The 265561-nt window shown below is 46.7% G+C and overlaps 27 protein-coding genes, 2 long non-coding RNA genes and 2 gene segments (V, D, J or C); 19 read left to right on the top strand and 12 right to left on the bottom strand.

Annotated features, from left to right (window-relative positions):
• Window positions 1-14970: 14970 nt before the first annotated feature.
• On the top strand, window positions 14971-17458 carry LOC115249898 (immunoglobulin lambda-1 light chain-like). Its single transcript, XM_029836459.1, has 4 exons — window positions 14971-15080; window positions 15173-15495; window positions 16459-16495; window positions 17139-17458. Exons 1-4 carry the CDS (start codon window positions 15041-15043, stop codon window positions 17456-17458), a joined length of 720 nt encoding a protein of 239 aa, XP_029692319.1. The 5' UTR covers window positions 14971-15040.
• Window positions 17459-21662: 4204 nt separating this feature from the next.
• LOC115249987 (immunoglobulin lambda-1 light chain-like) lies at window positions 21663-26286 on the bottom strand. The gene is made up of 4 exons (XM_029836714.1): window positions 26247-26286; window positions 25832-26154; window positions 22602-22638; window positions 21663-21982 (listed from the first exon to the last, which is right to left on the bottom strand). Exons 1-4 carry the CDS (start codon window positions 26284-26286, stop codon window positions 21663-21665), a joined length of 720 nt encoding a protein of 239 aa, XP_029692574.1.
• Window positions 26287-30238: 3952 nt separating this feature from the next.
• On the top strand, window positions 30239-38497 carry LOC115249991 (T cell receptor gamma variable 4-like). The segment is given in 5 exon segments: window positions 30239-30271; window positions 30364-30689; window positions 34069-34102; window positions 36576-36661; window positions 37008-38497. Coding segments are annotated over 4 exon segments (462 nt in total).
• A 98-nt stretch (window positions 38498-38595) lies between these two features.
• Window positions 38596-40950, top strand: LOC115249989 (immunoglobulin lambda-1 light chain-like). The gene is made up of 4 exons (XM_029836716.1): window positions 38596-38635; window positions 38728-39047; window positions 39970-40006; window positions 40631-40950. The coding sequence occupies exons 1-4, from the start codon at window positions 38596-38598 to the stop codon at window positions 40948-40950; spliced, it is 717 nt and encodes a 238-aa protein (XP_029692576.1).
• Window positions 40951-44006: 3056 nt separating this feature from the next.
• LOC115249990 (immunoglobulin lambda-1 light chain-like) lies at window positions 44007-46377 on the bottom strand. The gene is made up of 4 exons (XM_029836717.1): window positions 46338-46377; window positions 45926-46245; window positions 44957-44993; window positions 44007-44326 (listed from the first exon to the last, which is right to left on the bottom strand). The coding sequence occupies exons 1-4, from the start codon at window positions 46375-46377 to the stop codon at window positions 44007-44009; spliced, it is 717 nt and encodes a 238-aa protein (XP_029692577.1).
• A 4103-nt stretch (window positions 46378-50480) lies between these two features.
• Window positions 50481-57487, top strand: LOC115249988 (immunoglobulin lambda-1 light chain-like). Its single transcript, XM_029836715.1, has 4 exons — window positions 50481-50520; window positions 50610-50931; window positions 56500-56537; window positions 57168-57487. Exons 1-4 carry the CDS (start codon window positions 50481-50483, stop codon window positions 57485-57487), a joined length of 720 nt encoding a protein of 239 aa, XP_029692575.1.
• A 3727-nt stretch (window positions 57488-61214) lies between these two features.
• LOC101067525 (immunoglobulin lambda-1 light chain) lies at window positions 61215-66441 on the bottom strand. Its single transcript, XM_029836347.1, has 4 exons — window positions 66402-66441; window positions 65987-66309; window positions 62061-62094; window positions 61215-61534 (listed from the first exon to the last, which is right to left on the bottom strand). The coding sequence occupies exons 1-4, from the start codon at window positions 66439-66441 to the stop codon at window positions 61215-61217; spliced, it is 717 nt and encodes a 238-aa protein (XP_029692207.1).
• Window positions 66442-70705: 4264 nt separating this feature from the next.
• Window positions 70706-76614, top strand: LOC101080026 (immunoglobulin lambda-1 light chain-like). Of its 2 annotated transcripts, XM_029837024.1 has the most exons (4): window positions 74525-74564; window positions 74657-74979; window positions 75628-75664; window positions 76295-76614. In XM_029837024.1, exons 1-4 carry the CDS (start codon window positions 74525-74527, stop codon window positions 76612-76614), a joined length of 720 nt encoding a protein of 239 aa, XP_029692884.1. The 2 variants fall into 2 exon arrangements, 1 of the variants encoding a protein (XP_029692884.1); XR_003888635.1 differs by lacking the exons at window positions 74525-74564; window positions 75628-75664; window positions 76295-76614 and adding an exon at window positions 70706-70744 and having other exon boundaries at window positions 74657-74792.
• Window positions 76615-78924: 2310 nt separating this feature from the next.
• Window positions 78925-80681, top strand: LOC115249882 (uncharacterized). The gene is made up of 2 exons (XM_029836411.1): window positions 78925-79131; window positions 79220-80681. The coding sequence occupies exon 2, from the start codon at window positions 79608-79610 to the stop codon at window positions 80469-80471; it is 864 nt and encodes a 287-aa protein (XP_029692271.1). The 5' UTR covers window positions 78925-79131; window positions 79220-79607; the 3' UTR covers window positions 80472-80681.
• A 2026-nt stretch (window positions 80682-82707) lies between these two features.
• On the bottom strand, window positions 82708-85080 carry LOC115249892 (Ig kappa chain V-VI region NQ2-6.1-like). The segment is given in 4 exon segments: window positions 82708-82931; window positions 83565-83600; window positions 84628-84948; window positions 85041-85080. Coding segments are annotated over 4 exon segments (621 nt in total).
• A 3176-nt stretch (window positions 85081-88256) lies between these two features.
• On the top strand, window positions 88257-89761 carry tspan10 (tetraspanin 10). Its single transcript, XM_003977242.2, has 3 exons — window positions 88257-88474; window positions 88726-89324; window positions 89426-89761. Exons 1-3 carry the CDS (start codon window positions 88385-88387, stop codon window positions 89742-89744), a joined length of 1008 nt encoding a protein of 335 aa, XP_003977291.1. The 5' UTR covers window positions 88257-88384; the 3' UTR covers window positions 89745-89761.
• Window positions 89762-90220: 459 nt separating this feature from the next.
• ccdc137 (coiled-coil domain containing 137) lies at window positions 90221-92008 on the top strand. Its single transcript, XM_011618376.2, has 6 exons — window positions 90221-90417; window positions 90503-90642; window positions 90729-90942; window positions 91010-91092; window positions 91230-91309; window positions 91402-92008. The coding sequence occupies exons 1-6, from the start codon at window positions 90347-90349 to the stop codon at window positions 91600-91602; spliced, it is 789 nt and encodes a 262-aa protein (XP_011616678.1). The 5' UTR covers window positions 90221-90346; the 3' UTR covers window positions 91603-92008.
• Window positions 92009-93635: 1627 nt separating this feature from the next.
• Window positions 93636-96374, bottom strand: LOC101074313 (G-protein coupled receptor family C group 5 member C-like). 3 transcript variants are annotated; one of them, XM_029836887.1, is made up of 4 exons: window positions 96168-96374; window positions 94498-95535; window positions 94203-94309; window positions 93636-94129 (listed from the first exon to the last, which is right to left on the bottom strand). In XM_029836887.1, exons 2-4 carry the CDS (start codon window positions 95501-95503, stop codon window positions 94031-94033), a joined length of 1212 nt encoding a protein of 403 aa, XP_029692747.1. In that variant the 5' UTR covers window positions 95504-95535; window positions 96168-96374; the 3' UTR covers window positions 93636-94030. The 3 variants fall into 3 exon arrangements, with proteins under 3 accessions (XP_029692747.1, XP_029692749.1, XP_029692748.1); XM_029836889.1 differs by having other exon boundaries at window positions 94203-94306; XM_029836888.1 differs by lacking the exon at window positions 96168-96374 and having other exon boundaries at window positions 94498-95744.
• Window positions 96375-96790: 416 nt separating this feature from the next.
• On the bottom strand, window positions 96791-103631 carry LOC115249808 (uncharacterized). The gene is made up of 4 exons (XR_003888437.1): window positions 103488-103631; window positions 99508-99540; window positions 98303-98372; window positions 96791-97749 (listed from the first exon to the last, which is right to left on the bottom strand). It is a non-coding gene; the product is annotated as an uncharacterized lncRNA (long non-coding RNA).
• Window positions 98776-102246, top strand: btbd17b (BTB (POZ) domain containing 17b). 2 transcript variants are annotated; one of them, XM_029836017.1, is made up of 3 exons: window positions 98776-98994; window positions 100050-100332; window positions 100584-102246. In XM_029836017.1, the coding sequence occupies exons 1-3, from the start codon at window positions 98907-98909 to the stop codon at window positions 101656-101658; spliced, it is 1446 nt and encodes a 481-aa protein (XP_029691877.1). In that variant the 5' UTR covers window positions 98776-98906; the 3' UTR covers window positions 101659-102246. The 2 variants fall into 2 exon arrangements, with proteins under 2 accessions (XP_029691877.1, XP_029691876.1); XM_029836016.1 differs by having other exon boundaries at window positions 100047-100332.
• LOC101073869 (dual specificity mitogen-activated protein kinase kinase 6) lies at window positions 102354-109919 on the top strand. The gene is made up of 12 exons (XM_003977238.3): window positions 102354-102706; window positions 105719-105788; window positions 105873-105921; window positions 105995-106108; window positions 106192-106311; window positions 106416-106532; window positions 106984-107035; window positions 107108-107235; window positions 107389-107466; window positions 107559-107698; window positions 107855-107900; window positions 107990-109919. Exons 1-12 carry the CDS (start codon window positions 102586-102588, stop codon window positions 108065-108067), a joined length of 1113 nt encoding a protein of 370 aa, XP_003977287.3. The 5' UTR covers window positions 102354-102585; the 3' UTR covers window positions 108068-109919.
• A 127-nt stretch (window positions 109920-110046) lies between these two features.
• LOC105416455 (5-hydroxytryptamine receptor 3A) lies at window positions 110047-135283 on the top strand. 6 transcript variants are annotated; one of them, XM_029836018.1, is made up of 10 exons: window positions 110047-110096; window positions 110516-110626; window positions 132832-133253; window positions 133361-133405; window positions 133472-133578; window positions 133655-133824; window positions 133961-134076; window positions 134379-134589; window positions 134663-134818; window positions 134864-135281. In XM_029836018.1, the coding sequence occupies exons 3-10, from the start codon at window positions 132891-132893 to the stop codon at window positions 135139-135141; spliced, it is 1446 nt and encodes a 481-aa protein (XP_029691878.1). In that variant the 5' UTR covers window positions 110047-110096; window positions 110516-110626; window positions 132832-132890; the 3' UTR covers window positions 135142-135281. The 6 variants fall into 6 exon arrangements, with proteins under 6 accessions (XP_029691878.1, XP_029691884.1, XP_029691881.1 ...); XM_029836024.1 differs by lacking the exon at window positions 110047-110096 and having other exon boundaries at window positions 110111-110626; window positions 132832-133042; window positions 133114-133253; window positions 134864-135282; XM_029836021.1 differs by lacking the exon at window positions 110047-110096 and having other exon boundaries at window positions 110111-110626; window positions 134882-135283.
• On the bottom strand, window positions 123681-127379 carry LOC101067011 (inward rectifier potassium channel 2-like). Its single transcript, XM_003964693.2, has 2 exons — window positions 127216-127379; window positions 123681-125814 (listed from the first exon to the last, which is right to left on the bottom strand). Exon 2 carries the CDS (start codon window positions 125580-125582, stop codon window positions 124263-124265), a length of 1320 nt encoding a protein of 439 aa, XP_003964742.1. The 5' UTR covers window positions 125583-125814; window positions 127216-127379; the 3' UTR covers window positions 123681-124262.
• Window positions 127866-131096, bottom strand: LOC101066782 (inward rectifier potassium channel 16). 3 transcript variants are annotated; one of them, XM_029836025.1, is made up of 2 exons: window positions 130877-131096; window positions 127866-129327 (listed from the first exon to the last, which is right to left on the bottom strand). In XM_029836025.1, exons 1-2 carry the CDS (start codon window positions 130903-130905, stop codon window positions 128160-128162), a joined length of 1197 nt encoding a protein of 398 aa, XP_029691885.1. In that variant the 5' UTR covers window positions 130906-131096; the 3' UTR covers window positions 127866-128159. The 3 variants fall into 3 exon arrangements, with proteins under 3 accessions (XP_029691885.1, XP_003964741.3, XP_029691886.1); XM_003964692.3 differs by having other exon boundaries at window positions 127866-129330; window positions 130877-131095; XM_029836026.1 differs by lacking the exon at window positions 130877-131096 and adding an exon at window positions 130432-130531 and having other exon boundaries at window positions 127866-129330.
• Window positions 135282-138425, bottom strand: LOC101066564 (Golgi apparatus membrane protein TVP23 homolog B). The gene is made up of 7 exons (XM_003964691.3): window positions 138278-138425; window positions 138092-138159; window positions 136985-137129; window positions 136776-136865; window positions 136165-136284; window positions 135950-136078; window positions 135282-135879 (listed from the first exon to the last, which is right to left on the bottom strand). Exons 1-7 carry the CDS (start codon window positions 138287-138289, stop codon window positions 135853-135855), a joined length of 591 nt encoding a protein of 196 aa, XP_003964740.1. The 5' UTR covers window positions 138290-138425; the 3' UTR covers window positions 135282-135852.
• A 126-nt stretch (window positions 138426-138551) lies between these two features.
• Window positions 138552-141995, bottom strand: otop2 (otopetrin 2). Of its 4 annotated transcripts, none has more exons than XM_029836015.1 (7): window positions 141911-141995; window positions 140837-141201; window positions 140631-140767; window positions 140496-140554; window positions 140265-140407; window positions 139341-140185; window positions 138552-139250 (listed from the first exon to the last, which is right to left on the bottom strand). In XM_029836015.1, exons 1-7 carry the CDS (start codon window positions 141958-141960, stop codon window positions 139080-139082), a joined length of 1770 nt encoding a protein of 589 aa, XP_029691875.1. In that variant the 5' UTR covers window positions 141961-141995; the 3' UTR covers window positions 138552-139079. The 4 variants fall into 4 exon arrangements, with proteins under 4 accessions (XP_029691875.1, XP_011602317.2, XP_011602316.2 ...); XM_011604015.2 differs by lacking the exon at window positions 141911-141995 and adding an exon at window positions 141644-141782; XM_011604014.2 differs by lacking the exon at window positions 141911-141995 and adding an exon at window positions 141489-141629.
• A 697-nt stretch (window positions 141996-142692) lies between these two features.
• ush1ga (Usher syndrome 1Ga (autosomal recessive)) lies at window positions 142693-146835 on the top strand. The gene is made up of 3 exons (XM_003964658.3): window positions 142693-142977; window positions 145151-145604; window positions 145954-146835. Exons 1-3 carry the CDS (start codon window positions 142814-142816, stop codon window positions 146752-146754), a joined length of 1419 nt encoding a protein of 472 aa, XP_003964707.1. The 5' UTR covers window positions 142693-142813; the 3' UTR covers window positions 146755-146835.
• A 1113-nt stretch (window positions 146836-147948) lies between these two features.
• Window positions 147949-153002, top strand: LOC101066105 (tripartite motif-containing protein 16-like). 2 transcript variants are annotated; one of them, XM_029836258.1, is made up of 8 exons: window positions 147949-148465; window positions 148534-148629; window positions 148697-148930; window positions 149084-149261; window positions 149370-149444; window positions 149509-151835; window positions 152292-152401; window positions 152985-153002. In XM_029836258.1, the coding sequence occupies exons 1-6, from the start codon at window positions 148073-148075 to the stop codon at window positions 150042-150044; spliced, it is 1512 nt and encodes a 503-aa protein (XP_029692118.1). In that variant the 5' UTR covers window positions 147949-148072; the 3' UTR covers window positions 150045-151835; window positions 152292-152401; window positions 152985-153002. The 2 variants fall into 2 exon arrangements, with proteins under 2 accessions (XP_029692118.1, XP_011602315.2); XM_011604013.2 differs by having other exon boundaries at window positions 149509-152401.
• amn (amnion associated transmembrane protein) lies at window positions 150367-151924 on the bottom strand. The gene has a single exon (XM_003964688.3). It carries the CDS (start codon window positions 151892-151894, stop codon window positions 150395-150397), a length of 1500 nt encoding a protein of 499 aa, XP_003964737.3. The 5' UTR covers window positions 151895-151924; the 3' UTR covers window positions 150367-150394.
• A 487-nt stretch (window positions 153003-153489) lies between the features above and the next one.
• On the top strand, window positions 153490-155077 carry LOC101065649 (proton channel OTOP2-like). Its single transcript, XM_029836259.1, has 4 exons — window positions 153490-153578; window positions 153654-153894; window positions 153959-154764; window positions 154835-155077. Exons 2-4 carry the CDS (start codon window positions 153813-153815, stop codon window positions 155003-155005), a joined length of 1059 nt encoding a protein of 352 aa, XP_029692119.1. The 5' UTR covers window positions 153490-153578; window positions 153654-153812; the 3' UTR covers window positions 155006-155077.
• A 146-nt stretch (window positions 155078-155223) lies between these two features.
• hid1a (HID1 domain containing a) lies at window positions 155224-161775 on the bottom strand. Of its 2 annotated transcripts, none has more exons than XM_029836256.1 (19): window positions 161601-161775; window positions 160823-160972; window positions 160148-160318; window positions 159618-159779; window positions 159000-159106; window positions 158768-158884; window positions 158471-158678; window positions 158342-158407; window positions 158128-158268; window positions 157958-158048; window positions 157729-157880; window positions 157568-157646; window positions 157133-157297; window positions 156825-157052; window positions 156444-156586; window positions 156295-156381; window positions 156134-156225; window positions 155904-156062; window positions 155224-155840 (listed from the first exon to the last, which is right to left on the bottom strand). In XM_029836256.1, exons 1-19 carry the CDS (start codon window positions 161664-161666, stop codon window positions 155777-155779), a joined length of 2448 nt encoding a protein of 815 aa, XP_029692116.1. In that variant the 5' UTR covers window positions 161667-161775; the 3' UTR covers window positions 155224-155776. The 2 variants fall into 2 exon arrangements, with proteins under 2 accessions (XP_029692116.1, XP_029692117.1); XM_029836257.1 differs by having other exon boundaries at window positions 158342-158398; window positions 161601-161774.
• Window positions 161776-161887: 112 nt separating this feature from the next.
• On the top strand, window positions 161888-164558 carry LOC105416454 (protein FAM104A). The gene is made up of 3 exons (XM_011604009.2): window positions 161888-162799; window positions 162907-163024; window positions 163343-164558. The coding sequence occupies exons 1-3, from the start codon at window positions 162783-162785 to the stop codon at window positions 163556-163558; spliced, it is 351 nt and encodes a 116-aa protein (XP_011602311.2). The 5' UTR covers window positions 161888-162782; the 3' UTR covers window positions 163559-164558.
• A 15290-nt stretch (window positions 164559-179848) lies between these two features.
• bahcc1a (BAH domain and coiled-coil containing 1a) lies at window positions 179849-233388 on the top strand. 9 transcript variants are annotated; one of them, XM_029836210.1, is made up of 29 exons: window positions 179849-180105; window positions 182792-183102; window positions 206526-206708; window positions 211989-212114; window positions 212272-214566; window positions 214987-215098; window positions 215190-215389; window positions 215585-215746; window positions 216639-216901; window positions 217149-217494; window positions 217622-218566; window positions 219737-219906; window positions 220000-220136; window positions 220224-220337; window positions 222830-222941; window positions 223231-223465; window positions 223591-223788; window positions 224169-224336; window positions 224470-224753; window positions 225057-225131; window positions 225499-225628; window positions 225722-225836; window positions 226675-226750; window positions 228648-228756; window positions 229170-229286; window positions 229382-229531; window positions 229678-230909; window positions 231008-231244; window positions 231365-233388. In XM_029836210.1, the coding sequence occupies exons 2-29, from the start codon at window positions 182931-182933 to the stop codon at window positions 231572-231574; spliced, it is 8673 nt and encodes a 2890-aa protein (XP_029692070.1). In that variant the 5' UTR covers window positions 179849-180105; window positions 182792-182930; the 3' UTR covers window positions 231575-233388. The 9 variants fall into 9 exon arrangements, with proteins under 9 accessions (XP_029692070.1, XP_029692068.1, XP_029692069.1 ...); XM_029836208.1 differs by having other exon boundaries at window positions 179850-180105; window positions 211992-212114; window positions 224166-224336; XM_029836209.1 differs by having other exon boundaries at window positions 179850-180105; window positions 215588-215746; window positions 224166-224336.
• Window positions 233389-235305: 1917 nt separating this feature from the next.
• Window positions 235306-249606, top strand: fscn2a (fascin actin-bundling protein 2a, retinal). The gene is made up of 6 exons (XM_003964657.3): window positions 235306-235412; window positions 244725-245574; window positions 247356-247512; window positions 248033-248154; window positions 248236-248403; window positions 248479-249606. The coding sequence occupies exons 1-6, from the start codon at window positions 235341-235343 to the stop codon at window positions 248682-248684; spliced, it is 1575 nt and encodes a 524-aa protein (XP_003964706.2). The 5' UTR covers window positions 235306-235340; the 3' UTR covers window positions 248685-249606.
• Window positions 249607-255654: 6048 nt separating this feature from the next.
• On the top strand, window positions 255655-257087 carry LOC115249926 (uncharacterized). 2 transcript variants are annotated; one of them, XR_003888539.1, is made up of 5 exons: window positions 255655-255736; window positions 255900-255974; window positions 256094-256159; window positions 256572-256899; window positions 257004-257087. It is a non-coding gene; the product is annotated as an uncharacterized lncRNA (long non-coding RNA). The 2 variants fall into 2 exon arrangements; XR_003888540.1 differs by lacking the exon at window positions 256094-256159.
• An 851-nt stretch (window positions 257088-257938) lies between these two features.
• On the top strand, window positions 257939-262633 carry LOC101065195 (transmembrane protein 235). Its single transcript, XM_029836379.1, has 4 exons — window positions 257939-258384; window positions 259087-259164; window positions 259231-259368; window positions 261717-262633. The coding sequence occupies exons 1-4, from the start codon at window positions 258219-258221 to the stop codon at window positions 261953-261955; spliced, it is 621 nt and encodes a 206-aa protein (XP_029692239.1). The 5' UTR covers window positions 257939-258218; the 3' UTR covers window positions 261956-262633.
• Window positions 262634-265561: the final 2928 nt, after the last annotated feature.

The following is a 265561-nucleotide window of genomic DNA, read 5'->3' as shown; positions in this document are numbered from 1 at the left end:
AGGGAGGACAGCACGAGACAAAGACAAAGCTGAAACTGGAGTGAACCTCAACAGACACATGTGAACAGACAAGTGAAGCAGCCTCACTGTGGAACTGTGTAAAGGTGTGTGGAGGGTTGGCGATTCAAACACCTGTTCATTCATATGGATCACATTTCCTGTCCTAACTCAGCCCACAGGCAGTTCATCATCAGTCTAAGTGAGTTCAGGATGGTTTAGCTCATTAAATAGCAGGCTTACTCCTCATGATTTATCAAAGAGGTGTTAGATTATAGGACATAATATAAAATAAGGTCAAATAAACCTTTAATAGTCTTACAATGGATAATTGTGCTGTTTGCAGCAGCGTAAAATGATAGTACCACCACACACATGCATTGTGTATAATATAAAAATATAACTAAATTATTGGGAGGAGGCTGTACATGAGGGGGGCAAAGTCATTCAAACAAAATTGAGATGACCGCATACAGCACAAAAGGAATATATAAACAGCTACACCCATCAATGTAGCTACATATGTTTCCAAATATACATATTCACATATCTCCATATACAGTGTCTCAGACATTTTGATTGGACATTCTGACAGAAGCAGGTAGGAGCGAGAGACGGGTTCCTCTCCTTCTTGTCAGTTTGCTGCAGAAAGCAGAAGTATTGAGTGAGGAGGTTTTTGTCACAGTCTGAATCACTGTGATACCCACTCGCTAGCAGAGCTGTCCCATGTTTGACAGTAATAGACTGCTGAGTCCCCCTCCTCCAGATTTTTGATCATCAAACGATAATCTGATGTTGACTGATGAATAGAAGTGAATCTTGGAGACGAGAAACCAGAACCATATGTGACAGAACTCGAGCCGTGATACCAGACCAGTACAAACTGAGGAACTCCTCCTGGAACCTGTTTATACCAGCGAGCAGCACTGTTAGTAACAGTTCCCAGGTTACAGTCCATGGTGACTGACTCTCCTCTGCTCAGAGACACAACAGTGGGCTTCTGTGTCAGCACCGTCACAGCACTCACACCTGGAAACAACAAGAGGACATGAAGTCAAGAGAAAGACACAGACTGATGAATCCAGCATGAGCTCAGAGCTGCAGTAAGTCAGCCTCCTCACATGTTAGAGCAGTGATGAGAGTGCAGAGGCTCTCCAGCATGTTGCCACTGTGTGCTGACTATCAACCTGGAAAGTGACTTTACTGCTGACAGATTCAGGCTTTGGAGGATGAGGAGAGGAGGTGCTGGAGGAGCAATTTAATAGCCCACTGGAGCTGAGAGGGACTGACAGGAGGAGGAGCTTCTCTTCAATCTGCTGCTTTTCTCCTGTGTGTGATGTGGAAAAGAGCAGATTGGAGCTCCAACGTTTCATTTACATGAAGTTAAATAAAGACCATCAGAGCTGCAGGTGCTTCCTGCTGATGGAGGAGCTGAGTCAGGTCACATCTGAAGGAGCTGCTTTCTCTGTTTCTATGGTGATGCAGTGCTCCTCTCTGGTGGACTTGAATAGAACAACATCCTTCATGGACAACATGTCTCTGTGTCACAGGTTTATACATGTAATTTCTCTTTAAGGGTTTGATTATCCTCATGTAGAGAAATAAAAGTATGGATTTACCACCCTAAAGACTCTTTCTAATCGCTCAGTTTAATGCTCCCTCTGATTATTGCCATCATCAAGTCCTCACTCACCACTAGAATTGTTCCGTCCATTTTCCAACTACAGCATTTTGTTACATTCTAAAAAACCTGGTTCAAATCCCAATAATTACAGTCATCTTTGCCCCATTTCTAATTTAGCATAAATTTACAACATTCTTGAAAAATCATTTGTCTCCCAACTACACACCCATTAATGTTTCCAGTCTGCTCTCCCTCAACATCACAGCACTGAGATCGCTCTATTTTAAATATCCAAGCATCTCCTCTGTGCAGCTGGCTCCAGCTTCCTCTCCCTCCTGGACCTTCTTGATCTAAGTGGCACTTCTACACCATCTCACAGCCCATCCTCCTCAATAGACTCCTCCATTGGTGTCCCCCACGCCCCCCCCCCCCCCCCCCAACTGCTTTCATTCATATCTCATAGGCTTCACTCAGCTCTTGCAATTTGACAAAGAATGTTGTAAATTTATCTCCAACTTCAATCACAAATCGGTGACATCACTCGTCATCATACTTTCACTACAACTGGTACACGAAGGTGGAACCCAGAATGCAGACAGGAGGCAGGAAATCTCAAAGTGAAACATTTATTAAAGTGCTGGTGACACCGAAATGTGCGTTGGGGAATCGTGAACAGAGAAACCCAACTCAGAACGGTGCTCTTCAACAGAGACGCAGATAATCCAAACAGGAACAGCGAAGGTTTAAAGTCTATAAACACTCAGTTACCAACAGGACAAAAGAAACTACCGGACTCTGATCGGCTCGTGCCAGCTGCTGAAAAAGACTTCCAATCAAGCTGATCAGCTGCAGTTGTGGAAGCAGGCAGCACGAGACGGGAAACAAGTCAATGCCTTCCCCTAGTGGAGAAAAACAGAAATTACAAAACAGACATGAACAGGATCATGACATTCACCTGTGTAACCTCAACCATCTCCGTCCCTCCATCTCTCTCCTGCTGCTTTCTTTCTTTTCCTCATCTTTGTCACCTGTTTAGATGATTGCAACTTTCTCCTCTTAAGTCACCTCAATAAACTCCTCCAGGTCCAGAACTCTGCTGCTGGCATCATAACCAACCCTCCTCCTCCACCACATCACCTCCACCCTTCAGCAGCTCCACTGCCCCCCCCCCCCCCCCCCCCACATTAATGTCCATCCACCTCCTTCTTGATTGTAATTAATGCTTTGTTGATAAAGTTGAGTTGAGCCGAGCTGCCTTGGTTTGACCTGGATCAGTCCCTCCAGATCAGACAGGGACAGGACTGGTGTGAATGTGGATCGTGTGTAGAGCAGGTGGACCCGCCTTTGCTCAGCATTTGAGCATTGTCACATTGGCAGCAGTAGCGGATGTGACCTCCTGCTGAGAGGGGCGTGGCTGCTGGTTTCCTCTCATCTCATGAGTCGTTACATCAATGTTGTCATTACGTCGATGTTATTATTACACCTTTTTGTGCGCCTGATCATTGTGAGGTAAACAATGGACAGCATGGACGATATCAGTGAGTTGATGGTCAGCGTGGCTCCAAAATTTACTAGCTCAGCACAGATTGAACCATATCCAAGCACTAATTTAGCAAAGACACATTTATTTTTGGGGCTAATCTGGTAAGATTGTAACACAGGACCGAGGACTATTTTCCCAAATGTATTCTTCAGTGACTCGGCTACAAAGGGACGGAGTCATTCCTGAAGAATTTCTCTAAAGACTTTTTTGAACTCCATTCTGTTGGCAAATATTGTGTCTGTCTTAAATTACTGCAGAATATCAGATTTGTTCATCCCAACAGCTCAAAGTTTCACAAAGTATAAACAAACAGCCTAGTAGGTAACGGTGTGATAGTTTGAGTCAGTGGTGCTCAGTGGGACAAAAATGTTACCTGATAATCTGTAACTGCTGTGCTGCTCCATGTCAGTCGGTGTCTGACTGAACTTTACTGGCTCCAGCCAACACCAGTACTGATCCAGTTACAGGCCCGTCCATCCTGTCTCTGAGCACTTTGGACTGTTCTGGACACTTCAGTTATGTTGTAGTTCTGGAATATGACAGCACCACAAGATAGTGGGTTTCTGTTAGCTTCACGTTTGATTTAGCTGAAATCTTTTTACTTAAAATTTCTAAAGGTTTAGCTTCAGTAATTTTAACTTATTCACAATGGTTCTTAAAGTGACAGATGTCAATCAAAAGCTGCCCTTCAATGATTGACAGATCAAAGATCACAACCTCTGATTGGACTCTGAACAATATCCAGATTAAACCAGTTCTGTCCCAGTCTAATCTGGAGAAACTGCTTCAGCTCAACATTTAATTCTTAAACAAAAGTTTCAGTCAAGTAGCTTCACGGGATCCCAGAGGCTGATCACTGAGTCAACAGTGGCAGGTCAAAAGGTTCTTTAAAATGGAAGAAATCTTGAGCAGGACCAAGATGATATGGTGGGGATGGGCTCCATTTGATGAGAAAAGGGTAAAGAAGGAAAGAATAGAGGAGGAAAAGCAAGGTAGAAAGAAGAGAAGAAAAACATCTCGACATCAATTGGGTTTTATCCCCTTACATTTTTATGATCAAATGATTACATGTGTAAACATTTGAAACACCAGAGACATTTTGTCCATGAAGGATGTTGTTCTGTTCAAGTCCACCAGAGAGGAGCACTGCATCACCATAGAAACAGAGAAAGCAGCTCCTTCAGCTGTGACCTGACTCAGCTCCTCCATCAGCAGGAAGCACCTGCAGCTCTGATGGTCTTTATTTAACTTCATGTAAATGAAACGCTGGAGCTCCAATCTGCTCTTTTCCACATCACACACAGGAGAAAAGCAGCAGATTGAAGAGAAGCTCCTCCTCCTGTCAGTCCCACTCAGCTCCAGTGGGCTATTAAATTGCTCCTCCAGCACCTCCTCTCCTCATCCTCCAAAGCCTGAATCTGTCAGCAGTAAAGTCACTTTCCAGGTTGATAGTCAGCACACAGTGGCAACATGCTGGAGAGCCTCTGCACTCTCATCACTGCTCTAACATGTGAGGAGGCTGACTTACTGCAGCTCTGAGCTCATGCTGGATTCATCAGTCTGTGTCTTTCTCTTGACTTCATGTCCTCTTGTTGTTTCCAGGTGTGAGTGCTGTGACGGTGCTGACACAGAAGCCCACTGTTGTGTCTCTGAGCAGAGGAGAGTCAGTCACCATGGACTGTAACCTGGGAACTGTTAACAACTATGCTAGCTGGTATAAACAGGTTCCAGGAGGAGTTCCTCAGTATGTACTGAGCTGGTATCACAGCTGGAGTTCTGTCACATATGGTTCTGGTTTCTCATCTCCAAGATTCACTTCTACTCATCAGTCAACATCAGATCATCATTTAATGATCAATAATCTGGAGGAGGGAGACTCAGCAGTTTATTACTGTGAAACATGGGACGGCTCTGCTAGCGAGTATGTATCACAGTGATTCAGACTGTGACAAAAACCTCCTCACTCAATACTTCTGCTTTTTAGTGTCTGATACATCAGCTCATGTTCAGTCTCACTAAATTACAAATCAACTCATGTTCACACTCAGTTTCTCAGAGAAAAATTCAGATTGTTGGAAACTTTCTGCTGTTTCATCACTGAAAATAACAAGAACCAAAACCAACTCCCTCACTCATCCTTCATCCTCCATCATCATCATTAAAATACACCTTTAAGTCATCAAAACGACTTTATGGGGAATATGATGAAGAGTTTGTTGATTAAAGTTCTAACAGAGAATATGTGGTGATGAAGATGATGGTAATGATTGTTATGATGACGCTAAAGATGATGATGGTGATGAGGATGATAACAATGATGATTGTGACTATGATGATGAAGATGATGGTGGTGCCGATCAGGATGATGATGATGTTAATGATGACGACGATGATGAAGAGGATGATGTGGGACCCAGAATGCCTGGCATGTATAGGGACATGGACCATTCTCATATTTAATTTATTTAATTTTTGTTATTTTGCATGTAATCCTGTTCAGTAGTTAAAAAGAAACATTCATGTACGAGAGCATATGTAATGTTTTAGTGTGTTGCTGGTGGTTAAAATGAGTGAGGCTCACGCAGGCATTTTTGGGGCAGCTTAGGTGCTTCAGAGGAAAAAAGAGAGCGCGCAGATTGTAAAAGAGACCGGGGTGAAGCATGAGACAGGACGGTAGGCTCCACGTTGTGTTCCTGTGTTGACCGCTGGATTAAAGTTATAAAAAGAACCCACCCATGCACGCCTGGACAGTCAGTTATTGTATCCAAGTGTGCAACAAATATTGGAGGCACTGCTGGGATTAATTAACGTTGAGTTACGTGTGACGAGAACGCGCACAGAGAGCTCGGAGTGATGACGACGGGAGCGCGCAGCTTCGGTGGCGCGGCCGCCTCGGACATGCAGGATCTTGAGGAGCTGGCAGACACAGTGTCACGGAGACTATGGCTGCTGCAACTGGATCAGCTGAAAGAGGTGTGTGTCTTGGCCAAGATCTCATGTGGAAATGCCACAACAAGACGGGCGTTAATCAGTCGGATCACAGAGTCTTTGGACAGTACTATTAGTACAGAAGAGGAGGATGTTGCTTTGTATTTTCTCAAGAACATTTTAAAATCAGTGGAACAAATTAAAGAAACTGATGAAGACACAGAGACAGATGAAAATGCAGAGAACACAGAACAAGATATCCAGCAAACGGCAACAGAAATGAGCCTAGCAGAGAAGTATTCACAGCTCCAGAAGAACAGTCAAGCTCTGCAGGATGAAGTGAGGAGGTTGAGTGAGAGAGTGAACAGTGCATCACTGAACCTACCATCAGCTCCACAAGTTGTGCCACCTGCAGCTGTGAACAGACTCCCAGAAGTGACAATAAGGAAAGATTTCAAGATTTGTGGTCAGATAGGGGAAAGGGGGCAGAAAGACCGGCTCTCGTACACAAACCTTATGCATCAGATTGACAGAGGCCTTAGTAGGGGACACAGCGAGGATGAAGTTGTGGAAGCTGTGGTCAAGTCAATCAGCCCAGGTTTGACTATTCGAGATATGCTTGAAATAAAAAGTGACCTCACCCTTACCCAGTTAAAGACCATACTAAAGGGACACTTCAAAGAGGACAGTTCAATAGACTTGTATCACAGACTAGTCAACATGACACAGGACAGTCGTGAGTCACCCCAAAACTTCCTGTTTAGAGCCATTGAGTTAAAAGAGAGACTTTTGCTTGCTTCAAGAGAGTTCGGGTCAGATGAACAGTATAGTCCTGAGCTTACTCAGAAGAAATTCTTAAGGTCAGTTAGTACTGGACTATTACCGTATTGGCCCGAATATAAGACGACCCTGATTATAAGACGACCCCCTCTTTTTCAAGACTCAAGTTTGAAAAAAGACTTTTTGAACACCAAATGTAATTTTTATACAGAAAATAATTACAGTACATCTGAAACAAATGATTATATCTTCGACCCACTTTTCTCCAGATTGTCGCTACATTTCTCTATTTTCTGTTATCTCTTCTCTTATTTTCTTCTCTTTCTTACCGCTATTTTTTACTTTTCTTCTTCGTGCTACCGCTATTTTTATTTTTCTTCTTCGTGACAGGGGTTTGCTTTGGCCTGGGACGTTAAGTTCAGCATTCGCTTTAAATATATTTGGCGCCATCTAGCGTTGTGAATGGGTATAATGTCTAGACCGCGAATGTAAGACGACCCCCACTTTTTCAGTCTTATTTCAACGCAAAAAACACCGTCTTATATTCGGGCCAATACGGTAAGTGATGATTAAGTTCCAGCTTAAACAATTTCTTGATGACCTGACAGTGACGGATGAGGTACTCATTGACAGGGACCTGCCCACCAAACTAAAACAAGTGCTAAGAGAGGATGTGGAGTGTGTAAAGAGCAAGGATTAGGTGACCAGTGTGGACACTGTTTCAAGTGTGGACAGTCAGGGCATTTTTCTAGAGGCTGCAGAGGACAAAGATTGGTAGAGAGATCTGACAGCATGAGGGTGACAACGCAGACTGCCGGGCCCCAGACACCATCAACATCGAGCCAACCAGGAACAGATGACCGGGTGCACGGACTTCTATGTGACCGCATCAGGCAGCTGGAGGCGGAGCTTGAGAGGGGTCGGGAGGCCCGACAGGCTGTGAGTGCCACTTATGCCAGCCATCTCTCCCTACATCGTCAAGCTAAGCTTAAGGCTCTCATTGGAAAAAAATGCATCGTGAATTGTTTCTTTGATGTAGTAGCAACAACCGCCCTGTGGGACACGGGTTCACAAGTAACCATCATCAATGAGAGTTGGAGGAGATCCTGCCTTTCACACACCACACTTTGCAGCATGGATGAGCTTCTTGAAGAGAATGAGACTCTTGTTGGTAGAGCTGCAAACCAGACACCCATACCTTTTGCAGGCTGAGTTGAACTGACATTTGAGCTAGGATCAAACAGAGGTCCACAGCCAGAGCTACATGTGCCAGTCCTAGTATCCAATGAGCCAGGGGTAGCAGAGCCACCAATTATTGTCTATAATGTCATTGAGCTCATCGTGAAGAATGGGATGGAGCAGCACCCAGAGGTTACACCTGCTGTTGTGAGTGATGCTTTCTCCATCGACTGTAAGAAGACAAACATGCTGATTCAGCTCGTGCAGAGCTACGACAAGCATGACAAGGAGGGTGTGGTGAAAGTGGGAGGACAAAAGACAGTAATTCCACCAGGGCAGACAAGAGAGATCAAATGTAATGTAAGGACTGGTCCCCTTTCCACAAAACAGGAAGTCTTTTTTGAGCCAGACGAGATCCAAAAATGGCCTGAAGGTCTGACCGTTCCAGAGACTGTTATCTGCCTGTCTAAAGGAAACTGGTCCAAGGTTGCAATCCCTGTCACTAATGATAGGAACTATAACATCACTCTAACACCTCGCACCATTCTGGGTCATGTCCAGCAAGTCAAGTCGATCTACCAGGCTGATGTAAGGCCAGCCTGCACCAATGAGAACACCACTGACACAGCGAGTACAGGTGAAAAGACAGACAGTAAAGCTCGTCGTGTTGAGAGTCAGGAAGAGGATCAAAGACAGCAGGACACACAGAAACATGAGTCATGGGATCCTCCAGTATCAATTGATCATCTGTTACCAGGTCAACAACAGAAAGTGAAAAAGATGCTACGAGAAGAGTGTAATGCATTCTCAAAGGATGAGAACGATGTTGGATGCATTCCATCTCTGCAGCTGAAAATCAGACTGAGTGACACAACTCCTGTGCGACACACCTACACCTCAGTTCCAAAACCGCTGCACAAAGAGGTGAAGGAATATCTGGAGGACCTGCTTAATAGAGGATGGATTAGAAAATCCAGGTCTCCATACTCTTCACCGATTGTCTGTGTACGTAAGAAGGATGGAAGTCTACGTTTATGTGTGGATTACAGGGAGCTAAACCAGAAATCCATTCCATCCCCATCCCTCGAGTACAAGACCTGCTGAACAGCTTGAGCGGAAGTGTGTGGTTTTCAGTGCTGGACCAGGGCAAGGCATACCACCAGGGTTTCCTGGAGGAAAGTAGCAGACCACTCACAGCTTTTCTAACACCATGGGGTTTGTACGAGTGGGTCCGGATTCCCTTCGGCCTGTCCTCAGCTCCAGCAGAGTTCCAGCGCAGCATGGAGGAATGCCTCACAGGTCTGAGAGATGTGTCATCACAGCCTTATTTAGATGACAACCTCGTCCACAGTAAAACCTTCCAGGAGCATCTAAATGACATGAGGGAGGTGCTACGTCATTATCAGGCACATGGAGTAAAGCTAACAGCTAAGAAGTGTGAAGTGTTTAAAGACTAGGTGAAATTTCTTGGAACGATTGTGTCAGGAGACGGCTACTGAATGGATCCAGCTGAGATAGCACCTGTGCAAGCACTCAAAGGTCGCAAACCTGAGACAGTTGGAGACCTGAGGAAAATGTTGGGATTCCTGTCCCACTACCGCCAATACATTCCTAACTTCTCACGCATTGCAAAGCCTTTGTACAGCCTGCTGTCCACTGATAAGACCCCAGGTAGTAAAGTCAAAGAGTCAAAAGTAAACAGGAGCAGGGGAAAGCAGAAAAAGTCAGATCAGTCACCTTCAAGCCAGCGAATCATCTGGACAGAAAAACACCAAGAAGTGCTTTGCCAGCTTTTGGAGTACCTGCTGAGTCCACCGCTCCTGGGTTACTCCGATTTTGAAGAACCCTTTGTGCTTCACTGTGATGCCTCACAGGAGGGACTCGGTGCAGTACTGTACCAGAGACAACAAGGCAGGTTGGTTGTTATCGGTTATGGCTCAAGGACACTAACAGCTCCAGAAAAGAACTACCATCTCCACTCTGGAAAGTTGGAGTTTTTGGCCATGAAGTGGGCCATCTGTGAAAGATTTCGTGAGTATCTATACCAGGGGTCACCAACACAGTGCCCGTGGGCACCAAGTCGCCCGCAATGACCACATGAGTCACCCGCAAGCCTGTTCTAAAAATAGTCAAACTCGCAAGTGAGGTGTGTCTAAGAAAACTTTTTCTACCGCTATTTTTTTAAAATCACACCTGCATTTACATAGACATTTAAAATGACAATGTCTTAAAAATAAATAAAAATATAAATAAAGTGAAGGTGAACTCTGACCTAGTTCAAAGGTCAGTATTGTGCGCATGAAAGAACCTTTGCGCTTGTGGAGAATAAACTAGCGGGCAGTGGAGTACAATTTTCTACCCCAAAAACATGGCAAAAAGAAGACAGTAAATTTATCATTTTCAAAGTGAATGGGAGGAAGAGTAATTTTTTACTACTGTGAAAGGAAGGTGTGTATGTTGCATTTGTGGGGCGACTGTGATGACGGCGACGCAGCACAATGTGGAGCGACGCTTCACTACGCGTCATGAAAGCTACAATGCTAATGCTAACTACCCACCGGGAAGCATTCTACAGTCAGAGAAGGCCCATGAGCTCAAAAGCGTGTTTATAAAATGTAACAGATTTTGAGCAGAATTGCAGTAGATTTGTTCAGTTAAGATTTATTCAATATGAAAGTTATTTTTTTTAAAATGTTGCATAACTTTTTAAAACATGTTTCAACATAATTTATGAATTGTTAAAATGGTTTAGTTTCTTATGGTTGAAAGGGTCTGGTGAAGACTCGACATTTTTTTCTGATCAAATGTAGAAGTGATCAGCTGAACAATTGCTGAGATTAATAATAATAAAGTGTTGAATATTGATCTTTTCTGTTACCCATTCTAAGTTATTGATACACACACACACACACACACACACACACACAATTTGTTATTTTAGAGGAGTGTGTCAAGCGGTAGCCCATCACACGACTCGGTACCCATGGCGTAGCTCTTGGTTTCAAAAAGGTCGGTGACCCCTGATCTATACTATGCGCCTTCATTCACTGTCTACACCGATAATAATCCTTTAACCTACGTCCTCACAACAGCGAAGCTAAACGCCACAACTCACAGGTGGATTGCTGAGTTAGCAGACTTTAACTTTTCCATCAAGTACAGGCCGGGGAAAGCGAATGGAGACGCTGATGGCTTATCACGTATGCCGCTGGACATGGAGCAGTACATGGAAACCTGCTCACAGGAAATGGAGCCAGAGGTAATCACAACAGTCACGCAGACACTCCAACTAGATTTTTATGAGCGTGAGCCCTGGATGTGTCCAGCCACAATCGCTGCAGCAGGTACTGATGTAGAATGTGAACGAGTAGCATCACCAGTGAAAGAGATCAGCATTGAGACACTAAAAAAAGCACAAGAAGAGGACCCTGTCATTGGAAAGGTGAGAGAGTTCGTCATGAAAGGACAGTGGCCACGTCTGAGAGACAGGCGAGACGGCATTTCCGTTCTCATAAGAGAGAAGACCAAACTGTATGTTAACAAAGATGGCATCCTGTACAGAAAATCGACGACCAGAAATCAACTAGTGTTGCCCAGTATTCCATCCACTGATTTACAAAGAGTTGCATGAGGAGGTGGGACACCTCGGAGTTGAGCGAACACCGAGTCTGATCCGTGATCGATTTTACTGGCCTCACATGCAGAGAGACGTGGACCATTATGTGACCAAAGTGTGTAGCTGCTTGAAATGACAACGCCCAAACAAGCCAACCAGAGCACCGCTGGTTAGCATAGTGACCACATACCCATTTGAAATGGTGTCAATTGACTACCTGCATCTGGAGAGCTGTAAGGGAGGGTATGAGTATATTTTGGTGGTAGTAGACCATTTCACTCGCTTTGCCCAGGCGTATGCTTGCACCAACAGGTCAGCAAAGACAGCGGCTGAGAAGATCTTTGGAGACTTTGTACTCAAGTTTGGCTTTCCTTCGAAACTGTACCATGATCAAGGTAGGGAGTTTGAGAATAAGCTGTTCTCTAAGCTCGAAGAATACAGTGGCATTCAAGGCTCCCACACAACACCTTACCATGCAGCAGGAAACGGTCAGGCTGAGAGATTGAATAGAACACTGCTGTCCATGCTAAGAAATCTGACAGACGAAGCGAAGGCAGATTGGAAGAGCTCCTTAGCCAAAGTGGTGCACGCATACAACTGTACACGCAGTGAAGCGACAGGATACGCTCCATACTACCTTCTGTATGGGAGAAACCCCCGACTACCTGTTGACATCATGTTCAGTCTGACTCCGAGGGACCAGAGCGCATCTCACAGTGACTACGCCAGCAAATGGAGAAGTCGGATGCAAGAGGCATACAGAATAGCATCAAAGACCGCTCAGAGTCACCAAAGTAGAGCAAAGAAGTTGTATGACAAGAAAACACATGGAGTTGAGCTTCAGCCAGGGTGTCGAGTGCTGGTGAGAAACGTCAGGGACAGAGGAGGACCAGGAAAACTCAGATCTTACTGGGAGGAAAAAGTTCATATTGTGATCGAGAGAAAGCACAAAGATAGTCCTGTGTATGTTGTGAGACCAGAGACTAGAGTTCTTCACAGGAACTTGTTATTGCCCTGTGACTTCCTGCCCATGGAAGAAGACAAGTTTGAAAGAAGAAAGGCAAAGACAAAGTCGAACAGTCAAAAGAAGACGACGTCAGGAAGTGCAGAAAGACGGAGAGTCTGAGAGCAGTTCAGATGATGAAAACAACTGGAGATTTATCACCACACATCCAAGAGAGCCGTTTGACTGCGTCAGGAGTCAGCTGAGAGCTAGTGCTGAGGAACTCCAGCCCCAAGCAGCTGAGAGACAACCGGAACAAGACGACGGAGGTGAACAGCTGGACAGAGAGGATGACATTAAAATGGAGTCAGAGGTGGAGGACAGTGGAGGTGCAGAGGCTGAGCAGGTTGAGTCTTCTGATGGAGCAGATGAGATGAACTCTGAAGAGAGTTCATCTTGGCCTTTACGACACAGACAGCCACCTAAGACACTCACTTACAAAACATTAGGTCAACCATCGGTCACACGTAGGGATGAATGATGTTGTTGTAAAAGTTTGATGTGCAGGTGTGAAGACAAGTTCATAGTCACATGTTGAGTTCATTGTTGTGACAAAGTAGTTGATTCACTTTAAGTTCATGAGATTAGTACCAGGAAGTAGACCACAAACATATAAGGACACTGAGAAGTAGGTTATGCCTACAGTGTAAATGTGGGTTTAAATGGGTTATGGGCAGAAGTGTGGTTATTACCTTTCAGTCAAAGATTCAGATCCTACACAAATGGTGGAGTAGCATTTCAGGTGTCACCTGGCCAGTGACGTCTGTTGCTTCCTCATGGCATGAAGAGGGAGATGCATGTCATGTTATGAACTGTTGCTATACAGAAGGTATCGTCGACAGACTGACTCCCAATAATCTGCCTCCAGAACTCATCAGTTGATGACTACGAACCCTGGGAAACTCGAAATGTCGAGACGACATTTATATTGGAGGGGAGAGTGTGGGACCCAGAATGCCTGGCATGTATAGGGACATGGACCATTCTCATATTTAATTTATTTAACTTTTGTTATTTTGCATGTAATCCTGTTCAGTAATTAAAAAGAAATATTCATGTACGAGAGCATATGTAATGTTTAGTGTGTTGCTGGTGGTTAAAATGAGTGAGGCTCACGCAGGCATTTTTGGGGCAGCTTAGGTGCTTCAGAGAAAAAAAGAGAGCGCTCAGATTGTAAAAGAGACCGGGGTGAAGCATGAGACAGGACGGTAGGCTCCATGTTGTGTTCCTGTGTTGACCGCTGGATTAAAGTTATAAAAAGAACCCACCCATGCACGCCTGGACAGTCAGTTATTGTATCCAAGTGTGCAACACTCCATGTCAGTCGGTGTCTGACTGAACTTTACTGGCTCCAGCCAACATCAGTACTGATCCAGTTACAGGCCCGTCCATCATGTCTCTGAGCACTTTGGACTGTACTGGACACTTCAGTTATGTTGTAGTTCTGGAATATGACAGCACCACAAGATAGTGGGTTTCTGCTCGCTTGACGTTTTATTTAGCTGAAATCCTTGTACTTAAATATAAATATTTCTAAAGATTCAGCTTCAGTAATTTTAACTTATTCACAATTCACAAAACCTGCCCTTCAATGATTGACAGATCAAAGATCAGAACCTCTGATTGGACTCTCAACAATATCCAGATTAAACCAGTTCTGTCCCAGTCTAATCTGGAGAAACAGATTCGGATCAATATTTATTTCTTTAACAAAAGTTTCAGTCAAGTAGCTTCACGGGATCCCAGAGGCTGATCACTGAGTCAACAGTGGCAGGTCAAAAGGTTCTTTAAAATGGAAGAAATCTTGAGCAGGACCAAGATGATATGGTGGGAATGGGCTCCATTTGATGAGAAAAGGGTAAAGAAGGAAAGAGTAGAGGAGGAAAAGCAAGGTAGAAAGAAGAAAAGACAAACATCTCGACATCAATTGGGTTTTATCCCCTTATATTTTTATGATCAAATGATTACATGTGTAAACATATACAACACCAGAGACATTTTGTCCATGAAGGATGTTGTTCTGTTCAAGTCCACCAGAGAGGAGCACTCCATCACCATAGAAACAGAGAAAGCAGCTCCTTCAGATGTGACCTGACTCAGCTCCTCCATCAGCAGGAAGCACCTGCAGCTCTGATGGTCTTTATTTAACTTCATGTAAATGAAACGTTGGAGCTCCAATCTGCTCTTTTCCACATCACACACAGGAGAAAAGCAGCAGATTGAAGAGAAGCTCCTCCTCCTGTCAGTCCCTCTCAGCTCCAGTGGGCTATTAAATTGCTCCTCCAGCACCTCCTCTCCTCATCCTCCAAAGCCTGAATCTGTCAGCAGTAAAGTCACTTTCCAGGTTGATAGTCAGCACACAGTGGCAACATGCTGGAGAGCCTCTGCACTCTCATCACTGCTCTAACATGTGAGGAGGCTGACTTACTGCAGCTCTGAGCTCATGCTGGATTCATCAGTCTGTGTCTTTCTCTTGACTTCATGTCCTCTTGTTGTTTCCAGGTGTGAGTGCTGTGACGGTGCTGACACAGAAGCCCACTGTTGTGTCTCTGAGCAGAGGAGAGTCAGTCACCATGGACTGTAACCTGGGAACTGTTACTAACAGTGCTGCTCGCTGGTATAAACAGGTTCCAGGAGGAGTTCCTCAGTTTGTACTATACTGGTATCACGGCGGTAGTTATGTTGAGTATGGTTCTGGTTTCTCATCTCCAAGATTCACTTCTACTCATCAGTCAAAATCAGATTATCGTTTAATGATCAATAATCTGGAGGAGGGAGACTCAGCAGTCTATTACTGTCAAACATGGGACGGCTCTGCTAAAGAGCTCGTATCACAGTGATTCAGACTGTGACAAAAACCTCCTCACTCAATACTTCTGCTTTTTAGTGTCTGATACATCAGCTCATGTTCAGTCTCACTAAATTACAAATCAACTCATGTTCACACTCAGTTTCTCAGAGAAACTTTCAGATTGTTGGAAACTTTCTGCTGTTTCATCACTGAAAATAACAAGAACCAAAACCAACTCCCTCACTCATCCTTCATCCTCCATCATCACCATTAAAATACACCTTTAAGTCATCAAAACGACTTTATGGGGAATATGATGAAGAGTTTGTTGATTAAAGTTCTAACAGAGAATCTGTTGTGATGATGATGATGATGAAGCTGGTGGTGATGATGATGGTGGTGATGATGATGATGATGATAATGATGATGATGATGGTGATGATGATGATTATGATTATAATTAAGGTTATGATAGTGATGATCATGATGATAATGATGATAAATAGTTATGATGATGATGATGGTGATGATGATAACAATGATGATGATGATGATGATGGTAATGATGATTATGGTGATGATGATGATGATGATGATGATGATAATGATGATGTGATGGTGATGATGATGGTGATGATGATAATGATGATAGTGATGATGATGATGATGATGGTGATGATGATGATGATGATGATAATGGTGATGGTGATGGTGATGGTGATGATGATGATGATGATGATGATGATGGTGATGACGATGATGATGACGATGATGATGATGGTGATGATGATGATGGTGGTGATGATGATGATAATGATGGTTATGATGATGATGATGATGATGGCGGTGGTGATGATGATGATGATAATGATGATGATGATGGTAATGATGGTGATGATGGTGTCACCAGTGAAGGCTGTTCTCATGTCTCAGTGTCTCCACTCATCAGTGACTCTCAGCAGGTTTTTGTACAGCTGTGTGTACAAACTGAATCACTGTGGTATTCGGACCAGGAACCAAGCTGATTGTCACCAGTAAGTACTTTTACACTCAGCAGATTTGATGCTTTTGATACAAACTAGAAGCTTTTTCATAGAAATGTGGAAATGATTCCACATTTGAAATGATGAGTGTGGAAATGATTTGAAATATTCTTCTGTTAGTCTTTGACCTGCTTTGATACTTTATCTGTCAGCTAAAGGAAACATCTCCAAAGATTACATCATTTCAATCAGTTTCTCACCAAATATTGTTGAGTTTTCTTCATTTTCACCTGTTTTTAATAACTGCAGAACAGATTTTCTACCTAAACGTATTTTAAATTGACTTTGGTTTCTTGGCTCGTGTTTGATGGAAGTGAGTGAAAAAGGTTTTGGAAAATTCACTTAAATTAATTCAGCTGAAATTCACATTTTAATTTTTTGACTTTATATTTTTGTATATTTGCTGGTTATAATTTTACTTTTGTCAAATATTTAATTGATGCTGTTTATGTTTTAAATGACTCTGAAATGGTGTAAAATATCTGGTTTAGTGAGATTTTCCTCATATTGTTGCTGAAGATTGAAGGTTTTATTTGCTCAGTGTGTTTGTGATGTTTTCAACCAAACTCCTAAATTCATTAGTTCCTGTTGAACTTTGTGTGAGTGTGTGAATTTCTTCTTCATGTATTTTCAGGCTCCAGCCTCCCTCCTCCTGTCCTGACAGTCTTCCCTCCGTCCAGAGCTGAGCTCCAGTCCAACAAAGCCACTCTGGTCTGTCTGTCCAGACTCTCTGCACCTTTTGCAGAGGTGAGCTGGTTGCTTGGTGACACTTCAGTGAGCAGCGGGATCTCCACCAACACTCCTGTCCAACAAGCAGACCAGACTTTCCAAATCAGCAGCCATCTGTCCATCCTGACGTCAGACTGGGACGCGCAGAAGGTTTACACCTGTAAAGTGTCTGTGGGCTCCCAGACTGCAGAGAAAAGCATCAAGAAGTCCGAGTGTGAAGAATAGTGGAGGAGCAGCAGCACCATTTCACATCTGCTTCTTTAGTCTTTGTGCTGCATCAGCAGCTTCACATGTCAGAGGAGACCAGTCTGCATGCTTGGAATCAATGTTGTCACGCTGAGCTGCTGCTCTTGGAGCAGCTTTGCAGCTGCTCTGTTTTTACAATCTTTCAATAAAAACTCATCAAGTTGAAGAAAAAGAGCTCTTTCTGTTTATTTGGACTCTTCCAAATGTTTTCAACAATAATCATTAAAAGTTCAGTGATTTTAGTGTCTTGTCTCAGGACAACAGAAAAATCAGATCTATAATAAAGTGAAACTGAGTTTTCATGCTTCATCTGTGAAGCGTGGCCTCTGGACGCCTCAGTACTTTCCCAGGATGCACCTGCAGGCCTCCTCACTCATTTATAGCTGCATCTAAATGGAGCTCAAATGTCAGCTGTGTAAAAACAGAGGGAACCGTTTTATCATTAAAAAAATATATATTTGAAGAAGAATGATTTTATTGTTTAATATGTGGAGGACATTTTTGTGTTTAAATGTCACAACAGGATCATCAAGGGTGAAAGACTCGATGTTCCAGATAATTCATGATGTGATCCACGATGATGATACGATCAACACACATCGATCCAGCGATCAACAATCTGGGTTGGATTGATTTTATTCTCTGCAGTTACACTGAGCAACAGTGCATAAATGTATAGATGGCTGCTGATGCCTAAACGGAGCGTTGTCATGACGATAATGTGCGTGAATGCAGGTGAACAGTGAGGTGACATCATAGAACAACCACGTATCTCCCATCGTTGAAGACATGAAATTATCTTCTTTTTGTAGGCGTGAGTGGGGTCCTGCTTTAGTGTCTCAGAGGTGGCCGAGTTACTGAAGGCTCAATATTTTGTTGGTGTAATCAACCATGTTTAGATCACGGTTCCTCTACGGAACAAGCAAGACTGAGATGTTCTGACCACTTTGGGCTGTTGTTGCCTTCCTCTCCTGATCTGTCAGCTTAGGTGGTGGTGGGGCTTTATCACTGGCAATGCAGCTGCCACCTTCAGTCTGAGTTGTTCTGCTTCTCTTTCTGGTAGTTTGTTGTGTCGCTGGGCTGATTCAGTAGCTGTGATGAGGTCTATCACTGGGACTTGTGGTGGTGTGATGGCAAAATTCAGTCCCGTGGTCAGAACTTCCTTTTCTGGCTGGGTAAGGGACCTGTATGATAGGTTTCTGGTCTGGTGTGGGTGTGTTGTAATTCTTGTTTCTCTGTGTCACTTGTTCTGTTCCGTTGTTGCTCTGCCATGACTGTATCCTTTTGAATGTCTCTTTGACGGTTGTTGGGAGCTCTCCTCAAAGTTGATGACTTCCCTTTGAAACATTAATGGAGGTCTGATCTGTCTGATTCTTTTATTTAGAAGTTGATTCTGAGCCTTCTGGAGGATCACTAGGATTACTCTGTGTCCTTTTAGGGTGGATTAAAGGCATAATCTGTTGGAAATTATGCTGTGTTGTCCACAGCTTAGATTGAAGCAGGTGTGGCTTCTAAAATCGGAAAGTTTCTTTTCAAATTCCCAGACCAGTTGCAGGACTTTTCGTCTCAAAAATCATAGAAACATTTCAGTAAACCAGAAGAGTAAATCTAACTGTGGGATTCCACCAGTTAATTTAGAACTGAAGAAGGTTCTTGGATGAGCTCCAAAACATCTCCAAAAACAAAAGGAAGTCCAAGTGAATTTGTCTGAAACTAAGATTTCTCTTCTCACCCACACCATGAGAGAACAGCTTGAATCCTGCTTCTAACCTTCTAACCTGGCTACCTTTCCACGTGCCCTGGCTAATGTCCCCCTCTAAGTGAATTCAGAACTCAGCACCAGTGTGCCTCAAGGCTGTGTGCTGAGCCCATTCCTCTCCTCTCTTTCTCTTCACCCACAGCTGCAGACCTGTACATGGATCCAGCTCCATCATCAAGTTTTGGACGACGCCACTGTGATTGGTCTCATCAGCAACAACGAAGAGACGGCCAATAGAGAAGAGGAGCAGCACCTGACCACATGGTGCACTGACAATAACCTGCTCCTCAACACCAGCAAGACCAAGGAGCTGATAATGGACTTCTGGAAGGTGAGAGGAGGCACACATGATCCCATCTACATCAATGGGATGGCCGTCGAGCGTGTCTCCAGCTTCAAGTTCCTGGGGACCCACATCTCGGAGGACCTGTCCTGGACTACAAATACCTCCACCCTGATCAAGAAAGCTCACCAGCTTCTCGTCTTCATGAAGACACTGAGGAAGAACCACCTGTCTTCAGCCGTCCTGGTGAACTTTTATCGCTGTGTGACAGTCTGATATGGAAGCTGCACTATCGCTGAGCATGAGGCTCTGCAGCGGGTGGTGACAGCTGCCCATCACATCACAGGGACCCCACTTCCAGCCATTGAGGAAGTCCAGAAGAAGCGCTGCCTGCATCGAGCACGCAGCATCCTTAAGGACTCCTCCCACCCCTCCCATAGACTGTTTTCCCTCCTGCCCTCAGGTAGGTGCTTCAGAACCCTCAGGACAAGAACCAGCAGACTGAGGAACAGCTTCTTCTCCAGAGCCGTGTCCTTGCTGAACTCCAGCTGACCCCCACTTCACATCTCACGACACTACATTTACACAATAACACACTTAGTAGCAGCAGCTTAGTATCCAACAGAGCTAATGCTGAAACTTATTGAAGCACATTTATGCACTTTAGTTAAACTAAACATCTGTACATTGCTAATTTATCATTTGCACATTTCTTCTAGCTTTATGTCAAAAGTTACTGCACTTATAAGGCAGTTAATATACGAACCCATCTGTAAAATATGTTCTTATGACAATCTGTAAATCCTTGTAAACTACTGTAACATTACAAACTGCACATAATATATTCATTACTTATTATATCTGCTCTTTTTGCACTTCTGGTTAAATGCTAAACTGCATTTTGATGCTCTGTAACTGTTCATGTGCAATAACAATAAAGTTGAATCTAATCTAATCTATTCTAATTACTGCTGCCAAATTATTTCCAAATTGTTTTTTTTTTTTTTCATTTCATTGAGTCAGGTTGTTCCCATTAAAATCAAACAACTCTTTTTCAATAGAGAGATTTCCCAAGAGGACATTAAAAGCACAACTCAACACTTCATTCCAAATTCATCCAACATCATCTCCCACTTTATTCCTGAGCAGGGTCACGTGGGGGTCGGACACACAAAAACATTAAAATCACTCACATGAAACATCTGCAGACACACAAGATAGACTGCAAAGATTCCAGAGGATCCTGAAATCAGAAGTTGGTTGGAGATTGTTGACTCCTGAGAAGGGAAGGTGCTGAGGGTTTGAAGCCTCCACAGAGGTGGGCTGAAGCACTTTTGGAAAGAACAACGTGGACAATGTCCAGTAGGTCAGCCAGGAACTTGGAACTGTTGCTGAAAGATTGGGCAGCTGTTTGTGTCTGAAGTGAGAGGAGACAACATGGGCTGATAAATGACCTGCAGCAGCCACCATGTGACACAAACCCAGGTCAGATCCATCTGTGGAGGCTCAAACACAGACTCAGTATGACTGATGAGAGGCTGCAGGAACCAGTGAGGGTGTTGGTCTGGCATTAAGATCCAGATGCAGCATTTTCTTAGTTCCACATTCTGCAAGACTGAAATAGTGGAAAAGCATTTTTTCATTGAAACAGTTTAAAGTTGAGTTCATTTTATGAGACGGTTCCCTCTGTTTTTACACAGCTGACATTTGAGCTCCATTTAGCTCCATTTGCAGCTATAAATGAGTGAGGAGGCCTGCAGGTGCATCCTGGGAAAGTACTGAGGCGTCCAGAGGCCACGCTTCACAGATGAAGCATGAAAACTCAGTTTCACTTTATTATAGATCTGATTTTTCTGTTGTCCTGAGACAAGACACTAAAATCACTGAACTTTTATTGATTATTGTTGAAAACAACATTTGGAAGAGTCCAAATAAACAGAAAGAGTTCTTTTTCTTCAACTTGATGAGTTTTTATTGAAAGATTGTAAAAACAGAGCAGCTGCAAAGCTGCTCCAAGAGCAGCAGCTCAGCGTGACAACATTGATTCCAAGCATGCAGACTGGTCTCCTCTGACATGTGAAGCTGCTGATGCAGCACAAAGACTAAAGAAGCAGATGTGAAATGGTGCTGCTGCTCCTCCACTATTCTTCACACTCGGACTTCTTGATGCTTTTCTCTGCAGTCTGGGAGCCCACAGACACTTTACAGGTGTAAACCTTCTGCGCGTCCCAGTCTGACGTCAGGATGGACAGATGGCTGCTGATTTGGAAAGTCTGGTCTGCTTGTTGGACAGGAGTGCTGGTGGAGATCCCGCTGCTCACTGAAGTGTCACCAAGCAACCAGCTCACCTCTGCTAAAGGTGCAGAGAGTCTGGACAGACAGACCAGAGTGGCTTTGTTGGACTGGAGCTCAGCTCTGGACGGAGGGAAGACTGTCAGGACAGGAGGAGGGAGGCTGGAGCCTGAAAATACATGAAGAAGAAATTCACACACTCACACAAAGTTCAACAGGAACTAATGAATTTAGGAGTTTGGTTGAAAACATCACAAACACACTGAGCAAATAAAACCTTCAATCTTCAGCAACAATATGAGGAAAATCTCATTAAATCTCACTAGAGTCATTTTGAATATAAACAGCATCAATTCAATATTTGAACAAAGTAAAAATATAAGTAGCAACTGATACAAAAATATAAAGTTATAAATTTAAAATGAGAATTTAAGCAAATGAATTAATTTGGATGAATTTTCCAAAACCTTTTTCAGTCACTTCCATCAAACACGAGCCAAGAAACCAAAGTCAATTTTAAATACGTTTAGGTAGAAAATCTGTTCTGCAGTTATTAAAAACAGGTGAAAATGAAGAAAACTCAACAATATTTGGTGAGAAACTGATTGAAATGATGTAATCTTTGGAGATGTTTCCTTTAGCTGACAGATAAAGTATCAAAGCAGGTCAAAGACTAACAGAAGAATATTTCAAATCATTTCCACACTCCACATTTCTATGAAAAAGCTTCTAGTTTGTATCAAAAGCATCAAATCTTTGTTGTTTCTGCTGAGTGTAAAAGTACTTACTGGTGACAATCAGCTTGGTTCCTGGTCCGAATACCACAGTGATTCAGTTTGTACACACAGCTGTACAAAAACCTGCTGAGAGTCACTGATGAGTGGAGACACTGAGACATGAGAACAGCCTTCACTGGTGACACCATCATCACCATCATCATCATCACCATCATCATCACCATCATCATCATCATCACCATCATTATCATCATCATCACAACAACGACTGACACCCTCTGTGAGGCCTTTGCAGACCACTTCAGGAGTAAAATCGATAATATTAGATCCAGTCTTTTATCACAGCAAATTTTAATCAACAACACTCCTGGATCGTTGCTTCCACCTGAGGAGACACTGGAGAGTTTTGTCCTGGTTGATGCGAGGACACTTGGTCGAGTTTTCTCCCAAGTTAGGCCCACAACCTGCCTTTTAGACCCAATTCCCACACCGTTTTTCAAAACATTTTATGGATTCTTTGAGGAACATCTCTTATATATGGTGAATTGCTCTCTTCAGACGGGTGTCTTCCCCACCTCCTTTAAAACGGCGGTGGTGAAGCCCCTTCTGAAGAAGAGCAATCTAGACCCCAGCGTTTTAAATAACTATCGGCCAGTATCCAACCTACCATTTTTAAGTAAAATTTTAGAAAAACTTGTTTTTAACCAAGTAAATGATTTTTTAAACTCAAATGATATTTTAGAGAGGCATCAGTCTGGTTTTAGGATGAACCACAGTACAGAGACAGCCCTTTTAAAGATTTTAAATGACATCAGGTGTAACCTAGACAACAAAAAGCTCACGGTGTTGGTTCTACTGGATCTGACCGCCGCTTTTGATACAGTAGACCACCATATTTTATTGAATAGACTGAAGAACCTGGTTGGCCTCTCTGGTACTGTTCTTAACTGGTTCACCTCCTACCTTAGTGATCGAAGCTTCTTTGTAAGTATGGATACATGCTCCTCGAGAATCCATGAGACAAAAGGTGGGGTTCCCCAAGGGTCAATTTTAGGTCCAACCCTTTTTAATCTTTACATGCTTCCTCTTGGGGACGTCATCAGGAGCCACGGCATCAGCTTCCACAGCTATGCTGACGATACGCAACTGTACATCGCCGTGGCTCCTGATGACACAGGGCCAGTTGATGCCCTTTTTAACTGTATTCTAGATATCCAGTCATGGATGGCAGAAAACTTCCTACAGCTCAACCAGGACAAAACAGAAGCCTTAGTTATTGGTCCTGAAGGTCAGAGAGAGAAACTTTTTCCAAAATTGAAGGATTTTAAGCCATCTCAATCTGTAAAAAATCTGGGTGTGATCCTTGACTCTGAGCTTAGTTTTATTCCACACATCAAAAACATAACCAAGGTAGGTTTTTACCACCTGAAGAATATAGCCAGAGTCCGCCCGTTTCTCTCTCAGGCCAGCACGGAGGTGCTGATGCACGCTTTTATCTCTTGTCGTTTAGATTATTGTAATGCCCTGCTCTCTGGTCTTCCAAAAAGAGCATCACAAACCTACAATTATTACAAAACTCAGCTGCACGAGTGCTGACGAGGACCAGAGGGCGGGAGCACATCACACCGGTTTTAGAATCGCTGCATTGGCTACCCGTGCGTTTCAGGATCGATTTTAAGGTTCTTCTATTAGTCTTTAAATGTCTTAATGGTCTTGGCCCGACTTATTTATCTGACCTGCTTTTATTCTATCAACCCTCGCGGACTCTGAGGTCCTCCGGCACCGGCCTTTTAACCATTCCACATGTAAGCTCTAAAACGCACGGGGAAGCGGCCTTCAGTTATTATGGTCCCCGACTGTGGAACAACCTGCCGGAGAACCTCAGGGCCGCAGAGACTGTTGAGATTTTTAAAAAGAGGCTCAAGACACACCTTTTTAATCAGGCCTTTAATTGATTTTCTGATTATTTTCAATTTATTTTATGTCTTATCCTTATTTTACTTGACACTTTTACTGTTTTACTCCCTCAGTTCTTAGTCTCTCAGTTTTTAGTCTTTACACCTTTCATCTCATTTACTGTTTTAGTCTGTTGTAGTCTTAGTACTGTTTTACTACTTCAATTCTTAGTTCCTCAGTTTTTAGCTTTTATACCTTTTATCCCATTTACTGTTTCAGTCTTTCAGTTTTTAGCTCCAGTGTTTCCTATGGTGTTTCCTCATGGGGGCCTGCCAGGCTGGGAGATGTTTCCGGTCTACCGCTGGAGGTGCTGTCCCATTGTCGACCCTGGACTGGGTGGTTAGGGGGCTCTGTGCTTTGGTGTGGAGCCTCCGGTCTGTCCGGGTCGGGGTGGTCTTTGTGGCGGCACCACCTGTGGTCACGGACCGTGGCCTCCCTCGGCCTGGTGGGCCTCCAAAGGTGGCGTCTCCTTCGCCTCAGGTCTCGGTGCCCAGCCATGTCTCAGCTCGCCTCAGCTTGTTTATGTGTGTGTGTGTAAGTGTGTTGTATGCATGTGTGTGTGTCTGTCCTTTTCTTAATTATGTTGTTCTCTTTGCTGTTTTTATCCTTTGTGAGGCACTTTGTGCTACCTAGCGTATGAAAAGTGCCATATAAATAAAGATTGATATTGATATTGATATTGATATCACCACCACCATCATCATCATCATCATCATCATCATCATCATCATCATCATCATCACCATCACCATCATTATCATTATCATCATCATCACCATCATCATCATCACCATCATCATCATTATCGTCATCATCATCGTCATCATCATCATCACCATCATCATCATCACCATCATCATCATTATCATCATCGTCATCATCATCACCATCATCATCATCACCATCATCATTGTCATCGTCATCACCGTTATCATCATTATCATCATCGTCATCATCATCACCATCATCATCACCATCATCATCATCGTCTTCGTCATCATCATCATCATCATCACCATCATCATCACAACAGATTCTCTGTTAGAACTTTAATCAACAAACTCTTCATCATATTCCCCATAAAGTCGTTTTGATGACTTAAAGGTGTATTTTAATGGTGATGATTTTTTTTGTTTAACCCTATTTTCAGTGATGAAACAGCAGAAAGTTTCCAACAATCTGAAAGTTTCTCTGAGAAACTGAGTGTGAACATGAGTTGATTTGTAATTTAGTGAGACTGAACATGAGCTGATGTATCAGACACTAAAAAGCAGAAGTATTGAGTGAGGAGGTTTTTGTCACAGTCTGAATCACTGTGATACGACCTCGCTAGCAGAGCTGTCCCATGTTCCACAGTAATAGACTGCTGAGTCTCCCTCCTCCAGATTATTGATCATCAAACGATAATCTGATGTTGACTGATGAGTAGAAGTGAATCTTGGAGATGAGAAACCAGAACCATATGTGACAGAACTCCAGCTGCTACGCCAGCTCAGCACATACTGAGGAACTCCTCCTGGAACCTGTTTATACCAGCTAGCAGCATAGTTGTTAACAGTTCCCAGGTTACAGTCCATGGTGACTGACTCTCCTCTGCTCAGAGACACAACAGTGGGCTTCTGTGTCAGCACCGTCACAGCACTCACACCTGGAAACAACAAGAGGACATGAAGTCAAGAGAAAGACACAGACTGATGAATCCAGCATGAGCTCAGAGCTGCAGTAAGTCAGCCTCCTCACATGTTAGAGCAGTGATGAGAGTGCAGAGGCTCTCCAGCATGTTGCCACTGTGTGCTGACTATCAACCTGGAAAGTGACTTTACTGCTGACAGATTCAGGCTTTGGAGGATGAGGAGAGGAGGTGCTGGAGGAGCAATTTAATAGCCCACTGGAGCTGAGAGGGACTGACAGGAGGAGGAGCTTCTCTTCAATCTGCAGCTTTTCTCCTGTGTGTGACGTGGAAAAGAGCAGATTGGAGCTCCAACGTTTCATTTACATGAAGTTAAATAAAGACCATCAGAGCTGCAGGTGCTTCCTGCTGATGGAGGAGCTGAGTCAGGTCACAGCTGAAGGAGCTGCTTTCTCTGTTTCTATGGTGATGCAGTGCTCCTCTCTGGTGGACATGAACAGAACAACGTCCTTCATGGACAAAATGTTTCTGGATGTGTCACATGTTTCCACATCTACACTTTTTAGTTTAGTTTAATGTTTACTGGGTTTAATGGTTTAAATAGATAAAACCATGAATTTACCATACAAAATAGTCACAAAAATCAAACACAACTCACAAAAGGTTTGGATTATTTGGCATTTTTATGAATTTTCAGGATGAGCATATTCGACAGTGAGGATCACTTCATTGTGAAAACAAATGATGTTGGAGACTTCAAGAACAACATCCTTCATCGAAAAATGTCCCTGTATGTTTCTCTTTTTTCCACATGTAATTATGCGATGAAAGAATTTAAAATAAATATATATATATATATATATATATATATATAGGTGTGAATCCCAATAGATGTCCCGTCTCTTCTTCTGTCTTCTTTATGCCTTTTGGCACATCGTACAGCAGAGTAGACACATGGTGGCAGGGAAAATAAACATATAATCATGGATGCTCATTATGTATTTGTAGCCTACTTATCATTTTGAAAGTAGGCTAATATCGACAATTTCGACACAGTATGTGTTGCCTTCATAATAAGACTTATATAAGGCTTTTAATTTTTTTTGCTCCAGACAGATTTGTTTTTGTTTTTTTGTTTTTTTTTGATTGAGAGGCAAATCAGAGGTCATGATCTTATATCTGTCTATAACCGTGATGTCCCTGAAGTTTCTAGAAGCACAAGGTGCTCAGAAACATGTCCAAGGTAGGAAAGTCTGAAACCCAACCACCACTGGACAAGACACAGCAGTTGAAACATCACGACTGGACCAAGAAATCTCTGAAGACAGAATTGTCAAAGGTTTTATGGACTGATGGGATGAGAGGGACCCTTGATGGACCAGAAGGACGGGCCTGTGACTGGATCAGCACTGGTGTTGGCTAGACCGAGTTAAGTCAGACAAATCTGGCTTAAATCAAGATCTGCACCTAATGGGCGGAGCAAAGTGTTGTGAATCTTCTCCTGGTGGTTGCCGAGATGTGTTGATGAGGAAGGAATCTTCGCAGACACCGACTTGGTTATCAAAGATGTTTATTGGAGAGAACAGTCAGGTATCAATCGAACACTGCAGATTGTCCGAGGGAGGTTTCGCGGTCCCGATGGTGAAGAACTCCGAGGTGTCTTCATCGTCACCTCCTTCTTATACAGTCGAGTAAACACATTCTTTACTGATGACCTCACACTATACAATATGGCCAACCCAATGGTATAGCGTTCAGTTATTACCCAAAAAGGGAATACTTGAAGATGCTTCATGCTACACATCCTCATATGGAGGACAACCAGGGGCCCACAGGCTCCAGTGTCATCTTTTAGGAGCTCCTTTTACATAAAGGAGGAAGACACAGGACACACATGTGGAGCATGTCCTAATATGGTGCTTAGGCTGGGTGCTAAACACATTACGGCCTTACAGATGTAAAGCCTGCATAGAACGGGTCAGATACTACAAAAGGTGAGGAATGCCCAACAATCCTAGAAGACCTGGGACTGTCTGCGATGCAGTCTCATTTGCTATTAGTCTATGCAGTGAAATAGGTGGGGGGGGGAGGCTTTTGATCGGGAGGCAGTGATACAAGAAGGCGTAGCTGGAAAGACTCCAACAGGAAAGGAAAGCTGGAGTCAGAGTGACGGGAATTGTGTTTTAGTGGGAGTACACACATAAAGATAATCGGGTGCTAAATTTTCCCCTTCCCTACCAGGTCATCCGGTTATCTTATAAGTTTTATATTATCTTATATGTCTTCTAACGTTAACCGTAAAATTATCCAGGGATCTGAGATGTCCTAGGAGTAATTTTGTCCTGATAATCGGCTCATAAAACATTCAAGGCCCAAGGCCACCATTGTTCCCTCATCTTCGATGTCCTCTTCCATGTTGCCTCTCTTAATCTCCTAATGACATATGTGTGTACCCTGCATAAGTCAAGGTGCTTGTGTTTCTGTGCTCCACCCCCTCCCCTTGTGTTGTCCCTCCCCCTGGCAGAGACACAGCCTGGTCACCTGACTCGGATCGATACAATGAGGCACAAGTGGATTTCATTCCCTTATCAGCTTCTAAATCCAGCTGTTGACACCACTGCTGGGCCAGTCTGTAAGCAGCCTGTACGGGGTGACCAGTGGCTCTTTCAAGTGATTTGCATTGCAGCTCTGAGGTCCAACTCTGAAGTAAACCTCAGCAGTTTTACCTGAGGAGTCAAATTAGAAAGCAGAGGATGATGTAACATTTTTGCTCCGTTCAGAGATTTTTACTGACATCACTTCCTCTCTAGTTCAACCCTCATTTTGTGTTTGATTCAAATTTATAAATTCGGTGTTGCAAGTGAAAAATGACTGTTTAATTAGGACTCATCATAAAACATTAATATTACAGACGATACAGATCATTTTCAGGATATTTGGCTTTTGAGTAATTTTGACAATGTAAAAAGTTGACACTGCAATATTATATCATGAAAGTAGGGCATTGAAGTAGAAGCATGCATTGATGATTTCCTCATCTCAAATATTTTGAGGGGGGAAAAAAAAAGCCACGAGCATTGGTGGGTGTACCACCACAAAGAATGTCAATGTCTCGATGACGTCATGTACGCTTGAGCATCAATTACAGCTTGACAAAGACCTCTAGGCCTCAGGTCAACATTTTGTTTGCTGACGCATGGACTCCCACTCTTGAGGGGCGGCCTCCAAGTCATGAAGGTTCTGGGAGACAGAGTTAGGAGTCTCTGCATGGTGACTCAGCTGATCCCTGAGGTCTTTGAGATTCAGCTCCCTTGGTGTTCCCACCGATTATTGGAGTTAATCAGGTAGTACCATCTTGTCAATGTAGCAGTCATAAAGTGTAGAGCAGCTCTGTAGTGACGAGACCCTCCTGCCCAACAGTGGCTAATGGGCCACGCTCTGCTTGAAGTCTCCAACATCTTTGGCACATCATTTGTTTTCACAATGAAGTGATCCTCACTGTCGAATAGGCTCATCCTGAACATTCATAAAAATGCAGAATAACCCAAATGTTATGTGAGTTGTGTTTGATTTTTGTGACTATTTTGTATGGTAAATTCATGGTTTTATCTATTTACTTGAGGAAAGTCAAACCCATTAAAGTAATTAAACCACTGAACCCATGAAACATTAAAATAAACTAAAAAGTGTAGATGTGGAAACATGTGACACATCCAGAAACATTTTGTCCATGAAGGATGTTGTTCTATTCAAGTCCACCAGAGAGGAGCACTGCATCACCATAGAAACAGAGAAAGCAGCTCCTTCAGATGTGACCTGACTCAGCTCCTCCATCAGCAGGAAGCACCTGCAGCTCTGATGGTCTTTATTTAACTTCATGTAAATGAAACGTTGGAGCTCCAATCTGCTCTTTTCCACATCACACACAGGAGAAAAGCAGCAGATTGAAGAGAAGCTCCTCCTCCTGTCAGTCCCTCTCAGCTCCAGTGGGCTATTAAATTGCTCCTCCAGCACCTCCTGTCCTCATCCTCCAAAGCCTGAATCTGTCAGCAGTAAAGTCACTTTCCAGGTTGATAGTCAGCACACAGTGGCAACATGCTGGAGAGCCTCTGCACTCTCATCACTGCTCTAACATGTGAGGAGGCTGACTTACTGCAGCTCTGAGCTCATGCTGGATTCATCAGTCTGTGTCTTTCTCTTGACTTCATGTCCTCTTGTTGTTTCCAGGTGTGAGTGCTGTGACGGTGCTGACACAGAAGCCCACTGTTGTGTCTCTGAGCAGAGGAGAGTCAGTCACCATGGACTGTAACCTGGGAACTGTTACTAACAGTGCTGGTTACTGGTTTAAACAGGTTCCAGGAGGAGTTCCTCAGTTTGTACTGAGCTGGTATCACGGCGATAGTTCTGTCAAATATGGTTCTGGTTTCTCATCTCCAAGATTTACTTCTACTCATCAGTCAACATCGGATTATCGTTTGCTGATCAATAATCTGGAGGAGGGAGACTCAGCAGTCTATTACTGTCAAACATGGGACGGCTCTGCTAGCGAGTACGTATCACAGTGATTCAGACTGTGACAAAAACCTCCTCACTCAATACTTCTGCTTTTTAGTGTCTGATACATCAGCTCATGTTCAGTCTCACTAAATTAGAAAATCAACTCATATTCACACATATTGAAGTCGGTTTAAGTAGGTTTAAGCTCAACAATGTAAATGGAGCCTTCAAGGAAGGACACTCATCCTGTAGAGATCTTCATGTGCCACAGGTGAACCCAGATCATAATCCATCAAGTTGAGGTAAAAACACAAATGAATTCCTACAAATCATCACTGATATTGAGCCGCAGTGGGAAAACCTGAAGGACAACATATCAATATGATGTACAACATCAGTAACCTTCCTACCGACCTTGTGAAGACAGTGTTCATCCCACTCCCAAAGAAACCAGGAACAAGAGAATGTGGGCTGTTCAGAACAGTCAGACATGAGAGCCACCTCACAAAGTTACTAAGAATCATGCTCAGACTAAGAAATAAAATTAAACCAGAGATGTAGATTCATAGAGGTCAAAGCTCCATCAGATGGAAAATACACTTTCAGAAGTATTACTTGTTTCATCAATTCTGACCAAAGCGTTCAACACAGTCAATCATGAAGCAATAATCCAGATGCTGAAGCACAGAAACATCGATGGAAAGGATTCACAAATGAGAAAAAAATCTCTGTTGGCAACAAAGTGCAGCAGTGACCAGGAACACTCTCAAATGGAAAAGGATCCTTTACGGCACGTCTCCTTTAAATAAAGGAGGGAAGTGTGGTGACCTTCAAAGAGGAACAAAAATCAGCAGGATTACTAATCTTGAATATAAACAACCTGGGTTTCAGAGTCCACATTTACCACTAAGCTGTTGAAAGGATCAGACGCTGGTGAACAGGAGCTAAAGGCTTAAACAGCCAGTTGATGAGTACTTGGCTGCAGGTGAAACTGTCGCCAGCAACTGCTGCGGAAAAGTGGCTAAACCACGCCCCCTAGAGAGGGATTAGAGCTGGTGTCATGGCAACACGCAGAATGGGCAACAGTCACAATTCAGAGGGCAACAGATCAGTTTAGATGGAGAGAAATGGTGTCCTGAGCTGAAAGGCACTTGATTAATGTGGTGATAAACCACTCTGGGGGGCTGCTCCGTTTTAGTTTTCTGGGTCTTGGAATGAACAGATTTTAACACTTGATGAAATGAACCATTTCATAAACGGAACAATAAGGAGTAAGCCTTCTATTTAATGAGCTAAACCGTCCTGAACTCACTTAGACTGATGATGAACTGCCTGTGGGCTGAGTTAGGACAGGAAATGTGATCCACATGAATGAACAGGTGTTTGAATCGCCAACCCTCCACACACCTTTACACAGTTCCACTGTGAGGCTGCTTCACTTGTCTGTTCACATGTGTCTGTTGAGGTTCACTCCAGTTTCAGCTTTGTCTTTGTCTCGTCCTGTCCTCCCTGTCTCTGACTGTCCCAATCTTAATGTTCCTCATGTGTCTCACCTGTGTCTAATTGTGTCCTCCAGTATTTAAATCTGCTCCTCCTTCCCTCCTGGGCTGGACTGGTGTTCCTGGAAGCATCAAGTGTCCTCCTCCTCCTCCTCCTCCTCCTCCTCCTGTCTTGTTGTGTTTCAAAGAGAACAGTTCAAACTGGTGTTTGGGTTTTTGACCTGGTTCACAGTCTGCTGGTTGCAGAATTTCCCACCTGTTTGGGACCATCTTTATCTTTGTCTGCTCATCATTCTGCATCAGGTTCCTGTTGACCAAGTTCATGTCATCGTCCTCATGGGCAGTCGGCATCTGTGGGAAACAGGCGGGAAGAAACAGTCCCAACAGTCCGTGGCAGTGACACACAAGCAGGAACAGACGTCCACTGGAGCCGTCCACTCTGTCAGAGCTGCTGTGCTCCTCTTTCAGAGGATTCCAGTTCAAACCAGAGCATAACTGGCCAGCAACCACACTCAGGTTTTTATGAAATGTAAAATTGTTACAGTTCAAGTACAAAGAAAAAAAGAAAACTACAGAAAGTCTTTGTAAAATATGAATATTTAAAAATGCAAATAATTGGCAGGAAACACTGATGGTGAAGCAGCAGATTGAAGAGAAGCTCCTCCTCCTGTCAGTCCCTCTCAGCTCCAGTGGGCTATTAAATTGCTCCTCCAGCACCTCCTCTCCTCATCCTCCAAAGCCTGAATCTGTCAGCAGTAAAGTCACTTTCCAGGTTGATAGTCAGCACACAGTGGCAACATGCTGGAGAGCCTCTGCACTCTCATCACTGCTCTAACATGTGAGGAGGCTGACTTACTGCAGCTCTGAGCTCATGCTGGATTCATCAGTCTGTGTCTTTCTCTTGACTTCATGTCCTCTTGTTGTTTCCAGGTGTGAGTGCTGTGACGGTGCTGACACAGAAGCCCACTGTTGTGTCTCTGAGCAGAGGAGAGTCAGTCACCATGGACTGTAACCTGGGAACTGTTACTAACAGTGGTGCTCGCTGGTATAAACAGGTTCCAGGAGGAGTTCCTCAGTTTGTACTCAGCTGGTATCACGGCTGGAGTTCTGTCACATATGGTTCTGGTTTCTCATCTCCAAGATTCACTTCTACTCATCAGTCAACATCAGATTATCGTTTGATGATCAATAATCTGGAGGAGGGAGACTCAGCAGTCTATTACTGTGGAACATGGGACGGCTCTGCTAAAGAGCTCGTATCACAGTGATTCAGACTGTGACAAAAACCTCCTCACTCAATACTTCTGCTTTTTAGTGTCTGATACATCAGCTCATGTTCAGTCTCACTAAATTACAAATCAACTCATGTTCACACTCAGTTTCTCAGAGAAACTTTCAGATTGTTGGAAACTTTCTGCTGTTTCATCACTGAAAATAACAAGAACCAAAAGCAACTCCCTCACTCATCCTTCATCCTCCATCATCACCATTAAAATACACCTTTAAGTCATCAAAACGACTTAATGGGGAACATGATGAAGAATTTGTTGATTAAAGTTCTAACGGAGAATCTGTTGTGATGTTGATGATGATAGTGGTGGTGATGATGATGGTGATGATGATGACGACGATGATGGTGACAATGATAATGTGGACAATGATGATGATGGTGATGATGATGTGATGGTGATGATGATGACGATGATGATAGTGATGATGGTGACGATGATGATAATGGTGATGATGGTGATGCTAATGGTGATGATGGTGATGAGATTGGTGACAATGATGATGATGATGGTGATGATGATGGTGATGATGATGATGGTGATGGTGGTGTCACCAGTGAAGGCTGTTCTCATGTCTCAGTGTCTCCACTCATCAGTGACTCTCAGCAGGTTTTTGTACAGCTGTGTGTACAAACTGAATCACTGTGGTATTCGGACCAGGAACCAAGCTGATTGTCACCAGTAAGTACTTTTACACTCAGCAGAAACAACAAAGATTTGATGCTTTTGATACAAACTAGAAGCTTTTTCATAGAAATGTGGAGTGTGGAAATGATTTGAAATATTCTTCTGTTAGTCTTTGACCTGCTTTGATACTTTATCTGTCAGCTAAAGGAAACATCTCCAAAGATTACATCATTTCAATCAGTTTCTCACCAAATATTGTTGAGTTTTCTTCATTTTCACCTGTTTTTAATAACTGCAGAACAGATTTTCTACCTAAACGTATTTTAAATTGACTTTGGTTTCTTGGCTCGTGTTTGATGGAAGTGAGTGAAAAAGGTTTTGTAAAATTCACCCAAATTATGTCAGATGCTGAAATTCTCATTTTAATTATGTAACTTTATATTTTTGTATCATTTGTTGGTCATAATTTTACTTTCGTCAAATATTTAATTGACGCTGTTTATGTTAAAAACGACTCTGAAATGTTGTAAAATATCTGGTTTAGTGAGATTTTCCTCATATTGTTGCTGAAGATTGAAGGTTTTATTTGCTCAGTGTGTTTGTGATGTTTTCAACCAAACTCCTAAATTCCAGTGGCGGGTGTGCATTTCACACCTAGGCCTTCAGTAGTGCTCCGTCTGAATCAATCCAACCATCAATAACCATTTTATGGCTATAAAACTTCCACTGCAGGTACAGCTGCGACACACATAAAAAAAGCATCAAAAATACTTGACAAAATTGCAATATTATTGTGACAAGCTAGGGTTTTAGGTTGCGGAAGAAGTCGGATACAGACTTCTGCCAGCCTATTATACAGTTCAACTGCAGAAAAGCTTTACTTTATTAAACACGGAACTAAAGACGCATGAACGAAGGGAGGTCTTCAATCACACACATAACCTGGCTTATGATGTGCAAGTGAACAGTAATTAAAACAGTAATTAAATACATCAACAACCAGAACTAAATAAATAGAACACTAACATTTAAAGTTGCAAAAGATAACATTTACAACGAACAAAAACAGGGTTAACAAAAACCTGAACCCACAGACACACTGCCACAAAGCATGCTGGGAAATTCCCACACTGACCCTCCCCAACACGCTAAATTATTTAGGAATACAGTATAGCAACATTTTAGTATAATAATCTGGATTTTTGATTTTACTCACCAAAAATCCTGATTATTTGTACACAAAATCCATCCTCCTTTCTTTCCTCAAGAAGATTTCAATGACTCTGTTGTGCAGATTATCCGTGCGTTTCAGTTCCATCAAGAAGTCCTTTTCTATCGCCATCGCAGCTAATGCTGAAGGTCGAGCCTGCCCTGTCGTATTTCTGGCATAAGTTTTAATTCGCTTTAGGGCTGAGAATGTCCGTTCAACAGAAGCAGTAGACACGGGGATGCTCACCGCCAAACACAGTCTATCAGTCTTTTTAAGATTTCCCTATTTTTCTCCAACTTTTCGTTGCGGAGCTCCGTTTCCCTGCGCATTTGCTCGCTCCGCTGTAGATCCACTCTGGTTTCCCCAAAAGTTTTGGAAAGCACCGTTGCTTGTAAGTGTCCGGCAGTGCTTTGATGCCTCGTTGCTGCCTTGGTTAGGCAAGCCAAATTTACAAATCCAGTGTGGCTCCAAACACCATGTCGATCAATAACAAGCACTCCCAGCAATACAATTAGCAGCGTTCCTCGGAGCCTGTGAGCCCGGAGTACCGCTCGTAGTTAGCGGACTGAAAGTGGCGGACAAATCCTTTTCCCGGTTGCGACAGGCTTGCTAGCTTCGGAGTTGCCCGACCTTGCTTAACGATGTCCAGCTTTTCTTGAAAAGTCGGTCTTGAAAATGGCTTTGACAGTAAATCTGTAACCAAATCCATTTCTTCTCCTACTTCAGCCATTGTGGGTTGACAAAACAGCTATTAAATCAACACAACAATATCTTTGCTTGTGCAGCTCGCTACAGATGCAGTTTGCTAGCTCTGGCTCGTGCACTCTCTGACTGTCCAATCAAAGCGCGTGAATACGCTGACGTTTCCTACGCCTGCTAGAAGGCCTTGGGGTCGCCAACTCACAATCTGATTGGTTGAAGCAACAGTTTGATCGACATTTTTTTTATGCTACAGGGTCCGCAGAACTGATTGTGAAGGCAGATTTCTCTGACCCTGGCAACAAATAGTGGCTGAAATGTGATTGGTTAAATGCTTAAATATGAAAATACACGTCTGGAAGCAGCGCAACCAGGGGGCTAGCAATGAAAGGAAGCAGACAGACCATTTAGAATTATTTAATACATATTCATGGACAAAATATTATTTGACTGATGTTAATTATATTTTGAAAATACAATTAACATCAGTCTGTGATTCAGATATTTTTAGGCCAGCAGAGAAGGCCTTGCAGGCCCTGACGGCCCACCACTGCTAAATTCATTAGTAACTGTTGAACTTTGTGTGAGTGTGTGAATTTCCTCTTCATGTATTTTCAGGCTCCAGCCTCCCTCCTCCTGTCCTGACAGTCTTCCCTCCATCCAGAGCTGAGCCACTCTGTCAGAGCTGCTGTCACAGTTCCACTGTGAGGCTTCTTCACTTGTTCACTTGTCTGTTCACATGTGTCTGTTGAGGTTCACTCCAGTTTAAGTTTTGTCTTTGTCTCTTTGTCTTGTCCCCCCTGTCTCTGACTGTCCCAATCTTAATGTTCCTCATGTGTCTCATCTGTGTCTAATTGTGTCCTCCGGTATTTAAATCTGCTCCTCCTTCCCTCCTGGGCTGGACTGGTGTTCCTGGAAGCATCAAGTGTCCTCCTCCTCCTCCTCCTGTCTTGTCTTGTTTTATGTAGAGTGTTGAGAAGGAAACTCCTCACACACGTGAAGATTTCTTGGTCATAACTATTGAACACATTTAATATTTTGGATTTTTAGGCTGCAACTGATTTTGGAGCCAAATATGGGGACAAATTCCCTCCTGGTACACCTCAGACTACAGGATTATCTTCTAGGATGATCTAGAGACAAGATGTTTGGTCGTCCTTCCCTGATCAGGAAGGGAATTCGGGACAAAAACAGCTTGATTATCAATAATATGTGTGAACTACTAATGATCATGTCAATATGTAAACAGGGCAGAGGGTGCAATGAAGACTAGGTGCCTTGCTAATGGGAACCCCACACCCATGACCCATCAGAGGATTTGAACCAATGCCCCGCTGGTTACAAGACCAATTCCTTTCCTTTGATGGACAAGCTTCCCAGGTCATGGGGTGCTTCAAGCGTGTCCAACATGGTGTCCACCTGCTGAGACCGTGTCCTCCAGAGGTCCAGGACACTGATGTGATCATCTCCTGTGGGAGCACAGGTGCCACCTTCTTTGCTGCAGCTGCTTATGGAAGCAGTGAGAGAGCTGAAGGCTGAGGCCTGAACTGCCTTCTGTTCTCCACTATGGAGGTGGTTGAGTAGAGAATTTAGCTGAGCTAAAGTCCATCATCAACAACCCCCTTCACCCCACGTGCAGGTGGAGCCGTTTGTTGATAACATATAGCACATCTGAGAGGAAAATAGACATCACAACACAAGCAGATTGTGAATTCTGAGAATCGTTGCAGAGTCTGATGAGTGTGACGAGTCTGACGCTTTAATACCAGCAGGAATTACATATGGTGGGCCTGGTCACCTGTCACTGTCTTGTCTTAGTGCAGCGTATTTATAGATGATCTCTAGTATCTGTGGGTAGAAATCATTTGCGTAGTTCAACAAAGGGTCGAGTCTGCAGGTTTGATGAAACCAATCAAGACACAGTTTGACCAATCAGCTGTCTGAAGACTCAGATCAGGTGATTAAATGAGTCAAGGCTGCTCTGCTGTTGACGTTACAACACAAACCTGCAGCCACACAAACCTTTGTGGAAGAGTTTGAACGTTCCTGCTCTGAGACATTCACCAACATCAGGAAAAAATATTAAAGCTGCTCTTTAAATGTTTGGAGCTAAAAACACATCAGTCTCAACTCAGTGACTTTTTTAATTTTCAATGAAGTCAATGATATTTAGACTGCTTGTTGTGAAGGATCTGATCTTTATTCAAACTACTGTATATTTGCTATAGTTCATCATTGAGAACTGAAGTCACGGTGAATGAAAAATCAATAAATGCACAAATCTATCTGTTAAAAATACATTTAGATGTCATCGTGGGGACTTGACACATTCTTGGACTGTAACAAAGCATGTAAAGGAAGAATATTAAAGCTGAGCTTTATTTAGAGAACCACAGAGACTCTGTGTGGAAGTCAAAAAATTTAAAATGCAAATAATTGGGAGAGAAAAGACACAGTGGCAGGAAACACTGATGGTGAAGCTGCAGATCTAAGAGAAGCTCCTCCTCCTGTCAGTCCCTCTCAGCTCCAGTGGGCTATTAAATTGCTCCTCCAGCACCTCCTCTCCTCATCCTCCAAAGCCTGAATCTGTCAGCAGTAAAGTCACTTTCCAGGTTGATAGTCAGCACACAGTGGCAACATGCTGGAGAGCCTCTGCACTCTCATCACTGCTCTAACATGTGAGGAGGCTGACTTACTGCAGCTCTGAGCTCATGCTGGATTCATCAGTCTGTGTCTTTCTCTTGACTTCATGTCCTCTTGTTGTTTCCAGGTGTGAGTGCTGTGACGGTGCTGACACAGAAGCCCACTGTTGTGTCTCTGAGCAGAGGAGAGTCAGTCACCATGGACTGTAACCTGGGAACTAGTACTAACTATGCTGCCTGGTATAAACAGGTTCCAGGAGGAGTTCCTCAGTATGTGCTGAGCTGGCGTAGCAGCTGGAGTTCTGTCAAATATGGTTCTGGTTTCTCATCTCCAAGATTCACTTCTACTCATCAGTCAACATCAGATTATCGTTTGATGATCAATAATCTGGAGGAGGGAGACTCAGCAGTCTATTACTGTGGAACATGGGACAGCTCTGCTAAAGAGAACGTATCACAGTGATTCAGACTGTGACAAAAACCTCCTCACTCAATACTTCTGCTTTTTAGTGTCTGATACATCAGCTCATGTTCAGTCTCACTAAATTACAAATCAACTCATGTTCACACTCAGTTTCTCAGAGAAACTTTCAGATTGTTGGAAACTTTCTGCTGTTTCATCACTGAAAATAACAAGAACCAAAACCAACTCCCTCACTCATCCTTCATCCTCCATCATCACCATTAAAATACACCTTTAAGTCATCAAAACGACTTTATGGGGAATATGATGAAGAGTTTGTTGATTAAAGTTCTAACAGAGAATCTGTTGTGATGATAATGATGAAGATGATGATAATGATGGTGGTGACGATGATTATGATGATGATAGTGGTGGTGATGATGATGGTGGTGATGATGATAGTGATGATGGTGATGATGGTGATTGTGATGGTGATGGCGATGATGATGGTGGTGATGATGGTGATGATGATGTGATGATGGTGATTGTGATGATGATGGTGATGATGATGATGGTGATGGTGATGATGATGGTGATGATGTGATGAAGATGATGATGGTGATGATGATGATGATGATGATGGTGTTATATTGAGGATGTGGTGATGATGATGATGGTGATGATGATGATGATGATGATGATGATGATGATGATGATGGTGTTGATAATATTGATGATGTGGTGATGATGATAATGATGATGGTGATGATGATGATGGTGGTGATGATGATGATTATGATGATGATGGTGATGATGATGATGATGATAATGATGATGATGATGATGGTGATGATGATGATGGTGATGATGGTGTCACCAGTGAAGGCTGTTCTCATGTCTCAGTGTCTCCACTCATCAGTGACTCTCAGCAGGTTTTTGTACAGCTGTGTGTACAAACTGAATCACTGTGGTATTCGGACCAGGAACCAAGCTGATTGTCACCAGTAAGTACTTTTACACTCAGCAGAAACAACAAAGATTTGATGCTTTTGATACAAACTAGAAGCTTTTTCATAGAAATGTGGAGTGTGGAAATGATTTGAAATATTCTTCTGTTAGTCTTTGACCTGCTTTGATACTTTATCTGTCAGCTAAAGGAAACATCTCCAAAGATTACATCATTTCAATCAGTTTCTCACCAAATATTGTTGAGTTTTCTTCATTTTCACCTGTTTTTAATAACTGCAGAACAGATTTTCTACCTAAACGTATTTTAAATTGACTTTGGTTTCTTGGCTCGTGTTTGATGGAAGTGAGTGACAAAGGTTTTGGAAAATTCATCCAACTTCATTCAGCATAAATTTTAAATATATAGCTTTATATTTTTGTATCATTTGCTGGTCATAATTTTACATTGGTCAAATATTTAATTGATGCTGTTTTTGTTCAAAATGACTCTGAAATGGTGTAAAATATCTGCTTTAGTGAGATTTTTCTCATATTGTTGCTGAGGATTGAAGGTTTTATTTGCTGAGTGTGTTTGTGATGTTTTCAACCAAACTCCTAAATTCATTAGTTCCTGTTGAACTTTGTGTGAGTGTGTGAATTTCTTCTTCATGTATTTTCAGGCTCCAGCCTCCCTCCTCCTGTCCTGACAGTCTTCCCTCCGTCCAGAGCTGAGCTCCAGTCCAACAAAGCCACTCTGGTCTGTCTGTCCAGACTCTCTGCACCTTTTGCAGAGGTGAGCTGGTTGCTTGGTGACACTTCAGTGAGCAGCGGGATCTCCACCAGCACTCCTGTCCAACAAGCAGACCAGACTTTCCAAATCAGCAGCCATCTGTCCATCCTGACGTCAGACTGGGACGCGCAGAAGGTTTACACCTGTAAAGTGTCTGTGGGCTCCCAGACTGCAGAGAAAAGCCTCAAGAAGTCCGAGTGTGAAGAATAGTGGAGGAGCAGCAGCACCATTTCACATCTGCTTCTTTAGTCTTTGTGCTGCATCAGCAGCTTCACGTGTCAGAGGAGACCAGTCTGCATGCTTGTAATCAATGTTGTCACGCTGAGCTGCTGCTCTTGGAGCAGCTTTGCAGCTGCTCTGTTTTTACAATCTTTCAATAAAAACTCATCAAGTTGAAGAAAAAGAACTCTTTCTGTTTATTTGGACTCTTCCAAATGTTGTTTTCAACAATAATCAATAAAAGTTCAGTGATTTTCGTGTCTTGTCTCAGGACAACAGAAAAATCAGATCTATAATAAAGTGAAACTGAGTTTTCATGCTTCATCTGTGAAGCGTGGCCTCTGGACGCCTCAGTACTTTCCCAGGATGCACCTGCAGGCCTCCTCACTCATTTATAGCTGCATCTAAATGGAGCTCAAATGTCAGCTGGGTTTCTGTTTAGCGTGTCCATATTTAAAGTGGAGCATCCAGAAATGTGTCAAACATTTTCCTGTGAGCACTCAAGAACTCTGCTCTGATTGATGCAACAGATGCAGAACCTGAACAATGGAGCTCAAATGTCAGCTGTCTAAAAACAGAGGGAACCGTTTTATCATTTGAAGAACAATGATTTTATTGTTTAATATGTGGAGGATATTTATGTGTTTAAATGTCACAACAGGATCATCAAGGGTGAAAGACTCGATGTTCCAGATAATTCATGATGTGATCCACGATGATGATACGATCAACACATATCGATCCAGCGATCAACAATCTGGGTTGGATTGATTTTATTCTCTGCAGTTACACTGAGCAACAGTGCATAAATGTATCGATGGCTGCTGATGCCTAAACGGAGTGTTGTCATGACGATAATGTGCTTGAGTGATGTAACCAGTGTATTTAGAGCTCAGACACGTCACCCTTGTGTAGAAGGAGACCCTGTTGAGTCTGATGTTGAAGCTCTAGCAGGAAGTTCTCAGCGAGCATGAAGATGAATGAATCCATGCTTGTGTTGTTCTCTCCTCTCAGCTGCTGCAGGCACCTCTCTGAATACGGAACTGGAATTATGGACGTTTGTCCAGGTTTGGTTCAAGGATTGGAAACAAATGGGAGAATACAGTGATCCCTCGTTTATCGCGGGAGTTGCGTTCCAAAAATAACACGCGAAAAGTGAAATCCGTGAAGTAGTCAGCTTTATTTTATTTTATTTTTTTACAATGCAATACTGAACTATAGAATGAAACCAAAAATCAAAACCTGTTTTAAAGCCCAAAATTTGTTTAAAACAATAATTTTAATATAGTAATACAAGGTTGGAAACATTGTCACTCGCGTATTTCAGTCCCAGCTGTGCCTCTTCCTCACCCTTACATCACACCTTACTGTTGAGCTTCAAACCCATCACCACTTTGAGGCTTCTGTCAGCTGCAATGTGTCCTACACACTCCAGGGAGGACAAAACATGGTCCCTGACATCTTCACGAGGAATTTTCCAGCCTCCTCTTCGGAGCCTCGATGTCGGAGAGGAAGAGGAGGAGGGGGGAAGGCCGTTCCACTCAGAAGGCACCTGTCTGCATGCTTGTGTCCAAAAAACACAGAGTACCATAAGATGGTTCTTTTCAAAAGGTCGCCCAGTATTTATTGAAGATCAAAAAGGAGTTTTGGAGTCTGTTGTGCAAAATGCACAAGTGTCGTTCAAAACTCAGCATGAGCTGTCAGATGATGACTGAATAAGGAGAACATTCAGTGTCTAAACTAAGGGACAATACACCAGTGCAGGCCTACATGGATCCTATCTGTGATTATTAATCTTGACTACTTTGGGTGAATATATGAGGAGTCAAAGCTAAAACATTGTTAATTCACACACAGAGCCTTAACTCTGTTTTATCTTGAGGGTTGAATTTTATAACCCTTCAATCCATAAACCAGTGACTGAGTCGTTCCAGAGAAAGAGGTCAGTGTCTTGGTTTCCACATCTTCCATACAGATGTTTGTTCCACGACAGGAGACACCAGTGAGCCCACGGTGCAGCCATGTTTCTGTCTGTGGAAGCTTTCTCTGAATTGGAAGTAGCTGGTGGTAAGAGAGGCTGAGCAGAGAGCAAATGTGTTCTGTCAGTGTGTTGTCCTGGACCGGGCGCCTCCTCACAGCATCTGAAGCTGCCATGCAGGTGAACAGTCAGGTGACATCATAGAACAACCATGGTTCCGTTTGACTCTAATTGGAGAGTTTGAAGCCTCCACAGAGGTGGGCTGAAGCACTTTTGGAAAGAACAACGTGGACAATGTCCAGTAGGTCAGCCAGGAACTTGGAACTGTTGCTGAAAGATTGGGCAGCTGTTTGTGTCTGAAGTGAGAGGAGACAACATGGGCTGATAAATGACCTGCAGCAGCCACCATGTGACACAAACCCAGGTCAGATCCATCTGTGGAGGCTCAAACACAGACTCAGTATGACTGATGAGAGGCTGCAGGAACCAGTGAGGGTGTTGGTCTGGCATTAAGATCCAGATGCAGCATTTTCTTAGTTCCACATTCTGCAAGACTGAAATAGTGGAAAAGCATTTTTTCATTTAAACAGTTTAAAGTTCAGTTCATTTAATGAGACGGTTCCCTCTGTTTTTACACAGCTGACATTTGAGCTCCATGTAGATGCAGCTATAAATGAGTGAGGAGGCCTGCAGGTGCATCCTGGGAAAGTACTGAGGCGTCCAGAGGCCACGCTTCACAGATGAAGCATGAAAACTCAGTTTCACTTTATTATAGATCTGATTTTTCTGTTGTCACCAAACACTAAAATCACTGAACTTTTATTGATTATTGTTGAAAACAACATTTGGAAGAGTCCAAATAAACAGAAAGAGTTCTTTTTCTTCAACTTGATGAGTTTTTATTGAAAGATTGTAAAAACAGAGCAGCTGCAAAGCTGCTCCAAGAGCAGCAGCTCAGCGTGACAACATTGATTCCAAGCATGCAGACTGGTCTCCTCTGACATGTGAAGCTGCTGATGCAGCACAAAGACTAAAGAAGCAGATGTGAAATGGTGCTGCTGCTCCTCCACTATTCTTCACACTCGGACTTCTTGATGCTTTTCTCTGCAGTCTGGGAGCCCACAGACACTTTACAGGTGTAAACCTTCTGCGCGTCCCAGTCTGACGTCAGGATGGACAGATGGCTGCTGATTTGGAAAGTCTGGTCTGCTTGTTGGACAGGAGTGCTGGTGGAGATCCCGCTGCTCACTGAAGTGTCACCAAGCAACCAGCTCACCTCTGCAAAAGGTGCAGAGAGTCTGGACAGACAGACCAGAGTGGCTTTGTTGGACTGGAGCTCAGCTCTGGACGGAGGGAAGACTGTCAGGACAGGAGGAGGGAGGCTGGAGCCTGAAAATACATGAAGAAGAAATTCACACACTCACATAAAGTTCAACAGGAACTAATGAATTTAGGAGTTTGGTTGAAAACATCACAAACACACTCAGCAAATAAAACCTTCAATCTTCAGCAACAATTTGAGGAAAATCTCACTAAACCAGATATTTTACACCATTTCAGAGTCATTTTGAATATAAACAGCATCAATTCAATATTTGACCAAAGTAAAATTATAACCAGCAAATGATACAAAAATATAAAGTAAAAAAATTAAAATGTGAATTTCAGCTGAGTTAATTTGGGTGAATTTTACAAAACCTTTTTCACTCACTTCCATCAAACACGAGCCAAGAAACCAAAGTCAATTTAAAAGACGTTTAGGTAGAAAATCTGTTCTGCAGTTATTAAAAACAGGTGAAAATGAAGAAAACTCAACAATATTTGGTGAGAAACTGATTGAAATGATGTAATCTTTGGAGATGTTTCCTTTAGCTGACAGATAAAGTATCAAAGCAGGTCAAAGACTAACAGAAGAATATTTCAAATCATTTCCACACTCCACATTTCTATGAAAAAGCTTCTAGTTTGTATCAAAAGCATCAAATCTTTGTTGTTTCTGCTGAGTGTAAAAGTACTTACTGGTGACAATCAGCTTGGTTCCTGGTCCGAATACCACAGTGATTCAGTTTGTACACACAGCTGCACAAAAACCTGCTGAGAGTCACTGATGAGTGGAGACACTGAGACATGAGAACAGCCTTCACTGGTGACACCACCATCATCATCATCATTATCATCATCATCATCACCATCATCACCATCATCATCATTATCATCATCATCATCACCACATCATCAATATTATCAACACCATCATCATCATCATCATCATCATCACCATCATCTTCATCACATCATCACCATCATCATCATCATCACCATCACCATCATCATCACAATCACCATCATCTTTACCATCATCATCATCAATATCATCATCATCACCATCATCACCATCATCATCATCGCCATCACCATCATCATTGTCACCATCATCACTATCATCATCGTCATCATCGTCATCATCATCACCATCAGCATCATCATTATCATCATTATCACCATCATCACCATCATCATTGTCATTATCATTATCACCATCATCATCATCATCACCACCATCATCATCACCACCACTATCATCATCATAATCATCATCACCACCATCATTATCATCATCTTCATCATCTTCATCATTATCAACGTCACCATCATCATCACCACAACAGATTCTCTGTTAGAACTTTAATCAACAAACTCTTCATCATATTCCCCATAAAGTCGTTTTGATGACTTAAAGGTGTATTTTAATGGTGATGATGGAGGATGAAGGACGAGTGAGGGAGTTGGTTTTGGTTCTTGTTATGTTCAGTGATGAAACAGCAGAAAGTTTCCAACAATCTGAAAGTTTCTTTGAGAAACTTGAGTGTGAACATGAGTTGATTTGTAATTTAGTGAGACTGAACATGAGCTGATGTATCAGACACTAAAAAGCAGAAGTATTGAGTGAGGAGGTTTTTGTCACAGTCTGAATCACTGTGATACCTCTTCTTTAGCAGAGCCGTCCCATGTTCCACAGTAATAGACTGCTGAGTCTCCCTCCTCCAGATTATTGATCATCAAACGATAATCTGATGTTGACTGATGAGTAGAAGTGAATCTTGGAGATGAGAAACCAGAACCATAGTCAACAGAACTCCAGCTGCTATGCCAGCTCAGCACATACTGAGGAACTCCTCCTGGAACCTGTTTATACCAGCCAGCATAGTTAGTACCAGTTCCCAGGTTACAGTCCATGGTGATTGACTCTCCTCTGCTCAGAGACACAACAGTGGGCTTCTGTGTCAGCACCGTCACAGCACTCACACCTGGAAACAACAAGAGGACATGAAGTCAAGAGAAAGACACAGACTGATGAATCCAGCATGAGCTCAGAGCTGCAGTAAGTCAGCCTCCTCACATGTTAGAGCAGTGATGAGAGTGCAGAGGCTCTCCAGCATGTTGCCACTGTGTGCTGACTATCAACCTGGAAAGTGACTTTACTGCTGACAGATTCAGGCTTTGAAGGATGAGGAGAGGAGGTGCTGGAGGAGCAATTTAATAGCCCATTGGAGCTGAGAGGGACTGACAGGAGGAGGAGCTTCTCTTCAATCTGCAGCTTTTCTCCTGTGTGTGATGTGGAAAAGAGCAGATTGGAGCTCCAACGTTTCATTTACATGAAGTTAAATAAAGACCATCAGAGCTGCAGCTGCTTCCTGCTGATGGAGGAGCTGAGTCAGGTCACAGCTGAAGGAGCTGCTTTCTCTGTTTCTATGGTGATGCAGTGCTCCTCTCTGGTGGACTTGAACAGAACAACATCCTTCATGGACAAAATGTCTCTTTGTGTTTCACATGTTTACACATGTAATCATTTGATCATAAAAATATAAGGGGATAAAACCCAATTGATGTCGAGATGTTTTTCTTCTCTTCTTTCTACCTTGCTTTTCCTCCTCTATTCTTTCCTTCTTTACCCTTTTCTCATCAAATGGAGCCCATTCCCACCATATCATCTTGGTCCTGCTCAAGATTTCTTCCATTTTAAAGAACCTTTTGACCTGCCACTGTTGACTCAGTGATCAGCCTCTGGGATCCCGTGAAGCTACTTGACTGAAACTTTTGTTTAAGAAATGAATGTTGATCTGAATCAGTTTCTCCAGATTAGACTGGGACAGAACTGGTTTAATCTGGATATTGTTGAGAGTCCAATCAGAGGTTCTGATCTTTGATCTGTCAATCATTGAAGGACAGGTTTTGATTGACATCTGTCACTTTAAGAACCATTGTGAATAAGTTAAAATTACTGAAGCTGAATCTTTAGAAATATTTATATTTAAGTCGAAATATTTCAGCTAAATCAAACGTGAAGCGAGCAGAAACCCACTATCTTGTGGTGCTCTCATGTTCCAGAACTACAACATAACTGAAGTGTCCAGTACAGTCCAAAGTGCTCAGAGACATGATGGACGGGCCTGTAACTGGATCAGTACTGGTGTTGGCTGGAGCCAGTAAAGTTCAGTCAGACACCGACTGACATGGAGCAGCACAGCAGTTACAGATTATCAGGTAAACGGGGAATTGAAATAACCCGTTTTATCACATTTCTGTCCCACTGAGCACCACTGACTCAAACTATCACACCGTTACCTACTAGGCTGTTTGTTTATACTTTGTGAAACTTTGAGCTGTTGGGATGAACAAATCTGATATTCTGCAGTAATTTAAGACAGACACATTATTTGCCAACAGAATGGAGTTCAAAAAAGTCTTTAGAGAAATTCTCCAGGAATGACTCCGTCCCTTTGTAGCCGAGTCACTGAACAATAAATTTGGGAAAATAGTCCTCGGTCCTGTGTTACAATCTTCCCAGATTAGCCCCAAAATTAAATGTGTCTTTGCTAAATTAGTGCTTGGATATGGTTCAATCTGTGGTGAGCTAGTAAATTTGTAATAATAACATCGATGTAATGACAACATTGATGTAACGACTCATGAGATGAGAGGAAACCAGCAGCCACGCCCCTCTCAGCAGGAGGTCACATCCGCTACTGCTGCCAATGTGACAATGCTCAAATGCTGAGCAAAGGCGGGTCCACCTGCTCTACACACGATCCACATTCACACCAGTCCTGTCCCTGTCTGATCTGGAGGGACTGATCCAGGTCAAACCAAGGCAGCTCGGCTCAACTCAACTTAATCAACGAAGCATTAATTAAAATCAAGAAGCTTCAAAGGAATTCAGAGGCTGATCATTGAGACAGCAACAGCTGCAGGGCTAAAGTCCAGTTTAACATGAAGAAACCCTGAGCAGGACCAGACTCATATGAGGGGACCCTCTTGCTGATGACAAAGAAGGTAAGAAGTGGGAGGAGAGCAGGAAAAAGAAAAAAGAACAGATCCATACAACCCTCATGCAATTACATGTGGAACTAAAATAAAGATTTTTTGTATGTCATAATCAATACATATCAATACCTACAAACATACATGTGATCAGAAGAGCCTGTAAGTATTCTTGACATCACTGTACATTTGACCAGTAGCTCAGTTATTGATACTATACAACATTAAAATAAAAGCAAGAAACACTGAAACAAGTAAAAGTGAAGTTAATACAACCAGACTGAATTAAAGAGGTGTCTAATGAGTCTAGATTTGAAGATGAGGAGTGATTCATTGTTACGGAAGATTGACAGACGTGAACTGAGCCCCCAAATGCAGACACAGACGACAAGATCAGCTTCAGCTCTGACTGAAAATGAACAGCGTGTGTGCCAGCAATTCTCAGCAGAGATGAGACCACAGCGAGGCAGGAAGCAGGCTGGGCGAAACAGGCAGGAACAGGTCGCAGTGTTGGAGCACTGCAGGCAACAGACCGGCAAAATGAGCAGAAAGCAAGTTAGAAAGTTAGAAAGAGAGACACAGGAGGGTGGTGAGAGGGAAACACTCGGGTATGGAGGAGGTGGATGGACATTAATGTGGTGGAGGAGGAGGGTTGGTTATGATGCCAGCAGCAGAGTTCTGGACCTGGAGGAGTTTATTGAGGTGACTTAAGAGGAGAAAGCTGCAATCATCTAAACAGGTGACAAAGATGAGGAATAGAATGAAAGCAGCAGGAGAGAGATGGAGGGACGGAGATGGTTGAGGTTACACAGGTGAATGTCATGATCCTGTTCATGTCTGTTTTGTAATTGCAGTTTGTTTCCACCAGGGGGCGGGGTTGCCCTGTTTTCCCGTCTCGTGCTGCCTGCTTCCACACCTGCAGCTGATCAGCTTGATTGGAAGTCTTTTTCAGCAGCTGGCACGAGCCGATCAGAGTCCGGTCGTTTCTTCTGTCCTGTTGGTAACTGAGTGTTTATAGACTTTAAACCTTCACTGTTCCTGTTTGGATTATCCTTGTGTCTGTTGAAGAGCACCGTTCTGAGTTGGGTTTCTCTGTTCACGATTCACCAACGCACATTTGGGTCTCACCAGCACTTTCATAAATGTTTCACTTTGAGATTTCCCACCTCCTGTCTGCATTCTGGGTTCCACCTTCGTGTACCAGTTGTAGTGAAAGTATGATGATGAGTGATGTCACCGATTTGTGATCGAAATTGGAGATAAATTTACAACATTCTTTGTCAAATTGCAAGAACTGTGTGAAGCCTATGAGATATGAATGGAAGCAGTTAGGGGGCGTGGGGGACACCAATGGAGGAGTCTATTGAGGAGGATGGGCTGTGAGATGGTGTAGAAGTGCCACTTAGATCAAAGATCAAGAAGGTCCAGGAGGGAGAGGAAGCTGGAGCCAGCTGCACAGAGGAGATGCTTGGATATTTAAAATAGAGCGATCTCAGTACTGTGATGTTGAGGGAGACCAGACTGGAAACATTAATGGGTGTGTAGTTGGAAGACAAATGAATTTTCAAGACTGTTTTTGTTGCTGATTTAGAAATGGGGAAAGATGACTGTAATTATTGGGATCTGAACCAGGTTTTTTAAAATGTGACAAAATGCTGTAGCTGGAAAATGGATGGAACAATTCTAGTGGTGAGTGAGGACTTGATGATGGCAATAATAAGAGGGAGCATTAAACTGAGCAATTAGAAAGAGTCTTTAGGGTGGAAAATCCATACTTTTATTTCTCTACATGAGGATGATCAAACTCTTAAAGAGAAATTACATTTATAAACCTGTGACACAGAGACATTTTGTCCATTAAGGATGTTGTTCTGTTCAAGTCCACCAGAGAGGAGCACTGCATCACCATAGAAACAGAGAAAGCAGCTCCTTCAACTGTGACCTGACTCAGCTCCTCCATCAGCAGGAAGCACCTGCAGCTCTGATGGTCTTTATTTAACTTCATGTAAATGAAACGTTGGAGCTCCAATCTGCTCTTTTCCACATCACACACAGGAGAAAAGCTGCAGATTGAAGAGAAGCTCCTCCTCCTGTCAGTCCCTCTCAGCTCCAGTGGGCTATTAAATTGCTCCTCCAGCACCTCCTCTCCTCATCCTCCAAAGCCTGAATCTGTCAGCAGTAAAGTCACTTTCCAGGTTGATAGTCAGCACACAGTGGCAACATGCTGGAGAGCCTCTGCACTCTCATCACTGCTCTAACATGTGAGGAGGCTGACTTACTGCAGCTCTGAGCTCATGCTGGATTCATCAGTCTGTGTCTTTCTCTTGACTTCATGTCCTCTTGTTTCCAGGTGTGAGTGCTGTGACGGTGCTGACACAGAAGCCCTCTGTTGTGTCTCTGAGCAGAGGAGAGTCAGTCACCATGGACTGTAACCTGGGAACTGTTACTAACAGTGCTGCTCGCTGGTATAAACAGGTTCCAGGAGGAGTTCCTCAGTATGTGCTGAGCTGGCATAGCAGCTGGAGTTCTGTCACATATGGTTCTGGTTTCTCGTCTCCAAGATTCACTTCTACTCATCAGTCAACAACAGATTATCGTTTGATGATCAATAATCTGGAGGAGGGAGACTCAGCAGTCTATTACTGTGGAACATGGGATGGCAATACTGTCGTATCACAGTGATTCAGACTGTGACAAAAACCTCCTCACTCAATACTTCTGCTTTTTAGTGTCTGATACATCAGCTCATGTTCAGTCTCACTAAATTACAAATCAACTCATGTTCGCACTCAGTTTCTCAGAGGAACTTTCAGATTGTTGGAAACTTTCTGCTGTTTCATCACTGAAAATAATAAGAACCAAAACCAACTCCCTCACTCATCCTTCATCCTCCATCATCACCATTAAAATACACCTTTAAGTCATCAAAACGACTTTATGGGGAACATGATGAAGAGTTTGTTGATTAAAGTTCTAACAGAGAATCTGTGGTGATGATGGTGATGATGATGATGATGATGGTGTTGATAATATTGATTATGATGGTGATGATGATGATGGTGATGATGATGATGATGATGATCAATCAATCAATCAATCAATCAATCTTTATTTATATAGCGTCTTATACAATCAAAATTGTTTCAAGGCGCTTTCCAGAATCCCAGGGCCTAACCCCAGACAAGCAACAGTGGCAAGGAAAAACTCCCCTTTAACAGGAAGAAACCTTGAGCAGGACCAGGCTCATGTAGGGGGACCCTCCTGCTGATGGCCGGCTGGGTAAAGAGAGAGGAGAGGTGGGAGGACAGGTAGAGGATAGGATAGGTAGGAGAGGAGAGGGGTAGAGGAGAGGAGAGGTAGAGTGAAGGGGAGGTAGAGGAGAGGAGAAGGAGGAGGAGGGGAAAGAGGAGAGGAAAGAAGAGGAGAGGGAGAGGAAAAGGAGAAGGAGAGGAGAGGAGAGGAGAGGAGAGGAGAGGAGAGGAGAGGGAGAGGAGAGGCACAGAGCACAGAAACACAAACAAAAAATATGCACAATCACTTCAACGGGGCCGGCGGTCATTATGCAGCTCCGATGGCAGTGATACCTGCAAATAAATAGAGGGGGGGGGGGGGGGAAGCAGAAAAACTACACAAGAATCAGCATAACTAGTCTGCTTGATGAGGAGAGGAAAGGAGAGGAAAGGAGAGGAAACCATGACCCAGTGGAGTGACAGAGGCCTGTCAGGTGATCATGTTTCCGGACCCCGGCAGCCTTGGCCTATAACAGCATAGCTAGAATGTGACCTAACGATTAGACGACCCCCTAGGTATGATAATTTGTCTGTCTATGATAGTAGCTGGAACTACTGAATTAGTAACAGTAAGCTTTTTCAAAGAGGTAGGTTTTGAGTCTGATCTTAAAAGTAGCGATGGAGTCAGCCTCCCGTACCTGGACAGGGAGCTGGTTCCAAAGCAGGGGGGCCTGGTAGCTAAATGCTCGGCCCCCCATTCTACTCCTAGAAACTCTGGGAACCACAAGTAGACCAGCATTCTGAGAGCGGAGCGGTCTATTGGGCTGATAGGGTATCACTAGCTCCTCCAGGTAGGATGGAGCTAGGCCTCTGAGGACCTTGTAGGTCAGAAGAAGGGTTTTAAAAGTTATTCTAAATTTAACGGGCAGCCAATGAAGCGACACCAGTACAGGAGTAATGTGATCTCTTTTGTCAATACCTGTCAGAACTCTGGCTGCAGCATTTTGGATCAACTGGAGGCTTCTTAAAGAGTTGTTTGGACACCCTGATAATAAGGAGTTACAGTAGTCCAGCCTGGAAGTAACAAATGCATGGACTAACTTTTCAGCGTCAGGCTGCATCAGTAGCTTCCTGATCTTTGAGATGTTCCTCAAGTGAAAAAAGGCACTTCTAGAGACTAATTTAATGTGTGAGTTGAAGGAGAGATTTTGATCAAAAGTTACTCCTAGATTCCTCACAGAGAGACTAGATGTTAATGAGATACCATCTAGAGTGATCATGTGATCTAATCTATCCCTGAGAGGTTCAGGACCAAACACCATGACCTCAGTTTTTCCTGGGTTAAGGAGGAGGAAATTTGAAGACATCCAGGACTTTATGTCTTTAAGACAGGTATGAAGCTTCACTAACTTCTCTGTCTCCTCTGGTTTCATGGATAAATAAAGCTGAGTGTCATCAGCATAACAATGAAAATTTATCCCATGCTGCCGAATAATGTTCCCTAAGGGAAGCATGTACAATGTGAAGAGGATTGGTCCGAGTACGGAACCTTGAGGAACTCCATGGCTAACCCTACTGTATGAGGAGGGAACGCCGTGGACATGGGCAAACTGGTATCTATCAGATAAGTATGATCTAAACCAGTCTAGTGCTGCCCCTTTAATTCCAATCACATGTTCCAGTCTCTGTAACAGGATGCTATGATCAACTGTATCAAAAGCAGCACTGAGGTCCAGCAGAACCAGCATAGAAACCAGTCCATGATCGGAAGCTATGAGAAGATCATTAGTGACTTTAAGAAGTGCTGTTTCTGTGCTGTGGTGAGCTCTAAAGCCTGACTGAAACATCTCAAACAGGCTGTTCCTCTGCAGGTGCTCCAGTAACTGAGTCACCACCACCTTCTCTAGAACTTTAGAGATAAAAGGAAGGTTGGATATTGGCCTATAATTTGCCAAGACATCAGGATCCAGTGATGGTTTTTTAAGCAACGGCTTAATCACTGCCACCTTGTAGGACCGGGGTACATAACCTGACACTAAAGAACCATTGATCTGGTCCAGGATAGAACTGCCTATCAGTGGTAGAACATCCTTCAACAGGTGTGTTGGGATGGGATCTAAAAGACACGTAGTGGTCTTGGATTTCTGAATTAGCGATGACGCCTCAGAAAAATATATAGGGCTGAAGGAGCTTAAGGGCTCGTTGGAGACCCTGTATGTTCCCACAGTCGGCACATCTGGTGATGGTCCAGTTGTAGGGATGGCCTGGTTAGCTTTCTCTCTGATAGCTAGAACTTTATCAGTGAAGAAGCTCATGAAGTCTTCACCACTAAGGGAAGAAGGGATACGTGGATCTAAAACACTGTGACTCTTGGTTAATTTGGCCACAGTGCCGAAGAGAAACCTGGGGTTGTTCTTATTTTCCTCAATCAAAGAAGAAAAATAAGCTGTTCTAGCCTTGCGAAGGGCCTTTTTGTAAACTAATAGACAGTCTTTCCAGGCTACATGGTAGCTGTCTATCTTACAAGAATGCCACTTCCTTTCCAGTCTTCGCACTTTCTGCTTGAGGGTCCTGATATGTGAATTATACCAGGGGGCACACCTCCTCTGATTTACTATTTTCTTTTTCAGGGGGGCAACAGAATCAAGCGTGATTCTCAGTGAGGTTGCTGCACCTTCAGCAATAGAGTCAACCTCAGCAGGGCTAAGATTATAATGATTGATCCCTGGGGAAACACACGGTGGTCCTGGGATCAGCACAGGGATCACTTCCTTAAACTTAGCTACAGCATTATCTGAAAGACATCTGCTATAGTAAGACTTTGTTCTGAGCATAGAAGAATCCTTAATCATAAATGTAAAAGTGATCAAAGAGTGGTCTGACAGGACTGGGTTCTGAGGGAACACTGACACATGTTCTACCTCAACACCATAAGTCAGAACTAGATCTAGGGTGTGGTTAAAGCTGTGAGTTGGTTGGTTTATCTGCTGGAGGAAACCAACTGACTCAAGTAATGAAATAAAGCCATTTCTAAAGCTGTCGTTTATAACGTCCATATGGATGTTAAAGTCTCCAATGATAATGACTTTTTCCGTTCTAAGGACCAAGTCAGATAAGAAGTCAGAGAACTCAGATAGGAACTCTGAATGTGGCCCAGCAGGGGGCCGATATACAACTACAAACAGAAGTGGCTTTTCTGTCCTCCAGTTCAGATGAGTGATGCCAAGAGTCAGGCTTTCAAATGAACTGAAGCTATGTTTTGGTCTGGGATTAATTAATAACTTGGAGTGATAGATTGCTGCCACTCCCCCTCCTCGACCAGTAACACGTGGAATATGATAATTAAGATGGGTAGGAGGAGTAGATTCATTTAAGCTCACATACTCCTCCTGAAGCCAGGTCTCAGTAAAACAGAATAAATCAATGTGATGATCCGCTATCAGGTCGTGCACTAACAGGGATTTACACAAAAGAGATCTAATATTTAACAGTCCACACTTAATTGTGATATTAGTTTCTCCAACTTGTGCTTCAGTATTAATTTTAATAAGATTTTGGTGATTGACCGCTCCCCTGCTCTGTGCTTGGTGAACTTTTAACCGTGGAACAGAGACTACCTCTATAGTGTTAAATATGTTATTGTTGGTGGATGAGGGTTCTAAGGAAGCAGCAGAGAGGTGTGTAAGACCACAACTATGCATCCTGGTCTGGACCCTGGATTGTCAGGTCACTTTGGGTCTAATAAAATTAGCCAGATTACTAGAAATGAGAGAAGCGCCATCTCGAGTGGGATGGACACCGTCTCTCCTAATCAGACCAGGTTTTCCCCAGAAGGTGCTCCAATTGTCTATAAAGGCCACCTGGTTATCGGGGCACCACCGTGACAGCCAGCGACGAAGCGATGACATGCGGCTAAACATCTCATCGCTGGCCAGATTGGGGAGGGGACCAGAGAATGCTACGGAGTCCGACATCGTTTCTGCGTAGTTACACACCGACTTCAAGTTAATTTTAGTGACCTCCGACTGACGAAGCCGGGTGTCGTTGGCTCCGACGTGAATAATAACTTTACCAAATTTACGATTACGTCTCGCCAGCAGCCGTAAATTTGCTTCTATGTCGCCCGCTCTGGCCCCCGGAATGCACCTAACTATGGTCGCTGGAGTCGGCTTCACGTAGCGCAAAACAGAGTCTCCAATTACCAGGGTCGGTTTCTCGGCGGGTGTGTCGCCGAGTGGGGAAAAGCGGTTAGCCACGGGAAGCGGTTGGTGGTGCACCGTGGGCCTTTGTTTTGGGCTACGCTTCCTACGAACCGTCACCCAGCCGCCCTGGCTAGCCGGCTGCTGCCGGGGGACCGCTAGCTGAAGCTACGCTAGGCGGCTCCGCAGCAGCTAGCTTACCCTGGCTACATGACGCAACTCCAGCTAACTCCAAGCTGCGGAACCGCGTCTCAAGCTCGCTAAGTCTCGCCTCCATAGCCGTAAATAAACTACACTTTCTGCACCTATTCCCTTCACTAAGGGAGGCAGAGGAGTAACTAAACATTTCACACTCTGAACAGACAAAGACACCGGGTGAAACAGACTGTGAGGCCATGCTAACGCTAGTGATCGGCGAAGCCCTGTATTTGTTTAATATGGGTTCTTACTGTTGATATCAGGTGACTAGAAAGTCTCAAGTGTTCAAAATTTTAAGTAAAGTGAATACAACACACCAAGTGTTCAATATTAAGTGAATACGGCACCCCGTGCACAATGCAACCAACGAACGATAGAAGAGACAGGAAGTGACGCAATACTCACGCAATCTGGATCTGGAAAGGTGAACCGTTCTTCGATGATGATAACAATGATGATGGTCATGGTGATGACGATTATGATGATGATGATGATGGTGATGATAATGATGATGATGGTGTCACCAGTGAAGGCTGTTCTCATGTCTCAGTGTCTCCACTCATCAGTGACTCTCAGCAGGTTTTTGTACAGCTGTGTGTACAAACTGAATCACTGTGGTATTCGGACCAGGAACCAAGCTGATTGTCACCAGTAAGTACTTTTACACTCAGCAGAAACAACAAAGATTTGATGCTTTTGATACAAACTAGAAGCTTTTTCATAGAAATGTGGAGTGTGGAAATGATTTGAAATATTCTTCTGTTAGTCTTTGACCTGCTTTGATACTTTATCTGTCAGCTAAAGGAAACATCTCCAAAGATTACGTCATTTCAATCAGTTTCTCACCAAATATTGTTGAGTTTTCTTCATTTTCACCTGTTTTTAATAACTGCAGAACAGATTTTCTACCTAAACGTATTTTAAATTGACTTTGGTTTCTTGGCTCGTGTTTGATGGAAGTGAGTTAAAAAGGTTTTGGAAAATTCACCCAAATTAATTCAGCTGAAATTCACATTTTAATTTTTTTACTTTATATTTTTGTATCATTTGCTGGTTATAATTTTACTTTGGTCAAATATTGAATTGATGCTGTTTATATTCAAAATGACTCCGAAATGGTGTAAAATATCTGGTTTAGTGAGATTTTCCTCATATTGTTGCTGAAGATTGAAGGTTTTATTTGCTCAGTGTGTTTGTGATGTTTTCAACCAAACTCCTAAATTCATTAGTTCCTGTTGAACTTTGTGTGAGTGTGTGAATTTCTTCTTCATGTATTTTCAGGCTCCAGCCTCCCTCCTCCTGTCCTGACAGTCTTCCCTCCGTCCAGAGCTGAGCTCCAGTCCAACAAAGTCACTCTGGTCTGTCTGTCCAGACTCTCTGCACCTTTAGCAGAGGTGAGCTGGTTGCTTGGTGACACTTCAGTGAGCAGCGGGATCTCCACCACCACTCCTGTCCAACAAGCAGACCAGACTTTCCAAATCAGCAGCCATCTGTCCATCCTGACGTCAGACTGGGACGCGCAGAAGGTTTACACCTGTAAAGTGTCTGTGGGCTCCCAGACTGCAGAGAAAAGCATCAAGAAGTCCGAGTGTGAAGAATAGTGGAGGAGCAGCAGCACCATTTCACATCTGCTTCTTTAGTCTTTGTGCTGCATCAGCAGCTTCACATGTCAGAGGAGACCAGTCTGCATGCTTGGAATCAATGTTGTCACGCTGAGCTGCTGCTCTTGGAGCAGCTTTGCAGCTGCTCTGTTTTTACAATCTTTCAATAAAAACTCATCAAGTTGAAGAAAAAGAGCTCTTTCTGTTTATTTGGACTCTTCCAAATGTTGTTTTCAACAATAATCAATAAAAGTTCAGTGATTTTAGTGTCTTGTCTCAGGACAACAGAAAAATCAGATCTATAATAAAGTGAAACTGAGTTTTCATGCTTCATCTGTGAAGCGTGGCCTCTGGACGCCTCAGTACTTTCCCAGGATGCACCTGCAGGCCTCCTCACTCATTTATAGCTGCATCTAAATGGAGCTCAAATGTCAGCTGTGTAAAAACAGAGGGAACCGTCTCATTAAATGAACTGAACTTTAAACTGTTTAAATGAAAAAATGCTTTTCCACTATTTCAGTCTTGCAGAATGTGGAACTAAGAAAATGCTGCATCTGGATCTTAATGCCAGACCAACACCCTCACTGGTTCCTGCAGCCTCTCATCAGTCATACTGAGTCTGTGTTTGAGCCTCCACAGATGGATCTGACCTGGGTTTGTGTCACATGGTGGCTGCTGCAGGTCATTTATCAGCCCATGTTGTCTCCTCTCACTTCAGACACAAACAGCTGCCCAATCTTTCAGCAACAGTTCCAAGTTCCTGGCTGACCTCCTGGACATTGTCCACGTTGTTCTTTCCAAAAGTGCTTCAGCCCACCTCTGTGGAGGCTTCAAACCCTCAGCACCTTCCCTTCTCAGGAGTCAACAATCTCCAACCAACTTCTGATTTTGGGATCCTCTGGAATCTTTGCAGTCCATCTTGTGTGTCTGCAGATGTTTCATGTGAGTGATTTTAATGTTTTTGTGTGTCCGACCCCCACGTGACCCTGCTCAGGAATAAAGTGGGAGATGATGTTGGATGAATTTGGAATGAAGTGTTGAGTTGTGCTTTTAATGTCCTCTTGGGAAATCTCTCTATTGAAAAAGAGTTGTTTGATTTAAATGGAACAAAATAAATAGTCGTGATAAAGCCCCACCACCACCTAAGCTGACAGATCAGGAGAGGAAGGCAATAACAGCCCAAAGAGGTCAGAACATCTCAATCTTGATTGTTCCATAGGGGAACTGTGATCTAAACATGGTTGATTACACCAACAAAATCTTGAGTCTTCGGTGTTTCGGCCACCTCTGAGACACTAAAGCAGAATTAGAGTCAGACGGAACCATGGTTGTTCTATGATGTCACCTGACTGTTCACCTGCATGGCAGCTTCAGATGCAGTGAGGAGGCGCCCGGTCCAGGACAACACACTGACAGAACACATTTGCTCTCTGCTCAGCCTCTCTTACCACCAGCTACTTCCAATTCAGAGAAAGCTTCCACAGACAGAAACATGGCTGCACCGTGGGCTCACTGGTGTCTCCTGTTGTGGAACAAACATCTGTATGGAAGATGTGGAAACCAAGACACTGACCTCTTTCTCTGGAACGACTCCAGCCACTGGTTTATGGATTGAAGGGTTATAAAATTCAACCCTCAAGATAAAACAGAGTTAAGGCTCTGTGTGTGAATTAACAATGTTTTAGCTTTGACTCCTCATATATTCACCCAAAATAGTCAACATTAATAATCACAGATAGGATCCATGTAGGCCTGCACTGGTGTATTGTCCCTTAGTTTAGACACTGAATGTTCTCCTTATTCAGTCATCATCTGACAGCTCATGCTGAGTTTTGAACGACACTTGTGCATTTTGCATAACAGACTCCAAAACTCCTTTTTGATCTTCAATAAATACTGGGCGACCTTTTGAAAAGAACAATCTTCTGCTACTCTGTGTCAGGTTTTTTGGACACAAGCATGCAGACAGGTGCCTTCTGAGTGGAACGGCCTTCCCCCCTCCTCCTCTTCCTCTCCGACATCGAGGCTCCGAAGAGGAGGCTGGAAAATTCCTCGTGAAGATGTCAGGGACCATGTTTTGTCCTCCCTGGAGTGTGTAGGACACATTGCAGCTGACAGAAGCCTCAAAGTGGTGATGGGTTTGAAGCTCAACAGTAAGGTGTGATGTAAGGGTGAGGAAGTGAGTCTCTGGGTGGAGTTCCCACCATTTTCACCTCCATGTGCTGTGTTGTGTTTGGAGCACTCTAGTTCTGTTGTCAATACAGTGATCCCTCGCTATATCGCGTTTCATCTTTCACGGCTTCGCTGCTTCACGGATTTTTTTTGCGAGTCGTTCATTGCAGTTCTCAAATATAATCGAAGGTGGCATATCCGTTTATAAAAATCTTCTTGCTCAGAAAAAAGAGCGCCAACAACTACCCATAACAATGTTCTTCTCTCGGAGAAAGACTCCTGCGCCTTCAGTAGAAACAGACGCTCCAGCGGAGCGGAGTCAGGACGAAGAGGCACAGCTGGGACTGAAATACGCGAGTGACAATGTTTCCAACCTTGTATTACTATATTAAAATTATTGTTTTAAACAAATTTTGGGCTTTAAAACAGGTTTTGATTTTTGGTTTCATTCTATAGTTCAGTATTGCATTGTAAAAAAATAAAATAAAATAAAGCTGACTACTTCACGGATTTCACTTTTCGCGTGTTATTTTTGGAACGCAACTCCCGCGATAAACGAGGGATCACTGTATTCTCCCATTTGTTTCCAATCCTTGAACCAAACCTGGACAAACGTCCATAATTCCAGTTCCGTATTCAGAGAGGTGCCTGCAGCAGCTGAGAGGAGAGAACAACACAAGCATGGATTCATTCATCTTCATGCTCGCTGAGAACTTCCTGCTAGAGCTTCAACATCAGACTCAACAGGGTCTCCTTCTACACAAGGGTGACGTGTCTGAGCTCTAAATACACTGGTTACATCACTCAAGCACATTATCGTCATGACAACACTCCGTTTAGGCATCAGCAGCCATCGATACATTTATGCACTGTTGCTCAGTGTAACTGCAGAGAATAAAATCAATCCAGCCCAGATTGTTGATCGCTGGATCGATGTGTGTTGATCGTATCATCATCGTGGATCACATCATGAATTATCTGGAACATCGAGTCTTTCACCCTTGATGATCCTGTTGTGACATTTAAACACATAAATATCCTCCACATATTAAACAATAAAATCATTGTTCTTCAAATATATTTTTTTAATGATGAAATGGTTCCCTCTGTTTTTAGACAGCTGACATTTGAGCTCCATTCAGATGCAGCTATAAATGAGTGAGGAGGCCTGCAGGTGCATCCTGGGAAAGTACTGAGGCGTCCAGAGGCCACGCTTCACAGATGAAGCATGAAAACTCAGTTTCACTTTATTATAGATCTGATTTTTCTGTTGTCCTGAGACAAGACACGAAAATCACTGAACTTTTATTGATTATTGTTGAAAACAAGATTTGGAAGAGTCCAAATAAACAGAAAGAGTTCTTTTTCTTCAACTTGATGAGTTTTTATTGAAAGATTGTAAAAACAGAGCAGCTGCAAAGCTGCTCCAAGAGCAGCAGCTCAGCGTGACAACATTGATTCCAAGCATGCAGACTGGTCTCCTCTGACATGTGAAGCTGCTGATGCAGCACAAAGACTAAAGAAGCAGATGTGAAATGGTGCTGCTGCTCCTCCACTATTCTTCACACTCGGACTTCTTGATGCTTTTCTCTGCAGTCTGGGAGCCCACAGACACTTTACAGGTGTAAACCTTCTGCGCGTCCCAGTCTGACGTCAGGATGGACAGATGGCTGCTGATTTGGAAAGTCTGGTCTGCTTGTTGGACAGGAGTGCTGGTGGAGATCCCGCTGCTCACTGAAGTGTCACCAAGCAACCAGCTCACCTCTGCAAAAGGTGCAGAGAGTCTGGACAGACAGACCAGAGTGGCTTTGTTGGACTGGAGCTCAGCTCTGGACGGAGGGAAGACTGTCAGGACAGGAGGAGGGAGGCTGGAGCCTGAAAATACATGAAGAAGAAATTCACACACTCACACAAAGTTCAACAGGAACTAATGAATTTAGGAGTTTGGTTGAAAACATCACAAACACACTGAGCAAATAAAACCTTCAATCCTCAGCAACAATATGAGAAAAATCTCACTAAAGCAGATATTTTACACCATTTCAGAGTCATTTTGAACAAAAACAGCATCAATTAAATATTTGACCAATGTAAAATTATGACCAGCAAATGATACAAAAATATAAAGTTATATATTTAAAATTTATGCTGAATGAAGTTGGATGAATTTTCCAAAACCTTTTTCACTCACTTCCATCAAACACGAGCCAAGAAACCAAAGTCAATTTAAAATACATTTAGTTTGAAAATCTGTTCTGCAGTTATTAAAATAAAACGAAGAAAATTCAACAATATTTGGTGAGAAACTGATTGAAATGATGTAATCTTTGGAGATGTTTCCTTTAGCTGACAGAAAAAGCATCAAATCTTTGTTGTTTCTGCTGAGTGTAAAAGTACTTACTGGTGACAATCAGCTTGGTTCCTGGTCCGAATACCACAGTGATTCAGTTTGTACACACAGCTGTACAAAAACCTGCTGAGAGTCACTGATGAGTGGAGACACTGAGACATGAGAACAGCCTTCACTGGTGACACCATCATCACCATCATCATCATCATCATCACCATCATCATTATCATCATTATCCTCCTCCTCCTCCTCATCATCACCATCACCATCATCATCATCACCATCATCATCATCATCATCATCATCATCACCATCATCATCATCATCATCATCATCACCATCATCATTATCATCATTATCCTCCTCCTCCTCCTCCTCATCACCATCACCATCATCATCATCACCATCATCATCATCATTATCATCATCATCATCACCATCATTACCATCATCATCATCCTCTTCATCTTCTTCATCATCATCGTCATTGTCATAATCATCACCATCATCATCATCTTCATTGTCATCATAATCATGACCATCATCATTATCATCATCATCATCATCATCATCATCATCATCATCATCACAACAGATTCTCTGTTAGAACTTTAATCAACAAACTCTTCATAATATTCCCCATAAAGTCGTTTTGATGACTTAAAGGTGTATTTTAATGGTGATGATGGAGGATGAAGGATGAGTGAGGGAGTTGGTTTTGGTTCTTATTATTTTCAGTGATGAAACAGCAGAAAGTTTCCAACAATCTGAAAGTTTCTCTGAGAAACTGAGTGTGAACATGATTTAATTTGTAATTTAGTGAGACTGAACATGAGCTGATGTATCAGACACTAAAAAGCAGAAGTATTGAGTGAGGAGGTTTTTGTCACAGTCTGAATCACTGTGATACGCCCTCGCTAGCAGAGCCGTCCCATGTTTGACAGTAATAGACTGCTGAGTCTCCCTCCTCCAGATTATTGATCATCAAACGATAATCTGATGTTGACTGATGAGTAGAAGTGAATCTTGGAGATGAGAAACCAGAACCATATATGACAGAACTCCAGACGTGATACCAGCTCAGCACATACTGAGGAACTCCTCCTGGAACCTGTTTATACCAGCGACCACTGTCATCAGTAACAGTTCCCAGGTTACAGTCCATGGTGACTGACTCTCCTCTGCTCAGAGACACAACAGTGGGCTTCTGTGTCAGCACCGTCACAGCACTCACACCTGGAAACAACAAGAGGACATGAAGTCAAGAGAAAGACACAGACTGATGAATCCAGCATGAGCTCAGAGCTGCAGTAAGTCAGCCTCCTCACATGTTAGAGCAGTGATGAGAGTGCAGAGGCTCTCCAGCATGTTGCCACTGTGTGCTGACTATCAACCTGGAAAGTGACTTTACTGCTGACAGATTCAGGCTTTGGAGGATGAGGACAGGAGGTGCTGGAGGAGCAATTTAATAGCCCACTGGAGCTGAGAGGGACTGACAGGAGGAGGAGCTTCTCTTCAATCTGCAGCTTCACCATCAGTGTTTCCTGCCACTGTGTCTTTTCTCTCCCAATTATTTGCATTTTAAATTTTTTGACTTCCACACAGAGTCTCTGTTCTTCTCTAAAGAAAGCTCAGCTTTAATATCCTTCCTTCACATGCTTTGTTACAGCCGAGCAATGTGTCAAGTCCCCACGATGACATCTAAATGTATTTTTAACTGATAGATTTGTGCATTTATTGATTTTTCATTCACTGTGACTTCAGTTCTCAATGATGAACTATAGCAAATATACAGTAGTTTGAATAAAGATCAGATCCTTCACAACAAGCAGTCTAAACAACATTGACGTCATTGAAAATTAAAAAAGTCACCGAGTTGAGACTGATGTGTTTTTAGCTCCAAACATTTAAAGAGCAGCTTTAATATTTTTTCCTGATGTTGGTGAATGTCTCAGTGCAGGAACGTTCAAACTCTTCCACAAAGGTTTGTGTGGCTGCAGGTTTGTGTTGTAACATCAACAGCAGAGCAGCCTTGACTCATTTAATCACCTGATCTGAGTCTTCAGACAGCTGATTGGTCAAACTGTGTCTTGATTGGTTTCATCAAACCTGCAGACTCGACCCTTTGTTGAACTACGCACATGATTTCTACCCACAGATACTAGAGATCCTCTATAAATACGCTGCACTAAGACAAGACAGTGACAGGTGACCAGGCCCACCATATGTAATTCCTGCTGGTATTAAAGCGTCAGACTCGTCACACTCATCAGACTCTGCAACGACTCTCAGAATTCACAATCTGCTTGTGTTGTGATGTCTATTTTCCTCTCAGATGTGCTATATGTTATCAACAAACGGCTCCACCTGCACATGGGGTGAAGGGGGTTGGTGATGATGGACTTTGGCTCAGCTAAATTCTCTACTCAACCACCTCCGTAGTGGAGAACAGAAGGCAGTTCAGGCCTCAGCCTTCAGCTCTCTCACTGCTTCCATAAGCAGCTGCAGCAAAGAAGGTGGCACCTGTGCTCCCACAGGAGATGATCACATCAGTGTCCTGGACCTCTGGAGGACACGGTCTCAGCAGGTGGACACCATGTTGGACACACTTGAAGCACCCCATGACCTGGGAAGCTTGTCCATCAAAGGAAAGGAATTGGTCTTGTAACCAGCGGGGCATTGGTTCAAATCCTCTGATGGGTCACGGGTTGGGGTTCCCATTAGCAAGGCACCTAGTCTTCATTGCACCCTTTGGTCTTTTTACATATTGACATTATCATGAGTAGTTCACACATATTATTGATAATCAGGCTGTTTTTGTCCCAGATTCCCTTCCTGATCAGGGAAGGACGACCAAATATCTTGTCTCTAGATCATCCTAGAAGATAATCCTGTAGTCTGAGGTGTACCAGGAGGGAATTTGTCCCCATAATTGGCTCCAAAATCAGTTGCAGCTTAAGAATCAAAAATATTAAATGTGTTCAATAGTTATGACCAAGAAATCTTAATGTGTGTGAGGAGTTTCCTTCTCAACACTCTACATCCTGCTCTGGTCCTCCAACACTCCGCTCTTCCAAAGTCTGAACTGTTCTCTTTGAAACAAGACAAGACAGGAGGAGGAGGAGGAGGAGGAGGAGGAGGAGGAGGAGGACACTTGATGCTTCCAGGAACACCAGTCCAGCCCAGGAGGGAAGGAGGAGCAGATTTAAATACTGGAGGACACAATTAGACACAGGTGAGACACGTGAGGAACATTAAGATTGGGACAGTCGGAGACAGGGAGGACAGGACGAGACAAAGACAAAGCTGAAACTGGAGTGAACCTCAACAGACACATGTGAACAGACAAGTGAAGCAGCCTCACTGTGGAACTGTGTAAAGGTGTGTGGAGGGTTGGCGATTCAAACACCTGTTCATTCATATGGATCACATTTCCTGTCCTAACTCAGCCCACAGGCAGTTCATCATCAGTCTAAGTGAGTTCAGGATGGTTTAGCTCATTAAATAGCAGGCTTACTCCTCATGATTTATCAAAGAGGTGTTAGATTATAGGACATAATATAAAATAAGGTCAAATAAACCTTTAATAGTCTTACAATGGATAATTGTGCTGTTTGCAGCAGCGTAAAATGATAGTACCACCACACACATGCAATGTGTATAATATAAAAATATAACTAAATTATTGGGAGGAGGCTGTACATGAGGGGGACAAAGTCATTCAAACAAAATTGAGATGACCGCATACAGCACAAAAGTAATATATAAACAGCTACACCCATCAATGTAGCTACATATGTTTCCAAATATACATATTCACATATCTCCATATACAGTGTCTCAGACATTTTGATTTGACATTCTGACAGAAGCAGGTAGGAGCGAGAGACGGGTTCCTCTCCTTCTTGTCAGTTTGCTGCAGAAAGCAGAAGTATTGAGTGAGGAGGTTTTTGTCACAGTCTGAATCACTGTGATACGTACTCTTTAGCAGAGCTGTCCCATGTTAGACAGTAATAGACTGCTGAGTCTCCCTCCTCCAGATTTTTGATCATCAAACGATAATCTGATGTTGACTGATGAGTAGAAGTGAATCTTGGAGATGAGAAACCAGAACCATATGTGACAGAACTCCAGCCGTGATACCAGCTGAGTACAAACTGAGGAACTCCTCCTGGAACCTGCTTATACCAGCGAGCAACATCAGTACTAGTTCCCAGGTTACAGTCCATGGTGACTGACTCTCCTCTGCTCAGAGACACAACAGTGGGCTTCTGTGTCAGCACCGTCACAGCACTCACACCTGGAAACAACAAGAGGACATGAAGTCAAGAGAAAGACACAGACTGATGAATCCAGCATGAGCTCAGAGCTGCAGTAAGTCAGCCTCCTCACATGTTAGAGCAGTGATGAGAGTGCAGAGGCTCTCCAGCATGTTGCCACTGTGTCCTGACTATCAACCTGGAAAGTGACTTTACTGCTGACAGATTCAGGCTTTGGAGGATGAGGAGAGGAGGTGCTGGAGGAGCAATTTAATAGCCCACTGGAGCTGAGAGGGACTGACAGGAGGAGGAGCTTCTCTTCAATCTGCAGCTTTTCTCCTGTGTGTGATGTGGAAAAGAGCAGATTGGAGCTCCAACGTTTCATTTACATGAAGTTAAATAAAGACCATCAGAGCTGCAGGTGCTTCCTGCTGATGGAGGAGCTGAGTCAGGTCACATCTGAAGGAGCTGCTTTCTCTGTTTCTATGGTGATGCAGTGCTCCTCTCCGGTGGACTTGAACAGAACAACATCCTTCATGGACAAAATTTCTCTGTGTCACAGGTTTGTACATGTAATTTCTCTTTAAGGGTTTGATTATCCTCATGTAGAGAAATAAAAGTATGGATTTACCACCCTAAAGACTCTTTCTAATCGCTCAGTTTAATGCTCCCTCTGATTATTGCCATCATCAAGTCCTCACTCACCACTAGAATTGTTCCGTCCATTTTCCAACTACAGCATTTTGTTACATTCTAAAAAACCTGGTTCAAATCCCAATAATTACAGTCATCTTTGCCCCATTTCTAATTTAGCATAAATTTACAACATTCTTGAAAAATCATTTGTCTCCCAACTACACACCCATTAATGTTTCCAGTCTGGTCTCCCTCAACATCACAGCACTGAGATCGCCCTATTTTAAATATCCAAGCATCTCCTCTGTGCAGCTGGCTCCAGCTTCCTCTCCCTCCTGGACCTTCTTGATCTTTGATCTAAGTGGCACTTCTACACCATCTCACAGCCCATCCTCCTCAATAGACTCCTCCATTGGTGTCCCCCACACCCCCCCCCAACTGCTTTCATTCATATCTCATAGGCTTCACTCAGCTCTTGCAATTTGACAAAGAATGTTGTAAATTTATCTCCAACTTCAATCACAAATCGGTGACATCACTCGTCATCATACTTTCACTATTACTGGTACACGAAGGTGGAACCCAGAATGCAGACAGGAGGCGGGAAATCTCAAAGTAAAACATTTATTAAAGTGCTGGTGACACCGAAATGTGCGTTGGGGAATCGTGAACAGAGAAACCCAACTCAGAACGGTGCTCTTCAACAGAGACGCAGATAATCCAAACAGGAACAGCGAAGGTTTAAAGTCTATAAACACTCAGTTACCAACAGGACAAAAGAAACTACCGGACTCTGATCGGCTCCTGCCAGCTGCTTAAAAAGACTTCCAATCAAGCTGATCAGCTGCAGGTGTGGAAGCAGGCAGCACGTGACGGGAAACAGGTCAACCCCGCCCCCTGGTGGAGACAAACTGCAATTACAAAACAGACATGAACAGGATCATGACATTCACCTGTGTAACCTCAACCATCTCCGTCCCTCCATCTCTCTCCTGCTGCTTTCATTCTTTTCCTCATCTTTGTCACCTGTTTAGATGATTGCAGCTTTCTCCTCTTAAGTCACCTCAATAAACTCCTCCAGGTCCAGAACTCTGCTGCTGGCATCATAACCAACCCTCCTCCTCCACCACATCACCTCCACCCTTCAGCAGCTCCACTGCCCCCCCCCCCCCCCCCCCCCCCCCCCCCCCCCCCACCCCCCACATTAATGTCCATCCACCTCCTCCATACCCGAGTGTTTCCCTCTCAACACCCTCCTGTGTCTCTCTTTCTAACTTTCTAACTTGCTTTCTGCTCATTTTGCCGGTCTGTTGCCTGCAGTGCTCCAACACTGCGACCTGTTCCTGCCTGTTTCGCCCAGCCTGCTTCCTGCCTCGCTGTGGTCTCATCTCTGCTGAGAATTGCTGGCACACACGCTGTTCATTTTCAGTCAGAGCTGAAGCTGATCTTGTCATCTGTGTCTGCATTTGGGGGCTCAGTTCACGTCTGTCAATCTTCCGTAACAATGAATCACTCCTCATCTTCAAATCTAGACTCATTAGACACCTCTTTAATTCAGTCTGGTTGTATTAACTTCACTTTTACTTGTTTCAGTGTTTCTTGCTTTTATTTTAATGTTGTATAGTATCAATAACTGAGCTACTGGTCAGATGTACAGTGATGTCAAGAATACTGACAGGCTCTTCTGATCACATGTATGTGTGTAGGTATTGATATGTATTGATTATGACATACAAAAAATCTTCATTTTAGTTCCACATGTATTTGCATGAGGGATGTATGGATCTGTTCCTTTTTCTTTTTCCTGCTCTTCTCCCACTTCTTACCTTCTTTGTCATCAGCAAGAGGGTCCCCTCATATGGGCCTGGTCCTGCTCAGGGTTTCTTCCTGTTAAACTGGACTTTAGCCCTGCAGCTGTTGCTGTCTCAATGATCAGCCTCTGAATTCCTCTGAAGCTTCTTGATTGTAATTAATGCTTTGTTGATAAAGTTGAGTTGAGCCGAGCTGCCTTGGTTTGACCTGGATCAGTCCCTCCAGATCAGACAGGGACAGGACTGGTGTGAATGTGGATCGTGTGTAGAGCAGGTGGACCCGCCTTTGCTCAGCATTTGAGCATTGTCACATTGGCAGCAGTAGCGGATGTGACCTCCTGCTGAGAGGGGCGTGGCTGCTGGTTTCCTCTCATCTCATGAGTCGTTACATCAATGTTGTCATTACATCAATGTTGTCATTACATCAATGTTGTCATTACGTCGATGTTATTATTACACCTTTTTGTGCGCCTGATCATTGTGAGGTAAACAATGGACAGCATGGACGATATCAGTGAGTTGATGGTCAGCGTGGCTCCAAAATTTACTAGCTCAGCACAGATTGAACCATATCCAAGCACTAATTTAGCAAAGACACATTTATTTTTGGGGCTAATCTGGTAAGATTGTAACACAGGACCGAGGACTATTTTCCCAAATGTATTCTTCAGTGACTCGGCTACAAAGGGACGGAGTCATTCCTGAAGAATTTCTCTAAATACTTTTTTGAACTCCATTCTGTTGGCAAATAATGTGTCTGTCTTAAATTACTGCAGTATATCAGATTTGTTCATCACAACAGCTCAAAGTTTCACAAAGTATAAACAAACAGCCTATTAGGTAACGGTGTGATAGTTTGAGTCAGTGGTGCTCAGTGGGACAAAAATGTTACCTGATAATCTGTAACTGCTGTGCTGCTCCATGTCAGTCGGTGTCTGACTGAACTTTACTGGCTCCAGCCAACACCAGTACTGATCCAGTTACAGGCCCGTCCATCCTGTCTCTGAGCACTTTGGACTGTTCTGGACACTTCAGTTATGTTGTAGTTCTGGAATATGACAGCACCACAAGATAGTGGGTTTCTGTTAGCTTCACGTTTGATTTAGCTGAAATCTTTTTACTTAAAATTTCTAAAGGTTTAGCTTCAGTAATTTTAACTTATTCACAATGGTTCTTAAAGTGACAGATGTCAATCAAAAGCTGCCCTTCAATGATTGACAGATCAAAGATCACAACCTCTGATTGGACTCTCAACAATATCCAGATTAAACCAGTTCTGTCCCAGTCTAATCTGGAGAAACTGCTTCAGCTCAACATTTAATTCTTAAACAAAAGTTTCAGTCAAGTAGCTTCACGGGATCCCAGAGGCTGATCACTGAGTCAACAGTGGCAGGTCAAAAGGTTCTTTAAAATGGAAGAAATCTTGAGCAGGACCAAGATGGTATGGTGGGGATGGGCTCCATTTGATGAGAAAAGGGTAAAGAAGGAAAGAATAGAAGAGGAAAAGCAAGGTAGAAAGAAGAAAAGAAAAACATCTCGACATCAATTGGGTTTTATCCTCTTACATTTTTATGATCAAATGATTACATGTGTAAACATGTGAAACACCAGAGACATTTTGTCCATGAAGGATGTTGTTCTGTTCAAGTCCACCAGAGAGGAGCACTGCATCACCATAGAAACAGAGAAAGCAGCTCCTTCAGCTGTGACCTGACTCAGCTCCTCCATCAGCAGGAAGCACCTGCAGCTCTGATGGTCTTTATTTAACTTCATGTAAATGAAACGTTGGAGCTCCAATCTGCTCTTTTCCACATCACACACAGGAGAAAAGCAGCAGATTGAAGAGAAGCTCCTCCTCCTGTCAGTCCCTCTCAGCTCCAGTGGGCTATTAAATTGCTCCTCCAGCACCTCCTCTCCTCATCCTCCAAAGCCTGAATCTGTCAGCAGTAAAGTCACTTTCCAGGTTGATAGTCAGCACACAGTGGCAACATGCTGGAGAGCCTCTGCACTCTCATCACTGCTCTAACATGTGAGGAGGCTGACTTACTGCAGCTCTGAGCTCATGCTGGATTCATCAGTCTGTGTCTTTCTCTTGACTTCATGTCCTCTTGTTGTTTCCAGGTGTGAGTGCTGTGACGGTGCTGACACAGAAGCCCACTGTTGTGTCTCTGAGCAGAGGAGAGTCAGTCACCATGGACTGTAACCTGGGAACTATTAACAACTATGCTAGCTGGTATAAACAGGTTCCAGGAGGAGTTCCTCAGTATGTACTGAGCTGGTATCACAGCTGGAGTTCTGTCACATATGGTTCTGGTTTCTCGTCTCCAAGATTCACTTCTACTCATCAGTCAACATCAGATTATCATTTAATGATCAATAATCTGGAGGAGGGAGACTCAGCAGTTTATTACTGTGAAACATGGGACGGCTCTGCTAAAGAGCACGTATCACAGTGATTCAGACTGTGACAAAAACCTCCTCACTCAATACTTCTGCTTTTTAGTGTCTGATACATCAGCTCATGTTCAGTCTCACTAAATTAGAAAATCAACTCATATTTACACATATTGAAGTCGGTTTAAGCTCAACAATGTAAATGGAGCCTTCAAGGAAGGACACTCATCCTGTAGAGATCCTCATGTGCCACAGGTGAACCCAGATCATAATCCATCAAGTTGAGGTAAAAACACAAATGAATTCCTACAAATCATCAGTCATGTTGAGCAGCAGTGGGAAAACCTGAAGGACAACATATCAATATGATGTACAACATCAGTAACCTTCCTACCGACCTTGTGAAGACAGTGTTCATCCCACTCCCAAAGAAACCAGGAACAAGAGAATGTGGGCTGTTCAGAACAGTCAGACATGAGAGCCACCTCACAAAGTTACTAAGAATCATCATGCTCACACTAAGAAATAAAATTAAACCAGAGATGTAGATTCATAGAGGTCAAAGCTCCATCAGATGGAAAATACACTTTCAGAAGTATTACTTGTTTCATCAATTCTGACCAAAGCATTCAACACAGTCAATCATGAAGCAATAATCCAGATGCTGAAGCACAGAAACATCGATGGAAAGGATTCACAAATGAGAAAAAATCCTCTCTTGGCAGCAAAGTGCAGCAGTGACCAGGAACACTCTCAAATGGAAAAGGATCCTTTACGGCACGTCTCCTTTAAATAAAGGAGGGAAGTGTGGTGACCTTCAAAGAGGAACAAAAATCAGCAGGATTACTAATCTTGAATATAAACAACCTGGGTTTCAGAGTCCACATTTACCACTAAGATGTTGAAAGGATCAGACGCTGGTGAACAGGAGCTAAAGGCTTAAACAGCCAGTTGATGAGTACTTGGCTGCAGGTGAAACTGTCGCCAGCAACTGCTGCGAAAAAGTGTCTAAACCACGCCCCCTAGAGAGGGATTAGAGCTGGTGTCATGGCAACACATAGAACGGGCAACAGTCACAATTCAGAGGGCAACAGATCAGTTTAGATGGAGAGAAATGGTGTCCTGAGCTGAAAGGCACTTGATTAATGTGGTGATAAACCACTCTGGGGAGCTGCTCCGTTTTAGTTTTCTGGGTCTTGGAATGAACAGATTTGAACACTTTATGAAATGAACCATTTAATAAACGGAACAATAAGGAGTAAGCCTTCTATTTAATGAACTAAACCATCCTGAACTCACTTAGACTGATGATGAACTGCCTGTGGGCTGAGTTAGGACAGGAAATGTGATCCATATGAATGAACAGGTGTTTGAATCGCCAACCCTCCACACACCTTTACACAGTTCCACTGTGAGGCTGCTTCACTTGTCTGTTCACATGTGTCTGTTGAGGTTCACTCCAGTTTCAGCTTTGTCTTTGTCTCGTCCTGTCCTCCCTGTCTCTGACTGTCCCAATCTTAATGTTTCTCATGTGTCTCACCTGTGTCTAATTATGTCCTCCAGTATTTAAATCTGCTCCTCCTTCCCTCCTGGGCTGGACTGGTCTTCCTGGAAGCATCAAGTGTCCTCCTCCTCCTCCTCCTCCTCCTCCTCCTCCTCCTGTCTTGTCTTGTTTCAAAGAGAACAGTTTAGACTTTGGAAGAGCGGAGTGTTGGAGGACCAGAGCAGGATGTAGAGTGTTGAGAAGGAAACTCCTCACACACGTGAAGATTTCTTGGTCACAACTATTGAACACATTTAATATTTTGGAGTTTTAGGCTGCAACTGATTTTGGAGCCAAATATGGGGACAAATTCCCTCCTGGTACACCTCAGACTACAGGATTATCTTCTAGGATGATCTAGAGACAAGATATTTGGTCGTTCTTCCCTGATAAGGAAGGGAATCCGGGACAAAAACAGCCTGATTATCAATAATATGTGTGAACTGCTCATGATAATGTCAATATGTAAACAGAACAAAGGGTGCAATGAAGACTAGGTGCCTTGCTAATGGGAACCCCAACCCGTGACCCATCAGAGGATCTGAACCAATGCCCCGCTGGTTGCAAAACCAATTCCTTTCCTTGGAGGGACAAGCTTCCCAGGTCATGGGCTGCTTCAAGTGTGTCCAACATGGTGTCCACCTGCTGAGACCGTGTCCTCCAGAGGTCCAGGACACTGATGTGATCATCTCCTGTGGGAGCACAGGTGCCACCTTCTTTGCTGCAGCTGCTTATGGAAGCAGTGAGAGAGCTGAAGGCTGAGGCCTGAACTGCCTTCTGTTCTCCACTACGGAGGTGGAGTAGAGAATTTAGCTGAGTCAAAGTCCATCATCACCAACCCCCTTCACCCCACGTGCAGGTGGAGCCGTTTGTTGATAAAATATAGCACATCTGAGAGGAAAATAGACATCACAACACAAGCAGATTGTGAATTCTGAGAGTCTTTGCAGAGTCTGATGAGTGTGACGAGTCTGACGCTTTAATACCAGCAGGAATTACATGTGGTGGGCCTGGTCACCTGTCACTGTCTTGTCTTAGTGCAGTGTATTTATAGAAGATCTCTAGTATCTGTGGGTAGAAATCATGTGCGTAGTTCAACAAAGGGTCGAGTCTGCAGGTTTGATGAAACCAATCAAGACACCGTTTGACCAATCAGCTGTCTGAAGACTCAGATCAGGTGATTAAATGAGTCAAGGCTGCTCTGCTGTTGATGTTACAACACAAACCTGCAGCCACACAAACCTTTGTGGAAGAGTTTGAACGTTCCTGCCCTGAGACATTCACCAACATCAGGAAAAAATATTAAAGCTGCTCTTTAAATGTTTGGAGCTAAACACACATCAGTCTCAACTCAGTGACTATTTAATTTTCGATGAAGTCAATGTTATTTAGTCTGCTTGTTGTGAAGGATCTGATCTTTATTCAAACTACTGTATATTTGCTATAGTTCATCATTGAGGTCCAGCCAGGAGAGAACTGAAGTCATGGTGAATGAAAAATCAATAAATGCACAAATCTATGTGGTAAAAATACATTTAGATGTCATAGTGGGGACTTGACCCATTGTTGGGCTGTAACAAAGCATGTAAAGGAAGGATATTAAAGCTGAGCTTTCTTTAGAGAAGAACAGAAACTCTGTGTGGCAGTCGAAAAATTCAAAATGCAAATAATTGGGAGAGAAAAGACACAGTGGCAGGAAACACTGATGGTGAAGTAGCAGATTGAAGAGAAGCTCCTCCTCCTGTCAGTCCCTCTCAGCTCCAGTGGGCTATTAAATTGCTCCTCCAGCACCTCCTCTCCTCATCCTCCAAAGCCTGAATCTGTCAGCAGTAAAGTCACTTTCCAGGTTGATAGTCAGCACACAGTGGCAACATGCTGGAGAGCCTCTGCACTCTCATCACTGCTCTAACATGTGAGGAGGCTGACTTACTGCAGCTCTGAGCTCATGCTGGATTCATCAGTCTGTGTCTTTCTCTTGACTTCATGTCCTCTTGTTGTTTCCAGGTGTGAGTGCTGTGACGGTGCTGACACAGAAGCCCACTGTTGTGTCTCTGAGCAGAGGAGAGTCAGTCACCATGGACTGTAACCTGGGAACTGTTACTGACTATGCTGCTAGCTGGTATAAACAGGTTCCAGGAGGAGTTCCTCAGTTTGTACTGAGCTGGCGTAGCAGCTGGAGTTCTGTCACATATGGTTCTGGTTTCTCATCTCCAAGATTCACTTCTACTCATCAGTCAACATCACATTATCGTTTGATGATCAATAATCTGGAGGAGGGAGACTCAGCAGTTTATTATTGTGGAACATGGGACTACTCTGCTAGCGAGGGCGTATCACAGTGATTCAGACTGTGACAAAAACCTCCTCACTCAATACTTCTGCTTTTTAGTGTCTGATACATCAGCTCATGTTCAGTCTCACTAAATTACAAATCAACTCATGTTCACACTCAGTTTCTCAGAGAAACTTTCAGAATGTTGGAAACTTTCTGCTGTTTCATCACTGAAAATAACAAGAACCAAAACCAACTCCCTCACTCATCCTTCATCCTCCATCATCACAAATAAAATACACCTTTAAGTCATCAAAACGACTTTATGGGGAATATGAAGAGTTTGTTGATTAAAGTTCTAACAGAGAGTCTGTTGTGATGATGATGATGATGATGATGATAATGATGATGATGGTGTTGATAATATTGATGATGATGGTGATGATGATGATGATGGTGTTGATAATATTGATGATGATGGTGATGATGATGATGGTGATGATGATGATAACAATGATGATGGTGATGGTGATGGTGATGATGATGATGATGATGATGATGGTGATGGTGATGGTGATGATGATGGTGATGGTGATGGTGATGATGGTGTCACCAGTGAAGGCTGTTCTCATGTCTCAGTGTCTCCACTCATCAGTGACTCTCAGCAGGTTTTTGTACAGCTGTGTGTACAAACTGAATCACTGTGGTATTCGGACCAGGAACCAAGCTGATTGTCACCAGTAAGTACTTTTACACTCAGCAGAAACAACAAAGATTTGATGCTTTTGATACAAACTAGAAGCTTTTTCATAGAAATGTGGAGTGTGGAAATGATTTGAAATATTCTTCTGTTAGTCTTTGACCTGCTTTGATACTTTATCTGTCAGCTAAAGGAAACATCTCCAAAGATTACATCATTTCAATCAGTTTCTCACCAAATATTGTTGAGTTTTCTTCATTTTCACCTGTTTTTAATAACTGCAGAACAGATTTTCTACCTAAACGTATTTTAAATTGACTTTGGTTTCTTGGCTCGTGTTTGATGGAAGTGACTGAAAAAGGTTTTGTAAAATTCATCCAAATTTATTCAGCTGAAATTCTCATTTTAAATGTATAACTTTATATTTTTGTATCATTTGCTGGTCATAATTTTACTTTGGTCAAATATTTAATTGATTCTGTTTATATTCAAAATGACTCTGAAATGGTGTAAAATATCTGGTTTAGTGAGATTTTCCTCATATTGTTGCTGAAGATTGAAGGTTTTATTTGCTCAGTGTGTTTGTGATGTTTTCAACCAAACTCCTAAATTCATTAGTTCCTGTTGAACTTTGTGTGAGTGTGTGAATTTCTTCTTCATGTATTTTCAGGCTCCAGCCTCCCTCCTCCTGTCCTGACAGTCTTCCCTCCGTCCAGAGCTGAGCTCCAGTCCAACAAAGCCACTCTGGTCTGTCTGTCCAGACTCTCTGCACCTTTTGCAGAGGTGAGCTGGTTGCTTGGTGACACTTCAGTGAGCAGCGGGATCTCCACCAGCACTCCTGTCCAACAAGCAGACCAGACTTTCCAAATCAGCAGCCATCTGTCCATCCTGACGTCAGACTGGGACGCGCAGAAGGTTTACACCTGTAAAGTGTCTGTGGGCTCCCAGACTGCAGAGAAAAGCATCAAGAAGTCCGAGTGTGAAGAATAGTGGAGGAGCAGCAGCACCATTTCACATCTGCTTCTTTAGTCTTTGTGCTGCATCAGCAGCTTCACATGTCAGAGGAGACCAGTCTGCATGCTTGGAATCAATGTTGTCACGCTGAGCTGCTGCTCTTGGAGCAGCTTTGCAGCTGCTCTGTTTTTACAATCTTTCAATAAAAACTCATCAAGTTGAAGAAAAAGAACTCTTTCTGTTTATTTGGACTCTTCCAAATCTTGTTTTCAACAATAATCAATAAAGGTTCAGTGATTTTCGTGTCTTGTCTCAGGACAACAGAAAAATCAGATCTATAATAAAGTGAAACTGAGTTTTCATGCTTCATCTGTGAAGCGTGGCCTCTGGACGCCTCAGTACTTTCCCAGGATGCACCTGCAGGCCTCCTCACTCATTTATAGCTGCATCTGAATGGAGCTCAAATGTCAGCTGTGTAAAAAAAGAGGGAACTGTTTCATCATTAAAAAATTAGTTAAAGAATTAAAGAATTATTTTATTGTTTAATATGTGGAGGATATTTTTGTGTTTTAATGTCACAACAGGATCATCAAGGGTGAAAGACTCAATGTTCCAGATAATTCATGATGTGATCCACGATGATGATACGATCAACACACATCGATCCAGCGATCAACAATCTGGGCTGGATTGATTTTATTCTCTGCAGTTACACTGAGCAACAGTGCATTAATGTATAGATGGCTGCTGATGCCTAAACGGAGTGTTGTCATGACGATAATGTGCTTGAGTGATGTAACCAGTGTAGTTAGAGCTCAGACACGTCACCCTTGTGTAGAAGGAGACCCTGTTGAGTCTGATGTTGAAGCTCTAGCAGGAAGTTCTCAGCGAGCATGAAGATGAATGAATCCATGCTTGTGTTGTTCTCTCCTCTCGGCTGCTGCAGGCACCTCTCTGAATACGGAACTGGAATTATGGACGTTTGTCCAGGTTTGGTTCAAGGATTGGAAACAAATGGTAGAATATTGACAACAGAACTAGAGTGCTACAAACACAACACAGCACATGGAGGTGAAAATGGTGGGAACTCCACCCAGAGACTCACTTCCTCACCCTTACATCACACCTTACTGTTGAGATTCAAACCCATCACCACTTTGAGGCTTCTGTCAGCTGCAATGTGTCCTACACACTCCAGGGAGGACAAAACATGGTCCCTGACATCTTCAGGAGGAATTTTCCAGCCTCCTCTTCGGAGCCTCAATGTCGGGGAGGAAGAGGAGGAGGAGGAAAGGCCGTTCCACTCAGAAGGCACCTGTCTGCATGCTTGTGTCCAAAAAACAGGACACAGAGTACCAGAAGATTGTTCTTTTCAAAAGGTCGCCCAGTATTTATTGAAGATCAAAAAGGAGTTTTGGAGTCTGTTGTGCAAAATGCACAAGTGTCGTTCAAAACTCAGCATGAGCTGTCAGATGATGACTGAATAAGGAGAACATTCAGTGTCTAAACTAAGGGACAATACACCAGTGCAGGCCTACATGGATCCTATCTGTGATTATTAATGTTGACTATTTTGGGTGAATATATGAGGAGTCAAAGCTAAAACATTGTTAATTCACACACGGAGCCTTAACTCTGTTTTATCTTGAGGGTTGAATTTTATAACCCTTCAATCCATAAACCAGTGACTGAGTCGTTCCAGAGAAAGAGGTCAGTGTCTTGGTTTCCACATCTTCCATACAGATGTTTGTTCCACAACAGGAGACACCAGTGAGCCCACGGTGCAGCCATGTTTCTGTCTGTGGAAGCTTTCTCTGAATTGGAAGTAGGTGGTGGTAAGAGAGGCTGAGCAGAGAGCAAATGTGTTCTGCCAGTGTGTTGTCCTGGACCGGGCGCCTCCTCACTGCATCTGAAGCTGCCATGCAGGTGAACAGTCAGGTGACATCATAGAACAACCATGGTTCCGTCTGACTATAATTAGAGAGTTTGTGTGACGGGTGCAATTAGGACCCAAAAGCAGCACTCTGGAAAACTGGACCGTGGTAATGACCTTTATTAGCACACGGGCAAACAGGAACTCAGGCAGACAAGGAAGCACAGGAAACAGTCAGTTCTTCAGGCCCAGGGCCCACACAAAGTCAGTGGGTTTCAGGCTCGGGGAGTGGGTTGAGCAGAGTCGAGTGCGGAACCGAGGGGGGGAGGACGTGAATCCTCGGAACTAGCGATTTTCCCTCTGACGCGGGGCTTCGGACCACGCCCCAAAACTCGGTAGTGTTTTTTTTCCGAAGCACTGCTCCGGAGCTCGCTTCAAATCACGTGACTGATGACGTTTGAGCCACTTGACTGCTTCATTCAAACTGAACCAGCTGACTGGTTCGGTTCAATAGGCGGGGCTTTCAGCGCAATACGTTGCCCATCTGGTCAATACCTTTTTGGATTGATTTGATTAGCGTTCGTATTGCTTTCGGTTTGCTTTCTTATTGCTTTGCAATGGAACCAACCAGGAAGAGATCTCAAGTCTGGGACCACTTTGAAATGGTGCCGCCGAACAAGGTAAGTGTTACAAACGTATTTTTCAACTCTTATTCACACAGTAACAAATAAACCACACACACACACACATCTCATTTTTAATTTGCAGGTGAAGTGTTTGCTTTGTTCCCGACATCTGGCGTATAATAACACGTCATCAGTGATGAGGCATTACCGAGCCAAACATGAGAATGAAGCTGGTGGTGCTGCTGTGATGACGTTTCCACCAGGTGAGTGGGTGCTGTTCCAGGCAATATTAAGAGTAACTTTTAAACTTTACTGCGCAGGTTTGGGTGTATAGAATTAGTTAATTAACTAAATTAATCTTGTTCTGCTAACTTCCATATTTTATGTAGCAGGAGCTTGATGAAGCTCCAGTGGATTTCATAGTGAAAGATTCCCAGCCTTTGACTGTGGTGTCTGATCCTGGCTGCCGTGCTCTGGTGGCTAAACTGGATCCCACATGCACCCTTCCATCAAGGCAGGGAGTTAAAGCCATGGTGGAGAGGAGGTATGTGGAAGAAAAGGAGAAGGCCAAGGCAGCCCTGCAGAATGTTGACAGTGCCAGCTTGACCGCAGATATGTGGACTTCCATCAACATGGATGCGTATCTCGCTGTCACCTGTCATGCTATTCATGCAGGTGAACTCTCCACCACCCTGTTGGGAGTTCGGCCTTTTCCTATCAGTCACACAGCAGAGAACATCGCTGGAACTGCTCGAGAGCTTTTAAGGGAATGGGCTCTTGAAGAGAAGGTGAGGTGCTTGGAGACTGATGCAGCAGCAAATATGATTGCTGCAGCAAATATTCTGCGGGTGCGGCATGCTGTCTGCCTGGCTCACGCACTAAACTTAACTGTCAAAAAGGCCATGGATGCTACTCCTGGGCTAGATAATATAAGATCAAAAACGAGGCGGATGATCACCTATTTTAAATCAAGCACCACCGCTAAAGAGAAGCTGCAGCAGATCCAGGTGCAAATGGGCCGTCCTGTCACAAAACTAATTGAAGTAGACACAAGATGGAATAGCACCTATGAGATGCTGCAGCGTTTTTATGAGCAGAGGGATGCAGCAGCTGCTGCTGCTGCTCTGACCACAGATTTGGACCTATTGACTGCTGAGTGTATGAAGATACCGTCACCTTTTCATGCTGCCACCATACAGCTCTCACATGAAAAGAGGGTGTCGGGATCAAAAATAATACCCCTGATAAAAATGCTGAAGCATGCTTTGAGTGAGCTGATGGCACAGAACTCAAACAAAATGGCAAAAGACCTTGGCATAAACCTCAATAGAATTATGAATGAAACTCAGTGGAATAGAAACCACAAGCATCTTCTCTTTATCATCATTACTTGACCCAAGATTTAAAACACTCGGATTCCAAAGCCCTTCAAATGCCGAGTCAGCTGTGCACCAGTTAAAATCGGAGTGTGCGGCATTGTTGTGGAATGCACCCACTGAAGAGGACCCACCATCCACTTCAACAGCACAGCCAGAACCAGCCGCTTCTTCCCAAGGTACAAAAATTATAGAATTTGGATCAATGGATTTATTTGCATTGATTCATGTACGGACTAAACTTTATGTAATGTTTTATTTTAAGTCATTGATCTGTGGAAGCTGTTGGACAGGGATGCTGAAGAAGCAAGAGCGTCCAGGACTGCCACCGCTGATGCCATAGTGGAGGTGCAGCGTTATCTGTCAGCCCCTCCACTTGAACGATCACAGGACCCTCTGGTGTACTGGACGACAAACAAAGCCCTATACCCAAACCTGTACCACCTGGCAAACCAGTACCCCGCAACACCAGCATCCTCTGTGCCCTGCAAGAGGGTGTTTTCTAAAGCTGGGGAAATAGTTTCAAAAAAAGAGAAACCGCCTCAAACCCTCGACTGGAGAAACTGTTGTTTTTAAATAAAAATGCATAAGCACACCAGTTCACCCAAGCACCTTAGGCCCATACCCCCCCCATCTGTTCCTAAAATATAATAATAAAATGATACATCAAAAGTGCACAAACAGCAAAATTCAAAGTGCACGCTTGCTGGGTCATCAACCTTTTGCATGGCTGCAGTACAACCAATGCGCCAGCAGATGACCCCCGCGTTCGAAATGATTGAAGCTTCGAGTAATGAACCAATTTTCAACACAGTGGTCCAAAAGGGTTCAAAGCCTCATGAAACCTCATTTGGACATCACTACTCAGAACCATACAGTCCCATTTGCAGCGGGCAGGAGTGACAGAACGGGGCTTACAGGAGATGAGGCAAACGATGTAGCTGAGCAGACTGGGGGTGAGCAGCAGCGAAGTCAAGACCAGGCGAGCGGGCAGGAACCAGAAACGCTGAGGTAGAAGTCGTGGTCAGGGGCAGAAAGCAGGTAGGTTTTCCAGGGAACAGGCGAGGCAGGCAGAACGAAGACAGGCAGGGTCGGTAACAGGTAATCCAGCAAGAAAATAACACTGGAAAGTCTAACATCGAAGCAGAAGAACAATCTGGCAAAGACTGAGAGTGCAGGGGAGGCTTATAAGCAGGGCTGATTGGGAATCATCTGCAGCTGTGCTTGTTGAGTGGAGTTGAGCTGACGGGGTGGGAGTGGCTGGCAGGTGAGTGGAAAATTACTGGGACAGGAGGGAACTGGGGGAATGGGGCTGTGACAGTTTGAAGCCTCCACAGAGGTGGGCTGAAGCACTTTTGGAAAGAACAACGTGGACAATGTCCAGGAGGTCAGCCAGGAACTTGGAACTGTTGCTGAAAGATTGGGCAGCTGTTTGTGTCTGAAGTGAGAGGAGACAACATGGGCTGATAAATGACCTGCAGCAGCCACCATGTGACACAAACCCAGGTCAGATCCATCTGTGGAGGCTCAAACACAGACTCAGTATGACTGATGAGAGGCTGCAGGAACCAGTGAGGGTGTTGGTCTGGCATTAAGATCCAGATGCAGCATTTTCTTAGTTCCACATTCTGCAAGACTGAAATAGCGGAAAAGCATTTTTTCATTGAAACAGTTTAAAGTTCAGTTAATTTAATGAGACGGTTCCCTCTGTTTTTACACAGCTGACATTTGAGCTCCATGTAGATGCAGCTATAAATGAGTGAGGAGGCCTGCAGGTGCATCCTGGGAAAGTACTGAGGCGTCCAGAGGCCACGCTTCACAGATGAAGCATGAAAACTCAGTTTCACTTTATTATAGATCTGATTTTTCTGTTGTCCTGAGACAAGACACTAAAATCACTGAACTTTTATTGAATATTGTTGAAAACAACATTTGGAAGAGTCCAAATAAACAGAAAGAGTTCTTTTTCTTCAACTTGATGAGTTTTTATTGAAAGATTGTAAAAACAGAGCAGCTGCAAAGCTGCTCCAAGAGCAGCAGCTCAGCGTGACAACATTGATTCCAAGCATGCAGACTGGTCTCCTCTGACATGTGAAGCTGCTGATGCAGCACAAAGACTAAAGAAGCAGATGTGAAATGGTGCTGCTGCTCCTCCACTATTCTTCACACTCGGACTTCTTGATGCTTTTCTCTGCAGTCTGGGAGCCCACAGACACTTTACAGGTGTAAACCTTCTGCGCGTCCCAGTCTGACGTCAGGATGGACAGATGGTGATGCTGATTTGGAAAGTCTGGTCTGCTTGTTGGACAGGAGTGCTGGTGGAGATCCCGCTGCTCACTGAAGTGTCACCAAGCAACCAGCTCACCTCTGCTAAAGGTGCAGAGAGTCTGGACAGACAGACCAGAGTGGCTTTGTTGGACTGGAGCTCAGCTCTGGACGGAGGGAAGACTGTCAGGACAGGAGGAGGGAGGCTGGAGCCTGAAAATACATGAAGAAGAAATTCACACACTCACACAAAGTTCAACAGGAACTAATGAATTTAGGAGTTTGGTTGAAAACATCACAAACACACTGAGCAAATAAAACCTTCAATCTTCAGCAACAATATGAGGAAAATCTCACTAAAGCAGATATTTTACACCATTTCAGAGTCATTTTGAACATAAACAGCATCAATTCAATATTTGACCAAAGTAAAATTGTAACCAGCAAATTATACAAAAATATAAAGTTACATAATTAAAATGAGAATTTAAGCAACTGAATTAATTTGGGTGAATTTTACAAAACCTTTTTCACTCACTTCCATCAAACACGAGCCAAGAAACCAAAGTCAATTTAAAATACGTTTAGGTAGAAAATCTGTTCTGCAGTTAATAAAAACAGGTGAAAATGAAGAAAACTCAACAATATTTGGTGAGAAACTGATTGAAATGATGTAATCTTTGGAGATGTTTCCTTTAGCTGACAGATAAAGTATCAAAGCAGGTCAAAGACTAACAGAAGAATATTTCAAATCATTTCCACACTCCACATTTCTATGAAAAAGCTTCTAGTTTGTATCAAAAGCATCAAATCTTTGTTGTTTCTGCTGAGTGTAAAAGTACTTACTGGTGACAATCAGCTTGGTTCCTGGTCCGAATACCACAGTGATTCAGTTTGTACACACAGCTGTACAAAAACCTGCTGAGAGTCACTGATGAGTGGAGACACTGAGACATGAGAACAGCCTTCACTGGTGACACCATCATCATCATCATCACCATCATCATCATCAACATCATCATCATCACCATCATCATCATCATCATCATCATCATCACCATCATCACCATCATCATCATCATCATCACCATCACCATCATCATCATCATCACCATCATCATCACCATCACCATCATCATCATCATTTACCATCATCACCATCATCATCATAATTACCATCATCACCATCATCATCATCACCATCATAATCATCATCATCATCACCATCATCACCATCATCATCATCATCATCACCATAATCATCATCACCATCATCATCATCACCATAATCATCATCACCATTTTTACCATCATTACCATCGTCATCACAGTCATCATCATCGTCATCACCATGATCATCATCATCACCATCATCATCAGCATCATCATCATCATCATCATCACAATCATCACCATCATCATCACCATCATCATCATCACCATCATCGTAATTATCATCATCACCATCATCATCACCATCATCACCATCATCATCATCATCATCATCACCATCATCATCACAATCATCATCGTCATTGTCATTATCATCATCACCATCATCATTATCATCATTATCATCATCATCACAACAGATTCTCTGTTAGAACTTTAATCAACAAACTCTTCATCATATTCCCCATAAAGTCGTTTTGATGACTTAAAGGTTTATTTTAATGATGATGATGGAGGATGAAGGATGAGTGAGGGAGTTGGTTTTGGTTGTTATTATTTTCAGTGATGAAACAGCAGAAAGTTTCCAACAATCTGAAAGTTTCTCTGAGAAACTGAGTGTGAACATGAGTTGATTTGTAATTTAGTGAGACTGAACATGAGCTGATGTATCAGACACTAAAAAGCAGAAGTATTGAGTGAGGAGGTTTTTGTCACAGTCTGAATCACTGTGATACGTTCTCTTTAGCAGAGCCGTCCCATGTTCCACAGTAATAGACTGCTGAGTCTCCCTCCTCCAGATTATTGATCATCAAACGATAATCTGATGTTGACTGATGAGTAGAAGTGAATCTTGGAGATGAGAAACCAGAACCATATGTGACAGAACTATCGCCGTGATACCACTTTAGTATGAACTGAGGAACTCCTCCTGGAACCTGTTTATACCAGCCAGCATAGTTAGTACCAGTTCCCAGGTTACAGTCCATGGTGACTGACTCTCCTCTGCTCAGAGACACAACAGTGGGCTTCTGTGTCAGCACCGTCACAGCACTCACACCTGGAAACAACAAGAGGACATGAAGTCAAGAGAAAGACACAGACTGATGAATCCAGCATGAGCTCAGAGCTGCAGTAAGTCAGCCTCCTCACATGTTAGAGCAGTGATGAGAGTGCAGAGGCTCTCCAGCATGTTGCCACTGTGTGCTGACTATCAACCTGGAAAGTGACTTTACTGCTGACAGATTCAGGCTTTGGAGGATGAGGAGAGGAGGTGCTGGAGGAGCAATTTAATAGCCCACTGGAGCTGAGAGGGACTGACAGGAGGAGGAGCTTCTCTTAGATCTGCAGCTTTTCTCCTGTGTGTGATGTGGAAAAGAGCAGATTGGAGCTCCAACGTTTCATTTACATGAAGTTAAATAAAGACCATCAGAGCTGCAGGTGCTTCCTGCTGATGGAGGAGCTGAGTCAGGTCACATCTGAAGGAGCTGCTTTCTCTGTTTCTATGGTGATGCAGTGCTCCTCTCTGGTGGACTTGAGCAGAACAACATCCTTCATGGACAAAATGTCTGTGTAACTGGTTTTATTCCTCTGCATTGTGTTTCAAAAAAACAAAAAACTTCTCACTTCTTCCACAGAATGAATGAAAAGAGCAAGCATTCAGGTGGGAACAAGGTATGGTTTAAATCTCCCCACAACTAACGTTCAACCGGAGGAGAGGTTTCTTCCTTTTGTCAGGTGATGTGACAAATGGATATACAATTAAACACAAATGTCTTAATCACTCCTGTTGTATGTGTCACATATCTTTATGTTTTAAACTTCCAATGTGTTGGAATTCATCTTTCATATTCTGAATGTGGTGGAACAATTGGAGGAACTGTCAGTCTCCAATTTTATTCCGCTCAAATTAATGCTGCTGCAATTCTTATTTGGGCCAGTAGAGGTCAGTATTTCCGCGTTCTTATTATTCATGATTATTCTAATTGTTCTAAATGAGGATAGTAGGAAAAGAAATTTTGAAATGTTTATTCAACTTTTTCATTACAAAGCAAACAGACATAGAAATAAATCCCAACAATGTTTACAATATGCATCTATAATCATGTTTCTGACATAAATTGGTGCTTATGTCTCCGTCTCAAAGTTCAGCTGTATTAACAGTTTCTTCCTTTAGACATTATTGTGTTTCATACTTTTGTACCTAAAGTTTACAAAACTACATCACGCAAGCAAGTTACATGCGTTCCATAATCATGATGTTTGTCGAGGTGTCACTTAGCAACGCATTAGACATCCAAAATAAGGATTATTTTGCAGCTGTCATCTTTTCACGTCTCACGTCAGCTGAGTTTGTAAGTTAGAAGGGACACGTTTATATCATACACCTTTTGACCGCATGTTCGGAGGGCCCCTCCTCCTTGTGATGAGCGCCGGTCTCTTCATGATCCCTCTGACAGGAGACCTCATCTGTGCTCGCAGTGGAGACCTCAGGCCCACATCTGGGAGGAGCCTCTGCGCGGGTCGCTGACGCACGCTCACTCTGCCGTGTTTGAGGTCGTCCACAAAAGCCTCCACGCCGTCAAACTTGGACGTGAGCTTCGCCAGGTCGTCTTTCAGCGTGTTGAACTGCCTGTAGAGGTCCCCCACGGCGTCCGACAGGGGCCGGATCCTGGAAAAGAGATCTGTGATTCTCATGCCAGGCTGGGTTTTAGTGCGAATTCTGATAAACCGGAACAACCCAGTCAGGAGACATCAGGGCAGCAGATGGAACAAAAATATGTGGATGTGGAAACACGAAATTACAAAATCTCATCATTTTTGGCCCCGGACCAGTTTTTTTTATTTCTTTTTTTAATCATCTGCGAAGAAAAGAGTCCGTGACAGCTGGAAACATCTGCCAGGCGGTTCACGATAAAACTCTGATATTCTGTTGGCCGATCCTCTGTGCTGAGCTCATTCTCGGGCCGCAGCGGCCGTGAATCACACTGGCAACGGATAGGCTTTGTTACATAATCTATCCTTCCACCGACTTCCTGCTGTTATTCTCGCACATTTGGACGATCCCAGCTAGCGCCGACGCGTCCCCACCTGTTGTATTCTGGCAGGACAGAGGCGTGGTCGTGGACCAGCAGGTCTTTCACTTGGGTGATGATGGCAAACTTCCAGTTGTCCAGCACCTGGGTCAGATTGGAACAGGTCTTGCCGTTGGTAAATTCCACTGGAGGCAGAGATTGGTTGTTAAACACGTTTCCAACCCGCATTGTTATTGACACTGAAAGAGCGCAGACCAGCACGCGTGGATTCCTGACGTTTAGCGTCCCAGCGGGACGGTTTCTGAGCTCCACAGGTCACGACGAGGCAAAGCAGCAGCTGGACGGACTTCATCCTTGGACAACTCAACAAACGTGCGACGGATCAACCTGAGGAGGAAGCGATGATGAAAACTCTGGCTCTGCCTCTCCTTCGTGCAGGGGCTGCGTCTCCTGGGCCGTTGGATCTATCAGCAGTGGGAACATGAGCTGATCAGCGTCCTTTTATAGCCGCCTCCCCATCAGAGGAGCCCCGCCCCCAACCTGCTCCCACCCACATCTTCCCAGAATTTCCAGGATGTGCTGGAGGTGGTGGGAATTCCTCGTCTTTGCGACACTGTCCAGAGGTGTTTGATGGAGCCATGTGGTCCCAGTAAAGCGTTCTCGTGGACTATTGCGACACAATCTGCTCAACATCTGGACCATTAAAGAACCTGGCAGCACCGGTTTAACTGTCAAAGGCTGATGATCATCTGTGCTCTGTTGTAATATTTTCAGAGATTGGGCCTCAGTCAAGGGTCCTGGCGGGTACGTCCTGTGTTGGACTGGTGTCTCTCGGCCCAGTGGCTGCTGGGAAGAAAAAGTATGTGTGTTTGTAACAACAAAGAAGAAACTTGCCCAATCAGAACGCGTTTAGATCTGGGTTTTTTCTCCATAAATACGAGCTGTTTGTGATCAAATATGCAGCTGTGGGATGGAACTGGCCAAGCTGGTCATTACAGGGTTGATACTGCTTAAAGGCCTTTAGGACAGAAAGTGGGTTTCACGTGGAAATGTGTGTTTGTGATTCTGTTGTGATTGTTGTTATTGTGTTTGTCACTGATTCTAGGGAAGCTTCACAACCTTGTGTATATTTTTAAATCTGTTTTTCCTCATTATGGACATAAAACTTCAAACGGGGAAGCTTCGCCATAGAGACGCGTTGACTTATTGGTAAGAAATGCACAACTCAAAGGTTCTTTGTTTCCCCTCTCACTGTTTCTCGTACACGCTCCGACGGCCATAATCCCCCCACTGTGACTCTCACATGATGGAGAGAGCCCAGCCCTCCCAGCAGACGCGGCCCGGAGGTTCTCCAACCTCGGCTCACATGCTCCTCCGTTAGCTCCGTGGCAAATGCTCCCCTCTTCCAGTTTGTCATTGAATTGAAAATAGAGGGGAAAGCGTCTCCCTGTGCTTGACAGAATGAGGAGATTTTTATCCACCAGGACATTTGCCTTTCCGTGGTTCAGGGCCGACGGCACGCCGAGCGAGTCCAGTCCCCTCATACCAAAGGTAAGTGGGTCACTTTGATGTCAGGAGGGTCCTTGCCGAGCGTGTCAGAAATGCTAACTGTTAGCATCAAATGTTGGCAGGGGCCTGCCTTTAGCATCCACGTGCACGCGCGTGCTGACTTGGTCAAAGTTTGGTTCGCCTTGGTCTCCCGTGATGACGATGCGTTTGATTTTTTTTGTGGGTGCTTGTGATGAATGACCAGGGCAGCGGCATCCATCTCAACTCCCAGTTGTATTCCTTTGTTTCCAAAGGCGGACCCCGAAGCGGGAGACTCTGAGGAGCTTGGCGATGTCACCACTGAACCAGAGCAGGACGGGCCAAACCGTGGACACTACAGCAACGGCTCCGCCTACACAAAACAGGCCCGACCGTGCGTCCGATATTCTCTGACGGATCATTTCCTGAAATACGTCCTGTTTCTAAGCAATTTGATGTTCACCATTCTGGGCCTGGTGGTTCTCGGTCTGGGCATGTGGGGCCTCATCAGTAAAGAGTCCTTTGCTCAGGAGAAGATCAGCAGTATCGGTACTGACCCGATGTTGGTTCTTGTCAGTCTGGGAGTCGTGCTGACCGCGCTCTGCCTGTTGGGCAGCGTCGGTGCCTTGAGAGAGAACTGCGTCCTGCTCAAGGTGTTCTCGGCCGTGGTGCTGGTGCTCCTCGGTGCTCAGGTGCTGGTTGCTATCTTGTCCTACACCACACAAGATCAAATCAGAGGCTATCTTCGGTCGGGGATGCTGACTGCCATGGCGCGCTACCAAGATGATCTGGATCTGCGGTTCATCGTGGATGAGATTCAGACCAATCTGCAGTGCTGTGGGGCCGATGACTACCGCGACTGGGAAATCAACATGTGAGTGCAGATTTGGCTAGCTTGTGGACCCTGGTTTTTCCTGACTCTGCATGCTAGCTTGGTAGACATTATATGGGATCACGGATGTTTCTGTCCCTCAGATATTACAACTGCTCCGCTCCTGGGGTGCTGGCATGTGGCGTCCCTGCAACGTGCTGCGTGGACCCGTTGGAGAACGGCACGGTGTGGAACTCTCAGTGTGGTGTCGGAGCCCAGAAACTGGATGAGTTTACTGCCCAGACAGTCATTTTCCTGGGCGGTTGCCTGGGCGGAATCTCCCGGTGGATCGAGCAGCACCAGGGTCTGATTGGGACAATTGGAATTGTTGTACTGGGCGTCCAGATTTTAACACTTTTCATCACAACACGACTGTTGGAAAGCATCCAGTGGCATAAAGCTTTATATAACACTGTAAAATAAAGAGAGTATTTTATACCAACATCTTTTTGTGTTTTCACATCAGTAAACAGAATTCATATGATGCTATATTGAGCAAATTAGGGATCTATATTAAATTAAGACTTCTATCTCTCACAAAAAATGAAATGCGTGAAGATAAAACATTACTTTTACGAATTTTTCACATGCTTTAAGCAGTTTTTTTCTTTTAAAAAAAAACCTTGTTAATCAATTTTAGAAGAGGAACTGGTAATTTAGCGCCACCTCGCGGTAAAACCAATATCCCTATTTGAGACATACTGAAAGATCGCGTGCGTGCGTGTGTGCGCGGGGGGGGGGGGGGGGGGGGGGCTTGGAAGCGTGTGTATTTTAGATAACATAACAGTTGATTTTCCAATCTATTTGGGAGCCACTTAAAAATAGATGATCCGCATGTACAAGAAAAATATAGACCCGAACGCCACTTTGGTTTCGGTTTCCCAGGTGCGTCACAGAGTGAGAGCTCTTCACTTCCTGCCTCTTCGTAAGATCAGTCAGGGGTTGAAAGTTTAAAGGTTAAAGGCTAAATGCGTCAATCCACGTGCGAGGTTTTTGTGTTATGTTGGGAATAAAGTTGAAGAAATATGGGGAAAAACAAGAAGGATAAATCGAGCGAATCTGGAAAACAACCGACCGGGACTGGCAAACATCCAAGGTAAGGCAACCACGCTGCTAGCTAGCGAGCTACGACAGCTAGCTATATTTTGAGCTGCCATCTAAGCTATTTCCCAACTTTTCAGGGAAAAGCTCCAGCGAGATGTTAAACCGAAGAGAGCCGAGCCGGACCATCTGCAACATATCCCGTTTAGACTCAGAGAGATCATGAAGAGCAAAGACAGAATGAAGCGGGGACTGCTCAAACCCAAAAAGCCCCAAAAGGGTGAGGAAGGCTCTGCTTCCACTCCGTTTCACCCCAAATCTTCCCCGTGGGTGCCGATTGAACTTGTCAGGCTTGTGTGTCTTTAGTCATCTCCACAGGTGAGCCGTGTGACGTTGACATACCTGTTCCTCACTTCAAGAGGCGAAAGCGGGAGAGTGAGAGAGCCTACGTGAGGAGGATGGAGAATGAGACCACCCACGTCCTGTTCCTCACCAAGAACCAAGCGGACAGAAAGCCCGAGCTGGATGCAGACAATCAGGAGAAGCCCTGCGGCAAAAGCAAGTCCGAGAAGAAGAAAGAGTAAGTATTCCGATTTGCTAAGTTGGTGAAAAGGAGTCGAAACGCCCGTGTTTATCCTCGATTCTAGGTACGATTCCTTCAAGCTGCAGAGGCTGCAGCAGAAAAAGCTGGACAGACAGGAAGCCAGGATGGAAAAACAGATGTTTGTAGGTAAGCTGCAGGGTCTTTTCCCTTCCCACAACTGATTTGGTCCACGAAGGTCACTGGGAGCAGTTATTGCCGTCAGTAAAATATCCACCGACCAAGGTTGAAGCTTCAGAATCATCTCAAATCCGTCTGTGGCACAGATGATGTCCCCTTTGGTGAAGTCGTGCTGGCCCCACCATCTCTGAGCTCCAAACCCAAGAAGGCTCAGGTCAAATCTCAGGTGAGCTGCTGTGCAGTGGCTGCTAATTCGGGCTTCTGAATGCATCCTTAGAAGCTTTACTGTGTCTGTCCTGCTCCGCCCGCCTCATCTAGAAGGATTCCGGGACGCTGCTCCTCCACTCGCTCCTGGGTCACGGCGTGACCTCCACAAACAAGCCGTCCATGGCCCGGCAGAGAATGATGGAGGAGGAGAGGCAGCGGGCCGTGCAGGCCTACCGCTGTCTGAAGAAACAGAGGCAGGAACAGCACGAAGCCAGGGCGGCTAATGTCAAAAAACTCATGGACCTTCACTGATGATTTAGAAGACATCAGCAGTGAGCTTAGACCACAGAAAAATATTTACAGACTTTTTTTTTTTAACTGGCCTGATGCAGAAGAGGGGTAGCAAAGGGGGGGGGGGGTCTACAGTCTACAGATCCAAAACATTTGGATCTGTAGACTGCAGTGTGAGATAAGATCTTATTTCAAAAGAAAATTTAAGATCTAGACTGGTATGAAGTGTCATGAAATGAAATGTTTTGATGTTCGCTTGTATGCACAGTTTTTAATTCATCTTAAGGCCAAACAATCCGATCATGAGCGTCTGAGGTAATGATGGACCTTAGCCACTAGATGGCAGGCGAGTCGCGGCTTGTTTGCTGGATCAGGTTATTGTAATAAAACCCCCAAAACACGCTGAAGGCATTAACTGAACACTGAACAAGTCTTTTGAAGCTCACTCACACCATGGTACCGTTTTCATATTTTATTAATGCTGCATTCGGTTTTAAATATTGTCTTTTTCTTGTTGTCTAAAACCAGCGTTCTGAAAATGTATTAAGAAATCCACAATGCTCACGCTTTGTTTTCCTTCATAACCTCTCTGAACGCTTCGACCCCCCCCACCACCACCACCACAATGAATCGCATCCACCTTTTTAAATGTGGAGCACTTATCAGAGCCCGGCGCAGCCATTTACTTTTATAATCCTGAGAAGAACGGAGCATGAACGAGGCCTCTGGGACAAACTGCTCCCGTTTGCCTTTTAAAAACGTCCTGTGAAAACATTTGAATTGATCTGTTCGGTCATATGAGCGAGGCCCTTTTGTCTGCTCTTTTATTTTCATCTGTGTTTGTGCACCGGGCGTTGTCACGGTGACCAGGAAATGCAGGGGTGCGGACAGCTGCTCCTGACTAGAAGGACCGACTCCCCTGGGCCGAGCTGGGCCACCGGCCGCCACGCGCCGAGCGCGGCCATGTGCACGTGACGGCTGTTGGCGTCGCCGGGAGACTTGGAGCTGCTGCCTGTCAGAGAAAGATGCCGCTTTTGTTGATCATCCACCAGATCGGCATCGCGTCCGTGTCGCGGCTCTTCCGTCTGTTATCAGTCAGAGTGAAAGGCTCTTTCTCTCTCTCTCTCTCTCTCTTTTTTTCTCTCTCTCTCTTCGTGCGTGAGTTTCAGGGAGTAAGCAGTTTCCTCCTCGGACTGCAGGCTGCGGGGAGAGCTGACGGAGGCTGCTGCTAGGCAGCCAAAGCTCCGCAAGCGCATGTGACAAATTAATTAATTTCCCCGATGTGGGATCAATAAAGTTTTTCATCCTTTTTTTATCCTTATCCTAAACGTGAACGTCCCGGCAGCGTTCCCTTTGTGCATTTTTGAAAGATGCCTGGATAACGACATCCTACCTTTTTCAAATTGTGTCCTGTAGCTGCAATTTCCTGCCGATTGTGACTGATGTCACTGTGCTTTTCCAGTTTGTGAAACAAGAAAAGCGGTTTATGATCCCTCCTCGGCGCACGCTCGGCCTGCTAAGCACGGATCACGTGTAACTAAGCACTCGCACGATTGCGTTTAGGCGTCAAGACACCTGACGGGAATTCAGAAACCGAAGGATCTCAAATAAACCTCTTAATTGAAGATTTATTAATCTCAAAAATGGGCCCATTAGATGGTTCTCTGTATCTTTAGGCAATGAGAGGAAGAAAATCCCTTCCCTTTTCCAGAAAAATCACTTTATTACAACAACAACTGTCTTAAAGGTGGCAACAGCTTGGTTGTGATTGTGCTACAGCGCTACTTTGGCCTTCCAGTTGTTCGAGCCGACAGTCCATCCGGACACGGCAGGATTGAGCTAGAGACAAATGTAGTAAGTTAGCTAGTATTGATTTGATATTGTTTGGTTCCAGGACCTTTTGTGATTCACCCGGAATTTTGAAAACATTTCTCCACCTACATCACTGGTTCGAGCACAGCAAAGTCTTGAAATCATCGGTTAAACTGACAACTCGTGATCTACTCTGTAACGTGCACTGTTAAGTTGCTAACTAATTACTAGCTTGCGTGGTTTATACACGGTTTACTGCGCATGTGCACAAGTGCCCACACGAGGAAACTAACCTGACAAGTTAAGGAAACTTTAGCGAGACTATAAACGGCTGAAGGAGCCAATTTTCTGGAACTTTGAGGCCAAGTGGAAACACGAACCAAACAAATTACCAGGATTTTTTTTTAGGATAAATGAAGTTCCTGGAACTGTTGATGGCGTTGACTCTGTGTCCTCTGTGACCCTGATTATGGGTACCAGACCAGATATTTACATCTACTGGTCTGTGTTCAGGCTACATCTGAGGTGGAAAATTCAGCTGGAACAACTAAGAGGCCGGTCTATTGTCCCGGAGGCTCGCTGCGGTACCAGAGCCAGGAGGAGGTTCTTTTCCCAGTTTCACGCATCCACTGTAAACTTAAGAAGCCATTGGCCCGGCTGAGCGTGGCAGGGAGCCGCCACTTCCTGGGTTCACGGTTGGGGTTCTGGCTCGAGGGATCCTTGTGTCTTGGTCCATCTGCATGTGAGACGAGCAGAGATCAGGTTGAGAAGAACACCACACCGATATTATAGCGCGCACGGTCGCTTGCCTTCGTCAGACCCTTTGCAATCAGGGCGATTTCGGTCGGCTGGTAGACGCAACCGCGCACCTGCCCGTTGTACGCTCCGTACGGGGAGACTGGTTTTGTTGGACCTGCTGGAGAAAAGGCACGAGGTCTGCTGTGATTCCAGTGTCTAGCCATCAGAGCAAGAGGGGCTCGTCTAAGCCTCGGGTATGGTAGCCTTGACAACAAACTCACGGGTTTACAAAAACAAATGCAAAGAAAGACTCAAGAAAACATGCAAATAGTGCCGTAAACACCTGCCACGGCCGTTTGGACCTACGTGTGTGTGCAGAATTGTAGATTTCTGATCGCTCTGGACCTGCTGGAGGCTCTTCCATTGAGAAGGCTTTATTCTCGATGTACACGCTCTGCTGCGCCGCCGCGGCCTCCTTTCGGGCGCTGTCGTAAATCAGGCTTCTGGGGGGGTAAACGTGGTCGAGGTCCTGCGGCTCTTCCTCTTCTGGGTCCTCCTTGGTCAGCAGGCAGATTTCTGGGATGGTGTAGAGGAAGAGGAAGACCCAGGCATTGGTCACCACCGCCACGGCCAATGTGGGGTCATCCCAGCTCGCTTTCCCGACTACCTGATTCCCGTGGGTGTACATGAGAATCCAGGCGACCCAGATCGCCATGGTGGAGATCCCCGTCGTCAGGAGGAATGCTGCATCTCGACGCCACCGCTTGTGTGCCAGAGATGGGAAGGCCAGCAGCACCACGGCCAGCAGCAGGACCATGACGTAGGTGAGAGACGCGACAAAGTCCAGATTAGCAATGCTACAGGGAAGGTCTGGGACGGGGACGCCGTCCGCCGGGCCCCTGACAAGGGTGATGATCAGCCACTCTGTGTTGATGATGACCTCGACCAGCCACAAAGCCAGGGCCCCCAGGCAGAGCACCCAGCTCTTGGGTCCTTGGCCTCGGCGCCCCAGCAGGAGCAGCCACAGCCCATGTGTCATCAGGCACGCCAGGCAGCCTGCAAACAGCACTCCAAAGAGGAATCGCCGTGCGGCGCAGCTGGCGGAGTAGCGGCCCACGATGAAAGCAAAAGTTAATCCGAAGAGTCCGAGGGTGAAGGTCAGAACCCCCGCCTGGAGGGCCACCGTAGCCTTCCGCTTCTTGTCTGTCACGGATGGCAGTGAGGCCACGAGGATGACGAAGAGAAGGAAGCAAGCCAGCACGCCGGCTGCGGCGACGGTCTCCGCCACGATGCCCCACGCTGTCACCAGGTCACACATGTTGTAGTACACCCAAGTTACACCGGGACCACATCCTTCCGGAGCGCCGGCCATGGTGCCAGTGAAGCCTGCTTAGAACCCTGCAACTAAACAGTGATTTGTGGGGGGGCAGTCATTTAACTAGCATGCAGGAACCTGCTGATTTGCATCCCAGATTGTCATAACAAGACAGGACGAACAGGTTGGGAGTCGGCTGCTACATTATTATCAGAGAATATTTGCAGAGGTCTTACAACATTTCAATGTTTTGTTGCAAACTAGTTCCAATAACAACCATTAAAAGATCGAAATCTGAGGACCAAATGTCTTCAAAATCTACATCTACGGTGTCCGATTCGTTGTCTGAAGAGTGAGAAGGTCCAGTTTTCTACTAGTTTTACCAGTTTTACCGACAGCTCTAGTTGGCATCTCATTAACTGGCAAATGGAAGGTTTTAAATCTTTGTTTAAATTGAACTCTTTTCATTTTGTATTATTATTATTATTATTATTATTATTATTATTATTATTATTATTATTATTATTATTATTATTACAGCCGCTTAAAATCGATTCCTGTAGTTTTGACACCTCCGAATGTTTTAATCCAGTCTCAAAGGGTGCCTTCCAAAGAGGAAGAGTTTCAGGTGAACGTGCGCATCGTTACGCACAAGCGCCAATAAAGCGTCACGTTAAGTAAAGACATGAATGGATGAATGTGGGTGGTTGTCGACTCCTACCTGCACACAGGAGATAATCAGCCCACGCTGATCAACTTCAGACACCCGCAAAATAATTCCTCTCCAAAGTTTTTCCCTTTAAAAAAAAATCTGCCTTTTCCGGTCGCTTCACGTCTTCGTCCTCATCATCCTCCTCACCATCATCATCACCTCTGGATCTTTTTCACTGACCTACTCCTGCGATCGATGCCCCTCTGCGGCCGCTGCGGCTCTGCTGCAGTTTTGCATATTCTCTCAGATTAGCTTTATCCAGCCTACTTATTTGTTTCGGGCTGCTTACGCGCAAACAAAGGGGCCACTCAGCTCTCAAGTGACACGTTTCCACCGGAGCTCCGCTGAGAGCTCCGAGCTGCACGACGCCATCTCATTGATGATTAGATCAGCGATCGTGTCTGATATTAAAGCCATTAAAGCCATTTTGGTTACTTTTATTACCAAATTACGCAACGCTAAAAGGAAAAATGTGAAATCCAGATTAGTCTAAAGGGGCAGTAATAATGAGATAAATCGGTGTTTCGCAGCCTCTAAGTGCGGAAACAAATCAAATGAAATCACGGATGTGGAGAAAATCAAAATTCGCACTGTAATGAAAGGAAAAAATATTTATTACTGACGGTGTCACGCAACAGGAGAGTAACATCAATGAGAAGTGTGCACAGGTTTTCAAACAGCGTGGACCTCGGAAAGACTTGAGCCAGTTTGGAGAGCCACCTGGTGGAAACCAGTGAGACTCCTGCGTTATATAAACCAGCTGGCACGTGGAAATCTATGATGATCCATTGTTTTCAGCCGCCAACTAGCAGCCATTTGACTGGCAGCAGCCTTTCCACATTTCATCCACATTTTATGACCTCTAATGCCATTTTGGGCCGAAGGATGGTGGGATGTGTTAAATATTCTCTCTCTGAGAAGCGTTGAGAAATCTTCAGCTGAGAATCAAAAGAATCCATTAGTGCTTCGGTCCCGCAGGCGTGTTTGAGATACAGCAGACAAGTGATAAATGGTCCAGCGTTTGGCCAAAGGGCAGAAACACAGAGCCCATTCCTGCCTGTTAACTGTTCAAATAACTTGTGATTTCATTCATTTTTGATAAATGTCCGTTTCCCTCCTGGGTCCGGCACATCCCGGAGGTCAACGGGGACACTTTGTCCTTGTCGTTAAGCTGTATTAAACAGTTAATACAGCCTGATGGGGCGCATCAATCATTCAATGGATCGCATCCCGGGGGGGTGCTCTCGCAAACATGTCAATGCGCCCATTTGCATCGAGGTCCCGCATGTGTGCAGATTCTTCGCAGGAGTTGGTCAGAAAAGAAGGCGGCATGACCTCAATGAAGGTCGCACAGCAGCTTTTGTGCAGGAACTTTGTTTTTCTATTGTGAGCCTGCTCCACTTTCAGAAAGTCAGACTGGTAGCGCGTCCCCACGGGTCCAGAGTTCCACCTGTTGTCTCGTCAGCTTGGTGGCAGTGGGCTTCATTAGAGCCAGTCCCCTCTGAGAACCTGTCAGGTTATTCATAGCTGTGGTCCTGGATGCTTGAGGGGGTCTTGCGGGACACCTTTTTCTTCTTTCTAGAGGGGCCGTCTGGAACACATTTGTCACACATGCAGGCAAACACAAATTTGGCTAATGGTCTGGTCGATCAATCATTTCATAGAAGGTATAAAATCCATCCTGGGGGGTTTGTCGTTTTTGGAAAATTTTAAAGGGGATGTGTGCATTGACTGACCCCTCTCTGGCTGACGGATCAATGCTAAGTGAGGGTTAAATTCAAATGCACTGTAAACACGTAAACAGCTCCAAGGTCAGAACCAGAAGCGGTGTGTGTGTCTGTGTGTGTGTGTCTGTGTGTGCGTGTCTGTCTCTGCAGATTTGCATAAAAAGCTCTTTTGTGATGCCTGATTTCATGCAACAGTCGGGACCCAAATTGGGTTATTACAGCATTTGATTATCATGCCCTACCGGCAGGCAGCATTAGCAGCCAAAATCCACATGGTGCACATCCATTAAGTTTGGGATGTGAAACCCGTAACCACAATCACGCACAGTTTACAGACAAAATACCCTTTTCCCCCCTCAGTGTCGTGGTGACGCGACCGTCGAGCCCTGAGTGGCGGTTGATTTTGGACGTCTTTACCTGAAACGGATGCACGATCCCTCCTCCATTAGTGGGATCAACGTGACCACAGACAGGTAATTGGTCCCAGCTGAAAGGCAAAATGGATTACAAAATTTGGTCACACGCATTAGAATTGTAATTACTTTCTCCAGATGGTCTCACTGACCACTTGCTAATTAACTAATTAATTATAAGGTTTTAGTTCAGTTATCAAAGACAAAAATGTTCAGCTAATAAAAGTGTTTCGCTAATATTGATTGCCGGCGTTGTTCCGTCTCCCCTGACTTTCAACATTAAATAAAAACAACAAAATCATTATGCCCTAGCCTGGCCCGCTGCCATCGATCAATGCCATGTAGCATCCAAAAGGGAGAAATTCAAAATCAAAGCTGTCACTATAGCAACGCCCCTGCCAGATTCCACCAATCAGTGGAGCCCGTGGGGTTGCGAGTCAGGCCGGCGTCCTACATAAAGAGTGCAGGACAGGGAGCCGGGGCGGCGCACGCAGGGCAAGGCACCTTTCCACGCGCGCGGAGGCGAGGCAGAGGCAGAAGAAGAAGAAGAGGGGAACAGAGTGAGGAAGAGAGGGGCAACTGGACAATAGGGAAGAGGCAGAGAGGAAATGGCACGTTCTTCTGAACAAGGGAGCCCTGCCTGGGTCCGTGTGGGCACTCTGCTCCTCTTGCTCCACTGTGTCTCAGTCAGAGGAGGTAAGACAGCATCACTTGGTTGGCATTACAGTCTCCACGTCACTATAGAATTGAGTTTTCCTTCTCGAAAAACTACCTTAGCATTTTTAGCTTTTATTCCCCCCTCTGTATTTCAGTGAAGCTTCCGCCACACTGTCGCCGTGGACAGTAGGGTGCAGCGTGAATGTGTGACTCGTGCTCAGCCTCAGGGGGTAGATATTTATCCATTCCCCTCGCCCTGTCACCATCTATCTGTCTGCTGCCTGCAGAGAAAGATGGGAAAGTCCATTTGCCGCCTGGCTGTGTGCCAGCTTGGTACTACGGAGCCGCAGGAGAAAAAACAACTGACTTTTTTTCTGACTGATTTTTGCCAAAGCTAAAAAAAGACACACTCTCGTGCTGTCATATAGCATCTCATCCAAAGGGTTGGTGCACCCTGCGCTGGGGGTTTGCACGACTGCTCTGGCTTGGAGACTGCCCGGGCACTATCCACCGATGGTTCCTAGACCTGTCCTCGGTGTTCCTGCCTCTCACCTGTAGACTGCTGTGGTAGTCCCCAGTCAGACCCTATTGAAAAGAAGCGGCAATTAAGAGAAACCGATTCTTTATTCATCATTTTCTTTTAAAAGTTTAAGTATAAGTCAAATAAATATTTTAAAATTCTTCCAGTGTTCTAATGTGAACCACTGGCTCATGGTGCCTGCAGAAAAAGGTTGGTGATGCATTCGTGAGAGTGACACGTGCTCTCACCCACCCTGAGTCTCATTAAACCTTCAGTAACAAACTGGTGGTGGTGGAGCCGAGGGGAACGGTCGGTTTTCCCTGTGACACCCCACCGAAGGACGCCTCTCCTGTAGAGCCACAAAGGCTCGAGAACAAAGACCCGGAGTCAGCCCCTCCACGGTTTTACCAGAAGGATGCGCGAGCCCACCCCCTTCCAGACTCATCAGATGTGGCTGCGTCGAGTTCGGGCGTGCATTTCCCGCTGAGTCAAAAATCTTTGCAACTAACTTTTGCCCGCATTTGAAAAGGAGTTCTTGTGCGTCTGCTCCACTCCTCCGTTGTCTCCACAGCAGCCCTGAAGCAGGACCTGGCCCTGGACGCCGGGGCCACGGTGCTGAACCACTCCATGAACCTGGTGCAGCGTATGGAGAGCCTGCTGGCCATGGGGAACGGCAGCGACGTCACTCTGCGCGTGCACACCATCAACACGGAGGAGGTGAAGGTGATCCAGGCCCACAGCCTGGTCCTCACCATGCAGAGCGACGTGTTTGAGGAGCTGCTGCTGACCCGCAACAGCAGCATCGTGGTACTGAGGGAGACGTCCGACTGCGCTGCGGTCTTTGACAAGTTCATCAGGTACGGGCGGCGCGTCCCGCGTTGGCACGATCCAGTCAGTTACTAACACCCAGATATTTGCTTGCGATACATATTTGCGTCTTTCCTTCTGCACGGATGCAGCGCTCAGTCTTTTTAGCTCTTCTAAAATTACATCTACAGTGTGAAGCCACCAGTTGAAGAGCAGACAGTGTGGGTTTAGCCGGTGACTCAGAGGGGGAAAAAAGTAGCCTTCAGGAAATATGCTTTACTTCCTTTACTTCCTTTTACAGGTACTTGTACTGCGGGGACGTTTCTGTACGACTGGATCAGGCTATTTCCCTCCACAAGCTGGCCAACAAGTACCACGTATGGGGCTTGCAGCAAGGTCTAACCCAGTATATGACGCAGCATCTGTCCAGTGAATCACCGACGGGTCATGTGGTCGGCTGGTACAACTACGCCCTACTGATTGGGGACACGGCCCTGCGGGACAGCTGCCTGCAGTACCTGTCCTGGAACCTGTCTTCTGTGCTCCAGAGCGGGGAATGGGGCTCCATCAGTGAAGAGCTGCTCCTGTCCTTGCTTCAGCGCTCTGACCTCATTTTGCAGAGTGAGCTGGAGCTGTACGAGGCCCTGGAAGCGTGGATTAACCACAACCAGCCTGTCAGCACCACGGTGGAAAGTGCCCTGAGGGCGGTTCGATACGGCATGATTCCCCCACAGCACCTCTTCCGTCTTCAGAAGCAGTCCGCCCTCATGCTGAAGTATTACGAGTTTATCCGCGATCTTCTCTATCTGGCTTTCCAGTTTCACTCGGCCTCGCCCATCCAGCTGGCCAAGTACTTTGATGTCAACTGCAGCATTTTCACTCCTCGTAACTACCTGTCCACCTCCTGGGGTTCCCCGTGGGTCATCAATAACCCCACGCGTGACGACCGCAGCTTCAGCTTCCAGACCCAGCTCGGGCCCAGCGGACATGACACCAGCAAACGGGTGACCTGGAATGCCCTGTTCTCCCCTCGCTGGATCCCCCTGAGCGCGAGGTCGACCTACACCGAGCTGGGAGCCATGCAGCCTACTCGCACGGACGGCGGCCGACCTCGCATCATCATAACCCCGGCCACTTCCAGCTCAGATTTTGCTGGCGTGACTTTCCAGAAGACTGTCATTGTTATGGCGAGACAGCAGGGAAAAGTGGTGGTTCGCCACGTCTACAACTTCCACCAGAGCACAGAGGAAGTTGGCGATTTCCTGCTGGACGCCGACCTTCAGCGCCGTGCATCAGAGTACCTAATTGATAGCTCCCTCTATCTGCACGTTGTTATAAAACCACTCTATCATACCCTCCTTGTAGCCAGAAAGTAACTAGATGTGGGATTGGGTGTGGCCACTGTCATCAATATTCACTGTCCGTCCATGTGTCCACACACCTGAGCAAACTCATATCACAGCACATGTATGAGGTCTGTCACATCTCCTTCCTTGAGTAATTTATTCATTTAGTTGTCTTCCAGGTATTCCAGGCAGTGACACTTAAATCCTGCTAACAATAATATTATGTAGCTTGGTCTTTCTTTTTTTTTTTTTTTTTTTAAAAAAAAAGAAAAAAAGAGATTCATGCTGTTTTACTGTAAAAGTCTGAGTGAAAATGTTTTTGTAGTTAATTTTATGAACATCCCAATTTATTATGCTGTGACTCACTTTTATTTGTTTTTACCTAGCAAAATGTATGAATTGAAGTCCATTGTTGGTGTTGCTTGAACAACGGAGACTGCAGATGCAGCTTCTTTGGTGTTTTCTTCCTATTTATTGTTACACGATCATTAGATCTAGTTATTTGGAATTTTATTCTTTAAACCTACGCAAAACCACTATTTACATGACGAAATTGTTGTATTGAAAATTTCCTGTAGTGACTTGTACTTGTTTGTAAAAATAAAATAAAAAAATGAATGAAGCAAAACTAAGCGACTGGACAGTTTTCCGTTGTGGACACAAACTCCACATCCCATGATGCTGTGCGCTGAAGAGGAAGTGCGTCATCACGTTACTGGAAGCTTCAGCTGTCAGACTTTGGCCACCGTAAAAGTGCAGGTTTTGTTAGCAAACTAATTCGAGCCACACAAGCCGGATTGACTTTGTTCAAAGTTGTGCATTGTTCTACCCGTCGAAGTGTGGACGCGCGACATGCCGATTGGAGCATTACAGATTGCACCAACGTTTAGTTTTAATCGCTCCTAGGGCTTTTTTTTTTTTTTTTTTTTGCAGAAGCCAGCGATCCTGAGCGGGTAGATGCAGGGAGGGATGCAGGGAGGGAAGGAAGGTGGGAGGGAGGGAGTAAAAAAAGGCAAAAGTCTTTGTGCTTCCCTTCCCCCTCATCAAAGCAAAGGGGAAATGTCTCTGTCTAAAGGAGGTAAGTGCTTTCCCACGTTTTTCAACAAGTAAACCTGCATTAATCTTGATATACCGATATGCAGTTAGCGCGGAAGTCATTTAGCTAGCTGTGCGCGAGTAACGTAGCATTACCAGGTGGAAAGCTGCATGTTTGAGAGGAGCAAAAGAAGCTAGCCAGCATGTCTTTTTCTGCTCACTATCATTCTGCAAAGTTTGATCTTCGTGTTTAAAGGGATCTGCGACGGGCCCGGCGCCAGCGAGTGCGCCGAACGATCAATTTGTCGCATTTCGCAAACGGCTAAGTTGTAGTTACAAGTTTCCGTGTTGTGGATCGGCGAGACACCTTTTTTTAACCACAGCGAGCGACTTTTCGGCTATTCTGTACACACCAGCCAACGTGCCCACGGGGGTTAAATTGTCATCTTTATTGGGGGATAAAAGCACCCCGGGAGGACATGTGTTCAGGGTCAGCACTCTTTAGTGGGTTAGCATGAACGTCTCTGGCGCCGCTTTCGTCTAAGTGTACTTTTTTCTTCTTTTTTTTTTTTTTTTTTTTGCGCTGCATGGAAATTCCTTTATTTTTCCGCCGGTTAGTCAGCCCGTCTGTGCCACTGATTTTATTTTATTTAACAAAAAAAAACAACAACAACAACCCCTTGAGGGAAGGAAAAAAAAAAAATCAAGGTACTTTCTCTGCGTCACGCACGCAGGTCATGGCGATGATGTCAATTTACATTTCAAGTTCACCGCATGTGCTGTTACACAATCATACTAGCGTTACTATGGTCGGGAGTACACACCGTTTTGAGAGGGCTGTGCAGATTGGCCCGGGCGAGCGCAGCCTTTGGCCTACCCTGGCATGTTTTGACTTGCAGCGGCCGCGGCAGCGCCGAGCGCAGCCTCCCTTTGTTGACAGTTGACTGGCTGCGAGCACACACCGTGGAGCCGCCACACAGCTTCCCTGCTGCACCACGGCGGGACCGAGGTGGATTTTCGGGAAGCGGTTCATCCCCACACGACCTCCCTCCGCCCCCCCACCCCCCACCCCCAGTGTGCTTGCAGCAGCTGTTTGTTCATTTTACTGAGGCCTGTTTGGAGACTGCTTCCTAACAGCACTGATAGGGTGGCGTGGAGGATTATCTGTGCGTGACTCATCCCTTTTCTGCACGGCGACCTGCACCGAGACCAGAACTTCCTGGTGATGACTCGCCGCGCTGCTATTCAGCCGTTGGGACCCTGCGCCGCGATCCAGAAATTCCTGCTTGCACGTGGCGTGGTTTCTGGCACCCCGGGTTCCGTCGGAGCCGCCGCTGCGAGCGCCCCGCAGCTGCTCCGTTACCTCTGTTTAGGGTTGGGGGGGGGGCGGCGAGGAAAGGAAGGTGACGGTTTGCGTGGAAGGGCAGAAAGCGGTGGCGTTATTTACCGGGGAGCCTGTCAGCGAGGCTGCTGGTGCCGTTGCATGCTCTTATCCAACAGGGATGGTGAACAGCAAGTTGGTGGGGGGGGGGGGCATCATATTTCCCAAAGGGCCCCTGCAGTTGTTGTGTTGTGATGCGCCCAGTCTGCTAATCCAGCAGGGTGTCGCCGTAACTGGGGGGATATTTATAAGAATATCACGAGTGATTGCGTAATGGAGCAGAGCAATTTTTGATCTGCACCACCGTGTGCGTGTGTGTGCATGTATGTGCGTGCGACTGTGTGTGTGTGTGTGTGTGTGTGTGTGCGTGCAACTGTTATTTTGTTGCCCAAACAAAAGTCTGTATCCGTCAGGTCATCCCAGTGCTCATACTTTAACCCACACAGAGGAAACGCGGTCTATTTTTGACCGAGCATGTGTGAGTAAATCATGCTTCAATCTCTCCCGACCACATGAGAACGCAGTTGACTGTCCACACACACACACACACGCGCGCGCACGCACACCTACACCTATTTTTGGGCATCAAGAGGGCCCGAGTGATGTGGTGCGCTGTCCAATACGAAGTCTTGTGAAAACGATGTGATCTAGTATCCAGTGAGCGCGGGGGTTACCTAATCACGCTTCCTGTGTGTGCTGGAACGATGTGACTCACTCGATGGCAAACAGAGCTGCAGTGTAATAATGTCGGATGGAATCAGTAAACTGACCCCTCGCTCACTTCTGCTGCCTGCCGCTCTGTTGTTGAATTAGCTGGAAAGGAGAACTGTTTGCACATTAAACCAGTTTCCCCGAGCCGGGGAGGACGGAAGACGGGCCAGCCGGGGTCTGAACCGGGGTCCCCCCAGAACCAGGACAGGCGCACAGGGGAGGTGCCGCCCCCGCGACGGGAGCGAAAGGGCTGCACGTCCAGCTTTTCTGAATGCCCCCCCCCCCCGCCGCCGCTGTTTGGCTCATGGGCCCCGGGAAGCTGTGTCATTCTGGCACAGGCTCACGGCCCCTTTTGGGAAGTCCCAGAGGCTGCTGGTAAACTGTGTTTATGAATGGGCTGCTGTCGCTGATTTACCACAGACGTCCCTGCCCTGCACAGCTACCAGTGTTATTTTAAAAAAAAGGGGATTGTAACAGGAAGGAAAAAGCGTCCCTGACACCCCCTCGTCACCACTGAGTCATCATACAGGTGCCGATTAGTCATTTCGGCCTCCGTCTCTCTCCGAGGGCCTCGGATTTGAGTACACCTAATCTCTGCACAGATAACGGATCATTTGCCGTAGTTAATGTCAGGGGAAACTACTAATGGTTACCGTGGGAACACTCCACGGTATCAGATTAAGGCCAAATCGGACGTCAACAGTGCAGCCAAAGTCCAATCAGGTTTGCAGCTGATCTGACTTCAGGGCAGCGTCGGAGCGGAGCGGAGCATCCTCCGCTCCTCATCCCAGTTTGCGTCACAGGTCGCCGCGTCCACCTGAAGGCGCTAGTATCCCTGCTGCGTTAGCTTGATGAGCCAGCAAAACAGTATTTTATCCATCGTCGTGAGCAAAGAAAGTTGTGCTGAGTAGTTTCAGAACCGAATGCAGGTCTGATGCATTTTGAGATGTATTTTCTCTTTAGCAAAGAAAAAGAAGAACCCCGGGCTGAAGCTAGCCAAAGATGTTTTCACACAGCCGGCACCACCAGCAGCGTGAGTCCATCACTTCCCTTCATTATCTGGACAGCGCTGATATTTCCCGCAGGTTGACACTGAATCAACGCTCTGTTCCCTCAGGCCTCCCCGAGATCTCGACTCCAAAGCTTGCGTCACCATCGGAGATCAGGTAAAGTCGGCTGGGCTTTGCTTCTTTTGGGATCCGCACTGCAGATTAAACGGACGAATCCTCCCCCTTCCAGAACTTTGAGGTGAAGGCCGACGACTTGGAGCCGATTGAAGAGCTGGGGCGGGGAGCGTACGGCGTGGTGGAGAAGATGAGACACGTGCCCAGCGGCGTCATCATGGCCGTCAAGGTAAACTGGGAACGAGACCAAGTGCGACGCATTAACGTTCAAAATCCGCCCGCGCGCTAACCTGTGACCATTGCTGCCTGCAGAGGATTCGTGCTACGGTCAACACTCTGGAACAGAAGAGGCTCCTGATGGACCTGGACATTTCCATGAGGACAGTGGACTGCTTCTTCACCGTCACCTTCTACGGCGCTCTCTTCAGAGAGGTGACGGAGCCGAATTATGTGTTGAACTACGGCTGCTAACGGGTTTTAAATGCCTCCCTGACAATTCCGTTTACGTTGACTGAGTTTCGCCTTTTCACACTCAGGGGGACGTTTGGATCTGTATGGAGCTGATGGACACGTCTCTGGACAAATTCTACAAGAAGGTTATCGAGAAAGGCAAAACCATCCCAGAGGACATCTTGGGAAAGATAACAGTAGCGGTACGTGGCGTGTCGCGCATTCTTCAGACATCGTTAGCATGCTTCTCTCGTGGAGTTCGTTCCCCTCGTGGTCTTTAAACCCTTTGGAGTTAAACTGATGAGGAAAGTCAAGTTAGTGAGTTAATAATCAGACATGATTTTATTTCATTCTAAAACACCAGACGCCTGGGTAAGACTCGCAGTCGGACGCAGAGTTCCAGAGTCCACCTATTTATGTCCTTTAAACAGTCACATGGCCACAAAGTGGCAAAGCTCGCCGGATTCTACCCTCGCTGCCTTCTTCTTATATACGTTTACGAAAGAGCGGTGTCAACGCCGACAGCTGTTGACAGTCGTACAGTTTTCAGAAGTTCGAGAGAAATTTAAATTTGCAATTTACTGTGAATCCAGAATGAGATGGAAAATTCCCCGATGATTGATTTCCCTTTGTTCTCTCCATGTTCCTCCACAGATTGTAAAGGCGTTAGAACATCTCCACAGTAACCTGTCAGTCATACACAGAGGTAACCCTCGTCGGCGCTCGACTCTCCGGTGATCTCGGGACTTTCCTCACTCGTTCTGTCTTTCTGCCCCAGATGTGAAACCCTCCAATGTTCTGATCAACACCTTGGGCCAGGTGAAAATGTGCGATTTCGGCATCAGCGGCCACCTGGTGGACTCTGTGGCCAAAACACTGGATGCAGGCTGCAAACCCTACATGGCGGTACGTCCGTTTAGCCCCTCCAGGGTTAGCAAGTCCTTGTAGCGGTGTGAATGTTGTTGAGACAGTGTTTTGGTAATTCCCTTTACCGCCAGTAGGGGGCGGCATGCGGTCGAGCAAAAGCATGAACCCTCTGTCGTATCATTCCCATTTCAGCCCGAGCGGATCAATCCTGACCTCAGCCAGAAAGGCTACAGCGTCAAGTCAGACATTTGGAGCCTCGGGATCACAATGGTGATCACATTTGCACTCTAGTAACATGACAGAACTCAGATATGACGGGATGAGACGTCGAGCGTAGCGCTGACGCTCTCCTTGTCTTCCAGATCGAGCTGGCCATTTTGAAGTTCCCCTACGAGTCCTGGGGCACGCCGTTCCAGCAGCTCAAGCAGGTGGTGGATGAGCCATCCCCGCAGCTGCCCGCCGACCGATTCTCACCAGAGTTTGTAGACTTCATCTCCAAGTGGTGAGCCTCGCGCCGGCGCAGGCACCTGTCTCGCCCCCCCTCGCGCTTCTGCTGGTGGCCCAGCAGGGGGCAGCGTTGGTCGCGTCTGGTGCCTGCAGCGTTTGTTCCAGCGCTCTTCTGTTCAGGGTTCCTAACTTTTTTTTTTTCTTTCCTCAGTTTAAGGAAGAAGCCAAACGAGAGACCAGCATACACGGAGTTAATGGTCAGTGGGTTTTCACTTTTTTTTTTAAACCCCCACAATTGTGATTTGTTCGTAAAGTTTTGACTCATTTTCCACCTTTTTTGTTCCAGGAACACCCGTTTTTCACCCTGCATGACTCCAAAGAGACAGACGTGGCCAGTTTTGTCAAGGTCATCCTGGACGACTGACAAGCCCCCTCCAGGCTCCTCCACCCCCCACCCACCACCACCACCACAGCGGGCTGGAACCTCTCAGCAAAAACACACCAATGGCCTACCGTGTTTTCCTTTTTTCTTTTCCTTTTTTAAAACTCACTGGAATGATAAACTGTCCTACACCCTTACAGCGAAGGTTGGGGGAGGGGACCCCAAGGACCGACAGCAGCACTGGAGTGTTATTCTTTATTTTTTCTCCTCTGTTTTATGTTGAAATGGTCAGAAACCCAAACTGGAGAGGTTGATTTGGCTCCTCCAGACTTGCTGTGTGTGCAGTTATTCAAGACAATTCTGAACTGAATCCAGTTTCCTGTGCTGCCGCGTTCTTCGCCCGTTTTAGCCCCACTGCCTCTTTTATCGCTTCAGAACGGACTGAGCCCGCCAAGAATTCTTTTGAGATGCACGTTTCGAATGTTTTCAGCCACATCATTGAACATGTACATTGAAAGCTTTTATGCTTTTTTTATGCCAACCCCCCCCCACCCCCCTGCTTGTAGATTTTTGATACTGTACAGGTGTGAATGAGGCCAGCGCTTTTTGGGTCAGACCCAGCGGATGGTTCGGCTTTGTCCTGCTCTGGTTATGGCAGATGGGGGGGGGGACCCTAACCCTGGAGCCAGAGGGGAGAAGTTGGCTTTGCAGAAACACAAAGCCTCCAGTTTGACCTCAACCAATGCCATCGTGGGTTAACCCGAACCTCCCCTTCCCTCCCAACATGCTCCTTTTCCTGGTATTAAAGCCTCAACGTCGTCGCCATAGCTACATGGAATCAGAGGTCGCCGAATGAGCCTCCCAGCTTTACTTTTCTCTCTGTGCCATTGAGCAACTCGTCATGAATTACCGCATCATCTGTGTGCGTTGTCGTCCCTTCCCGTCTCCTTCAAGGGCTGGTTTTTAGGGTTTTTTTTCTGCAGTTTGACTTGTGTCAAAGCAACATTTACCCTTCTCGGTTTTTTGTTTCTTAGTTCCGGAGCTTGTGTTCATGACCTGACCCCCACCTCCATTATTATGCATTACACAGACAGTATATTAGGGAAATAATTTATGTGTTGTAAATACTCTCTTGTAACGCGGCACTGTTCTGTCTGACAGTGCTGATGAGAGGTTGGTTTTCATTTTAATACGGTGTGATCCAAACACACGCGCAGAGCCAGCTGACCGGGGTAGATTTATTTTGGACTGATGTGCTGTCAGGCTTCACCGCTCATGTTTCTGTGCTCTACTTAATGCGGGAACGACCCGGTTTATCTCTCCCCAGGTCGTCCTGGACCGAGATCCGCGGTCCACTGTGGGCATCCATTATCTCTTCTGCCTGAGCGTACTATGCAGAGCCTGTTTATTAATATTATTGTTGTTATTATTGGTAGTAATATTATTATTATGCCGCCTCCGACAGGCCCCAGCCATGTGGCAGTTTTCCCACTCCCAAGTGTTCAGAGACTGTGATGATGGTGACGATAGTGATGATAACCGCCGTGCCTCTGTCGACGGCAGGCGCTCATCGCCTCTGTGGTTTACACTGTAGTGCAACCTTTATCAAAAGTCGGCGAGTTAGGAGTATTTATGATTGTGAATAATGAGGGAAAGCTAGCAACACCACAAAGAAGCTGCTGTTAATGTTTTGGTTCATAGTTGTTTTCAGATGCCCTTCTTTGGATGGTCATCCCCTCGGTGTGTGAAAGTGAGTTTTTATGCTGTTCACAACGAGAATGGAACACTTGCTCTACCTCTTACTCCTTAACTCTGTTTGCCACCTTTTGCATTGGGTGGGAATGACAAACTTGAACTATAGAAAGACAAAAAAATAAAGGCTTTATTGTTCAGATGTGCCGTTTATAATGATCATTATGGCTCAGGTGATTGGAATGCCAAACTTAATTAACGAATGAAAAGCGGTGTTTTGTCGACGTCTAACCGAGCGTTGCCACTCCTGGTCGGTGGGTGGCGGTAGTGAGCCGGACAACTAAAGAACCGCAGGATTTGATCCGAATGAGAAGTGCAGGTAATCAATTTTATTAAAAAATAAAATAAAATAAATCAATTTAGAAGTAAGTTACCCGTCGCCGTAAACATAATACAGGCTAGATTGTGTTTTGGCAAATGAGATATCGCAGAGAGGTTTCCCGACCAATTACTGAAGCTAATTTAAACGTCGCGTTCCACAACACCAGTAACCGGAAATGGTGGTCTTTTTATGTAAAGGTGGTGTTGGCAACACAAGCAATAAAAATGGAAAAACGCCTCCTTATAATTTAATATTTGGCACTTACTATTTTTCAAGTCAACGCAAGAGGGCGGCCGGAATACACAGATGGGCGCGGATACGTAAAATACGCCGTTTTATTATATTATGATTGCATATTAGGATGTGTTTAAGGATTTTGTGTCTGGACTAGCACCTAATATTCTTGCTCGACCTAGTTTGGCAGATACGCGATCGGACTAATCCAGGTGATACCAAGGACGCCGGGTCTTTGGTTCCAGCAGCGGCGTCCTTGGTTCCCCCATGTGACTCGATGCGTTCCACCCTGGGTAAAGTAACACCACTCGCTGAAACTTACACTTTCTCACACTTTCCAACACGGCTTCCAAACAATGCCACCTATTCAGTGGTGTTTTTATTATTATTATTATTTCTGAATCGCCTGAGGTCGCTGCAGCTGCAGCCGTAAACATCCTTATGTAAGTCCGCCAAAGTGAACACGGGGCTCGTTGTCAAGTGGCAGCTCTTCAGGAAGTGGTGCAAAGAAAGACGGGTCTTTTGGGCGGCTCTTTCTGAGTGCTTTCTGCCGTGACAGCTCACAACAGGGGTCAACAAAGGCTGACGTTGAGAGGGCCGCTCTGCTCCGAGTGTGTCTCGTGTCTTCATGCCAGGATGAGGAAACTGAATGGGGGCAGAGTGCAGCCACGCTGGGCCTTCCCACCCAAACCAAAGATTCCTTATTTTAGGAAGCACGGCCTCAGAGGAGAACTTATATAATTTGGCTGAAAAGACTGGCGTGTGAGGAGAAGAATGGGGAACATCCCGTCTATTTACGGGTGCCATCGTGACTGTAACAAACAAAATATTTCATAAAGGGAACAAAGATACGTCAACTTTGTCTACTAGATGTTTCATTAACAGCGTATAAAATGAGCACGTACTGTAAGAAGACGTGTCATGTTTCAGGGTAACTGGATCACTTGTAAAGGTTCCAGCATCACTGCTTAATGTGTTTAATTCAATTAAAGGGTCAAATGTGAGCTGATCCGTTTACATGACTACAAAGACACAATCATAAACTAATGCCAGGGGTCATCAGATTACTGTGATCATGCATAAAAAAAACAACCCAAATCTTCAGTAATGTGGTCACAACTTGAGCTTAAGACACAACAAACCAGCAGAAAGTTGATGGAGACCCCCTAGAGTACATATACATACTCCAATAGAAAACTCATAAATGCATTTTGTTATCTTAAATCTGATTTAATGCTGTCATGTAACCAGGAAAAGCTTCACTCACAAAATCCCAACATGAAGGTGTTTTATTATTGTATTTTGCACTCAGGGGTGGAGATAATTGTTGCAAAATACTCATTTAAAAATCATTTTCACAAAGTATGCTGTAAAAAAAATAAAAGAAACAAACTTAAATTTAAAGGGTTTGGATGAGAAGAATTTGTGAACGTTGCAGGCGCACGTGCTGCAGATCGGCCGGCGGCGTTAGCTTTAATGGAAATGCGTGTTTTTGGGAAGGGTGGAAGCAGATCTTCTCCGCGTGTTCTTACGCAACTCACTGGTCTCCTATTGCACCGTGTGTGTGTGTGTGTGTGAGAGTGAGGGGCTGGGGCCACAACCATGACAGAGTAGCTTTAAGGTATACTATAGTGGAAACTACAGTGTGTCTGATGTCTACACATGGAAACATGCACATATTGTATAACCTGCACGTTATGTCAGAACCCTGTTCAGAGCTTCGGCGTCGTTCTGTTCAGCTCCGCAAATGGAAAAAGAAACTTTTGTGGAAGTTTGCAGGAGCTCAACAGAGCAGAAATGTTTGCTGGGGAGTTAAGTAAGATTGTTCTTCTCGACCTTTGCAGCCTCACGTCCAGGGAGACTTCATTGTCACCTAGATGTTGTTGAGAATTGTCTTTATCTTGTTGTTATGTGTTTCACCATATGTTCCTGTCTTCCCTTAGAAGTTAGGCAAGGTAGACTAAATGTAATTAAGAACAGAGACATTTGCAGGATTGTTGTTTGATCTACTGTTATCTCAGGAGCCAGTCAGGCAGGGGGTGCCAAACACTCATTGTAAACAGGACATCAGGGGGGTTGATGATGATCACATTTGCATGAAGAATGGGATCTGGCCTGGGAAAACAATGGAAGAGAAGAACTCTACCAACACCAAAGGGACTGGAGGAAGAGGACGGGGACATCTCAGCGGGGGATTGCATGGACATTGTGAATTTGCATGTGTGTGACTATAAAGGACTGGGCCAAGGGATAGTTAGCTTGTCAGACTTCGTGCCCTGACAATTAACTTTGTTGTTGCTAGGGTTATGAACTGGCCCGGAGCTCTGTAATATTTGTGTCTGGAATTGATTCTATTGTTAAATACATTTTGAAATTGGTACTTTACTTCTCGAAGTCTTCATTCAACGAACACGCGGATCGGCAGCTACATACAGGAGGTATTGCGATCCAACAATTTGGTGACCCCGACGTGATGAAGAGAGAAGTCATCTGAGGCAAGGAATTCAACAACGGTCACTTCGGAGGACAACTGACGACAAGGGATCCCTAATAAAAAGGTAAGCAGACACCTGTTTAATCAAGCTCTGCAGATTGGCTATTTCCAAAAATTTGTCGTCACTGTCAATTGAAGTGTCCTAGTTATAAATTCCAGATACAAATATAAAAATATTGACTGCAGGAATTACGGTTCGAGTCCGTAAATAAGAACGGTTCGAGTCCGTTAAGAATTACGGTTAGAGTCCGGAAGTACTGTTGAAAAATACAGGGAATTACGGTTAGAGTCCGGAAGTACTGTTGAAAAATACAGGGAATTACGGTTAGAGGCCGGAAGTACTGTTGAAAAATACAGGGAATTACGGTTAGAGGCCGGAAGTACTGTTGTTGTAAAACACAGGGAAGTACTGTTGATAAAAACAGGGAATAGACGGTTAGAGTAAACCGTAACTAGTACAGTGCTGTAACGGTTAGAGTAAACCGGAGCTAGTACAGTGCTGTATTGCTGTATGCAGTGCACTGTATATCATAAAGATTTGGGTTGGGACTCGGAGCGCAGTGGACGGGACGGACACTCCCGACGCCCGAGATTTGTGTTTTTGTGTGGGGTGGAAAAGTGCCAGAGTGAACGTGAATTAAAAGACTCTTTGTCCTTGGGAATTAACCCCCAGAGTGGAACCGGATCAAAGACGTTTGATCTAGAAGCTTGTTTCACTGAGGCATTGAGTTGACCGTTGGAGTCATTCACATTCAATCTCACTTGGGAGCATAGTTAAAGATGGAACTGGAGTGTGGTAAAGCGTGTTGGGATCAGGGAGAATGTTCTCCCTATCCTCGGTCTGTGGAAGAACAGTGGAAGTGGACTCTTGATCAGGTGGTGAGCGGCATGAAAGAAGAGGAGAGGGAAAGAGAATTGGATGCAATAAGAAAGTTGTGGAAGGAAGCTCAGAAGCAAAAGATACTTCCCTCTCCAGAGGTGAAGGTTAACTTAGCTGAAGCATTGTGTAAGTGGGAGTCAGAAATTCATACTATGTTACAGGATCATCTGGATAATCCAAAATTAGGGTTTATAGCAGGAAAATCATGGCAAAAACAGGGTAAGCAGTTAGAAGATAGGCGTCGAAGGATACATGTTGTGGCTGTGGCATGTGCAGCGGTGCACTATTGCAGATCTGGGGGGGTCACACGAGTGCCCAATGTAGAGAAGCCTCCATTAGAAGATTTAAATCAGACACTGACACTTAACACCACTCTTTACCCATCATTACCTACTACTATTTCCCCACCCCCGTATCAATTACCAGTTTTGACTATTAATAGTGGTCAGTTAGATGTGGACAGAGATGAAGAACTGCAGGAGTTACGTGAGACAGTGTGTGAACTTTGGAGACAGGTCAGCAGGATTAAACAGGGACAGGAAGAGATGGAGATAAGTTAGGAAAAAATGAATTTAGAGAGGAAGCTCAGGTGGTTCGCCCTAAAACCTCACAACAAACTAAATTTAAAAAACAGGATAGTCAGAAATCTACATTAGATATTTTTAAAACTTCTAGCAATCAAATAAAACGTAAAAAGTAAAAAGAGTTGATCCCTCAGGAGGATTTGCCAGGGCTGACTGCAGGGAGGAGAAGGCAAGATTGATTTATGGCAGTGATAAAGAGGAGAGTGAGAATAAGACAGATACATACAAAATTCCGTTCCATTTATTGGGGAATTGGAGCATCAGGAGCATGTGCATCCTCAGACAGAATTATATGAAAAGGATCAGGGTTCAAGTATGGGAGATTGTGAATTAGAATTATGGGAAGAGAGTGAGTGTGAGTATAGAGGTGAACCGTTGACAGGGGCCATAAATAATGAGGAGGCGGGTCAAATACAAATACACACGCGGAGTAAGGGGCCCGTTTCAGGAATGCCACAGTTCCAGCCCCCTCTGATATAGAAAAGAGGAGGACAGGAACCAGTATATGTTCCATTTGCTATTACAGATATCAATTGTTTAGTGGATAAGATGCCCCCACCCGCAGAGGGAGGCGGCAAGTGGATGTTTAGCCTTTTTAGTTTAACACAGAGCAGGCAGCTGGCATTAGGAGATTAAAGAGGAATGGATGTGTGCCACAAGGTGCCATCCTGGCTCAGATAATCTACACATTACTTTATTCCGTCAGGCAATAATTTTAGGACTTCCACAATTAGTGAAAGAAGCCATGGAAGGAAATCCTGACCTTCCAGGCAGTACGGCGGATGTCTGGGAGAGACATCTTTCACACCACATCAACACATCTAAAGCTAAACAACAGGGAAAGAAAGAGGAGGTGGTGACAGCGCAGGAACAGCTCCTAAAAATGCAGTTAGATGAGGCACGGAAAAAGCTTAATGATAAACGAAAGGAAGAGAAACAGATGGTTCAGCAGTTTTCTCGGCAGGTGCAGCCAGATCAGTTATGTCCGCAACAAGATTTTGCTTCGAGAAAAGTTACAGGGAAATTTCTGGATGATTACATCACCGTGTTTGTGTGTTGGGCCTGAAGGTGTGGCTGCACAGGTTGACCTTACTGCTGAACAGAATGAGTGGTATGAGAGACTGTAAAGGAAATGTTGTCATTTCTGGGTCTCGCAAGCTATAATAGACATTTTATTCCTGCATTTTCAGAAAAGTCTACGCCCCTACGTACAATGGTGAATGAACAGGGAATGCGTGATTTGGCAGCCCGGGTAACATGGACAACTGAGGGAGAGAAAGCGTTCATTGCCCTTAAACAGGCATTCACCACAGCGGCACATTTGGCAGTTCCAGATTATAAAGATACTTTCTTTTTGGATGTTTCTGAAGGAGAACATACAGCAAACGGTGTTCTCTTTCAGAAAAAAGGGGGTGACAGGAAAGTATTAATGGATGCAAGTATAATACTGGACCCCATTGAAAACAGGCAGCCACCATGTGTAAGGCATGTGGCAGGGGTAGCAATTTTTTTTTATAAAAAACAGCACATTTAGTGATGGGTCACGCTCTGACGGTACTTACAACACATAGCGTGGTATCACTGGTCAGCTCAGCAGCATTCACCATGACCTCACTTAGACAGACCAGGATGGACAAGATTTTAACTGCACCACACATAACACACACACACATGAAGGGATAAATATGGCAGGGTTTAACACAGCATCAGGCTCACCTATAAAACATGAAGTAGAGATGAGGCAACTGACACAGGCACTCATGGAGCCAGCGGAGGTCGCAGTTGTAAAGTGCAAAGGTCACAGCAAGGAGAATTCTTTAGAGGGAAAAGGTAATGAGGCGGCAGATCAGGCAGCAAGGAAGGCAGCAGGTTATAAACAAAGTTTCAGTTTGTTGATGGCAGAGAAAACGGTTCAGGAAATTCTTCCAAGATACGACAGGGAAAGAATAGGTTGTGATCAAGAAGAAGCTCCTCCACATGAAAAAAAAACAGTTTGGAAGGAAAAGGGGGGCTGTGAAAGTTGAAGGAATTTGGCGGGCCCAGACGGCAGACCTGTTCTCCCGCCCGGTCTGTTAGATGCCGTTCTGGAAGAGGCCCACGGCCTGAGAACACTGCGGGAAACCACGAATGATGCAGAGAATAAAGTTTCCAGTTGCCCCAATGGGCAAGAAAATTATAGATTTCACTGATATGTTAGATAGGGTCAATAGGTTCCGATACCTCTTGGTCGCAGTGGATGCATACACTGGCTGGCCAGAGGCGGTTCCCGTAAAAGTAGAAGAGGCAAAAAGCGTTATTAAATTTTTGATTAATCCGACACATGGTTTCCCCAAACAAATTAGATTTGACAATGGAACTCATTTTAAGAATAGAGATTTACAATCCATAGGCCAGCCCAGCATTTTTATGAAATGTAGATTTTATTTTGTTCAACTAAAAACGAATCTCTAAGTTCTCTCCCAACAGGCAACCTCTGTAACCAGTCAGTAAGGATCCAGGAATTCCACACACAGCTGAGTGGGTTCTTCTGAGGGTCATCAAGCAGAGTGGTCAGAGCACAGGTGGACGGGCCACTTTGAAGTTGCAGAGCGAACATTACTTGTTAACCCTAACATACTAACACCCTAACACATTAACCCTAACACTGGTATTACTGGAATCAATGTACCCCAGCAGATAATTCACAGAGAACGCTTGGACGGATCGAGGAACATCTAAAGACGATGGCACCATGATTAAACGTCTATTATTCTTCATTACATCAAGAGGAGTTGTCAATGAATTGTTGTATTGGCCTAGCTTAGGCTAGGCCAAAAGGGGGATTGTTGAGAATTGTCTTTATCTTGTTGTTATGTGTTTCACCATATGTTCCTGTCTTCCCTTAGAAGTTAGGCAAGGTAGACTAAATGTAATTAAGAACAGAGACATTTGCAGGATTGTTGTTTGACAATTAACTTTGTTGTTGCTAGGGTTATGAACTGGCCCGGAGCTCTGTAATATTTGTGTCTGGAATTGATTCTATTGTTAAATACATTTTGAAATTGGTACTTTACTTCTCGAAGTCTTCATTCAACGAACACGCGGATCGGCAGCTACATACAGGAGGTATTGCGATCCAACAATGTCAACAAAAACTGCCCCTCACGTGTCGGTCTGGAGAAAAGGGCCGCGGTCTTGCGTGGGAATCGGCTGCAGGTCGTGAAATAAAGGTCGAAAAGTGCGAATCACGGCTTCAGTTAAAGTGTGCAAAGGGAGTGTTGGGTCGCCAGCGAGGACGTGGAGTGTACTTTGGCAAAGAAGACGCGAGTTTCTTTCCTGCTGCCCCCGGGCCAGTGCTGTGCTCTCTGGATTCAAAGGAGCGGGTGATAAAGCAGACACTAGACCGTGAAAATGTCTCGGCACAATAAGGAAATTACGTAATTACATTTTGCTGACATCTTTAGAAGAATGTAAGATAGCAGATAATGATAGAAGTCGGTATCAAGTAAAAGGCCAACGCTCAATTAAGTGTCAGCCCTGATCTAAAAGGCATTTTCTGACCACGGCTTTTTCCCCCCTTCTGCGATGGATTCGATCTACTGTCACACAAAAATGAGCCGCGAGTTTTCCCTGAGATCATTTATAGCCGAGTTATATTTAGAGAAGCGAGATTAAAAGTGTAAAAATACGGGACAGCCAAAGAAGGTGAAATTGAATATGGCTGCGTTTGCTGGTGGTGAAGAGCTGAGACGGAGAACAGCTGCGGCGAGGTGGGGGGGGGGGGGTGATGGTAGTGGTCGCCATCCAAACCTGCCCAAGTACCATCCCAGCAGAACAGGGAGGCATGGGTTCATAACCTTCCAGCCCATTTTAAGAATCAAATTTAGCTGTTTGTTGCTCAGACTGGATCCACAATCGATGACCTCTGACGTCACTCCTCCCAATTTTGTAAACAACCCGGCCTGTAAGAGGTTTGGGGCCTGAGGAAGGACGACGTCCTGCTGCAAAACCACCGCGACAGTTGGCAGGTTGGTGAAATCTGTTAAATACAAGTGACGCGTCCACAGTTTTGAATGAGTCATTCGGACGAATCGGAGGCAAATTGGACCAGCTGACAGAACATCTGCATGACCAGGACTGTTTTCAGGTTTGTCCCAGATACAATAAAAGAGGCCAGAGGGGCTCTTTCCTTCATCGCAGCCTCCGAACAGAGGCCAAATGAGGTGCTTTTGACCTCATTACCATGTTGAGATGCAGTCGGCATCGCTCTAAAGGGGACAGGATCAACAATGAGGACGGACGTCCCTCCACAGCGAAGGGTGCGTTTCAAGCCCAGCTGGTGGGATGGAAACAGGCTGGTCCCCAGCGAGCGTGAAGACTCATCAGGGCTGCCTGGCTGCAAGTCTCAGCCTGTTAAAACAAACCAAGCTGGAATAAGAACCAGACTGCTGAGACTTCAGATTTATTCATAAACCACCTCTCATCACCTGAAGGTGAGACCGCCTGGACAGACAGGAGAGGCTTAGGGCGGGGCTGTCTGCACACGGGAAGCTTTGTGCTGCTGTCAAGAGTTCAGAACATTAATGACGCCGAGGCCGCTGCTGTAACTGTGAACCCGCCTCTGCTGCCGAGCCCTCTCCTGTTACCTGCTCCTCTCCGTGGACATGGAAAACTCGAGCACGGATAGCTTTCATTACACTTCTGGTTCGCTGCATTATTGAGGCCGCCCCTGGGAAACCGACTCTCAAACACTGTATATCTGATGTCAAAGGCCACCAGCGTGTCGAGTTGCTATTTTCGGCTCAGCTTTTGCTCAGTTCTACGTTGATAAATCTAAACTTTTCCTGCAGTTCCTCCTCCTCTGGCAGGCTGTCCATGAGCACAGCTGCCTATTAAAACCATTGAGTCTTGATTTCCTGTCAATTCTCATTGATTTTGCATAATGAAAGAAATTGTCGTGCATTGATGGTCACGTGGTACCTCTGGAATCAAGGGCAAGCAGAAGCTTGTAGAATGGCCGCAGGGTTACGGGCTGATGAGGCAATAACCTAGAAAAGGGCGAAAAAAGATGATGATGACCATCTGCTTCGTCAGGAAGGGATTTGAGGGGATGATTGGGCCTCCCGATCCCCTCGTCTCAATGTCACAAAGGATTGAATTCACTAATCTTGTTCGGTGTAAATTAAATCTGAAGTTGGGAGGAGGAGAGTGTGTGTTGCAGGAGCAAAAGTCAGGCCTGTAGAGGTAGGGGGTTTGTCTCGTAGGGGGCTTTGTTGGTGTCCTGTTGCCCCCCCGCTTACCCAGGATCGGGATCAGGAAGGTTTGGCCGTGTGGCGTACCCAAACCGACAGATCTGGGGTGGGGCCAGGGCAACAGTGACGGATCGGAGTGGCTAAATATAACCGCATACACGTCGCTCTGGAAACTGAGACATCCTGATTTTCACTCCCACCCCTTGTTTATCCTCAAGAGTCACCTGCAGTGCCGCTGATGCCGCTGGTTGCCCAGATATCGTTATAGTAACCCCGAGCTGTTGACCACTCTTGGCTCTTATCCACGCAGACGCCGGTTTTGCTCGAGTATGCTGATGTAAAGCAAACTGGGTGGAAAGAACAGGTTTGTGCTCCGCCAGGCCCTGCAGGAATTATGCAGTTGGTGAGAGGGAATTCATTGTTGGACTCGGGTCTTATTGTATCTGCGGCTGCTCCCTCTGTAGTACACATACCCAGTAACCCAATATTCCACCGGCGGATGTGTTTTTATCGCCATTCAAATGAGCATGGCTCTGGGGACCGGGACTTACCGCGGCAGTTGTTGTTCTGTGTCTGACCATCGTCGTGGTTCCAGAGGGGTGGTAACCTTTATCACTCAAGGTCTGGAAGCATTTCAGGGGTATCAAACAGCCCACAGCTGTCCTGTAAACAATCCCCTCTCAGATGTCCCACATGCTTTCACCTCACTAGAGTCGACTTGGACTTTTCAAATTTCAATTTCTGGCACATTTGCCTCACAGGAACAAGGGACCAGTTGAACGTCATGTCAGAACAGGTTCAGAGCAGCGCACCAAGTGGCCAGACGCTGTAACTACAGGAGAATGATTGCGTGAAAGCGGTCACTCTGTAATATACAACGATGTTTTCTTTATTTTGACGTTCAATCTGGCCCCTGTTACTTCCCGCCCAGTAAAACACCAGGGCGGACATCATAAATGGATGTCAAAGGGGGCTTGTTCATTGTAGCGGGTCATTCACTAATGCAGCTCTGTTATAGGCAACAGAGCCACACCGAGCCAAGTGCTTTCTAATAGTTGCTGCTGGTCGGGAGCCAGCATTCAGCAGTCAGTAGGTATCACTCTTATTTCCTGGCTCAGGGTTTATCTGCCAAGGTCAGAAGCATCTGAGCCAAAGAAATAAGAAAAGGTCAACTGCATGATTTGGTGAAGCGTCACAACGGCGCAAACCCATTATGATGGCGCTGTAAGCAGTTCGATGGCCTTCTGTTGACAGCCACTCCCCTTCCCCGGCGGCCGGTCAGCAGGAATGGAATGGAAAACTCCTGAATCCTTTCCAAAATATGTTACCTGCGTGATTCTCCTGTTGCCTCCACGAGCGAGATGCTCAGCTGTCTAAACGAATTCAGGCGGGTGTGTTTAAGAGTGTCTGTGTGTTCAAAGATCTGATCTGAGGACAGCCCAGAAATGTATACCCAGAATATTTAGCTACAGCTCCACTGAGCGGTCGTTCGTGTTTAGATTAGAGCGAAGTCTTTGTATTAACAGCATGTGCTGATAAACATACATACGTGCACGCCTGCACAAACAGGGGCGTGCACACGCAGGAACACACATGCACACACACACCGCAGCAGAAGGTTCTGGCAAGTGTGTCAGCTGTTGGGAGTTTGGTGCAGCTTGTTTGTCTGTGACCTGACACTCCAGTCCTGTTTGGACTCAACTGTAAACCTTTATTGGCAACATGTTCATCCTCCATTTTAAAATTTACAGACAAATTTATACCGGGAAGGCGACCACACGTTGTGTCCACAAACCTGGGGAAACTCTGGGAATTTCAGTGGTTCCTGTACAAACGCCGCCTGGGCTCGGCGCCTCTTCGCTGGGACCCAGTAGCAACATGCTAACTCAGAGTTATAGTTGCAGGCCACTGTTTGACCCCGAAGTCGTCATCAGTCAATGCGCTGGCCAGCTGCGTGCTTGTGCCGGCAGCTCCCCGCTAAGACCCAGCAGACGCTTTTATGCAAGCGCTGGTGTGACATTATAATTATATAATTACTTGATTTGATTCCATTGAACTGCTAATATGTTACGGTTTTGTGACATGTCGGAGGAGCAGGAATACAGGTGTCACTCGGAAACATTCCATTACCAAGATGCGACCATGAGATTTACACTAATGTGTCGCACCTTCTGCACCTTCCGTGCCCGATATCTTTTTGTCCCAGCGGTCCTGTGCGTCACCTCTATACTCTGCCGTCACTGCTGCGCCACTTTGTCAGAAATGATGCGGCAGAGGCACCTCATCTGTCAGAGGATTGGAAACGGACGTCTGGGATGACGCCGGGAATCTCTGCAAACTTCCCTCAGTGAAGCCTTTTCAGACTTCCAATGACAGAGATCCTCTAGAGACAGAGATGTCACACTCGTTATTTTTATATTTGGCCGAACTGACCACTGTATTAATGTCAGGAATGACCTCAACAGCACAACTGAGACAAAAATTCAGGCTAAACGCAAACCAGCATGACTATTTATAAAGTTGCACACGCGGGACATGACCCACATCACATTTATGTGTCTAAAACACTCTTTTAAATATGTCGAGGAGATTTTGTCCAGACCACTAAAACTTCCTCCTGAGCGATAAATATGCCTCTGATTTGAACACTGTCTAAATTTCCGTGTACAGGGTGTTTAATCAGACACGGAACAAGTGTTTCCTGACAGGGATAAATTCAACATTTCCCCAGCATGTATCTCTCTATATGCTCCTGCATGTACTGCTGATTATAAGTGAGATTTTTAAAAACGAAACATTGGTCGAATAGTTGTCATTGTTAATGTTTATATTCAGAATGTGAAGGTCAGGCTGCTCAACATGCTGTTAATAAGCCAGTTCAAGGGAATCCATGGAAGAGACGTCACCGCGTCATCGACAGGCGCGCTCTGGCCAGCAGCGGCTGTCAATTCATTTTTTTTCAGCAGTGTTCCCAGCGGGGATTATACAAATGTCCAGACAGGACTGTTAGTGGAGTGGTTTCAGAACGGATGTCTGCCTTTTTTTTTTAAGGAAGGAGGAAGTAATTTGTACAAACCGTCCACGAGGTTTCTTCCAGGAATCTGGGTCGTTGGAGGAGTTGCTGTAAAATTTAAAAGTAATGAAAAGATAAATCTACAAACGAGCACGATTTGAGATTTCTTTGTCAAACTGAAGAAAACGGGGCCTGCCCCCCCCCTCCCCTCCAAGCTGGAACTTTCTGACAGTTTCGTTAGATAATGTGGAAAAAGCCCCGCGGCCGCCCAGTTTCCTATATGTACAACCCAATCGCATTGGCTCGCTGCCTTCCTGTGGACGTGTCGGATCAATAGACCCCCTGACTCTTTCTCGTGCTGGCAGAACGCAGCTGCAGATGGAAACTCGCTAAAGCCGGAGACAGTTGTAGGTTCATCGGCCGCTCGGAGCTGCTCTTTCTGCAGAATTAAAGGGCTCAGCTCTGGACTACTGGTCACACACTTTCACCGTGAAACAGAAGTCGCTGTTGCGTGTTTCAAGAGTATAAAATACGCCTTCGTCTCAGGGCCAAAGATGAGTGTTTACGTCATGATTTTTTTTTTATGCTTTATTGGAAAAAAAGGACAAACAGTTTTCAACAACTGCAGTATCACTGTACTGTGTTCGCTTTATAATTTACAAAAGATTAAAAAATGTATTTACACTCTCTGGTTTGTGGTGGGAAGACGCTGGTAAAAAATAAGATCTAAGACTGGAGGAAGCGATCGGGCTCCATCTCCGGGTACGCAGTGGCCAGGAATCAGACCCGTGGTTCTACCTGGTCCAGATTTAACAGATTTAGACGCGATCTTTACGAAGACAAAGCGAGGGCCCATTCAGAAACAACACATGACTTCACAAGACCCAGAGCGGTGGAGAGGGAGCAAGGATGGGACCTGTGTTGGCCAAGAACACTGACGTCATTATAAAGCAGACCACGTCAGATCAGCCGGGCCTCGGAACAGCTCAGGCCTCAAGCCCACATCACTTATGGTGGGCTCCTAAATATGTATATGTTTGGCCAAGGGAGGGAAGAAGAATGCTAAGGTTTTGGAAAGCACACAGAGAATCATGCTGGACTACAGCTAGACAAAAACATGGATACTTTAGATTTTGGCTCCTGCATTTCTCCCTAAATGTACAATATAGAACTTAGCAGCACCAGTCACCAACATTCATTACCCGGGCTCAGGGCGGCGCTCGCCATCACCTTCTCTCCCCCAACTTTTATTGCACATAAGAAAAAGTAGGTCTGCACGATGCTGCACAGGGATCTTGTCTTTACCGTGTTAAATCTTAGCGAGAGAAAAAGAGACTTTTATCATGAGACCAGCTCACTGACGGCGCAGCCAAAGTGCTTTTATGAGTTACTGCAGTCTTAGCAATATTGAAACAGGATGATCTGATTTAAAATGACTAAAATTCTCATCTAGAAAATTGCACATTTGCCATTTTATAGCCTAGCATGCAGCCTACAAAAAGACATAGCATGCTCAAGGTGTGCTGTGCAAACTAGAAATATGCACTTACATAAATTAGCAACTGCATTTCTTTTATACTTAAAATTACATAGAAATAAACACATTTGGCAATTTAAAGCTCGGGTTGCGAACTGGGGGCAGCGAGCCCATCTATCAGCATTTTGTCCTCAAATCACAGTTTTATGACCCACATCGACAACTGTTATTGGGGTGCGTTTAACTCTCCTCATATTTCGGACTCTGCTGCCAAAGGCCTGGATTCAAGAGACACAGAGTCCAGATTGCACTCAGAGTCCGACACCACATCTGCGGCCGTGTCCTCCACTGCTCCAACCTCCACCCCCCTCGCCGCCCCGCTTTCCTCCTCCAGCTCCTCCAGCTCCTCCAGCTCCGCTTTTTCCAGAGCCACCTCGTTCTCGTAACAAAATGAGTTCCTGGAGCTGGAGGGGTTTGACATCTTCTCAGCTAGCTCCCTGGCGCTGCAGACGGGCGTGCTGGGCACCTCGTACGTGTTGTCAAAGCGGGAGTAGTCCACCTTATAGTAGTTCTTTTCCTCAAAGAGCACCGGCTCGAAGCGTTGACCCCAGAGGATCTCGCCGGCCAGGTAGGAGCTGCGGCACTGCGTGGTCATGGCCGTGGCCTCGACCATTCCCTCCAGAATCACCACAATCTCAAACTCCGACGTCTGCAAATCGTCTTTGCTCATCTCGTAGAAGGGGCTGTCTTCGTCGATCTCGTGCACTATGGTGATGGGAGACACCAAGAAGATTCTGTCGAGGCCGCTGTCGAAGCCCACGTCGATGTCCACCTGGTCCAGAGGGATGTACTCGCCCTCAGCGGTGGTGCGGGACTTGAGGAGCTGGGCCCTGACGTGGGCTTCCACCAGGTGACTCTTCCTCAGGTTCCCTACGCGCCACATCAGGCAAAGTTTCCCGTCCCTCATGGCCACCGTGGCGTAATAGCTGAACACCAGTGTCTCGTTCCTCTTTTTGGGCTTGGCCATCTTGGCCATGACGGCGCCGATGATGAAGGCGTCAATGATGCAGCCCACGATGCTTTGAAAAACAACCATAAAGACGGCGATGGGGCACTCCTCTGTCACGTAGCGGTAACCGTAACCGATCGTGGTCTGCGTCTCCACCGAGAACAAGAAGGCGGCGGTGAAGCTGTCCACGTTGGAAACGCACTTTTGAGTCTTGCTGTCCAGGTCCCCGTAGGAGAGGGCAACCATCCAAAAGACTAAACCAAAGAACAACCACGAGAGGAGGAACGAAAGGCAGAATAAGAGCAGCATCCAGCGCCAGCGGATGTCCACGCAGGTGGTGAAGATGTCCGCCAGGTACCGCTGGCCTTTCTCGCTCATGTTGATAAACTGCACGTTGCAGTGTCCGTCCTTCCGGACGAAGCGGCTCTGCTGTTGCCGCACTGCGTGCGCTTTGTCCACATTGCCGTTGCCGTATCCGTTGGGGACGGAGACGGTGGCCAGCTTCATGCCGTCTTCCTCGGAGGACACAATGCTGTAACGGTGGCTCCGCACGCTCCCCATCGCTTCTGCCTGGGGGGGCTGGGCCGGTTCTGCTTTGGAAAACAGTCTAAGTTTTTGGTAAAAACGTTGGAGAAACAGTTTTGATTGATCCCGGGGACACAGCCAAGCAGGAAATGTGGACCACAGGAGCCGAGCCCAGGGGGGGCGGGGTTGGCCTGGCTCTGTGCAGCTTCAGCGGGGGTAGGTCACTCCAGGCTGATGGCTGCCGCGGACCTCATCAGGGAAGTGGGCACTGGAAATTAAAGACAGAGGCGATACCAGTTTTTAAGTAATTGACAGGAACCAGAACGGAGGTTGCTACTTGTGCATGCGTGTGGTTTCCTGTGGGGGTGTGTGGTTACCTAGATAGTAAATAATAAATTTCAAGCGGCTACAAAAAAATAACACTTTTCTTACATTTGCGGGCCGAAATAGCACAACTGCACAATCGGCTGCCGTGACGACCTGGGCTGCATTCTGCATGAACCATTGAAGTTATTAATCGGACGGGTCGGAGTGGGAAAAGAAGCGTCAACCTGGCTGAACTAAGCAGTATTTAGGCAGTTCGGTTTACCAGGAGCTCGGTCAAATTACAGCTCAAGTTCAGGTTTAATGTGCGAGCAACTGGATCCGTGCAGATGTGCGTCTTAATTCCACTCAGATTGAACTTGAAAGCCTTTAAGAGAGATCTTGTGGTTAAATGGAAAGCCGGGCTTTGACTCTATGAGTCTAAAATGAATTCTCTGAGCGCCACAACATCGCAGCATCACGTACCGATCAAGCCTGCAGTCGTATCTGGGACATTCGAAGAGCTGAGAGGTCTGTTATGCTGCCGCGCCACAGGCCGCAAACAGCCATTTGCAGATACAGAGATAACTTTACCTGATCAACTGGGTCAAAATGGTAAAACATCTGATGGGGGTGACATTTTCTGCAGAGTTCATTTGTCTCCCTTCTTTAACTGCTTGTTGATTTCTAATGAGTTGATGGACAATCGGGTCCTCAATGGCCCCAAAACTGCTTTTTGCTCTTTTATTTTTAGAAAAAGAATGAATTGCATCCATATTGTCATTACGGCTCTAAACATAGCAGCTCAAAAGGAGACAGGATAGCAAATGTTTCTCATTTTAATCGGCTGCAACAGGGGATTAATGCCGAGCTCTGATTTTTGCAGCGCAGAGTGACTGAGGTGTGTCTCGCCATGACCCAACACACCCTGGTGTGTACGGTGACGGGCCGAAGCTTCCGGAGGCTGTTTGTTTTGCATGTGGTCTTAATTAGAGTCAACTGCTGAGGCAAATGGAAACTGGTTACGTAAAGCTGCTCTATTTATCATGACACAAATCAATAACTGTGACCACCCATTCAGCAGATGTCATCTTTTGTTACGAGACTTTATAACACTTTTTTTATTTCGCCAAAGGTTCTTAATTCACAACAACGTAGCCCATCATTACACACTTGCAGAGGTAGAACAAACTACAAATGTCAGTTGTAATAAAGAGCAGTTTTTAATTCTGCAATTTCCAATGAAATTCATGGGAAATTAATAATGTAAACCCACTTCCACTAAAAACGTTTTCCCAGAGGTTTCCTATCAACATGGTTGCAGAAAAATGGTAAAATTATTTCGTTTGTTATTGTTTTTAAATACCTGCTGGGTCTGGAGGCGGAAACCTGCCGTCCTCGCGCTCTAACACGTCCGGTCTCGCGCGCGCCAGGTATAAAATCCCCTTTATTCTCGCGCCTCGCTGATGGTCGTCACTGACTTCCCCACCTGCAGCGGTAAGATCAGCCATAACCCTCTACGGCAACACTGACGAAGATGTTTTGCCCCCGCAAAAACGGACTTTATTAACACGTGTGCGTAGCCCCGCCCCCCGCTGCAGCGACAGCCAATAGCGAGCGGAAGCGCCTGTTGGAGGGCCTGACGTCATGGGTTTATAATTAGTTGTCTGACAGAAGTCAGGTCACTTTTTAAAGATCGCAGAGATCCAAAGTTTTATATTATAATTCACAATTCATGTTTTTTAATGAATACATTTGAAGCGCTATAGCTGATCTTAAATTATTTCAGGAATGATTTGATTAATTAATGGGTAAAATGCGGTGGAGTAAAAAATATATCATAATTATTAAAAATATATACAGCATTTTTCCCAGATTATAAATCCAATAAAAGTGCTATTTACGTGGTTAGATAGAGCAGGATTGAAGGTGGGAGTATGCTCTGTTACCACACGGTGGCTGCATCGAGCCGCGAATGTCATTGATATGGACTTCAAACCAAAATATGCCGTCTAATTTGGAATAAAATGTTTTTATTTATCTGAAGTTTACCAAATGTACAGATTGCACGGAGACATACACATAAATATATTTACAAAAACCGTTTGCCATCACAAATATTACGCTGAATAGAAAATCTTTATATTACAAAATCTCGGGCAGCACGTCAGGAGGGGAAAGACATCAATCATAATAAAGAAAAAAAATACACTCTCTCTGATTCCCATCTGCATTTTCAGACGCAGACTTTTGCAATTGGAATACTGAAAACAAAAATCTGAGTTATGATTTAATCTGTTAAATCTGGGTTCACAAAAAGGTCTGATTATTCACCTCTGTGGACTCTTCGGGGTTCTCCTGGAGGCTGTCTCCACTCTGACTCTCTAAACAAGAGCTTGGTTGTGGATTCTGGCCGCCCACCAGGGGGCCTCTCCTCCTATCGTACTTCTCTGCGCTGAGCAGGGGCACAGGCACCCACACGGTGACGTTGAACAGAGAGTAGTCCACCTTGTATCGTCCCTTGCGTAACTTCATCACGTCCTGGAAGCGCTGACCCCAGTGGATGTCTGTCGGTGTGTAGGAGGTCCGCGTCTGGTGAAGCATGCCCGTGGAGTCGCCGGTGTAGGTGAAGGACACCACCATTTCAAAGTTGTTCTCCAGTAGGTCTTCGGGTCCCACGCCGTAGAGCGGACTGCCTGGCTCTATCTTGTGGATGATGGTGGCCGGAGTGGCGAGGACGATTTCACGATTCGGGATGTCCAGGTCCTGGTATGACATCACGATTGCACCGCGCGGCTTTTTCATGTAACGGACGATTGTGGCCTTGACGACACCCTCCAGGATGTGATTACCTCTCAGGTCCCCCAGCCTCCAGGACAGGCTCAGACACCCGTTTCGCAGGTTGATGACTGCACACCGACTAAATCCCACCGTCTGAGCTCTCTTGCGAGCAGAGGCCATTTTAGCTATAATAATACCGATGATGATGGTGTCAAGAAGGCAGCTGAATATATCTTGAATTGTCACCACGATGATGGCGACCATGCAGTTCTCCGTCATCGTCCTGAAGCCGTATCCGATAGTGGCCTGCGTCTCCATGGAGAACAGAAAAGCCCCGGTGAAGCCCCGCACGTTGGCCACGCACAGGCGTCTCTCCTCGCCGTCGATGTCGCCGTTTACATACGCGATGAGCCAGTAGATGAGGCCGAAAACCAGCCACGACAGGGTGTAGGACAGCAAAAAGAAGAGGAACATCACCCTCCAGCGGACCTCCACGAGCGTGGTGAAGATGTCCATCAGGTAGGGGCTCCAGTGTCCAGGAGCCTTCTGGAAAACCACCGGGAACCTGCCGTCTTTCTGCATGTAGCGCAGCCGCCTGGACGCATCCTGGGTGCTCAGGGAGTGAACCGTGGTGCAGCTGGTGTCAATGGCGGCCCGCTCGGCCCCTTCGCCGTTCATCGCGTTGCCTCGCAGTCTCCTGCTGAAAGACGAGACGAGAAGAGTCAAAACGCCACGTCCCAGGAGAGAGTTCACCTCATTACATCTGACAGGAATGTAAGACAGACTTGTGCTTTGTTGGTTAAAGTGAAAAGGTCGTGTTCAGCCAAGGTTAACGTCAGCCGGCGGCTAACACCAACTGTGATCCCAGAACACACTTTTCTTATCGAGTTGATTATTTACCAGCAGTTCTTTTACAGCTAATTGTAACTGATTAGGAGCTGAAAGGCAGATGAATGGAATAGTCTCCAGTAGTCAAGTCAGTCAGTCACCTGATCCCGACCATTCAATTGAAGTCAACTTTATTTATAGAGCGTCAGTTACGATCCAGAAAGTATCAAGGTGCTTTACAGAAACACAGACACCCCCCAAAAAACAAGCAACAGTGGCAAGAAAATAACTCCATTCTAAAAAGGAAGAAACCCTGAGCAGGACCAGGCTCATAGGGGGAGACCGTTCTGCCGACGGAACCCAAGAAGCATAGACACAGACGTCATAAACTCATTAGTTACATAGGAGCAACTTTTCTGTTAGTATTGAAGACGGAAAGAAAAAGCAGCACCTGAACGCAGCGATCCTGAAAAAAACATTACTGGGACCGAAACCAGAACCTTGTGATGATGATTTTCATGTAAATATTCCAAAGCTATTTGATTATTGGCCATGGTAACTTGTTTAAACAGCTTTGAGGCCTAGAAAAACTAAAAACAATTGCCCATGACCTTAAAGAACAATACATTTTGAGTCAGTAAACACATCACAACCTTTTTTAACTCCCTAAGTAAAGCCCACACTTCCCCAGTAAACAACCTTTTTAAATTAGCTTCTTAAATTAGCTACGGTTATTCGTCTCGCTCAATTTAGCAAAACCTCGACCTCAGTTTGCTGCCGTTATTAATCTCTTTTGCCCTCATGAGTGTCAATTATTACTCACAAACCACCTCTGGCAGTTTTCACCTCCAAATATTGCATCAAATGTCAAACGTTAACCACGGCGCCTGCTCTCAAGTAACGAAGCCAGGACGTTTCTAGTTGTCGGAGTGGTCGCATGAAAGGGATCGCGTTAATATCTCAGAGGACGTACTGCAAATTTACTGCCGGATCAATAATCCTGCCCTTCCGAATGCACCATCACACTTTTATCAAGTTTTTTATTGTTATCGTGCAGCTGATGTCAGGCCCAGTTTATGGTCAGCGAGGGACGACGAAACGCGTTACCAGCTGTTTGAGACCCCTCACAGAGGCGGGTCCACCAGCCATACATGGAAGGGATTAGAAGGAGTCGTGAGTATCGGACCCAGTGCTGTCGCTGTTCTGAGTTGGACCTGTTAACCCGAACACAAGCGAGAGCAGGTTTATCCTGCAGGGATAGAATAGAATAGAATAGAATAGAATAGAATAGAATAGAATAGAATAGAATAGCTCTTCACTTTACTGATCATTAAACAGTAACAGTCACTGACAGGACCGATAAGCTTGAAGGAACTCTTGATGTTCTGAACTTGTTCCATTTGCACAGATCGACTCACCTGCTGAACTTGGAGTGTGGGAGTGTCATACGGGTCCGATACGAGCTCCTCGGTCCTGCTCAGCGTTAGTCCATATGCGGTAGAAGGCATGACTTCTGAGGGGTCAGTGGGAGGACGTCCTGGTCCTGAGGCAAAGTCCCATTTTGTTCCAATTATAAATGCAATCACTTCCCTCTCCAACCTCATTGGGCGGCCAGGAAGAATTTATGACCGGTGGAATATTTCCCAGTTCCCGTCAGAAAACCGAACGTCCCGTTCGCTGTTTGCTTCGGGATGACGGAATGGGAGTTGTGTAACCTGAACAGCCTCCCACAAAGTGCTAACTGTGGAGTATTGATCGTTATTGCGCGTCATTTTCACATTTTCTGACATTTTCCTTTGAATTTCCGTGATTCATTAGACAGAAAGTTAACCTTTGCTCAATCAGGCTGAGACTCCTGGATTACGTCCATCTCAGTCGTCCTCAATTATGCTCTGATAAGACAAGAGATCACAGCCGAACCGCCAGGACATACTGGCCTTTTTATCGCATTTTATTGCCATCATCATCTAAAACATCAACAACAACCTCACCTAAAAGAGGGATAGAACATGTTAAAGATGGCAGTGGACAAAGATAGGAGAGCTTCCTGTAAGAAGAGTGGAATTACTTCCTTTCCATTGTGATTACATTCAATTTGCAGAGGTCTAAAAGAAGAACAAACAAGAGAAAAGTGGGCAGATAGACGGTGCTTTGAGGTCAGGAGTTCAGTCCAATGATCGTCTTTATGAAAGCCTGACCTAGTTTACCATAAACAAGCAGCGATGGTCAAAAAGTGGAAAAACAAGAGCGTGAAGCAGCGTCGCACGTCTGACTGGGAGCCGCAGGGGTGACAAGACGAGTTTATATGGCTGGAACAAGTGTGGAGTGTTGTAACAACACTTAGCCGCATTAGCAGATCAGATAAGAAGGTTTAAGAGCACCGGTGTCCAGATAAATGTCAACCGGCTGAAGATAAGAACTGCAAGAAAATGTGCTTATATGATGCATTAAAGAGCAGAAATAACACCCATTTATATTGTTCCGAAAATATAGCAGGCAGGGTTCTTTGTTATTATTGTAACATTTGTAAATATATATCTACGTATATTCTTAATTACGTTTGCATTTTATTGGCCTTGTCCTTGTACCAGGACAACGTTGTCACTCTCAGTCACTCAGCTTGACTAAAATCAGGTTTGAAACAGTCAGACGGTGTTGAGGTGATTTTCACACTCTTTTACACATAAGGTGACACCGAGGGCGCTAATCTAGTCAGTTTATCTTTATTCTGAGCTCAAATGGCAACAAATTAAAACAACCACTCCAGTTTCTGAGTCCCCAGAGGGAGAGTATTGTTCTGACTGATAAGGATCAGGTCAGTCAGGTATGAAATGAATGTAAAACATTCAAGCCTTTGTTGTTCATGGAAAAAGCTGATTAATGCAGCGCAAAGGTCGACGCACGGTAAAGATGTTTACATCTGAAAAGCTGCTGGATGTTTTAGACGTTCCACTAATGGTGAATTTTAAAATTTTACATTTTTAGACTTTAATCCCAGTCTGGTCGCAGCAACAATGATAATAATAATAATGTACAGTCGTATTGACGAGCCACTCCAGCCTCCCCTTTCATGCGGCGGCTCTTATGTAAGTTTAGGACACGTGAGCTGGATGTCAAAAGCAAATCAACAAAAACCCAAATCCGTCACACAGCTGTCAAAACAAAGTGTTTAAAACGTCCAGGCCGGACTGATGTGCGTCTCCATTGTGATGCAGAGCAACATGGCAGCTGGCGTCGCCTGAGTCTTCTGTCAGGAGCACACAGAGCGGGAAGAAAATGCTTTCCAAATGTTTGCACAGGATAATTGAGGCCGTGCAGTGAATGCACGCTGTAATTAATCACGCCATGATGCTGTTTTGTCTTTCCCGCACAGTCGATATGCTGTTAAACGTCACAGACGGCGCTATTTAAGTATCCCGGCGGACTGGAACCATGAAGAAAAGAGAGCAGACAAGCCAAACTGCAGCCGTCAGTCAGGGCGCTTTGATGTGGCATCAAAGTATCACTCATCCCGTCAGAAATGCGCCCGCTTCTTGTCCGCAGCGTGTGGAGGTCCGTCGTCCTGCTGAGTGTCCTCACTGCAGGTCGGTCACACAACCTGCTGAAAACCAGAACACTTCCACACGCCTGCCGCGACGTCCCTCTCTGATTTCAGGCCAGTCCGAGTCCGCCTGCAGGAGCCGCCGCTGCCTCGCCAAGATGCTGATTGCTAAGACGCCGCTGTCTCAGCCCCAGGAGGACAACTGCACCCAGACGATTTCCGTGCCCTTCATGGAGTACCAAACACTCTCTGTAGTGAGTAGCACAAACGTTTCCCGCTGTCCCTTCAGGAGTGGCACACTCACTGGTAATTGCTTTGTCTGTTGCCCACTGGATTAGACCTGTTTTGTTTTTATCAACAGGACACCAAGAACCTTCGTCTCATCAGTCGTTTGCAAGCTGCACTCGTAAGCGTTGAATTCCATGTAACAACGATTTGTTAAAAAGAGCCTGAGTGACTGGTTGACCCGCAGATTTGGACCGATCTGGAGTTGTCGTGGAACACCTCGGATTACGAGTACGATGAGGTGATCCTGCCTGTGACCAAGGTCTGGACCCCTGAGCTACACGTGACCAACGGGTGAGTCCGTCCGTCGGTCATGTGACCCTCCCTGACTTCCCCCGCCTGACAGGCGTCCCGACTTTCGCCCGCACAGCATCAAAACCTCCATGAAGCACAGCTCCCAGGACCTGCTGGTGTACAGCAACGGCACCGTCAAGCACAACGTCATCATCAACGCAGAGATCAACTGCGAGGTCAACCTGTTTAACTACCCGTTCGCTTTTGACGAGTGTCCCGTGGCGATCCAGGCCTGGACCAACGACGGTGAGGTCATTCAACCAATAAGCTTTGCAGGAATTATGTCTGATACGTTGACAGAATAGGTCACTCGCTGAAAACGGCAAAGTTTTTCACTTTTCTATGACAAAATGCACCTTTTCATTGGGAAGTCTGCGTTCAGGGTGTGGCACTGATCTGAATTTGGGGACCCTGAAGATGGTTGACGGTACCCACGGAGACTGGCAGACGGAGAGTGCGGACTACCAGAAGCAGAGAGATGACCGGAATTACATCATGGTGGGTCATGAAGGCCTGAGAGTACTGGGAATGTTGTTTGTGTCGGGTCAGATATGACAAGTGTGACAGGATCTCGTGATGTAATTTTAGATCCCCACCACTAGGCGGAGTATTTTCCCCAAATTAATTTGATTTCCAGTATTTCCAGCATAGTGTTGTTGAGAGGTTTAACATGAACAGATACTAATCTATTTATGTGTGTTTTCTGGACACTGTTGCTACATTGGAGCAACATTATAACCCACCCAAACATTTTGAGGGCAGCAAAATACTGATACTGAACCGATGTTCCTTCCCTGAAGGTTTCCCTGAGCATCAAATATCTCAACCCCTTCATAACGCTGATGCTGCCCAGCATCCTGCTCATCCTGGCTGACATGATCAGCTTCTCCCTGCCGCTGACTGGCGGCGAGCGCAACTCCTTCAAGGTGACACTGGTGCTCAGCTTCACCATGTTCCTCATCATCCTCAACGACATGCTGCCAGGAGACAGCAAGTGCAGCCCCGTCATCCGTCAGTCATTGCTCGGCAGAAACGGTCACCCTGCCCACGGCAGCGCCCTCTAACTGTCGTGTCTGTGCCGCAGGGACGCACTTCTGCATCTGCCTGGTCCTGCTGGTGGTCAGCATGCTGATCTCCCTGATGCTGACCCGCTTGGCCAAAGACGGCACTGTGATTTTCTGCTCCTGCTTCATGAGATCGAGCTCGGGAAAGAACACGGACGAGGCAGAGGGGGCTGAAGGTGAGCGATGAGAAAACCTGAGACTCGTTTTAACCCATTTCACAGCGTGTGATTCCACCCCAGCAGAAACCAAACCAGACGTCAGCGTGGTTCCGCTGGGCGACTCGGAGGGTCAGATTGAGCTGCTCAGGAAGGTGGTGAGCTTCCTGAAGAGCCTCCAGGAGAAGGAACAGGAGAGCGAGAGGTTTGAGAAGCTTGCCAACACTCTGGACAACGTAATCTTCTGGCTCTATTTGGTTTTAGGCAGCGTTTATTTTATCGTCATGATCACTGTGATGGTGAAGTATAAATGCAGAGTTAACCACTTTGACTTCTGGTACTAGAGCACAGGGTTACTTTTGCATGCTTAAATTAACCCATTTGTTTGATTTATCTAAAACTGTCACTGATTTTTGACACCCAGTTTAATATTATCCAAATAAATCGAAATAAAGCTCTCTTTCACTGTTAAAAACAGTTAAAATATGATATTTCTTTATTTTACGAGAACCACAACTTGACAGAACAGGGAAAATTACAAGCCACTCATGTTATAACATCATATAACACAAGTATATAAACTCAAAAACATTAGTTTTCTTATTCCGCCACCTACTGGTACAACGAATCATTGCATACAGAGGAGGCGCACAAGTATTCAGTTTATGTCAATAATCCACCATTCATTTATTCCCAGAAGTAACTACAAGGCACCTGAAGAGAAGCTGAGAGAGGTGATTTAATCATACCGCCATTCTGTTATATGTATGTTAATAAATACTAGAAGCAAAAAATAATGTAGAGTATAAAATGACAGCCTTGGATTCACCTAATAATTAAATAAGCCAAGTGTTCCTCCAACCTGTGCAACCAAAACATGCCAAAAGATGTTTTCTTCTTCTTTCACTAATTACAAACATGAGGCACAACACCAGCATTAGCAAAAACATGAAAATAACAGAAAACCCCAGAAACAACATCTGCTCCTGGCAGGAAGTACTGTCAGCTCACTCATCCAGCTCTGCAGCCCAGGGTAACACAGACAGTCATCCTCTTCAAGGCCTCTCTGTTTTCTCCATAGCCTGCAGAATACAAATGCTTAAATGTACAACATTAAAGCATCTGATGCAGATATTGAGAACTCTCACTGACCTGTTTAAATATCTGCAAGTTGAGATAGTTCTTCGCCATGGTTCTCAGGTTGGACTTTCCACCCACCTTGCACCTGACATAGCCATATAGGTTGGCCCATTGCAACACCAACCCCATAAATACTACAGCCTGCAGACGGGAGGGGCAAACCTTCAACAGGACTGAGCAGCTAGCTGCTAATGAGCAACATTAAATGAGCAAAGACACTTACTCACCAGCCATTTAATCCTGAAAGAGACAATGGTGCTGAAGACAAAAACCACCCAGAACAGGGGGCACACGACGAGGCCCAGCCAGAAGATCCGTGAATCCGCACTCGATGAATCGTCTGCTGTCTGTGTAGGGAGGAAGAGGAGATTTCACTGTCAACAATCACAAATTTAGAAATGTCTTTGGAGGCAACGTATCTAATGTTGCTATGGTGCCATGTGATATTCCCTTTTTACCGGAGTACAAAGCAGTCTCTCTGTTACACTATCTTCAATTGTTCAATAAGGTCACGCAGCTACATTACATATAATGGCCCAGCAAAAGGTACGCTGGGACTTCACAAAGGGTTGTAAGGTGCATTTACTGTGAAATTTTAGATGAAATCCTTTTATAAAAAGGATCTCTGTGTTACTTTCTGAAGAGGAAGGATCGCCTTAAAGTGAAAAGAAAGAAAAGTGATGAGGCTGTTAAACGTTGAATGATTTATGTTGGTGCTATTACTCCAAACTTGTCTTTGCTGAGAGAAGTGTGAACAACTTGCATCAACGCGAAGCACAGCTGGAAACGTTGACAAACTGGAACCTATTTCATCTTTTCCCGATGAGCTTCTGCTCACCTTTCTTGACTCAAAAACCCAGTGGCTCTTTCCATCTTCATCGACTTGATTCCACCAACGAAGCCCCACCAACAGTCTCCCAGATACGTTCTGAAGATGAAAAAAAACTTGACGGATGACCCAAAACATGCACTTTGATAATAAACCAATCAAAATCTCCATTTCCTGCTGCAGAACAAACAGGACGATGCAGCACGTGCAGCACTCACCTTCACAGTCCAGAAGTCACATGACAGCAGGAGGATAATTGTGACCATGGAGGCAATGAAACGCCCGCTGAGCATGTCACAGAGTAAGTAAACCAAGATGGCGCTTGCTCGGAAGAAAAGATGAAAGAAAGAGGCCACCGGGTGCCTGAAAAACAGAATTTCATTTTTATCCTGGCAGAACACACAAATACTACAGGAAATATTCAGACTCTAACTCAGACTGCCCATGTATTACAAGCTACTAAAGTGTCAAATAAGTGTTATTCAGTATGAATCCAGTATTAATTACTAGATTATCCATCCATCCATCCATTCTCTGCCGCTTATCCGGGGTCGGGTCGCGGGGGCAGCAGCCTAAGGAGAGAAGCCCAGACTTCCCTCTCCCCAGCTACCTCCTCCAGCTCATCCGGAGGGATCCCCAGGCGTTCCCAGGCCAGCCGAGAGACATAGTCTCTCCAACGTGTCCTGGGTCTTCCCGGGGGTCTCCTACCGGAGGGACATGCCCTGAACACCTCACCAGGGAGGCGTCCAGGGGGCATCCTGACTAGATGCCCAAGCCACCCCATCTGGCTCCTCTCAACGCGGAGGAGCAGCGACTCTACTCCGAGCTCCTCCCGGATGGCAGAGCTTCTCACCCCATCTCTAAGGGAGGGCCCAGCCACCCTACGGAGGAAGCTCATTTCAGCCGCTTGTACCCGTGATCTTGTTCTTTCGGTCATTACCCAAAGCTCATGACCATAGGTGAGGGTAGGAACGAAGATCGACCGGTAAATCGAGAGCTTCGCCTTTCGGCTCAGCTCTCTCTTCACCACAACGGACCGGTGCAGAGTCCGAGTTGTCAATCTAGACAATCTAGAGTTGTACTAGATTATATTTCTTGTAAAATTAAAATACTACTGAAACTAGACTGTATTGTTTGGGGTGCTATTGAAATGGCGTACAAAATGTCTAATTTATTTTATGTGTGCATGAAATTTGCTCAAAATTAAGTCATAAGCTAAATGTTAAGGCGCGACTTGTTAAGCGAGCTGCACTTAGTAAGTTAGTACTTAGTAGGTTTACTTCCAACACTAATTTATAACTCGTAGTGTAGCAGCACATTGTTACCTTATTTTGGACTTCGGGAGGCTGGCATTATCGTCGTCCTCACCAAAAAGAGGCGTATTTTGTGAATCCTGAAATAAAAAGGTTTGTTAATTCGTGTATAAAAAATAGGCCAAAGGGGTTTTACGCTATCATTTAGAAACATAAACTTCCGTAATCTTTCTAAAGAGATTATTTGGGATCAGTCACCTGTCTCAGCATTTTGACAGCTCGAGCACAGAAGTACTTCCTGGTGACGTGTTGTAAACAAAAGGCTCGTGTGCCAGGACCCAAAAGAGGGCGGTATTCAATGTGCCTGACTCAAATGTAACTTCCGGTATTCAATCCGATTAAAGCAAAAGCTGGTGTGCATTCGATTGTTGTTGAACAGCGGTTAAATTATTTCATCCTGCAACCAACAACGACTTTAAATAAAACAATGAAATAACGCCACAAAATGTCGTGGTAAGAATTGATCTTAGAATTAACAAAGCATAATTACCCGTTTAATTCCTTTTTACTCTGATTTTTTTTCCCCAAATGTGAAGCTACACATCATTATAAAATGGATTAATAGATTCTTTATATTGTAAATTTAAAAATTACTTTTGAACAAGGCAGGTTTACAAAGACAAACTATGGCCTAGTTGAAACTGGGCTGGATAAAACCAATCCAGGTACAGGTCTGGTGGTTTCAACATATATTCAATACACAATATATAATATAACATATACTATTAACTAAATCTGATTAAAATATCACAGCAACCTTTTTTACTGCTCTATTGCTGTGTCCATTCTTATGTGCAAGAGTAAGTATTAAATAACCATACAAAGTTTTGTTTACTTTTGTATTTACAATACATTTACATAGTAAAATATGCAGGTTGTAATATCAGAAAATGATACTTGCCATTAATTATCAACCAAACAAATTTGATTTGAAATAATGTATTATCAAGACAAGAACACAGCTTATCCAAAACAGCTTTAGGTCAGAGGACCTGCAGCGCTATGATGTCAGGTAAACCTCGAACAAGCTCGCCACGGAGTGCATTCGGTAAAAAATGCCAAATGGAAGTCCGACATTCACAACAGTAGCCCACAAGTTGAATTTGTAGAAGTCCATTTCTGTATTATGGTCAAACTGGGGACGGGCACCGAACGCCGGCATGATCCACAGCTGTAAGGGGAAGCAACAGGAGCGGAGGATGAAACGTTGCACAAATGTGAAGAGACAAAAACAGAGAATTTGATTGAGCTCTATACTCACTATGAGATTTCCGAGCAACAGGAACGCACAGACTTCCTTCAGCACCCGCCGCTTCCACAGCAGTTTCGGTCTGTGCTCGGCTGGGTGGCTGTGCAGGCTCGGCTCGGCCAGTGCCGGGCTGGGCTTTGTTTCTGATCCTCCCAGGTTGCCCAGGTCTTTCATGGGCTCCAGCACGTAAGGGTTCACCACCACTGTGGGCATTGGCTGCACTTCATGAAAGGGCTCCCGGTGTAGACCTTCAATGATGAAAAAGTTCTGCAGGCCCAGCTGGATCACCATCAGGATACCCCCCGTCAGATTGAGCCTGTTCAGGTGTCCTTTGGCTCCGGCTCCAATTGTGGCAATGATACTGAAGTAGCTGATGATGAACTGTCCCAGTGAGGCTCCCACCAGCAGCCCCACGTCCAGGTTTCTTGTGGGGTTCTTGTCTGACACGTGCTCCCTGTGGTCCACTTTGAACATGGCGCAGCCAATGACAGTGGTCACAGACATGAGGACGACTATAACTATATTCATAACAAAGTGCATCATTAAAGCATTGTCTTTCTTCTCCTTGTCACTATCCTCCTTTAGCATTTCTATCTCATAAACAATGAAGGTCGCCAGACCCGCTGTCACTAACAGAACTCCTGCCACCGGCCCGAGAGCTATGTCCTTCAGCCGGAATTTAATGTGGTGGTGGCCGTGTTCGTCCAGCACTCGGCCCACATTTTTCCACAGGACGTAGGCCATGGCGGAGGCGAAGAGGCTGTACTCGATGTTGAAGGGGTACAAGTAGTAGTAGGCCTTCTTGAAGACGGCGCATGAAGTGTGGCTGCACTTGCATTTGTCATCTCCATATGCCGCTGTAAGACAGTGTGAGGTTTCACCAATTTATTTCTCATTTTTTAAAACTTTTTTAACTGTTTGAGCCACTTTAGTTACCTTTACTAATGAATGCGCTTCGTCCAGAGATTTTTGTGTCGTTGCCCAGGTAGTCGGGAAATGTGGTTTGATGAAGGGACTCCTCTGTGACCGCGGTCATCCAAACAACGAGATTGGTGGAGAGGGTGAGCATGAGCCCACATCTGGAGAGAATCAGACAGCACGAGTGTGCATGAGAATACACGTTCATTTCTTTTTACAAAGAGGAGGCTAGCGCGACTGACCACCTACCTTGACAGGTTCTTCTGCACCTGTACACAGTCTTTGGAGTGGAACCAGAAAAAGTACGTCTGCAAAGCAAGCGCACGGTGAGCTGACTACATTTGGAGTTAGGAAAAACATGAGGAGTGGGATGTCGAGGATTACCTGCACGACAACGAAAACCAGTTGCACCACCGGAAATACGACTTTTACAGCAGAATCGCAGTGCACGTAGCCCACGTAGCTGGTGATTTTGAAGATGTCCATGATAATACTGAGGACTCCGAAGACCACCAGACCTCCTAGAGAAACAGACCGGGTCAGGCATTGACCAAGACTATCTTTGTAAATCAAATGAGAACTTTCCTTACCCCTGAGCCATACAGGTCCGGCGTGGCCGTCTTTGTAAACAACAGCGTCCTCCTGCCTGGCTGTGTAGGTGATATAATAGATCATCCAGATGGAGGTGAGGATGAGCAGGATGGTGAGGAAGATCTGCAGGTCGGACATGTCGATGTCAACCTCCTTGTAAGCACTGCTGCTGACCAGAGCGCAGCCCAGGATCAGGATGTTGACGCAGAAGATCCCGGACAGCATCCATCCCCAGTTGCGGGGCCGCTCCCTCACCACTGTGTCAGCATCTGGGTCGGGCTCACAGGGGTTCTCCGTTTGACCCGGAGCACTGGTGCTGTTGGAGAGATGAGCCTGTTCTGTCTCCTTGTCTTTGCACGTCATCCTGCAGGGTTGACAAGGATAGCCATCGGTCAAACACTGGCAGGGAAAGCCACTATTCAGACACATATTTTCCTGCTCTGTCCTCCAGGTGCTGCAACTGAAGCTGCATCTGGTTACAAGCAAGGCTGTCCTACACCCTTTATAAACTTCTTTCCTGGACTGGCCCCGCCCAAGTGAAACCTGTCCGCGGCTACAAAATCAGCATACGTGTCAACACCAGTGCTGCACAAAAGAGCAAAATAACCAACTAAACCAATGCTAAACGAATGAGACCCCAAACATTCGGACCTGGGTTAGATTATCTCTCCGTCTCTGATAAGATCACGCGTCACGTCCAAAAGACTGAAGGTGCAACATTAGATGAAAACAACCACTGCGCACTGAAAACTGAGCTAAATCTCTCAACTGAAAACATTCAAATGGATCAAGTCAGTGAAGCGTACCTGAAGCTGAGCGATTCTGAGGAGCAGGCCGAGCTGTCATGACTTTTATACGCGCTCTGAGGCGGATCAGTTTACTGTACAGTCATAAATGTCAATAAATTTGTGTTGTACGACACCATTTTGTCACCAAACACACCTTGTTTTTGGACAAAATACAAAAGTTCAAAAGGTGTTTCCGTGAAATCCCTTTTCTGGGTAATTCTGAGATCCCAAAAAACAACAACCTGATCTTACTGAACGATTACCGTACAATTTTGAGCTTCTGACCTTGTTTCTGTGGGTCCCCCCCTGAAGTGCTGACTGGTGTTGAGCTCCATTGTTATGGAAGTTTCAGTCAGGCTTCTGTGCAGTTTCATCCGTTTAAATATGCTAACTGTCCTCTTTTTTAAAGCAGGGTGGGACTAACTTTGAAAGAATTTTAAGCTTCTTCTCCTTTTGGCTGTGGCCCTCAGGGGTCATGACTGCGAATCAAGTCCGTCTAACCTGCTCTTCTTCCTCCCTTATCACTACATCCATAGGTCACAATTTGATGTGCCTTTTTTGTGAGTGCAGGATCACTTCTGGAATCCCACTTTTATCCTCTCGGCTTCAAATAAAAGGGGAAAAGGGCCCCCTTTAGTGGATGCTGTAATCTGGGAGAGAATTTAGATGCAACTGCTAAGATGTGCATTATTGTTACCGAATAGTTTGATGTAAACAGTAAAAAGGAAAGTATCCACTGAGCAATCAGGGCAGCCATGGAAAAAGCATGGGTGATTTTACGACTCCTCTTTCTTAATTTACTACAAAACAGAGTCATTATAACTATAAATACAGATCTTGTTTTATATACAAGACTTTAAATAAGAGATTATCAAGGTCAGCAAATAATAGCTCGTGCCTGCGCGTGTGCATGTTACGATTCCGCAATTCACAGGCGATCTACGCCGATATGACAAAATCTGGGGGACCCCCACACACCACACACCACCCAACCCCTGGCCTGTGTTGCCCCCCTCAGCCACCAGGAGTAGTGCTTCCCCTCCCGTCATGGGACAGGCGTCCCTGGATACAACGGACGCGCTGCCGACCCTGCGGGGAGCAGCGCGCACAAGCCGGCGCAAACACCGACGGTGCTGGCGGCGATGGTGAAACGGAACGGGACCGAGGGGGTCGAACTGACCGTGCGCCATGAATGACAGGTACCACAAGGCGGCCCGGGATGGCCGCCTGGACCTGCTGAAGGAGGCGACGCGGAAGGATCTGAACGCGCCGGATGAGGACGGCATGACGCCGACGCTGTGGGCCGCTTATCACGGCAACGTGGAGGCTCTGCGGCTCATCGTGTCCAGAGGGTGGGTACATTCCTGACAAAATGTACCTCCGATCAATATTTTTTAAATCAAGAATATCATCTAACTCGAAAAAAATACAATAGAAAATTGAGAGTAAACTAGAAAGAGTGAAATAAACAAATCACAATCCTCCAGGAATGCAAAGAAATTGCACGATGAGGCCAGACGCAAGTCATTTTTCTTCACAAATCACTCTAATGTAATAAACTTTAATCACCTAACCTCGTCTTACTGTCGAGTTTTACAGTTAAGCTCATAATTTGGAGATTTTCTAACTGTTGATGATCATCTAACTCTGTGTGAGGCCCTGCTTTTCCTCCCCTTCACCCCTTTTTCACACGACCTAAAGTCATCTCTAAGCCCTTTAAAACCATCTAATCAAATGTCCTAATGGCTTTATGGACAGATTGTCATATCAATATATCACAGCGGCGAGCACACAGGGAGCACACAGCTCATAAAACTCTACTGTAAATCACTGCAGACAGGGACGATGGTGCGCCGGGTCAATTCATTCCACCACTGTGGTGGAAAAGATAACGGAAGACCAGATTAGCAGCTGATAACACAGTCTGAGGACAGCGCGAATGTGGTTGGCATCCGTGGAGCGTGCAACGCAAAACCGCCGGTCCTCAGTCTCTTCTGGCTGACCTGGTTCTCCTGCTGGCCAGAGAGAAAAAAGGGCCCATTATGGAGGAAAAACTTGGCTGAGGCCTCTTTCATCAGTCTGCCAGGTTCATGACGGCAGAATCACGGGGATGCTTCGGTGGCTTTGCGTGCTCCACAACATGCCTCCACCTTTTCCCATGAAATAAGGGTAAACAAGACTCTAGAGGCCTTGAAATGCCGGAACATAAAGCCCTGATTGACAGAAGGCGCTAAGGGTGAGCACTGATAGGAACATCCTGGCCCACCACACCCGTGAGAGAATCTGGGATAGAATGAAGAGGAGTTTAATAATGTTCATGGGAAACATGCCCCTCGCAGTTATATTTGGCAAGTATATTGCAGCCTATAGCTGTCACGGTGCAGCAGCGTGATAAAGGACACAGAGGGGATTAAAGGCAGACCCGAAGTCAGCGATGCCAGTGTTTTTATGAGGATGAGCATAAAATATGACATGAATTTTATTAGCTCCTCGCTGTTGAGCTTCATTAGTAGCTTATAATGTTACGTTTTGTTTGATCATCCTTTTATTGCTGTTGACCCAACGGTTGAACTTGGGAAACCCTGAATGATTTTCCTTAAATATTGATCTTATGCAATAGTGTTTTGCGATGGGGGGGGGGGCAGGGGGAGAGTGATCAGCCAGACCTTAAAACAATTGTGAGGTAATTTAAAGGCTAAAATTGAAATGATCTAAGACAGTAGATACAGTCCCAGGATGTCATCTATGACATTTTCCCACTCTGAATCCTGAACCTTCTGTATCCTGCATCCAGTAGCATCGAGATGCAACTTGTTTTTAGGATCTAAGACCTTTGAAGCATTAAATTCATGGGTGGTCTTTTGAATTAGCTGGAGAACAACAAAGTCATGAATGTGCACGTGCTGATCGCAATCAGAGCTTGGCTTTCTTAGATCTGGCAGCCCTGATGCGCATTCCTATTGGAAACCTTCGCAGTGCGTCCCATCAATAATACATGTCGCACTCGCAGAGGGGCTTCACGTGCACAGCTACGAATGCAGGCACGGAGGCACGGGCGCCTCGTTCGTTCAGGGCGATTAAAAACGCAAAAGCACAACGTGAGTGATGCCTCGTGTGAGCAAGCGTGTTGGTGTGAGGTGGGAATTTCAGCTCTACACCCTTTAACGTATGTCTGGACTCACAGAATGGAGGGTGATATTATCAGAGGTGTTTTCTCCTCACCCTCCAGTGAAACTGGAGACGGGCGCTTCAGGAGTGTTGCTGGTCGTATTACAAAAAGACAACACACACACACACGCACACAGGTAAGCGTGAGGTCATAGAACGTCGCCCTGAAGGCAGATGTTGCCTCTGGTGTTGGCTATAGCTGCTTTATTCCCCTAATCGGAACATTTGGTGATAAACAGTTAATAAAATCACATGCTATAGCAAGAGAGGGGCACCAAATGACAAATAAGCCTCATTTTGATATGAAATAAAGATAGCAGCAATGAAGGTGGGAGTTAATTATTTTGTCTCTCTCAGAGGAAACCCTGACAAGTGCGACATATGGGGCAACACGTCGCTTCACCTGGCAGCATCCAACGGTCACCACAGCTGCCTTTTCTTCCTGGTGTCTGTCGGTGCCAACATCTGGTGCCTGGACAACGACTACCACACACCGCTGGACATGGCGGCCACAAAGGGCCACATGGACTGCGTCCGCTTCCTGGACAGCGTCAGCACCAAGCAGGCGGAGCTCAATGCCAAGCTGGTGAGGAAGCTGAAGGAGAAAGTGTTTCGGGATGCGGAGCGACGGATCAAAGACTGCAGGAGGATGCAGGAGAAGCACCGCAAGCACATGGAGCGGAAGTTTAAGAGGGAGATGACCGAGGCTTCGGCGTCGGACGCCATGAGCTTTTCCAGCTACACCAGCAGCTCTGTGAGCCACAGACAGCACAACCTGAACACAGCCACCATCAGTGTGCCATACTCCCAGGTCAGGCTTGAACTGGTCTATCACATAAGTGCTTTATAAAACACAAATGACTTCAAACTGAACTCAGGGCTGTTTTTGTCAGCCTCAGACATTGATGCTCACAACAGGTGATTGGGTTGAATTTCACAAAAAGGAAGACATTTTCATTACTTTACATGTGGCCTGTTAATTTTAATTAATTTCTTTTTTTACATCTCAACCCTGGCATCAAGCCTAACCTTAACCATGTCACAGGACTACTAGTGCATATAAAACTGAACAGTGTTGATGTATATTGAAAGTAGTTAACTGAAATTGTCTTTGCTCTAAGTAAAGTCTAAGAGTTGTTTTATGGTTCATGTCATGTCAGGCTACTCTCCACGCCACAAACAGAGGGAAGACCAAGATTCAGAGAAAGCTGGAGAAGAAGAAACAAGGAGATGGGACCTTTAAGATCTACGAGGATGGGAGAAAGAGCGTGCGCTCCCTCTCTGGACTTCAACTCGGCAACGATGTCATGTTTCTCAAACAGGGAACTTACGTGAACCCCAAGGACCGGGGACGCTGCAATGTCCGTGACATGTTTCCCAGGGACAACAGCGATGCCATTTCTCGTGCCATTAGCGAACCGGACCTCCATTGGCCCGATGTGGACTATTCTGAGATCAGCACAGACTCAGGACATGATTCCCTCTTCAACCGGCCAGGTCTGGGTGCCATGGTTTTCAGGAGGAACTATATGAGCGGAGGGATGTTCGACCTCAGCGGTCAAGAGGAAGCGGTCGAAGGTCCCTCGGGCAGTAATGTGCGTCTGCGCAGTCGGTTGCAGCAGTGTTCCAGTCTGGACGAGGAAAGCATCGGGAGTGCACGCAGCCTGCAGGAGAGAAACGTGGAAGAAGTGCCCTGGGAGGAAGTTGAGCTGGGCCTAGACGACGATGACGAGCCAGAAACGAGCCCGCTGGAGGTCTTTCTGGCCGCGCTGGGCATGAACGACCTTTTCTTCATCTTCAAGCGGGAGAAGATTGACCTGGATGCGTTGTTGCTGTGCTCTGATCAGGACCTGAAGAGCATCCATATCCCCTTAGGACCAAGAAAAAAGATCTTAGGTGCCTGTAAAAAACATCTGGAGATCTTAGAAGAGCCAGAATCCATTGAGGACACAGATCTGTGATGCAATGGTGCAGGAGTATGAGATGGATGGATGGATGGATGGATGGATGGATGGATGGATGGATGGATGGATGGATGGATGGATGGATGGATGGATGGATGGATGGATGGATGGATGGATGGATGGATGGATGGATGGATGGATGGATGGATGGATTGATTTTTGGTTTACAGCAATGTTTTGTCAATGTTTTACAAACCATAATGTGACGCTGAAGCACGTTTATCGCCCCCTGGTGGTAAATTGCGATAGATAATGAGGTGTTGGCAGAGGCAAAAAGACTCGAGATTAAATCATTTTATACCTAAAGTCACCATACCCCCCCAACAAGGACATATTGTGGCTGAATGACCTGTCTTTAGGGTGGCAGTGGTGTGGATCCTGCAGTGAGATGGTAGATCCCCGATCCCCGATCCCAGGATCACTGGATTGACTTTTTGCTTGTTTTGCCTGGTGTTAAAGCATTGACAATATTCTAACTATTGTGTCTGCATTTCTTTGCAGCATCATTTTATGCCAACACAGTTAACTGAGAACTGATTGAGGTGGGGTCTATGTCCCCTGAGTATGCTTACCCCTGTGGGGTAGATCCTCCCACCCGGCTATCTGCACATCATAACGTTAGCATCTGTTGTTATAACGCACGTGCTGTCTCCTGTTAAATGCTGTTTAGCTGGACGTTGTAAAATCTTAGGCTGACTTTTAATAAATTTTTGTAATGCCTCACTCTTCTATGTGCTGTAGGCCACTTTTATTCCACTTTTATTCCACTTTTATTTCACATAGGTGATCGTGGTTGTATTGACACTAGCGGATCTGTGTGGCAGAGACAATAAAAGGGGGGAGGTGCTTATTTTGCCATCTTCTTTGGGATAATCTCTCGCTCTGCGTGTCATCAGTTCAGGAAGTTTTGTACACAAGTGCCATTGTCTGGATGCTCTGTGGCAGTTATGCAACGTCGGTATCAGGCGGAAACACAGTCTGGCGTTCCCTAGCAACACTGAAGTAGCTGGTTGACTCGTAATCACCCATCAATCATCTGTGGGTTTATTTAAAGTAACTGTTATTACTCTGTGTTTAAAAGATTCATAGAGATTAGAACAAACAGGAAGTTTGTTGCCTTTCTGGGTTGGTCGTAAAACTTATCGTTTACTTCCTTCGCCTGCTTAATCTGCTGAATCTTAAACCGTGACGCTGTGTAAGAGATGAGCCGTTGGAATTAAATGTGGGAGGGCCACTTCTTCAGCTTCCTCCGAGTACAAAGGAACTTATTTTAGGCGGGGGATTTTGGCAGTGGGACCTTGAGCTGAAAGTCAACATGGCAGAACTTAACGGGGATCTCCAGGATAACCTGAAAAATAACACAGAATCCGTGAATCTTTTTGCCGAACCGTTCCAGTACCTGCCTCCAGAGGACGTGCCCTGTGACTCCTGTTTGGACTCTCCCTGCAGGGCCATGAAAACCTGCCTGACATGCCAGGTTTCTTACTGCGAAGCCCATCTCAGGCCCCACCTGCTGAACACCAAATTTCAGAAGCACCGACTCGTGGATCCCCTCCACGACTCAAACTGCCGGGTCTGCGAGGTTCACCGCCTGCCTTTCGCGCGTTTCTGCATGAAGGACAGCTGCTGTGTGTGTTCGGAATGCGAGAAGCAGCAGCACAAAGGGCACCCGACCGTATCCACGAGGGAGGCGCGCAGCGGAATCGAGGTTTGGCGTACTTTAGGGTCAGGGAGGCAAAAGTTTCAATATATAGTTACCGTTGTTGCTGCTTGTAGGCAGAACTGCAAAAGAAGCGGGAAGAGATCAGCGCACGTGCATCAGAGGCTGAGACTGCCATTGAGGAGCTGAAGAGAAACCATGACCTAATCAGGGTAGAGCCAAAAGAGACAGAATTTTGCGTAAAGTTTATTTCTGCTCATTTATTCTCTCTGCCATCAGTCTTCTGTGCAGGGTGCCTGTGTCGTCGTTGAACAGCAATTTGACCTGCTGCTAGCCACCGTCAAGGAGGCCAGAAAGCAAGAGGTGCAGGTGCTGAAGGGGGAGAAGAAGGCGGCTCTCCAACAGGCAGAGAGCATCCAGGCCCATCTGGAGCAGAGGAGAGCAGAGCTGATCAGGATTCTTACAGAGATGAACAAACTGTCCAAGAGGGAATCTGACGTGGATTTCCTGCAGGTGCAGATCGGGCAATAACACGGGATTACACTCCCCGGGGCAACGATTCAACACCCTGCTGTTGATGGTCCAAACAAGAAAAGTTCTGCATCAGTAAAAGCAATCCACCTTATTTTACGGCTTGTTTCACCCCAATGCTTGATGTGTTTCCAGGAATGCACAGAATGGAAAAAAGGAGCGGAAGATCTGAGTCTGCCCACAGTGTGCATCAACAACATGGATCACCTCGCCTCTTACGTGGAAGTAGTGATGGATGCCACACAGGAGCTCCGTGACCTGATTCTCTCCTCTTACCGAGAAAAAACAAGCCCGACCTGTAAAAACGAAGAATGTAGGTCATCTCATCCCACTTATATCCTGATAGGGAGGAAATGGTTAAACGGCTAAGAGCTCAGCGAGTTGTGGTTTGTCTGAGTAACTAATAATCTCGGTAATTTAGGTGCTGAAGCCCTGGTGGCGAAGTCTTCTCCTTCAGCCGTGCCTGACCCTGAGACCCGAGAGGACTTCCTCAAATGTAAAAACACTTTCCAGCAATTTACAAACTGTGTTCTACTCACTGCATTCCTTTTCCATTACAGACTGGAGGAGATTGACATTTGACCCTGACACCACCCATCACTTCCTGCGCATAATGGAGGACAACAGGAAGTTGATCAACACCAGCCCCTGGCAGCACAGCTACCCCGACCACCCCGATCGTTTCGATCACTGGCATCAGGCCATGACCTCTGAGAGCCTCTACCAGGGAAGGCACTACATTGAAGCAGAGCTGAGCGGGGAGGGGGCGCACGTGGGGCTCACCTACAAAGGAATTGAGCGCAAGGGGGAGCAGTGTGAAGGCTGCATCACCGGCTACATGTCTTCCTGGTGCTTAGGGAGAGACAGCAGGGGTTTCTTCGCCTGGCACGCCAACACCGAGACACCGCTGGCGGTCGATGAAGTCACCACGGTCGGCCTTTACGTCGACTTCCAGCAAGGCTGTTTGTCCTTCTACGACGTCACAGAGGGCATGAGGCTGCTGCACGAGTACAGGGAGAACTTCAGCGAGCCCTTATACCTGGCAGCCTGGATGTCCAAGAACAACGATTTAATTCATCTGGTCGACGGAAAATGATTGATTTATGAAATGATTTATTGGGCACAATATTCAAAATTTAAAAACCCAATATTGAATTTGAAAAAAATCTGGCTTGAAAGGATTACTAGTTAAATAAAAACAGAGTTTGGTGAGCTCAACCATAGACTCTGGCTGTATACGTTCCATGTCAGATCGTAAAATTGAGCGTCAACTAGAGACAACTGTCCAACGAGATCGTAAAATATGTTGTGTAAATGAGGAAAAATATGCAAACATCTTCCAACGGTGCTTTTATTTGTTTGAGTGGCAACATATTTCTGATAAAGATTTTGTTCTTAAGATTCATCAAGTTCTCTGCAAATGCACAAGTGGTCATTTTGGAAAATCTATGCAGTAAAATCACTTTCATGCTCATCGTAGACTGGATTGACAAAGTGCACTCCAGTCTGTTTCAGGCAGATGGAATTGGTGATTTCTCCACCGTAGAGGCTGGGAACATTGGGCAGCATGGTGGGCTTGTTAAACATGGGGTTGTCATAGCCCTGGTCCAGAGGTCCCCCGAGCTCTCCAACAACACTGCTTCGCCTTAAGCGGCTCAGCGACGGCAGCGGTGGCAAGCGGACGACCCCCTTACGTACCATTAGGCCCAGAACAAGGACGAGCGTGATCATGATTAGGACCCCGAACACAACTCCGACCACCATCCCTGCATTGTTTCCAGACTCGCCGCCGCTGTTGCCAGAGGAGGTCTGGAAATCAGCCGCGGTAATGCCCAGATGGGAGCTCTGAGCCCGGGCATCCTTCACGATGTCCCAGGCCAGACTTTCGGACTGAGACTCCCCTTCACCGTCCAGGATGACCACCTGGATCTCAGGCGAGGTATCAAACGGGATGAACATGAACCGCTGGGACTTGAAGACTTTAGACATGCCCAGTTTGATGGATTTATATTTAGGCAGGACCAGAAAGAGGTGGTGGATCCTCTGCCTATAGCTCTGCAGGTTGAAACCAGAGGTGTACTGGATGGACACGATGGCGCCGCAAACATCGCAGCAGTGTCCCACAGGGAGGAGGGGCCTCGTACAGCTCACGGAGGGACATTTGACAAAGCTGCAGATCAGCTGATGGTTTTCAGAGTTCCCGCAGTCGCAGCCAGAAGGATCTGAACACCCCGGCTCTCCGACAGTGACCGCAGAGGTTCCATGGAACTGCAGTTGGCCGGAGCGTGAACGGAGGTACTGGGAGAACTCAGCCTGGCTCCCAAATGTTTTCCCCAGCACGGAAACCGATTTGACATTGACAATAGAGTGACTGGAGCTGGTGTCCACCCTGAAAGAGGAGCGGGTTTTAAAAATCACGTCATCGTGGCGGCAGGGGACGCTCTCCTCGTGAACCGAGAACAGGAAGTTTCCACTCTGGAGGTCATCTGATGATGCGGCAGCCTGCCACAGTGCTGGGTTAAACCACCGGAGGGACTCTGAATCCTTGAACCGGACGGTGAGCCCTGCTCCACAGCCTGGATCTTGTCCACTGTTGGCATAAAAGCCGGCTCCTGAATCCAGGATGAATTCGCCATCTATCGGAAGCCTCATCTCCTGGATGGCGTGCATGGTCTCCACAAAAACGGAGACTTTTCTCTGGGCCGAGAACTCGACGATGTCGTTGCCACAGGGAACATCTCCTTTGTCCCAGTTGGTCTTGTTCTCATAGTTGGTGTCAGGAATCCACTGTTTGTACAGGGCGTCCGCCGCCCCGACGGCCAGGAAGAGAAGAACGGCTGTTGTTCTCAGCATCCCGAATGTTTGTGACAAAATGAGAAAAGAGCAGGTGAACTTTGTTTCCCTGCCTTGTGACCAGCGAGTCCTCACCAGTAAAACCATCCACATCAGCTGGTACAAGCAGGTGACCTGTAAAAGATTCACCCATCCTGCAGTAACAGAGAGGGTTCAAAAGGCCCCTTTAACACGTTAATGGATCTAATGCATCTTTTCCATAAAACTTAAACTCATCTATGTATTCAAAAATGTCTGTTTATGACGTTCTGGCCCGTCGGTGTGTTGCTGAACGTTTTCACTACTCATTATGACGTCATACTCCTTCTTTACGTGCAGAAGCACCAGCATATGTCCATAAACACGCTGTAGGCTGTGTGCGGGTTTGTTTGTTTTTTTACAGAATTGCGTGTTGGACGTGTGGGTGTGTGACTACGTGGTGTCAGGCAGCTGAAACCAGTTTGTACTGATTGACCACACAGGCGTAATGGTTATTTTCCTGTTCTCCCAGTGCCGCAGGACTCGGAGCACACATTCCTCCAGCACGTTTGTTTTCTCCGTGTTGGACATGAACTCTACAGCAGAGCGAATATTTCGGACCTGCAACAAACTTTTCTCTCGGTAAACTTGCACGTTTTGCACGTCTCCGTAAATGATTGAGCTTATTTTATTAGAATCACGTGTCCGTTCATTTCCCTCCTTTCGACCGTTAGTTAACAACATTTAGCAGTGTAGACCATCTACCCCTAATTTCACATACATATTGGGCATCTGGGGAAAATATTTAACCTAAAAAGAAAATAACTTGCCGAGTCAATACTACCACCTAGTGGTCGATTATGGTGTTGCTGGTACTACGTTTTAAAACCACAGCAACATTTAATTATCAAATTGGAGCTTAAATGGCCCATTAAATAAGTGGTACAAGGTTATTAATTTTTAAGGTTTTCCTGCAAACAAATTTTCTTCTTTAGTACAATTTTAAAAAAAAAGCTCTTTTAGAAAAGAAATGAAGCAAAGCTGTTGATATATAAATATTTGGATTTATACTTTCCACAAATTAGATTTTTGCCAAAATCTGACATTCCAAATCAATGGCTCCTTAATACAATGGCTAGAGATCAACTGCGTTGTATGTTTATCCCTAAAAGGTCTTTTTTATTTTTATTTTTTTTTCCTTTTGTTTTGACAAAAACATTTTAAGGGGCACTGGCTGTTGCAGTAAAACACCAAATGAGCTTGTGGAGCCTCGCCCTTCAAGCGTCGAGACGGAAACCCACGTGGAAAATCTCCACCATTTGGCCCACCCGTCCCCCCCCCCCCCCCGTTCAAGGGCCCAGCTCGCCACCCTGAGAGGGCCCACCATGGCGGCGGGTGGCTGCTCTCAGGCATCATCTGCATCAACGTCCTGATCCTGGGCTGCGCTCTGGTCACCAGCAGCGCCAAAAGCGTGCGTGTCACGGCTGTGCACAGGCAGGCCTTCCTCATCTTCCTCCTCCTCCTCACCATGTTGTGGATGTTGTTTTATATGGTCTTTACCTCCCAGCGGTCTCGGGCCGCACCGTTCAAGGACAATCACGCGGGGCCTGTGGCTCAGAGAGGACATCTTCGTCCCTCGTGGTCCATTTGAGGTTTTGATGGGATGAACGTTTATATCTCAGCTGGACTCTTGCTGTTCGGGCTTCTCAGCCTTCTCATGGACATCTTCAAGATCGCCAACTTCGTGGGATTCCTTCACTGCGACTCTGCCGTCAAAGTTGCTTTGCCCGTCGTACAAGCTGTGTTTTTGTTCGTCCAGGTTTGTCGCATGTTATGAAGACCACTTTAGCTCATCTTCCTCAGAAAAGTCTTTCCAACTGTCTTCTGTCTTTAGACGTACTTCCTGTGGGTCCATGCAAAGGACTGTGTGCAGCTCCAAACAAACCTGATGCGGTGAGTTGGACAACTCTTTGACATCTCCAGGAGGCTTGTGTGTTTGTGTGTTTGCTCTTGCAGGTGTGGACTAGCGCTCACCATTTCCACTAACCTGGTGATGTGGATGGCTGCTGTAACGGAGGAATCTGTTCACCAGACTGAGATTCCATCTGTCAACTTCTCCTACAGGATGTTTAGAGGTATTTAAATGTAATTCTGACCAGCTTTTTATTTAGAAAAAGACCTTGCTTTTAACCGTGTCAGGCAGCTACGGCGTCGCGAAGTGCAGGTGCAGCCACTCGTCCTGTGACACCTTCAAGAAGGCCTTCTACTACCTGTACCCCTTCAACATTGAGTACAGCCTCTTCGCTTCTGCTTTGGCTTATGTCATGTGGAAAAACGTGGGCCGCCTCGTGGAGGATCACGGCCACCTCCGGGTGAAGTTCCATCCGAAGGACACGTGTTTGGGGGCCGCGGCAGGAGTTCTCCTGGTGCTGGCCGGGCTCGTCATCTTCATAATCTATGAAGTGGACATGCAACGGGGGGATGAGGGGGATAAAACCGAGGCCCTGCTGATTGATTTCCTCATGAATATCATCATCCTGAGCCTGATGCTCCTGACAACGCTGGCGGGCTGCGTCGTCTACAGGCTGGACCACAGGGAGCACGTGTCTGAGAAGAACCCCACATGCAGCCTGGATGTGGGGCTGCTGGTGGGAGCCTCCATGGGCCAGTTCATCATTAGCTATTTCACCATCGTGGCGGAGGTAGCAACGGGAGCCAGAGGGTATCCCAACGCCCTCAACCTGTCTAGGGCTGTGCTGACGGTGCTCCAGCTGGGCCTGCAGAACTACTTCATCATCGAAGGCCTCCACAGGGAGCCCTTCCACACGATGCAGGAAGCAGTTGTGCACACCAACGCCCAGGTCACGCAGGAGCAGGGAGCGACGCGCACGGCGACGGAGAACGGCACGTCCAGACACAGCCTGGCCGCCGACCCCAAGAAGCTCGATTGGAAGCGAAGGGTTCTGAAGGAAGTCTGCGCCTTTTTGCTGCTCGCTAATGTGATTGTGAGTTGCCGTAAACTTATCTGGGGGTTTCATCTTAACACGTCCACACTGACCCGGCCTCTGTCTGCAGCTGTGGATCACGCCAGCCTTCGGCGCTCGTCCCGAGTTTGATCATCCAGCAGAGATGAATATCTACACGTTCACAATGTGGTCTGCCATCGTGAACGTCGGGCTCCCCTTCGGAATTTTTTACCGAATGCACTCTGTTGCCAGTCTGTTCGAAGTGTCTCTTATGTGTTAGATTTTTGTGGAGAATATTTTTATATTTAATGATAGGTATTTATTTTTTATATTAAATTACTTTTAATCCATACGTACTTAGGTGTTTTGATGTTGTATATTTTAAGTCGTGCATTTCATCGCAACATTGGCCGTTTTGTCACGTTTGAATTGCAAAATTCTAGCTTTAAACATTTAAAAGAATTTCAACTTTGGCGAATGAGCGACAAACATCCGTGAGCCGGTGGAGAATCCCGCCACCTAGCGGTGAAACGTTTAATTCACCACACGTGTGGGTCTGTGCAGTGAAGATGTCTAGAAACTGCCCAGTAAATTCAGATATATATCAATATGTATTTAGAGAATATAAGGAAAATACAATTCCTGACATCAATTGTCAAAACAATGTGCAATATACATAAAACATCTATTACAGTCTCCAAATTGTTATAGTTACATCACGTAAACGACAGTCAGACAACTCGGAGTGCAAGTTTACTTTAAAGCATAGCAAATAACAAGATATGCTGGAACGGACTGGAACAAGCCTGATTGGAACCGATCTTTCCTCTTCCATCAGTAAAGACGGCGGTTGTCTCAGTGCTTCGACTAACATTCACTGGTCTTTAACAAACACGGTGGTGTACGGACAGGATGGACACAGCAGTAGGACCACCTCCCACATTGATCTGAAGGGGGTTTCGGCAGCTTCTACCCACGACGGCGCCACTCACAGAAGTTAATTCGGCGCGGTCCACTGAGGACTGACCTCGGAGCGCCTCCGTCTATCAGTCTACATCCGCTGGATCTCAAAAAGGCGGACGTCGGTGTCGTACCAGATAGGAGGGTCCACGTTGCTGGAAACATCAAGTGGGGACTGTTAGCTTGTGAACAGGCGGCTGCAGGCCCGGCTAACTCACCGTAAATAGATGACGCCCCACATGTAGGTGCGGAACCACATGGCCGTGCCCGCGTTGGGCTGATACTTTCTGATGAGGATGGGGTGAGGAACCGGCAGCAGGCCCACTAATGTGCCGTGCTGGAGAAACTTCAGGATCTCCGATTCGTCCGTCAAGCCTCTGCAACCAGACACAATGATGAGGTTCAGGAAAGCGAGAGGCTATTTTTTAAAAATGCGCCTTGTGCCCACTTGTCGATGCAGATCTTCTCCACCTGAGGAACCAGCACCTGCAGGAGGCGCATGATCGTCTGCAGCGGGAGTTTACACTTCCAGGAGAGGACCTAGGACAGACCCAAATGTGAACACACGTCCCATCGACATGCTAACGGAAAAATACCCCAGGTACCAACCCAGTCTGGTGTGGGGGCCCAGAGCGATGTAGAGGAGGCACTCGACCGGCGACGTCGCTCCATCTCTGCTTCCGTGTAGAAAACATCCTGATGAAGAGACAGGATTTAATAACACACAAACACACACACGCAAACACACACACTCGTACTTCATTGTCTCGGCCCGAGTTTGACTCCGTGTCGCTTGTCCCAGCAGCTGCACTCTGCTCTGTGGGCTGGGGGTCTGTTTTTGGAACTGAAACCATTGTTCCATCCTCAGACACCTGAGATTTCTCTGTCAGTTTATCAATGCCTAAAAACAAAGATGAGATTAGATGAACAGATGTCATAACTCTGATAGACCACTGGGGGCGCTCCAGTAATAGAATAAACAAGAATTAACCCGAAACAAGTGATTATAAATCACATCTAACCTGCAAAACTTCAGCAGATATTTGAGTTCAATCAAAGAAAAGCTCAGTAATCGCTGGTACTTAAGGTAATACTTCAAATCAACCAATGGGAATCAGTTTAATCCTCTGAGTCGGTACCCGGTATGGCGACCAGGCTGGTCTTCAGTGTGCCAGGTTCTGCTGGCACAGCTGGGTGGGATCCCTCCATGGACACCGTCTCCTGGGAGCTCGTGCGGGAAATGACATCTGGTGACTTCCTCTTTCGCTGCAGAGCTTTCTGGATGGAGGCAGCATCGGAGGGCAGGTTGGCCAACTGGTGGAAGACGTTCCTTTTACGGATGATTGCGTAAACCAGGTTACAGTTTCCTGATGATGGGAGGAAGAGGGATTTAGATCTTTAAAGTGGGACCTTCAAACAAAAGCCCCCTGAACCAGTTGCGACTCACCATCAAACTGGTACTGGATGATATTGTTGAAAGCCTCGAGGAGGAAGAAGACGAGGTGGTGGTTCTGGGCTGCAGAGAACAGGAACCAGGTGGTGGAGAAGGCCTCCAGCAGATGGAGCAGTTTATTGGCGGCCACCATAGAAAGGCTCTTCAGGTAGGGAGACACTGCAGGAAATGCACCAATGATTGTGTTTAGCAGACACTTCAATGAGCAGCTGGACCCCATAAAGGTTCCAATCATAAGAGTTATGAAGTCATAAAATCAACCATAAATTCGGTATTTTAATGTAATCTCTGCATACTATAAACTTTTCTTTAAAGCAGGAGTAAAATTGAATCAATGCAACCTGTCTCTCCACCACTAGGCGTCGCTGCATCCTCCTCGGTGGACTTTAATTTAAAGGCTGCGCGTTAGTTGTTGCCACAGCGACTCACCATTTACAATAATAGTGAGGAGGCAGTCGAAGAGAGGCTGCAGGCGTTGGTGTCCAGTGGTGATGATCTTGTGAAACACCTGCAAAACAGGCAGCCGCTGAACACCGGACAGGTGGACAAACGGGACAATTAAAGACCGGCGTCGTCAGCCGTCGCCTCACCACAATCAGCAGGTCAGCGTGTGTCCCTGTGAAAACAGGGATGTCCATGGGCACGTGGACGGAGTAGGGCTTATTCAAGCGCACGCCGAAGTTCCTCTCCCCGCTCAGCAACAGCAGGATGAAGACGCCGATGTGCATGAGTCCGACACGGGCTGCAGCCGAGGGCCAATCACAGCAGGTTAAAGCACCTTACAAGGTCAGCGGAGAGATGCTGGGCAGGGAGACTCACACTGATCGGCTCTGGCATCGTTCAGGTAGTAGAGAATAGGAACCAGCATGTCCAGCACGTCGCTACTCTTCAGGACGAAGAACAGGAACTTCTGTTCCAGGGGAACACAGAAGCAGTCGAGTTACAGCACAAGCTCGCAGCGTTTGGCTCTTACGGAGCTTCGTTCCAACCTTGTTGAAGTCACAAAGCTTCCAGAAGAGCACCAGCAGCTCCTGGTGGAACTGGATCTTCTTGGTGGAGTGTGGCAGGTAGGTCTGGGTCAAAGGGTTGTTGAGCAGACGTGCTAGGCCCTTCAAAACAAAGTCAAAGTCCTGCGAAACACAGAGCGCTGAATTTCAGACACGTTCGGGGAGCGTGGCCATGCGGAGGTGCTGGCAGTCGTACCTCCTCTCTGTGAATCCTCGATAGGTAATTCACAAACAGGTTTTCAGGGCCTGTAGACTGAGCAAACTTGGTTCATGAATACATAACGACTAGAACCACAGGACAAATCTCCAGGAGTCTGGTTCCTACTTCTTGCTCCTCAATGCTGGACGGGGAAGGCGGGCGATGGGGAAGCCCGCCGTCGTGCTCCAGAGTCACGATGAGAATCTGCACCGCCTGCTCCACCAGCTGCTCCCGGTAGTCCGAGAAGAGCAGGTGGTTGTAGGGGATGCCGTAGCCCACCGGGTCGTAGGCGCACACCACATTCAGCAGAGAGGTGAAGAGAGGCAGCGCGTGTCTGCCGGGACAACGAGACGGCGTTAGCGCGCGCGTCTACCTCTACGGATGCTTATTCAGGCTCTCGCATCGGCGTTTAAGACTGTTCACCTGTTTTCTGTGGAGCAGAAGAAGGTGACCCAGGGGTTGGTCACGCTGCTGTCGGAGGAAGGAGGCAGGTACATGGCCTCCGAGAAGCAGGTGAGCAGCAACCTCAGTATCTCCGTCCTGAGGAGAGAGAAAAACAGGCTCACGTGGCGATCCGATCCAGGTGGCGATCCGATCCACGTGGCGATCCGATCCACATGTTCTGGACACGGGCCAACATGTCCGGTCGACTCACCTGTTCAGGTCGTGGATGTAGTTGAGAGGTGGAGACTGCGCAAACCCCACCCCGGCCTCCCAGATGTATTCACAGCTGTCTATCGACTGCATGCTCTCCACTGAGTCCTGGATGGGGACAAAATGAAGGTTTTACTTCAAGAAGCAGGAAGGTTCCTCAGCAAACATATGGAATGTTCTGCCATTCACACCCTGGATGACTCAGGAAACAATTATAGCCGCTTAACAGACAGCAGACAGCAAAACCACAAGAGTTGCAGTTGAGCAACATTCTTTTCCAGTCATGAGGGTTAAGGGAATTCTCGCTGGTGAGGAAACAACTCCAAAAGGAACCTTGAAAATGAACAACATGCATTAACGTGCAGGTCATTAATGGAGGTCAAGGAAAAATTCACCCAAAAGGGAAATTGCATCCAACATCCATTGAATGAAGCAGCATTCCAGCCCATTTATCAAACTTGAATTTCATCTGTTGCTTGTCTCAGCCAGAAAGAACTGCTTCTGATAGCTAACTGGAGGTTAGCATTAGCCTGTGACGTGGATCAAACCTGCTGGGTCACACTGATGTCACAAGTCCTGGAGAGCCTGGAAAAGCTCGGGGCTCGCGACTCGGACTTACAGTCTTTGGTGAACTACCCCGGGCTCTGGGAGAACGGACACTCACGGGGCCTCTCCTGTGGCTGTGCACGGTGAAGTCAGGGCAGAAGAGCAGGTCGGCGACTGCCAGCAGCAGCGACTCGGCCAGGGGGCGAGCTCCGTCGTCCTCGTCCAGCTCATCGGTCTAGAGAGGGAGAGTTCAGCGTGAGCGTGTGATTAGAACCGATGGAGGAAAAACTGACGGAACGTGTCAAACACAGACTACCACCGAGACTGGAGCATTTCATTTCCTGCTCCGCGGGAAGGAGAGGGGGGGGGGTGGGGGGTGGGGGGCGGTGGAGAAAAGAAAACTGCACTTCCTTTTAACTGGAATGAGGAAATTTCACAGATGGGCTGTTTTCTTGCATGAATGAGGACGTCTAACGAGCCTCACGAGCCTCCGTCATTTAAAAAAAAATAAATCACTTTTACGGACAGTAACTCATCACATCTTATGTTCACAGCGACCTCTGCATGACCCCTCCCCCCCCCCGCCCACATGCGCCCACTCACCCCAGCTCGGCCAGCGCCGGGCACCGTGGACCAGAAGAAGCCCCTCCAGTCCTGGTCCTCGAAGATATACGGAAGCACGCGGCTCAGGACGCGAGCGCAGTTCAGGACGGCCTGCCGCTCCTTCTCAGTGGGGCAGCCGGACTCTGCCCCCTGAACCAGCTTCTCCACAGCCTGGGGGGGCACCAAACACCACCAGAGGGCAGAAAGTCGTGTCTCATGAGGCCGCTAGCTCATTTATGCTCACTTAATTACTTTTGTTTTCCTGTTTTTCATTGTCTGTGCTGTGATTTTAGCAGCAAAACCCAACATTTCTTTGCCTTTCCCTCATCCGCCCTGTAAAGTTCACGCACGTGTTGTTTTTGGGTCTTTAAAGAGCCTTCGTCATCCCACTTGGTCTAAAATAAGCAACAGAATCTGCTACGAGAGCTCTTATCCCCCGATCTTTACATAACCAGGCTGCCATTATTTCTGTTTTGTTTCTGGCGCTTCAAATGAAATCTGGAACCGGCGGAGAGGAAGGGGAGGGATGGGAAGGGGCGCTGACTCACTGATTCCTACATCTGACAGCAAGGGGCACTGACAGACCGGGCCCGGTTCTGAACGCTGCTCTGCTTCACGGCTGCAGAACATTTGAAGTCATCGAGCGTTTAATCTGCTGGGTGATGAGCAGAGTACCTTATAGCAGAGGGTCGCCAAGTTTGAGGGGGACTCCTCCCGCACCGCTCTTATCTCGGCCGCTGGCACCAGGGCGAAAACATCCTGGACTGTGGTGCTGGTGTCCGCCCAGAACTGGTCCCAGAACGCGTCGTCCGTGGCTTCCACTGGCTGCACAGAGACACGTGTTTGCATTTCAGGCACCATAAATCTGAGACAAAGGCTGCGTTTTACAGCAGCGAGGTTTGAAACACAACACCCTGATTGGCCACTGGTGCATTAAGATGTCATGTTTGTCCTTTTCCTCATCACACGAGCCTGGTGTGTCGGCCTACCCAGCTCAGAGGCCTACTTACCAGTGTAAACACAACCTTTATAACGAAGCACGGCTTCATCCGCGTCACTGATCTCACAACAATACACCTGCTCCTGCAAACATGTAAATCTGCTCATCAGGTTTTTACTGCGCATTCTTTTTTTTTCTCCACCCAAGGGAAGTAAACATGTGCAGCCAGAGTAAAGCTCCGTCATAATCTGCATCGCGGAATCGACCATCATTTTAATCCAAAGCCTTTAAAAAAAAAAAAGAAAGAAAAAGACGGATTGAGCACGGGTGGTATTTGGGTGGGTCTCGAAAATGCAAAATCAATTATTCAGATAAAAATCCCGCAAACAACGCAACCCCATTTTTTGCGTCAGACGCGTTTTCTCATCGCCACGGTGATGCTCTCCTGCGCGCTCCTGCCAGCAGTATCTCTACCCAACATTTAGCTGTGTGCATAGATGGAGCAAAGCATACCTGCGTCTTTGTTGTCAGCTGAATCACCGCTTTCCTGAAGTTCAGTTTGGAGTCGGTGCTGCCCATCGTGATTTCCCTCGATAACAACAACACCCGGGCTGTCTCTGCTGAGAAACCCTGATAATCTCACCTCCGTCCTGCGCCGCTTGAGTCACAGGCGGAGGCGTGTTTTTCTTTTTTTCCCTTTCTTCCTCCTTCCACCATTGGTTGGACCTGCTGCACTACGTAAACATACGCAGCAAGTCGAATTTCCGGGCAGTCTGGCAAACATTGGTTATCAATGTTTACTTTGCTTCATTTTAGCATATGATGCTAAACAGGTCGTTTGCTAATGCAATTTTGAAGGGTGGATGTTTTGAATGTGCAGCTCTGTTTTGATCTTTTAGATGTGCGCTGTTTTAAACAACGATTAGGAAGCTTATAAGGGGCCGCAAACGCATCTCTTGTCCAAATCAACGTCTTTGGGGAATCGGCACCACGTCATTTTATTCAGCAATATTTCCCAAATGATGTTTCTAATATATACACAAATCTATTGAAGGCAAAGAAAGAGATTAATAGGTCTTGGTTTGCAATCCGTGACTATCGCACTTGCCGCATATTAAAGACCGAGTCAACAAATTGGTTTCCCGAGTAGCGACAAATCGCTTCCATTTCCGACAGCCGCGAACGCGTCATTGCTTGTCCTCGCGCAGCCGCTGTATCATGTAAACACAGCTGCCGTTGCTAGCTGTCCCGTTAGCTGCGGTCTTCTCTTTTCTAAACTAGTTTGGTCTAATCTAAAGAGAACTAGCTTTAATTTCAGGGCAAGATAGCCGAATTGCTTATCTAAATCATTTGGCCGCTTCGTACAATGTGTGCTGAGGTTAGCCTAATAAGAGTATAGTCTTTGAAGAACACTGAGAACTGATGCTAGCTTGTTAGCTACCTAGCCCTTTGACAGTAGTCTCACTGAGCAGATTGATAACAATTCCATTTATTGTTTCTTTATCTTTGCATCCAAGTTGGCTGATGCTTCCACATTTATATTTAACGCGATTTTGTAGCCAGGCGAACCCGGTGATAGGTGGTAACTGTAGTTTTCGGCAGGAAAAGAGCTGAGTGAACCGATTTGATAAAGCTAACTAGCATTCTCTAGCGTCGTCTGTCTGATTATACAAATAAACAAACGTCGAGTTTCATATGTTGACGGAAAACAGGTGAGTGAGGCCTGCGATGCACCGCTGTAACTGGAACGGCCCCTGGATTATAGGTGTAATTGTGGTCAGAGAAAAGGATTCGTCTCATTGTTTTTGTGGGTTTGCAGGAAACGGCAGCGCAGTGCTGGTGGTGAGGAGAATGAGTATGTGGTGCCCCAGCCCAAGAGGCCGAGCAGAGGTCATCCCCTGTCCCCTGAGCCAGGCCGGGATGCCTGGGACTCTGAGGTATGCTACACACTCTGAGATATGCTACACAATGCATGTGTGGCCACGGTTCGTGATCACCTGCTTCTGAAAGGAAAGCTTTGATACATGGTGACAATCTTTAGATGCTCAAGAGAACAGTTTTCCCACTTCCAGTAGGGAACACATCATAGAAGCCCACTTTCCTTCATCATGTTTATGATGCTGATTGCAGATGTTCCTCTGTATCCAGTCCTACTGTGTGACGCTAGTATCACTCTGTCCTTGGATCTTCATGCCTTGTTTACTTGATATTTGCCATTAAAAAACACCCAAAAATGGTGATTTCTGCATTTGCAGTCATCTCTCAGCGAGAGCAGCATCAGCCATCCAGAGCACGCCGCCGTGAGCTGCACCAGTCGGTGCGATGCAGACACCTACACCCCCACCACCTCCAGCGACTCCTCAGACCTGGCTGGGCCTAGAGACACGCCGTCTTACCTGCAGATCAACCGGATCCTGAGACAGGCCCATTTCCACAGCCTGCAGAGCCGAAGCCGCCTCCGAGACACGTGACCAGCCGAGGCGTCTCTCCGTCAGGTTGTCCAGGCACCTCAGAACCTCTCGTGCTGATTCTTCCATCTCTTTTTTTAAAATGTCACATCGCAGTTGACAGATGACATACATCAGGTGCATTTGGTGACACATCTGGAGCATTTCATCATTCAGACGGACCGATGTGATCATTTTAGCAATAACTGTAGATGTTTTTGATGCACCTATGACAAAGCTGTCTGAGCCTTCTGTGGTTGGCTGATGATGCAGATGATGAATTCCTTGCTGTTTGTCTTCATTAAAACGGTGCCACTGTAGCTCCAGAAATGCCAACAGGCCATTTTCGGCCGGACATCGCGGCTCACTTTGTTTCCCCGTGTGATCAAATGAGTGTGTCAGCGTGTGGACCGGTCTCAGGGAGGAACTTGCACTTGTCTCAGACTGCTTCCATGTTCAGACAGGAACGCCTCGACGGGGAAATGTGGGAGCCAAGGGTGTTCCGCTAGTCTAGTAATCACATTTTCTTATAGATTCCAATTAGATGTCGAGTGAAGTCAGATTCCAGATCTAGTTTTAGGTGAGATTACATTCATTAGGAATAGTGCATGATACAAAACTGTTTGGATCAGTTTTTCCATAGTTAAATGTGGAATTTTTGTTCCTACTGTGGATGATAAAACTCTAGAATTAGATAATGCTAATGTTGTCACACAGCCCTGGCTTCCTATGATGGACCAGTTCTTTTCAGATCCACAACCGAGCGTCCTGGGTTGCAACCTTTCAGGAAACCGCGTGTCTGTGCACTAACCAAAGGTTGTCACATTTACAGACTGGGAGGGCTGACTTGATTTATTGGCATTTTTGAATTACTTTGATTTTTTTTTGCAGTTTGGGTTTTAATCTGAAAATATTTTGAAGATGGGGTTTATTTTTTTAAGTGGTATTTTTGTACATTCATGGCATTAACCTGACATTTCCTGTGACTATGCCTCCATTTCAAAAATAAAATTTTTTTTTTCTTTGTAGAAATGATTCAACATTTAATACACACGCATGTGTGCGTTTTTCCTGTTCAACGTGCACCTGTTATAGGCACAAACAGAACCCCCCCCCCCCCCCCCCATGAACGGCTCTCCGCGTGCGGATACCATCATTAATGAGATATGACCTGCGAGGAGCACCAAAAGGTTTCTTTAATTAGCACCCTACATGTCCTTGTCTTGTCACAGACAACGTAACGGATTACAGGCATTAATGCGCCGCACGTAGCCACGGTTACCTCGGCTTCTTTGATTCTCCTGCTCCACCTCGACTCAATTAGAGACGGCTAATGAACTGATGATGAAAGGCAGCGGCTCTCCCAGGTGTGCCTGCTTTAAAATCCTTTTTTTTAAAACAGTAAAATGTTCCAAAATGAGCAGAAGTAATTCAAAGCACAGGAAAGCGCATTTAAATCACACAGAAGGATCGTAATGATTTTCTCCGTATATACTGAGTGCAGATGTCGATTCAAACAGCAGAGGGCAGCACTCTCCTCGTCTCTCTCTCTCTCACACACACACACACACACACACACTGTCCTTCCAGGGTATTTGGCAGATATGAATGTGGGCGGTGATGAATGACTGATTTCAGTGGAGTGGAGAGGCAGGAGAGAGTTAAATGGCCTGTCCTCATTCCGGGGGTGTATGTATGCGCATACGTTGGGATATTTTTTGAGGCCAGTGCAAAAGAAGATGTGGGTTACCGGACGGTTCCATTTTCCTGGTGTCACAGTGAATCTCAGCTGCACAACTGCAGCCTAATTGGCCTCCAGTGTGTTTAGATTTAAAGAATATCGTCCAGCAGACGAGTAGACAAACTGGCCACCAGACAGACCTTCAGGCTTCGGTATCAGTGAAACGGGCTGAAGCTGATAATGGTCACCCCTGCTTCTCCTCGCCAGATGTGTTTGGGCAGCTGTTGCCTAGCATGAGATGGTGATGAGGTTGGCATCCACAACCCCGCTTTCCCTCACCAGCCAACGCAAACATCTGCTTCGTCTCCCCACCACCATTTCGCCCAACATCAAACAACGCGGCTCGTCTGTTGTCCTGCCCCCGCGGCCAGTCCCACGAATTAATGACCCGCCAAGCACATCAGCGGTGCCCTAATGTCCCAGCCTGGTCTGTGGCAGGCGAGCAAAAAGAGGGAAGGGTCAGTCGGGCAGGATGATGAAGTGTGTCACAGATTATGGTCATGCCGGATCGGAATTTAGATAGTTTTGTCGAAAAATCTGGATTTTTTCTTCTCCCACCCCTCCTGGAAGCCGGACAGGCCCGTTCTGAGGGGAGAGGTTGTTAAAATTCTGAATTTATAGCTGTGAAGGCGCAGCTCTTGGGCTGAAACAACCTGCTCTTGAGTAAAAACACAACCTGAGAGGGATCTTCTCCTTCATCCTCTAGTGCTCCTGCGAACGCTCACGCTTTCTTTAACTTTTGCCGTCAGGGTGTGGAGTGGTGGACTGGCTTATCTCTCCACCTGTAGCCTAAACACGAGGCCTCGATGCAGTCGAGAAACAGCCATGATGTCGCTGAGCGAAAGACAGCAAACTCGCCTGTGGAGTCCCTTGGGGCTGTCTGCCGATTTAATGCTTCCAACGGGCAGAAGCCTAAACAGCTGGATAATGGACATTCCAAATTCAGTCTCCGATTCAGAGGGTTCGGACACAAGTCTGTAAAAGGTCCCAATTTTTTAACAGTTGTGGGCAAGTTGGAAAGAGCTGCAGTCGTCTAGAGAGAGTCATGCTGAGTGGGACTATTTGTCCAGGGTGGCCGAGTCGCTAAGTGCAACACCATATAGACAGCTGTTTTCTAATGGCCCCTATTAACCGGATGGGTACAGGCTCCACTCTGGCCGGCATTGTTAGCTCAGGGAGGACAGGCTATGTGGCTCCCTCAGCCCGGTGTCGGCTCCACACGGCTGACCTGCCACAAAGGCATGTTTCATCAAAGAGGGAGCGACACGGCGCCGTTTGTAGCCACTGAGGTACAATTTGTTGCATTTGGGCTATAACTGTCAGGAAGAGATATACCCTCACTTAAATAGCCGCCCATAATCTTCCCCTCTCCCTGTATTATCCTAATTGAACCCACGGGCGGCCTTTGCCATCAATAGCTGAGCTCATCTGCAGATTAATAAAACATGGGCCCTCACCAATGCCAGGCCTGCGATAGACCTTGAAGCCACTCAGACACACCAAAGAAAGGGAAGCGCAATGAAAACATTCTCATTCCGCACCTTTGGCACCAATGAGCACCAGTTGTTCGATATCCCCAGCGCTGCTGCTCTTCCTTCTTTTCAGTAGCAGAAATGTTTAATAAAACCGTCAAGTGTCATTTGGCCGGACTCTGACTCCACAGGTGGGTCCCCTTTGTTGCAAAGCTTCTGTTCTCGGGCCACGGTCGAGGCACCGCCGCAGTATCAGCGCAGAAGGAGCCGATATTTTCGGGCTTCCTGTTTGCTTGGACTGTTTGGACTGACGCACCATGTGATGTGGGCGGCGGCGGCAGGCATCATAATAGGACGCAGATCTTAATAACAGCAAATCCTGAAGGACGATAAAAAGAAAAGCAGCCGGAGATTATTAAAGACATCTATCATGTCAGCTGGTCCGGTCGTCATTAAGTCAACGACCTGACACTCCTCCCACCCAGGACTGATCCCTGCATTGTTGGCTGGGAACCTTGAGGCTGTCTGAACCAAACAGTCTACGTTTTTTGGTCTACATTTCGCCATCGGATTTTCCAAAACTGGTGTTCAGACACGGTGACCTCCTGCTCTAAACGGAAAGCTATGGCAACGTAATCCGAAGGGCAACATTGACAACTTTTTATTGTTCTCGATTTATGGTGCCGTCGGCACGCACAGGCAGAAAATAAGACACATCCCATGACATAAAGAAAGGAATGCTGTAAAAACTGGAAGGCCATGACAACTTGATGAGCCATCAAGACCAACTGTGAACAACCAGGAACACGATGAGAAAGGACGTGACGCTCCGGGGTTTGGATACACGGAAACGCGGATTTATGTAGCAGATAGAAAAGCAAACTCACACTGGAAAATAGCGAGTAATCCCTGAACCATTTTGATTGTCTGGGCAAGTTCAGGACTGTTAAAACACTTCAGTGCAAATACGCTCCACCAATCAACGCTGGCGCTGCACAGCCCCACCCCTCAGGAATTCTAAAGAACCCGAAAACAGCTTTTTGGGAAAGTTAAAAAAAATCCTGCGTAATTTCAGTGGAAACACGTCTTTGTAGGATTTGTATGAAAATCAGCGGCAGAGACTTGGTCTATCTGTGTAAAGTGTCTCCGACTGCACACACAGCTGAAATTTATAGAAAATATTCCGTGTCCCTATATGCTTCCAGTGGTGAAGAATTCCAAAAAGCTGCGCTGTTCAGAGGATTCTTTGCACAGGCATCTTTCTAGCCTAGTGTAATTACCCCCACACTAAAATGGGCCAAAAGAGGAGTTTAACAAACTTATCCACCAGGAAATAGCACAGGTAGAGCAAGTACACTTACTTTACACAATAATATAAAACCTGGGTACTTCTACATTACTTAGAAGACAGAAATAAAGAGCCAAACTTCATGAGGAGTTCCTTATTTACAACCATGTTATTACCTTGCTTTCCATCTCCTTCAGGCTGTCTTAGATTCAAAGTTGAATGTTTGAATCACTTCAAAATAAGGTCTGAGGGGCCCACGAAGAGATTCTAATGTGATGTATTAATAATTAAACTGGAAACCAGAGTGAGAGGGTCATTTTTCTTCGCTGGAAAGTGAAACTCAGCTCTTCATCTCCTCCAGTTTCATGCTTTATGACCTCTTTTGATGGAAGGCAGGAAGAGTTTACCCTTGATACTTAACCGCAACTTCTTCTGTCATGTTATACAAGCAACGTCAATGCAAACGGCATTTTTACGACTGAATCGGATCCCCCGAAACATCGCCAAAAAAAGAACCTAGCGCAGATATATTTCAGCATATGTGGCCTCCTCGCACGATACGGTATCAGGTAGTGTGCTCGGCCCTCCGTTGTGTCCCTAATGATTTACTGCTTCCAAATTTCACCGGTAATGTAGTGTTTTACATCCCGCGTGCCTCGTTTCCTGAAACTAATGTCAGCTCTAATGAGGGGAATGAGTAAACTTTGCGGTTTGTCTGGCCCACTTGAAAGTTGGAAAAAAAAAAAAAGTTTAAAAAGAAGTTACTCACTGTCATTGTCACTGTGCGTAAAAAAATGGAGCCCCAAAGACATAACGTGGAGAATTTATGGCTGCCGTATATTGTGTAGAGTGCTACTAAACCTTTTGGCGTCTCTATTAATGCTGCAACTTTCTTTTCTTTCTTGGCTTCCCCCTGGTTGGTTATTTTCCTGTTGCCTGCAATTTCCCTCTCTTTATTTTCATTGGCATTTAAAGACCCCGGTGCCCCGTTGAATGTACTCATTCAATGGAGGGCTTTTCAACACACACATGCGCACAAATGCATTAGAGCACACATGCACACACAAAGAAAGCAGCGGTGAACATGCGGCGAGGAGACCCTGACTCTCCTCCTTAATGCCATGGTATGATAGAGCCCAGCGAGTTTCCTTGGCGTGCCGGGTCTGAAAGCGTTTATTCTGGTCTGTACTTGTCATTATTGGGGGAGCAATAATTGATTGGCATGGGGTTTTTTTCCCCCTTTGTGAAGTAGCTTTAGCCCTGGTTTTTATGAAGGTTGCTGAAATCTATTCAGACCGTTCTCTTTGCCTGGTGGAGCGGAGCACAGCGGTAGAGCGGCCAGTGCCTCTACCTTCATTGGTGGAATTCGCCCATGCACGCTTTAATCTGCCATCTCCCGTGGTCTCGGGAGGCTTTATAGCATTACATGTCTCATCAGGTTTTATATTCTGGGATTGTTAAATCTTTTTCCTCCTTTTCACCCTTCTCTCGTGCTGTGTTCTTAGTTCCTAGCTACGTTAGCTGCAAGCCGAAAAAGAAAGATGCAACTGGCATTACATTAGCATAGAAAGGCATATTGTCAGCCTACTAAATTCACCTTGGAGGAACGCTGCAATGCTGCCGCGTAAACATGGATGAATAGAGGCAGTCTTGAGAGTATAATTGGCCACACATGAGATCAAGGTATGTTTGTGCAGCAACATTTTTATGATTCTGTTTTGAATGCAACGTTGTGACAAGATGCTAAAGAGTGTGTACACACTCCAAAGTATGTTCCAGTAATTAAAATGTTAGCGATTTTTCCTTCAATAACTCACCCTAAGGCCAGCGGCAGCTACAATCATTCTGACAGAGATTTGGCATTAAATTGCCAAAAAAAGAGCAGTGTTTTTCACTTTGACACGTGTGTTTTGAAGTTTTTGTAGGGAAACACACAGGCGCGCACGCGGCCACAGCTACCGCAGATGGTCCCGGATCCACATCTGGCAACAGCTGGGGTCGAGCACACATCTGTTCCGCCCTAGGAGGAAACGGGGAGACGTGCTGATGCGTTCACTCTGACCTTTCCTTAAATATTTTCACTTTATGAGTCTTCATCTTCTGCTGCCACCGTCAAAATCCAACACCGGCGGGGTTCTCCTAGGTCACCCCCAGATTCAGACAGAATGGCCTCTAAAGCTCAGCCGAGAGGGGGGAGCAAACGTCTGTCCAGATCACATCTTGTACACAGTCGTACACACCGTTTCCCCTCCTCCTCATTGTTCTTGCTTCTATGACTTCACTGACATTCTCTGGCTTTATCCCTTTGTTCTCTCTCTTCCTACTTTTATGGCTGACTCCTTTCCCTCCATCTTGTGTTCACATATTATCAGCTAGCGCAGCTGGTTGCCTTGAACCTGACAGCAGACAGGTCGGGTCAGGAGGCAGACGTTGAGCTGTGGCCTCTATACGACGGTCGTCCTTTTCAACCTGTTTTGTTGGCCTTGTTTTATCCAACAAATTTTGGAATCTGACTAATTCTCCTAACTCCGGAATCCAAGAGACCTATTTCCTTGCTCCTCCATCACCTTCTGCTTCTCTACATCTTACTTTTTACTCGCCCCATTTTGCAATCAATCTGCTGTTCGTCTTATCTAATGAGCTCATTAGGGTGTCTTAAGCAATGGTGATTGATAATAATGGCTTAGAAATGTCCCATTGATTCACTTCTATATCAGGACTGTAAAGTAAAGCCTCATCACATTAAACCCAGGGTCCGGCTGAACCCCTCCACCTCTGTAACTCCTATATCTCGGTGACAAGTCCTTTGTTTTCAGTGTAACAGCTGCCCCTCCCCCTGTGTCCAGTTCATAACGAGTGTTTCGGTGAGCGGTTCAGTTAACACGTCTGCGCGGCCCGTGACATCGTTTCTGCAACAAACGCGTTAAAAGGCACGACCGCACGAAAGACAGACGACCCGCGCTGGGTTTTTGCCACAACACGCTTAAATTCCTTTACATGTTTGCGGAGCGAAGCCAAGCGTTAACAGAATATACCGTATCATTCCAGCCAATCAAAACAAGGGATACGTGTTACAGTCGGTCATTTTTCTGGAAGCCTTAAATTTTTACGGCCGGAATCTTAACAGCCATGAGTGATGGGGCCGTCTGACTTTAAAGCTGTACGAGCTACTGTTTTTAATGCAGGCACGTATGCGAGGCCATCGGCAATATGTCTGGGGATACGCTACTACTCGGAGCGCGATGTTTGTGCGTTTGCACTTGCACGAGCAATTGTGGGCTCGCGGAAAACTGAGGCACGGCCAAAGCAAACCGACAAGGGTCACTAAAGATAATTTCAAAATGTGTTGGCATGTGTGTGTGTGCATGCGTGTGAGAAAGAAGTCACACCCATGGGAATAGTGCAGAGTCAGCACGCTAGCTCGGATCACTTCAGTAGTTTCATATCAAGCGATTTAATGGCAGAACGTCGGCCAGCAAAGTTTTTATTCCAAATCTTGTCCATAATCTAATGGCCTTTGAAAGACTGCCACTTCCCCCTGGCTGACAGGTTGTGCATTTGGATCTAATTGAATCCATTTACATCCTGCACAAATGGAAAGCACATGCAGGCCTTCCCACCTGGTTTTGATCAGCTACCGAGTTGGGAGAGCCACGGATTTTGGAGCACGCCCATGACAGCGGGGGGACGCGCTGGATGAAGAGAAAGTCGAGGGGAGAAAGAACACCTTTTGATATTATTCTTGGATCAAGTGTAATTCGGTTGGACTTGGGCTCCCCCCGTCACGTGTTATTGTTTGGCAGTCTTCTGCGCTTGTGTTCTGTTTTACCACCAGGGGGAGTCCAGGATGATACACTATCATGTGTCAGCTGTTGTGGTCTGTGAGTTCTCGGTGCATCAGAGAAGAGATGAGCCATAAAATTTAGGATTAACTAGGCAAATCAAAATGCAAAAATACTGAAGAACACCTTTGCTGCTCTGCTGTATGAACAGTTAAGCTTAAGATAGCGGCAACAGCTGGGTAGTATAGACTTAAAACTGTAAAACCGCAACGTGTCATTTCTACACATCTGTCTTTGTAGGGTTTTAACACTCAAGATTGTGTTAATTAGTGACTTTTAAAGCTGCCTGCAGGCTGATTTCAGAGACAGGCGGCTGCTTTCCCATGTTTCTCTTTGTGCTATGCTAAGATAACCGGCTGCTGAGGATAGATTGATGTTTTCACACGGACATCAGAGAGGTAATAATCTGCCAATGTCCAGTGGGGACATTTCCCACCACCGTTCCTTTACATTTCTTTACATTCCTTTAGCACAGAATTTTTAGAAGCCTCATTATTTAAACCCCATTACTATGCGTGTTTGGATATGGTTAATGAGGCTAGCGGGTGACATTATGACCTTCACGGAGCGCCCCTTGTTGCCCATCCCAGCTCCGCATCACACCACATCTGGTTTGATCATCTCCACCCCAAACCCATGCTCGCCACCCCTGCCCGCATCTCATCAATCGTTCGTGTCAGCTGGGACACACTTCTGGCTAGTGGCGAAGTAACAAGCGACATGAAGACGTTAAAATGATAAATGGAATCTTCAGGACAGGAAGCAGCGGCAGCCGAGGAGATGCCACACCCTCACTCATCTTTGTGATGCATTTTGTCTCTTTGTCTCCTACACTGCTGCGTTATGTCTACGCCTCGATTCGACTGACAACAGGAAGTCGCGTTCATTTTTTCCATCCAACTTTCAGAAGCAAATTTAATCTCTAAAAGCGTCCAATAACTTGTTCTATTAAGAAAAGGTGAGTGTTAAATTGATCCCGATTAGCTCCCCTGGTGGTCGGATGTAGTAAATAATAATAATAATATCGTGAATGGAAAATGTGGACTTATGGCCTGATACAAACAGGGTCAGGAGAGACAGGTGACCTTGTGCTGGGAAGGGTGTGTGTATTAACCTAGAAATCAGCTGAGAGGGGCATCTGCTCATCCTGTGGAGGATGAATAACATCGCCACCTCAAGATGGCCGCCCTATAGTCCATGGTTGAGAGGACTTTCTTCGGTAAATCGTAGGAAATCCTCCATCTTTGTTTCAGTGGTCACTGCAGGGTTGATGCTTTGCCTTCTAGCATCTCCTTGTTTAGTGTCTTGTCTGTGAAATTCTGCTTTTACGCATATCAAGTAAATCGCAATGGTTTTCACCGCGTATAGCAGGCGTTTTAGATGATGGGCACGTTTCCAAACAGACGCCGTTTGAAAAAAAACAATCCTTCCATAGTCACTTGAATTTTTTGCCTTCATGAGCTTGTTCTTTCAATATCAGAGCAGAGAAACATTCCCTTGTCTCTCTGCTCCCTCTGGGCACAAGTAGGAGATATTTAAAACTTGATTTAAGCCTTCTTTGTTTCGGGGAGCGAGGCCACTCCCTCTTCACCCCCTGGAGGGTGCAATAGCAACGGAATCAGTGAGCTCGAATATCTATCTCATGGAACACATGTATGTTCTGCTGCCATTGAAAGACGTGATGAGTAAAACATCCACTGAAGTGTTTCTTCTTCAGACCATTTGTCTGAAAAAGGGAATCTCAGAGGAGTCGCGCATTTTGTTTGACATCAATTATTTCAAATAAGACAAACAGCGCTCGTTAAATCTGCCGTGCACAGCAGGGCAGATGTGAATATTCAATAAAACAAGCAACACCGCAGGTTAAACACTCCCCAAAGTTTTCCGCTGCTTGTATTTATTTTCCCGTTCTTGGTGGGGGGAACCTACAGAAACGGAGGTGTTTTAGTGAGTGAATGTATTCACCAGATTCTCTTTCATGTAATCTGATTAGTGGACCGGGGTTGCAGCCAGGCCTCCCTCATTTGCCATTACTGAGGGGAAAAACAATTAGGCTATATGTGTTAGCTACCCAGAAGACAACGCACTCATCACACACACCCATGGACACACACCTTCACTCATTTAATCCTTTATGATGTGCCTGGAATTTGTAATGATTTTAATTAGGAAAGGTGCAATAGGAACCTTCTCCATGGCAATGCTAACACCCCAGGGTGCCTGGAGCCAATTAAAAATATGTGCTGATCAAACAGCTTGCCCTCGCCGTGCACAACTATCCCCAGAGCCTGCCGCCGTCGCGCAGGGACGGCCAGGCTCGGGGCCTCATTGCTCCCATCCAACAGGCAGAGCTGCAGCCGACACCGTTCCGCCCCGAGATTCGGTTCAGAGCTCGGCCGCTCCCATTAGCTCCCGCGGTGGGCGTTCAGAAGCCCCATAAGGGGAGTCCTTCGGTTCACAATCAAACGCCTGTGAGAGAAATGTCACACACCCCATTTGATCCTCCGAAGAGATCCTTTATTTCCAGAGGAACTGGCTCAGCCCAGTTTTGTCTCACAGTCAGAGTTAGAGCAACACGATAAATTAGAATTATGCGACAGTTTACACTCACAATTAAGCCTGGTATTAATTACACTGGCTCCATTGTTTGGGGCCAGTAGCACATCGTCGTCAGACTCCAGAGAGCCCCAAACAGATAAATCTAAATGTCCATAAAAGCCACTTGATTTCTCAAATGTTAATATTCTTCAGGAATATTTAATCTCTGTCATATCTCCCCCCGGTGAAAGCCCCCTCCCACATCTATCATGTGGCATTTCTGTCCCTGGTGATTAATGACATTAATGAGCATGTGCAGCCATTCACTCTGCCACACATTATTCTGTCCTCTGGACTACAGGCCATGTGTCATGGTCCAAGAACACGCAGCCCCGATCAAACAACATTAACTTGCGTCTCTTCTTATGTCGGATAAACGCGTCTGCATGTGCGCGGACATGCAAACATGCCTCCGACGGGACCCCGAACATGTCAGCCCTGTGCTGTTGCTGGTCGAACAAACAAAGGATCCCTGTTTGTTTGGCGTGTCGGCGAACCCAAACCAGATGAATGGAAATCAGCTCTGCACAAATTCACCGAAGAGCGCGTGGCGCACGCAGCTGCACCTGCTGTAGCTCCTGTATCAGCGCCCGTGAACTTTGACTGACGTCGCAGGCCTGCCAGGTGGGCAGCGAGAGCGATAACTTCATATCTGGGCACCCATAAAAAAGGCCCTCATATCTTTGCAAATCGCATCAGCGGGGACGCTGAAATACGGCTCGTCCCTTTAATGTCAGGAGCCCAAACGGCCGTTGGGATGTGAAATGAATATAGCAAAGGGGGCCGCTGTCTGGGGGAGGGGGCGAAGGCAGACCGGAGAACTGTCACAGGCCTCACAGAGGAAATCTGGAATGGAGGTCTCATGTAAAAGCGCAAGAAATATGATTCAGAGGCTGATGTGGATTTATAGAAATGAGCAGAGAGACAAATGGAGCTGAGTACAAGTGCACCAGTGAATGTAGTCTTGACACCATTATCAATAAATGCAATCATATATCTCTGATAGAGAGCTGATAATGGGCCTTTCTGCAACTCCTCTTTCTTTTTAGTTGCTTTTATCTAATGTATTAGCATGCAAGGCTAGCTGCTGTTGTTGTGTTCCGGCCTCATTTGTTCAGTTTGAACTTCCAATGAATGTGCCACATGAACATTTCAACCATGGATTGATCTTTCCTAATAATGGCATCAACAAAGCCACCTAACCTACGTTTTACAGGCCATAGCTGATGCGTTTATGCACCTGGAGGGTTGCAGCTGCCGCGTAGCAGCTAGCTGTCAAGAAAAAAATGAATTTTGATTGAATTAAGTGGAAACATAACCTGCTTTCTCCGTCTCATCAGATTCATGTTGATTTCGCTATCAAACGGGTGAAATCACGATGCTTTCAATCGGCCCCCGGGGAGCATTTCTGGTGTCATGAGAGGATAAAGTGAGAGTTGTGTGCAGTGAATGCAGGGGCAGCGAGCTGACGTAGCGACACAGACGAGCTGTGTCTGAGACCCCGGGCCGCTCTGCGTGGTGCTCCTGAAGCAATGTTCCTCCAACCTGCAGCTGGGTGGGGGGAAGAGAGAGCAGGCGCGCCACAAACCCCCCTTTCTTCTCTCAGACAAGAGCTTTTTAATGACGACAGCCATCCCGGAGTCACATGACTCTGGGATGCACCCCTCGCTGCAGATGTTGGGGGCATGAGCGAGTGAGTTGGGCGATGAGTTTAGTAACCGAAGCACAATGTTGCTCTTGTGCCGTTGAGCCTTTAACAGTTTTGTAAGACATCTGTGATCACAAGACTGCGTCATGGAGCATAAGTTAATGAGATCCACTCTGAGAAAAATGACCATATCGACTATTTACGGGCAAATAAAACTGCTGATTCATCTGCGTTGTTACTGCTGGTATAGGTAGGTACTTGAACGCCACATGAAAGATTGATCATCATGTTCCAGCTGGCCCACTAAGACCACTGGTCCGCGCAGTGAGTGCAGATCCATCAATAATTATCTATTGCTGTATTTACACGTGCAGGTGTTCAAATTTTATAAATGCTGTTTCTTTTAATGGAACTGAAGGGTTCACATTGAATATGTGATCAATGTTGACTGCACATGAAGCAGAGCTGAAATTCGAAAGTAACATCACCTTAATTTCGGAAAATTATATATACTTGTTAATATTATGTGTTTATTTTTGAGAAATATCGTAAATCTACCACATTATCCACCTTCTGGATTCAGGTGATGTGTGAATAAATGAAGCTGGTGGATCATATTTGCCGGGTAAAATTGTCAATAATTTGAATTTCCCTGCGCCAGTGCTACAGGAATTATACGAAAACAGTGTTATTAGTGGATTAAGTGGTGCAGCAACTGATGTTTAATCAGATTATTAATTCAAATAATTGGCTTCTCTCTCTCACACACACACACACACGCACGCGCACACACTTCATGACTAGCCTGAACACAAATATAATCTTAACTTGCTCATTTATTTTCTAGTATTATTTCTTTTTTCTAAATGTATCTTGAAGATCTCATCTCAATACCATATGGATTCTTTTTTTTTTCTTTTTTACAAATACATGAATCGTGGCTGCCAGGTGATCATCTATACTAGATTATTTTCCTTGAAAGAATTAAATGTATTTAAAAGCACTGGAGACATGAGTCCACTGGTCCTTTCATTGTCAGAGACGTGGGTGGGGAGACAGACTGTCAATCATCAGCGCTACACTGATCAAGGACAATCCTCCTAGTAAAAATGGCCTTTTTCTTGAGAAATCACTCAGCTCTGCATTAATTATCCCCCTCTGTGTCTAAACTAGCTCTGCCTCTTTCCTCCTACCTCACACACACATTTTTAAAATGCCCATCCCTGCAAAACTTCAGCTCACAGGCAGCAATATAATAGATAAATAATATGGAAATGGGGAAAGGATGTGTCAATTTTGGCAGGTAATGATTGCGGTCCAAGTTAATTTTAAAAAGAAACTAATTGAAATCTTTTCTGGTTTAAGGGTCACCAACACACCAAATGTATTCATTTTACATCAATTAATTAATGTAACGTGAATATCTTCGTTATCTTATTGTGCCCCTGCACAGTTAAATTGGGCATGAAGGTGAAAGCTTTAAAAAAGGACACAAAATATAGATATTTCTCTCTTTTATTGTCTTCATTCAACACAAACATGAGCCTATAATTTAAAACAAATTTCCGTTTGCACAGCGTTCCCGTGTTTTCTCCGTGGACGTCAGTGCTGGAAAAAGAAAACGTCAAATATTTTGGCTGCACACACACGTACAATCATCCCTACATTGTCCTCTGCATCCTTCGGCCATGTAAACATTTACGCCCTCATCTGAATTCGAAGCCGAAGCACAAACTGCTCGTTTCACCCGACGTCAAATTTCACATCAGACGGAATCAATCTGCGCGTTTTCCCCCCACGTTTCGTTTTTTACCGCAGCGACCGCGCCGAACCTCAGATTTTGTCCGTGTGAAAGCGCACCTCGGCGGGGACGTTCCACCGCGGTGCTCCCTCTCCGCTCCACCGGACGCGCAGCCTCCTCTGCCCGCATTCATTCGAGTTTCACTTGCATTCGGGACTTTTCATAATGCTCAGCCGCCACTGTTCCACATTTATGTGGAAAACTAACCCCGATTATTTGAAATATCCAACTTATAATTTCCCCCTTTCTCTGCAGTATTCCCATTGATTCACGCTTGACTCATATCGCTTCAGGGCCAATAGGGGTCCGCCTTTGGGGCGCCTTGAAACCGCCTCGTCTTATCCCCTTTCATCATCGAACCTGGGAAGCCTTGAAACCGCGGGGCCAGTTATTGCGTTTTCTTTTTGGGGGGGGGGGGGGGGGGGGGGCAATGCGGACGGGCCATCAGCCAATCAGAGGCTTGTTTACATTCTGTGACTGACAATGCTCTGGCACCGAGCCAGCCAATCAAAACCTCCAAAACAAGGAGGGGGCTCATTTGTAAACATTTGGAATAATGTAATAACAAAAGTCCATCCTAATTGGTTGGTGGCAGGCTGGAATTAGCCTTCATCAGCTCTGTTGTTAGTGCAGATATTTGAAGGTTTTAAGCAAAATAAAAAAGAAAATTGTCACCATTATTTGTGTTTGGAAAATACGTCACAAACGAGGTGTTGTGAGCACTATACTCTAGTCATCGCAGTTAAGAACATACATTGTAGCCACTTCCTCTCTGTACACACAAGTGCAGCAACTGTACCATGGAATATGGGAAGGAGCATCTTTGGTTGGTGACATCATTTGTCATTTGTCATCATTTGCAACTGTCAGAATCAAAGCAATAGTTTAGTTTTGTGGCTGAAACAGTGATTTTACATGGTGAAAGTGCAAGAACAGTCAGCAGAATTTAACTCTAAATGGTTAATTGTGCTATACATGCCAGGCCTTTAAATTTAGCACTTTATTTTCAACACAGCCTGAATCCATGAGCATTGTTCATATAGAGGCTAGCCTCCTTTCCATATGTTAAGGATAAATGAATACCTATCATCTGATTTTGTAAAGCTTAATAGTGCCATCTTTATTATGTGACAGGTTAATTGTTAGAATTTGTTAACTGTAACTTAAAAATGGGGCTTCAGTTTTAGAGAATTTATCTACAGTTGTCCAGAAACAATTGATGGTAGCGAGGTACTTGCTGAACTGCAGCATCCCACAATTAGGGGGCAGTCTACTGGCATCTCATCACATTTTGTGGCCAGACTAAAACTATGGAAACCTATGGAAAACTATTCACCCACTGGGTGTGGTTGATTTGAATTTGTCAATACAGGGCATGAACAAGTCCAAAATATCTCGATTCTTTCAACGTAGCTTTAATTAAATCTTCCTTAGCATATAACACAACCTGCTTGGAAACAACAATTATCTGCAGACTTTGCTTGGAACAGCAGCAAAATACGTTGTCTTTCAGATAGTTTGGTAGAATGCTAACTACTACTAGTAAACATGAATAGGTACATAGAATTTCATCACGTGCGAACGAGCAGCTGGGGAAGGGCGTTAACAGCTTAGCTAATGGACATTTTAGCCTTAACCTCGATAGACTGAAGGAAACCCAACTAAGCAACTATTATACTGATTCAGATGGAAAGGAAATGGTTTCGTGTAGCCATGTTCGGGCTACATTCGGCTCCTTTCTGGCCTTTAAATCTGCCGCTCCACGTCGTTTCCCTCTGCCAGTCACGACACCATTGGCCAACGCCGGCGACCAATCAGAGGCCCCCTCAGCCGCGGGCGGGCGGCACGAGCTCATTAACATGCAGGTATCCGTCCAATGGGAGGGCGTGTTTACCCTGCCCTCGAGACGCGAGGTACGCAGTTGCACCGGGAGAGAAACCGCTGCTCGGAGATCCGAGCCGCGATCCAGCCAGGCCGGAAGCCGTAGTCCCACAGCTTCCATAGACTAAAGCAGAAGGCTCCAGCTCAGCCTCACATGGAGATACTGTAGGATTTCACCCACAGCCACATGCTTCATTTCATATTTTGAATTTTAAATGGGCGACGCACGCGGCCTCGCTCCCACCTTCCTTGTGTTTTGTGATTTTATAATTTATTGTTATGCAAGGATTTAACATACCAGTAAGTAGTAATTTTATATATTTATTTTTTCCTCTTCAATAAATAAAAAACAAAACATTTGGAGGTCTGTTTCCTCTCGGAAGAACGTCGCTTTTAGTCCAAAATACCGCCTGTTAAATGATGTTCATGACACTTAAGACGCTAAAATGACTGAATTTGCCTCCCAAACCAGTGAATTTAAGTCCTGCGTGGAATGAATGCATTATCAACTGAACTGAGCTGAAAAGAAACGCGCGTAATTAGAAAATAAAATTAGTTAATATATAACAATAGCCGGGCGTTATCTGTCGACAATTGAAAATGCAAATATTATTAATGTTAATTTTATTGGGGCATATATTAACAGCGTGAAGGGCGTTTGGGTTAAGTCTTTGGTCTTCGAATTACGGTTTATTTGTTGACGTTTTGTTTTAATTAACGTTTATATTCCCTTAAGGGCAGGCTACGTAAAATATATTTTCTACATTTTTGGCGCATTGGATGACTTGTGCAAATATATTTTGAATTTTTGTCGGGCTGCTGGAGAAGAATACGATGCGTTTGTTGTGCGGTCTGACTTTATTTCGGTCAGGGAGTTATCCGTACGAGGGAGGCGGATCGGTTTCCATGCTGACGCCGAGCGAGGGGCACTCTGTCCCGGCCATCTCTCTCACGGAGCGCCGCTTCCCTCTCAGCGGGACTCGACCTAAAAAAAATAATTTAACATTTACGCGTATTCTGCCGTCTCGTCCTCCAAATGAAGGGGTGGTCGTGCAGGAAATGTACCGCGGTCAAACATCTAAAACGGTTTAAAAAAAACACATTTGAAGAGAATATTTGCGTTAAAACGGAAGAAAAGCGCGGAGGACGCAGATTGCAGCGATTCGAACACGCAACAGCAGCGTTTTTCCTTCCACATTCTCCGATCATTTCGAGGTGTGTTTGTATATTTTTATGATACCGAGCTTTGTTGGTGGACACATCCAGTGGGATGAAGGCGATAGCGTGGTGAGAGGGGGGAGGAAGGTAATGGCTGCCTGCAAAGCCCTCTCTGAGTGTGGAGACAAAGACTGTTCTCCTGACGGGCGGCCATTCACCACGGTTCCCAGCACAGTCCCACAAACCGGCCTCCACATCGGGGCCACACGCACGCACAGACCTCGGCTCCTAACCAGATGAGCTGGGATTTTGCCCCAATGAGCTCCGCATGGAGGGATTTTTATTGTTGTTGTCGATGTGAATTGGAGGCACGGGGAGATAATTGTGCTGAAATAGCGCACGGTGTAGGAGAGGTCTGCCATTTTTACACACTAGATTATTTTGGCTGATTTATTTTGCAGTAAAATTATGCTTTTAAAAGTAAAATGGGACTGCGGGGAAATACGGCCGGAGACTGAAATTATGTGATATAAACGCGTCACGCATTTTTTTTAAAAGAATCCAGTAGATTTATTTAATTGCTCGCACTTAATTAGAACAATAAAACCTGCCTTCTGCTTAAATGAATTGTAGCCACTTCAGAAAAACAAGCCGCCCCTTTCAGATGATACTCCAACGGCAAAAACACATGTATATTTTTTAATCCGGTGAAATGTGCTGTTTTATTGTGATTTACGCAGATGGGACTTTGACCATATTGATTCCATAATGACATTTTTGTGGCACGGCAGAGGATATAGGCTGTAATGTATTTACTGCAACATTTGATTACCTGACCTGAAATAGGTCAAGGCAGATGACAAGACAGTGAGAGTGCAATTATTCACGCGCGCAGACGCACGCGGGGCGCGCGCACACGCACACACACGTTCACACTCAGACCTTGCGAATTTAGATTTTTCCCCCCACCCATTTTTATTTTAAATTCACAGCTTAATGACACTGCCCAGCGTTTATTTGCATGGGAGTGCACGCTCGACGCACGGTGCTCTCTGACTCTTGCTGTTTTTCGACTTTTGCAAACAAATGCTAAATGAATTCAGCACGTATGAGTAGTTGTTCCAGTTGTGTGTCTCCGTGCGCCAAATGTCCAATTAGTGAGATGTGGCGAGGGCCGGATTGACAGAAAGGGGGGATTTAAAAAAACAAAACAAAAAAACGACAGTGTCGTTGTGAAACAATAGAGGATGGAGGAAACATTCGGTGTTGTTCACCTTGAAATGCAGGCTTCCATCATCTCTAACACACCCAAACAGGACAACAGTCCTCCTCCCCCGAAAAGCGTTTCGACGCCGTTTGCATCAATCACGATTTAATGGTTTAAAAAACGGAATTTAGCGCGGTGGCGCGTGCACAGTTGGATTACAGATGCTATGAAGATGAAAATATTAAGTCCCAGCAATCTGCTCGATGTCTGCGGAATATCAAGTGCTCTCTTCCACATGATCCAGGCCTGGATCCCAGGGTGATCAATACAATTGAACGTCCCCCCCGCCTCAGTGGGCTTCTGGACGCCTCCTCGGTCGCTGCCATCCGCAGTGACTTATTTCTGTAGCCCCTCAGTTTTTAGCTCGATTTGAGCTTCACGCCAAAGAAACCTGCATATGAAAGAAAAGAGAGGTATTCAATGGGGCGGAACTAATGGTCTGTCTTCTGTAACATTTTACAGGACTGGACTGCTCTGTCAGTATATTTGCATCGTGAATATTACGTGGACATTCCGTTTGTCTTCTAATGAAAATTGCCTCTTTTTTTCCTGCTTTTACAGAAAAGATGATCTGGGGTTGCGTCGTCGGGGGAAGCCTGGGATCGACTGAATGCAACACATAGATCTAGAGGAAAGGATTATTATATGGGTTGCGTTTGAATTTTCCTGACCTTTCCGGATTTCGGATTACTTTTTCGGGATGGAAGGACGGGATTTTGCTGCTCCGGCGCATCTCCTGTCGGAGCGCGGCGCCCTGGTGCACCGAGCCGCCTCTCGGATCGCTCCCTCGGGCCACAGCTCTGTGCAGCATGCCGGTCACTTCCCGCCGGGGAAATATTACCCCTCGCACATACCAATGGCTCCCCACTCAGGTCAGTCAAATCTCGACTATGTTGTGCTTGTCACAGAAGAATGCAGCTAGTCAAATGTTAATTTTCCCCCTCGTTTTTGTGACTCTCTAATAGAATATGGCGTGCGTGTGTGGTGTGGATTTGGGACCTTTGTTTCTAATTTGTGGCTGTTGGTGGATTACGATGAATAAATGTTATATTAATTTCACATGTAATGGCAATAAAACCACATTAGTTTAGCAAATATGCATTGAGTATTTTGGGGTAAATGCCACATGTATTTATAAGTGACATTTAAGAGCTGTCCAAGCTGTTGGGTTTTTTTAGAGGGGGGGGGGGGGGGGGCAGTCAGGGACACTGGGTGGACCTGAGATGAGATTTTATCATCAGAAACTAAAAGGACCGGACAAACTCAGAGCTGGAAGCAGGCAGATGAAGGAGCTGAATCATCCTGCACTGGGGTGTGTGTGTGTGTGTGTGTGTGTGTGTGTGTGTGTGTGTGTGCGTGTATGTGTGCGTGCGCGCGCGAGTGTGTGTGTGCGCGCGCGGACGATGTAGGAAGAGGAGCAATTGTAGAAAATCCTCCTTCTATTTTGAGCTTCAACGTGTCAGGGTGCAAATGTGTTCACAGCGCGTGCATCAGGTTTAGCAAGTGACTTTGATTTCTCTAAGTGTGCATCTTTACAAAGATCTTTTAAAAAAACTTGTTGGGGAGCAATTATGTATATTTATCCTACGGTGCAATAATCTAATCTGCCTGTATTTGTGTAAATTTACTTATAATCACCTTTGAATCCACGTGGTCTAATTTGTCTATATATATTTGGTTTAATGAGGCAAAAACAGATGAAACACTCATGTTTCACGCATGCGTGTTGCATTTCATTTGGTCTCTTCATGTAAAATAAACTTTTTTTTCCCGACTTAAACTACGACACCGTTTTCCTCAAAGTCAGATATTTAAAGAAAAAAAACAACCTTTTTGAATATGACAATTGTTCCTAAAAACATTTCTGATGCTGCAGTCGAGGAATCCTTTGGGTCACAGGAGGATTTATTCATTAAAATTTTGAATTACACATGTCGGTAAAAAATATTGCCATAGGTTTTCCCCCCTCTTTGGCGATATTTTGTGTTCTAAATTAGATTTTCAAATGAGATTCATTGTGCTAAAATGAACCTGTGATTGGGTATTAGAGTGAATATCATGGGTGCCATTCACCATTCATGTTGGCTTCTGGCTGTGCACTCACACACACGCACACGCACGCACACACACACACACACGCACACATACAGACACACACACACAGATAGATAGATAGATAGATAGATAGATAGATAGATAGATAGATAGATAGATAGATAGATAGATAGATAGATGTTTTGGGAACGCTGTGCAGGGAAGCTAAAACTGTCCTCCTTGCACAGGTTCCCCCCTAAACCGTCATTTTTAGCATTTTTCCTGAGCGCTGCGCCGTAGCGAAGACCCTCTAAATGTCATCACTGTTCAATGAGCAGCACAGGTGGTTTATTGGTCTCCCCCGTTTCATCACTAACACATGTCTGAGGCTGAATAGACGTCCATTTAACGTCTCCAACATTTGGAAAATGACTTAATTATTTGCATTTTATTGCATCATAGCTGGTATAATTCGGCACCTAAATGCCCTGCAGGCGCTGTTAGGATTATTTTGTTATTGTGCTCCGCCGATGTGCCATCTTTGATTTATTATTTTAATAATATGTGTAAATGTCAACCATGTCACAATGTAAATGGGGAACGGAGACATGGAATATAAGTCAGAATTATTTATGGCAAATGTTTGTTCCATTGTAATCCATCAAAATAACGCAAAGAAAGCAAATTTAAGTTAAAATGTGATAATTATTCATTTGAAATGTTTATTTAATTGCACTGCCAAGCTAATTTACAGTCACCACAGGCCAGTGATGCCATGACAGCACCTAAGAGCAGGTAACTAGTAGCTGGTCTGACCAAACTGGTTCGGGCAGGGCCCTCTCTCGGCGGGGCGGGTCATTAGCGTCTGCCCCAAGTGTCCCGTGAGGAAGTGACATTAGCACAACAGAATGAGAACGAGATCGTTGGATCCCTTCAGTTTCTCGACATTCTCCCTCCAGGGACTAACTCACACACTGGTTCACATGAATACTTCACAAAGAGCATGAATATTTCAGGGTCGGTGTAAAAATGCATTCGGAGGCAGGTTTCTGATGTGGCTCCTTGAAAGCGCTCGTCTGACTTTGCAGAGGTTTTTCATTGTGAGCGCTCCCCTTCACCCTTGACGGCGACTGTGACACCCTCATCTTTTATCATCACAGCATTTTAACAATTTTTTTTTTTTGGTGGGGGGGAATTTCCTCTACTTTCATATCTCAGATTTCTTGGCGCAAACCGGGCGAGGTTGGAGTCATTCAGGTAAAAATGGACGCCGATGTGCTCTTCCACCTTCTTGCCCAGTCAACTGTGTTAGGACCAGTGGAGAGTCTGTCAGGATGCATTTGCCTCTGTCCATCTTCACCTACTGCAGCCGAGTCGTTTGTAATACATGTCAGGTGGTCAAATTATAGTTTGCACTTGTTCTGGGAATGTGACACTGGAGCGACTTTTCTCTGTGTGCATAGGCTCGCTTTTACAGCGAAGCCCATAAACTCATCTTACATAGCTAATGCTGTTTATTTCATCCATTTCAATGACTCATAATTCATTCATTTACAAGGACTTTGAAATAGTAATTTTATCTGTCTGGCTCCGGCGCCGATCTGGAGACTGTCCTCGCTTGGCTGTGAGGCCTGGATTCAGATGTTGGATGGTGTCAAAGGAGGAGACGCGGTGGAGCTGTCTCTGCTGCTGGCACTCAGGGGTGGAAGCTCATCTTTCAGCCATATTGTTCTGATCAGCGAGCTCTGGCCGAGGTGTGGCCGTGTGAAAGCAGCGGGGGTTCCAGCGCTCTCCCCACCCCGGCTTCGCTCTGAATGCCCCGTGCAATCCGAGGTTGCGTTCGTGTCACCTCGTTCACTCGTGCCTCCTCTTCATTCGCATCTCAGCTGTTCCCTCTCCTCCCCTGCGTTCCGAGGCCTCCTTTCTCTCCAGCAGGAAGACTCTTGTGTCTGGGAAGCAGTGGTCTTCCTGCCACTTCTGTTTCAGCCCCCTCCTCCCCTGCCCCGAGCCATTGTTGCAGACCGCAGCTTTGTATGTGTTTTACGGCTGCTGTTAAAGATAAAAAACAGTCCCTTCCACCCCCTTTATTGTTTTCTGGTAGGATGTCCCTGCCATTCCTTTAGTTTTATGTCCTCACTGGATATCTGAGTCAGTCCCCTCTTCAAAGGTTACCTATGCCGTCTGCCTGCTGCCATTTTGTTCCAGGGGGGAATAAATAACTTTACAGAGACTTTTATTGAACGTCTCATTGCCGGAATATCCCATGGGTCTGTGGTTGTTAGGAACATGCTTCAAAGACAAACACAGGTGTTTGGTAGAATTAGCAAAGGGCTGGTTACGACCACTTCAGTGAGCGTGTGAGGATTGTTTGTGGGAAGGCCTCCTTGGCCTTGTAGCTTTTAGGTTGTAACCGCTCAGTTCTGAAGCTACTTGTCTTTGGCTTTCCTGACAAACCCGGCCTCGTTTGCTCAGAACAATTTTAAGCCTGCTCTCGACTTTTAAAAAAACACAAAGAGCTTTGTTTGTTTACGCCATATCCGTTTCTCTTGGTGTGCATATTTAGGACGACATGGCAGGAATGAAAAATCACCGGAACACTCATGTTAGGTAAGCCACAGGGACCGATCGAAACAGGCACAGCTGTTGCTTTATTTCTGCATTGATGCATGGCTATATTTTCTTCAGGTCGGTCTTGGATTCCTGCACCACAGTAGGTATGCCAAAGCTACGGTGAAAATTCCAGACAGAAGCACAATTCGACCCTTCGAGCAGAGACTCAGCAACCAGATGCCTAAAGCGTAGCTAGCTTGGTCGGAGAAGGTTTAAGTTTGAACAATGCAAAAATAGAAACTTTTTGTTTTGGAAGAGATAGTCATCCGGCCAGCAGGGGTAGTAGTCTCTAGATGTTTGTGGAAGAAGAAGAATAGGTAAAATCATAGACTGTACAGATTCAGACTGAAGGAGTTCACTTTCGTCTCACTGTTTAGCCCAAATTAGATGAGGTAAGATGATACCGGCGGTGAAAGATAAACTGGAGGTTGACGGATGGGCAGATTTTCCCAACGTTCCCGATAGTTGATTATCCTGGCATTTTTTCGCCTGAAATCCGATGCGCTGAATATGTTAAAAATGACATCAAAAAGATGGATTTATCTGGGAGCCATTGTGCTGGAAGTGCGGTGACAGAACGTGGGTCTTAGGCCAAGATCCAGTTGGCTCGGGCCTTGTCCGCTCCCTCGCGTTTCGGCTCCAGCTCTGCAAAACAGTGAAAACCTTGGCCTTGGTTATCGCGCTCATTTGTGAATTCTTGTGATATGACGCCGCTCAGGCGCCATGTCGCAGACGTTCCTCCGAATAGTGGAGGTGTTGCTTGGCATCGTGCACCTGGCTGAAAGAGCGCCTCTCTGCACCAGTGCTGCGGCCATCTGTCACCTTCCGCTGACACTCCCCACCAGAAATCCAAACCATTTTTTTTTTTCACGGCGCGAGCCATTTGCATTTTTTTCAGTTGCGAGGAATCCGTATGGTTTCAAGTGATTTAAGGCATCGCTGTTGAATCAGCCTGCCAAAAACAACACGGAAAACACAGGAACATCTGGAAATTATTACTTTAGGTGTGTGAAGTGTTAATGCCTCATCAGTTCCTATTTGGTATCAGTAGTATTAATCATGGAAAGCAAAAATTCGGGCTGTGGATGTTGGGGGGGTGGGGGAGGCAGGTTTCTGTTCTCGCAAGAGGAATTTGGCAAGTAAGTGCCTCATAGACGGGCTCTTCAAACAGAACGCCACCCACACTAAGGCCGTGTGGCATGGTGCCACAGAGCCCTTGCCTCGAGCGCGGGGGGTGCACGCAGGACAAACACAAAGGAGACCCGAGGGGTGAGAGTGACAGGCAGGGTAATACCTTCCTGTATCGGATTTCAGAGGATTGGATTTCAAACCTTTCCCTCTATTTTTACTCTTGATATGAAGAGGAAGTAAGAAGCCGCAATAATGATCCGGCAGGGGCGATGAAATTCTCCCCTTTGCTTCCCAGGGAGAGCGTGCACGCCGGACTGGATATATACGTTTTTTTGTGGGATTGAAGCAGATAGATTTGTCCAAAGCCATCTGCCGTCGTTTTGTCGGTAATTCAGATAACTCTCCTTGGATCTTTTCTCCCTCTTTTTTTCTTCCTCTGTCCTCCCCTCCCTCGTATCGGGCCGACTCTCATCGGGCAGCCCCGGGCTCACCTCGACCCACTGCAAGTGACAGCTGTTAGACATTATTAACGGCTCAAGCAGAAAATCCAGATTACTTGTTATTTTTTAATTCAAATTTTATTATTCCAGTCAAACCAGTGAGAGGAACAAAACACGGACCGTTGGCCTATTGTTGTTAGCAGATTTGCAGACAGTGACAATACAGTGTGCACACGCTACGAGCATGTGTGTGGTTCATGTTTGGGTGGGTGGGTGTTTGTGCGAGTGTGCTGGGCTGGGCTCCTCAGACACCCCCCCACTAGTGGAGGCACCCTGGGGTTTGCTGTGGGGCCCAGACAGGTGCATTGTTAGTCCCTCTAACGTCAGAGTCTGTCCCTGCTGCTGCTCAAGCTCCTGCCAGGGTTTTATGCTCCTGATGCGGCGTTCATATGTGCTCACGCTTTGTGCTTCACTGTAATGATGCCTTCCTGCACATTTGAGGATATTGAAAAAGTTTAAAAAAAGATTCCGCTCCACCCTAACCCTTTTGCGCCACCAAAACTTTGAAGTCTGAACCTTATTAGTTTTAATTTGAACTGGTACATTTAAATTATACACCCTAAATGCAGCGGAGTAGGGTGGAAGGTCAGAACAGAAGACAAATAAAGTCAAATAATGTGAGCAGGGTTCTGTGGTTGTCACTAGAGCGGCAGGGCGACGGTGACGGAGCAGCAAACAATGAGGTGCGCTGCTAAATATATGCAGAGATCCACCATTAAATATACACGCAGTCAGCCTCTCAAGGATGTGTCAGGCCTTTAGCGAGAAAACAAAGATTAGCATCAGGAATTTTGTTTTAATAAGTCTCTTGGGAGCATCCAGCCAGCTGCTTGGTCCTCAAACCAAAGGGGACTTGTTGCTGTCTCTCATTTGCTTGGCTTTCCTGTTCTGACGGTGGTTTTAAACCAAATCTTCATTTCTCTCACACACTTCACACTATCGTTCTGTTCTGTTCCCGTCTGCATGGTCAGCACCCCCACCCCTACCTTTATTGCCCCCTGTCTTTGCCCTGCCTTTTGTTGTCTTTGTCCCCTGTGCCTGTTGTGACCACTAGGCTACACTGCCTCCTCTCTCTGATACAGAATGCATCATTGGGATACGGGGGAAATGATTGGCTCCTCAGCGACGAGTGTGGTTGGTGGGGGGGGGGGGCTACTGATTTTTGGTGCGCATGCATGAGAAATAGGGGAATGTGACAGCGAGACTAGATGCACACTGTCACATGCTGTCATACACTTACTGGTGCATTGCAAACAGACACACACAAAGGCTTGAGCCGCACACAGACACATGCACGCACGCACACACACACACATACACACACTGACGCATGGTGCTTCCCAGGAGGCCACGGGGCCAGTGGGACAGAGCTTGAGAGTCTGGTTCGTCTGTTTAGATCTAATTATAGAAACGGGACTATTTCTGCAACCGCCGCTCCTTTTTTTATATTCTTACATGAGAGAGGGAGGAAGGAGGAGGGAGGGAGGGAGAGAGAGGGAGGGAGGGAGAGAAAACAAAGCTTTGACAGCATATCCTCACAATGGTGAATGGTTATCTCATCCACTCAGCACTGTTACAGTCTGCAGGCTCTCAGCGCGGCACAACAGGAGGTGTTGGGGGAGGGGAGGCTCTCGTATTATAAGCTCTCTCATCCTCATATAACGTGAATGTGCAAATTTAGAAGTGGGCAATGCCAACTAAAACGATGTATTCCTCTCCATTAGCCTCCCCGATATGTTCAGTTGACAAGCCCGTCCAATAAAAAGTGAATCATTTCCCCACCCTTTAACCCGCCAGCTGTGGCGGCAACCCGGCAGAAAGTGCTGTCTGCACATCAGTCAAAACAAAAGGAAGAAAGAGTTGATGTTGAGGATTAGCGTTGTATAAAAAGTATCTGCTATTGAAGGGAGAGTGCAAGTGTCCCACTTAATCCTCAAGCCCGGTGGCTGATATCCAGCTAGCTGGTGTTAGCTGAGGGGGAGGGCTGGAGAAGGAGGAGGATGTTAGCCTGCTGCCTTGTGGCTCACCATTGGGTTGGTTGATCAGTGACAGGTTTGAGCTTGTGAATCTACACCAGACAGGTGCACTCATAAAGAACCCCCTGGACGGGAAGAAATGGCCCGTAGTATGCAACCTGAGCCAGGTGCTGCCCCTCCCCCAACCCAAATGCAGCTACTCCTGCATAATGTCAGTGTGAGCCAGCTCACCACCACCTCCCCCTCTGCTACTGTCCTTCGAATGCCCATCAGGTAAAGTAATTGGACTTGAGCGTGTAACCTGCGATATATATGCAGAGATGAAGATGCAGCCAGTGGCCAAATTGTGGCATCATGATGGTTCCATTGTTTTGCTTTTGAGGAGGGTCATTGGTGGCGCAGGCAGTAGGGGCCCTCGCTGGAGGGCTGGATAGTCTCTGATTAATAGCAGGGAATGCTTTGAAGTGACACCCAAGTGCACCAGCTTTGGCTAACAGCAATGCCATCAGTATAGCAAGCAGCCCCACTCCCCCAGTCTTCATTAGCTAACGCTACAACGCCACCTTCCTCTTGTGAGCCATTCAGAGCTCTTGGGGTCTTGTTATGGAATAGGAGATTTGGGTTCAGCAGTGAGGAGGCCTTAATCACAGAGCACCAGCACTTAGGTGAACTGTGGCACTGCCCTAAGACTCTTAAGGTTGATACGGTTAATTGATACAAGTGGGACATTGCTGGGGTCTACTCCCAGGGTCCATTTTGATCTCCATTACTGACAGATGACCTACAGCTGCGGATGTATATCAGTGTAAATACGTGTGTAAAGCATGCCGAGCCATGCCGAGAAGGTTGGGTCGGCTCTGTCAGCTGCCGAAGTGAGCTATTAGCTGTGGAAGAAGGCAGCATTTTTAGTGAAGATTTAGAAACACTTCTAATTGCAGTGAGGTTGGGCTATGATTACACGCTGGCTAATGCACTGAAAGAGTTCTCACTTGGCTGGTTCTCAGAACACTGCTGAAATGGCTGAATGCCTTTTGGGTACAGCATAATAGCAGGGTGTGTTGATGCACATGTGTGTGTGTGTGTGTTTGTAATGTGTAGGTGGCTGCTTGTGTGCATCAAACTGGCTTTGAAGAAAAGCTTCCTGTGCTTTTGGCGTGTTTTTGTCAGTTGTGCCTCTTGCTCGTGTGTTTTCCGTCTGATAAACGAGCCTTGCCTTGTTTCCGGTGTGCCTGTCATTATTTGCATTAGCAGCAACTTTTCTCTCGGAATCAAAACTCACAAAGTGCGCTTTTGTGTACCCACGTGCAGCATTTGTGCGCGTGCTCGCGGGAAATGGCAATCAAAAGAACCGTATGGTGCAGAGATTGTGTAAGGAGTGAGCGAGAAGACTGAGTGGCAGGCAGCTGAGGGGGCAGCACACGGGGGTGGACGGGGTGCTGCTGATGCAGGTGCCTAATTCTACCTCAGCCCGGGGCGTTTTATGTTCTATCCATCTTTATCTTCGTCTTCGTGGGGCGTTTGCAGCAAATCCTCCCACTTCAATTACACCGTTGATTAGCTAATATATCTGAGTTGGCTTCATACAGTGTCGTGTATCAGGTCTCAAAATTTGAGCTACTCTTCTGTTTTTTTTGGTTTGTGGAACAACTTTTTCAGTTCTGAGAAGCTGCTGGTTTACTGCTGTGCTAGCATGTGCTTTAAATCACAACACATTCCCGGCACAGGGGTGACAGTTATGGGGAGTGCGTCTGCTGTTTCTTCATCAGGCCCCTCGGGACTGCGTTATCTCTCCTCCAACAAGAGCGAAAGAATTCAAAAATCACTGTGGCTTTCGGCGGGGTCAGGAGGTCAGCGCAATTTTTTATCACAGTATCTTAGCCGGGTTCTTCTCGGCTGATTGTTCCATGGGTTAGTGATAGGTCATAGATAGGCTGGAGTCAGCAGCAGACCGCGGTTGCTTAGGGATTATAAATAGATGCCACATGTGGATTGGTGCGCGGTTGTTAAGACACAAAACAGGACCTGTGTTCAGTTTATTCTGGCAATGCGGCGAGCCTATATCCTTCTGGCTACTGTGTGACAGAGCTGTGAGGTATGAGGAGAAAAGTGGTCATTCTAGGTTACAGGGCACGAACAGACCAGAATCGTCTGTACTCGTGGAAAATGGATGGATCAATACCACTGGTATGCCGGGGGTGGACTAAATTTGCAGTGGTGCGGGAAAGAGAGGACGCATACTGGAATACTTGATGGTGCTGCAGATGTCTTATGTCTAAAAAAAGGGATTTTATTTATTCCATGTGGTTGTAATATAATGCCTTTTTCAAGGGGGGGGGGGGTGGGGGGGATGTGGGATGTGGGATGTAGATGTGTGCACATCTGCATTTGACAGATCTCTCAAAAATGGGGCTGCTTTGAGGATCAATACTGACACACTGGCTGCACATACATGGTACATCTCACACACACACACACACACACAATCACACACACACACACAGGCATGGATACACACTCTTTCCCCATGTGGCTCTCCTTCCAGCAAGGCAGATGGTGAAAATTCGGATTTGAAAGCAGCCCATGAGTCTTTGTGGATCTCCATCATCCTGCTCATGTTACTCAGCAATGAATATCACGTCCTTGCTGATGAGGTTGTAGTCGCATCAGGACACCTGGTGGAGAGTTGATGAGTACCGGTACACCTTAATCTGACCCGAGTTTCCACCGTGTGGCCTATGGGCCAGATGTGATAAATGTGTAGACTACGTTAGCAACTTGACAGTATGCTGCCACAGCCTTAAAAATGAAGACAAGCAGGACACCAACAATGGCCACCGGTGCTTCGTTGTGGGCTTATTTGAGAGTTTTTAATAAAATGGAATCACTCCGACCAGTTGGTGGCGTCTGTCTGTAGCTCCACCATTGTTTGTACGTCGGTGGAAGTCTACCAAGGTTACAGATTTGAGAACTTTCCCAGCTTTTGCCAACAGAAACGCAAATAAATCCACCAAACGTTCTGCTGACAGTCAGTCCTATTTTTTGTTTTTGCTGCTTTAGCTCCCCGCTAACTCCTGCCTGTTTGCCGAGGGAGTCGTCGCTACACCACCTGACCTCTCTTTGTAGTGTTTTTATGTGACAGAAGTATCAGGATTTATTTCACCACCTTTTAACGGGGCTAGTTTGAAGGCACGTGTCACTTTAAAAGCCAGCGCCACTCCAAAAGTGCGAGAGATTTTACGAGACTTGCCTCCGCGCCAGTCGGCCAGGGCCGCCGCGCCACAATCAGATTGGTGGGGAGAGGGACGCCGGCCGAACACAGCCATCTGGAAGAGTGTGCATGTGATCTTGCACATACTGTAGGTCTGTGTGCTCGCGTGGATGTAAAGGGAGAGAGGTGGTTAGCGCTGGCTGTGAAGAAGGAAAAGAGTTTGGCTTTTTCGGAGGGGACCTCTCCCTGCCCCTGCCTGTGTCTGCTGATTTATGAGCCTAAAAAGGAAATCTCTCATTTGTCGCTTTTCATCTTTTTTCTCCATAATTTTTTCTTTTCTCAATGAAATTAGACTTGTACTGTGTCCAATGACCAAAGAGGGAAAATAAATTAGAAAGGAAAAACGTGGGAAACGTTTCCCTCTGTATCTGGTTAGAACACTTGTACACAAGTGGTGAATTCTGTTGGCTGTTTTAGTAAATATTCATAAGTGTTGACATGTCGGCATAATGTCTTTTGTTTGTGGTCCAGATGCGTGTCATTAGGCAGCGTATACTTTGTCTGTGAATGATTCAAAAGCCGTGTTACGGTTCTGTTCCCGCTGCACTGTGGTTTGAGCGTTATTGTCGGAATGACTTAAAAATTACTCTTTTTTAAAAAAAAAGAGAAAAACATCAGGTTTGAATTCGCCAAGCAGTCCCGTCTGGAGACGGTTTCTCGCCACAGGGATACATGCACACAGGTCTGCCGCTAATACGCTTTTGCTTGTACTTTACCGCACTGGGGTTCAGAGTCAGGTCAGCTGCAGTCTGGGGCCTGAGTGTGCGCACGGGAAGGTGCACTAATCATGTGTTTATGTGCACCTTAGTGCTGAGGACACGGGAGGAGCGGTTGGGTTTCCACCCTTTTTCAAAGCGTAAGAGCAGAAAGGAAAGGAAGGGAGAGGGGAAGGGGTTAGAGGGGAAGAGAGATAAATGAGGGAGGGGGCTTAATGAGAACCCTGGCTCATATAATTATGGGACCGGCTGATAGAAATCAGGATCCTTCTCAAAGAAGTCAATTAACCCCCTCCCCTCTTCCCTAATTATGCATGGATTGCTCCACTGGCTATAGTGATAGGGTTGCTTAGCTCAATTTGCACACTCACGCTGTAATCTTCAAGGGCTGGTGTGTATTTGGGAAATATTCGTCAGTCTTTTTTGGGGGTTTTCATCTGTTGGTAGGTGGCTTTAGAGGTTTTTTTTTTTTCAATAATCATTAGTTCTCCTGTAAACCCTCATTGCTCGTCTCACCTGTCAGGCGATAGTACCGGGCAGCGCCAGGAGGGGGCTCCACCTCAGGAGACCCGGGGTCATTGGGACATTAGCAGAGGCAGGATGATGGCTTGAGAGTGTGGTCAGAGTAAATAATCAGTGTTGTAAAATGTCAACACGACCAGGCGGCTCCTTCACAGCACCCTGTGTTGACATAACTGCTCTCTTATCTGACAAGTGCAAAGCCCAGGCCCACAATAGAACAGTGTGCCAGAACAAATACAGTAAGGAGATATAAACTGCACACACACTCACACACATCCATTGTGAGGGAATGCTTCATACAACATCGCGGGCGAAAGCTGCTGTTGATGCCGTCGTGAGTACGGCGCAAAAATAACTGAGAACAAAAGGCTGAACAGCAGTAATCACGTTGTGGTCCCAACGCACATGCTGTTACCTACAACCTGGTGCTCACCTGAGCTCAGGGAAATGATGGGGGTGTTTAGTGTTTCAGTAATCTGGGTGAAGGAGCCGCGCCGCTCGACACGACAGAGGCTGTGCCGTCGGGCTTAAGTCAATGAGCAGTTCAGGACGCCCAGAGCTGCAACTATCACCTGTTGGAGCGCAGGGAGGGAGAACAGTGGAGTTATGAAAGATGGCGCTGGTTTGCCTTTCAAACCCCGGCTTAAGTACCTGTGTCACATTTTCTATTTTTTCTGTGTCAAAACATTTCAGGAGGCTCTTGTCTCCTCATTGCCTTACAGTGCCCTAATAACTCTTCTTTATTACCTGTCATCCTCTCCCTCTTCGCTCTTTCTGTCTGTGCTATTTTCTCCACCGGTTAAGAAGCCAGAGCAGTTATGCAGTGCGCCGTAAAGGTACTCCGAGATGGTTAAATGCTAATTGCCATTATTATTTTGTTGTTTACAAAGATCGCTTGATAGTTCGACAATGAAAGTCGAATCGCTTTAACGGGAATGTGACGTGAGTCAACGGGAACGTGACGAAAGGTCTGCGGCTCTTTGAAAATTATTTATGGGAAACCAGACGCCGCTGAATCTACCGGACTGCCATGTGACTGGCAAAACCCTGGCGGTAAACTGTTATGTCTCCTCAAAAATGGGTGACACAGCATAGTTTTTGAAGGGTTTATGGAAGGCAGTCTGGGCCCCACAGCTCAGTAGCCCTGCAACCCCCCCGATGTCTTTCCATTGGCTTATTCTTGCTCTTTCTAAAGAATTTCCAAGGCTTTTCAGAGAGCTGGCGACTTCCGTGGCCTTATGCTGAAGTGATGACGTGTTCTGAGACTAGCAGTGCTTTTTGTGTATTAAAGAAAATAAGGAAAACCCTCCTGGGCGCACATTTCCAAATTATTTTATCGTTTACTCTGGAATCTGGTGTTTTGGAGACCAAATAAACCACCAAATTAACTAACGAAGCGGTATTTTTGTGGGCTTTTGCAGCATCGCGTTCATCTTTGGATTGATAAAATGTGATGACAAACAAAACCCACCAGCTGCAGCACATCTGTTGCTTTCCATCAGATGCTGGAGGACTCTTGTACCCCCATTAAGACTCCCTCTTCCTTTGCTCCTCTTGGTAAATCCTGCAAATAAATACAGCAGAACAAGCGATGGTACAGCCCATCCATCTGCTCAGCGGACTGTGTGTGATGGCTGCTGAGGAGCTGGAAGGATTCAGCGATAACCAACCAGGCCGACAAGCGTGAAGCAGTTGACTTAAAATAATAACTGTCCCATTTTGTCCCCACCGTGACCTTGGAATGTGCATACTCGGCTCCTAACCTTTAAAGCCTGCATCAAGCTAACCAGCTGGAGTAGAGGGGTTTTTATGGTCGCCCTGTTCTGCGTTACACTTCATCTGCTCATGTCGGGGTGAGGACGACCTTCTCCTCCACCACAGATTGCAGGAAATGCTCCTAATTTTACTCATCTCCGCTCAAGTGTGTTTTTTTTTTTGTTTTTGCCGCAGACGTTGAGCAGGCTCCGAGACCAGCATTCCATGGATGACCAGTTTGAGGAGTTTGGGGGGGTGGGGGGTGGGGTGGGGTGGGGGGGACGTAACTCAATTTTAAAGGCTAGTTTGTCGTTTCATAAGAGAATTTACTGTGCGATGTGGCTGACCTTGTGGACACTTTAAAGTGCAGGCTGCTATAGCGGGTAGAAGGTCGTCATTCGAACGGGCCTGTTTCCACGTAGCGAGGAGATGCACATGCATGCAACGTGTTCTCTACAAGGTAATGGTGTGTGTTGTTTGGCCTTGACAACACAGGTGCCTTCCTTCCTCTTGTCTGTTGGTTATCATAGCAAAATGCTTGCATTTGTCTTAGCCACCGCTAAGAATAAAACCTTTCTCCTTTGTTCCCCCTGTGAACCAGCAGCAAATTAAATTCACGGCTGCACTGAGGCCTTGGAGCCGAGAGCCGCCACACTAGCCAGCCAGTCAGCCAGGGCAGCTAGCCGGCCTGTTTTCTGCTCTGCACTGTCTCCGCGCCTTTGACAGGCTACATCAGAGAGGGGGGGGTGGGGAGCCAGAGCAGGGAGCTGCCTTCTGTTTCTCTCGCACACATCACTTTGGGACTTTATCATATTACGAGTCAATACATGAGAGCTTGCTGGAAATCTCTTCAAACAGCAGGCCCCTCGCATCCACCGCTGACCTACAGGCGGCGCTGAGCCGCAGATGAAAGATTGTGGGAGCATTAGAACAGGACATTCCAAAATGGCCTGGTTGCCAGTAGAGTGCTGGGGTTGCTGATTTATGGGCTGTTGTGATGGAGGGATGTGTGAACCTATGACTCCCCCATAAAGCAAGATTTTCATTACTCTCTGAGGTTTTGGGAACACCGAGAGACAAACAAGGAAAAACCTGACAAACAGAGGGAAGCCGATTCTATTTCGAGGGATGCGGGTGACAGTGACCGAGGAAAGAAGGCAAGGTGACGAGGGAGGACAGAAATATGGAGCGGAGCGGCGGCAGGAAGAAGGAGTTGAAAAAGGGATGATGGAGAGGGTGCATGGACGGAAAGGGAAAACCGAGAGGGGAAGTGAGTGATGTGGTTCAGCAGAGCGGAGGGAGAAGAATAGATGGAAGTTTAAAAGGGGAAGACGGGAGGAAAAAATCTGTCCCGGCGAATTGGGCTGCTCCCAGATTTATGTGGTGTTGTATCATTACACGTCCACCACAGGAGATGGGGAAACTCGAGCAATGTGACGCCTGTGGCTTGGTGCGTGTGTGTGTGTGTGTTTGTTGTATCTGTGTCCCGCCACACTTTTGCTCTCCGTCCTCACGCCGTTCATTTGTCCTCCAAAGCAAACTGACTTCCCAGTTCGACAGAGGGCACTCGGCTGTGGTGAGGTAAAATCACCCACGTTCACACTCCGCGTCTCTGCAGCTCTCTTTGTGGAAATGCCGTTGGAGAGAAGAGAGGCTCGGACCACCCAGGACTCGGCAGCCAGAGCCACTTTGATGTGGCAGGAGCATATGTGCTGTGCGCGGCTGCGCTTTCTGCTGAGACACACTCGCAAAATGCAGTTTTACTGCCTCCCGTGTGGCGGCGGCGGCGGCGCTTCTTTGGATCGAGCGGAGGGATTCACCGGTGGGGAGAGTGAGCCACCTCCCGCGCCAGTCGGTGCCAGCCTGGAATACTGGGGTCTTACGGTCACCCCGGGGGAGAGGAAACCTGCCCAGTCTAACCGCATCTCAATTAGCCAATTAAGTTCAAAAGTTAACAGGGGACTAATTAGAGAGCGGTGCTGAGCTCTCGGTTTTATCCGGCCTGTTCCTGACTTCCAGGCATGTCTGTGTCCATGACCTGCTTGGCTGAGCTCTGGCTGCGTCGGCAGAAACATGGCACGCAAGCCGGCGTTAGTCACCCATCCATCCCCATGGCCAGAACACAAAACCAATGGATTTAGACAGATCAGTCATCGCCCGTAAAGCAAACCAGATCCAGAACATTCCACGTGATGTTTCCAGTGGAACAGGAGAACCATGAAAATCCCATATTTGAATGTGGAGACGTGTGAGAATTTTTTAGTCATATGTAACGCCATTTTTTTCCCCTGTTATCACCCTCAGATTTTGTCCTCCATATGGGCTCTAATCTGGGCCAAATGGGAGGTTTACTGTGCCGCTGCCGCCGTCGAGCGTCTCTTTTAACGCCACCGTATTAAACATCATGTGTCAAAGTCCCAGGACGACGTCCTTTCATTGACGCAGTGCCTGGGGCAAACGGTGTTTGTAACTCGCCACTAAAGGTACCAATTTGATTCCCACGTTTAAGAGGGAAGAAGCCGGTTGCTGTATTGGCTGCAGCCAGCAATAAAAAAAGATTCTCATGGCTCTGTGACACAGTTGTAGTGGTGCTGCTTTGAGCCCTGCAGCCAAATACAGTGTGCTTGGAATCAGGCTGACAGTTAGATAGAGAAAGAGAGGTGAGAAATCCTGTGGGGGGGATCGTTGTGCTCTCATTTCTTTCTCTTTTCACTGTGTGTCTCTGTGTGTGTGTGTGTGTGTCTTTGAAGACCATGGAAATGTAAGTTCTTACACGGTTGATTAGCGTGTGCACTGTGCATGTGTTTCAGCACGCATGTGTGAATGACGGAGAGGGTGAGAGGATGTCAGGACAGCAGTTAGAGGGGTGAAGGACTCCCCCGGTGCAGGCGCGGCCCTCGAGGATTCCTCCCCCTCTTCCTCCCCGTTCCTCTCCTCCCTTCCCGATCCCCCGTCACAGTCATCTCTTCCTCTGTGAGATCCACAATGCTGGGAAGAAATGTGTCATTAACAGGGGAGACCAAAATAATGTTTATGGGCTCGAGCAGCACTGAAATCATTTTCCATATCAGTGCAACTGCATGGGCCCTGTGGGGGAGTAAATCTGATTTTCTCCTCCCTGTGCCAGTGGGAAACATCATGGGAAAGAAAACAGATTGGATTGTTAAAGAGATGGCCTGACACAGCTGTGGGCGGCTCTCTTTGTGTTTGTGTTGCTGTGTGTGTGTGTGTGAGAGAGTGAGAGAGGGGTTAAACAGGAAAAGCGAGGCAAGCTACGGAGACAAAGGTAAAACAAAAATTTGAAAAAAAATTGTGGATGAGAGCGCGAGACGGATGGGCCCCACTTTGGCGATCGCAGTTTCATGCCTCGGAAATAAAGAGGGCCTGAAACGCTGCTGCGAAACAATGGGTCACTTAACAAAGCGCTCGTTTGTTAAGATTGGGCGGATAATTAATGGTTCTCCTTGAGGAGTGTGGGTACAAAGAACAGCACAGAGAGCGGCCCGTCTAGTCATACAAGTAGGCCCTAATGGCCCAGAACACTCTTGTTTTGCCTGAACCAAGAGGTTCTTTTTTTTAATATGGGGGAAACACAGGATGGTGTTTGGGAAAACATCCTGTAACAAGCGTCCATTTCAAGGAAAACCGTCAGGGTCTGTTGTAACGTACATTCCCTCTTACATCATTTACTCCTGAGCTCACGGAGAGTGGCTGGAATGGGAGAAATTGAAAGCAGAGTTTTGTGTTGTGACCTGGCTTTTCTTGTGTCTGCTATTAACTGTGGGTTGTAGGAGTGGGGGATATGAATGTGCATGCGTGGGAGGCTGTAAAAGGAAGGGTAATGGGCCTTGAACTTATTTGTCCTGGCTTAGTCCTGGTTCTTTTTTCCAATATGTCCTCCCACCTCCTGTGTCCCAGTCTGGAATGTCTGATGAGGCCATTGACTCAGCAAACTGCCGCATTTTTCACACGGAGCTGGATGGAAGTCCCCAACTTCATCTCCCAACCTGCGTGGTATCAAACAGCACGCCCAGAGCCCCTAACCCTGAAACCTTTATCCATGGGCTCTACCATTCCAGCGGGAACTCTTCCAGATGTTGCCCTTTCGTCTTTATCGTGTGGCCCCTCTGGCCATTCTCAGGGGTGAGATTTTCAAGGTGCATGGCCATGTGGACAGGTGGAGCAATCCAGTAATATGTAGGTACCGTGATTCTGCCCATTGCAGATAGAAAGGACATGAAAGCCAATAAATTGGGAGGTTTCCCGCATGCTCCTCGACATCGCTTTGCCAGATCCAGAACACGATATGAAAATAATATCCATTTTAGTTCTCATAGCATTGTGGCCTGGTTGTGGCCATTGTTGTTTTTAGGCTCCCTGCCAAGCCAGGACTCGTCAGTTGGAATAATTTGTTTGGATTAGAATTTGTTATCCCATCATGTCAACTTGTGTTCCGTATAAACAGCTGGGTGAAGTGGGTGGGTTGCTTTGGCTGACCTCCCCGAGATGATTTTTTTGTATTTGCATAGCACTTTTGCTCCAGAAAGAAAAAAAATTTCCCAGAATTCTTACAACTCTGCCATCCCCTCAATCGTGAATGGGGGGGGGGGGGGGGTGACCACAGAAGCCACTCGGCAAACACGGGCTGTCAACTTCAGCGAGACGACCACCATACGCACACACTGGCCTCGCATATGTTTGGCAGCGCGCACTCCCACACACGCTCTGCCGCTCTTTCACTTTCAAACTTTCTCACATTTCCTCGCACCCTTATCTGCACTTCAAGTCCAAACTCTCGGCCCGTACCCCCTCCTCTGGATGCGGCCGTCTGGTGCACATGGTCTTTTCTCACATCTACTCCTCCAACTGCTTCTGCCGCTCCCTTTTCACTTCTCCCGCCCCCGCGCTGACCACATCCACTAAACTCACCCCACAGGCACGCAGTGTGGAGAGTGTCGGAGGCGTGCGCTGCTGGCACTTTCCCCCACCCCTGCACTGGGCCCGGCTCCAGGACTTGACCGCCTGTTCCCTCTCTCTCTTACTTTAATACGCTTGTGATCAGACGAGCCTACGACTCAACTTTCAGGGACTCGCGGCACAACTGTTCAACCACCCACCGACCCAAATCCACCCAAGCCAGGGTGGGAAGCAAGAAAACAAACAAACAAAAAGAAATTACTTCAGTTGATGTTGAGAGGAATTTGGCTACCAGTTGTTTAAATGTTTTCAAGATGATTGTTTGAAGGAAATCCCCCCCGCCTCCCATCCTTTAATAGCCATTTGAAATTCCTTCTACGTTTTATTGCGAGGAAGTCGGCTCTGGGTTAGTCAGTGGCCCTCCAGCGTAGCATGCGCAGTCTGTCTGGGGCCACTGGTGCGTACACTCGCCCAGTCCCGTGCAGTTTCTCCGAGAGGTCAGAGACTCGGTTGTGTGTTTATGAGTGAATATGGAAAGTCTGGCTGTCTCGGGCAGAACGTGAAGTGGCAACGGTCGGAAAGTCTGATGTCTCCCAGACGCTCGATATGTTCTCACTCGGTAAGTCAGCACTCGCCCATCTTCATCATTCGGGTCCGCGTCCCAACACGCCGCGCAGCAGCCTCGTTTTCGCGCCACTCAACTTTTGGAGTTATTAATTGAATTTATGTGAGAGAAGAAGAAAAGCGGGTGTGTTTATCCAAGGACATGACGGGGGAGAGCGTCTGCGCTGTGATCACTCTGTTGTGTGCCGAGCCTGGTTGCCACATGGCACCAACTACCGATTTTGTGACGTAGTTCCACGTGATGAAGCTTGTTATCAATGATTTGTGTATTTTTCACTTGAATTCTTCTGTGGTAGTTTCTAGTTTCATTTCTGAGGAACAAGTCGGCGGTAAGCTTCGGGCGACTTGCAAAACATCTTTTATTAAAACCAGTTGGTCGTCAATTCTAATTTACAAGTAACTGCATCATAAAAGTAGACAACTCTTACTTAATAACTTTGGTGTTATTTTTGCTGTTAGTCCATGAAAGAATAAGATAAATTAGACATATTTTGAAAACTTTGACCCTGGTTTTCGCCAACATATGTGCCAAATTTTCCTGTTTCCGGCTCTTAGATTGCACAGCAAGGGAGGGGACGGTCGAGAGAACAGCGATGTGTAGTCAAGCCTCTGCTGTTTGGGAGGCTCCGTTAGCATGGCCAACATTAGCTGAGCCAGTTGCTAGCCTTACCGGATTCTTTTTTTAAATCTGGATCCTGAGCAGCCCTCCGTTGAGTGGGCCGTTAGCGCTGAATCATGCCCAAGCTATCAAGAATCTTAAACTGCATTCTTGCTGTTTTCAAATTTCTGCTAAAGCAGCAGATGTACAGGAACGTGGCTGTAGATTGTTCACAGGTGCACCTGCAGTTTTTCCTGTCCATTCCTGCATTCTAAAATCGCCCCCCTCAGTCCTCGTCACTTCGGTAGGCGAGAGGCCCTCCCCTCTGATGAAGAGGGGAACTGTAGAGCTAGCTCTGCTTGCCTTTTAAAAGCAGATGCACGTGAAAACAATGACAGTAGTCGTTGGTTCGCAAGTGCACAAGAGAGAATTGATGGGTGTGTGTTTCTTTGGGATGGAATTTTGATCAGATTCCCAGCATTCAAAAGAACAGCATGTTGTGGGTGGGTGCTTGTTGTCTTCTCAGTTGTTGTTTTTTGTCTCCCATGATTTCCTGGCCTGCAGTTAGCGAGACAATCCTTTGCCATCCTATTGTTCAATCCCAAACGAGCCCTCGACCTCAACAGTGACTCACGGGTGGGGGCGACGATGGGTTCAGATTGTTCTTTACAGGACACCCCCCCCCCCCCCTCAAAGAGTGACAAATTAAACCAGATGAAATTAGAAGCCGGAGCTGGGGCGGGGTTTAAAGGCAGGTTGCAGGGCCGCTGATTTCTGCACAGCACGCAATTGACCGCATCTGCCCGCTGCTGTTGTACGGCAGCCTCCTTGCCTCCAGCACTGTTTCTCTTTTGTTCCCATGACAACTAGGCCTTCACTCTGCCTGCTCTGACTCCCTGCCTGCTGTTGGCTCTGTCCGTCCACAGGGGCCTCTGCCTGGGCCCACAACACTGCCTTTGTATGCGTGTGCCTTTTCATTTGTGCACAGATACCGGACTCCTACACCTTACACCAATCTAGGGTCAAGCGTGGGCGGAGCAGCACATCCACCTCCAGAGGTCACGTTCGCCTGTAGACTTGCACACCGCAAGCGCGTCAGGGTGAAATGTTTGGATGTCAGGGAGGGAGGCAGGCTTCCCGTGATCACAATTCTCCCTTAAGTCTGTAATAGGATTAATCTGGCTTGCTGTCAGGGATCGGTGCTGATTAGGTTGCACATGACTTGAGTTTCTTAAAAGGCGATATTAATACACCATTGGCACTCCTTCAGAACCAAACATAAATATTCTAGATGGTTAAACCAGTTTTTCAAGGAGCTGGTTTGGCTTTCTGGATCTAGGGTCGGTGACCTTTAGACTACCGTGCATCACTGGACGGTATTTCACGGCCCGGGTGGGGGGCATCCAGCTCTTTTTGCTCTCCAGAAGCACACGTCAGTTTGCACCTTAACATGCAGCTGAACAAACATGAATCAGAGTATTATAGACATCGGTTCTGTTGTGGTTCCCCTGGGAAATTATCCCTGCATTAGACCGTGTTACAAATCTGGATCGCCGTTGCTCTGGCTGCATTGTGGAACCAAAATTTTCTTATGGTTTTCCTTCAGAAACCTCCTCAAATTTCAAATGGCACCTTGCCTGGCATCCCCTCTTTTCATCTGGGCACAGTTGGTAGCTTTGTGGCCTCTCTATGTCGCCCTCTGTCTCTCTCTGCGGTTGGGTTGTTAATAATGCAGAAAGATTATCCGATTTATGGGCACCAAGGAAAGCTTCCTTGGGGCGACAGGGAAGAAGAGGGTCGAGCAGCGCACAGTACAGGAGGATGATGGTTAATGGATGTGCATCTAGCAAGCAAGCTGGCCGCAATCCACCCCCTCCTTTGCACTACCCCAACCCTCACCTTCTCCTGCCAACAGTATTCCACTAGATTAGGGGTTATAGGAGGTGACGGTGGAGAGGAAGCAGGCCGAAAATGGAAAAAACTAAACTCGGCTACTGTTGTAAATATTAGGCCACCTTCACCAGCATGAATGACGTTACTATTTACCACCCACAATGCTGCTTTCTCAAGCTCATGAAAGAGTTTCTCGTAATTTATCCTCCACTGAAAACTACAGTCGGATTTCAGCAAAAAATGCCAAGGAAGAACCCATTTTAGTGTAAGGGGACCAAACTACTGCGTATTAGTATGAGTGTGTGCTTGTTTCCAGCAAATGTCTGTATTTCATTTGGACCACTGCAAAAAATGTCCATTGATTTCTTTTTTCTTTTTTAAATTACACAGATTCAGGTGGCAGTACTAGCGCCGTAATGGTTGTTCTGAAACAAAGATCAGAAAGGAACTTATATAAATATATGTATGATGAATCGTAACCAGGTAATTCTTCTTCTGAGGGGATCCCAAGACAGCTCAGCACTTCCTAGTGGACCGATTAGCCTGTGAGCATGTCGATGCGCTCGGAACATTGTGGACAAGTTGTGCTCAAGCATCATATGAAGCATCTGATGAGGATAGTTAAGGCTTTCCATCAGGAGCTGTAAAAAAGTCTGAACCGTAAAGAGTGACGCAGGTGTGACTGCGCGTCCATGGCCGGCTCTACTATGCTCTGACCTGACCCGCCAGCTCGCTGGCTGCTCTCCGTCATAGGTTCAAACAGAGCTGTCCTCACCCTCGCAGGATGGGATTCATTCTTGTTTGGACGCCGAGAACGATAGTGTATCTTTACCGCTGATGCAAATCTGTGCATCTGAGCGCTCATCCGGGCCCTTTCGTACATATGCATGAGACTCGCTGGAGATGAATGTGTAAAGAACCGGGCACCCAGGCCACTCACTCAAGTGCACTGGCGGATGCGTAATGGGAATGTAATTTAAGCAGTGTTTAATCAGTGTGTTTTCTCTGACTCCCCCTGCAATGCATAATAGACAATCAGCCCCCAGTCACACAGGCACTGCTACGGATGGTCAATTACTCATCATAGTCTTGTTAAACACACAGTTCAGCGAGTCAGGGACAGATTACTCTGCTGGTGCCATTAGAACGCTTAACAAAAACGGGAAGTTTCAGAACAGAAGGGGAGATGAAGGAAAATGCCAAATTCGAGTCAGCGGAGAGCTGTCCGAGTCATGCCGAGGCAAAGAAGGGCTGAAATGGAGACGGTGAAACGCAACAGAGGCATGGGAGAGACCGAGGGCATGAAAGTGAGAGATGGAGAGCGGAGCATAATGGAGGGAGGGAGCAAAAATTGAGAAAGGGACACTGGGGAGCAGGAGCAAAAGTGTGTGAGAGCGAGAGGGAGAGAGCCTGAGAAAGTGTGTACTCAGCTGTGAGATGAGACCTCTCTCTGCCCGTGGAGAGAGGCGGGCGGTGTTGGGGGGGGGGGGTTAGAAGACGAGGGAAGAGGACTCCAGTGTCAGTGAGGGGGAGTCGTGTCTCACACTCTCTCACACACACGAACGCACGCATACACACCCTCCCTCCACGGCAGTGATGAAATCCCACCGTTTCACTCATTCCGTCTTCAGGGGCCAATGATCTGAAGCTGTTGTCTTTGTGTTTGGTCACACATGTGGTCAGCATGTACACGCACACCGCTAACGCTAACCCCGTCTCTTCTGCTTCCCTTTGTTCATGTGGAAATGCAGGCAGTGGACTGATGGGCAACTCCTCCGCCTCCTTCATGGGAACCTTTCTGGCCAGTAGTCTAGGTACAGCCCCTTCCCACCCGTCACACCCCTCTCGGCCGCCCTCCTCGCCCTCCTCGCCCTCCTTCCGGGGTGGACCCCACTCCAGCGCTTCGCAAATCTGGTTCCCCCATTCGCATGAAGGTACCTCCGCTCTGGCACACACACACACACACACACACACACAGCTTCACCCTCTGACCGTGCTGTTTCACGGGACATTCATCTCAGCTCCTATTGGGTGTATTGTTACGCCGATATTGTGTATTTTAAGGTTTCCACTGAAGCGTGGCTTGTAATCATCTAACAGGATCCAGATTCCCACCCTTTTATTTGTGCGCTAAAATAGACCCAGCATGTTTGGGATGGGGCCACGATGCTACGGTTTCTGGATGGAGACAACGGGGTCGAAAGTGTAGCCAAGGACATGCACGTGCACATGTGGGTCAATAAAACCTTGCAGGGATTGCAGAGCAGAGCGTCGTGTCCATCACAGCTCAATGAGAGGGTTCCCACCAAACACAACGGCTACACACGCGTCGGGGAAGTCACAAACGCTCGGTTGTGGCTGGCGTCAGGCGAGGATAAAGTGGAAAGATTCATTTTCTGAGGTATTTCAGGAATCTTAACCACACTGTGAGCTCAGTTCGTGCACGAGGGTGACGTCTACTCCGTCGCCACTTCTGCTTATGCACGTCCGTAATTTTCTGCTAATTACTCAGTCACATGACGCCTCGCGAACCGTCGTCTTAACTCATCGGGCCCCTGTTTTTCCAGCTGTCTTCGGTTTATTTATCTTCTAAATATAGCCCAGCTGTTAGTCTTGCCTGTATGTGTGTGTGTGTGTGTGTGTGTGTGTGTGTGTGTGTGTGTGTGTGTGCGTGTGGGTGGCTGGGTGGGTGGGTGGGGTGAGTAAAGCCAGCGGGGAGCGTTTGTTATTTGTGGTCACTGATCAGCGGCGCCCCAGTTGCGTGATGTGTGACTGGCTGAATGAGTGCAGCGCAGCTGAGATTCTGTCTGTTTTCTGAACGCGTTAAGCCAGCGGATGCCTCCCAGCTACACCCCCGCCCCCCACACCCCCCGATCCCCCCACCCCCACCCTGGCGCTCCCGTGCCGCAGCCACCAGGGCTGGAGTCAGCGGGGCGGCTGCGAATAGGTGACGATGCTTCGCCCTCTGCGCCCGGGCTCCCTCACCTTACCCTTCCAGGGTTTCGTTGTCAAACATTTCCTTCTTTGTGGAAGAGTAGAATAATATTAATAAGAGTGATGACGATGATGCCAAGCCTAATAAAAGTAATGGAGGTGATTATGACTGGGATTATTACTCAGTTGGCAATGGAGGCCATTATCTCTATTGCAGTTTAATTGCATATAACGCACTAAGAGCATGATTGAGTCCAGACTGTTCATCAACCGCATTCAGCTGTTCCCTTCTTGGGATAATTGCATATTGTCTTTTCCCTGTTTTGCATAAAAAGCAAGTCATCAAAACGAGCGGCACAATTACCCAGACTCTCGCCTCCTCTCTCCGGGTGTCGGCAGAACCCCACCAGCAGCCGAGCAGCCGCCAACTCCTGCTCGCCTGTCAGAACGTTAGCGTCTCACTTGTAACCTTCTCTGGATTTCTATTTTATTTCCTGTTGTTTTTTGGGTTGTTTTTTTTTTCCTTTACAAGTGCTTTACAGGCACTTAAAGCGGCTGTTTGCATGCAGATCCAGGCAGCGCGGCTCCGGTTTTGTATTCAGAGACGATCCTCAAGCCCAGCTCGTCAAATAATAAAGCTCGCCAAGCCCCAAACGCGTCAGATATAAACACGGCGGGTTCCTCTGGAGCGCCGCTTTTCCACAGCCGAAGAAACTGAAGCGGTTTCAAACACCAACATTTAGATTTGTGGTGAGAAAAAAAAAAAAACACTTCCCAAATAAATCACTCTGATTGGTTACTGGCCACATGACACACAAGCCTGATTGAGCTTTATTCTCCTGTATTTGGGTTGGGTGAGAGAAGAGAGGGAGAACGGTGCGAGAACCTAATCCTCATTAGTGCAGACATTAGTGTGGATGTGATTTGATGACATCTAGGCCAGGAAAAAGTCATGCACACAGGCCACATTTCTCTTAGGATGATGAATCTGGAAGGAGTAGCCGGCTGACATTATAAATAACAGCGCCGCTCTGGTCCGTTTGGATAACTCCGGAGTCAGTGAGTTTGATAGAAGAAAAGCCGGTGTTGACTTATGCTGCGAGATTTATTATGTTTGGAAACGAAAACTGTGTTCTGTTCTACAAATACTCAGATATTTGTACAAGACGACAGCGCCAACAACCAACCCATTAGTGGCTTTCATGATGTCACTGGGTGGCAAGAATTAAAAGGGATTTCTCCTCATTCGACCAATTGTGTGTGCTGTTGCTAGTTCGTGGCGACGGCAAGCATACCTTTTTACTATCTTTATGAGGACTTGTTGAAATAATGCACCCCCCCAGCCCCTAATGATAACCCTTTAATCCAAGTCTTAACCTTCAAACAGCCTTGTGAACTAGTATTGTTGCACACACACACACACACACACACACACACACACACAAACATGCACACACAGCATTAAAACACAATGTATTGACCATTCTCCTAAATGTGAAGCTTTTTTTGGGGGGGGGGCAGAATACATTATGCCCTTTGAGGTTTTGAAGGATTTATTCTTGCGTTTGAATAAACCACCGATTTAACCGAGGGGAGAAATTAAAAAAGGGGTGGTGGGAGGGGGGGGTCCTGCAAAAGAAAAAGCTGCAGGCTGCTCGCCGGCTTCAGGCCAGCTGGCTCTGGTCCAAATGGCTTCTTACAATATGCCAAAGACAATCGCAGTGTCATATCTCTGTCAACACAAACACGCAAACACACACGCGCGTGTGCGCCGCGGCCGCCTGCGCACACCTGTCTAATCCACTTCTGTTTGATACGCCTCTCCAAGCCTATCTTCAGTTGTCCATCTTTCCTTCTGTTGCTTGCTTTTCCTTTTGTAGGATTTAAGCCTCACCCCCCACCTCTCTTTCCTCCTACCGCTGCCTCTTTCATTCCCCCTCTCTCTCTCCCCCCTCTCTCTCTCCCCTCCTCTCTCTCCCCCTCTCTTTCTCTCCCCCCTCTCTCCCCTCTCTCTCTCTCTCCCTCTCTCTCTCTCCATCTCATGCCAGCCTGCATCTTTTCCTTTCAATTAGTCAAACCTGAGGAGATCCACGACAGCCCTGCCCACCCTCTGCCAGACCCCTCCTCCTTCCGCTCAGCCTTGATGGTTCTGTCACTTTTTCTCAATTAGCAGACCTGACAGGCAGCTAAGCCTGCTCCTCCTCTCCACTTGGTCTCTCACTGCCAGGCTCTCTTTTTCCCCTCATGTATTTTCTCTCCAAAGCCCCCCCCCCCCCCCCCCCCCCCCCAATCATCAGAGAAAACATCCAATTCAGCCTTTGTCCTATTTTGTCTTTAAGGGAAGGTGACATATAAACACAGTGGCGAGCTGGTAAATGTGTAAAAATGGAGATGGGGTCCTGAAACAGATTCAGGAGCAGTCCACATCTCTGCCCTCTCTCACTCTCTCTCTCCCTCTGCCCCCCCCCTCTCCCCACCACGCTGTGGAAATCCCTGGGACGTGGTTCTGTTTGTTCAGCCTCTCGCCCTTGCTCCGCCCGTGGAAAGGCGGGAATTACACTGCCAGCTCCCCTCTGTCATCCACTTTCCAGTGTGGACGTGCATGTGAGAGCGAAGCTGCTGTGTAGTCAGCAGCCCGCAGCAAGAGCCCGCTCACATCGCCCGGAGCTGCCGCGACAGCGGCGGCGGCGATGGCAGCCTCCCTCGTCCCGGCCAGATTAATGCCCGAATGGGATCTGCCGTACCCAGCAGTCCCCCTCTCGCCGCCCCAGCAGAGGGCATGCTGAAACGGAGCGGGATGGCATTATCGGGCGCAGCCAGACCACGCTGTGAAACGGGATTACGCCGCCAGTCGTCACGCTCGCAAACAACATGCTGCTGCAGGAAAAAAAAAAAATCTCAGCTTGGATAAAAGTGAGCGTTAAACCTCTCCCTGCTTTTCTGGATCCTAAAATCAGAAAGAAAAAAAACCCCATCTTAAATAAAGACCTTCGCTCTTCACGTCTTTTCAGTCTGGTTGAAATTCGTCTGCTTATCAATCAAAGATGGTGAAGAGAAAATATGCAAAAAAAAGGTTAGGGTTTATCATCATGATCCTATTGCCCTTTTCAGGCAGCAGCACCGTCTGTGTTCTTGTAGGGCTGTTTGCCCTTTCCGCCTGTTTCTTTAATTAAGATGGGAGCACGCCGAGGCCGCGCTGAGACGGGGTCATTAAGCCCACCACAACACTCCTCCCTCCGCGGAGCCAGTTCACAGCACCGGCCCCATTGTTGCGTTATCCAAAAGTCAGACATTCATGACTGGGAACTCCACGTTAAACCCACAGCCCACACACACACACACACACACACACACACACACACAGGCAGGCAGTCAAATGAACTGCATCTGCTCTTTCAGGGATCATATCGCATGCTTGCCAACACAAATACTTTTCCCTTTCATTCAGCCACGGCCCCCCACCCCCCCTTTCCCTCCCACCAGCTTTGACGGCGGCGAGTTGCGTTCAAGACGAAGGCCGGAGGGTGAGACAGGTGCAGGTGCAGGGATAGAAAGCCGCGGAAACACCCGCACCTCTCACAAGCCATTAAGCCGCCGCCGCTGACGGACGGAAGATGTGCAGTTTAGCACGATCGCGCCGGAGTCGTCGGGGGAAGAGCTCAGCGTTGTGGCGGCGTTCCTGCATTAGCGTGTGTTCCCGATATCATATCCCTGCCTTTTCTGACATTTAAAGAATGTTACTCTTGGTCGTTAAAGATCGTTTTTTTCCCCCGCAGTCCTATTAATTATACAGAACAAGCAGGCTCATTCATTTGGCATTGTTGTTTCAATGTTTGGGTTGAAAGGGTTGTCATAGTAATGTTTTCCTTTTGTCCTAATGTTGCGGCGGCCTTTTAATCCGCAGTGTCTTGTTCTACCCCCTTCAAAGGCCTTTTTGTTTTTCAACACCACGTTGAAATTTGAATGTTGCATTTAAATTTGGGACAAGATGATGATCGTGTAACTGGCCCCCGCATCCACCTGTGGCGTGGGTCAGCAGAGGTCGGCCACCCTGCCCAGTCTCCATTGTTAGACGGTCTGACGGTCGTTGAGATTAAAGGAGACCTGCGTTTCATAGACAAATTTCATTCATCAGAGGGTTCCTCCTGCTTTTATTCTACTCTGACGGCAAAAGCAAACACGAAGGACAAAGCTGCTGCTGAGCTGCGCCTGAATGTTGCATCTTGGTCGTTATTTTTCCGCCTGATCGTCTCTCTCCCTCTCTCTGTTACACATGGCAGCAGCTCCAGGGTATCCTCGATTCTCAGGGAGTCTAGCCCACACTTTCCTTCCCATGAGCCACTTGGATCACCATGCCAACAGTGGAGTTATCTATGGGCAGCACCGTTTCTATGACACCCAAAAAGGTGAGGCAAAGCATTGGGTGTAATTGACGTGGGATATTGATATTTGTCCTCGATGCCTCGGGACAGCCAACTAAAGAGGCTAATAATTAAATTCAGTCCTTTGCTTTTATTTCCTCACCGATGCATTTTTAAAAATAATCCTTCTCTCTCCTTGCAGAGAATTTCTATCTCCGGGGCCTTCCTTCCCAGCCGCCTCTCATCTCAACCAATCACAGTCTGCCGCCGATGTCCAGGGCAGGGTCGGGACATTCTCAGGGGTCCTGTAGCAGAGACAGAGACCCGGGGGTAGGAACGGGTCTTCACAAGGGTCTTAAAGATGGTCCTGTTGAGAGAGGAGTGGGACATGTCAAAGACAAGGAAAGGTCCAGTAGCAAACACGAAGCAAAGGAGCGACAGCAGCAGCACCAACAGCACCACAGCCACCCACCTCCCCAGCCCACGCACCAACACCATTCGCACACCCATCAGCACCATCCGCTCTACCCGCAGCACTCACTGCCCCTGGAGGAGGTCAATAGTCGGGGGATGGAGAGACACAAAGCCTCACTTGCAATGGAATACGGCAAAGAGCATCCTCAGACTATGGGCAAGCCCCTCAGTGCCTGCTTGCACAACGGCAAGATGCAAAATGGAGATGCAGGACCTGGAGCAGGATGTAAAGCTTCCATGACCACTTGTGGAGGGGAGGCCACAGTGCTTGGGGCAATGGGGGGTGGGGCAAGTGGCCACAGCAGGCACATGGGGTCCAACAGTGGTGGTCGCTGCACAAAAGAGGCGATAAGTGGGGAGATGAGGATAAGCGAACAGTCTTCGGACTGTTTAGAAAGGGGCCAGGCCTCACTCCACCACTCTCTGTCATATTCTGTAGCCCCTCCTTTACATATGGGGTCTGCGGCAGGAGTACATCCCCAAACACATCCTCATGCCCACCCACATACGCATCCCCATCCAGGGGGTTTCCATTGCCTTCAGCTCCACCCGAGTCATCCCCACCACCCGCATCATTCCCACCATACGCACCACCACCCCGACTTCTTCTGCTCACCTCCACCGGCCCCTCTATCCAATCCCACCTCACATGACAGGGGGCAGGCGAATGTGGGACGGGACCCTAAAGTCACAGGGCCTACTTTTGTGCCATCTGTGGCGGACTTGGGGGACAAATCTGCTGGGCCATTCCAACTTGGTAATCCTGACTACCAGGGTGTCGGAGGGAGAGGCAGCAATATGAAAGACAAAGAAATAGAGAAGAGCGGAGGGGGTGGGCACCATAGCAGCTGGCACAGAAAGCAGCAGCAGCAGCAGCAGCAGCAGCAACACGCTTACAGGAAGACGGAGAAGGCTCCAGACTGGATGCACCACCAACACCTACAACCATCACAGCTTCCTCCACCCCCTCAACAACAGCAGCCTGCGCATCCCCAGCAGCAGCAGCACCAGGTTGTACGCTCACGTAGTGCTGAGTGTATCAACAGCACCGTGGACATGGATGTCTTCAGGTCCTCGCTGACCCAGGGGCACAAATCTGGGCACTCAGTCCCTCATTCAGTCAACACCTCTCCTTATAGAGACTGTTCCCACTCCGGGCCGCCTCCGAACTCCTCCCCGCTTGGAGGTAAAAATATGGGTCAACATGGTGGTGCAGGGGCATCCCATGGTCCCGCCCCTGCAGGTAGCTGCTCTCTACAGAGAGATGGTCAAAAGGTGGCAAGAATACGCCACCAGCAGCATGGTCGGCCTGGCCCTGACGCTCCGTCTCCTGTCGAGTTGAACCAGGGAACAAGTCAGGAGCTGAAAAGAAAGATGGACATGTCTCCGTACGGTTACAGCAGTGGCCAGCACCAGCACCAGCAGCCCGCGGTGCCACCCTGGGCCATGAGGCCTCCACACCACATGTCACAGCCCGAGGAAGAGCAAAGGAAGACATACATGGACTTGGGGAACACTGGGGGACAGCATTCCCAGCAGCAGCCAGGAATTAGCCTGCCTCCTCCACAGCCTCCTGCTGCACCTCCTCTCAGTCAGCAGCAGCAGCAGCAGCAACAGCAGCAGTCACAGCAGCACCCTGAACCACAGGGCCCCACACAGGGGGAGAGCAGCGCAATGAAAAGCTTATTAAAGTACAGCAACCAGCAACAGCCTCTGCTGCTCTCCCAAAAGAGCCCCTTTGGGGGACTGGGTAACCTCAAATCAAGTCCTGCCGGTGGGAGCTGCGCCATGCAGGGCAACAAACAAACTCTGCCCTCCAGAAAAGGCCCAACTAATGAGAACGAGAGACCTGACTACAGCGGGCGGAGCCGGGATCTCGGTGATACCGGTCACGGGGAAAGTGAGGTGCGGCAGCCACCCGTGGGAATCGCTGTGGCTGTGGCCAGGCAGAGGGAACCGCCGTGTCACTCGGCAGACAGTCATTCCAACAGCAGACAGGGCAGAGTTCACCCCTCTGTCAAAGGTAAGGACGGGAGAGGAGGAACAGGGACACGTGCAGGCGCAAAACCTCTGGTGCAAAATCATTTAAATGCCCTAAAATGGCAGGTCCCACGTGTAATAAAGGTCATTTCTTGTAAAAATCCAGCCTGTTTTGACCAAATATAGCATTTACAGTATTTGTCTAGGATGTGCGGTTGCATAAGGTTCCCTGGCTTAAGACATAGGACTAAGAAAGAGTTATAAAACTAATCTGGAACGTTTGTACAAACCGATTTCCAACTGTTGATGATGCAAATCTTGTAAAACAGCAAAGACGGAAAAGTGGGTGAGTCTCTTGTGAACGGCAGGAGTATTTTTAGTATTGGTGAGAGACTTGGGAATACTGTCTCACCAGGGAACAAGAGAGCGAATGCTAACGGTTAAGCTAATGTTTGTCTCATAGGACCACCGCGCTCCCTGTATCCCTCAGATCCCACTGAGGAGGAGAGAAAACGGCTGAGTGGAGAACAAATAAATCTAACTTGCTTGGACAGAGAGAGAGACGCATACATTCGGTAAGACACTGCTCAGTGCTCCGTTAAATCTTTTATTGTTAGCAACGCTCTGCAGAGTGGTCTGGATTTCTTTGTTTTATCCCCACACCAGGGACAACAAGGAAAGGGTGGAGTTTGCGAGAATCCACCCCTCTAACAGCTGTCACGGAGACCTACCGTCTCATCTGATGGTCCCAGGTGGGACTTCCCTCCAGTCAGGCCAATTAGGGGATCCTTCTGCACATTCCGCTCACCATCATTGGATGCCAAGGACTGGAAGCCCATCTCTCTGGATGACAGGACACTCGTATGGTGAGAGAGTATTAATCACCGCGGAAAAAGATGAAGTTTATTCGCGGTCAGGCTGTAAAACTTCATGGACTGATCCTAAAAATTAAAGATTGGAGATTACATAAAGAAGCCGTATTAAAGTCATTTCTTCGTCATATAGTTTAGAGCCACACTAAAATTCTGGTGACTTCACACGTATGTCTCCCCTCTTAACAGCAGGTATAGGTCACACTGCGCTGCACCAGAACCTGCCCCCGGGGTTTTCTGCAGCCATGCCTGGCCCTCTGCAGCCGGTCCTGCCTCTTCCCCAGGACCCCTCTGCCCAGCTGGTGGTCCTGCCAACTGAGCCTCCTGCTCACCCTGCCACCCATCACCTGGGTAGGACGCAACCTTTGCTTTCCCCTACTTAAGCAATTGTTCTTCTAACACACATACACACACACACACGTGCGCGTGTGAGCAGGATGCATTAGCCATCAGCATGTGTCATGCAAATGTGAGCACACATAAATTAGAAACTCCACAGCTTTGCCTCCAGTCATTTACACAGCGCTATTATGGCATTAACCTGAAACCATCATTTAGAAGGCTGTTGACAACCTGGGGGAGGGGGCAGGTGATCCTGTGGAGACCACTGTTGAACCTCATGATAATGGTCCTGAAGTGATCAGTCGTCCCTGTGCTGTACTTCCCTGAGAACAGCCGTAAAAACCCCAAAAGAAAAGTCCCAAAGTGTCCAACAAGGCCACTATGATAGTCTGTATCTACCCTGATAGTCCCTGTGTTAACAGAAAAGCTCGTCCACGGTCATGGGAACTTGGTTTCCTTCTCGATCTTTCTGGACTCTCTTACCATTTGTGAATCTGTTTAATGGTCCGGTGAGACAGACGTGAATTTCCGGCCCAGTATTTTATCCATCCATCACGATTTTGTCATGATATTGCTCCACGACATTCCAGAAAATTCTCCCGGCACTTCTGTTCACAGCCGGGGAGAGTGTGGGATCGCTGTTGCCTGGGGAGATGGTCTGTGCAGTCGACAAAAAAGCTGCCTTTTTTAAAAGACATTAGTCGTTGATGCAATAAAGTGAATACAATGATGTTTAAGTGTTTATGGGTATGTGGGAGGCGGATAATGAGAAATGTGGGTAGCGGTGTTAAAGTAGTGAGTGCAAAACGTGTGCATGTGAATCCAAAAGAAAAGTGTCTGTACGCCTTTTTTTGGCTAATGTAACTGTCTTTGCCGCATTCCTCCTCCTTTTTCTCATTAGATGTGATGGAGCAGCCAGGGCTCTGGCCCCCTGTGTACAACACCCGGGGCCCACCCTCCCACATGCAGCATCCCGCTGTGTACTCCCGATCCCAGTTTCTACGGCAACAGGAGCTGTACGCTCTCCAGCAGCACCAGCAGCTCCAGCATCAGCACCAGAGCCACCAGTCGCAACAACCCCAACAGCAGTCTCACGCCCAGCAGCAGCCGCACAGAGCCGCGCACGTGGTGGACATGCAGCACCACGCCGCTCATACTGCACAGGTGATTCAGCCAATCCAGCTGTCCGCAAAACAGATGCTGAATAGTCAGACAATTACCTCCCCCCGTCATCTTAAATTCTCAGACGGCTCCATTTTTAACTTCCTTTTCTCTGTGATATACTGATTTTCTCAGAGGGATTGAGGGAAAGGCTAAATTTATGCTGCTCAAGTACCTTTTAGTGTCATTTACAAGCCTTCGAGGAATTGAGGGTTTCATCGCTAATTTACTTGCTCATGAATCTCCGTAGGTGCAGAAGAGGCCCAACGAGCCCTCGGTTGAGCTGGAGGAACTCATTTCTGAGCCCAGAATGTCTAAAGCGGCCAAGCCCTTCTCTTACAACCCTCCCCAGAGGAACCCCTCCCCCGCCGCAGCGTGTGCCGCCCACCTGTCCCCATGCTGCCAGTCCCCCTCACTACGGCCGCATCCCAAAAGCACTCCGTCGACACCCTGCCCGGCCCCCAGCCCCGCCGCTGCGGCCCCCCACTCCCCAGCCATAAGCCCTGCGCCACCGCAGATGCACAAGGGATCTGAATCTCAGGACAAAAGGGGAGAGGGACATCCCCCACGTGATTACCCTGAATCTCTGGAACCTGGTAAGAATAAGCAAATTTACCCGTAAAAACCAAAAAAACCCCCAAAAAACCTAAAGGTTCTTCAGATATTCCTGTTTTATTCCTTTCTTGGTGTGAAGGGGCCTAATCTTTGTGTGTCTTTCTCCAGCCCTACCACCTGGATACACCTACCCTGCTATTGCCCCCGGCTACAAGAGTGGACCCACCCCTCAGGATGTTCACTTGGCTGAACCAGCTGACCTGGAAGCGGTCCAAGTGGAGCCAAGTGAACATGGCCCCCAGCCTCTCTCGGGTCTGGGGGAAGAGCTCAATTGCCAGGCATTGGTCAGGCCCCTCCCAGAGCCTCTCCAACACCAGGATGTGGAACAGGAAGAGGTGGAAAGAGAGGTTGAAAGAGTTCTGGAACAGAGGGAGGATGTGGAGGTAGCAGCGGTGACAGCAGCCAACTATGTGCCTGGAGACGAGGAGGTGAAGGAGCAGGGCCCCACTGAGGAAGAAGTCCTGGTTTGCCCCCCTGCGGAGAGCCCAGTGTGCGAGGCTGCATCCTGTCCCACTCCCATTTCACCAGAGGAGCCTGAGAGGCCAAGAGCTGTCATCACCTTGGAAGAGGAAGAGGATGATGAGGCGGTGGGTGAGGAGAGCCAGGTGGAGCATGTTCAAAAGGTCGGCGTGCCGGGAGAGCGTGACACAGAGCTGCCCGCTATCATTGAGCTCCACTCTGTTTCCCCTGGCGCCCCGGAGTCTCCGTCCCCAGCCCCTGAGGAAGCAAAGGAGGGCACACAGCAACCTCAGAGTGAGATGACCCCCGCTGGCGTGGATTCTGCCTCCCCTTCCGCTGCTCCTGCAGCCACTTGCGGTTCAAACCAGGCAGCCGGTCCCGCTCCCCACACGACCCCTGTGCCCTGCTACTGGAGTCTGGAGCTGCTGATTGCTGCCGCCTTCTGCACAGATGTACCCCCTTTCCCCCTGTTCCCTCTCAGCGCCCCCTCAGTTGCCCCCTCCCAGCCCAACCCCCACCGGGGTATGGAGCTTCTGAGTGAGCTGGCAGATCTGGAGCTGCAGCAGCAGAAACGCACCTGTGGTAAAACCAAGGGTGAGCAGTCACACCTGCATCCCAACACACGCACATAAGGGGAATAACTTAAATCTCCGAGTTTTCCTCCACGTCCACTGAGACAAACTCCCACTTCCCCCTCCGGCCTAGCCTAGCCTCTATATTTCCTCTCAGATGCTCCCCTCTTCCTGCCGGTCTCAAGCGCCTCTGGTGGTTTCTAACATGTCCCCAGAGAAGCCGTCCGCATTCCTGCTCGCTGTTGCTTCTCTTTGGTTGTTAAAGGCACTTTTATTTTCTAAAAGGCTGCTCTGACGATGCAGAGGCCTCTGGAGGAGGAGGCGAGGCAGGAGGACAGGGCTGAACTCCTCGGGAGGGGCTCCCGTTCCTCTCATTCCCCCCCAGCTTCCCTTGGGGAGCTGCCTCTCTCTCTTCATCCTGCCTGTGTGTGATCCACACACGTGCACGCCACAAAAAAGCCACTACGTTAACAAAAACTGGGGAGGCAAAAAAAATAATAAAAAATTGAACGTGCGGAGTGATTTCCCACTCTCCCGCACACACAAAGTTAGTGTATAATCACAAAAGCAGCCAATAGCAAAAAGCAGTCGGTACCCCGGAGCATTGCCTGTCTAATTAGACCCCATTGTTTTAAAGTGCCTTTAAAAGCTTCCCTGTTTTTCAAAGTGCCATGTGTTTTTGTTTTTTGTTTTTTTTATCCGTGCAAAAGGGATGTTTTGTGTTTACCAGCATCCTAATGCATTTAACAGCTCCCAAAAGAGACGCCTATAAAAAGCAGGGTATCATCAACATGATTTTAAAGTCAGTCATGTTGTCTCTGTGATGTGATATTGTTGACGGCGTTGGGAAGGGCCACGCGCCTCATCAAAACCTCCCGAAACAATAGCGGAAAGAAGCATGGAGAAGACGTTTACTAGGAGATGTGACATCACAAGCGAATTGCGATGTTTTCCCACTAGTCTTGCTGAGCTGGGCGAAATTATGTTCGACTCAACTCGGCAAACATGCAAGAACGTTGTGCCAAGATGGCCACAGAGACAACAGCATGTGGTCAGTCCAGAGTGTTTCATACAAATTTAACGTGGCCATTTTTTTTTAAATTTCCCCTCTCAAATTAAAAAGATCAAAACGGCGGTTTGGATTTGCTGCTTTGACAAGAGATGCTCAATCCATTGTTTTCTTGTATGACAGAAGAAGAGTTGCTGATCTTTGACCTCCAAAGCCTGGCGACTTTGGCCGCAGCACGTGCTCTGGAGATGGGCACCCAGGAGGGCGACAGTGCAGCTTCGGGCCGATGCTTCCCGGCCCGCAGAACCCTCAATTTACGTCGGAAGTTCAACTGGACGCCTCGCAATGAACCTGTAAATAAACGCATTCTGCCTGCGTTGAGACTTCGTTTGAATGCGAATGTTGTTTTTAATAGAAAAATTAAGCACCACGTTGGTCCTCCTCAGGTGTGTCCAGCCAAAGGTTCCATGGAGACCATGGACGGTCCTGAGCTTGCCATGCGCGTGAAGCTAGCCGAGTTGCAGCGGCGCTACAAAGAGAAGCAAAAGGAGTTAGCCAAACTCCAGAGGAAGCATGACCATCAGTGAGCATTGTTTTTACCCTTTTACCCTTTTACCCTTTAGGCTATGCCTCTGACCACTGGTGTGTTTCCATCTGTGTTTGCAAGCAGGAAGGAGGAAACACCTCGCAGCCCGGCGAGACGGGGGCCGGGGCGTCCAAGGAAGCGGAAACCTGCCTTCACCACAGGACCAGTGTCCTTATCTGAGGGGCAAAGGAAAGTCAAGTGAGTAGACACAAACAGGAAATCGGAGAATGCCGTGGAACCATTCAAGGAAGTCCACTAGAGCTTAAGCTAATCTAATCAACACTGGTATTATTTGTCTAACATCCCAATCAGTCAGCTGAGTGCATGTCTGCGGGGGCAGAATATTAATGCACGCTCGATACAGTATATGGACTCTGCATACCTAGAAAACCACTCATTGGGCTGGTTAGACGTCTGCTTAGGTAATCTGAAACCTCAGTGGCATTACTGTAGTGCATGTTCATCCTAGCTGGGCTTGATACCAGGTGGTGGGGGCTGGGCGTAGAGATGACAGGCAGAGGATGTAATTAGAGTACCTCGAATTCTCCGGTAATCTGTCCCAACAGCGAGAATGTGACACGCCATAGCCCCGTGGGGACACCAGGGGTCTAAAGGGCACCACCATGGTCGGGACTGGGCAGCCACTCAATGATACGCTGGCATTTAGAATGCTCGTGCAAGACTCACGCATGTGTGAGGGGGCCAAACAGACCGACAGGACAGCTGAAGAGAAATAATGAGAGACAGGCGGAAGATGATAATCACAAAAGAATTGCATTAAAACTTGTATTTTTTGAGTTTAGTGGTGGCTGAAGCAATAAACCAAGAGCTTGTCGTGGGGGGGGTTGTTGGGAGTTTGCATCCGTGCTTTGATTAGTCCCGTCTTCGGGATTTATAAAGGCCCGAAGCAGCAAATGTCACCTCGCTGTGTCCGACCGCCCTCCGTCTCCTCTGCCGTCTTTTGTCGCCGTGGAGTTTTGGGCAGTGTTTCCAGCTGCCCCTCTGCGTTGTCACCTCCTCTCTCCTTCCACCCATGTACCCCTGCCCCCATTGCCAGACCAGCACCGATCGGAGCTGGGAAGCTGATGCCGGGTGACAGTGACACCCAAATGAAAGGGTAACGGCCCAGAGCCCTGCAGCGAAAACGCATAGCAGGCGGGCCGGGGCCAACACAATGATGGTGGGGGTGGCTGGGTTTCCTGCAGGCATCAACATCGGTCCTCGTTTCTTGGTTTCTGTAGATGCATGTGAATAGCACTGCAGAAATTGCCAGGTTTGTATACATTGAAAAGCCTGGCCTGTATATAAATATGGTCAACATTTGGGTCGGGCTTGTTAAAAACAGCCCTGCGTTGTGTTACATTCAGCGTCATGTAAAGTCATGTATTTACCTGCCACTCACGCCCAGGCTCAAGCACGCTAAATGGGGAGCCGTGGCTAACAGCCCAGCTGGATCATCCATGTCCCCGGCGGATTCTGCTGCAGCCACAAGCGTGCGTGCGTGTGTGTGTGTGCGTGTCTGCTGAGCAACAATTTCATGTCTCCCTGCTTGTGTATTCTATGCATCTGTGCAGTTAAATGTGGATGTAAGCATGTGCTTACGAGCGTTATCGCAGCCGTTGTTTGCTTATGTGCGCGCCTCAGCGACTCCTGCGGGTGCATCACTGGGGTCCAGCTTTGATGAGGGAGGGAAAGGCCGGGGAGAAAAACGCCGCTCCCCAGCAAACGCTGCTAATCAATTCTGTTTAATTAGCCAGCGCACGGTCGGACCCGGCTCGGCCGTTGCAGAGGGGGAGAGCCTCTGTCGTGCTGTATTTGTCAGCGTTGGAAGGCGAGCGGTGGCAGGTTTTACCTCACAGGGACAAACTTACGCAGTGTCGCCACCTCTCCTGTCAGTCATGGGGCAGACAGTCCCACTCCCTGAAAGTCGCTCTTGCTTTTTCCCGTTTGGCCGCAGATGCGTTCTGACAGGCTGATTATGGGGATTCGCGCAGAAGTTGCACACAATGCGCTCTCTGTGCTGACTAAACGCACATTATTAGTCAGGTGTGTGCTTTATTACGACTGCGGATGGAAGAGCAAGATGAAATGATTAAAGTTTACACCCTGTCATCTGTAAATGTGCCTGATTTCTGACACGCTCGGAGTGCGCCAAGTTAATCTTTTGTTTGAGCAGAGCCCGGCTTATGTGTGGTCTTTGGGCTGGCTTCCAGGGGCACGTTCAAGGGCATTTGGGGTAGCTGGCTTGTGATGCTGCTCAGTGTAGAGGAAACAGCGCGCAGCGGAGAAGTGCGAGTGCGACCGCGGAGCTTGGATCCTCGCTCAGAACAATAGCGGGAGCCTGAAAAGGCGATGCCTTCCAGCCATTCAGCGTGTCCCTCGAAGCTGCGCCGTTCTTCAGAGGCTGCGAAAGCCTTCCTTAGATAAAGCGTGGAAGAAGTGTATCGCCACGCCGCCCTCAAACCATCCCAGGTTTCTCATTAGACCGCAGTTTTCAAGCGTTCAGCCCCCTACGCTGGCTCTGCCGTGTCCTTTCCTGCCATTCTGTTCATTCAACAGGGAAAGGAGAGTTATTAGGTCCCGGTGAGAGGTGACTCTGCTCTGTCTTCACTCGTGACTTCTCACCCATTTATTTTCCTTCCTAGCTAATTCTTCCCTAACGAACGCCTCTCTCTTGTTTTGACTGGCAGGTCGATAGGGGCCGGGTTTTCACCGTCGCCCGAGGACCTGGGAGGAGGCGGAGACGGCCACAGAAGGAAGAAGAGGCTGTCCAGTCGAGGTTGGCGACTCAGCAACACGCAGGTTAGGGTCCCCTCGTCCACCACCTTGGAACAGGAGAAGAAAGAGGAGACTCTTTGTTTCCTGATATATTCCTTTGTTGCGCGCTATTTCTAATTAGGTGCTCCCCTCAGGAGTCAAATCCGCCGCTCTCCATGTTAATATATTTTGCAGTGGGCCTTCAACTTTCCCTTTATCTTCTCTGTGAGAGCAAATGAGAGCCCTCTTCCTCTGACGTTCTGATGCTTTTGTGGCTGCTGTGACCGGGAGTGTAACTGGCTTTCTCTTCCTCTTTCATCTCCCTCTGTTGCAGCAGATAAAAGCACAGGGCTGCAGAAAAAGCAGCCTTCACAGCATGCTCAGCTCCAAGCTGGCCAGCGATGTGACTCAGCTCAAACAGAAAGCCCAGGGTAAAAAGAATCTCTCAGGGACAGGCTCCAGGGACAAGGAGGTTTCGCCCTGCAGCTCCAACCCCAAGCATAGACACCGGAGCCAGGGCACAAGCAGAGCCGAGTCCAGGCGGGAGTCTGGGGGCCAGAGCGACACAGGTAGACCGCTCTACCCACTGTCTCATGATATTTTCATTTAACCAACACAGACCGCTAAGTCAACAAACATTTTCGCACATTTTCTGGTTTTAGCTTTGATCAGTTTCACTAATTTTCTTCAAAAGCAGCCAGCGGGGACAGCGGTTCCCATGACAACTGGACAGGGCTGGTGCGCCGTGGGCATCAAAAGGGATCCGTTGCTCAACAACAGGGTTCCTCTTCCCGCCTGGGCCAGCCCAGAGCAAGAGTTCTCCGTGGCCAGAGACCAGAGGCCATGGAGGAGGGGGAAAGCTCCCCCGCAGAGAGTGACTCCTCTGATCAAGGTGAAGCAATAAAACAGGCCCAAAATATGCAAACTTTGACCACTTTTACACCAAATGCTCATAGGAACCAGCAGAACTTTTCTAACATGAGCGTAAACTGGGGGTTAAGATGCTTTTGGTTTGCCGTCTTAGCCACTATAATTTTGAATAGATGTTTAGCCAGCAAACTTGTACCACCAAACACTCACAAACGCAGTCGTAAAGCACCCTCACGAGCGCTGCAGCGCACGTGGCAAACCCACATCTGTAATTAGCATGGAGGGTTTAACTATTTAAATGCTAATGAGGTGTGGTGAGAAGGTGGAAGTGATAGAGTCGATCAGCCCAACAAGGTTACGAAACCCATCTCATAATAGAAACGTGTCTTTATCCGGTAGAAGACGAAGAGGAGGACGGCAGTTATGACACTGACGAAGGCCAAGACTACAGAGCACAGCCCCCCAGGGACATCACGAGCTCCTCTGTGACGGGTCCGAGCCCCTCTTCTGTTGTGAAGCTGGAGGCCAATCAGAAAGCCAGAAACAAAAAACAGAGACAGGAGCTTTACGGTAAGACCGTCCTTGGAAACGGATTCACCGTCAACAGCGTTGCCCCAAATCTTCATGGGAAGCATCTGTTTAATGTTTTGCCTCCTGGGTTCTTAGTCTGGTCTAAATCTGTTTCTCTAATTGAACGGCACAGGCTCCCAGAGTCTGTCTGGAGCCGAGGGGGAGGTCAAAGTGAGGAAGAAGCCCCCCTGCAGGCCGGGCCTGGCCACCGCAGCCAAAAACCACAGCGAAGAGCAGCGACCCGAAGGGGTCCGACGGCCGTGTGTTCCCAGGTCAAAGGAGCCTCACTGGGGCAGCATCGGGACCAGAGGCAGCCGCTACCGGAGGAGCATGGGACTCGCCACGTTTCCAACCACCAGCGAGAGGTTAAAGAGGGCGACCCGCAAGAGCACCATGTTGAGAGGAGTGATCAATAAGGTGAGTCCAAACTTTAGAATTCCAGTCAGCGCCTCCAGTTCATCTGTACAGTAGCAGTCTGACAGCTTTATTAAGAGTCTGTACACAGATATTCATTTTTGAACTTAATTAATAGGCTTTAATTAGCGCGTGCGGAATTAAATCTTGAACTTAATGTGCTCGGAAATGGGAAGCATGTTTTCTCAGATTAATAATTCATAGCTTCATTTAGGAGCGCACATTTTGCATTCACCTAGCGTGCACGTTCACGGGTAATAATGCCACATCTCGCTGCTCTTCCCCTCCGTCTCCGTCCCTGCACAGAGGAGAACGTGCTGGTCACTCGCGTCTTCGCAGAGCGAGGAGGGCGGCGCCGGACGGAGGAGCAAGGAACACCAGGTACCAAAGTCTCTGGGCACCCAGCTCCACATCACGCCCGTTCCTTTCGTCTCCGCCGTCCCAGATTTCTCACCCCGAGGACTGTAACTGTAGAACTATTAAAAGTGCTTAGCACGTTTCCCATGTCCCAACCTCCCGCTGTGCCAGCTCAGGGGAGGAGAGGACGGTAGACAAGATGCAGGGAGGAGGGTGGTGCGCACACTCTGAAAGTGTTAGCATAAAATGGCTGCTAATAGGAGACGGTACAGGCCTCGCACAGTCTCCCGCGGTTGTTTCTCCCACCTTCTATCACACTTTCAATCTCCGGACCTACTTTTATATACAGGACGCGCCTGCATCCATTTATTCCTTCTGTTCCATTTTCCAGTCGAAGGGACGAGCAGTGAGCCGGCTTCTGGAGAGCTTTGCGGCCGACGAGGGCTTTCAGATGGATGGTAGCAGCTTCTCAGAGGAAGAAGACGACAGCAGCAAATCATACGAGAAGAAAGTCCCCCAACGTGAGAGGCGCCGCCGTGTGTCCTGTGGAGAGAAAAAAAAAAAAAAAGGAAGATGATTCCATCATTTGTAATCTTTTTCTTTTCCTTGTGCAGTTCCTAACTGTGTGCTGACCAAAGATCTCCTAACTGATGGACTGAAGGTCCTGGTCTCCAAGGAGGATGAGCTTCTTTATGCTGCGAGGGTCCACTCTCTGGACCTTCCAGACATGTAAGCAGACTGAATGTTCTCTGCGCTGGAGGAGGAGAGGCGCTTGGGACAGGTCGTCAAAGCCGAGCTGTGCCGGCATTTTATTTTGAAAAGTGTCCAGATTCTCCACACAAATTGTAGGTGAAGCACGTGTCTGGTGCGATTTGGATCGGCTCCCTCTCCCATCCTGCCCAGTCCACTAGAATTCTGACAACTGCTGTCCAGACCAGAAAGTGAAAGCCCAGATCTAAACCAGATTATTAGGGTTGAAATTGAAGCGGGCAGACTGGATGTAATTATCTGCGACAGCTTGATGGATTTTCTGCGGAGGGAGCGGCTGCAGGGTTCATTGCAGACACACGAGTTCACATTCAAAGTGTTTATTAGTGTCCGGACGACAGAGCGGCGTCACTAAACTGATCAAACTGTTGGGAATTTCTCAGATCAAATAGGATTTGGAGGCGCTGCAGACAAACCAAAGCAACAATTCAGGTTGTTGCACTTCACAGCCGATTTTTGGACTAAACAGACGTGTGTTCACGTGCTCGTTATGAGTTCCGGCTCAGACTCGGTTAACCATTGAGACTTCCACGGGGTAGCTGCCGTAACAGTCGGCACCAAGTTATTTCCGGGACCAGATGATTTTTTTTATCTCGCCGTGTGTGTTTGCGTGTTACCAGCACGCGGCCCCATCCTTAGGCTCGTATCAATATGGTTCCTCTGGCCCAGGCAGCGGAACGATGCTGTAACAGCAGCAGAGTGGGAGTAGCGTGATCCTGGCAGCTCGCCGTGCATAACACCAGCATCTGAAAACGCCCTCATCTCCTTTGTCTCTCCCCTCTCTCCTGTGTTTCCTTAGCTTTAGCATTGTTATCGATGGCGAAAGAGGAAACCGCCCAAGAATCTACTCACTGGAGCAGCTGCTACAGGAAGCTGTAAGTTTGTCCTGCTCCACAGAAGCGTTCTTTGTTTTCTCTTAACTCTTCTATTCTTCCTAATTGCCTTCCTCGCCTTTTCTGTAACTCTGCCAGTCCCTTGGCTCTCTCCTCCCCGGTCCACCCCCTGTCTGTCACAGTGGCCTAAGCCTCTTCAGTAAATATGAGCATATGGGAGTCAGGATCCTTAGATTTATGTCTGCGAGACTCCACAAATGTCCGTTGAACCCATCTGGGTGTGTGGGCGGGATAATCCTGCAAACACCTGGATGCACTGGTATCGTCAGCTGCTACTGCTTTATGAGAAAAAAGCACCTAAAGAGCACAGACCTCTGGCAATCAGGTCACTGACACATATTGTGATTTACAACCACAGCATATATACCAATATAAATATATAGGCCGTAGTAAACAGGTTACACAAACTTGTTATAGGCTTCCTTGGCTTTGATCAAGGGTAAAGTCCCTCCGGAACCTGGAACACCCAAATTTATCCATTATTTCTTGTCCATTTATCAACATTTTCTAAAAATCCCATTAAAATCCGCTCCTAACGTTTTCAGTTGTTTTGCTAATAGTCAAACGGGGACGTCACACAACCTCCTTGGCGAAGGTGAAATGTTAAAATGGAGAGTTGAACTTAAGTGTTTTGAAAGGGTTCAGACCGAAGAGTTTTGAGGTCTTAACAAAATACTTTAAAGCATTATCAGTCAGTTCTGAGGGCGATTCATAATCCTGGCTTCAGATCATTTTAACCTCCAGCTCTGGTTCGTCTAAGACACCCACGTCTGAGCACGCCATCATTCAGCGTAGAAAACCTGTCACGCTCGTGGCTCCAGTTCATTTGTATTTAGCTAACACTTACCCCCTGGTGTAGTCACCCTAATAAGTGACCTTTGTCCCATTTATTTTTTCCACTGTGGGGGATGCTGGTCTATATGAACCAATAACAGCTGGGTCAGTTAAAGCAATGTTGTCAAACCCACATCTCCTCCACCTGTGGAAAAGTTTCCATTATCGCCAAACACAGCGTGTTGTATGTTGTTTTTGAACACCTCGATGCCATCGGACACGACGACCCTTAATATAAAGCAAATGCTAGCGCCCACGCTGGATCTTCCACCTCAAGTCACAAGGATTTAAATAACTGCATTCAAATCCAGACAGGGCAAAAGTTTGAAAATATTTCAGTGTCAAGGATGACCAAACGCACTTGAATTGAGGGAATCAGACACAGTTTTCTGTTGTGACCTCTCCAGGAAACACATTACCCATGATTCATTCCTTTTCTTTATGGACCACCTTTTCCTTCCGACCGATGTCGGTGCCCCGATAAAGCCGGTGTCTCGGTGCGATTGTCTAATTCTCTAACACCGACACCTCTAAATTGGAACCGCAGCTGCCTCTAATTATGCCATGCATCAACTTTCTTGTCCAAACTTAGTCCAAAAGTCATTTACCCGCAACCAATACCCCCGATTTTCACCGCGCTCTATTTCCCTCCCCCCCCGTGCGCACACACGCAGACACACATCCACACCTCATCAGTCAAAGGGTCCCTCGCCATGGCAACAGTAAATGAAAGCAACCTGAAAGAGCCCCCAGTGAGCAGCGGATGCTGGGGCTGCCTGCATTGTTGAAGGGAGGATCTGGCAACCTGCAATCACAAACCCTCTATTCAAGCCCTCTTTAGTATTACTCAGCAAGTCAGGATTTACTGCATCATGGCTTCCGCTCTTTTCAGGCCTGACTGGCACGTTGGCATGAGATAAGTGCCGCTTGGAAACGTGGCACAGAGGCTGACCGTGCACAATGCTCCGCCGCTCTTATAGCGCCCGTCTAAGTGTGTGAGTGTAGCCTGTAATGAATCTTAATTAGATTTCGGTCTGGCCTGCAGGTCCTGGATGTACGTCCCGAATCGGAGAGCGTGCTCACCGAAGGAACCAGGGTGTGTGCCTACTGGAGCGAGCGCTCACGCTGCTTGTACCCGGGCTACGTCCGCAGAGGTGAGCTTCTTTCAAACGCTGCAGGTCTTCAGTTCCATCACAGTATTATTCGGAGTGATCGCGACTGCCGGGTAGCTCCGATTCTCTTTCTCTGGATGTTTTTTAATGAAAACACAGAGCGGCAAAATGAGTTTGGAGCCTGGAACTCACAGTTAGAACTGTCTCGCAGCCCGCGACAGCAACTTTGGCTGGTTAATGTGAGATGTCGGTGTCACACATGGCTGCATCATCTCCACAGTCACAAGCAAGGAAGTGACTTTGGTGACATATGACGTTCAGCACGTGTCACCGCGTCTGTGGTGAAACTTGGGCAGCAGTGAAAAGATTAAAACTTACAATCCGGACACAATTAATAGGCGTTCACTTTGGTATTAAGGCTCCATTTTTTTAAAAATATTATCATTCTAATTTAGGTGGCTCTTCTGATGAAGGGAAGCCAGGAGGTGTGATGGTAGAGTTCGATGATGGAGACAGAGGGAAAATTTCTCTCCACAATATCCGCCTCCTGCCTCCGGGATACCAGATTCACTGTGAGTGGCGCCTGTATTCCTTTAAAAACTTTCTCCATTAATACTAATTTGTCCACTGGTAAGTCAGTCCTAACTATTCTTGGTTGTGGAAATAGGTGGAGAGTCAACTCCAGCCCCACTGACCTCCACAGCAGACAAGAGAAGTTCGACCCTGGAGCAGGCCCCCATCAGCAACAGACCGTGTGACCGGCTCAATGTACTCAATACTCAAAACAACAGCCAAACAGTTCAGAAAAGGAGACCAGGTGAGACTTGAAAGTGCCCGTTAAAGCTGCTTTTCTTGCAATTTCTAACTGATGTTCAAAGTTCAAAAACCTGAGGTCCAATCAAATTTGTTGAATCGGTTTGAGATAAAGTGAACCGGAACTAAAATCGATTTTCTTTATTCCAGGGAGACCGAAGGGATCTGGTAAAAAACAAAAGCAACAGCATCAGGCTGACAAGGGCAGTGTGAGTCCCTCACCCTTCCTGTGTTGGCCTCTTTTGGCCAACACCAAGAAAAGGACCTCTGACAACCTGTTTCAGCTGAACGGGGCACCCAAAAAGGCCTTTAGAGGGAAAGAGGAGGATCTGTTCCCTCTGTCTCAGCATCAGCCATCGACCTCCACCCCGGCTAAAGGCCTTTTCAGCAGCAGCTCCTTTGAGGTGGACTCCTTCAGCAGCATCGCCAACGGTTACTCCTCCTTCTGCACGCAGTCCACGGCCCCAGGTTCGGGTTTGTCCTTGGGCCCCAGGAGTGAGCTGTACGGCCAGAAGCGCAAGCAAGATGAAGCTATTCTGCCAAAGGTCAGGAAGACTGGACCAGAATTTCTGGTCAAGTTAGATCACGAAGGAGTGACTTCACCCAAGACGAAGAACAGCAAGGCTCTTCTGTTGCGAGGCGGAGCCGCCGGTATGAGCGGTGTCCCAAGGACAGACGCTTATTCTCATCCCGTACTCTTAGTCAAAGACAACAAAAAGGGTGGTGCCTCCAGGGTGGAACTTCTGGTGAAAGGAACCACGCCTCAGAGGAAACCCTCTCATTCTTTACGTATGGGCAACTTCGGCAACATGGGCTTCACCTACCACAGGGAGTGTCACAGCTCCTACTCCGATGAGGAAGAGGAGGAGAGGAGGCGAACCACGCTGGCTGCCTCCTCAGGAGTACTAGGGACAGCTGGCCGCTTTCTCTCTCGTTTCTCTGTCTCCTCCTCCTCTTCAGGTTCTTCGAGTTCCTCCTCCTCAGGTTCTATTTCCAGTTCCAGCGTCTGTTCCTCTGACAACGATTCTTCCTACAGCTCCGAGGATGAGGTCAGCTCTACACTGATGCTTCAGAGCTGCCTGTCTTCTCACCGGGGACTCCTTCAACCCCCTGAACCTTCTAGTTCTTCAAGGTCACACCAGCAGTCCTTTGTGGCCAAAGCTGTGGCTGTGCCCAACAGCAAAGGAGGACCTCTTGACCAGGTCTCAAATAGCAAATCCTTGAAGAGAAAGGATTGCAGCAACTCCACTTCTAAATCCTCTAAGGATTTCATGAAGAAGCCAAGGATGCTTCCAAAAGACACTTCGTTCGTTCCGAGGCCCAAGACGTCTCCATTTTTTGCAGGGCGAGAAATGTGGCGGTGGTCTGGAAACCCAACACAGGTGAGGACAATAATCTTTCCAGATTTTACCCTCAGCTCTTCACTGGAGCTCTAAATCAGTAGACGTTAGAACAGCTAATATCATCCGGTTTTCAACAGAGACGAGGTCTGAAGGGCAAAGCCAGGAAACTGTTCTACAAGGCAATCGTGCGAGGAAGAGACACGGTGAGGGTTGGGGACTGCGCCGTCTTCCTCTCAGCGGGACGACCAAATCTCCCATACATAGGACGAATTGAGAACTTCTGGGAATCCTGGACCTCCAGCATGGTAGTTAAAGTCAAGTGGTTCTACCACCCGGAAGAAACCAAACTGGGCAAGAGGCATCAGGATGGCAAGGTGAGCCCCGATGCGTGTTGGAATATTATGAAGGCGTGATTGACTAAACTGCCTGTAGGGGCTCCTGGTCCCTGGTCACCTACACTCTTACTTACATTCAGGTCTCTTTTCCATTCTCAGCATGCCCTGTACCAGTCGTGCCACGAGGATGAGAATGACGTCCAGACAATCTCTCATAAGTGCCAGGTGGTAAGCCGGGAGGAGTACGAGTGTCTGACCCGCAATCAAAAGCCGGGCGGTGCCCCCCCAGACCTCTACTACCTGGCAGGGACGTATGATCCTACCTCTGGCCAGCTGGTCACCGCTGAAGGGGTTTCCATCGTGTGCTGAACCTTCGTGAGGTCACTACTGAAGGACACCTTTGGAGAAGAGACAAATCCAGCCTTGGAAGATCGTCGGTGTTCCCACGGACTCACCACAGCTGGGCCGACTTCGGTTGCACACTGGAGTCTGTCGGTGGATGCTCTTGGTGGAAGTCAAAGTTCTTCCAGGGCGAATTCAGCGAATGGCATGTCCTCTGTTTTTTTTATACCCCAAACAAATCAATGTGATTGACAGTTCCATAACTGGTTTTCAGACTCCACTCACGCGTCACTAAACGAGAGCTGCGAGTGCATTTGACTGTACAAAGTACAATAAGGCTGAATAGTCTCTGTGGACCAATTCAAGGTAGCCTTACCTAAGGGAATAGACAAGAAAGTGAGGCCAGGGTCTCTCCTTCAACCTCACAGTCCAGGGAAGTTCTAAACATATAAAGGATGTAAAATAGGTGTAAATATTTTGATTTTCTTTTTCCTAATTAAGCCATACACTTCAGTACCTCTTGCCTGTCTTAACTGTTCAGGTGTATATTGTACAGTTCCTTTATCGTATCGTCGTCTGTTGTCTATATGTACATAAAAGCTATTTTATATAGGAATTTATTGTATATATGAGATGTATCTTTCCATGTTTGCAACTGATTTATTTTTATATGGATGTAGAAAAACATGACGTTCATTTTTTCTTCCTTCCCTTTGCTTTTTCGGAAGATGGGAGATGTTAGTGTTGCACTGCTTATGCCCTGCTGAAACGGACGGAGACAGACAGAGCACAAAGACAGAAAATCAAATTTATAAAATAATCATCCCAAGCAGGTCAAGGCTCGCTTTCTAAGAGAGAGGGGTCATCCTGTTTAAAAATAGGTCAAGTGGCTTTTTTTGTAAAGATGTTGTGTTACTTAGCTTTTTCATACACTTCTGTTGAAGACGCCTTTTTTTTTTTCTCATTAATTTATGTACTTTTCTGTTGGTCATCGTCAGGCACGTCCCGCCGGACTGCAAGGGTCAAAACGAGTCAAGGTCAGATCCGAGTACTTTGACACAGTATTTGTGTGTGATGAAGTGTCCTGGCATCACTATAATCATGTCCACACAAATCAGCTCCAAACAAGACTGGGTCTCTTGATGAAAAGCATCCTCCGTGTGCACTCATTGACGAATAGCGTAGCTTAGCACATTATGACTACAAAATACCAAAGTGTCTTTTATATTTTTTATTTCCTTTATTTAAATTTAATAAAGGTCGAGCGCCTGTACTGGATTCAAGTCAGATATTACTGGAATAACTGTCCGCCGCCACGTGCATATTGTTGTATATGGGATTTGCATTGTGACAATGATTTCTCACAAACGCACCTGCGGTTCTGTGCTGTGCGAACAAGAGGGCAGGGCGAAGGTACCGGCAAACGAAGGTGTAGAGTACTGACAAGTAATTGGAGCTAGTTTAACTCGATGCTAACTGTGAAGGACAATCAGATTCACAAAGCAATGGACTTAGCGTAGGTTTCCTCAATCCGAAAACGACTTCAGTTTATTTAATTTGTGCCAAGTACTTTGTTTTCGTCATGTCTGATAGGCGATCCCGAGTATTCTTTGTTCACAAAGTTTTATTTTGTTTGCCAACGGTTTATTTATTGTCATTGTTGCTGTTTGTTCATGCCAAGAGCGCTTTATGAGAATGTGACATTGTTTTTCTTGGTGTGATGCCACATTTGCATTTCTTAAATAAAACTGGTCCTGTAGCGGCCGCCTAGTGAAAAGAAACAAACAAAAAAAAAGGATAATTATAATAAAGCAACACTGGATTCTTCTCATCCGCAAACATCTGTGAGTTCAGTCTTTTATTCCTGTAAATTTATAATAACACATTTTTAGAGCTGAAAGTGTGCGTGAGGGAGCGTGAGAATGTTTTGAATTCCTGCATTTTTAATGGTGTTGGAGGACTTACGGTGGCTGACAGGGAACAAACTTATGTTCACAGCTTTACTGTTGGGATAATGATCCTCGTCAGATTACTGCTGTTGTTTTGTGTCTTTTTGTCCTTTCTGAGCTCCTGTAGAAACATGGTGCAGCAGTTTTCCAGCACCGCGGAGGGGGACCCTCTTCCATATTTATATGAATATCCAGCACTATGTCAATGACTGCAGTGGACCTTTAATTCATTTTTCATTCTTTAATTACCAGGAAGGCCAATACATAAATTTGCTGTTGGGAGAAAAATTACTGGGGATCATTTACTACTTCTCCCTGTTCTAATGTGACCCTTAGAATTCCGAGGCTGCTTGAATTCCTCTGTTAAAGCACCGTTGAGCACATATCTGCCCACATCTTTTTTTTCTTCCACTAAATCTTTTTTAATATGTGCGGCTGAACTACGCAGGCTTTAACTTAACGACGGATGTAAAGAAAAGTAGAACATGTGCAGAGGTCCGTTTAATTCCAGCAGTGTTAGAAAGCTCCTCTCCACGCGGCGCCCGAGGCGTCGCGTCTACATCATCGACGCGCTGCTCGCCCTCGACAAAACTGTAAATCTGGCTAACCTGAATCAGTGAAACAACCTCTGGCCGGGCTTGAAGGAGACACAATACGGGTCAGCGACCTTTCTCTGTAAGCCCAGGGGTTCTTTGTTTTTGTCATGCACGGTGCCTGAGAGCCGCTGCTCCTCCCCCTAATGCCCCGACGGGGGCTAATGGACACATCAGTCATCTCAGACAGCAGCCCAGCGAACAAACAGCTCTGTTTACCACCACAACCTATAGCGTTGGCTATGGCCGCTGCCCCGCCTCTGAGCCGCGGCCCCTCCTGTACCGGCGAGGGCGCGGGGATGCTAATATTTGGGAAAGGTTCATTAGTCATTCCTGCTGGAGCTGTTGAGATTAAACCCATCAGGGTTCGGATTTTAAACTGTAAATTCAGCCAACGATGGTGTGCAGAAAATATAAGGGCACTGAATCTAGCCAGGGCACCTCATAAATATGCTGGTTTCAGAATTATTATTATTTACCTCTCACTCAACAGGCGGCCGTTACTCCTCAGAGCCAGTTTTGTTCAGGACCCAGACGGTGTCGCTCAGTGTGGACAGAAGGACTGCTTTCTGTACAAATATCTACACCTCATAAATGTCCCACCCTCCGCTTGACCCTGTCTGGCCTCTGACTGTGAAGGGGCTCGATAGGGGACCGTGTGTGTGTGTGTGTGTGTGTGTGTGTGTGTGTGTGTGTGTGAATAGATCAAATAAGATCGCCCGGATTCTGTCTGCCTTTAATTAAAGCACATTAAAGGCCTTTTTAGCTGTGGTCCAGATGGATTTGCACATTGCCACTGTTGTCTCGGCTCTGTTCGCCACGCATCATCGCTGGGCGCCAGGATCGGGCTGATATCTGATGCTGGTGTTGGTAACAGTGCATCCATCAACGTTGGCCATGTGATCACAGATGTGCTGTGTGAGTCAGAAGAACCAAGCGGTGGAGAAAAACAAGGTTCCTGAAAGTGCCCCCCCCCCCCGCAGAGGTATACGGCCTGAAGCTCTCAGAAGGAATCTGAGATGAGTGATAACAACCTTCAACAGCTGGGCGGGGCAGTGTTTTACTGCGTTTACTTCAGGACAATATCCTGACAACATTCCAAAAATATTAGCTGTATCAGGATTGTTTTTTCTTTGTTTGTAGTTGTGTTTAATGTTTTTAACCGCCCCCCCTTCCCGTACTTGTCAGTGGTTCACTCCACCTGTCCCCCCACCCATGTGTTTTCCTCACCTGCCCAATTACCCCTATTGGATGTCGTCTGTGAACCCTTTGGCCTCCACCACGTTACTGCCTCATGCTGCCAGATCATCATTTTCCTTTTTGGTAAGTGATTTATTCCCTTTATTTTATATCTACTCGTGATAATTAGATCCATTTAAAAAGAAAATCGTAGAAATAAACAATGTTAGTTAAAGTGAATCTAGTTTTGGCCACTAGGGGTCTCTCAGCAAACGCAAGCGGAGGAATCAGGAGAGACGAATCATGGGAGATGTTGTTTTATGTGTAAATATCTGTCTGAGCGGCCTGAACTTGCTGCTGAGTGGAACATGGATCCCTCTGAGTGCCGCAATGACCTAAATATGTTGGTGATAGATGCACCTCGGTGTTGCACGTACCAGCACAGTGTGTTACTGCGGGTGCTCGCCACGGCCCAGATCCAGCCGTGCCCGCCTCATAATCCGTTGCTCTGTTGCTCGTTATTAGTGACTTGTAAAGATTCTGTATCAGCTGCGCTACGAGAGCTTCCCGCTGTATTACACGGGATTACAGCTGCTGCTCGCTGCATATGTTCTTCACAAATTCTGATGCAATATCGCCGCCCCGCTCGCGCGGCGCTCATGAAATAAACGCACGTCTCAGCAGCAGAATCTGGCGCGTTGACGTCGCTCCTGCAGACCTTTCCTTCGGTTGCCTGTTGCATCTGCACTTTCCACGGGAATAATCACATTAGCGTGTTATGCGATTCTCCAATCGAGTCAGTTACATTTGTTTTTGCAGTTGAGGTTTTCTGGCTCTTCCTGGGAGCAGGAAGGCCCCTGGGCCCCGCCTCTAGTTTGGTCCCCCGCCCTTATTTAATCGCCTCTAACTGAGGTCAGGAGATTCCATAATTGTCGTTTCGTATTTGAGAACACAAGGCATGTTTTATTCTTTCCCCTGCAAAAAAGGTATTTTCAGGTTTGCCGCATGCTTTCCTGTATTGACAACCCCTCTTTGAGGCACTCTGGGGGTGTTTACCCCCTCGTGCAGCAGCGTGGAAGCGGCTCCCGCCGTCTCATCTCTGTTTGCGCAGCTCTTCTTCTTTATTTACTGAGCTCCGGCATCCTGGCGCACCGCGCTCCGAACAGCTGCTCCATTATGGCGCTGCCACTCGCCACTCTCTGACAGCCCGCCGCTGCTGCAATCATGACGAGCGGCTTTCGGGAGTCCATTGTCTGCGGGCGTGGAGTGCGCCAGGGCGACTGTCAGAGACAAATTTGGCTGTTGATTAAGTCTCAGCATACAGGGAAGCAATTCAGCGCTGTACAAATGATCTACAATGATCTGGTAGACATGTACTTATTTGGATAATTTTGGTCTATTTTAACACTTGGAACAAGGTCTGTCAGTATCTCATATATCCTGCTAGTACATGACATCATGGGGGGGGGGGGGTCATTAACCGTCAGAGCGCCACGTGGAAAAAACTGCCTATTGTCTGACTGCCTGAGGGTCAGACCGTGTCTCAACAGAGAATCCTTGCATGTTCCCTTCCCGCGCTCGTGCACAGCTGCTGCTGAGTCAGCAGACGGGAAACGGTAAAGGAAGGCCACCGGGAGCCCCCTGGTCCTGCAGGGGTAACAGGGATGGGAGACGGCCCATTCGTCAAAATGCCGGGATGATCAGGAGACGCTCGATACTGGTGGGATATTTATCGTGGAGCGTGTGTTTCTGTAGCCTCGTCACTGACAGCGGTGTATATGTTGCACCTCACCCACGTGGAATGGAGCTGACAGCTAGGGATGAGTGTGTGATCACACACCTGGAAACAGCATGAAATTAATGTGAGCAAGGTGCCGCCACACACACCACATCAGAAAAACAACTGCAATATCAGTTTGATCAATATTGTGCTTCACTGATATTTAATCAGCAGATGTAGTGGCCTGACACACACACACACACGTGACTGTAACAAGAGACATACAGACTCAGTGAGGGAGCATGAGGTCATGTTTTCATGTGTGTGTGTAGGTGTGTGTGTGTGTGTGTGTGTGAGAGAGAGAGAGAGTTGTTGAGCTTGCTACATATTGAGTACCAATTTATTCATTCTTCTAGCAAAAATGAGGACATTTTTGGTATTTGAGGACATTTGAACTGGTCCTTACATCTTCAAAGAACTGGAAACTGGTTCTAAGGTGGAAGATAGAATTAGCTTTAAGTCCTCACAAAGATACAAGTGTGTGTGTGTGTGTGTGTGTGTGCGTGTGTGTGTGTGTGTGTGCGTGTGTGTGTGTGTGTGTTTGTGTGTGTGTGTGTGTGAGTGAGAAAATGCCAGTCACTGCAGGATATAAAAGCGTTCGTCCCAGCTGCCAGGACCGCACCGCTGGTCTTAAACACATTGATGTCCTTCGTGGCGCTGCTCTCCTCCTCTTCCTCGATCCATCCAACACTTTATAAATATCCAATCTGCTTAGATACAACACCATCATAAGCTCCATGACTGACGCCTGGACATCTTATCAACGTGAGCTGAAGCCCCTGGGCGACTAAGCCGGGCTTTGATCAGAAATTTGGGAGACATTTCTCATTTCCTTCACATAAATCCGCCGGGGCCGCTGCGCTAAATTTGCAACAAACACAAAGGACCGAATGTACCTTGTGACGCGAGGAAACAACGGGGTGGTCACGTGCGCTTTTTAGTAAAGAGACGAGGGGCCGAATGCAAAAAATCTGCAAAAGGAAAAGTGCGGCAGAAAGGCGAGGACCACGGAACGGGTGAGCGACTTGCTGCAAGATCGGCAGAATGAAACCAGCATCCCGAGGCTGGAAGGGCCCGTGTTCCATACACCAGCATAATCCTCAGCTTCTGCTGAGTTTCATCCCTGCTGCCATCACAGAAGAGAAAGTGAGCGGAGGGGACGGTGAATTGGGCCTCACGGGCCTGCGGTGGAACAGTGGGGGGGGGGGGGGGGGGGGGGGGGGGGGATTTCAGGAAAAAAGAAGAGAAAATGAAATGGAAATCGACCAAAATCCACCGGCCCCACTGAGAGTTCACCAGAAGACGCGCTGCTGCTCTGCTCGTGTCTCCGTGGAGAAAGAGCTCCGCTCCTCTCCGAGCTAACGAGTGCTGGGCGATTCTCCACGTTTTTCCCCGCCGGTCACCTCGGAAAAGTTCAGCTGTCGTCCAGCCCGATGCCGGGAATCGAGGGGAGTCTCGATGGGCACCGCTGTCTCCGTCTGAATGAATGAAGCCACTGAGCTGCGGTGGAACCCATCACTTCAGCTGTCAATAGATCTTCTAGAGCCAGGAAGCCAGGAACCAGCTGCGGATCTCCCAGATTACAGTGTTCCCACAGATGAAAAACCTCCAACCTTCATCCTTGAGCTTTAATAACTCCAGTTGCTTTCGTTGCTTATGGAACCGGGCCCGCCGCTGTACGTCCCTGCTCGTTCCCATTGGGCAGATTCAGAATCCCGAGATTCAAGATAGCCATTATTGCGGAGTCGGGATCCTCTTACAGGCACCATTTTGCACACATGGCACATTCTGGAAGTTTTAATAAGTGATCAGGGCAGCTGCCGCCAGCAGCGTGTTGGTTTACTGGAGAGGGTTTAATGGCTGCAGAGGCAGACGGCTCTTAACCCTTTCATGGTCGCCAGATAATGTAATGGGATCGGGTATCCGGCATAAGAATATACGGCTGCACATGCTACGGGAATATTGTTACACTCCACCGAACAAGCATGCGAGCCTCTAAGAAAACACGCGTGCCACCGCTCGTAGCTCGTAACTTCCACGCATGAACACATAAACACGCATACTCGTGTTATCGCGGCGCTGATTGACAGGTGGGGCGCGGCCTCCAGGAAACGCAATGCAGCCGAGAACAAACAGGGCCGACGGCCCCGCCGCGGCGCCAGACGCTAGCACCACTCGGACGACGCTGAGCCCGTCTGAAAGGTCAGGGGTCGCTAATTGTGTTTGCGCCGTGGAAATGTCTGTGTGCTCTCCTTCGCAGCGTCCACGGGACCGACCTCGGGCTAAACAGTCAAGAGACGGATCAAACATTTGTGGACGGGACCGGCGCGTCGTCCTGCGCGTCCCCTCCCTCCTCCCTTGCCTGTCTAATCACCGGGCTGCTCCTCTGACAGCCTCCTGGTCCCGCCCCGGCACCGTTGCCTGGAATGCTGCTTCCTGTCACACCGGTCCCGATTTGGCGGCAGCCCGTTTGGGTTTATCGCGGGTGGAGTCCATGTCGTTAAGGGGAGGGGGGAAATGGCCCGCAGGCATTTGAATGCTGCAATAATTGCTCCAACAGCGGAGAAGCTCAACTAACCCCAGCGTGAATCTCCAGCTCAGGTCACGCTAAACCATCTACGAGCGATAGCTAGCACAGTGGCTAGCCAGGACCTAATCAAAAACAGACGGAATAATCAACAAAAATGCTCTTTATTCCTGTAAGAATGTCTCCCCGAAGAACATGAATTACGCTGAAGCAGTCACTGGGGCCGTGAATGATGTTGGGCTACCGGCAGCTGCCAAGTCAGCGTCTGCAGTGCCAAGTCAGAGGATGCCAGCCACTTCCTGCTCTAAACTATGCGCACACAGACGGAGGAAAAGGGAGGAAATGACTGAAAATGTCTCCAGTTAGCAAATGTGCTCGATTTGTTGGACAATCTGAGTGTGTGCGCATGTGTGTGTATGTGTATGTGTGTGTGTAGGAGCAACAAATCACGTCTCTCTGTGGGGACGAACACACACAGCGAGTGCTCAGGGCTTATGGACACAGACGTTGGATATACTACAGCCTGGCTGAGTTCACACTACATCACAAAGGCTTCCTCTCTCCTCTCCTCCCACACACGCTGTCGCCTCGGTTCCCACTGCTGTATGTCGCGCCGTATTCACCCGCCAACGGCGCCGATGCTGACCTACCGTTATTGATATTGCGATCGTAGTTGGTTTAAAGCGTGGAAATTTGAATTCGGCTACAGCGACGAGCTCTGATGTTTGACACTGTCTGGACAGGTTGGAGCGTCTCAACTATACTAGTGGCAGGTTGGGGGAGGGGGGTGGATCAGAGCCACTGGTCAGGGCCAATTGATGATTTTTGTTTCAGGCCTGGGCTCCGTCAGAAAGAGGGCAGGGGATCAAATATCAGGTAAGCTCGATGATATGATTAATAATTCATTGCGAGTTCATCAAAGGGCTTCATGCATGTGAGGGTGGGCCGAGCTGATGAGAACGGCTTCTGAATGTGCTCAAAACCAGATAATAGTTACTGATATTCAGTTCCATCTCAGCCAGGAGCTACAAAAAAAAACACCCTTGACCCTCTGAGAGGAGCCCGGGTCTCACCGAGGGAGCATCAATGCAGCACATGCGTCGTTGAAAGACCTCAGACCACATTGCCACAAGGGCATCTGTTAGCGTGCAAATTAGCGCGCACGTGCCAACACGTGCGAAAACAGGCAAACAAAGGATCCAGGATGGAGCGCAAACTACACTGCCAGGCCCGCACCTACACCCGTACCTGCCTGTCAGAGCAATTCCCATGATCCCGCTCTAATTATGAAGGAGCGCATTTGTCAGAGTGGCAGAAATTGAGGCTTCGTACGAGCTTTGCTGTCAAAGCCAGGGGGCAAAAGATGACATTTACACGCGCGCCCTTGTCCCTTAAAGCTCACCCTGTCTGCACTGTAATGAGAGCTGCATGCTGATAACCAGCAGCCTGAAGGTCACTTTTCTCTGGGAACGGCTACGAGACTTTCGGGTGTCTGTCAATAAATTATTGTGCTGCAATATTGTAACCGGGGCCAAAACCAGGGCTAATTCGTATGGCCCCAGCGTGGTTTCCAGGCCTGGGAGAAGTGGGCTGTGGGAGGAGGGTCCGCTGGATGAATGAACACCCGGATTAATGGGGTCAGTGAGGACCAACCTGCTGAGGAAGGAGAATCCCAGCCAAGGCGGTGACTCTACCTTTACGGCCAGTCCCGCCGACAGTTTTCCTCTGCTGGTTTTAGAGGGGGCAGCAGGGGGGAAGAGGGGGCACCTGGAGCGCAGGAAGACCCGTGCCCATAAACGGGACATTAACTCTTTGCTAGTTATACAGTTCTGATTTTACAAACTCTCATCATTTCAAGGACGCAGCGTCACAGGAACGCTGCGATAAAAGGTGCCGGCGCTGAATTGGCCCGAGTCGGTTTCTGAGGGCTGAAGACACAGCTGCCATAAATTTATCAGCCTTGACTTTTTGCTGAAAGGGCATTAAATAAACAGGAAAGTGTCTGGCTCTTTGAGCGGAACTAGGGGGCACATGGCATGCTAATAGATGTGGGCTAAAGGTGTTAGCAGATGGGGAGCTGAAAAATGGTTTAACACCCCCCCCCCCAAACCAAAAAAGGGAAAAGGTCCCAGACAGTTCTAAAAGAAATGATCACATTCGCCACATTAATCCACGCTCACGCCCCAGAGGGAGACCTCTGCTCACCATCTGTGTGTGAGTGCTCGAGTGCGTGCATGCCTGCGCATGCATATCAGATTTATTTCCAAGTCGCCAGATTTCCATTCATTTTTTCCTCTTTCATTCATTCTGTTTTACAAATCGACAGCTAGGTCTCCCCCCCACCCCCGAACATTCCTACCTGCTTTTGTCCAGGAGCATCAGGGAATAAAAGGAACGGGGAGAAAAATGAGGACGGAAACAGAGGGAAAAAAAGAGACAAAGACGAGAATAAATCGACAAGGTTGTGTTTCTGTCAATCCCTTCGCATCAAAAAGAGAAAATAAATAGATACGAGGAAATAAATCAATCAACACATCGCTGTCAAAAGTAAAAACCTTCTCATCCCGAGAAAAAGGAGGCAAAGGGAAACTGCAGGAAACCACAACAGGAGCCTCTGGAACTTGTTCAAGATAAACTCTGTGGCCAAACACTATAGCACCCAGGAACCAGACCCAGAACCAGAATCAGACCCAGAGTCTGTGCTTTGGTTAGGAACATTTGACATACATGTTGATGGTGAATGGAAGACTGGACGGGAAGGTCGAAGCTGCACAACGGTGCCGAACCAGGATTCAAGGGTCTTCAAAACATCCCTTCTCCTGGTCACAACGGTCCAAAAGTTCAGGGACCTTGCTTAATAAGTGTTTTGGTTCTGGCTGTTCTTTAAAACTACAGCAGGAACAAAGGAACATCTGTCCATCACTTTAAAAGGACCCATCAACCCCTGTTTACCTGTCACCACGCTGCATCACAGGTGTTTGACTACGTCATCGCTGACAGTGCTGCGCGTTTAAATCTGCTTACAATAAATTCAGCTGATTGTTTCTGAGACGTTGAGAACGTTGACATTGATGACCAGCAAAACGTCGGATGCGGTGAGAGAAAAATCGGAGCAATTTATTGTAAACGCTGCCATCTATCGGCCATAAGTGGTATCACAGCTGTATACGCTCTCTGAGCGTTGCCTTTTTTACCATAAAGAGGGGGATTTGAACGTTTTATGGCGTTTTAAGACATCTAATGTGTGTTTTTAGCTGAATTGGGCAGTATGAGGCGCCACAAATCTCCTGAGTTGTTGCTGAGTCCTGGAAAACCATCCTGATATGTTGACCTCTGACCTCTTCGGGTTAAGACGTCCCGAACGAACCGATCTGTGACTGTTCATGATCCACATCCACCAAAACACGCAGTGTTGACGTAGACGGTAATTATACATCCGTTTATTGTTTTAATTACCGGGATGTTACTGCCACCAAGTGAGCAGACGGTGAAAACACACGTAAAAAACGAACTTTTCAAATGTTGGGTTGTTTGGTTTTTGTTAACAATAAAGCAGTCAAATGGCTTACATTCTATCAGTCCGTAATATATTTTGACCTATGACCCTCAAGTGAAAAAGGAAACGTACCAAACCTGTGAAACCTTTTATAAAAAATCTTTTTTTTACATGTTACTTCTTTCGCACCGAAAAAGCTAATTTGATTGCAGAATGTTCGGTCAATTGCAGCAACTGCACATTTTGTTCTGCTAGTAAGCTAACATGTACCTACAATAATGGCCACCAGGGGCAGTCAACCACAAACTGCTCCGGGCCCAAATAAGCTGTGTTTAGAAATGACCTTTGGGGTCCTTTTTTGTTGGTTTGCGCTTGTTACACATCTTTCTATGTTCTGCAGGTGTAAAACCTGGAATTGGATCACTTTAGCCAAGTAACCATTTACCTGGATTATTGTAAATATACATCCTCTTTGTATATTCCAAATTCTATTCTATTCGATTTTATCTTATTTTTCTCTGCGTGCTCTGCTGTTGTTGCACTGTAAATTTCCCCGTGTGGGACAATAGAGGACCTGAATCTGAATCTGAATCTGAATCTGAATCTGAATCTGAATTCAGCACCAACATCTCTGCAGGACAGTCATGTTTCTGTGTCGGTGGATCAGTGCCTGAAAACTCAGGAAGTCGCACGTTTACCATTTAAAATCTAATAAAAGTTGGACTGAAGTCGGTGCCAGTAAGAATCAGCAGTTCTGGAAATGGAGTGAAACCAAATGAGCGCTGCTCATCCAGTCAAATGTGCCTTATTCAAATGGGGCCCCCGAATTTAAATGTCTCTGTAGACTCTTGCCCTGCACGCTGATATAAAGAAACTATTGTACTTCAGGATTTATGCTAGTAAGATCAGCAGCCTGCACACAAACCCCTGTTTTATTGAAGCATGAAAGGGGCTCTTTGTGGATCCAGTGTTGATCTTTAAACCAAGCCCTGCAGAAGAAAGGTGCATTTGACAAAAAAGGAATCATGGGAGACCAGATGGGGGACAGGATCTGTTTGCAAAGATGCCAAAAAGAGAGTGGAATCAGCAGGGGGTCGAAGCAAAGCACCTTTACCCTTGACACCTCCCAAAGAGGCTGTGGCCGGCCAGCAGATCAGGGTAGGATAATCCTCCGGTTCGATGGCGTGGCCTCAGGTGGATCTAAATATGACAGAAGTAACCCGGGAACTGATTTACTGGAGCTTGGGTCACCTCCAGTTGAGGAGAAAGAAAAGGGGAGAAAATGGGAAAAGAGTAAAAAAAAAAAAAACTTGGAAAAGAGAGAGAGAGAGAGAGAGAGTCAGGGCTGAGTGTCAGGAAGGGCAGGGCTGGGGGAGGAGGGGAGTCTTAGGGTTGGTGCGTCGGGGTGTGACGTCAGCGGCTTGTTGGATTGAAGTGTTGTGTCCGGCTCATTTTAATCCCAACTCATTAAGGGAGGGAGAACAAGTGGCCGCGGAGCCTTCAGGGGGGAGAGAAAGTGACAGAACACAGTGTCGAGGGAGGCCCCTGTAGTCCGTTTCTGCTCTCAGAGAGGCAGCGGAGCGGAGAAACCCAGCTTTTCACTCCCGCTGTCCACTCTCATGCCTGCTTCTCCTCCTCCTCTCTCGTGATCAGCGACCTTTTCCTGTGGCCCGTCCCAGCATGCCCACCAACGGAGTGAACCGGGCCCTGAAGCTGCAGTTCGGCCTCATTAACTACGAGAGCCGGTACCTCACCGCCGAGGCGTTCGGCTTCAAGGTGAACGCCTCGGGCATCAGCATGAAGAAGAAGCAGATCTGGACCCTGGAGCACGACGAGCAGGACGCCCAGGTGGTGTTCCTGCGCAGCCACCTGGGCCGCTACCTGGCCTCTGATAAAGACGGCAAGATCACATGCGGGGCAGAGAAACCCGACCACGAGTGTCGCTTCCTGATCGTTCCCCAGTCCGATGGGCGCTGGGCCCTGCAGTCAGAGCCGTACCTGCGCTACTTTGGCGGCTCTGCCGACTACCTGTCCTGCTTTGCCCAGATGATCGGCGAGCAGGAGCTGTGGGCCGTCCACCTGGCGCTACACCCGCAGGCCAGCCTGCTCAGCGTGGCCCGGAAGCGCTACGCCCACCTGTCTGCTTCGGAGGGAGAGATATCCGTGGACAGCAACATCCCCTGGGGGGTGGACTCCCTGGTCACCCTGGTTTACCAGGACGGCAAGTACAGCCTGAAGACCTGTGACAGCCGATTCCTCAGCAATGACGGCAAACTGGTGAAGGAGAACACCAACACCACCAGTTTCACGCTGGAGCTGAAGTCCGGCAAGCTGGCCTTCAAGGACTGCGATGGCAAATACCTGACCCCGATAGGGCCAACGGGGACGCTGAGGTCCGGCCGGTGCTCCAAGCCCGGGAAAGACGAGCTGTTTGACCTGGAGGAGAGTCACCCACAAGTGGTCTTTCAAGCCGTCAACAAAAGATTTGTTTCAGTCAAGCAAGGTAAACAGCACAGAACTGACGAGCAAAATGTAATAATGTTCATGGCTGTAAGAAACTCCCCAAATAGGATGCAAAAAGTGCGGTTGGCTCATCTTGCAGAAGACCCGGTTAAAGTGGCGGTTACACAAGCGGTAAGCTGCTGTCTGAAAGGCAGCCGCCGCACTCGGGGGAAGCCTCATTACAACCTGAGTGTTATCGCCTCACTCTTTACAAAATGACGGTGATTTCCACCACTTTGACTGTCGCCATGCGACACGCACGGCTCTGCTGCAGCCCGAGAGGTGGGGTGAGGCTAGTCCAGGAACGCTCTGCTGGGATGGAGCTTTGATCCTCAGATCTGCCCAAGGCTGCATGGTGGGCACATCTGTAAAGATGGTAACGGTGGCAACGGTGGTAACAGTGGCAACGGTGGTAAAGGCGGTAACGGTGGTAAAGGTGGTAACAGTGGCAACGGTGGTAAAGGCAGTAACGGTGGTAAAGGTGGTAAAGGTGGTAAAGGTGGTAATGGTGGTAATGGTGGCAATGGTGGTAACGGTGATAAAGGTGGTAACGGTGGTAAAGGTGGCAACGGTGGTAAAGGCAGTAACGGTGGTAAAGGTGGTAAAGGTGGTAAAGGTGGTAAAGGTGGTAATGGTGGCAATGGTGGTAACGGTGGTAAAGGCGGTAACGGTGGTAAAGGTGGCAAAGGTGGTAATGGTGGCAATGGTGGTAACGGTGGTAAAGGCGGTAACGGTGGTAAAGGTGGTAAAGGTGGTAATGGTGGCAATGGTGGTAACGGTGGTAAAGGCGGTAACGGTGGTAACGGTGATAAAGGTGGTAACGGTGGGAATGGTGGTAAAGGCGGTAACGGTGGTAAAGGTGGTAAAGGTGGCAATGGTGGTAAAGGTGGCAACAGTGGTAAAGGTGGTAACGGTGGTAACAGTGGTAAAGGTGGCAACGGTGGCAACAGTGGTAACGGTGGTAAAGGTGGCAACGGTGGTAAAGGTGGTAACGGTGGTAACAGTGGTAAAGGTGGCAACGGTGGTAACGGTGGTAAAGGTGGCAACGGAGGTAAAGGTGGCAACGGTGTTAGAGGTGGCAATGGTAGTAACGGTGGTAAAGGTGCTAAAGGTGCTAAAGGTGGTAAAGGTGGTAACGGTGGTAATGGGCTTTGTCATTTCCACTGTGCATCCATAGAAGATTAAGCGGAGTACAAATGACTCTGGGTCAAATCTGCGACCCACGAGTGTCAGCAACCATCAATGGACATTAAGCCACTCCCCCTCCTTATACCAGCACCAACCAGCCTTATTAGAACGATCTGTTCCCAGTTCTCCCAGCACACTGAACCAGACATGACTTTTGCCACGGGTTCCCAGGTAAAACCCTCCGATAAAAAGGCCTCGTCCCACTCTGGCATAAACGTTTATTTCCCTTCTTTTAAGCAAACAAAGCACTGAAAGCTGCTTAGTGGGCCGTGCAGCGCAGATTTGCATTTCACCACTCAGGGAATTACAGCAGGCGAAGGAAGGGTGGAGGGGTGACTGCGGAGGATTAGGGTTGTAACAGGCTTAAGAGAAAGGTTGGAGGATATTTCTGTGGCTTCTAATTTGAAGGCCGGCAGACACAGTTAACTTAACTGCGTCTGTGTATTCTGAACCACCTGATGCTTCCCCAGCAGACACAGGTTAACGTCGTGCATCACCAGCGCAGGAGCCACACCGGTTTCTAGGCAGAAGGAACAGGAACATGTTTTGGACTGGTGACTAAGGAGACGTGTCTTTCCTTCCTCTCCCCGCCAGGCGTCAGCATCTCAGCCAATCAGGACGTGGAAACGGACATGGAGACGTTTCAGATGGAGATCGACAAGGAGACCAAGAAGTCCATGTTCAGAACCAACGGCGGCTCCTACTGGACTCTGGTGACTCACGGCGAGATCCAGTCCACTGCCACAGAAGTGTGAGTGTGTGTGTGTGTGTGTGTGTGTGTGTGTGTGTGTGTGTGTGTGTGTGTGTGTGTGAATGGTAAAGTCACAGATTACCCATGATGCAGTGCACCCAATGAAAATCACTGCTGACATACGGATGGTCTGATCTCTCCACGGCAGCGTTTCATCTGTCGCTTGTGCAGGCAGATCCAATATTGGTCGGAGAGCAGGAAGGTTCTGGGTTTGAATTTGAGAATCTTTGAAAATATGTGTACGTGAGAGAAGATACAGGACCCCCCGAACCCAGACAACTGGCTCATTTCAGAGATTTCTCTGGTTGCTCTGGAAATGAGCCAGTTGTCTGGGTTCAGTGGAGCCAACAAATGTTCATTGAAATATTTGGACAATCCTAAAGAGTCCAAATTGGAGGGTAGTTGAGGCTATTGCGGGTAGTTTCACTAAAGAGTTTTTGGAGCGTAGAACCAACAGGAGAGATCAGCATTTCTCTCCACTATTATCAGACAAACATCAATAACGTGTTTTTCTCCTCAGGGAGGTCAACACAAAGTTTGAGATCGAGTGGCGGGGTCAGAGGGTGGCCCTCAAAGCCAGCAACGGGAAGTACTTGTGTACAAAAAAGAACGGTCAGCTTTCAGCCGTCAGCGACGCAGTCGGTAGGTGCCCCGAGGGAACGAATAACACGTATCGCTCCGCGTCCATCGGCGCAGCAGCCTAACGTTAGCGCTCTCCTGCAGGTGATGACGAACTGTTCCTGATGAAGCTCATTAACCGGCCCATGCTGATTCTGAGCGGAGAGAACGGCTTCGTCTGCCACCACAAGAACTCCAACACTCTGGACGCCAATCGCTCGGTCTACGACATCTTCTCGCTGATCTTCAGCGACGGCGCCTACAACATAAAGAGTCAGTTTTGTCCGCACAGTTCGGTACAGTCTCACTTTAAAGGTGCTAACTGTCAACAAATGCATCCCGCTGCAGGTGCAAGTGGGAGGTTCTGGTATGTCTCTGGTAGCGGCCTGGTCTGTTCGGACGGAGAAAAGCCAGAGGACTTTTTCCTTGAGTTTGTGGAACACGGACGAGTCGCCATCAAGGGCGCCAACGGCAAGTACCTGCGGGGAGACCAGGGCGGGACGCTGATGGCCGACGGCACAACGATCGACGTGTCTTCTCTGTGGGAGTATTGACCGGCCTATTGACCAGTCGGGACCGTCTCGCTGTCACCTCTGACAAAGTGGACTCACGTGGTAACATCTTCCCACCTGTTTGTTTTTTTAGTTACTTTTTTTTAGGTGTTGCTGTTGTTCTTTTTTCTAATTGGAAGACATTTTAAGAAAATGTGTGTGAGCATTGTTTTTCATAAATGTGAAATGTTTTGTGTTTTCAAAATGACAATGCCAACCCAAAAACAACGCATTCTGCATGTAATTCTACCATAATAGAATACTACCATACTACCATATCACGTCGGACTGTCCCGATTCCTTCGGTCTAACTTTGTTCAGTGTAGCTTGAGTCAGTCGCGCCGTCAGTCGCTCACTGGTCCAGTGTGTGCAAGTCTCGATCAGAAACATCTGTTTTGTTACCCTGCAGCTACGACTGGCATTTTATTCATGGAAAACACACTTTTACCGCCAGATGGCGCCAAATCAGACACACTGGACCTTCAGCGAAGCCATTCACAAAGAAGATGTATTGCCTTTGACACAGAGCTTTTTGGCTTATTCATAAAAAACCATACAATGTCATAAACGGCAGGAAAATTATTATTCATTGTGTTTGCTATATTTGAATATTTTCTGGAATCTTACGCAATATTTAGCATCCAGGATGCATCAGACACAGAATTGGCAAAATTTTAAATATCTGGCTTGACCTGAATGACCTTGAACCATTTTGCCCCTGACAACAACCTTATTGTGATTGTTTACAACTTTTAAGTGACATTCTACATGAATGGTGGGGAACCGAGCTAGCGCACCATTGTCTTAAAAGGCAGGAACGGCTGGTGGGAACAGCCTCCTTCACCTGGATTCTGGAGTCACACCATCTTGCGCTCCACTGGCGCTACTGACGAATCCTCTAAAGAGGATCTGATTAATCCAGTATAATTACCATCCATCCATCCATCCATCCATCCATCCATCCATTCTCTACCGCTTATCCGGGTCGGGTCGCGGGGGCAGCAGCCTAAGGAGAGAAGCCCAGACTTCCCTCTCCCCAGCTACCTCCTCCAGCTCATCCGGAGGGATCCCCAGGCGTTCCCAGGCCAGCCGAGAGACATAGTCTCTCCAACGTGTCCTGGGTCTCCCCGGGGGTCTCCTACCGGAGGGACATGCCCTGAACACCTCACCAGGGAGGCGTCCAGGGGGCATCCTGACTAGATGCCCAAGCCACCCCATCTGGCTCCTCTCAACGCGGAGGAGCAGCGACTCTACTCCGAGCTCCTCCCGGATGGCAGAGCTTCTCACTCTATCTCTAAGGGAGAGCCCAGCCACCCTACGGAGGAAGCTCATTTCAGCCGCTTGTACCCGTGATCTTGTTCTTTCGGTCATTACCCAAAGCTCATGACCATAGGTGAGGGTAGGAACGAAGATCGACCGGTAAATCGAGAGCTTCGCCTTTCGGCTCAGCTCTCTCTTCACCACAACGGACCGGTGCAGAGTCCGCATTACTGTGGACGCCGCACCGATCCGCCTGTCGATCTCCCGCTCCATTCTTCCCTCACTCGTGAACAAGACCCCGAGGTACTTAAACTCCTCCACTTGGGGCAGGATCTCCTCCTTTACCCGGAGAAGGCACTCCACCTTTTTCCGGTGGAGAACCATGGCCTCGGATTTGGAGGTGCTGATTCTCATCCCAGCCGCTTCACATGCGGCGGCGAACCGATCCAGTGATAGTTGGAGGTCACGGGCCGATGAAGCCAACAGGACCACATCATCCGCAAAAAGCAGAGACGCGATCCTGAGGTCACCAAACCGGATCCCCTCAACACCATGACTGCACCTAGAAATTCTGTCCATAAAAATTATGAACAGAATCGGTGACAAAGGGCAACCCTGGCGGAGGCCAACCCTCACCGGAAACGAGTTCGACTTACTGCCAGCAATTCGGACCAAACTCTGGCACCGATCGTACAGGGAGCGGACAGCCCGTATCAGCGGGCCCGACACCCCATACTCTCGGAGGACCCCCCACAGGACCCCCCGAGGGACAAGGTCGAATGCCTTCTCCAAGTCCACAAAACACATGTGGACTGGTTGGGCAAACTCCCATGCACCCTCGAAGACCCTGCGGAGGGTGTAGAGCTGGTCCACTGTTCCACGGCCAGGACGAAAACCACATTGCTCCTCCTGAATCCGAGGTTCGACTATCCGGCGGACCCTCCTCTCCAGTACCCCTGAATAGACCTTACCAGGGAGGCTGAGGAGTGTGATCCCCCTATAGTTGGAACACACCCTCCGGTCCCCCTTCTTAAAAAGAGGGACTACCACCCCGGTCTGCCAATCCAGCGGCACTGCCCCCGATGTCCACGCGATGTTGCAGAGTCGAGTCAACCACGACAGCCCTACAACATCCAGAGCCTTAAGGGACTCTGGGCAGATCTCATCCACCCCCGGGGCCTTGCCACCGAGGAGTTTTTTAACTACCTCGGCAACTTCAGCCCCGGAGATACGAGAGCCCATCTCCAGGTCCCCAGGCCCTACTTCCTCACTGGAAGGCGTGTTGGTGGGATTGAGGAGGTCCTCGAAGTATTCCTTCCACCGATCCACAACATCCCGAGTTGAGGTCAGCAGCACACCATCACCACTATACACAGCGTTGACAGTGCACTGCTTCCCCCTCCTCAGACGCCGGATGGTGGTCCAGAACCTTTTCGAGGCCGTCCGAAAGTCGTTCTCCATGGCCTCACCGAACTCTTCCCATGCCCGAGTCTTTGCCTCGGCAACCGCCGTAGCTGCACTCCGCTTGGCACGCCGGTACCCATCTGCTGCCTCAGGAGTCCCACAGGCCAGTAAGGCCCGATACGACTCCTTCTTCAGCTTGACGGCATCCCTCACCGCTGGTGTCCACCAGCGGGTTCGGGCATTGCCGCCACGACAGGCACCAACCACCTTGCGGCCACAGCACCGGTCAGCTGCCTCAACAATGGAGGCACGGAACACGGTCCACTCGGACTTCTGACAGGGGACTCTGCCAGGCGTTCCCAGCAGACCCTCACAACACGTTTGGGCCTGCCAGGTCTGTCCGGCATCCTTCCCCACCATCGGAGCCAACTCACCACCAGGTGGTGATCAGTTGACAGCTCCGCCCCTCTCTTCACCCGAGTGTCCAGAACATGCGGCCGCAAATCCGATGACACAACCACAAAGTCGATCATCGATCTGCGGCCTAAGGCGTCCTGGTGCCAAGTGCACATGTGGACGCCTTTATGTCTGAACAAGGTGTTCGTTATGGACAATCTGAGACGAGCACAGAAGTCCAATAACAAAACACCACTCGGGTTCAGATCAGGGGGGCCGTTCTTCCCAATCACACCTCTCCAGGTCACACTGTCATTGCCAACGTGAGCATTGAAGTCACCCAGGAGGATGAGGGAGCCCCCAGAAGGGGCACTCTCCAGCACTCCCTCTAAGGACTCCAAAAAGGGTGGATACGCTGAACTGCTGTTTGGACCATAGGCACAAACAACAGTCAGGATCCGTCCCCCCACCCGAAGGCGAAGGGAGGCTACCCTCTCATCCACCGGGGTAAACTCCAATACACAGGCACTGAGCTGGGGAGCAACCAGAATTGCCACCCCTGCTCGTCGCCTCTCACCATCGGCAACTCCAGAGTGGTAGAGAGTCCAACCCCTCTCAAGAAGACTGGTTCCAGAGCCCTTGCCGTGCGTCGAGGTGAGGCCAACTATATCTAGTCGGAACTTCTCAACCTCGCGCACCAACTCAGGCTCCTTTCCCACCAGAGAGGTGACATTCCATGTCCCTAGAGCCAGTTTGTGCAGCCGGGAATCAGACCGCCAAGGTCCCTGCCTCCGGCTGCTACCCAAAACACAATGCACCCGACCCCCTTGGCCCCTCCTGCAGGTGGTGAGCCCACGGGAAGGGGGTCCCATGTTGCCTCTTCGGGCTGCGCCCGGCCGGACTCCATGGGCAGAGGTCCGGCCACCAGGCGCTCGCCAACGTGCCCCACCCCCAGGCCTGGCTCCAGGAGGGGGCCCCGGTGACCCGCATCCGGGCAAGGGAAACTTGGCACCAAAGTTGTTCAGCATCATTAGGGGGTCCTGGGCTGCGCTTTGTCTGGTCCCTCACCTAGGACCTGTTTGCCATGGGTGGCCCTACCAGGGGCATATAGCCCCAGACAACGGAGCTCCTAGGATCATTGGGACACGCAAACCCCTCCACCACGATAAGGTGGCAGCCCAGGGAGGGGCAGTATAATTACGTGATGTGCAACATCAGGGACATGATACAGAATTATTTGAGAGTTTGATGGACCCTCCATTGTTTTTAATGTAGCAGGTCTGAACACAGAAGGTGCTCGTCTGTGCTTCTGCCTCGGGGCCTTAAACCAAACTCCCCTCTTATATAATAACAGCAATATCCAATCGTCGTCTGCGTGCAGCTACGTCAACAAAATGTCATGACACGCTCTTTACTGTCAATCATCTGATGCCATCAGATACCAAATATCCAAAAGCCTGTAGAGAAGCGTAGAAAAGCCCTTCCAATGAACTCCTTAACTTTTTATTAAAGATTTGCCGGTCCTGGAACGTCCATGGACACAAATCCGTCCAGATCCTGTCGCCCCAGACAGAGAACAAAGCTAAACGAGTTTTCATTTTGATCCTGTAGTCTTTTGTCAGTTTTAATGCAGGATGGTTGCAGGAGTCCGCAGTTAGTGCGTTTTATAACTGATTATTTTGTGACACGTCCAATCAGTAGATTATAACAAGCTGTATGACTGATGTAGGTTTACCCTGTCATACCCTGTATTTAATGTATATAGATGTTTCCTGTCTCTGTTCTCTGACTTTTTGACCTGTTAAACACAATTAAAAGCTCGACTTTAAGACAAATATTGCATGGCCTGAGCTCTATTCTCCTGACATCTAGTTAGTTTATCAGGGTTTATCTTCTATGTGCACCCTCTGGTGTGTTTGAGAAGGTGGGATGTGCATGACGAATGCAACAGTTTAGCCATATGTTCCGCGCACACTGGCGGTTGGCGCTTCATTTTGCAACACGTAACGCCATCTGTTCCAGAAAGTCTCCAACCTGAGAGACAATAGATCATCTCCTTCCAATTCAATCCAGCGTCACCAAACCAATATTATCGCGAGTCGCGCTGTCCACAAAACAGGCAGATGGCATGACTGGAGCAAAGAGAAAGCTACGGGTGAGTCTCGTCTTCTCCACTAGAGGGCAGTGTGGGGCTTCACCGGCAGCACTGTCACCCTTCTGTCAAACTTTTAGTCTGATGTGACACTAAAACCAGCAACACAAACTGGCATCAGCTGTTGATACAGCAAAATGGATTAATTCTGAATTCTCTCATTTAATTTTAGATCAATTGTTTGGTCTCTCACCGAGATAATTACACAAAAGTGGAGTCAAAACAAACAAACTCTTCCTTTGATAAACGTTTTAATTGTCCACTGAGAGCGCCGATGTGGGAGAAAGAAAAATTGCGAACAATAAATTAAATTGAATAGCTTCCTCCCCACACACTAAGCCTTTTTCTGACAAGTGTTTGTTTTGTTCTCTCGGTTTGGGCCTGAACCACAAATCAGAAGTTATGCAGCCACAATATGAGGTCAAAGGTTAGCGCCTTGTTGTTGCTGCATGCAATTAATGCGACTGCTGGTTTGGGGCTGGAGTAGTGCTTTAAAATAATACTTCAGCGTTTTGTTTGGACAGAATTTGACAACAGTCCCATTCGGATCACGCTTAGTGGTGTGTGGGTGTAAGGGGGGGAGGAGGTGAAATAAAGTCCAAACCCTAAATTGGCTGCAAACGAACAGCTGAGTTGCCAGGGTAGGTTGTAGCTGCAATCCTTCCCCGTCACATTTCATTGTCAGGAAACGTTCTTTAAAATACATATTTGACCTCAGACACTTAAAACTCTTGATGGGTGATTAAAAAACCCACCCCCGCCCACGTAGCCCGAGCACGAGAGCCTGACATCTAGAGACACGTTAAAGCTAATGAAACTGCTAGGGTTTGAGCACAGACGAGGATGTCAGAGGTCTGGAAATATGAACCTCAGATGGTCAGATGTGTGTGTGCGTTGACCCAATTCCTGCAACACCTATGGTGCATTGATCCATGCTGTCACATATGGACACAAGCAGGTCTTTTGCCCTGACACCTCCTCCACCTCCACCCTTATTCTCACCAGCCTTCTGGTGCTAGATTTGATTTCTGCTTTGGAGTCTTCTACACACTGGACCTTTGTTATGTCTTGGTTTTACTGAGAACTTTAAAGGATTCGGGTTGTTTTATGCAAATAACACATCAGTTATATGTGACAACCTGACTTGGTGGGAATGGAACCGACAGCCATCGGTGGAACCATTACTCACCGCGTGGCCTTGAATCAGGCCAAAATCCACTTCTGATCCACGAGGGAGCGAAGCAATTTAGCAGGAAAAGAAACCATTAAAGCCAGTGGAGCATTGTTGAGCTGCTACAGGGGATATGTGGGTTCATTCTGGGAGCGCTTCAGGATCCTCGGAACGACCACAAATGACGGGCGGAAATCGGAGAGAGACAATCGCTGCTGGGAGGGAGGAAACAGCTGGGTGGATTCTTCTGGATCATTATCATTTTATCATGACTCACTCGCATTAAGCAGCTTCAGTCCAGCATTTTCATTTCTTCTGCTGAAAAGAGAAAATATTTCGTTAAACATCATCTGTGGGAGAAAAACACAATAATCACACATAATAATAAAGTCACGATAAACCTGACAAGCCGTAATTCTGCCGTTTGGTAAATGCGACGTGCGTGCGTGTGTACGTGCGTGAGCCAGGGCTCATGCACACACGCATGTCGTGACCTTTGCTGTTTAATCCAACCTCAGATGAAAGCCAACTCCACCCCATCAAAGCAACTTTGTGCGTCAGGAGGTCCAATAATGGAGTCTGTAGATGCTGTTAGTCAAACCATCCTCGTCTGTGTCGGGGAGGCGTTCTCCTCTAATTCAAGCCACGATCAGCAGTGGAAATTCTGTTTGAGTTAAGAGGAAATTGGATGCGGGCTGATCGCTTAAGTGTTTTAACAGAAAGGAGAAAACTCGTTTCTTTTAATGCCCCATTAATCCAAAATATTACATGTACGAAACACAGAGAGACCCATTCTGCTTCTTTATCTACATCTTCTTCTATTTGTTGTTTCCAGCTCAGCTGCGCAGCCTTTAGCCCCCTGTGGCTGCAGCCCGCAGTGGTGGTCTGGCCCTTCACAGCCTCGGTTCAGGTAGGAATTTGTGTCAGGAAGCGAAAATTGCTTTTCACTCACCCCCCCCCCCCCCCCCCCCCCCCACCCCCACACACACACACACACACACACCTGACAGGCTCTGGGCGGTCTTCCAGGGAGAACCAATGTGCAAAAGTGATGGAGCGACCTCTGGGGTCCCCTGGACGCGGGTCCTGCCAGAGGTGAGCGACTCATTTAGAGCTCTACAAAGCTGATGATTTTTTTTCTCCTGGAAGGACCTCATGGATGTCAAGGTTCTTTATGGTTGAGCAGCATTAAATAACTAGATTTTGATGCTCGTCAGCCAATCTAAATTCGCTCTAGATGGCTGATTTCGCACCACTAGGCAGCGCTAAATCTTTCACACTGGACCTCAGACGATCCCTGAGCGACTCTAAATTAAAGCTTTATCGTTTTTAGGGGAACATCTGAAACATTAAAGTCGTGCAAATGATTAAAACGGATTTCAGTTTTCTTTCTTTTTATGAAGACTTGCTGAAGACTGAATAAAAATGCGAGCACTAACTTATGCTCCAGCCTGCTCTTCGCTGACTCACTACATGCGCTGCAATCCTCCCATTTCTCCTTTTCAAGGTTCCTCACCAGACGAGGAATAACGGCGGCTCTCCCAGGCTCCCGCTGGCTCGCCATTTAGGCGAAAGAAAACTTCGCCGTCGGCTGCGTGAGTGTGGCTACGGCAACATCTGGTGGTTCAATCCAGATGTGGGTCCAGATTATAAAACTGTCACAGATTCCAGTTGAAACTCGTCAAGCTTTGATCTTTCTCCTACGCCGTCCGCCGTCCACGTTTGCTGCTCTTCCTCCAGCACCATGTTGACATGACAACAGGGTCTGAGGCAGCTGAGGCCTCAACAGACGGACCGTTCAGGGTGATCTCTTCAGGAGATCTGCTCCTAAATGGGTTTGTCTCCCACACTTCCAACACAGTTCTAATCTGATGAAGACAGATGAGTCTGCAATTGTCCCCCGACCATTTGTCATTGCGACGTGCGTTTTTGTTATCAGCAGTGACAGATTGCGCCACATTTGGGAGCTCACTTCAAAGCAGAAGCTTCGCTCAAAGCAGTGTGAGCCCCTCAGAGTGGAAGCAAACTGGTTTGGATGGTTTCTTCCTCCATCAGTGCTGATTCATTTCCTCAGATAGGCAGGTGGACATCAGGTCTCTCTGAAGAGGATTTAGCTGTTCACTCAAGTGTTACAGGTGTAAATGGTGTGTTTTTCCATCCACGTTTCTTTCTGAATCACTCCTACTCACCTTGCCCTGAAGGAAACATAATGTCCTTTACCATGGCAGGTGTAACGGCCAATAATGACCCACCTCCACTCCCTCAGCTGTGATTTGTGACACAAATGTGCCAGTTTTTTAATTTGGCGTTCTCAGAATGGAGAGATCTGTGCACCCAGGAAGACTGAGATTAAAGCAAGTGACCTAAATATGAACAACAACAAGCTTGCAACTATATTGATCAAATCTTTTCACTTGTTTGTAAGTGAATTTAAGGCATTACTTGTGGTTTTTCCCCAGTATTTTTTTCTGTACAGCTTCCATTTACTCTCTCTTTATCCCTCTCTCTCTTTATCCCTCTCTCTCTTTATCCCTCTCTCACACACACACACACACACACACACACGCACACACACACACACACACACACACACACACACATATGCACACACACACACAGATATACCTCGGATCTAAAAGGTGGTTATATGAGTCACATAATGGTGGAGTATAGCTGGATCAGTCACATCAGCCACTGGAAGTGGAAAAGCTTCGGGTGCGTTGATGTTGTCAAGCCGGTGTTACACCCGCCAACCCAGACCGGATGTAAGTTTGGCAACACAGACGCTGTAGATGAGTCCCGGCGTGTGCTCGAGAATTTATTTTGAAATTAGGCAGCGGAAGCGTGGCGTCCTAGTTTGCTTTCTTAACTCCAGCTCCAGGAGCGCCACTGCGCGTCAGAAACTGGTGCGAGAAACACTCTCCTCCGCTCTTCCTTTTTTCTTTAAATCACCCAGAGCAGCTGAAGTCTGGGCGCTTTTACTCCGTCCTTGTGGCAAAATTCAGATTTTTGCAGCTTGACAAACAAAGGATTTGACAGTGATGAATGCGGCTGGAGAGATTTTACGCATCGCGCATTGTGGAGATTCGACGCAAATCACGGATTAAGGAATTTGGCCGAATCCCAGAAGGTGTCAGCTGGCACATGTTTCAGGATGAGGTATGGAGTGGCGATCCTGTCTGCTGGGTTCACTGGTTTGCTCAGTTTCAGCCTCCTGGCCGTGGCTATCGGCTCCGATTTCTGGTACATCATCAACGTGAACAACCACACGGGTCCGGACGACTTGAGTTCACACTCCGGACTGTGGCGGATCATTGAAGGTAAGGCACTGATATAACTGAAGTGCTCTTTAAGTTTTTACTACTGAGATATCAAGTCATATGTTCCGTAACTTTTGCGCCAGGTAATAATCTGTAGCACAATTGCGCGTAAAAAGGATTGGATTTTTATTATTATTATCATTGTCATTGATTTAGAATCATTCTGAAGGTAAACATGGGATCAATCGTGTACTAGTTTGAGCAATCAGGCTCTCATGTAGCAGAAAATATCGCAGGAGAAAAACACTCCCAACACTGGGGGTCTGCATGTGCACGCCTTTCATGCGGGTCGGCAATTTACCTTTAATTCGTCCCTTGATGGAACTCAAAAACTCTTCGGAAAAACTCCAGGTGCACATTGTCGTGTGTTCGCAGACGAAATGGGCAATAAAGAGATCCTTTGATTTGGTCCTAATGCTTCACGCCCATAAGAACTACTATTGGAATTTGTAACCGAGCGCAGACCGCAGCATCGCAGGTGACCGAGCAGGAGACACGGTTCTCTCCCGCACGTAGCTGCAGTAATCTGTTTCATGGCTGCACAGATTGAGGATCCCAGCACGTCCAATTTGTTGCTGCCGACAGCCAAAGTTCATGCCTGTCCGCTCGGCGCAACATATTTGGAGGCAAATGTCACATGTGTTGGGCTCTTCCTCTGCCTTGTCCTGTCATGCTCGACCTTTTCCTATTCGACATTTTCAGGGGCCAACCGGAGCTCGGTCATCCCTTCCTTCAAGGCGAACATGTCCAGCCTGTCGGAGCCAGAGCAGCACCTTCTCGGTGAGCGCCGAAGGTCTGTCTGAACCGGTTGAAGCTCAAACTCTGAAGCTCACCGTCTGTTTCCAGGTTTGCACAAGGTGGTGGTCATCATGCTGCCGCTCAGCCTGGTCCTGCTGGTGTTCGGCTGGATCTTCGGCTTTGTCAGTTCGCTGGTCCGCATCCCCAGAATGCTGGTGGGGTCTGCCTCCTACATCCTCTTCTGCAGTAAGTCCAGAAGGGTGTCCTGTTGGTGTTGGTTCTGGGGAGCTTTTGCTGGGTTGTGTGATCACCGTGGGAAGGCGGCAGCAGCAAGTAGGCCGAGATGTCCTCACATCATGGCTGGTGTCAACATCAGGTGTTGTTGTGCCTGAAAATAAGCAAAAATACCCAGTTTAGAGTCAAGCGGTTATTTTCACAGCATCAGGTGGGTGCACACAACATGCACGCCTTGATTGTCCCATTGATGGTTGAAGGAGGGAGCGAGCGAATTCTTATTTTAAAGAATAAAGACGAAGCGTTTCTTGGTGCCATAAATGGTGCATTCACACACTCCCGCTTTCAAGAGGCAATTCTGCCACCTCCCTGACCATTAGGATAGATAAACGCCAGAGCACCTGCTTCTCCCTGGGAACAAGGCAGCTCAGTCTGTGTGGTGTGTTGCACCTGCGTCATGATGACTAACTAGTCAAATCCAGCTTTTTTGGGTTGCACACTCAAGGTAGAGGAAAGAGTCAACATTTTCCTCTTCCCTGCGTTTTCCCAAGATTCCCATATTACTCCATCCTGAGCACACAGAACCTCAGCAGCTAATGCTGTGGTTGCTAGGAGCTGCAGCCTGAATATTTCAGTCAGTTTATGCAGGTTTCCAGGAGTTTCGTAGAAGCAAAAGAGCTGGAATGTTGTGAAAGAATGCACATTTCTCCACTGTAAGTGTTTGTCAGAGCTGCTCCAACACGTTTCCAATGAGGTCAATCTTGATTTTTACACACCCATAGCAAACCTGGCGTATTGATCGGGGCGTGTGGACTGATTGCTGATCAAAGTGACGTGGCATGCAATTGCTGCAGTACTTGTCTCTGATTTCCCCCCTGAATTAACAGCAGTGTCTCATTTTGCCATTTAAAAGGTAAAATTCCTCCTTTCAGATGTGAGAAGAATTGTTGTTATTACTATTATCGTTTAGATGCTGTGATGTGTAGATTTTAAGTGTTTGAGGGATGCTGACAGGAAAGAGGCAGGTGTGGATGTGTTGCAAAAGTGCTGAAGCTGCTTACAACCGGACTCAGCACCCAGATGTATCCTGTTTGTCAAGTTTGATAAGATGGGAGAAGATGCCCTTGCAAGGAACTCCTGTTGTTTGCGTGGTTGATCTGAGTCTAGTGACAAACAGCACAGGTGACTCAAACTTCACCCTCACACAGACTCCAGATCAGCCTCATATTTTGTGCAAAAGCGCTAAAAAGGTTGATTGTAATTGCCGGCTGGAGAGATGTTTTCTGCCATGATAGCTCTAAATATAAATCCGTTCTGCAGGTCTAATGAATCTGGGAGCCCAATTATCACTTTCACAAGTATTCCATGCTAATTATTTCATCATTAGCACCAATTCATGTCATCGAGGGGGTATTTGGCTCACATGATTTTACAGCGACACTTCAAACCTTATGAGAGGAGCATGAGTGGAAAGAAGATTTTGTCACAATACCGGAAATGAAATTCCAGGAAAAAAAGAGTCAAAGCTCCAGCTCAGGTGTGAAGCCAGAGGAGAACAGCAAACAATGAACTGATATCTGAAAGCTCTCTTCCAGTCTGGGCTTCTACTGGCCATTCGGAGAAAATTAACCAAGGAAAAAGGCTATTTCCGTTTTAAAGGCTGTCAGTTAGAAAGCTGACAGTAACAATGTGGTGCACATTTAAAAGTCAGGGATCGTCACTCAAATGCACGATAAGGGAGTGTGTGTGTGTGTGTGTGTGTGTGTGTGTGTGTGTGTGCGCGTGTGTGTGTGTGTGTGTGCGTGTGTGTGTGTGTGCGTGTGCGTGTGTTTACATCTGTTTTCAGAAACAGAATATTTATTCATAAACGTCCTTTTATTGCCATGATCATCATAATATACTATGTTTTTACTCACTTAGCAGTTGGATATTTATGGATATTGGATATTAGATCCGGGTCCCCCTCCGCTAATGTTTCTACAGTAGCCCAAAGAGGACATCAAACCTCTGTACTGAAGCTGAGCTTATTTTCGGGTTTGAGATAACCGTGTCATTACCAGCATATTGGCTTTATTTAAATGTCTTCCTGCTAAATTATTGAACGCAAAGCCGCCACTACTCTAAGGTTATTAAACTCTGAAAAAAAGCACATCTCTGTCATTTCTGAGATTTATCGTTGGAGTTACTGCACATTCAACCATAAAGGACTCTTTTTATATGCAGACAACACAGCTGTAATTTGCAGTAAAGGTCAACATGAATTGTGGTGGCTGATGTTTAAATGTTATTCATTTTTTTCCAGCCCACTTTAGTGGTAATTGACCAGTTTTTCATGTAAACTGATGCTTTTGGGCCCTCAGGTCTCTTCACCCTGACTGGACTCCTGGTCTACATCCAGTACTGCAACCAGGCCATGGAGGACTTCAAGCAGGTCGTGTCCCTGGAGAATCTCACCACTGTGGATGTGTCGTTCGGCTGGTCCTTCGCCATAGCCTGGCTGTCCTACAGCCTGGAGGTGACCAGCAGCCTGCTGCTAATGTTAGCCGCCAGAATCACGCAGATGAAGCATTGCTATGATTCTGGGATGGCCATGCTGTAGGCTCGTGTGTGTCAGAACCGTAGATGTGACACCGTGCAGTGTTGTTTTCTCCATCGTTCTTTGTGGTGATGTTGTGAACATGTCCGTGCAAACACAAAGACACGTGAACCGTCCAAAGAAAACCGATACAGGACTGATTCAGACATTTTGTTGCATGGCATCAACGATAATTCTGTTTGGCTCGGCCCGCTTTGAATGTGACTCTTGCGCCAGAAGATGGAGGAGGGGCGTGACCAGTGGGTGTGGTCTGCCACTGAAGTGGGTGGTCCAAATATTTTACCTTAAAGTGCCAACTGTTGAATGCAGAGTTGCACCTGTTTGAGATGAGCAACCTGCAGAAAACAGCAAAGCATGCTGGGATTTACCCCTTTTCTGGACAGACATTAGCAAATACCCCCCCCCCCCCAGCACCACAATTAGGCTTCTGTTTGGATGCATTTGTAATGAATAGAAAGCAGCTTTTGTGTTTTTTTCCCTCAAGTATAACTTGACCATCTCGCAGTATGAAACCAGCTGAATTTGCTAATCTGCTCGCTCGGCTCTGCTGTCAGAAGGTGTTAGATCCATTATATTACAGTTATCTCTTATTTGCTTTTACCTTGTTATATTCTTTATTCTTGTTATATTGTCTCTCATTACTTAATGTTTCTTATTATTTGTTAATGCTTAATGTTCATGATGCTTGATGAACTCGAACTTCTCTGGTCAAGGGCGACAGAAATGCAGCTGCTGTGGGGAAGTGACATTGACTGGAGACAGAGCTGCAGGGCCTGACCCAGGAGGTGGGTTAGGGTTAGGGCCTGACCCAGGAGGTGGGTTAGGGTTAGGGCCTGACCCAGGAGGTGGGTTAGGGTTAGGGCCTGACCCAGGAGGTGGGTTAGGGTTAGGGCCTGACCCAGGAGGTGGGTTAGGGTTAGGGCCTGACCCAGGAGGTGGGTTAGGGTTAGGGCCTGACCCAGGAGGTGGGTTAGGGTTAGGGCCTGACAATGGCCCAGGAGGTGTTCTTTTAATCTGTCTGATATGGAAGAATGTGCTGTGTGCAAGCTAAGCTAATCAAATCAGTGAAGACCTACGTATAATCTCGCCATTATGATTTACAGTCTTTTGCTTTGTATGGGACCTGCTATCTTGTGTTTCCCCCTCCCTTAGACACATTTGAATTCTGTGTAACTTGGAACCTCCTAATTTCAATAAAAGAAGGATGGCGGAAGTTGTACGTCAGAACGTGTTGGAGATCTGTAATCGAGCACATCTCTCCGTTCTCCTTGCAAGTAAAATTCAAAACTGTTGCCTTTGCCTCATTTGTTTTTCTCATGTTTCCGGTCGTTTGAACCTAACAGAAGGGCTGCTCTTGAATGTTAAACAGTTGTTTATGTGCCGTAGTTGAGGCTGGGGGGGGCTCTCCAGAGGTTCCATTCAAGCGAAAACGTTGCTGATCCTGCAGCTGCTGAGGCTTTAGCTCGCCGTCACATTATGGTACAAGTCTCTTGTCGAGCACGTGCTCCATAATAATTGCATTTAATTGGCTTTGCAGCGGCGGGGCACAAATACGTGTGTTGCTCGAAGTTGTGTGTCGTGACATTCTGTCTGCGCCGTCCATTTCTGTAATTGATGTCTCAGTGAAAGTAAAAAAGAGCACTTTGAAATGTTGTAAAAGTCATTTCGTCATTTCACAACGGGTTCACATTTGTAATACAGTCATGATTAAACCCTCGGTCTCGCTGTTGGGGGGGGGGGGGGGGGGGGGGGGTACAAAAAGGAGCCACAAAAAACATCTTTTCATCAGCAGTACATGCAGCCACATGCGTTTCGGAGTTTGACTGAATACAAATGAAGCCCAACAGAAAACGGTTCCCCCTCCTCGCGTGCACAGAGCCCGGATCTTTTGTTCAGGCTCTGTTCTGATTCGCTTGCAAATTGGTGCTGTCGGTAAATGTGGTTATTCAGAAAATTAGCGGAGCTACGGTATTGATGCTAAAAGAGGCATCGTAACGACTTGCACTTACATGTTATATAATTATGCAAATGAGCCAAAGGTGGAGTTGAGAGGCAGCCCCAGGCAGGGTGTTCATCTAGCACTGACAGTCTTGGCCACTCAGGCTTTTTCACGAGGTGTCAACACGATCCCATTTGTGGGTTTTTATAAATCTATCATCAGAAACTCAATAAGTAGATTCAAACGTGCCAATTAGTGTTGGTTTCCTAATAAGGCATTGATTTTTTTAAAATTCTACTTTAAAGAACACTTTTAAGATCCTTGTTTCTCCAACGCTCTGGAAGGAGTTATGTTAGTTATTCTCTCCACTAGAGGTCGCCATATCTCTCAGCTGTGCAGGGAATTGTCTCTTAGGCTCCGAGCTGCAGAATCGTGGCTGATTGGGCCATTCTGAGCGCATTTTCCAGACACAGGGGGGCCTTTCCAAGCTGAAACTATTTGGGTTTCAAAGGCAAACTGCTGACAAAAGGATTGATGGGGTGTTTTCATAACTGCTGCACTTAATGACATCATAAGGCAGATTTAGAGGGTGAAAGTTGAAAAAAAAATAACTGTGGCTCTGCACTAAATGTGTTGCTTAATGGTGACACGTGCTCAGAGCAGAGATATCAAGGCCTTAATGTGTCCAGTGAATCAAAATCCAAAGCGGGAGACTTTGTGTCCAATCAGCAGAACTCTGCCCAATAACCCTGCCTCTGATGTTTGGGAGGGCAGGAAAAACTGCCATGTTGGAACCTTCCTCTGTCTACTGTACCATCCCGAACCACATTAAACTTGTATGGAGCCTAATAAGTCAATCCGGCGTGGCAGAAGTCGGTGCTACACCATTACTCTTTGGTTTATGTCCTCGGCTCTGACAAACTGCAGTAATCTTCACCCCCGAAGAATCTCTCCGCTCACGGTTATTAAAAAAAAAACACCTCCTCCCCCCGCCCCCCACCCCCAGAATTACTCCCTTTCCGTCCTTCAAATGTTGTTTCTTTGAAAGTGAGCAAATCAACATTGATTTGACGTGTCCATGGCAACCCAAATGACTGATATTAATCCCTCTGAGATGCTGTCGCTCACGTTCGACGCAAGAAAAATGCAGAGCTATTTCCCTTGAAGACATTTGCCACCATCAGAGGAGGTGTACGTCCGAATCTACTCACTTCTTTAATATAGGAAGGAAAAAAATGTGTCCATTCTCCTGCAACAAAGACCAGCATGCACCGTGCTCAGCATTATAAATAACTCTGTGTTACTGACGGCAGGATGGAGGCCTGGGGGGGACGTGTCGATGAACTGAAACACATGAGAAATTTATTAAAGAGAGAAACATTTGAAAGGAGTGGATCACTGCAGATTCCAGCCTTGAAATGACTCAATTTCACCTGATCTGCCATTAACAGGGTAAAGCTGCGTTCAAAAGCAGAAAATGGTTCATCAGAGTCAGCAGAAAGCTTGCTTCAATAGATACGGACGTCTCCCAGTCTGGATTATACTCTTCTACGGAAAAGATAATCAGATTAATTCAAAGGAGCGCTCTCCTCTTCATCGCTCGCCTTTGTGGCGGCGGCTCGGCGGTCAGCTGGCGTTCGCCGCCGCCGTGTCAGGATTGAGTGGCCTCA

This window comes from Takifugu rubripes, chromosome 5 (assembly GCF_901000725.2).
Source record: "Takifugu rubripes chromosome 5, fTakRub1.2, whole genome shotgun sequence".
Classification (NCBI taxonomy): Eukaryota; Metazoa; Chordata; class Actinopteri; order Tetraodontiformes; family Tetraodontidae; genus Takifugu; species Takifugu rubripes.
Note: the sequence above shows the minus strand (reverse complement) of the source record. Positions and strands in the feature narration are given on the sequence as shown.

Bases quoted from the DNA above. Each gene is read 5' to 3' on its own strand.
- bahcc1a (XM_011604017.2), top strand. From the start codon at position 182,931: ATGGAAGGACGGGATTTTGCTGCTCCGGCGCATCTCCTGTCGGAGCGC. The intron at 218,567-219,736 runs GTGAGCAGTCAC...CTTGTATGACAG, and splicing joins CACCTGTGGTAAAACCAAGG to AAGAAGAGTTGCTGATCTTT. The intron at 223,466-223,590 runs GTAGACCGCTCT...TTTCTTCAAAAG, and splicing joins TGGGGGCCAGAGCGACACAG to CAGCCAGCGGGGACAGCGGT.
- LOC115249987 (XM_029836714.1), bottom strand. From the start codon at position 26,286: ATGCTGGAGAGCCTCTGCACTCTCATCACTGCTCTAACAT. The intron at 26,155-26,246 runs GTGAGGAGGCTG...TGTTGTTTCCAG, and splicing joins TCTCATCACTGCTCTAACAT to GTGTGAGTGCTGTGACGGTG. The intron at 22,639-25,831 runs GTCGTATCACAG...AACTGAATCACT, and splicing joins GGGACAGCTCTGCTAGCGAG to GTGGTATTCGGACCAGGAAC.
- fscn2a (XM_003964657.3), top strand. From the start codon at position 235,341: ATGTCGTCTGTGAACCCTTTGGCCTCCACCACGTTACTGCCTCATGCT. The intron at 235,413-244,724 runs GTAAGTGATTTA...TCTCGTGATCAG, and splicing joins GATCATCATTTTCCTTTTTG to CGACCTTTTCCTGTGGCCCG. The intron at 247,513-248,032 runs GTGAGTGTGTGT...TTTTCTCCTCAG, and splicing joins CAGTCCACTGCCACAGAAGT to GGAGGTCAACACAAAGTTTG.
- LOC101066564 (XM_003964691.3), bottom strand. The intron at 136,866-136,984 runs GTGAGTGCTGCA...TTTCATCTTCAG, and splicing joins GTGACTTCTGGACTGTGAAG to AACGTATCTGGGAGACTGTT. The intron at 135,880-135,949 runs GTCAGTGAGAGT...TGTATTCTGCAG, and splicing joins ACTTGCAGATATTTAAACAG to GCTATGGAGAAAACAGAGAG.
- LOC101065195 (XM_029836379.1), top strand. From the start codon at position 258,219: ATGAGGTATGGAGTGGCGATCCTGTCTGCTGGGTTCACTGGTTTGCTC. The intron at 258,385-259,086 runs GTAAGGCACTGA...CGACATTTTCAG, and splicing joins ACTGTGGCGGATCATTGAAG to GGGCCAACCGGAGCTCGGTC. The intron at 259,369-261,716 runs GTAAGTCCAGAA...TTGGGCCCTCAG, and splicing joins CTCCTACATCCTCTTCTGCA to GTCTCTTCACCCTGACTGGA.
- LOC101066782 (XM_003964692.3), bottom strand. From the start codon at position 130,905: ATGACACTCCCACACTCCAAGTTCAGCAG. The intron at 129,331-130,876 runs GTGAGTCGATCT...CTCGTCTTTCAG, and splicing joins CCACACTCCAAGTTCAGCAG to CAGGAGACTGCGAGGCAACG.
- LOC115249882 (XM_029836411.1), top strand. From the start codon at position 79,608: ATGGTGGAGAGGAGGTATGTGGAAGAAAAGGAGAAGGCCAAGGCAGCC.
- LOC105416455 (XM_029836018.1), top strand. From the start codon at position 132,891: ATGAAGAAAAGAGAGCAGACAAGCCAAACTGCAGCCGTCAGTCAGGGC. The intron at 134,077-134,378 runs GTGGGTCATGAA...CCTTCCCTGAAG, and splicing joins ATGACCGGAATTACATCATG to GTTTCCCTGAGCATCAAATA. The intron at 134,590-134,662 runs GTCAGTCATTGC...TCTGTGCCGCAG, and splicing joins CAAGTGCAGCCCCGTCATCC to GGACGCACTTCTGCATCTGC.
- ccdc137 (XM_011618376.2), top strand. From the start codon at position 90,347: ATGGGGAAAAACAAGAAGGATAAATCGAGCGAATCTGGAAAACAACCG. The intron at 90,418-90,502 runs GTAAGGCAACCA...CCAACTTTTCAG, and splicing joins GGGACTGGCAAACATCCAAG to GGAAAAGCTCCAGCGAGATG. The intron at 90,643-90,728 runs GTGAGGAAGGCT...GTGTGTCTTTAG, and splicing joins ACCCAAAAAGCCCCAAAAGG to TCATCTCCACAGGTGAGCCG.
- LOC101073869 (XM_003977238.3), top strand. From the start codon at position 102,586: ATGCAGGGAGGGATGCAGGGAGGGAAGGAAGGTGGGAGGGAGGGAGTA. The intron at 105,789-105,872 runs GTGAGTCCATCA...CTGTTCCCTCAG, and splicing joins CAGCCGGCACCACCAGCAGC to GCCTCCCCGAGATCTCGACT. The intron at 107,236-107,388 runs GTACGTCCGTTT...TTCCCATTTCAG, and splicing joins GCTGCAAACCCTACATGGCG to CCCGAGCGGATCAATCCTGA.
- btbd17b (XM_029836016.1), top strand. From the start codon at position 98,907: ATGGCACGTTCTTCTGAACAAGGGAGCCCTGCCTGGGTCCGTGTGGGC. The intron at 98,995-100,046 runs GTAAGACAGCAT...TTGTCTCCACAG, and splicing joins CTGTGTCTCAGTCAGAGGAG to CAGCCCTGAAGCAGGACCTG. The intron at 100,333-100,583 runs GTACGGGCGGCG...TTCCTTTTACAG, and splicing joins GTCTTTGACAAGTTCATCAG to GTACTTGTACTGCGGGGACG.
- hid1a (XM_029836256.1), bottom strand. From the start codon at position 161,666: ATGGGCAGCACCGACTCCAAACTGAACTTCAGGAAAGCGGTGATTCAG. The intron at 159,107-159,617 runs GTAAGTCCGAGT...GTCCCCATCCAG, and splicing joins GGGGTAGTTCACCAAAGACT to GACTCAGTGGAGAGCATGCA. The intron at 156,587-156,824 runs GTACCGACTCAG...CTTTGTTTTTAG, and splicing joins CAGCCTGGTCGCCATACCGG to GCATTGATAAACTGACAGAG.
- LOC101080026 (XM_029837024.1), top strand. From the start codon at position 74,525: ATGCTGGAGAGCCTCTGCACTCTCATCACTGCTCTAACAT. The intron at 74,565-74,656 runs GTGAGGAGGCTG...TGTTGTTTCCAG, and splicing joins TCTCATCACTGCTCTAACAT to GTGTGAGTGCTGTGACGGTG. The intron at 74,980-75,627 runs GGCGTATCACAG...AACTGAATCACT, and splicing joins GGGACTACTCTGCTAGCGAG to GTGGTATTCGGACCAGGAAC.
- tspan10 (XM_003977242.2), top strand. From the start codon at position 88,385: ATGAGGAGATTTTTATCCACCAGGACATTTGCCTTTCCGTGGTTCAGG. The intron at 88,475-88,725 runs GTAAGTGGGTCA...TTGTTTCCAAAG, and splicing joins CCAGTCCCCTCATACCAAAG to GCGGACCCCGAAGCGGGAGA. The intron at 89,325-89,425 runs GTGAGTGCAGAT...TCTGTCCCTCAG, and splicing joins CGCGACTGGGAAATCAACAT to ATATTACAACTGCTCCGCTC.
- LOC115249989 (XM_029836716.1), top strand. From the start codon at position 38,596: ATGCTGGAGAGCCTCTGCACTCTCATCACTGCTCTAACAT. The intron at 39,048-39,969 runs AACGTATCACAG...AACTGAATCACT, and splicing joins GGGACAGCTCTGCTAAAGAG to GTGGTATTCGGACCAGGAAC. The intron at 40,007-40,630 runs GTAAGTACTTTT...ATGTATTTTCAG, and splicing joins AACCAAGCTGATTGTCACCA to GCTCCAGCCTCCCTCCTCCT.
- LOC101067011 (XM_003964693.2), bottom strand. From the start codon at position 125,582: ATGGGGAGCGTGCGGAGCCACCGTTACAGCATTGTGTCCTCCGAGGAA.
- LOC101066105 (XM_029836258.1), top strand. From the start codon at position 148,073: ATGGCAGAACTTAACGGGGATCTCCAGGATAACCTGAAAAATAACACA. The intron at 148,630-148,696 runs GTAGAGCCAAAA...CTCTGCCATCAG, and splicing joins GAAACCATGACCTAATCAGG to TCTTCTGTGCAGGGTGCCTG. The intron at 148,931-149,083 runs GTGCAGATCGGG...ATGTGTTTCCAG, and splicing joins CTGACGTGGATTTCCTGCAG to GAATGCACAGAATGGAAAAA.
- otop2 (XM_029836013.1), bottom strand. From the start codon at position 141,266: ATGTGTCTGAATAGTGGCTTTCCCTGCCAGTGTTTGACCGATGGCTAT. The intron at 140,408-140,495 runs GTAGGTGGTCAG...GATTCTCTCCAG, and splicing joins GTGCAGAAGAACCTGTCAAG to ATGTGGGCTCATGCTCACCC. The intron at 140,186-140,264 runs GTAACTAAAGTG...ACTGTCTTACAG, and splicing joins AAGCGCATTCATTAGTAAAG to CGGCATATGGAGATGACAAA.
- LOC105416454 (XM_011604009.2), top strand. The intron at 163,025-163,342 runs GTATGCTACACA...CTGCATTTGCAG, and splicing joins GGGATGCCTGGGACTCTGAG to TCATCTCTCAGCGAGAGCAG.
- LOC115249990 (XM_029836717.1), bottom strand. From the start codon at position 46,377: ATGCTGGAGAGCCTCTGCACTCTCATCACTGCTCTAACAT. The intron at 46,246-46,337 runs GTGAGGAGGCTG...TGTTGTTTCCAG, and splicing joins TCTCATCACTGCTCTAACAT to GTGTGAGTGCTGTGACGGTG. The intron at 44,994-45,925 runs GAGGTATCACAG...AACTGAATCACT, and splicing joins GGGACGGCTCTGCTAAAGAA to GTGGTATTCGGACCAGGAAC.
- LOC101074313 (XM_029836887.1), bottom strand. From the start codon at position 95,503: ATGGCCGGCGCTCCGGAAGGATGTGGTCCCGGTGTAACTTGGGTGTAC. The intron at 94,310-94,497 runs GTAGGTCCAAAC...CCTTTTCTCCAG, and splicing joins CTACAATTCTGCACACACAC to CAGGTCCAACAAAACCAGTC. The intron at 94,130-94,202 runs GCAAGCGACCGT...TCTCACATGCAG, and splicing joins TTGCAAAGGGTCTGACGAAG to ATGGACCAAGACACAAGGAT.
- LOC101067525 (XM_029836347.1), bottom strand. From the start codon at position 66,441: ATGCTGGAGAGCCTCTGCACTCTCATCACTGCTCTAACAT. The intron at 62,095-65,986 runs GTATCACAGTGA...TGAATCACTGTG, and splicing joins ACAGCTCTGCTAAAGAGTAC to GTATTCGGACCAGGAACCAA. The intron at 61,535-62,060 runs GTAAGTACTTTT...ATGTATTTTCAG, and splicing joins AACCAAGCTGATTGTCACCA to GCTCCAGCCTCCCTCCTCCT.
- LOC115249898 (XM_029836459.1), top strand. From the start codon at position 15,041: ATGCTGGAGAGCCTCTGCACTCTCATCACTGCTCTAACAT. The intron at 15,081-15,172 runs GTGAGGAGGCTG...TGTTGTTTCCAG, and splicing joins TCTCATCACTGCTCTAACAT to GTGTGAGTGCTGTGACGGTG. The intron at 15,496-16,458 runs CTCGTATCACAG...AACTGAATCACT, and splicing joins GGGACGGCTCTGCTAAAGAG to GTGGTATTCGGACCAGGAAC.
- amn (XM_003964688.3), bottom strand. From the start codon at position 151,894: ATGTGGATGGTTTTACTGGTGAGGACTCGCTGGTCACAAGGCAGGGAA.
- ush1ga (XM_003964658.3), top strand. From the start codon at position 142,814: ATGAATGACAGGTACCACAAGGCGGCCCGGGATGGCCGCCTGGACCTG. The intron at 142,978-145,150 runs GTGGGTACATTC...TGTCTCTCTCAG, and splicing joins CGGCTCATCGTGTCCAGAGG to AGGAAACCCTGACAAGTGCG. The intron at 145,605-145,953 runs GTCAGGCTTGAA...ATGTCATGTCAG, and splicing joins TCAGTGTGCCATACTCCCAG to GCTACTCTCCACGCCACAAA.
- LOC115249988 (XM_029836715.1), top strand. From the start codon at position 50,481: ATGCTGGAGAGCCTCTGCACTCTCATCACTGCTCTAACAT. The intron at 50,521-50,609 runs GTGAGGAGGCTG...TCTTGTTTCCAG, and splicing joins TCTCATCACTGCTCTAACAT to GTGTGAGTGCTGTGACGGTG. The intron at 56,538-57,167 runs GTAAGTACTTTT...ATGTATTTTCAG, and splicing joins AACCAAGCTGATTGTCACCA to GCTCCAGCCTCCCTCCTCCT.
- LOC101065649 (XM_029836259.1), top strand. From the start codon at position 153,813: ATGTGGATGGCTGCTGTAACGGAGGAATCTGTTCACCAGACTGAGATT. The intron at 153,895-153,958 runs GTATTTAAATGT...TAACCGTGTCAG, and splicing joins CTCCTACAGGATGTTTAGAG to GCAGCTACGGCGTCGCGAAG. The intron at 154,765-154,834 runs GTGAGTTGCCGT...CTCTGTCTGCAG, and splicing joins TGCTGCTCGCTAATGTGATT to CTGTGGATCACGCCAGCCTT.